General features: G+C 43.3%; 8 protein-coding genes across 22 annotated transcripts; 5 read left to right on the forward strand and 3 right to left on the reverse strand.

Annotated features, from left to right (window-relative positions):
- Positions 1 to 3,135: 3,135 nt before the first annotated feature.
- Positions 3,136 to 75,336, reverse strand: LOC118370148 (intersectin-1). Of its 5 annotated transcripts, XM_052499063.1 has the most exons (41): positions 75,168 to 75,336; positions 57,505 to 57,700; positions 53,772 to 53,839; positions 53,037 to 53,132; positions 52,277 to 52,340; positions 51,805 to 51,971; positions 49,882 to 50,043; positions 49,622 to 49,697; positions 48,074 to 48,186; positions 47,914 to 47,977; positions 47,427 to 47,564; positions 46,965 to 47,077; positions 46,264 to 46,526; positions 45,755 to 45,904; positions 45,512 to 45,652; positions 42,494 to 42,581; positions 33,991 to 34,130; positions 31,206 to 31,292; positions 28,250 to 28,371; positions 27,898 to 28,100; positions 27,358 to 27,479; positions 25,717 to 25,731; positions 24,364 to 24,692; positions 24,033 to 24,207; positions 23,416 to 23,621; positions 18,189 to 18,271; positions 17,540 to 17,706; positions 17,012 to 17,179; positions 16,488 to 16,686; positions 15,622 to 15,816; positions 11,741 to 11,862; positions 11,259 to 11,365; positions 10,809 to 10,992; positions 10,314 to 10,412; positions 9,592 to 9,759; positions 9,137 to 9,349; positions 8,566 to 8,687; positions 8,389 to 8,471; positions 7,747 to 7,830; positions 5,989 to 6,162; positions 3,136 to 5,843 (listed from the first exon to the last, which is right to left on the reverse strand). In XM_052499063.1, exons 3-41 carry the CDS (start codon positions 53,797 to 53,799, stop codon positions 5,695 to 5,697), a joined length of 5,379 nt encoding a protein of 1,792 aa, XP_052355023.1. In that variant the 5' UTR covers positions 53,800 to 53,839; positions 57,505 to 57,700; positions 75,168 to 75,336; the 3' UTR covers positions 3,136 to 5,694. The 5 variants fall into 5 exon arrangements, with proteins under 5 accessions (XP_052355023.1, XP_052355024.1, XP_052355026.1 ...); XM_052499064.1 differs by lacking the exon at positions 57,505 to 57,700; XM_052499066.1 differs by lacking the exon at positions 31,206 to 31,292.
- Positions 75,337 to 75,530: 194 nt separating this feature from the next.
- Positions 75,531 to 80,901, forward strand: LOC118370150 (quinone oxidoreductase-like protein 1). Its single transcript, XM_035754985.2, has 12 exons — positions 75,531 to 75,906; positions 76,033 to 76,110; positions 76,367 to 76,439; positions 76,555 to 76,599; positions 76,799 to 76,867; positions 77,053 to 77,186; positions 77,358 to 77,469; positions 77,957 to 78,055; positions 78,279 to 78,391; positions 79,652 to 79,757; positions 79,942 to 79,987; positions 80,577 to 80,901. The coding sequence occupies exons 1-12, from the start codon at positions 75,841 to 75,843 to the stop codon at positions 80,674 to 80,676; spliced, it is 1,041 nt and encodes a 346-aa protein (XP_035610878.1). The 5' UTR covers positions 75,531 to 75,840; the 3' UTR covers positions 80,677 to 80,901.
- A 602-nt stretch (positions 80,902 to 81,503) lies between these two features.
- setd4 (SET domain containing 4) lies at positions 81,504 to 89,953 on the reverse strand. Of its 2 annotated transcripts, XM_035754984.2 has the most exons (11): positions 89,455 to 89,953; positions 88,770 to 88,854; positions 88,586 to 88,681; positions 88,432 to 88,469; positions 88,260 to 88,348; positions 87,484 to 87,913; positions 85,574 to 85,748; positions 85,218 to 85,302; positions 85,051 to 85,131; positions 83,638 to 83,761; positions 81,504 to 82,943 (listed from the first exon to the last, which is right to left on the reverse strand). In XM_035754984.2, exons 2-11 carry the CDS (start codon positions 88,843 to 88,845, stop codon positions 82,764 to 82,766), a joined length of 1,374 nt encoding a protein of 457 aa, XP_035610877.1. In that variant the 5' UTR covers positions 88,846 to 88,854; positions 89,455 to 89,953; the 3' UTR covers positions 81,504 to 82,763. The 2 variants fall into 2 exon arrangements, with proteins under 2 accessions (XP_035610877.1, XP_035610876.1); XM_035754983.2 differs by having other exon boundaries at positions 88,770 to 89,953.
- Positions 87,765 to 91,601, forward strand: cbr1 (carbonyl reductase 1). 2 transcript variants are annotated; one of them, XM_035754988.2, is made up of 4 exons: positions 87,765 to 87,783; positions 89,977 to 90,258; positions 90,362 to 90,469; positions 90,782 to 91,601. In XM_035754988.2, exons 2-4 carry the CDS (start codon positions 89,979 to 89,981, stop codon positions 91,216 to 91,218), a joined length of 825 nt encoding a protein of 274 aa, XP_035610881.1. In that variant the 5' UTR covers positions 87,765 to 87,783; positions 89,977 to 89,978; the 3' UTR covers positions 91,219 to 91,601. The 2 variants fall into 2 exon arrangements, with proteins under 2 accessions (XP_035610881.1, XP_035610880.1); XM_035754987.2 differs by lacking the exon at positions 87,765 to 87,783 and adding an exon at positions 89,481 to 89,609.
- A 6,069-nt stretch (positions 91,602 to 97,670) lies between these two features.
- Positions 97,671 to 99,171, forward strand: LOC118370152 (uncharacterized). The gene is made up of 3 exons (XM_035754989.2): positions 97,671 to 97,923; positions 98,271 to 98,357; positions 98,830 to 99,171. Exons 1-3 carry the CDS (start codon positions 97,726 to 97,728, stop codon positions 98,914 to 98,916), a joined length of 372 nt encoding a protein of 123 aa, XP_035610882.1. The 5' UTR covers positions 97,671 to 97,725; the 3' UTR covers positions 98,917 to 99,171.
- A 16,057-nt stretch (positions 99,172 to 115,228) lies between these two features.
- On the forward strand, positions 115,229 to 225,081 carry LOC118370153 (B-cell CLL/lymphoma 9 protein-like). Of its 7 annotated transcripts, none has more exons than XM_052499068.1 (11): positions 115,229 to 115,480; positions 180,323 to 180,528; positions 195,043 to 195,121; positions 208,326 to 208,696; positions 210,537 to 210,850; positions 213,127 to 213,237; positions 213,904 to 214,066; positions 218,346 to 218,445; positions 218,765 to 221,045; positions 221,319 to 221,567; positions 222,631 to 225,081. In XM_052499068.1, exons 4-11 carry the CDS (start codon positions 208,398 to 208,400, stop codon positions 223,761 to 223,763), a joined length of 4,650 nt encoding a protein of 1,549 aa, XP_052355028.1. In that variant the 5' UTR covers positions 115,229 to 115,480; positions 180,323 to 180,528; positions 195,043 to 195,121; positions 208,326 to 208,397; the 3' UTR covers positions 223,764 to 225,081. The 7 variants fall into 7 exon arrangements, with proteins under 7 accessions (XP_052355028.1, XP_052355030.1, XP_035610884.1 ...); XM_052499070.1 differs by lacking the exon at positions 115,229 to 115,480 and adding an exon at positions 168,361 to 168,486; XM_035754991.2 differs by lacking the exon at positions 115,229 to 115,480 and adding an exon at positions 176,150 to 176,604.
- Positions 225,082 to 226,495: 1,414 nt separating this feature from the next.
- On the reverse strand, positions 226,496 to 237,053 carry gja5b (gap junction protein, alpha 5b). Of its 3 annotated transcripts, XM_052499072.1 has the most exons (4): positions 236,414 to 237,053; positions 236,233 to 236,269; positions 232,575 to 232,981; positions 226,496 to 230,324 (listed from the first exon to the last, which is right to left on the reverse strand). In XM_052499072.1, exon 4 carries the CDS (start codon positions 230,291 to 230,293, stop codon positions 229,079 to 229,081), a length of 1,215 nt encoding a protein of 404 aa, XP_052355032.1. In that variant the 5' UTR covers positions 230,294 to 230,324; positions 232,575 to 232,981; positions 236,233 to 236,269; positions 236,414 to 237,053; the 3' UTR covers positions 226,496 to 229,078. The 3 variants fall into 3 exon arrangements, with proteins under 3 accessions (XP_052355032.1, XP_052355031.1, XP_035610893.1); XM_052499071.1 differs by lacking the exon at positions 232,575 to 232,981 and having other exon boundaries at positions 236,414 to 237,052; XM_035755000.2 differs by lacking the exons at positions 232,575 to 232,981; positions 236,233 to 236,269; positions 236,414 to 237,053 and adding an exon at positions 231,852 to 232,121.
- Positions 237,054 to 260,776: 23,723 nt separating this feature from the next.
- On the forward strand, positions 260,777 to 264,887 carry LOC118370323 (gap junction alpha-8 protein-like). The gene has a single exon (XM_035755278.2). The coding sequence runs from the start codon at positions 260,781 to 260,783 to the stop codon at positions 261,918 to 261,920; it is 1,140 nt and encodes a 379-aa protein (XP_035611171.1). The 5' UTR covers positions 260,777 to 260,780; the 3' UTR covers positions 261,921 to 264,887.
- The last annotated feature ends 23,471 nt before the right edge of the window (positions 264,888 to 288,358 follow it).

The following is a 288,358-nucleotide window of genomic DNA, read 5'->3' on the forward strand; positions in this document are numbered from 1 at the left end:
TCAGTTTTAAGGGGATTTCTTTGTGTGTGGAAAAAATATATACAGTACTTGTCATAAGTTTGGACACACCTACTCATTCAAGTTTTTTAAATATATATTTTTAAACTATTTTCTACATTGCAGAATAATAGTGAAGACATCAAAACTATGAAATAACACATGGAATCATGTAGTAACCAAAATAGTGTTAAACAAATCAACATATATTTTATATTTGAGATTCTTCAAAGTAGCCACCCTTTGTCTTGATGACAGCTTTGCACACTCTTGGCATTCTCTCAACCAGCTTCATGAAGTAGTCACCTGGAATGCATTTCAATGAATAGGTGTGCCTTGTTAAAAGTTCATTTCTGTAAGTTCTTTCCTTCTTAATGCATTTGAGCCAATCGGTTATGTTATGACAAATAAATTTAGAGTAAATAATAAATAATTTGTCGATTAAAGTAAAAAAAAATCAAGATACATGTTGCTTTTATATATTTTGTTCAGTGTAGATAGCCATTATCAACAGCAGTTGCTGCTGCATGATTCTGCATGAAGTAATAATGCCCAAGAAGACAGTATTTGGAGGATATATTGGCATGGGCGTTTGAGACCAGAGACAAAGTTTCAATATTAAAACAATGTTGCAAATGTCAGAGACAGACAGTTCATAAAAGTATCCGTTATTGAAAACCCATTTGCTAGTCTAAAATAAATGGGAGATAATGTCTAGATGGTTTTCACAGTGGATATCAAAGTTCATAAATTGTCTGGCTGGGCTGATGAGACTGATTGGAGGTGAGATGGAACATAGTAAATAGGAATTTCAAAGTCATAGCTTCAGCCGGTGGTAACTTGTGGAACTTTAACCAATCAGCATCCAAAATTAGACCCACTCAACGAGACTACTAGGCTAACGACTGTAGCAAGTTAGACATCAAGCCAAACTGACTCGCGCTGAAATATGGTGATGTACTTGGTCATAAACGGAGAACATTTCAAACAATACCAAAACCTGCGGACTCTCCTTCACTGCAGCCGACGTGAGTAAAACATTTGAACGTGTTAACCCTCGCAAGGCTGCAGGCCCAGAAGGCATCCCCAGCCGCGTCCTCAGAGCAAGCGCAGACAAGCTGGCTGGTGTGTTTACGGACGTATTCAATCAATCCCTATCCCAGTCTGCTGTTCCCACATGCTTCAAGAGGGCCACCATTGTTCCTGTTCCCAAGAGAGCGAATGTAACTGAGCCCTGTAGCACTCACTTCCGTCATCATGAAGTGCTTTGAGAGACTAGTCAAGGACCATATCACCTCCACCCTACCTGACACACTAGACCCACTCCAATTTGCTTACCGCTCCAATTGGTCCACAGACGATGCAATCGCAACCACACTGCACACTGCCCTAACCCATCTGGACAAGAGGAATACCTATGTGAGAATGCTGTTCATCGACTACAGCTCAGCATTTAACACCACAGTACCCTCCAAACTCGTCATCAAGCTCGAGACCCTGGATCTCGACCCCGCCCTGTGCAACTGGGTACTGTACTTCCTGACGGGCCGCCCCCAGGTGGTGAGGGTAGGGAACAACATCTCCAACCCGCTGATCCTCAACACTGGGGCCTCACAAGGGTGCGTTCTGAGCCCTCTCCTTGTACTCCCCTGTTCACCCACAACTGCGTGGCCATGCAAGCCTCCAACTCAATCATCAAGTTTGCAGACGACACTACAGTGGTAGGCTTGATTACCAACAACGACGAGATGGCCTACAGGGAGGAGATGAGGGCCCTCGGAGTGTGGTGTCAGGAAAATAACCTCACACTCAACGTCAACAAAACAGGAGATGATCGTGGACTTCAGGAAACAGCAGAGGGAGCACCCTCCTATCCACATCGACTGGACAATAGTGGAGAGGGTAGTAAGTTTTAGGTTCCTTGGCGTACACATCGCAGACAAACTGAATTGGTCCACCCACACAGACAGCATTGTGAAAAAGGCGCAGCAGCGCCTCTTCAACCTCAGGAGGCTGAAGAAATTTGGCTTGTCACCAAAAGCACTCACAAACTTTTACAGATGCACAATCGAGAGCATCCTGTCGGGCTGTATCACCGCCTGGTACGGCAACTGCTCCGCCCACAACTGTAAGGCTCTCCAGAGGGTAGTGAGGTCTGCACAATGCTTCACCGGGGGCAAACTACCTGCCCTCCAGGACACCTACACCACCCGATATCACAGGAAGGCGATAAAGATCATCAAGGACAACAACCACCCAAGCCACTGCCTGTTCACCCCGCTATCATCCAGAAGGCGAGGTCAGTACAGGTGCATCAAAGCTGGGACCGAGAGACTGAAAAACAGCTTCGATCTCAAGGCCATCAGACTGTTAAACAACCACCACTAACATTGAGTGGCTGCTGCCAACATACTGACTTTAATAATGGACAAATTGATGTAAAAAAATGACTAGCCACTTTAAACAATGCCACTTAAATGTTTTCATACCCTACATTACTCATCTCATATGTATATACTGTACTCGATACCATCTACTGCATCTTGCCTATGCCGTTCTGTACCATCACTCTTTCATATATCTTTATGTACATATTCTTCATCTGCTAACCATGTGTAGGTGACAAATAAAATTGAATTTGATTTTAATTTGATATCTGTTTTCATTACTACCTTGCATGAGCAATCACAGAATGCCATCTAAACGGAAACAAATGTGAAAACAAATGTTCACCCTCTTACCTCAAAGAACGAAATGACCAAAATGTCACACATCAAGACATTCTCAGTTTCAATGTGACGCATATGCAAGTTCGACACAACAACAATACATATGGCTATTTCAACGTCTAACTCCGCCAAATCCAGCGAAGTTCTGTTGCCACAAACGTTCCTTGCATAACAAAATTGCGCCCATGCTGAAACACCAGCCCCTTCAAATCGTCAAGGTTACTGCTTTAACATGAATTATACGTTCAATGTACAAACCATTCAGGCACTGACCGAAGTGAACGGTATCCATGAGACCCATTTCATGGAAAAGTCATATACGGCGGTAAACTCCAAAACATTTAAGTATATTTTGTATGAAATAAGTACTTACAAGGTTTGTAAATTAAGGCTAACAACCAGACATACATCAAACTCATTGGTCCAATCTAATTTTATTTTCAACATTTAAAGACAATACACTTCTCATACCTTGATAACAATACATTGTCATCAACATTATTCTACGCTAGTTGTTGTAATATATTACTTATACTCCTTTCAAATATTTCAACATATTCACATACTGTACTTTTTATCAGTTAAGACTTTGCTCATTAAAAAGAAGAGAGACCATCACTGGTTTTAGAGTGAACGTTAAAAGGGCACTACTGTGGGGTAACCGGGAAGGAGTGGCGGTACAGGTCGCACGCTATAATCTAAGTCCTCCAACTTGAATAGAGACCCAGCACAAACCCAAAAGCACTCGAGAATAGTAAGTTAATGTTACTCACTCCCTCCTAGACATACACATAAGGAACACAGGCTCTGCAAACGCAGTTCTCCTTGACCACTCTCACTAACACGGCAGTGGAATTTCACTAGTATTTGTACATTATCTACACGGACACATAGCTGGTAACAACAACAACATACATTAAACTAACATTAGACAAACTATGCTAACATTGTCAGACTTAACAGACTGAAGTCAGTCGTCTCTGCTGCCTTCGGATATCCTTGTACATCTCCTTTCGAACGCGGAACCCAAGATAATGGGAGGGTCGCCATAAAGAACAAAAGAACAGATAAGACCCTATGAAAGATTCAAATGGTCTCATACCTCGGAGTAGATTGCATATTGCAGCAACCTGGAGGCTGATATTTCCCTTTTGTCCGAATGGTCTTAACGTCAATAAATATGTCATACAGTGTTGTTCAACTGAACACAGTGCCACACAAAACAAAAAAAATAATTCCTGTTCTCTTGCAAAGGAAATATATTCATTTGAGACCCACATTGAATTAACCTGAAATGCCTCCTCTTCACAAACAGTTACAGCATTGGCGGAATATGTCCATCATAACAAAGCCTGACCGCAGTCTCCAAAACACCTACAAAATGGCTTTCCAACACATAAATATAGCACTCTATATTAAATGGTGCTTTTTTGCCGTACGAAAAAATTTAATTAAAACAACTAAAATATACATACAAAACGTGAAGATATGAATGCGTTGAAAGTAACAGAATTTTTCGGAACAAGTACAAAAACATTCCTGACATCACCGTATGATTCTTCTAACCATCAAAAAACGAATAATTTTTAGTACATTGCTACTCCATCATCTTGGCCTACGCTGCAAATGTAACTAGAAATCGGCACTCATTTACACATCATTTAGAAAACAGGAAATCTGCTCTTCAATTTCCTTCAAACCGTACAACAATATATTTTGGGCTAAGCCAATTTGATAGCGTGTACTTTCGTACAGTACTTCTGTAATGTTTCAAATACACCCAAACATTTCGTCTGGCCTTTCATTTGAATTTCCAATCTAAAACACAATGCTCAATATGTGGACCATATAAAGATACAGTGTAAAGATTGCTAATAGCTTCATTTTCAGTCTCAGCATACTGTAGTATACTAACACAACAGCTCTTTAATTCCCTAACACATTTTTCCAAAGTGTCTCACCAAACCTTTGAAGGTATATCACAAAGTATAGCTCTCCTCCTCACATTCACTTATGTACTGTACCTGCTTTTGTACCCAGGTCTCAAACAGACGTACACAGAAACGAACAAATAACTCGAAACCTGGGTCACGTTTGAATGAAAGAAATACAAGGGAAGAGGTTCCAGCTAAAACAACCAGGGGAATTATTAGATGGGCTTCAGACAAGCTTTTGAAATTGTCTGACCTGCAATGACATAATAGCCGTATGTTTATAAACATGAACACAGTGTCAAAGGTTATATGGGAGGTTGCCGTATGTTGTCACAGGGATGGCACAACAAGTGTGGTCACCTGGGTGGTGTTCATTTGGCCACACAACGGAAGGCATTTTAAAACGTGTTGCAACGTGAAAAGAAAATTAACGTTTATTATTGGACAAGGGAGTCTCGCCCGGTTTGTCCGTTTTCTTCCGCTTGTTTACTAATGAACACGCCCCAGGTGTTAATGCCACAGGGTGGCTCTTTAAGACATACAATGCACAAGCAATGATCATATGTGTTGTTCAAACATTTCTCCACAGTATATCATGTCTCAAAGGTTCATTGCGTTATAAGACGGCCTTTGAGATTTTAGATTAGCTGTGGAATGCTTCATCATTTTGTTCAATCAAATAATAGTGGAATCATGATATCATATATACACCATAATGATACAAATCATAAAGAGGAGAAAAAAACCCACAACATAATTAAAACCCTTCTGCAGACATTCATTCACACACACACACACACACACACACACACACACACACACACACACACACACACACACACACACACACACACACACACACACACACACACACACGCGAGTGTGGGGCTGGGCCGTTGGGGATTGTCACTAGAGCTTGGTGAGTCTTCGGGCAGGGATAACGGGTTTTGGGGAGGGGGGGGGGTACAGTATATGGGTGTTAGGCTAGGCTGGGTTCGGCTGAGCTGAGCAGGGCTGGGATGAACTGGGATGGGCTAGGGCTCCTCGAAGAGCTGCAGGTCCAGTCGTACGACAATCTCTCCTGTGGGCACCTCGTGGAGCAGCAGCCTCTTGGTGATGGGCCCTTTGGAGCCCTGGTCCTTCTTAATGTCCGCCAGACGGATCTCTGTCCTGCCTAAGAAATCTACAGACAGACAAGTAATGAGGGTTCAATACAAGGTTGTCACACCAAATATTGTGATAGAATATATCGCATGACAGCACACTGAATCAAAAAGGCCGGGTCAATAAAAAGCTGTTTGTGTGTGTGTGTGTGCCCGCAGCCTCACCGTCAGGAGAGAATTGGTCTCTCTCAAACACGGTGACACACAGCACGTCCTGTTCCAGGTCCTTGATGAAGAACTGACAGTTGGAGTTCCACTTGGGGTTGAGCGTGTCCTGCAGGGTCTTGGTGATGTGGCATTGGGAACCCATCGTCACCTCGCAGTACGGGTTGCTCTTACCTGAGAAGAGATCACACCTTAGGGTTGGGAAATTCCACTCACTTTCCCCAGATCCACTGGTTTGAAAGAAATCCCCGTTGAAGAATTCCAAGTTGGAGGATTCCCTCCATGCTTACTCCCTCCTGATTCCTAAACCCTCAAACTGGGATTTCTGGAAAAAACTTTGTCAAGTTACCAGAATTTTACAACCCAATAACAGATTGGCACAGTTGTATAGATGTTTAGAATAGACCAATATGGGTATTCCTCCTCAAAATAGTATTTTAACTTCTCTCGGTAGAGGGCAGCATTCGGAATTTTGGATGAAAAGCATGCCCAAATTAAATGGCTTGCTACTCGGGCCCAGAAGATATGATATGCATATAACTGATAGATTTGGATAGAAAACACTCTAAAGTTTCCAAAAGTGTTAAAATAGTGTCTGTGAGTATAACAGAACTGATTTGGCAGGCGAATACCTGAGAAAAACCCATTCAGGAAGTAGTTTTCTTTTTTGTGTGTAGTTTTCTATTCAATGCCATTACAGTATCCATTGACTTAGGACTCAATTTGCCGTTCCTATGCCTTCCACTAGATGTCAACAGTCTTTAGAAATTGTTTCAGGCTTGTATTCTGAAAAATTATGGAGTAAGAGCAGTCTGAATTAAATAATTAGGGCGTAAGAGCAGTCTGAATGAGTTAGTTTTTTCATGTGCGCGACTGAGAGAGTGCCTTTCTTGTTTACCTTTTATATTGACAACGTTATTGTCCGGTTGAAATATTATCAATTATTTAGGCTAAACACAACCTGAGGATTGAATATAAACATCGTTTCACATGTTTCTATGAACTTTACGGATACAATTGTGATTTTTTTTTGTCAGTCTGTTTTGACTGCGTTTGAGCCTGTGGATTACTGAAGAAAATGCGAACAAAACGGAGGTTTTTGGATATAAAGAGACTTTATCGAACAAAAGGAACATTTATTGAGTAAATTAATGCCTTCTGAGTGCAACCATATGAAGATCATCAAAGGTAAGGGATTCATTTTATCTCTATTTCTGACTTGTGTAACTCTTCTGCTTGGCTGGTTACTGTTTGTAATGATTTGTCTGCTGGGCTATGTTCTCAAATAATCGAAAGGTATGCTTTCGCCGTAAAGCATTTTTAAAATCTGACACCGTGGTTGGATTCACAAGAAGTTAATCTTTAAACCTATGTAAAATATGTTTTGTTTTCAGAATTTTTATAATGAGTATTTCTGTATTTGAATTTGGCGCTCTGCAATCTCATTGGATGTTGGCCTAGAGAGATTAGATCTTCCACATACTTGTGCTCGATTAAGCTGGCTTGGTGAAATGGAACCAATGGAATAGTCCCGAAAGGGCAAACACCACCCATCTGGCACTGCAGGCAGGCTCAAAATACTATTTGAACCCCTACATGTACTGTTAACACTATCATTCTTCTCCCAGTGTATTGAACAGCAATCGACACATGTATTAAAAGGTGGTGTGTCACTCTCTCGTGTCAGAGACACACAGATCAAGTGTTGAGATCAACCTCCGGTCTGAGTGTGGCAGGGGGTCATCTCTAGGGACTTACCGTGGGAGCGGCAGGGCTTCAGCTCGATGCCCTCCACAATGTTTACCATCAGCCGGCCGATGCCCGTGGCCCTCTGTGAGCGAACTGCATTGAGACACACACAAACGTAATGGTCAGACCTAAACGTAATGGTCTGAGACAAACACGCAGCAAAGTCAGAGGAGACAAAGCCAGCATGAAAACACTCAGTGGTCATGAGAGATAGTTTGGTAACACTTTACCTGAAGTTGGTCTTATACCTGTGTACTAACACTGTACATACATTAAAAACCAAAATTGTTGTTAGCTCGTTCTTTGCTTCTTAGTGAAATTAAGCCGTTTTTGTTAAAAGTGGAATAAGTAGTCACTATTCCTCAAGTATAACACAGAAATCGCTCAACTCCACAATTCCCACACTACTATGTAGCAACATGTTCATAAAATGTTACTAGCATAAATACAAGGTTACAAAGTTATACGGGGGTAATAATACAAAGTACTTATATAGGGGTTTATGAAACCCAAAGATGCTTAAAAAAAAGACATTCATATAAAGTGTTACCAACAGTGCTTTTGAGACCATGGTCTGGAAGGGTAGGTGACAAAGCTGTCCCTCCCAAACACAGTGGGCCTACAGAGGAGCAGAGAGACAGACTGTTATACCCAGGTAAGCCTTCTCCCTCTTCTTCTTCTCTGTCTCGATGAAGAGCTCCGAAGCTGCCTTGATCTTCTGCACCCAAGCAGTCCTGCATGAGTCATCACAACAAGGTCAAAAGAAAGCCTTGGCAATGTGTGTGTGTGTGTGTGTCTGTGACTGCATGCATACGTCTGTGTGTGTACCTCTCGTTGATACTCTCGGCCCGGATGGTGTAGACCCTGTCGATGTGGGAGATGTGAAAGATGGGCTCATCTCCCGAGGGATCTGTAGGCAGCTTCACCAACACCTCGTTCAGGAAGATGGGCTGTGGCGGGGGTTAAAGGTCACAACAAGGTCAGAGGTCACAACAAGTTCAGAACTCCTGGGGTGCATCGCAATAATATCTCGTCTCGTTCCTGAAGTGCGCACTCGTTTACTACATCCCATAAATCTAAAAGCACAGGATTGGTGCAGGTTTGGGCTCGAGGGGATTTCCACAATATTTCTTATACAGGTAATTTCCTTTCGAATCAGTGAAGAGAAGTGAACAAATGTACAGGAAGGAGAGATAATTGGGATGTAGCCCTGGTCTTGAACATGCCACAAAAACAGCCATACTACTACTGTACTTGGGGATTTGTACGGCAAATCAGACACCCATATGACCCACTCAAAACCTCATACGATCCAAATTTGGGTCATGTCCCACAAGTTGAGAATTGCTGCCCTATAGGGTGCGGACAATGTGTAGGTTGGGGAGAGGAGAGTACTTACGGTCTTGTACATGCGGTACTGCAGGTGGGACTTGGCACTGAACACCTTGTCGCAGCCCGAGAAGCCCAGGGGCTTGATGATCTGAGTCAGCAGGAGGAAGTCGTTGAATAGAAAGCCATACAGCTCCTTGTTGCTCTTGGCCTTGTAGAGTTTGCCGCTGTGCAGGAACTTGCGCGGGCCCAGGCAGTTGGTCACCGAGTTGAACACGAGTTGCTAAAAAGAAAGTCGTTAAAATAAAAAAGGCCAGGTGATTGAGTTGGGAGTTGAGTCTGTGTTCACGGTGTGGAAATGCGTCAATTGTGTGTATTTTTGTGGAAACAAGTACATGTTCCTGTGTTTTTCATTGTGTTTTATTTGACCTTTATTTAACCAGCCGAGTCAATTAAGATTTTTTCCCTTATTTTATTAATAATGATTTGTGTGTGTGTTTGTGTGTCTGTCTCTGTGTGTATTACCTCAGACAGCCCCTCACACTGGACGTGGGCCTGGATCCACTCCAGCCGGTCAGAGTTCTCCTTCTCCCTGACACCCTCGTTGACCTGGGAGCACAGCTCCTCAGCCTTCTCCAGAGCCTGCTTCAGATGGCTATGGTCCGGGTGAGCCTCCGGAGTATTCTCTAGGATCTGAGCCGTATCACACATAGTTAGTCAATTCCAGTGTGTGTGTGTATCAGTTAAATGTTTTATTTATTTAACCCTTATTCTACCAGGTAGGTTTACTAAGAACACATTCTCATTTACAGCAACAACCCGGGGAATAGTTACATGGGAGAGGAGGGGGATGAATGAGCCAATTCTAAGTTGGGGATGATTAGGTGACCGTGATGGTATGAGGGACAGCATGGGAATTTAGGACACCGGGGTTTAACACCCCTACTCTTATGATAAGTGACATGGGATCTTTAGTGACCACAGAGAGTCAGGACACCTGTTTAATGTCCCATCTGAAAGACAGCACCCTACACAGGGCAGTGGGAATTTTTTTTTTTTAGACCAGAGGAAAGAGTGCCTCCTACTGGCCCTACAACATCACTTCCAGCAGCATCTGGTCTCCCATCTAGGGACCAACCAGGACCAACCCTGCTTAGCTTCAGAGGCTGTGGTCAGGCTTTTCAAATCACATACACTTTATTCAGATGGTGGGAAGAGTGGGTGTGAGAAAACATGTGTGCACATACATTTTTGATGATGAGGGGGTAGCGCGTCACCCTTTGCATGGGTTTGAGGAGGAAGCTGGAGAGGGGCATTCCCTTACAACCTGGGTCCATGGCCAGTCTCTGTAGGGGAGAGGAAATATTATCAGTATCAGATATCAGCGTAGAACCTAATAACACTCACATATGAATATATATACACAGGAATCACAGTCCCAACCTAGTGCTGTGGCTCAGCTACCCTCAAATAAGAAAGTACACTGACGCTAGTAAATCACAGTCTAGTCTTGCGGTGTCAGACATCAGGCGAAGAAACCAAGAACGGCTGGAGTCGAGGCTATTCACAGTCAACCAAACAAGAGGCATGAACAAACCGAATGTGCACGAGACACTAGGGGCCAATAAAATATAAATATCAAACATAGAGCTCTGGTCAAAAGTTGTGCACTATATAGGGAATATGGTGGCATTTCAGATGGTGACGCAGGCAACGCGTTCTTTACGACCTTTCTCCATTACCTTGACAAAGTCCTTGAACTCAGGCACCTCGTCGGTCTTCTGCTGGATGAGCGTGGCTCCGTTGAGCTGGCAGCTGCAGAAGCGGATGTAGGGCTGCATGTGGGGCAGCTGGGCCGTCAGGATGTCTCCAATCATCTTCACCGGCATCCGCTCGCCCGACATCTTCTTCCTAACCCTCAGAGCCCTAGTGATGGGTAACCGGAGGAAGGGGGCAGAAGAGAATGGGACGATTGGTGAGTCTGGCTATAGTTCTGAAGCTGTACAGTATTTGTTTACAAGAATCAATGGCAAAATATAATTACTTTGAAAGTGTACAAATGGATGTACCAATCCCAGATTGCCCCTTTAAGCCACGAGTCATAAGACCCACATGAAATCAGCTGCTATCCACCATATAGCTAGTTAAACTATAGTTATGATAACAGGACCAGAGGTGGCTAGGGAGCGTACTTGAGCAGCTTGATGTTACACATGATGAGCTCCTTCCAGTTGACGAAGATCATGGCCACCTCTTTCTCTGTCAGCAGCTCCGACTCCAGCAGAGGCTTCTGAAAGACCTGGCGAGGAAACGTTGACGCAATATTAACACAAACATTCCGGAAACGTTTGCATGTAATGCAGATAGGGCAGAGTGTGTATGCTTGGACTGCATGTGTGATCATGTTACCAATATATATACACACACACACATTTGAATATGGGGCGGCAGGAAGCCTAATGGTTAGAGTGTTGGGCCAGTAACCGTAAGGCTGCTAGATTGAGTCGCAGAGCTGACAAGGTACAAATCTGTCATTCTGCCCCTGAACAAGGCAGTTAACCCACTGTTCCCCGATAGGCCATCGTTGTAAATAAGAGGTTGTTCATAACTGACTTGCCTAGTTAAAGAAAGGTAAAAAAAAAAAAAAAATGTATATATATATAAATATGGCTACCTCGGTGACGAGCTGCAGGTCATTGACATAGTTCTCCTCGGTGACGATGAGCTCGTGCGTGTAGCCCTGTCTCTTCCTCTCAACGGGGGTCAGCATGTCCAGCAGGTGCAGGTCCGCGCACCCTGTGGAACAGGACAACAGCTTCGATCAGCTCCCCACCAACAGCTCAAATACCAACAGTCAATTAGAAACACAATCTCAATGACCCATCTTTCAAACAAACTTCCACAGAAAGCTAATTGCTGGCTCTTTGGACTTTCTGTCTTCAGAGTTCTAGGCATGTAGACTGACACCTGAACAAGTCATTGAAATAAACAATATACGCCACAAAATACTTCCCTGGAAAAGTATTTCAAAAATGTATTTACAAGGTGTCGGGTAGAAGGATCTTCCCCTCAAAAGCCAGCCAAACATCATACATAAAAATAAAAAGTTGAAAGTATAATTCTTTAGACCCTAGTAATTTACATTTTTCCAGTTATCTATAAAAGGAATTATAAAAGAAATGGTGGTAGGTCTCTTGCGCAAGTAAACAAACCTTTTGATTTTTAAAATCAGTAAATACATACAAAAATACAAGTCCACCGTTGCCATTGAGCTTTTTAATCATTATACACGTCATTTTCTATATTAAAGACGGCATGACACTTAAAAAAAAATGTTTGTATACATTTTTCAATTTGTACATTCATTTCTGATCAAATGCTTCAGGAACCAAGTGTAACGATTACATTTTGGATTTGGTTGTTGATTCCATAACATACCAGAAGCAATTCAGTTTATAGTCAGAGTATTGTATATACCGTAATAGTTAGGATTTTTGTTGTGCTTCTCAAACCCGAGTCAGCAACGGAGTACAAACCCCCTTGAAACTGATGAGTCTCAAAAAGACACATTGGGAAAGTCCAACAAACCAATCATAAAGCAGCAAACACCAATACTGTCACATAGTGGAACCAATAGGAACCAAACGGTTATATTCAAAATTAAAATTTAAAAAAGGCGGCATACAGGAATTCCATCTTTGTGTTTTAGAAGAACAATGAAATGACAATACTGTTGTGACAAAAGCAAACAAGATTGATATGGTACCAGTACAATACTACTGTATGTATATATTGCTTTGAATGGATGATGCCATGCCTTTTCCTTTTGTTTGAGGAGAATAATAATAATAACAATAATAATAATAATAATAGGTTAAGGACATAGCTATATAGCCGTAGAACTTGGCATTCCACTCTGTTACAAGGACTACAAATAAAAAATACCATAGTCTTAGTTTTATCTTAGTTTTCATATGTAAACATTGTTAAAAAGCTATTATCGGGAGGCTATTCATTTCATATTTAGTATGTTCATATTCAGCTGAATCACAGTTCTTTTCAATAGGATTTTCTTCACAAAATAACTGCGGAAAAGGTCAAACTAAATGGACATGTTGCTTCTGAGTTCTACGAATGGCAACTGCATAAAAATAACTTCAGGAGGGAAGGGGAAAAATACAATACAACATAACCATACATATTTAAAACACTATGCATTATAATTGCATTCATTTATAAAAAATAGACTGTCATGGTATAGTGACTGGGGATTTAGTTGTTCAACTTGTGTAGAAATTACACTTCAATAGACATAAATCTAGGAGAAATCACGTAAACCAACTCATGAATACAAAACACCCCATATACTCTGAATAATACATAGTTCTGAGGAGACAAGAATTAACTTACTGAGGATATAACATCCTTACTTACTTGGGGTGTGCCATTCAAATCACACAATTACAAGCCTGTGCATACTGTGTGTGTACCATCCCCACTCCACTTGTGGCGGCTGTGCATTATTTGGTTTGCGTCGATCATAACCCCGTTTCACAAAACGCCACAGCACAAAGTAAACACCCCAGCACCTCCAAACAACAAGACTCATCATAAGAACATTTAGTATGAACATAAAAAAAAACACAGCTAGATGCGAGGGGATAAATGGACAGGTTCAGCCCCGCCCATAGGTTTGACAGACAGCTTCTCTGTCCACTGTATGAGCTGGCTTTGGGGCAGGTGTGGTCTGGATGTAAGCTACAGTAAATGTAATAAGCTCTCCCTCCATCCTATAACGTGACCCATGTGTGTTTCGGTGACCTTTGAACCCCTAGACTAGCCCATTAGACAGGGTGCTCATGATGAACCAATCCCGGGCCCAGTCGGACAACCAACCCACCACCCATTCCCATATAACCCTTCGGTTTGTGCAGATCTGTAAGACGTAAGCAATGTGGTTACAACCGATCCCGTTTCCTTCAGATCTGCAAACTGAAGGGGGAAGGGGCTTGGGGTTGTCTTTCGGGCCAGGCCCCGGTTGTTTGGGGGGGCCCGTCTGATGCTGTGTGTCATGAATAGTGGGTCTTTCTGTGGAGCTGTGGGTCGGATGGGGGAGGGGTTAGTAAAGGAGGGGAGGGAGAAGTTTAACGTCAAAAGGAAGCCATTTGACTCATTAGTAATTTATTTTTTAAATAAATAGACCAAATCCGTGGTGCGCTGATAAAAAAAAGCAGAATGATAAAAGCAGAATGACTAAATCTACCAAAAGAATCAGAGTTCACAGAAAGCCACAAAAGGACCCACTATCCAGTCTCCCATTCATATGATCACTTCCAAGTAGTTATTTTTTTCAATTTCCTAAAAAAAACATTGAAATGTTTCGATTAATAATAAATGTTTAATTTGTTTAAGTAAATTGTTTAAAAGAATAAACGGTGTAGGATAAGGAAGCTGCTTGGCAATTTTGGCGAATGCGTCTAACAGTTCGAATATGCGGCCTGCTCTCTGCAGCTTGACTCTTCTAGCCCACAAGGCCAGGTGGTAATCATGTGGCAGTCACATGATCGGGGTGGCTGCATCTCCCATCATCCCGCGGGGGCAGTGTTTAGGGGATAGTGGGTCTCTTTGAGGACTTTCAAGGCTGAGTGGGAATGGGCAACATATGAGTCCTAGAAAGAGGAGGAGAACACAGCACATAAGCAAAAAACGCAAACCAAAAAACGGAAACAAACCAACAAGACAACAACAAAAGAAAGAAAAATATGCAAATACACGAGCGTGCAGAACTAAATGGACGTCGGTGGCGGACGAGTTTACGAGACGACACACAGCGTGCAGCATAACAGATGAGGTGGAGTCTAACCATGGTACAGTATATGCATGAGGGATGTGGGGGGGGGGCGTCTACAGGACATTGAGGGAGATGTTAGTGAGGAGGGACTGTACATACAGACACACACTTCTATTCAACTGAGGATGGTACATGATCTGAAAGGTCTTCAAAGAGGGGGCCCATAGGTATCAGTATGATCAGTTGACTACAGATTGTACCCTTGTCAAACACTGTCCCATTTGATTAGATTCCAGAGGTTTCCAGGGGTTTTAGTTGAAATGAATTAGGTTTCGAAGAGAGTGAGAGGATACAAGAAAGATCACGTCTATACAAAGCAGGAGTCCACATCAGTGTGTGTGTGTGTGTGTGTGTGTGTGTGTGTGTGTGTGTGTGTGTGTAAGAGAGAGGAAGGAATGTAATCACAGTACTCGTTATCACCCGTATTGGTGTGTGAGTGTGTGGAAGAGAGAGGAAGGAATGTAATCACAGTACTCGTTATGACCCGTGCTGGGTTGTGAGTGTGTGTGTGTGTATGTGACTGACTGACTGTGTGTGTGTGTGTGTGTGTGTGTGTGTGTGTGTGTGTGTGTGTGTGTGTGTGTGTGTGTGTGTGTGTGTGTGTGTGTGTGTGTGTGTGTGTGTGTGAGAGAAAGGGTTCAGTATGTACTCAAACTGCTGGGTGTGACAGAGAGGTGGACTTTAGTAGTAGTGTGTGCACTCACATTGTTGGCTGGGGTCTGTGTCGGTGGTCAGTTTGACGTAGTTGGAGGGGAAGAGGCCCACGGAACCGTTCAGCTCGCCTTTCCACCAATCAGGGTCTTCCCTGCTCAGCACATTGATGATCTGGCCCTTCCCAAAGGGCAGTTCGTCATCATTCTGCGCCATGTAGTCGTACATGCCAATCACCTGACACACTGCTGGAGACACACATACAGATACAAGTGAAGGGTTAGTCATACAACACAAGAGACTTGGGCCCCGTCCACGAGAAAAGGGACAAAAGGCGGTGTTCGATCAAATCTGTGATACTTTGTGGGTAAATTGTTACCGACTGATTGATCTAATAATTATTAGATATTAATGAAGCAAAAAAGGCGATTTGTAGATCAAATCAGTCGGCAATATCGACCAAACCCCCCAAAAACTTGTGTTTAGGATCTGAGAGGATTGGAATGGGTATTATATAGGCCACTATGGAGACAATTCTACGTATAGCTTATCAGAGGGCAAGGTAGAGCTGCTACCAAATTAATTATACCTATCCAATCCCCTCAGATCCACACAGGAGACTAGGGGTGTAGGGGGCTAGGGGTTTACTCCTGGACAGGACATTAAAACACTACTATTAGGCCCACTGCACAACACAGTCCTCTGTTACTAATAATATGACAGAATGTTCTTGTAAAGAATGTTATTATAACACAAAATAATGTAATTATCAAGACTGTTATTTTAACATGAAAGAATGTTCTTGTAAAGAACGTTACTATAACTAGATTTTTTAAAATTTTGACAGGAAAGTATGCTATTATCAAGGACGCTACTATAACATGAAAGTACACAGAGAATGTCTGCACCGTGTTAGTACCCGTCATATGTTGAGTCAAGGAGGGGCCCCAAGGCCCTGGCGGGCCCCCGTCAGATCCCTGCTCCTGGCCCCTACCTGCACTGGGCATTGGCAGCTTGGGGGGTGTGGGTTCTGTGGGCGTGGTCTTACTGGTGCTGGGGCTCAGGAGCTTCACGTAGTTGGCCGGGAACCAGCCAATCTGCCGCTTCTTTCCCCGAGCCTGGACCAATGAGAGGACTTGTGAGTATGAGAGAGGCCACAGGGGCAGAGCAAGAATTTTAACAGTTAGAAACAGTCCCTTTTACTTGTTTTTAAAGCAAATGTGTGGCTGACAATGAATCTACATTACTGTATTGTAATTTCTACATCACTGTCTACGTATAAATGACCGTATCACCTTGTATATTAGTACTATATATTAAGACAATTATTGGCACATCTAAAGCCCACGTATTAATACAACTTAGTACTTAAACATCTACTACGATATTTCAAGAATGTGTTGTTGGTTTGTGGTGAGTAGTGTTGAGAGATGGTCCTCAAACCTGCAGCTCCCCTTCCCACCAGCCCCCCGGGTTCTTCTTCCTGATGAGGATGAGCTGGCCGGGCGCCAGGGTGAGCTGCTCGGCCCCCGTGGCCGTGTACGGGGCGATGACCTGGGCTATCTCGGGCTTCTTCCCCAGGCTTCCAGTCTTCCCTGCGGGTCCCAGTCCCTAGAGGGAAGACCGAGAGCTCTGGTTTTACTGGGAGTTAAACAAGGCACAGAGTTGGTGAAACGTTAGCTAACGCTGGCCAACTGTTTTATGTTCACCGTGAACGTTCGCTAATGTTAGGAGAGCGCTGTGGAACGCGTATAAAGTATATTTTTCTATGTGCATGTATTAACACGGCAAAATCATTTTACTGTCCTACTGTTGTTTTAGCTGTCTGAAACCGAAAAAAGAAAACTAAAATATTTGTATTTATTTTTTAAAGAAGAGCACTTTGGTTTTACTGGGAGAGCTGATCAGACAAACAGGACTGCATCGCAGAGCTTAGGAATCGCCACACAAAGACTGTTTTCTAGAAGTTACCTCAGAGTCCTTGGGTTTGACGTAGTTGGAAGGGAATACCCCCGTCTTGCCTGAGACCACGCCCGTCCACCAGTCGCCCTCCTTCTTGGTGACCACGATGACGTCGCCCTGCTGGAAGGTCAGGTCGCCCTGCTCGTTGCTCTCGTAGGTGTACATGGCTATGTATTCTGGGAAAACACAACATCTGAGCAACAGGGTCTGTTTATAGACTTTTTTAGTTGTGTTTTACATAGGATTTCATCTAAATGGGTAGAGTAACAGAAACATACTGTGTTCCATGATAAACTCTGTTTTATATTGTATATATGGTGTGGAACATAGTCTGAGAGAAAGAGTCATTTAAAGAGATCCTAGATCCGATGATAGGTGAAACGGTTATTGTTTTGTTCAGCTTATCCAAAAGGACATGAGCGTCCAGCGTCACGGTAAAAAACTAACCGTAGTACATACTCTGCTGTTCTATCGCACATGCAATGAAATACAATGATGTCAGAGAAAAAAACAACAGCGTTCATTGTTTGAAGTCATTTCTTTGTATTTGTAATATTGCAAACGGACGTGGCAGTTTCACCTCAAGGGATTCCAAGCGTATGCTGAGCTGTGTGTGTGTGTGTGTGTGTGTGTGCGTGTGTCTAGGGCCATCACCCACCTTCTCCTGGGTCCATGGACTTGGTAGGGGACGGGGTGGGTCTCTTCATGATCGGGGGGCTGTCGGACGAGCCAGACTCAATGCTGCACCAGAGAGAGGGCAAACAATCACTCCGACAGCCAAGCCAGTGGATAATATAACAATACATTCTAAAAGGGGGAGGGACTAAAGCCATACACAGAGAACTTGGCCATTGAGGTTTCAATAAAAAAAACATAATGATGTCACATCATTCCATGGCAGCCATGTTGCTCCCTCCTAGACAATATCAAGCAATAGTAGTTGGGATTTACTCTAAAGTTGGCTGAAGTCTGTAGTCCAGGGCTGCCCAACCCTCTTCCTGGAGATCTACCGTCTTGTAGTCCAACCCGAATTGAACATACCCGATTCTACTTATTAGTTGCTCAACAAGACCTTAACTAGCGGAATCAGGTATGCTAGTTTAGGGTTGGACTGAAAACCTACAGGACGCTAGATGTCCAGGAAGATGGTTGAGCAGCCCTGCTGCAATCTATCCTGCTGACCAGGTCACCCACGCAAAATAGGTTCTTAACCTCAAGCGTCTTTCCTGGTTGAAAAGGCCGGACAAAGTTGAATGACTGTTTAACGGATGCTCCGCCTCAATTTTCTCCACACCACAAACAAATCTAAATCAGATGTGTTATATTTTGGCCAATATATGTTTATAATGAGCTGTCCGCTCTCCCTTGAGGCTTTCCCAAGTTGATGCCCAACAGACCAAACAGTTCTCAGATCACACGCTCAGATCATGTTTAAGACTCGGATTGGACAGTGAAACACACACGCTCGCACCTGCAGGCGACGTGCAGATGTTTCATTTCTCTCTCATACAGTCATGGCTGAAGCCAGCACAAATTCCTACTAATTTATGTGTCCAGGTTAAACGTGGGACGTCCCTCACTATAAACAAACAGTTGGTTAAATTCATGGTTATTGCATCATTTTCAGATCTATTACAAGCGAGTACTAGACGAAACAACAACGTACTTTTACCAATTGACTGGCCAGAAATCAGGGCATTCATCAGAAAATACGCAGCGCAAGCTGATAGTATTTTGGACAACCAAATTGAAGTCAAAATGATTGATGAAATCGAAGTGTGTCAGCTGTATGTATGGTGATTTGCGATTCATAACTTACATTTTACTGGTACTACCAGTAGTAGTAGGCTAATCGATAACACCACGACGGAATGTGGTTGAAGTGAGGATTTGCCGCCGAGAACAGCTAGCGTGTCCAGCAAAGTACATTGCCAGTGGCACGGACACACTTTGTGCAGATCCGCAGGTGTGGGCTTTTCGTGGCAGCCAGACGAGACAATAGAGGAGGATGTGGTGAACAAGGTTACTGGGCTTGTATTTAGTCACGCTTGATCTACAGTTGAAGTCAGAAATGTACATACGCTTAGGTGTAAGTCATTAAAACTTGTTTGTAAACCACTCCACAAATTTCTTGTCAACAAACTATAGTTTTGGCAAGTCGGTTAGTACATCTATTTTGTGCACGACACAAGTAGTTTTTCCAACAATTGTTTACAGACAGATTATTTCACTTATAATTCACTGTATCACAATTCCAGTGGGTCAGAAGTTTACATACACTAAGTTGACTGTGCCTTTAAACAGCTTGGAAAATTCCAGAAAATTCTGTCATGGCTTTAGAAGCTTCTGATAGGCTAATCAACATTATTTGAGTCAATTGGAGGTGTACCTGTGGATGTATTTCAAGGCATACCTTCAAATTCAGTGCCTCTTTGCTTGACATCATGGAGGAGAAAAAAAGAAGAAACCAGCCAAGACCTCCGAAAACAAAATTATAGACCTCCAGTCTGGTTCATCCTTATTATTACTAGAAGGTTTCTTGACTATAGCTCATCATTCAACACAATAGTACCCTCCAAGCTCATCATTAAGCTTGAGGCCCTGGGTCTGAACCCCGCCCTGTGCAACTGGGTCTGAACCCCACCCTGTGCAACTGGGTCCTGGACTGCCTGACGGGCCGCCCCCAGGTGGTGAAGGTAGGAAACATCACCTTCACTCCGCTGATCCTCAACACTGGGGCCCCACAAGGTTCCGTGCTCAGCCCCCTCCTGTACTCCCCGTTCACCCATGACTGCGTGGCCAAGCACTCCTCCAACTCAATCATCAAGTTTGCAGACAACACAATAGTAGTAGGCTCTGGGAGTGTGGTGCCTGGAAAACAACCGCTCACTCAACGTCAACAAAACAAAGGAGATAATCGTGGACTTCAGGAAACAGCAGAGGTGCACCCCCCTATCTACATCGACGGGAGGTGGAAAGCTTCAAGCTCCTTGGTGTACACATCACTGACAAAGTGAAATGGACCACCCATGCAAATAGTGGTGAAGGCAGCGCAACAACACCTCTTCAACCTCAGGAAGCTAAAGAAATTTGGCTTTTCACCTAAAACCCTCACAAATTTTTACAGATGCACAATTTAAAGCATCCTGTTGGGGCTGTATCACCGCCTGGTACGGCAACTGTGATAATGCATTAGGCAGACTGCACCACCCTCTTGAAAGCCTTGCGGTGGTGCAGTCTGCCCAATGCATTACCGGGGGCAAACTACCCGCACTCCAGGACACCTACAGCACCCGATGTCACAGAAAGGCCAAAAAGATCATCAAGGACATCAACCACTCGAGCCACTGTCTGTTCACCCCGCTACCATCCAGAAGGTGAGGTCAGTACAGGTGCATCAAAGCTGGGACCGAGAGACTGAAAAACAGCTTCTATCTCAAGGCCATCAGACTGTTAAACAGCCCTCGCTAGAGGCTGCTGCCTATTGGTATAGACTAGGAATCACTGGCCACTTTAAGGAATGGAACACTAGTCACTTTAATAATGTTTACATATCTGGTATGACTCATCTCATATGTATATACTGTTTTTCTATACTATTTGACTGAATCTCAGTCCATTCCGCTCTGACATCGCTCGTCCATATGTATATAGACTTAATTAATTCCTACTTAGATGTGTGTGTATTGGGTATATGTTGTGTAATTTGTTAGATATTACTTGTTAGATATTTCTGCACTGTCGGTGCTAGAAGCACAAGCATTTCACTACACCATAACATCTGCTAATCACGTATGTGACCAATAACATTTGATTTAAGTAGATTAATGAACTGATAATCCATTACTTTTTCTCTCAATATGATAGAATACTGCATTCTATTATACATCAAAATAATGTTCATTAATGTTAACTTGTGTATTAACAATAGTAATCTGAAAATCAGTCTGAAATTGAATATTTCTCCTATTGTTCATGTCCATATAATGTGGTACTGTTATTCCTTATACACTGAATGTTTCGGTTTTTTTGCTCGCTCGCCTCACTTTTCTGGGGGAAAATCCGTTAAACAGTGAATCAATTTTGTCTGTCCTAAGGGTTGAATAAAAAAATACATTACTATAATTATAACTATAAATATACATACAGTGGGGAGAACAAGTATTTGATAACCTGTAAAATCGGCAGTGTTTCCTACTTACAAAGCATGTAGAGGTCTGTCATTTTTATCATAGGTACACTTCAACTGTGAGAGACGGAATCAAAAACAAAAATCCAGAAAATCACATTGTATGATTTTTAAGTAATTAATTTGCATTTTATTGCATGACATAAGTATTTGATCAAATACCAACCAGTAAGAATTCCAGCTCTCACAGACCTGTGTAAGAAGCCCTCCTGTTCTCTACTCATTACCTGTATTAACTGCACCTGTTTGAACTCGTTACCTGTTTAAAAGACACCTGTCCACACACTCAATCAAACAGACTCCAACCTCTCCACAATGGCCAAGACCAGAGAGCTGTGTACATCAGGGATAAAATTGTAGACCTGCACAAGGCTGGGATGGGCTACAGGACAATAGGCAAGCAGCTTGGTGAGAAGGCAACAACTGTTGGCGCAATTATTAGAAAATGGAAGAAGTTCAAGATGACGGTCAATCACCCTCGGTCTGGGGCTCCATGCAAGATCTCACCTCGTGGGGCATCAATGATCATGAGGAAGGTGAAGGATCAGCCCAGAACTACACGGCAGGACCTGGTCAATGACCTGAAGAGAGCTGGGACCACAGTCTCAAAGAAAACCATTAGTAACACACTATGCCGTCATGGATTAAAATCCTGCAGCGCACGCAAGGTCCCCCTGCTCAAGCCAGCACATGTCCAGGCCCGTCTGAAGTTTGCCAATGACCATCTGGTTGATCCAGATGAGGAATGGGAGAAGGTAATGTGGTCTGATGAGACAAAAATAGAGCTTTTTGGTCTAAACTCCACTCGCCGTGTTTGGAGGAAGAAGAAGGATGAGTACAACCCCAAGAACACCATCCCAACTGTGAAGCACGGAGGTGGAAACATCATTCTTTGGGGAGTCTTTTCCGCAAAGCGGACAGGACGACTGCACCGTATTGAGGGGAGGATGGATGGGGCCATGTATCGCAAGATCTTGGCCAACAACCTCCTTCCCTCAGTAAGAGCATTGAAGATGGGTCGTGGCTTGGTCTTTCAGCATGACAACGACCCGAAACACACACCCAGGGCAACTTAGGAGTGGCTCCGTAAGAAGCATCTCAAGGTCCTGGAGTGGCCTAGCCAGTCTCCAGACCTGAACCCAATAGAAAATCTTTGGAGGGAGCTGAAAGTCTGTATTGCCCAGCGACAGCCCTGAAACCTGAAGGATCTGGAGAAGGTTTGTATGGAGGAGTGGGCCAAAATCCCTGCTGCAGTGTGTGCAAACCTAGTCAAGAACTACAGGAAACGTATGATCTCTGTAATTGCAAACAAAGGTTTCTGTACCAAATATTAAATTCTGCTTTTCTGATGTATCAAATACTTATGTCATGCAATAAAATGCAAATGAATTACTTAAAAATCATACAATGTGTTTCTCTGGATTTATGTTTTAGATTCCGTCTCTCACAGTTGAAGTGTACCTATGATAAAATTACAGACCTCTACATGCTTTGTAAGTAGGAAAACCTGCAAAATCGGCAGTGTATCAAATACTTGTTCTCCCCACTGTATATAAATAATCGTTTTGATTAATAATAATACTCCAATAATAGTTTAGATTATTACACACACATATATATACACACAAACATACATGCATACATTATTGATAAGTGTGACTATGGGGAGGGACAGTTTCATCCTCATTCTCCTCACCTCATGGACTTGCGTACGGGGCCAGAGATGAGCTTGACGTAGGACTTGGGGAACCAGCCCCGCTGGCCCTGCACCTCGCCGAACCACCACATGTCCTGCTGCTCCAGCACTGTGATCACGTGGCTCTTGTTGAAGTTGAGGTGGTTGTCCTTCTTGGCCCGCCATGGGTACAGTGCCTGGGCCTGCAAGCCCTCCACCTTCTCCCCCTGAGAGATGGAGGAAGAGAGAGGGGGGTGAAACAGAGAGCGAGAGAAAGGAATGGGGAGTGGGAGAGGAAGAGTGTGAGAGAAGGAAGGGAAGTACTACAGAACCTCTATGTGCTGTTTCTAAGTCCTGCTCTTCTTTCATCTGACAGTACAACCGCAATGCTTCAGGTAGAGTCAATATCATTCTCCTGCTAGGCCTAGGTGATATGTTCCTGTGCTCCTCAGAGTCATCTAAACTGAGTGTTACAATCAAATGTATTATTATTACTATTATTTGACTGATGTGTGTACTTTGTATTTAATTTAATTGTTGCAGGGCTCATTTGTAAAAGAGACCTCGGTCTCAATGTGACTCCCTCTTTTTAAATAAAAGGGTCCAAAAAAATATATAAAATTTAAAAACGACTGTACCTGTCCCAGGACGGGAGACGGAGAGGAGCCAGTGAGGGTGGCGGGTGTGAAGGCAGAGCGCTGGCGCAGCTGGCCCCCGGGCCCGGCACTGGGCACAGAGAGAGATGGCTGGGTGGGCCAAGCGTCCCAGCCCTCCCCAGTCTCAGTCTTCTCTACAGAGCTGGTGGACGGCCATCTGAGCGGAGAGAGGCACACTGAGTTTACCAACTCAAACTCTGATTTCTCTTCAATTAATAACCTGGTGTAGGTAAGACTATGACTGAAAAACACTTGTATTGCATTTTAATGTATTGAGTGCTGTGTGAGAGGAAGGGTTGGAGCGGTCACTCACGTGGTGCTGAAATCTGCCCAGTTACTAGATGCAGAGGAGGAGGAAGAGGCGGGACCAGGGCCAGGGCAGGGACCAGGGGCAGGGGGAGCTGTTGCCGGGGGAGGGGTTGCCATTGGCTGGCTGGGTGGCGTGGGTGTGGTGGAGACGGCGGTGGGTGTGAGCCGTGAGGCCAGTTTGGGCGCAGCGCCCGTGGTGGCAGCACTGGCCCGCAGGCTCATGGGAACCTCTGTTTCTGGGATCTTCTCTGCGTAGTTAGCAGGGAACCAGCCCGTCTTCCCCTTCAGCTCGCCGCCCAGCCAGCCTGGCTCACCTGTCTGGGACTCGTCCACCTGGGGGGCGAAGGTCAAAGGTCAGCTCACCATCATAGCACTACAGAGCCAAAGAAGACTATAGAAATGACTCAAATGAATAGAACGGATATTCTCATTTAAGTCATGCTGGGATGAGTGGACCGGGTGGGCCATATTGAGTGTACCTTCTAGTAATTATATTTCTATGCCAAGAACAACCCACAACCCCAGTTCTCAGGGATCACACTATCCATTGGACCTTTTCCTTTAACCAGCTACAGGCTCATAGCTGACAGCAGGGTTAGGATCCATTCTTTTTCAAATTAGGAACATGTACTGAAAAGCTTTGTTGAAAAGCAATGGGGAAATTCCTGAATTGACTGAGTTGAAATTGACTGAGTTGAAATTGAATGGACCCCAACTCTGACTGACAGAAAAGGCGAGTAGTCTGGACCAAGATACTGACGAGACAACACAGGATTAGATTGATAAATTGTGGGAAAACAAATTAAATTAAGAGCGGTTACAATAAATACTGTGGACTGGGGTTGCCCAGCCATGTGTGGTTATTCCTTATTTAAAACATACAACAGAGTGGTTGGACCACTTTTGGAATGGATGTTCGCGATTCACAAGACAAGTTGAATATCACCGCTTCCTTTCCAAGCATGCGGATGGTCATGAAGAGAAGCTGAGAGAATAAGAATGACAGTGGATGGCTTTGGGACTGCTTTGTTGAAGGAGTACTTGGTGAAATGGGATCAAATGTGTCTGTATGATCATCTCATTCTCTGCAGCTTACAAAATGCCTTTTCCAGTAACCAACGTAGAGGCACGCTTGTATAGATGTATAATCATATGCCCTTTGAGAACAAGTGTGTATCCTCCGAGTATACTGACCATATAACGGATATACAACCACAAACATGCAACCCAACGGTTAAATTCCTTAAGCGCTTATGAAGAGATGACAGCAGTTGAGATGGACACATGAGATGGACCAATGAAAGCAGGTGTTGGGATCACAAGTGAGCAGCTGATTAGACAGTGGACCTGCACTTACCCACTCCCCTTTCACCTTCAGGTAGAGTGAGCAAAGTCGGGAGAGAGTCAGGAGGCAAAAGTTAATACTCACATGCACGCATGCAGGCAGACACACACTCAACTAGGGGTCAGCATGGCCGATTAATTGGGGCCGATATCAAGTTCATGTAACAAATCGGTAATTTGCCGATTATCGCCTATTACATTGCAATCCACGAGGAAACTGCGCGGCAAGCTGACCACCTGTCACGCGAGTGCAGCATCAACAGGATCTTGTGGCTACAAGGAGCCAAGGTAAGTTGCTAGCTTGCATTAAACATATCTCATAAAAAACGAATCAATCTTCACATAATTACTAGTTAACTACACATGGTTGATGCATATAATCAATGCGGTGCCTGTTAATTTATCATCGAATCACAGCCTAATTCAACTTCGCCAAACGAGTGATGATTTTTAAAAAGCGCATTCGCGAAAAAGCACATTCTTTTGTACCTAACCATAAACATCAATGACTTTCTTAAAATCAATACACAGAAGTATATATTTTTTTCAAACCTACATATTTAGTTCAAATAAATGCATGTTAACTAGGGAAATTGTGTCAATTTTCTTCCGGTCAGTGCAAGCAGAGTCAGGGTATATGCAGCAGTTTGGGCCACCTGGCTCGTTGCGATCGATGTTTCTTTCTTCCTAACAAAGACCATTTACATAATTATGACATAACATTGAAGGTTGTACAATGTAACAGCAATATTTAGACTTCGGGTTACCACCTGTTCGACAAAATACGGAATGGTTCCGTATTTCACTGAAAGAATAAACGTTTTGTTTTCGAAAAGATCGTTTCCGGATTTGACCATATTAATGACCAATGGCTCGTATTTCTGCGTGTTTATTATAATTAAGTCGATGATTTGATATTCGATAGAGCAGTCCGACTGTGCGGTGGTAGGCAGCAGCAGACTCGTAAGCATTCATTCAAACAGCACTTTACTGTGTTTGCGAGCAGCTCTTAGCAGTGCTTGAGGCACAGCACTATTTATGACTTCAAGCCTAACAAGTCCTGAGCCTAGGCTGGCAATACTAAAGTGCCTATAAGAACATCCAATAGTCAAAGGTATATGAAATACAAATGGTAGAGAGAGAAATAGTCGATGCGTCATAATTCCTATAATAACTACAACCTAAAACCTGGGAATATTGAAGACTCATGTTAAAAGGAACCACCAGCTTTCATATGTTGTCATGTTCTGAGCAAGGAACTTAAACCTTAGCTTTTTTACATGGCACATATTGCACTTTTACTTTCTTCTCCAACACTTTGTTTTTGCATTATTTAAACCAAATTGAACATGTTTCATTATTTATTTGAGATTTTATTTATGTATTATATTTAGTTAAAATAAAAGGGTTCATTGTTCATTCAGTATTGTTGTAATTGTCATTATTACAAATATATTTAAAATTGGCCGATTAATCGGTATCTGCTTGTTTTGATCCTCCAATAATCGTTATCAGTGTTGAAAAATGATAATCGGTTGTCCTCTACACTCAACCACACACTTCCTGGTTCATATAGACTAATCACTTTACATTAACCTCCATAACATACACACAAATGGTGCTTGGCAGGAGTGATTGACAGCTTGCCTCTCACCATGACAATGTCTCCGGGGGTGATGGTGATCTCATCGTGACTGCGGGCATCAAAGGGGTACAGCGCCCGGTAGAAGACCACCTTGACCTTGTCCTGGTTGAACCCAGTCACCGGAATCTTGTCTGCAGGGAGGAGACGAGGAAGGGCGTTAGGAACACAGGACAGGGTCACATCTTTCTCTCTCACCCACAGAACCAGGCACATCCAAACCTTCTTAGAACGTCTACAGTAGGGCCTCTGAGATTTGAAAATGTTTGGAATGGATGTCATTCGGGAACACTGAAATACTCGAGACTACTTAAACACTGCATTAAACTTTTGAATTGTGTGAAATTTGAATTGTGTGAATTGAATCTACATGCATTTCCTAATAATTTATTCAGATACCTACAGCACACATTTTGGTTGTCTGATTTAATTGTCCCAGTTCAACAGTGCCCCTGGTCAGTCCAGAAATCGAAGGATTTGTAAATCTGAGGTTCTACTGTATGCACGCTCTTTCAAGGCTTCTCTGTTATACATTTGAATTTTGACACGTACCGCCCGTGGGCCACGGGCTCTGGTTCATGAGTTTCCCTGGTTCAGGCTGCTGCATGAAGAGCTGGTTGAGTTTGTCCTGCATGTCCTTCTTAGTGCGCCCCTCCTCCTCACTCACGCGCTTCATCCAGGGCTGGGGGGGTGGGGTGGGGGCCTCCACCGTGCCCTCATCTCGCCACGCCAGGCCCTCGTCAGTGGCAGACAACCTGGGGAGAGGAAAGGGGGTGTTAAGAGGTAACCTCTAAAATGACTGGATCACAGTGATGGGCTGCATCCGCGTAACCCATACAGAATGAGCGGACATAGGAGCAGCTCGCTCACACATATGGTGTCCTGTGCGCAAACACACACACACCTTCCGTCTGTGAGCTCGGCGGACTTGGCCCTCTCCTGGGCGATGGCTTGGATGTTGATTTCTCCCTCCAGGTGATCCTTCTGCTTTTGCCTCTGCTGCTTGCTGTGGATCTCTCGGAGCTCCTGCAAGGCAGCGTGGGATAGAGGAGGACCGGTGAGGGGGAAGTGTGGGCGGGGTCGCCGGGACTCAACACAACACTCACATCACAGTGAGGCGTCAGCCATTTTGTGCCCTGTAAGCGCCATTATGATCCCAGCCGGGCTCAGTTATCAGATGTAAAGTCTGTGTTTAGTCTACTGCTTCCTTCCATTTAATCTCATCTCGGTGTTTTCTCCAATTAATGCTGGGCTACTACTACTACTGAAATGTAGGTGTCAGTTGGATTTTTGGGGCGGACACACTTGCACAAAACATGGCCGCCACCACAGTGCGTTCATGGGAGTTGGACAGCTCTCGGAGTCTGGCGAGTGCTGCACATGAACCACTGAGGGAGGGTTAAACAAGCCCTGGGTTACTACGGCAACACTGACCCCACTGGAACTGGAAGATTGCAGTGTGTCAGCGCTCCGGGGTGAAGTTTCCCTTAGGTACAGATCTAGGATCAGCTTAATCTCCCCCAATCCTAACCTTAACCTAGTAGGGGAAAATGCTAAACTGACCTATGATCAGCATCTAGGGGCAAATTCTCTCTGCTCTGGTTTGAGCACCAAATGGAAACACTACTGGTTAAAGCCAAGTGGTACCAACCAATCACAGAGAACATTCATGGCTCTGGCAGAAATCTGAGCCAAACTATGATTCTCAAAAGCACACAGACTGATATGGAGATCAGTCAAAAGAGTTGAATGGGAAATTCTCAAGGATCATAGGTAGGTGTAATTCAAACCCATCGTCTCTAAAGGGTTAAGAAAGTCTTAATATACAGTCTGAGCAGGGAATTAAGTTCTGAGGACTTGATTTTCCTGAATGAATTACTATCAAGATCATTAATCAGTATTAGATGCAACACCATGCAACCAAAGGTTTCACCCCCATATGTTTAGTTGGCGTGTCATCAACACATGGGGCTGGAGAGAGTGAGGTACGTTCAGGAAAGCAATATTTGTTTAGTACTTGGTTAAAATGGTAAGAGATGCACGACTGACTGAGAAACTGTGAAGATTTATTTAAATAGTCTCACAATAACAAATTGAGGATCATTTTCATATCGCTTCAATCTACTGACAAATGACATTACCCTGTTCACTACCTTGTTCTATATTTCTTTACTGTACCAAGTCTTCAATAAGCCTATGTCTGAATGAATTTGGTCTCCCAAAATAGAAGGCCCTACACCACAGTTCACTATTAAATAAATACATCACTAACACTAGTGGTCACTCACCCAGTAGAAGGACTGTACAGCCGCAAAGCGTCGGTCGAGTGTGCTGTTTTTAATCTTGTCCTCCTGCCATGTAATTAAACAAAGGCATTTCATTTCTTTCCAATAAGACAAGAGTGCCTTACGAGTCTTTTGAGAAGTGTTTTTGTGCTTTCAACAGATGTTTACTAACGCAACAAGCGTATGTCTTAATGTTTTTTTGGGGATTCCAAATAGGTAAATGTTGTCGTCTCACCGTAACCAAAACTACAAAGCCTGACAACTTAAAGCTCAAGTGCTCAAGGAGCTCAAAAAATATAAAATTGTCATTGATTCAATTTAATAAAATGAAATAGACAAACAACCAGGTTCACGCACATGGTGGCTAACAACATCGACCGGAGCTGTGTCCCAGTATACACTTGCATACTACCTAGTGTGACCCAATTGACTCTGGTCTTGGCAACACATACAAAATAGTATGCTAGTGTTTTTATTGGGCCCTAGTCTAGAGGGTTGAGGAGGCAATGAGAGAGATATACTCCAGCACCACCCAGAGGACAGATAAAGGAGGGAAGCGGCGGCTGGCATTTATTAACTCGCTGCAGGGCTACCGAGGCTAAAGCTAAAGACGCTCAAGCGGAAGGACAGCATGGCTTGCTTTGACCAGCCCTTCAAAGGAAGCAGAGGAGTGGTAAGGGGGTTGGGGTGGGGGAGCGCGGGGGGGAGGGCGTGGAGGAAGAGGAGGAGGAAGGGGAGGCAGTAGGGACACCTGCAGGTAGACGTCTATACGCTGCAAACAGGCCAGGAGGGCCGAGAGACAGTCCAGCAGCATCTGGTCCACCGAGCCCCCCTCGGACTGAAAAGAGACACACAGGGACCCCAAGGTTAAGGGTCAGATAGAACAGCAGCAGTGCCACCGAGGTCAACAGCAAGGTCGTGTTCATTAGGCACCAAACAGAAAGAAACAGACTGAAAAAGGGAGGGACTACCTGCCCAATAAGGAAAGCACATTTTTGTTTTCCATTGCGTTGTCCTTAACGAACACGACCCAGGTAAACATCCAGATTAGACTCAACCCCTAGCCCTGACCTGGCGCCTTGAGTTAGGTGGCCCAACAGCCCCATGTGGCTGTGTCCGACGTCAAACCATAGCAACCCACATACAGCTTAACCATTTTTGATTCCCCAGGTTGAGCCCACAGGATGTTGTGGGGAAGAGGGCCACGCTGCTCGGAAACAGCACAGCCTACCACAGGGTGAGCCTAACATACCCATCACATTACTGAGCCCAGCTGAGCAGAACCGTACTGCACTAGGCCTGGTTACACATCCACCATAGTTGCTGGAACAGTGTTTTGAAAGGGCAATGTGAAATTGAGCCAGCCCAGTACAGTTCCGGTTGGCCATGTAGTGTGACATGGGTCTAACTTTCTTCATCAGTTAGTAAGGCAGCTTCCTTCTTTATCATTGGGTTTCAAATCTGCTTAGTAACAGCACACTGAGTTATTCTGATTGGTTAATATTCTCCAGAGGGGTGCACTATTCTAGAGTGTCCTGCGGTGGGCAGCAGTAGCAGTGCTGGTGAGTGGACTACCTGTCGCCCCCTCTGCTCCTCCAGCAGCAGCTCCAGACGGAGGCCCTCTATCCGGGCAGTGTGGCCCTGATAGAACACAGCCAGAGACTGGAAGGACAGGCGAGGGCAGAGGTCAGAGGGCACGGGGAAAAGGTCAGCCAAGCCACACAGACCAGACAGGGGTTTCAGGGTGGATGGCGGGCCGGGGCGACAGAGTGAGCAACAGTCAGATACAGTGAGAGAACAGTGTAAAACCCCACGTTTTCCCCTAGGTACAGACCTAGGATCAGCTCCTCTTCCCCAAATCCAAAACTGACCCAAGATCAGAGTCTACAGGCAATTTAACCCTACTCCACTACGCTGGGGCCCTGATGTGGAGCAATTAACAAAGTTTTGGTTGAAAAGAAAGGACTAAAGTACTGAGATCACATTGAAATTAAAAAAGGGGGATCATCAGACACACAAATCATCAAGCCCTCTGACAGTCTTGGCTCCCAACAACACACACACACACACACACACACACACACACACACACACACAAAGGTATCATTAGGCAGAAAGAAAGTTCTGGAAGTCAGTGTTTTAAAATGGTCCACTATCAACTGTTAAACTGAGCACATGGGGCAAATCCTAACTTCCATTTTACAAATCAGATTTTCATTTGGTCTCTTATTGAAATCAATGCATGGTGAAATTTCGACCTGTGGTAGTTAGGATTCGCCCCTATGAGAAGAACTGTAGCCAGTTGTTGGTCACTTCTTGTCTGTGCTCTGTGGGATAGGTCTATCCACTGGGAACAGGAGACAGGGCACTCTAACCCTGTTCCTGGAGAGCTACCATCCTGTAGGTTTTAACTCCAACCCTAATCTAGAGCACCAGATTCAAATAAGTAGCTAGTTGATAAGCTGAATCAGGCTAATCACAACTGGGGTTGGAGTGAAAACCTACAGGAGGATAGCTCTCCAGGAACCAGGTTAGAGTGAAAACCTACAGGAGGATAGCTCTCCAGGAACAGGGTTAGAGTGAAAACCTACAGGAGGATAGCTCTCCAGGAACAGGGTTGGAGAGACCAGGGCCGGGGTTCCCGATAGCGATGGAACTTAAAGCTTCCATAATGTTTTAACGAGGCATCGTTCCTATAAAACGGCTGAAAATTGTCACATGCTATTCCCAAAACACCACGTACAGAGAATGTCCATAAGAGCGTCGTTGGAGCATGTGTCGATACTGATCGAGACGAAAGAAAGTCAGCGCTGCTCTCGGATCAAGGTTTCTCCTTTCAAATCTTATTTTAGCATTAGAATTATTCCACAATACTGACAACAGATCTGCACCTAGAGAGATATCCTTTTGTGACTAGGGGGCAGTATTTTCATTTTTGGAAATATAATGTTCCCGTAGTAAACGGGATATTTTGTCAGGACAAGATGCTAGAATATGCATATAATTGGCAGCGTAGGATAGAAAACACCAACGTTTCCAAAACTGTAAAAATTGTCTGTGAGTATAACAGAACTGATATTGCAGGCGAAAGCCTGAGAAAAATCCAGTGACTCATCTTTTGAAAGCTCTGCGTTCCAATTGAGCAGTGAATGGGCTATCAACCAGATTACTTTTTCTCCGTATTCCCCAAGATGTCTACAGCATCGTGACATAGTTTTACGCATTTATGTTGAAGAATACCCGTAAGCAGCTACATTGCGCAACTGCTCACCTGATGGCTACCAGAGTGATTCTCGCGTAAAATACAGAGGTAGCCATTATTCCAATCGGTCCTACTGAAAAACCAATTGTCCCGGTGGATATATTATCAAATAGATATTTGAAAAACACCTTGAGGATTGATTATAAACAACGTTTTCCATGTTTCTGTCGATATTATGGAGCTAATTTGGAATATTTTTCGGCGTTTACGTGACTGCAATTTCCGGGCGATTTCTCAGCCAAACGTGAAGAACAAATGGAGCTATTTCGCCTACAAAAATAATATTTTGGGAAAAATGGAACATTGGCTATCTAACAGAGTCTCGTGAGTGAAAACATCCAAAGCTCATCAAAGGTAAACAATTTAATTTGATTGCTTTTCTGATTTCCGTGTTACAAACTGAGATGTGATCTGAGATGACAGGGTGATTAACAAAAAGCTAAGCTGTGTCTCAATATATTTCACTTGTGATTTTCATGAATAGGAATATTTTCTAGGAATATTTATGTCCGTTGCGTTATGTCAGTCGATGATTACGCTCCCGCACCCGGGATGGGGAGTCACTAGAGGATATCATCCCCTATGTGGCTGCAAATATTGAGGATGTTTATTCTAATGCCAATCCTATCATAATGCACTAAATCACAGATTTGGTACGTCATTGCGCACATGTCACACAGCATGAAATAAATTGCGACAAAAATGATAGACATTAGCATTGCAAAATAGAACTCCTTGATTAGACATGAAATTGATTTGAATAGCTTGAAATTGATTTGAATAGCTTATGATTGAAATATAGGCAATAGGCCTAAATAGCCTATACTTATCTTCTTTTAATGCAGTCGTCTCTGTGTTCATTCAATGCATTTTTATCCTTCGTTTGTTTGTAACGATTGACAAACCGTTGACAACTTTCTATTTTGTAGTCAACTTCCTTCTGAAGTTCGCTGCGGTCACGGAGTGACAAAGTGACGCTTGAATGCCAATGGTTTTGAGAAACAACCTCCTACGAAGGTTCTAACGATGAACTTAGCCTTGAAAACCGGGGCCCTGGTCTGTAACCTAGTAAGATGAGTGGTTAGTGAGTAGTACTACCTTGAGCTGGGTGTTGAAGGCATCTATCTCCAGCAGCTTGGAGCGGGTCTCTCTCTCCACGGTGTCAAGCTGTTCTCTCAGCTGCTGCCGACTAGACTCCTTGACCTCCAACGCCTTCTGCAGCGACGACAGGGAGTCTCCTGGACAAGGACGGGGTTGTATTTATTAGTGCCCAGTGTAGCAAAAAAAATTTGCAGCAGAAAACTAAAACAAGCATTTCTTATTGGACATGTTCGGCTAGCCCCTCCCCGTTTGGCCCGTTCATTTTGAGCCTAGTGAATATGACCCAGAGAGCAAGCGCCGTATCGGTTATTATAAACCGGGTGGTTCGAGCCCTAAATGCTGATTGGCTGAAAGCCGTGATATATCAGACTGTTCTAATTCCGTTGGTAACCAGTTTATAATAGCAATAAGGCACCTAGGGGGTTTGTGGTCGGTGGCCTATATACACACACACACCACGGCTAATGGCTGTATCCAGGCACTCCGCACTGCGTTGTGCATAAGGACTTAGCTGTGGTATACTGGCCACATACCACACCTCCTCTGGTCTTATTGCTTAAGTATAGTAGGGCAGTCAGTATTTCCCTTAGTTTTGTTTGCAGGTGGGTTACAAAGGCAACAGTTTGTCAATTAAAACGAATAGGCCAGATTATTTGATGCGCCGCAAGGTGGGGGGCACTTCCACACTTATACTATAAAGTGCACTACTTTATTTTATTTTTTAAAACTCTGTTTATTAAGTTTTACACACACACACACACACACACACACACAAAGCAATATAAATAATATACTCAACTAGAAAAAAAATACAAATAAAAATACAAATAAAAAAATAGCTTTAAAGATACCATACTTTAGACAAGTTAAACACACCAGGAAGGCTACAGAGCTTAAAGGGCAATCTATAGTACAGGGACAGAGCAAACACCTCACCATTGTTCCTGTAAACAGTCAAGGGATAAGGGTGGAGAAATGCAACCACTTACAGAGAGTCATGGTCACAGACCGACCATCCACTGGACAGAAAAAAAGTTTACAATGCTTTAAAATAAAAATGTTTAATGATTATTCATGTAGGCGTGAACAAAATGTAAAAATAACTGGGAAAAACAAGCTCACACTTCAGTCTCTGCCTGGGTAAGATGAACAAGGCATCTGCGGATCACAATCAATAAGCACATGGACCTTAATGCCCCCCCCCCAGCAAAAACACAGAGAGAAGCTCCTCCAACCCTTAAGTCACAGACTTATTTTAGTATTAATTGGAATGCCATCAGAGGATGGACTGTTTAAAGTAAGACCGGAATGGAGCCCAAGCCTCATAAAACAATTTGGGGTTCCCACGTGAATTGAATTGAATTTTTTCTAGTTTCAGAGAGCACAACACATCCCTCAACCAATATTTATAAGATGGGGGAGCTGCCATCTTCCGGTTCTGTAGTATTAGCCGTCTAGCTAAAAGAGTTGAACACTGTTGCTTATACAACTGGATTCTTGATAGGGGGGGTACCCATGGGCAGTACTCCAAAAAGGGCTGTAAGGGGAGACGGATCTATAACAGTGTCATATATATCAGAGAAACATTTAAATGTTAATTCCCAGAAACCTGACAGTTTATGACAGCCCCAAAACACATGCAACAGTGTGGCTGGTTCCACTTTACATCTGACACAGGTAGGATCAAAATCAGAAAATATTCTTCCAAGTTTGGCCCCCGACCAGTGGATATGGTGAACCACCTTGAATTGAATGAGGCTGTGTCTAGTGCTAAAAGAGGACGAGTGCACCCTGTGCAGCACAGATTCCCAGGCGTCTTCCCCAAGTTCCTCCCCCAAATCCTTTTCCCATCGAGTCTTTAAAGGCACCAAAGAAGGGTTCTGTAAGTCATGAATTATTGCATATACATCTGAAATTGCGCCCCTAGGAGGCTTGTTCAGCTCCAAGATGCTCTCTATAGCTGTATTTGCAGGCCTATTGGGAAATCCAGGTGTGTTAGCCCTGACAAAGTTTCTAGTCTGGAGATAGCGGAAAAAGTGGGATTGGGGGAGATTGAACTTTTCCTGCAGATGAGAAAAAGAGGCAAATGTACCATCAAAGAATAATTGGGCTAGCGAGGAGAGGCCTAGTGAGTGCCAAATGCCAAAAGCCCCATCATTCAAAGATGGAGGAAATAAAATGTTCTGATTGATTGGGCCTCATAGAGAAAAGCCTCGGAGGCTAAAGGCTAAAAGGAACTGATTCCAAATTTTAAGAGACTGCTTCACAATTGGGTTGACACACCTTTTGCCTAGGGATACTGGGAGAGACGAGCACAGCACAGAGGAAAGTGCTGCAGGTTTACACGATTCTGTTACATCTGGACCCAGAGTGGTCTAGGGCCAGTAGGATCAGTCTGCAGCCAGTACAGAACGGCTCTGAAATTTGCAGCCCAGTAGTATGTCTGAAAATTTGGTAGAGCTAAACCCCCCAATGACCTAGGCTTCTGTAAAATGTTTTCTACCAATCTGTGGTACCTTGCCATCCCAAATAAAATGCATGAATGTTTAATCCAGTGAAATAAAAAAAGATTTGAATATAAATGGGTAAACATTGAAATAAATATAAACATTTGGGCAACACATTCATTTTAATGACATTAATCCTTCCGATAAGAGAAAGGGGTAGCGAATTCCAAAAAGTAAAAGATTGAAACAATCTGTCTGCTCGAGCAAAAAAGTTTTCCTGAAACAAATTTGAATATTTCCTTGTCACTTTTACTCCCAAGTAAGTGAATTGATCCCGGACAATCCTAAACTGAGAACTTGTAAAAGAGCACTTTAAAGCAGCCTTGTTTACCGGAAAAAGCTCACTCTTGCCTAGATTCAGCTTGTGCCCTGAGATTGATCCAAACGTTTTAAGAACAGATAGGGCACGTGGCAATGAGGTATCGGGGTTGGCGAGACTTTCTGCTCCCAGCCCGCCCTGATTATGCCTTGAATAGCATCATTAGAGCATAGTGCAATGGCGAGAGGCTCGATTGCCAAAGTAAACAACAAGGGGGAGAGTGGACAACCCTGTCTGGATCCGCAGTGCAAGGGAAAATAGTCAGAGGACAAGTTATTAGTCCGTACCGAAGCCATGGGGGAAAAATAAAGAATCTTTATCCACGCAATGAATTTGGGGCCAAAGCCAAATCTATAAAGGGCAGCTGTTAGGTAATCCCACTCAACACGGTCAAATGCTTTTTCGGCATCAAGTGAGACCACCACCTCCAGGTCCTCCGACGCTGGGGAGTACAGTATATTCATAAGGCGCCTAATATTGAAAAATAAATGCCCATTTCTCACAAAGCCAGTCTGGTCAGAGTGTATTACTTGGTGCAGCAAGCCTTCCATACGGATGGCTAAAAGCTTAGCTAGGATTTTGTAATCACAGTTTAAAAGCGAGATTGGGCGATAGGATCCACATTCCAGGGGTCTTTGTTTTTCTTTAGTAGTAATGAAATTGAAGCCTGATTTTTTATTTATTTTTTAATTTTTTATTTATTTTTATTTCACCTTTATTTAACCAGGTAGGCTAGTTGAGAACAAGTTCTCATTTGCAACTGCGACCTGGCCAAGATAAAGCATAGCAGTGTGAACAGACAACAGAGTTACACATGGAGTAAACAATTAACAAGTCAATAACACAGTAGAAAAAATGGGCAGTCTATATACAATGTGTGCAAAAGGCATGAGGAGGTAGGCGAATAATACAATTTTGCAGATTAACACTGGAGTGATAAATGATCAGATGGTCATGTACAGGTAGATATATTGGTGTGCAAAAGAGCAGAAAAGTAAATGAATAAATAAAAAAAACAGTATAAAAACAGTATGGGAATGAGGTAGGTGAAAATGGGTGGGCTATTTACCTATAGACTATGTACAGCTGCAGCGATCGGTTAGCTGCTCGGATAGCTGATGTTTGAAGTTGGTGAGGGAGATAAAAGTCTCTCCAACTTCAGCGATTTTTGCAATTCGTTCCAGTCACAGGCAGCAGTACTGGAACGAAAGGCGGCCAAATGAGGTGTTGGCTTTAGGGATGATCAGTGAGATACACCTGCTGGAGCGCGTGCTACGGATGGGTGTTGCCATCGTGACCAGTGAACTGAGATAAGGCGGAGCTTTACCTAGCATGGACTTGTAGATGACCTGGAGCCAGTGGGTCTGGCGACGAATATGTAGTGAGGGCCAGCCGAATAGAGCATACAAGTCACAGTGGTGGGTGGTATAAGGTGCTTTAGTGACAAAACTGATGGCACTGTGATAGACTGCATCCAGTTTGCTGAGTAGAGTGTTGGAAGCCATTTTGTAGATGACATCGCCGAAGTCGAGGATCGGTAGGATAGTCAGTTTTACTAGGGTAAGCTTGGCAGCGTGAGTGAAGGAGGCTTTGTTGCGGAATAGAAAGCCGACTCTTGATTTGATTTTCGATTGGAGATGTTTGATGTGAGTCTGGAAGGAGAGTTTGCAGTCTAGCCAGACACCTAGGTACTTATAGATGTCCACATATTCAAGGTCGGAACCATCCAGGGTGGTGATACTAGTCGGGCATGCGGGTGCAGGCAGCGATCGGTTGAAAAGCATGCATTTGGTTTTACTCGCGTTTAAGAGCAGTTGGAGGCCACGGAAGGAGTGCTGTATGGCATTGACGCTCGTTTGGAGGTTAGATAGCACAGTGTCCAATGACGGGCCGAAAGTATATAGAATGGTGTCGTCTGCGTAGAGGTGGATCAGTGAATCGCCCGCAGCAAGAGCAACATCATTGATATATACAGAGAAAAGAGTCGGCCCGAGGATTGAACCCCGTGGCACCCCCATAGAGACTGCCAGAGGACCGGACAGCATGCCCTCCGATTTCACACACAGAACTCTGTCTGCAAAGTAGTTGGTGAACCAGGCAAGGCAGTCATCCGAAAAACCTGCCGATAAGAATATGGTGATTGACAGAGTCGAAAGCCTTGGCGAGGTCGATGAAGACGGCTGCACAGTACTGTCTTTTATCGATGGCGGTTATGATATCGTTTAGTACCTTGAGTGTGGCTGAGGTGCACCCGTGACCGGCTCGGAAACCAGATTGCACAGCGGAGAAGGTACGGTGGGATTCGAGATGGTCAGTGACCTGTTTGTTGACTTGGCTTTCAATTGATACAGACTCCCATGATAAAGACTAGGCGGTAGCTTTGAAGTAATGAGGCACTCTGCAAATAGTCGAGACAAGACTGGGCAAAGCTGACCAGAAAACGTCCTGTAAAATTCGGTTGGAAAACCGTCCGGACCTGGTAATTTACCACTTTTCGTTGCGGACACTGCTGTTGCAATCTCCTCAAGCGTAAATTCTTCTTCTAGACAGTCATGGGAGTCTGTATCAATTGAAGGCATATTCAAGCCATTAAAGAAGGAGTCAATCAGCAAGGGGTCTTGAGGGGATTCAGAGGTGTATAGCGCAGAGTAAAATTGTTTAAATTGATCATTGATCTCTTTATGTATAACTGTGGTGGCACCAGACGGGGTCCTTATTTGTGGGATTAAACGTGAGGCCTCAGATTTACGGATCTGATGCGCAAGGAGTTTACTGGCCTTGTCACCTTGTTCATAGACTTTGTATCGAGCTCGCAAGAGTAACCGTTCAGCTTGCCTGGAAGAAAGCTCATCAAATTCAGATTGGAGTAGTTGGCGCTCTTTATGCAGATCAGAGGAAGGATCCGTAGCATACTTCTCATCCAATGTGGCTATGGACTCGCTCAGGTCCCGAAGTCGCTGGGAGCGAACTCTGTTTTGGTTGGCTGTATAAGAAATAATTTGGCCACGTAGGTATGCTTTGAGAGACTCCCATATGGTAGAGCAGGACATACCTGGTGTTGAATTAGTTTCTAGGAATAAGGTGATTTCAGAAGAAATGAAATTGACAAACTCCTTATCTGAGAGTAAAATGGGGTTGAGACGCCATTGATAACACATAGGAGGTCGCTGGGGAAATTCTAGTTCAAGCACTAATGGTGAATGGTCAGAGATAACAATACTCTCGTAAGTACACTGCCGAAGGTGAGGCAGAAGTTTTTTGTCCAAAAAGAAGTAATCAATCCGGGAGTATGTTTGATGAACATGAGAATAAAAGGAATACTGTCTATCTGTAGGATGTAGGAAACGCCAGGCATCAAACATAGCATATTTCTGAATAAAGGATTGAATAAGTATGGCACATTTAGATGGGCCTGTATTTGTTTGTGAGGACTTGTCAAGAACTGGGGACATTTTATGGTTGAAAGCCCCCCCCTAAAATCAACAAATGAGACTCTAAATCGGGAATAGCAGACAGAAAGGAATAAATGAAACTCGTGTCATCCCAATTGGGAGCATAAACACTAGCCAAAACAAGAGGGGTAGAAAACAGTTCACCGGTTACTATGACGTATCGTCCCTTAGGATCAGCAATAACCTCAGAAGCTACAAAGGGAGTAGCTTTATCAACCAGAATAGCAGCACCTCTTGATTTACTATGAAAGTTTGAGTGGAACACTTGACCAACCCAGTCCTTACGCATCCTAAAATGCTCACCAGTCCTCAAGTGAGTCTCTTGTAGAAATGCAATATTTGCATTCAAACCCTTTAAGTGTGTCAACACCCTCTTACACTTCACCGGGTTGTTAACCCCTTTGGTATTCCAAGAAATGTACTTGATCATATTATTTCGGCCCCTCTGGGCATTCCCGTTATTCAACCCTGTCATTAGAGCATAGAATGGAAAAGCAATGAGCGCCCAAAACCCCCAGAATAACTTGTCTCAGAGTAATAATGTACGGTGGTAAATGTTTGGAAAAAGTACAGGAAAAAAAACTAAAAAGACAGAATGACAACATTAGAACTGAACAATTCAACCTGCCCCCCCTCCCCCTCCCCCCATCCCAGACAATACCTCCCCAAACGAGGTACAAGCCTAAATAGAACATGTTCTCTTCGCACAGTGCACAGTATGTCTGTGAGAGTGCGGTCTTAAACCTAAACCCACAGTCCCGCTCTTTAAAGTTGCGATTTGTTAGTGGATCAAGCAGGAAAAAGAAAGATTTGTATGTATTTTTTCCAAAAAAAAAAAAAAGGTGAATCCCTTGTGCAAACGGAATGACAAAAGCACCACTTGTAGATGTATATAATTGTATTCCCAGTCTTATAACAGGCATTGAGAGAGAAAATAAATAAAATGTATAAAGGCTCTCAGCCAAAAAACTAATTTGAAGTAAGGAAATCGTAGTAAGACAATTAAAAATAATAGTAATTATAATAGTAGTCTAGTTGAAGCTGAGACAGCTTACAACCAATACCAAAAAACTATGTGTGCGCAACGTTGAACGTTTGCTGGGCATAAATGACGCTCAAAACTTTTAAAATTAAAGTGAGGCCCCAAAAACCGTGTAGCCTCGGGAGACATTTACTATTTACTGGGTCAATGCAAATGGATGCAGTAAACAAATAACCAAAAATATTTTGAGTCACTGAGCCAATGTGTAAACAAACTAAATAGGTGAGCGAGATAAGGCACGCACACTAGATGATCAAAACATTAGATCACATCAAATAAGCCTGAATAGTTTCACCAACTATACAAGACTAGCCTGTTATATCGAAACTTAATTGTACCACAAGTGGGTTACTTACTATCCACAGTACGCAAGCAACAGTTGCTGAACTGTGAGCATGTTCAAGACTTCTTGATGTGACGTTGAATGTGAGCCATAGCCTCATCCGGAGATTCAAATGTGTAGTCTTTACCCTCATGAGATATCCATAAACGGGCCGGGTATCGCAGTCCATACTTCACACTTGGATGGTCCCGAAGTACTCGTTTGGCCTGTCCGAAAGCTGCGCGCTGCCTGGAAACAGTGGGGGAGTAGTCCTGGTCGTTGTAGTGTGTGACGCAGTTGTTGTTTTGAGTAATGTGATTGCTGGCACAGTCTCGTTCCGCAGGATGGTTAAATCTGCTTTTAAAGTATCAGAAACCTCCTGTATTCTGGCCTCAATCGTAGCAACCACCTGTGTTTTCATTTCAACTATCTCAGAGCGTAGTAGTTTGATGGCCTCGAGAATGTTCATTTCAGCGCCGCCAGGCCAAGCCGCGCCCCCGGGTAAAGTGTGCGTCCCCGGGCCTTCAGACTCGGGAGAGGGCGGTGATGAGAGCGGTTCTTGTAGGCCGGGTTTTCTCAAAGTCATGCTTTTGGCCTTATGCTTGATCGACATGCTGACATTCGGAAGCAAAGTAGTCTTGGTTTTTACAGAAAGGGATCACCAAATTAATATTTGAAAATAAATACGGTTCTGCTGCAGAATTCACATAAACTTTAAGAATACCACGGGAGCAAACGGAAAACACGTCAGTCGCACATGGCGTCCCCTACCATCCCCCTAAAGTGCACTACTTTTGACCAGGGATCTGGGAGACGGTCTCTGTAGAAAGATGTGCGGAGGTGAGGAACAGTACTTACTGTGCAGGCTGTTCTGCTGAACCTGTTTGAGTTGTTCGTTTAGACACTGTTTGTCAGGGATCAGCCTGCCGAGCCAATGCTGAGAGTCCTTGAGGAAACAAACAAAGCACTTAATTAAAACCTCAGTGCAGTCATCACAAAAAGTACTATTTTGTGGGTTATAGTCCATAGGCTATAAAGGCCTGGGAAAATTGTGTAATTCAAATAAAGGCAGAGAGGAAGAGGCAAATGTCAGGCTACTTTGGTGAATTTGCAAGGTAAGACATTGCGAGATGCAGATTACAAAAACATACGAGCACGTTTCTGCCTGCCCCACCTCTCCATCTCTCTCGCTCTCTCTCTCCCTCACGCTGGCCTGCCTGCTCTGTCTGTTTGCTAATGATCAGATCAAACTTTATTTGTCACATCCCTAATCTGTTGAGGGTTTGGGTGGAAGATATGCACCATAATGTCTCTCAAGAGATGCTCAATCGGGTTAAAGTCCAGGCTCTGGCTGGGCCACTCAAGGACATTCAGAGACTTGTCCCGAAGCCACTCCTTCATTGTCTTGGCTGTGTGCTTAGGGTTGTGCTGTTGGAAGGTGAACCTTCACCCCAGTCTGAGGTCCAGAGCGCTCTGGAGCAGGTATTCATCACAGATCTCTTTGTAGTTTGCTCCGTTCATCTTTGTCTCGATCCTGAATAGTCTCCCAGTCCCTGCTGCTGAAAAACATCTCCACAGCATGGTGCTGCCACCACCATGCTTCACCCTAGGGATGGTGCCAGGTTTCCTCCAGACATGACGCTTAGCATTCAGGCCAAAGAGTAATTTTGGTTTCATTAGGCCAGAGAATCTTGTTTCTCGTGGTCTGAGAGTCTTTAGGTGCCTTTCGGCAGACTCCATTTTAGAATACGGCTGAAACGTAACAAAATGTGGATAAAGTCAAGGCACCAGTCAAAAGTTAGGACACACCTACTCATTCAAGGGATTTTCTTCATTTTTACTATTTTCTACAGCATAGAATAATAGTGAAGACATCAACACTATGAAATAACATATATGGAATCATGTACTAACCAAAAAAAGTGTTAAAGAAATCAAAATATATTTTAGAATCTTCAAAGTAACCACCCTATACCGTTACAGCTTTGCACACTTACTGGGACAGTGAATCATTTCTTCTTCTTTTGGCTCTAGAATAATGTATAGCGTCATTTTGGAGTCCCTTTTATTGTAAATAAAAACATATGTTTCTAAACACTTCTACATGAATGTGGATGCTACCATACACTACGTATGTATAGTCCTGAATGAACCGTGAATAATGAAGAGTGAAAAAGTTAGACGCCTAAATACCATACCCTCCCCCCAAAATGCTAACCTCCCCTATTATTGTAATGGTGAGGGTTAGCATGTCTTGGGGGTATGATATAAAATGCTAACCTCCCCTGTTATTGTAATGGTGAGGGTTAGCATGTCTTGGGGGTATGATATAAAATACTAACCTCCCCTGTTATTGTAATGGTGAGGGTTAGCATGTCTTGGGGGTATGATATAAAATACTAACCTCCCCTGTTATTGTAATGGTGAGGGTTAGCATGTCTTGGGGTATGATATAAAATACTAATCTCCCCTGTTATTGTAATGGTGAGGGGTTAGCATGTCTTGGGGTATGATATAAAATCCTAACCTCCCTGTTATTGTAATGGTGAGGGTTAGCATGTCTTGGGGTATGATATAGCATGCTAACCTCCCTGTTATTGTAACGGTGAGGGTTAGCATGTCTTGGGGTTATGATATAAAATACTAACCTCCCCTATTATTGTAATGGTGAGGGTTAGCATGTCTTGGGGTTATGATATAAAATACTAACCTCCCCTGTTATTGTAATGGTGAGGGTTAGCATGTCTTGGGGTATGATATAAAATGCTAACCTCCCTGTTATTGTAATGGTGAGGGTTAGCATGTCTTGGGGGTATGAGCATGGTTATTGTAACGGTGAGGGTTAGCATGTCTTGGGGTTATGATATAAAATACTAACCTCCCTATTATTGTAATGGTGAGGGTTAGCATGTCTTGGGGGTATGATATAAAATACTAACCTCCCCTGTTATTGTAATGGTGAGGGTTAGCATGTCTTGGGGGTATGATATAAAATACTAACCTCCCCTGTTATTGTAATGGTGAGGGTTAGCATGTCTTGGGGGTATGATATAAAATACTAACCTCCCCTGTTATTGTAATGGTGAGGGGTTAGCATGTCTTGGGGGTATGATATAAAATACTAACCTCCCCTGTTATTGTAATGGTGAGGGTTAGCATGTCTTGGGGGTATGATATAAAATGCTAACCTCCCCTGTTATTGTAATGGTGAGGGTTAGCATGTCTTGGGGGTATGATATAAAATACTAACCTCCCCTGTTATTGTAATGGTGAGGGGTTAGCATGTCTTGGGGGTATGATATAAAATACTAACCTCCCCTGTTATTGTAATGGTGAGGGGTTAGCATGTCTTGGGGGTATGATATAAAATACTAACCTCCCCTGTTATTGTAATGGTGAGGGGTTAGCATGTCTTGGGGGTATGATATTAGTGCGTCTGTAACTTTCTCACTTATCATTATTCACGATTATCTGTAATCATGGTAGCATCCACATGAATGTATAAGTGTTTAGAAACATATTCTGTTCTTATTTACAATAAAAGTTACTAAATGTACACAACATTATTCACAATTCATTTCTATTGGGCACAAAATAATCTGAAACGCAACCAAAACAAACAGAAAATGCATGGAACAAATATGAAGTCACAAGCTCATTGCGTGCTATGAATATGGGACCAAGTACTTAACCTTTGACTACTTCAATTCAAATGTGTCCCCAAAATTAAAGCTGACAGTCTGCACTTTAACCTCATAGTCATTGTTTGATTTCAAATCCAAACCTTTGGAGTGTAGAGCCAAAAGAAGAAACAATGCTTCACTGTCCCAATAATTATGGAGGGGACTGTATGTGTTACACAAGGTGTGTACATACCTGCAGCTGCTGTTGGAGGTGGGTGATCTCAGCGATGCGGACCTCGCGGGTCTTGTTGGTGCTCTCGATCTCATGCCGCTGGGCAGACAGGCGGAAGCGGATGTCCTGCAGCTTGCCCTCCAGCTGGCTCTTCTTGTCGTTCTGGGGAGGGAGGGTGAAACTAATTATCATACCTTATTGTCTTTTCTTCCAAAGAACAAAGTAAAGACAGTTATGATGGTGTGTGTGTGTCTCTGTCTTTACCAGTGCCTCCAGCTCTAACTCCAGGGTCTTTTTGCGGGCTTTGAGCAGGACAATGTTCTCCTGCTCTCGGTTCCTCTGGGTCAGCAGCTCCTGCCGGCGGTTCCTCTCCCACTCCAACTGACGCTGACGCTCCATCTCCCGCTTTGCCGCCTAGCCCGAGGAAACACAGAGGGAATGTTATACTGTATACGCAGAAATAGTGCAGAGCCAGCCGTGGTCGAGTGGTAACACTTCCAGGTCTGCGCACATATTCAACTTCCTGCCGGAGACCTGGGTTCAACCCGCGTTTCCACCTTTTTCTCTACACCCGTCTCCCCCTGTCATTAAAGCAACACAATAAGGAGAATGAATTTACAAATCTTAAAAAGACAACGTAATAGAATTGTTAATACACACACTGCATTGGTTCCTGTGTTCTTCACTTTCCCCTTAAATCTCCCCCTCCACCTCTCCAGCCCCCTCTCTTGATCTATCCTCGCAGTCCTCCTTACTCCCCTTTTCCACCTCACCTCTCTCCTCTCAATCTCCTTGCGTCTTTCCTCCTCCCGCTGCCTCTCCATCTCCCTCTGCCTCTCCAGCTGCTTCTCCAGCTCCTGCTGCCGCCGCCTCTCCTGCTCGAGCCGCTCGCGCTCCTTCCTCTCCTGCTCCTCGCGCTCCAGCGCCGCCAGACGCTCCTGCTCCTTGCGCTGCAGCTCAAGCAGGGCCTGTCGACGCTTCTCCAGCTCCAGGTTGCCCCGCTCAAAGTTCTCCCGCTTCCTGTCCTCGAAAGTCACTTTGGGGAGAGAGAAAGAGAGAGATAGGAGGGGTCAGAGAGAGAGAGAGAGAAAGAGAGAGAAATGGAGAGAGAAATGGGGAACATATTTTGCCCTGTTGCCAAATTTTCAGGGGCATTTCTTGGAAAACTGGGGTCATTTTTATATACCTGTTTATATTTAAAAAGGAGCGTTTTGCTGTGTTTAAAGGGATTGGTACATACATTTTTGGACTTTAAAATTGATGATACATAGCCATAGATTCGAGAAGAACATAGCTCCCAAGCATTTTGGTTTAGTTCAACTGACGCACCGCACCCAAAACGTGAGCTCGTTTTGCTCCATTGTTCATTAACAACGTAATTGTAAACAAACACTGCATAGCTTCAGATCTATCACTTCGAGCCCATGGACAGTCAGTCACCCATAGCTCGGTCTATGAATTTAAGAGTGGTTACGTTTCTCCAGCTTCTGTTTCTCGCTCTCCTGCTCCTCTTCGGCCTCCTCTTGGACCCGCTGGTCAGTGGAGTGCAGGCTGGTGACAGACACCCCGCTACCACTACGTACCCTCCTGGAGACGGACATCAGACCACAGTCAGAGCAGCTCACTAACCTACAGCACCTCATATAGGGCATGGGTGAGCAGGACCAGGGGTTTTTCCTGACCGTGTGACTTGACCAGGAAAAACTCCTAATGGAAGCAATATAGACTGATTGATAGTTAAAACAATAGGAGCCAGTGTTTTTCCGGGTCAGGTCACGAGGTTAAGGAAAAATTCCCTGGCCGTGGTGAAGGGCAATAAGATCAATAAAGCATCTTTAGACAAGACTCTCTAAGGTAAGTGCCGGTATCAATGCTCTGCAGACAGAGGTAGAGTTAAGGGGCATTGCCAGACAGCAGAGGGGGCAGTGGATTGTACCTAAAGGTGGGGGGGATGAAGTCTGGGGGCAGGATAGGGGGCAGGGGCAGGCCGGACATGGCCATGTCAATCAGGTGCATGGCCAGGATGAACTCCTCGGCCGTCAGCTTGCCGTCCTGGTCGATGTCCGACAGGTTCCTATAGAGAAACAGGGAGAGGGGGAGAGAAAGACGTGTCGTGTTACCACCAGCCATGCACTTCCTGTCCTGTGACTAGCAGAGTGGACGAAGGTAAAAACAAGTGCCGTTTAGGGGCACCCTGACGGCACTGATCCGAGACTAGTTTTGCGTTTCACCCTCCTAAACAGCAACTGATATGATTCGTTTTGCCATCTGATGGTTAAGCTGATAGATCTGTGTCAAAAAGTAACTTCTACCCAGAGTCAGCAGAGAGAAGCAGTAGTCAGAGAACAAAGAGCAGCAATGTGTGAACATATAGGAATTAGTGGCCAAGTGTCTTAAGTATTGGCCCTGCTCGCATCTCTTACCATATGGATGCCAGCGAGGTCTGGGGCAAGCTGGACTGCATCAGGATGGTTCTTGCTTGGGGTCCTGAAAGACGAGGATAAAAACATTAGCTTTTTTGAGAAACCGCTGATGTGGACTGGACAAACCAGCAGTGTGTATTGTTGACAGACAAGGTCTTACCGGTGAGGTGGCCGCTCATCATCTTGTCGTGGCTGTTGAAGAGCTGCCGGTACTTTAGCCGGGACGAGCTGGGAACAGCCCAGTCAGTGGGAGGCTGGGGGGGCACAGGGGAGCTAAGATGGAGAGGGGGGGGGGACAATATCTTATTAAATGCGTATTTTTAAACAGACTTTTTGATGATGCCTCACATCTGCTTGTATCTATTCCTTTTTCTTTGTTATAGTACTGTTGTGTTAAGTTGTGTGTTTTTGCTTTGCTGTCTGTGTCGGAGCCAGTTGGAAATTGCCTTTAAGACGAAGACAAATTTCCATGATAAACCTTTACACTCGTACCGGTATACGGGTTTGGACACTGATAAGCACCTAAATTGGAACACAGTGGCTGTACAGTAACATGCTATACATGACGCTAGAGCTCAGGCTCTACGCTTCACAGCGCTGTATGGGTTTTGACTCACAGATGTTCTGAACTTACGCCGCACAAGATAAGAAATTGCCCCACATCCCTCCCGCAACTTTTGCAAATGTTTTGTTGTCCGAGTGAGGGAAATGCTGGAAATGAAGAAGACTTGATATATTTAGAAAGATGAGATGTTGAGGATAAGAAATACCGCTTTGACGTCATACAAGCAAGCCAAAACACCTGTGAGTACAAATGTGCACTTCGCATTTCCATAACATAAAACTCACGTCATACAGTGTCAACGTTTATGATCACAATGTTTAATGTACAGTTACAAGATGACATGGTTTTTATATCCGGGTTGTTCTGAACAGAATGTCTACTGTACATTATAGTTGAAGCACATTATAGTTGAAGACTCTTCTTTGAGTCACAAAAGTGCATTGAAACAACTTAGTGTGTGGCGCCACTTGGAGACACCAGTTAGTCTTCTCACTCAAACCCTTAAAAGTGTTGTCTTATGTTGCACCTAGCCCACATTTAACAAGAATATTCTCATCACGTTACTGAATGTATCCAGAGTATTTTCACATTTAGTTGTCAACAAATGCAGCGAAAAGTACAGTAGATGTAAAATGCACATAAAATCAACAGTGTAACGTTTGGACTGAGTCTCGTTTGTGTCCTCAACTTTGGTCGAATCATTTTCCAATAATCTCCAAACGGTTCCCTTTCAATTGCTACCATGCTTATGCATATGATTTTCATATTTCTTCTTTAAGAAACATTTCAATTTATCCATATAGACCAACTCCCACAAGTGTAAAGGGTTAACTTCTGAATTTTTTTTTACTTGAAACATTAAGTTATTTTTGTGTAACGTTAGAAAGCAAAGCGGTCTGGACAGAAGAATTGCTCTTCTCCAACTGACAACATGGGACGTCGGCTGTGCATCTCTTTTTAACAGAGGGATCTCATCTAAAAGTGATGTGACGGCATTTAGCTAGCCTGTTGTGTGTTCAAAAAAAAAAAAAGGCTCGGTGTCTAAGCACAAACACAGCTACATTTGTCCCTTTGAGATTGGGCTCAATGAGCAGGGGCCATTCTTCCAAGTGGGTGCTCTTCCAAGTGGGTGCCGTGACTCACCTAGAAGTCTCAAAAGACTGGCCCTGCATCTTGGCACCGGAGCGGTTGGAAGAAGAGCTTTTGTTGAGTGTGGTGGCTGAGAGACAGAGATGGAGAGAAAGAGACCGAGAGAGATGGGGTCACAAAAAGAGGTTGAGAAAGGATTAAATCAACAAAGTGAGATGCTCTGAAACATTGCCAGAGGGCTTCACTGTCATTCACTAGAACTCTGCTTTGAATAATCAGTGGTATGTCTTACGGCGATGCTGATTGGGCCATACCTGGGTGGGAGAAGCCCGTCATTGGCGCTCCGTTGGCCAAGGGGGGTACAGACGGGGGAACCGACGACACCAGAGGGGGGGACATACCCACCCCTGGCATAGGGGGCATGGGTAATGGAGGGACAGCTGGGAGGCCTGGCATTACCCCTAAACCATGCATTCCTGCAGGGTAGAATGAAGTAAGGTATGTCAGACAAACATAAGACAACAGACATCCATTCATTTTCTATTGACAAGCCTATTATTTCAACACTGTTTATTATTATTACTTTCCCCACTCACCCAAAGCCGATGAGTCTACAAGTGCTGAGTTCTGACTGATTCACTTGAACATTAACAACATTAGCCTGGTCATAAACAGGCAGTACACAGCAAAATGCCCTGGTTGTCAGGGGAAGCAACCAAATATCGACCCAGGGCGTTGCCTGTTCAAATACCAGAAACAACACGGTTGTGCTTTGAGATAATAGGAAGTTAAAGGTTTTAAATTGCCCCAGTGAAACATCTAGCTACAGTTAAAGTCGGAAGCTTACATACACTTAGGTTGGAGTCATTAAAAATAGTTTTTCAACCACTCTACAAATGTCTCGTTAACAAACTATAGTTTTGGCAAGTCGGTTAGGACATCTACTTTGCGCATGACGAAAAGTGCAAATCAATCCCAGAACAACAGCAAATGACCTTGTGAAGATGCTGGAGGAAACGGGTATAAAAGTATCTATATCCACAGTAAAACAAGTCCTGTATCGACATAACCTGAAAGGACGCTCAGCAAGGAAGAACCACTGCTCCAAAACTGCCATTAAAAAGCCAGACTACGATTTGCAACTGCACTGTTTGGCCATGATGACCATTGTTATGTTTGGAGGAAAAAGGGGGAGGCTTGCAAGCTGAAGACCACCATCCCAACCGTGAAGCATGGGGGTGGCAGCTTCATGTTGTGGGGGTTCTTTGCTGCAGGAGGGACTGGTGCACTTCACAAAATTGATGGCACCATGAGGGGGAAAGATTATGTGGATATATTGAAGCAACATCTCAAGACATCAGTCAGGAAGTTAAAGCTTGGTTGCAAATGGGTCTTCCAAATGGACAATGACCCCAATCATACTTCCAAAGTTGTGGCAGAATGGCTTAAGGACAACAAACTCAATGTATTGGAGTGGCCTTCACAAAGCCCTGACCTCAATCCTATAGAAAATTTGTGAGCAAAACTGAAAAAGTGTGTGCGAGCAAGGAGGCCTACAAACCTGACTCCGTTAAACAAGCTCTGTCAGGACGAATGGGCCAACATTCACTCTACTTCTTGTGGGAAGCTTGTGGAAGGCTACCCGAAACGTTTGACCCAAGTTAAACAATTTAAAGGCAATGCTACAAAATACGAATTGAGTGTATGTAAACTTCTGACCCACTGGGAATGTGATCAAAGAAATAAAAGCTGGAATAAATCATTCTCTCTACTATTATTCTGACATTTCACATTCTTAAAATAAAGTGGTGATGCTAACTAACCTAAAACGGGGGAATTTTTACTAGGATTAAATGTCAGGAATTGTGAAAAACTAAGTTTAAATGTATTTGGCTACGGTGTATGTAAACTTCCGACTTCAACTGTATGAACATAGATGGTGCAGATGATATGGCAGAGTTGGCTTTGAGCACTCTGAAGTCCATTTAGTTAATGTTGGCCATGGGGAGAGTAACATGGGTGTATCTCATAGCCTAGTGGCACACACTCCTAGTCTCTTGTACATCACCTGCATTGATCTGAAAGAACAAGTGGACAGGTCAAAGATGTACTTTTGTTGTTTTGTTGCATCCACCACACTGCTTTTACTTATACTGCTGTACAGATCAGTGCAGATGGAGAAAAAGGAAGCCCCTTAAGATTATTGAGATGCACCCTGCCCCTGTCTAATCCCTTACCAAAGGGTGCGGTGGGTGGCGGGGGCAGGGTGAGGGGCGGCTGCAACATGGAGGGGGGCAGAGAGGGGGGCAGGGGGTGACCCTGCAGCTTGAGCTTGATCAGCTTCATGGCGATGGAGAACTCGTGCATGTCCATCTTCCCATCATTGTTCATATCGGCCAGGGCCCTGAGAGAGGGAGAGAGAGCAAGAGAGGGAGAAAGTAAAGATTTAATTACATTATACTGATTATTATCATTGTTGTTCACAAGATGTCCGTGCGGATGTCATGTCAATAAAGCAATTGAAGAGCGAGGGAGGGGCGAGAGAAAGATTAAAGGAGAGAAAGAAGGAATGAGTGAAACCGGAGTGGAAGACAGAGGGAGGAGAACGACAAAAAACGGAGAAGGGCAAAGAGAGAGAGACAACAGTGGTTGACATTAGCAGCAGATTGAGTTAAGAATTGGAGAGATGGAGTGAGAGGAGACACTCACCATATCTGTGCCAGGATGGGAGGGGGCAGGCCTGACTGCAGGAAGAAATTCCTGGCCTGGTCACCTACGGACAATGAGAAGGGAAAATTACATTATAATACTGTCGAGTCTGTTGTACACCATTATGAATATATCTATTCAAACGCAGAGAGAAAAGGCCAGTTGGTTCCTCTTTCAAGGGGAATCATAGGGCAAATGATTTCAATTTGAACACAATCAGCAATTCTTGTTGCTGAAGTAGCAGAGTGAAACAAGCACTAACACTTCTCGAAATTGTGTGAGGAGGTTCTGCAATGTTATGTTGAACATCAAAACACCCAAGGCAATGGTATCAGATAATAATATGAGTGAGTGTGAGTGACTGAAATGTCCTTTCTGAAAGTGAGAAAAGTGGAGAATGACGTGGCTTGCTACGGTGTGGGCTGTAGGGAATGAAACACTTCAAAGCCTGCCCTAGACTCAGTCCACCAGGCTTCATTCAATCAGATTTATTTATAAAGTCCTTTTTTACATCAACCAATGCCAAAGTGCTGTACAGAAACCCATCCTAAAAACCCAAACAGCGAGCAATGCAGATAAAGAAGCACTAACCCTTCACCTTTGACCTGGTACTCTGTGTGTAATATAAGAGAAGGCCCTTATGAAGTGACCTTCTGCTATCTTCAAGCAACTTCTGCCTGACATGATGTACTGCAGACTGTCCTCCACCACTCTTTCCCTTCGTTTGTCCATCCCCTCCCCGGCTGTGAGTAAAGCTAACCTGTGATGTAGCCAGCTGGTGAGGGGGCCAGGCTGACAAACTGCTGGTCATGTTTGGCTCGCTCGTCCAAAGAGATCACCCAGGCGTCCAGACCTCCTGAGAGAGAGAAAGATCAGTTGAAGCTCTCGCCTGGCCTGTGTGTGTGTGTGTGTGTGTGTGTGTGTGTGTGTGTGTGTGTGTGTGTGTGTGTGTGTGTGTGTGTGTGTGTGTGTGTGTGTGTGTGTGTGTGTGTATGTGAGAGGGGGGTTAAGTCCACCATACACCATGGCTGTATCCTAAATGCTACCCCATTCCCTATATAGTGCGCTATGTAGGGCAGGGGTATACAACTCTTACTCTACGAGGTACGGCTCCTGCTGCTTTTCTGTTCTAACCTGATAACCAATTGCACCCACCTGGTGTCTGTCTAAATCAGTCCCTGATTAAAGGGGAACAGTGGAACTGGCTTTGAGGTTCAGAGTTGATGTTGAGGAATGTAGGGGAAAGGGTGGCATTAGGGATGCAGCCATTGCGGTCCAGCAGGCAGGCTTCCACCACCTGGGAGTTATAACTTGATAGTGGCCATTCCTTCGTTCTGAAGTTACAGTATAACTCTCAATAACCCATGTGTAGAGGGAGATCAGGACACACACACCTGCACGCAGGCACGCAGCTGCGCGCACAGACATTTCTCTGACACACATGCACGCTTGTGACTCACACAGACGGTTGTCAATCTGGTTGGGTGGCACTCACCTCCGAAGGGCGTGGGAAACTGAGCCATTGTTCAGTGGGTCAGTCAACTGCAGCCTCGCTGCAAACACCTGAAAGACAGGAAGGTCCGGAACAGTCAACAACTGTGTCTATATCCTCTCCTCTCCTCCATCTCCCAAAGCAGCTTCATGTTCTATGCCTTTTTTCTATTCCTTTCCTCAGAGGGAGGGCAGGCCAGGCAGCAAGTTGTTAACAGACAAGGTTAACATTTTGCAATAGAGACTTGTTTGGTAATAGGTTGATAGGCCTAAATGCATCACTTGTCTGTGAAGTACAGCGAGTCGGTCAATGGTGTTGCACTGACAGACAAATGGTTGTCGTGGCGTGCATCCCAAAAGGCACCCTATTCCCTTTATAGTGCATTGCTTACTGGTCAGGTGGTGCATTATAAATGGAATAAGGTGCCATTTGAGACAACCATTATGTATGGGTGGAATGTCATCTGGTTAACAACACTGAATTCGAGGTTAGCCAAACTAAACCCTGCATGAGCGTACCAGCTGTTCTGGATGAATATGTGATCACGCTCTCTGTAGCTGACGTGAGTAAGACTTTAAACAGGTAAACATTCACAAGGCCGCAGGGACAGACTGATTACCAGGATGCATACTCAGAGCATTTTCAACCTCTACCTGACCCAGTCTGTAATGTTTCAAGCAGACCCAAGAACGCAAAGGTAACCTGTCTAAATGACTAGCACCCCTTAGCAGTCACATCTGTAGCCAATAAATTTTTTGAAAGGCTGGTCATGGCCCACAACACCATCAACCCAGACACTGTGGACCAACTAATTCACATACCACCCAACAGCTCTACAGATGACGCAATTGCTATTGCATTCCACACTGCCATTTCCCATCTGGACAAAAGGAACACCTACATGAGAATGCTGTTCATTGTCTACAGCTCCGCGTTCAACAACAGAGCTCTCCAAGCTCATCACGAAGCTATGGACTCTGCGATTAAACACCTCCCTCTGAACTGGACACTGGTAGGCCAGATCACCGACGACGATGATCACCGACGACGATGGCAGCAGGTAGCCGAGCTGTTAAGAGCGAAAAGGTGAAAAATCTGTAGATGTGCCCTTTATTTTATTTTACCTTTATTTAACTGGGCAAGTCAGTTAAGAACAAATTCTTATTTTCAATGACGGCCTAGTGGGTTAACTGCCTGTTCAGGGACAGAACGACAGATCTGTACCTTGTCAGCTCGGAGATTTGAACTTGCAACCTTTCGGTTACTAGTCCAACACTCTAACCACTAGGCTACCCTACCACGCCTTGAGCAAGGCACTTAAACCTAATTGCTCCTGTAAGTCACTCTGGATAAGAGTGTCTGCTAAATAACTCAAATTAAGGTGTAGACCTTACCGTGAAATGCTTACTTACAGGCCTTTAACCCACAATACAGTTCAAAATATTTACAAAAACGAAAGTTTAAAATAAATAAATAAATAACAGTAACGAGGCTATACACAGGGGGTACCGGCACCGAGTCAATGTGCGGGGGTACAGGTTAGAGGTCATTTGTAAAGTGACTATGCATAGACAATAAACAGCAAGTAGCAGCAGTGTAAAAACAAAGGGGGGGCGGGTGTCAATGTAAATAGTCCGGGTGGTCATTTGATTAATTGTTCAGCAGTCTTATTGCTTGGGGGTAGAAGCTGTTAAGGGGCTTTTTGGTTCAAGTCTGGAACCAATAGGACCCTGAACAGCTTCTACCCCCGAGCCATAATACTGCTAAATAGTTAAAACAGTTAACCAATAGTTACCCTGAATATCTGCATTGACCCTTTTTGCAGTAACTCTTTTGACTGTTACTGTTAATTATCTATCCTGTTGCCTAGTCACTTTATCCCTACATCTACATATATACCTAATTTACCTTGTACCCATGCACATTGGCTCGGTACTGGTACCCCGTCAATATAGCAAAGTTATCATTACTTGTGTTATTATTTTTTCTATGTTTCTATTATAAAATTTTAAAAAGAGATTAAAAATCTCACTACTTGTTGGGAAGGGCCCGCATGGAAGCAATTCACTGTTAGTATACACCTGTTGTTAACGAAGCACGTGACAAATAACACTTTATTTGATTTTGATTAGGCAGAACTCTGGCCTTAAAATGGCCTAGCTACATCCTGGGGTGGCTGTCACAAGAGGGGAAGAAGGGGGACAGAAGGGCCCTCTTAATGTTTTTATAAAGTGGATGAATGAGATTTTATTTATTTAACTAGGCAAGTCAGTTAAGAACAAATTCTTCTTTACAATGATGGCCTAACGACGCTGGACCAATTGTGCGCCGCCCTCTGAGACTCCCAATAATGTCCGGTTGTGATACAGCCTGGAATCGAACCAGGGTATGTAGTGCCTTAGATACAAAGATGGGGGGGAAGATAGCGGGAGAGGGAACGGAAGAGAGGCAATGTTATCTCCCAGCTGTGTAAACGGCATGGTGAGAAAGGACAGCCATAGCCGGAGTATCAGTAAAACAAAGACATGGGGGAAGGGAGTAGCACACACAGACACAAACCCCCCCCCAAGTATTTTAATCAGAGCCAGACCACTCCTCCCGTACAGCCCTCACAGTGGGAGCCCCAAGCAGGCTGAAACATTTCAATGACAAGGAGACACAGGCACTGTATTGTTCTCTCTGTTCGTAAAAAAAATAAGTAATTTCCCATGACATGTACATACTAGGCAGTGTCTGTTTGGTAAAAAAAAAAAAGAAAAGAAGCTTGTTCGTGTGCGTTAATTATGGGAGTAGTGACTGTTTCCGGAGCTTTGAGAGGTTCTGTTTCGTAAGAGCAAAGCCAGGCCAGCAGTGCACTGACGCTGCTACCAGCTTCACTCTCTGTCCTCCGGGCAGAAAGAGCAGAGAAAAGGCAGAGCAGATTACCATGCTGTTCCACAGTGATTCATCATCCTACACTTCATTCACGTCGCCCTCGAGAGGCACACAAGAGCTTCGTCACACATTCTGAGCTAGCCTCACACTTACTGACTAACAGACACGCATGCCTCGCACATACCAAGCAAATGAGGGCGGTGCAAGGCTGTTTTGTCCCTCTGACCTAGTTCTCCCTCAAACTTTTCTTATTGTCTTTGGTGGTGATGAGTGTTTCCCTGTGACCCAGGGTCTTGAAAAGGACAGTTCAGAGAGAGAGAAACATAGGCTAGGCTGCAAGGTGGATTTATCTACATAATCTGGTCACTTGGCAAGCTCCTGTTGTGGTGGAACGCCCCTTATAAGACAGACAGGCTAGACGCCTAGGGCTGTGGCTAGTGCACCACCGCACATGATGTCATAGCAGAGGTATGCAGTCTGAGGGAGGGCATAGCCCAATGCAGGGTCAGAAGTGACAGAGAACAAACAGACTGACAGACACACCTGGCAGACAGGTGAAGGGGAGAATGTTTCTTAAATCAACCGGATTTGAAGCCTATTCCGCAGAAGAAAAGGCCAGGCCAAAATACTGTATTTTTGAAGGACATCAAATGGAGTTGGATTTGGTATTTTATTTAACAGATTAAATAAAATTACATAAAAAAGGAGGCTTACGATTTTGGAAGACCAATCACTACATACACTCATGTTACATACACCCCTGTTCCACCCTTCAAGGGCAGATATTAATGCAGTAACACTAACTAGTGTTAGCACATACAGCCGGGAAGAACTATTGGATATCAGTGTGACGTCAACTTACCAACACTACGACCAGGAATACAACTTTCCCGAAGCGGATCCTTTGTCCGAACCACCCAGGGCATCTGAACTGATTCCAGAGGATGACCCAAAACAAGGTCGCTGCAGAAGAGGTAGACGGAGCGGCCTTCAGGTCAGACTTCGGAGGTGCGCACACCACCCACCGCTTCAGAGTTTATTACTCGCTAACGTCCAGTCTAGACACCAAGGTAGACGAAATTAGGGCAAGGTTTGCTTTCCAGAGAGACTTTAGGGATTGTAACATACTCTGTTTCACGGAAACATAGAACTCCCGGGATATGTCGGTACAGCCACCGGGATCCTTTGTGCGTCGTGCCTACAGAAATAAACATCTCTCCAGGAAGAAGAAGGGCGGGAGTGTGTTTCATGATGAACGACTCATGGTGTAATTGTAACAACATACAGGAACTCAAGTCCTTTTGTTCACCTGACCTAGAATTCCTCACAATTAAATGCAGACCGTATTATCTCCCCAGAGAATTCTCGTCGGTTATTGTCACAGCCGTGTATATCCCCCTCCAAAAGAACTTCATTGGACTTTATGCAAACTGGAAACCATATATCCTGAGGCTGCATTTATTGTAGATGGGGATTTTAACCTCTTACTCCTACCCGACACGCAGGCGTCCCATCTAGACATCTGGAAATGCAAATGCGCTACGCTAAATGCTAATAGCACTCGTTAAAACTCAAACGTTCATTAAAATACACATGCAGGGTACTGAATTAAAGCTACACTCGTGAATCCAGCCAACAAGTCAGATTTCTAAAATGCTTTTCGGCGAAAGCATGAGAAGCTATTATCTGATAACATGTAACACCCCAAAAGACCCGCAGGGGACGTAAACAAAATAATTAGCATAGTCGGCGCTTCACAAAACGCACAAATAAAATATAAAACATTCATTACCTTTGACAATCTTCTTTGTTGGCACTCCTAGATGTCCCATAAACATCACTATTGGGTCTTTTTTTCGTTTAAATCGGTCCATATATAGCCTAGATATCGATCTATGAAGACTGTGTGATCAAGGAAAAAAACATTGTTTTTTAATGCAACGTCATTTTTTTAAATTAAAAAAGTCGACGATAAACTTTCACAAAACACTTCGAAATACTTTTGTAATGCAACTTTAGGTATTAGTAAATGTTAATAATCTACATCTGGAAATAATGTCCGGGTAAATCTCAACCAAAATATCCGGTCTGAGACCGGAAGAAATGCGCTGCCTTGTGTCCGTTTGACCAAGAAACAAATCGTAGGCAAATGACAAGACTGTTGACATCGTGTGGAAGCTGTAGGTATTGCAACCTCGGCCCCATTTAATGTGGTTCCCATTCAACAACACGGTCAAGTGGCGCATGGATATATTTTCCCATTTTCAGTGATCAGATTTTCCTGCGCTCTTCGATGAAACGCACGTTCTGTTATAGTCACAGCCGTGATTTAACCAGTTTTATAAACGTCTGAGTGTTTTCTATCCACACATACTAATCATATGCATATACTATATTCCTGGCATGAGTAGCAGGGCGCTGAAATGTTGCACGATTTTTAACAGAATGTTTGAAAAAGTAGGGGGTAGGAGTAACAGGTTAACAAAGTAAATTTGAGAACAAGGCTACCTAAATTGTATCAGCATATTTATTGTAGTACTTGCCCTGGCAGAACTCTGGATCACTGCAACTCTATCTTCCGTGATGCAAACATCACCCCTGCCCTCCCTTTGGCAAATCTGACCACAAATCCATTTTGCTCCTCCCTTCCTATAGGCAGAAACTAAAACAGGATGTACCCGTGACAAGGTCTATTTACCGCTGGTCTGACCAATCGGAATCCACACTTCAAGATTGTTTTGATCACCCGGACATGTTCCGGGTAGCCTCAGAATAATATTGATTTATGCACTGATTCGGTGAGTGAGTTTATAAGTAATAGGAGATGCATAGGAGATGTTGTACCTACTGTTGTACCTACTGTGACTATTAATTCCTACCCTAACCAGAAACTGTGGATAGATGGCGGCATTCGCGCAAAACTGAGAGCGAACCACCGCATTTAACCATGGAAAGTTGACTGGGAATATGGCCGTATACAACCAGTGTAGTTATTCCCGCAGCAAGGTAATAAAACAAGGGAAATGTAAGTATAGAGACAAAGTGAAGTTGCAATTCAAAGGCTCAGACACGAGATGTACGTGGCAGGGTCTACAGACAATTACAGACTACAAAAGAAAAACCAGCCACGTCACGGACACCTACATCGACCCCACCTGGACAAGAGGAATACCTATATGTTCATTGACTACAGGTCAGCATTCAACACCATAGTACCCTCCAAGCTCATCAATAAGCTTGAGGTCCTGGGTCTTAAACTCGCCCTGTGCAATTGGGTCCTGGACTTCCTGATGGGCCGCCCCAGGTGGTGAAGGTAGGAAACAACATTTCCACTTCACTGATCCTCAACACTGGGGCCCCACACGGGTGCATGCTCAGCCCCCTCCTGTACTTCCTGTTCACCCATGACTACATGATCATGCATGCCTCCAACTCAATCATCAAGTTTGCAGATGACACAACAGTAGTAGGCTTGATTACCAACAAAGACAAGACAGCCTATAGGGAGGAGGTGGGGGCCCTGGGAGTGTGGTGCCAGGAAACACCTCTCACTCAACATCAACAAAACAAAGGAGATGATTGTGGACTTCAGGAAACAGCAAATTACCTTCAGAAGTCACATAATTAGTTAAATAAAGTCCACCTGTGTGCAATCGAAGTGTCACATGATCTGTCATATGATCTCAGTAATATATATATATATCATATACACATACAGCTATAAAAAAATAAAGGGAACACTTAAACAACACAATGTAACTCCAAGTCAATCACACTTCTGTGAAATCAAACTGTCCACTTAGGAAGCAACACTGATTGACAGTAATTTTGTGCAAATGGAATAGACATCAGGTGGGAATTATAGGCAATTAGCAAGACACCCCCAATAAAGGAGTGGTTCTGCAGGTGGTGACCACAGACCACTTCTCAGTTCCTACGCTTCCTTGTTGATGTTTTGGTCACTTTCGAATGCTGTCGGTGCTTTCACTCTAGTGGTAGCATGAGACGGAGTCTACAACCCACACAAGTGGCTCAGGTAGTGCAGCTCATCCAGGATGGAACATCAATGCGAGCTGTGGCAAGAAGGTTTGCTGTGTCTGTCAGTGTAGTGTCCAGAGCATGGAGGCGCTATCAGGAGACGTGGAGGAGGCCGCAGGAGGGCAACAACCCAGCAGCAGGACCGCTACTTCCGCCTTTGTGCAAGGAGGAGCAGGAGGAGCACTGCCAGAGCCCTGCAAAATGACCTCCAGCAGGCCACAAATGTGCATGTGTCTGCTCAAACGGTCAGAAACAGACTCCATGAGGGTGGTATGAGAGCCCGACGTCCACAGGTGGGGGTTGAGCTTATACAGCCCAACACCGTGCAAGACGTTTGGCATTTGCCAGAGAACACCAAGATTGGAAAATTCACCACTGGCGCCCTGTGCTCTTCACAGATGAAAGCAGGTTCACACAGAGCATGTGACAGACGTGACAGAGTCTGGAGACGCTGTGGAAAACGTTCTGCTGCCTGCAACATCCTCCAGCATGACCGGTTTGGCGGTGGGTCAGTCATGGTGTGGGGTGGCATTTCTTTGGGGTGCCGCACAGCCCTCCATGTGCTCGCCAGAGGTATCCTGACTGCCGTTAGGTACCGAGATGAGATCCTCAGACCCCTTGTGAGACCATATGCTGGTGCGGTTGGCCCTGGGTTCCTCCTAATGCAAGACAATGCTAGACCTCATGTGGCTGGAGTGTGTCAGCAGTTCCTGCAAGAGGAAGGAATTAATGCTATGGACTGGACTGGCCCGCCCGTTCCCCAGACCTGAATCCAATTGAGCACATCTGGGACATCATGTCTCGCTCCATCCACCAACGCCACGTTGCACCAGACTGTCCAGGAGTTGGCGGATGCTTTAGTCCAGGTCAGGGAGGAGATCCCTCAGGAGACACAAGCGTTGTAGGGAGGTCATACAGGCACGTGGAGGCCACACACACTACTGAGTCTCATTTTGAATCATTTTAAGGATATTACATCAAAGTTGGATCAGCCTGTAGTGTGGTTTTCCACTTTAATTTTAAGGTGTGACTCTAAATCCAGACCTCCATGGGTTGATCAATTTGATTTCCATTGATAATTTTTGTGTGATTTTGTTGTCAGCACATTCAACTATGTAAAGAAAAAAAGTATTTAATGAGAATATTTCATTCATTCAGATCTAGGACGTGTTATTTTAGTGTCCCCTTTATTTTTTTGAGCAGTATATATATATATCCCACAGGGCACCATTAAATCCATTGTTAAATTTTTTTGTTTAAATATGGCACCACAACAAACCTGCCAAGAGAGGGCCACCCATCAAAACTCAGGGAACAGGCAAGGAGGGCATTAATCAGAGGCAAAAAAGAGACCAAAGATAACCCTGAAAGAGCTGCAAAGCTCCACAGCAGAGACTGCAATATCTGTCCATAGGACAACTTTAAGCCGTACACTCCACAGAGCTGGGATTTACAGAAGAGTGAGATGAGACTAAAATTGAGCTTTTCAGGCCACCAAGAAAAAATAACTATGTCTTGCGCAAACCCAAAACCTCTCATCACCCCGAGAACACCATCCACAGTGAAGCAGGGTGGGGAAAGCATCATACTGTGGGGATGTTTTTAAATCGGCATGGAATGTGAAACTGGTCAGAATTGAAGGAATGATGATGGGCGCTAAATACAGGGAAATTCTTGAGGAAAACTTGTTTCAGTCTTCCATAGATTTGAGACTGGGACGGAGGTTCACCTTCCAGCAGGACAATGACCCTAAGCATACTGCTAAAGCAAAACTCGAGTGGTTTAAGGGGAAACATTTAAATGTCTTGGAATGGCCTATTCAAAGCCCAGGACTCAATCCAATTGAGAATCTGATGTATGACATAAAGATTGCTGTACACCAGCGGAACCCATCCAACTTGAAGGAGCTGGAGCAGTTTTGCCTTGAAGGATGGGCAGTGGCTAGATGTGCCAAGCTTATAGAGACATACCCCAAGAGACCTGCAGCTGTAATTGCTGCAAAAGGTGGCTCTACAAAGTATTGACTTTGGGGGAGGGGAATAGTTATGCACACTGAAGTTCAGGTTTGTATTATTTCATGTTTGTTTCACAATAAAAAAAACATTTTGCATCCTCAAAGTGCTAGGCATGTTGTGTAAATCAAATGATACAACCCCCCTAAAAATATATATATTTTAATTCCAGGTTGTAAGCCACTGTACATACTGTATTTTATACCATCTATTGCATCTTGCCTATGCCGCTCCGTCATTGTTCATGAATATATTTATATGTATATATTATTCCTTGACTTAGATTTGTGTGTATTAGGTAGCTGTTGTCGAATTGTTAGATTACCTGTTAGACATTGCGGCACTGTCGGAATTAGAAGCACAAGCATTTCGCTACACTCACAATAACATCTGCTAACCATGTGTATGTGACCAATAAAATTTGATTTGATGGAAGAAGTGGTGAGTCATTATTTTGGTCATGACTGAGTCCTACTTCTCCTCAGAGTCTAAGGCTCAGACACCAACTTCCTCTCTCCTCTCCAGTGTTCTCCTCGCTCAGTAGTTTTATGGCCTGCAGTATAAAACTTCTCTCCCTCAGCCCCACTGTGGGACTCGAAGTGTCCCGCTATTTCATGCACCACTTCCCTCTTTTTAAGAGGCCCAACACAGGAAGTGGGCATTGTTTGGCCCTGTATACTGCAGTAGTGTTGTCACGATACCCACATTTTTACAAACGATACGATACCAGGCCTAGTATCGCGATTACCACGGTGGGGGAAATAATTCTGTCGCCAAGCATCCCGTTTGCCTTGTCCTGGACGCACACTTGTTCACGTTTTCTAACAGTTCTCCAAAAATCTGTCACTGAAATGTGAACACATTGAATTTCACTTGACTGTTCAGTGTCCAATGGAATTCTGCCTAGAATGGCTGATTTGCACATATTTGCAAAGGCCTACCTGTGATTTGGCTGGAGGAAAGGGAGGAAGGAATATACGTGCATAATGATCTGCATTATCATTGTGCCAATAAAGGGAAAAACACTGCATAAAACTCTCTTTAGTTAACACACAAACTCTCCCTCCCATCCTCACTCTGTCTCCCTTACACACACACACACCTCTCCCACAAACACCAAACTATTTATTAAGGAGCACCAGAAAGAAACAGGATTTTTATTTTAGGCCTATATGAATGCTACCATTGAAGCACATCTCATGAGTTGCAGACACTTTTCCTTTCTTGCTGTGCCAATCACATTTGCATAAACCTACTGTCAAGTTACCAGCTTGTTAGCGATCAAGGTAACATGACTGAACAACCAATAATTAGTGACTCGGGATTAGTTTAAAATGGCCCGCTTGTGAAATTATATAAAAAGTGTGTGAATCACAATACGGGAAGAAAAGGTATCGGTAATATGGGTCCATTTATTTTGGACCATTTAGGCTACAGATGCCGTTTTCTTTACTGTAAAGATTCAAGCTTGCCTGTCACGAAGCAGGTGCTCCATTTTCCATCTCTGCCACTCAGAGGCTACATGACAGAACTTGCAAAGTCTACTCAGACTGGTCTGTGCTCTTGGTTATATCAGATGAAATTATACAACGTATCAACATAGCTCGCTTTACGCACTGCTCCAATTTAACAAAATGTACAAATCTAATAACAGAAGACTCATCAGGATCTGCATCTCTGCTCGACATCAAGGCTAAATTCGATTTAAAAAAGAAAACTGACAGCGGGGCGGAGAAAAGCAGGTGATTGAGGGTTGCTAGGGGACACTGCTGGCTGATTACAGCTGTCACGTGATCATAGCAGGAAAGTGATGTGGATATTACTGGACCTGTGCACACAAAAGACTAGTGGCTTTAAACTTAGCTGAATTTATGAACTAAACTGACTTTATAAACATTTTAAAAAGACGCTTTAGATTCATAGAGCTGAAACAGTTGGTGGTGTATCAAACGGAACAGTGCCAAGGCATTCTAAAATGTTGGCATCATGTTTTGGTACTGTGATATTACCGTGCAACACCACGGCAGTGTCACTCACAGCTCAGGGGGCAGGACAGGACAACAGTGCAGAACAACATTCTGCCTGCTCATAGGACAACATGGATTGTCTCAGTTACACTGCCTCTGCACATTTCCACTGCTCAAACTAATATAGAGGCCAAAGGGAAAGAACAGTGAGTGTGAAAATAGTGTCCTCTACCCGTCTTGTTTGTAAATTGTCAATGCTCCCTGACTGTCTAGCTTTCATTTAGATTATTTTTTTGTGAGCTGGACCCAGTCAAGAAACTGTATGAATGTAGATCCACTATCATTTCAACAGTTTCTATTAGGTCGAGTCATTTTGTGTTGTTCTTGCTGCAGTTTGACGCGACTGTGTTAGCCGTAGTTGGCTAGCTAGCAAGCAAGGGATAAGAGTGTTGCCAGCCAGCATGGAAACGGAACATTTAGAACAAAACGACTGGGCTGTGTCCATAGATATAGAACAAAAATACTTCACGATTGTGTCTGGCAACATAACTGATGGCTTGGCTAGAAACAGATGTGTTGGGACTAGGCCTATATTTTCATTGATGGATGAAATAGTAGCATATGAACACATTTATCAAAAATAACGTTTTTATTTCATTTGTAACCCATTGTAGAAAAGCCATTGTACACTGAGGGTTGTGCAAAACTACCCTTTTAGCACGGCTGTGCTGCAGTCATAGGTACGAGGTGGAGCAGAGCACTGTAGATCAGCACATCCCTGCTAAAAAAGTAGTTTTGCACAACCTTGTGTGTACAATTGCTTTATTCAATGTATTTTTACCCATCTACCAATAGGTCCCCTTTGTGAGTTATTGGAAAACCTCCTTGGTCTTTGTGGAACTTACAGATAATTGTATGTGTAGGGTACAGAAATGAGGTAAACAGTATTATTGCAGAGTGAGTCCATGCAACTTATGAAACTTGTTGAGCGAAGTTTTACTCCTGAACTTATTTAGGATTGCCATGAATAAAAGGGGTTGAATACTTATTGACTTGAGACATTTCAGCTTTTCCTTTTTAATTCATTTGTAAAAATCTCAATAAACATCATTCCACTGACATTGTGTGTAGTAGGCCAGTGACCCAAAAATTTGGCAGCACAACAAAATGTGGAAAAAGTCAGGGGGTGTGAATACTTCCTGAAGGCACTGTATGTATGCATAAATGATTAGTAACTAATGCTTTAGGGTGACATGGGGCCAAGGCCCTCTCATTGAGCCCGCCATAGCAGATGTGTGTCCACTAAGCCCTGAGTACACTAAGTCAGGCTTATGGCTGTTTTCTCTGTGTCTGAGCTGACCATGTTAACTCCAGGGGAGGTTGAATATATCCCTGATACACAACAACCAACCAGACAAAGCAATAATAAATCCTGGGCATTACTCTTTGGGCTAATTCTTCCATCGTCATTAAGTGGATGAGGGAATTACGATGATGAACAAAATGTGTGTGGAACTGGAACTCGATGTGTTTTTGTTCTCTCTCCGTCTTAATTGGGGCATGGGGTGATGGGACAGTGTGAGGGGTAATAATAGCCCCCCACTTCATCCTCAATAGCAACGCCTAGACACCCACTCCGGTGTGGAAGTCCTGTGCCACTACCGTTATGATATTCCTGTATTGTTGACGTCCAAAGCAGTGACACACTGGAGGACAAAAGTGGCTATGACAAGTTGAGGGACTGTCATCCTAGTAGGGCTAGGGCCTAAAAATGGTCAAAGACTCCAGCCACCCAAAGCAGAGACTGTTCTATCTGCTACCGCACGGCAAGCGGTACCGGAGCGCCAAGCCTTGGAACAAAGCTTCTACCCCAAAAGACATAAGTTAATCAAATGGCTAACTGGACTATTTGCAGTGGCAACCTTATTTTATTCTCATCTATTATAGGTTTTTGCACTGACTCTCTTGCACAGGATCCATGTACACTCACTGGACTGACCACATTCCCACATATACTACACTGGACACAAACACGCATATTGACTCCACACACATACAGTGGCAAGAAAAAGTATGTGAACCCTTTAGAAAAATCTGTATTTCTGCATAAATTTGTTATAAAATTTGATCTGATCTTCATCTAGGTCGGAACAATAGACAAACACAGTCTGCTTAAACTAATAACGCACAAACAATTATACATTTTCATGTCTTCATTGAACATGCAGTGTAAACATATAGGGTGGGAAAAGTACGTGAACCCTTGGATTTAATAACTGGTTGACCCTCCTTTGGCAGCAATAACCTCAAACAAATGTTTTCTGTAATTGCGGATCAGACCTGCAAAATAGTCAGGAGGAATTTTGGACCATTCATCTTTACCAAACTGCTTCAGTTCAGCAACATTCTTGGGATGTCTGGTGTGAACTGCTCTCTTGAGGTCATGCCACAGCATCTCAAATGGGGTTGAGGTCAGGACTGACTGGGCCATTCCAGAAGGGGTATTTTCTTCTGTTGACTTCTGTGTTTTAGGTCGTTGTCCTATTTTATCACTCAACTTCTGTTGAGCTTCAATTGGCGGACAGATAGCCTTATATTCTCCTGCAAAATGTCTTCATAAACTTGGGAATTAATTTTGCCACCAATGATAAGCTGTCCAGGCCCTGAGGCAGCAAAGCAGCCTAAACCATGATGCTCCCTCGACCATACTTTACAGCTGGGATGGTTTTGATGTTGGGGTGCTGTCTTTTTTTCTCTCCACACATAGTATTGTGTGTTCCTTCCAAACAACTCAACTGTAGTTTCATCTGTCCATATAATATTTTGCCAGTAGGCTGTGGAACATCAATGTACACTTTTGCAAACTTCAGACGTGCAGAAATGTTTTTTTTTTGGACAGCAGTGGCTTCCCATGAACACCATTCTTGTTTTACCTATCGTAGATTCGTCATGTTAGCATGTTCCAGAGATTTCTGTAAGTCTTTAGCTGACACTCTAGGATTCTTCTTAACCTCACTGAGCATTCTGCACTGTGCTCTTGCAGTCATCTTTGCAGGACGGCCACTCCTAGGGAGAGTAGCAACAGTGCTGAACTTTCTCCATTTATAGACAATTTGTCTTACAAGGCTTTTAGAGATACTTTTGTAAACATTTCAAGCTTTATGCAAGTCAACAATTCTTAAACGTAGGTCTTCTGAGATCCCTTTAGTTCGAGGCATGATTCACATCAGGCAATGCTTCTTGTGAATAGCAAACTCAAATTTTGTGGGTGTTTTTTTTATCGGGCAAGGCAGCTCAAACCAACATCTCCAATCTTGTCTCATTGATTGGACTCCAGGTCAGCTGACTCCTGACACCAATTAGCTTTGGAGAAGTCATTAGCCTAGGGGTTCACATACTTTTTCCAACCTACACTATGCATTTTTAAATTATGTATTCAATATAGACAAGAAAAATACAATAATTTGTGCGTTATTAGATTAAGCACACTATGTCTATTGTTGTAACTTAGATGAAGATCAGATCAAATTTGATGACCATAGCACCAAGGTTCACATACTTTTTCTTGTCATTCGCTGCTGCTACTCACTGTTTATTTTCTATGCATGGTCACTTTACCTCTACCTACATGTACATTTTACGTCAATTACCCCGTACCCCTGCACATTGACTCGGTACCAGTACCCCTTTTATATAGCCTCGTGATTATTATTTGAACTGTTTTACCATTTTTCCTTCAGTTTATTTAGGACATGTTTCAAACTTTTTCTTTACTCTGCATTGTTGGTTAAGGGCTTGTAAGTAAGCATTTCACTCTAAGGTCTACACTTGTTGTATTCGGTGCATGTGACAAAATCTGATTTGATATGGCCTAAATGTTAGTGCCGAGACCCTACCAGTAACGTGATCCTCATTAGTATCATGGCAAGGAAACAAAACAAACTGGATTTACGTTATTTAGAAAAACAGCCCTAATGTTGGAAGGAAACCAACCGTATGTTGTCATTCAGAGCCACGTTTAGTTGTTTTCCAAGCTACAGCACACAATATTTTACATACAGCAGGTTTTTAAATGACCAAATAGGTGGCCTGCTTCGTGTTTTCAGTTTTGCCATGGAAAAAACATTGCGAGTCACAACCCTACTAGTTAAGGTGAACAGCATCAAGTGGGGCTGACTAATGGCACAGGAGTATTTTTTTCTGGATCAAAACGGGCCTTAGGTGGTGGGCGTGGCAGGGGACGTGGCAATGCCAAATCGTAGTGATGAAGAGAGTTTAAAACACCTTTTATTGAACTGCTACAGAACTTAAGAAATATGGTAAATGATGTATGCATAAATTGCAAGACAGTCTCACTGTGTTTTTGATACAAATTCACATGGATGACAATACTAAAGATACATGGTGGACAATATTATGCATTGGGAACAATAAGATTTGGAAGACAAAATGTATGACTTTTTGTCCACTTAAACATTTTTGTTTTAAATGAATCAAACGGGATATTTTTAATATATTTGAATGCTGGACTCCAAAAAACTAGTTGACCTACAAAAACTTCCATGGACACTATTAAATATATAAATCATGTAGCATAATAATGAACCCATTTATTTATGTGAAAACACATTTGTAATCACATCTATTATTTATAAAATAGGAAAAAAAATACTTTCATAAAGATTTTTTTACACGCAAAAAAAGTTATGAGCGCTGTCGGCACGGTTGAAATTGAGAAAACGATAGAGGCCCCCCATCTTTTCTTTAGCAATTTTAGCATTTAAGACAATTTCTTGCAGTTCAATCAATTTTTCCATGGAGCCAGGATACAATTTTGCAGTTTTAACATACATTTTCCTGCAATTATACACATTTAGCCATGCACCTGAGAGAAAATGTTGCAGTTTTTAAAGATAATCTCCTGCAATTGTATGCATTATGCCATGGCTAATGCTGCGTTCTTGTGCTCAAACTTAACCGGGACCTCCTACTCCTCTTTCTATTCTGGTTAGAACCAGTTTGCACTGTTCTGTGAAGGGAGTAGAACACAGCATTGTACGCAATATTCCGTTTTTTGGCAATTTCTCACATGGAATAGCCTTCATTTCTCAGAACAAGAATAGACTGACGAGTTTCAGAAGAAAGTTATTTGTTTCTGGCCATTTTGAGCCTGTAATCGAACCCACAAATGCTGATGCTCCAGACACTCAACTAGTGTCTGATTTTTCCTGCACTCAAACTTTTTTTTAACAGACTTAAACATCCAAGGGATACATCAGAAGAATCCCTGCACAGGTGGGGTGGTTATTTAAGTAATCAAGTGACTTATATAGGTGTCCTTGAGGTGCTCAGTAGAATACTAAGTGGCAAAAAAAGCATTGTGAGAAAAAGCAATAAAAACTAGAGCTCGACCGATTATGATTTTTCAACGCCGATACCGATTATTGGAGGACACAAAAAAATATAACCTATTTTAAATCGGACAATTTTTCTTTCTTTCTTTCTAATAATGCCAATTACAACAATTCTGAATGAACACTTATTTTAACTTAATATAATACATCAACAATATCAATTTAGCCTCAAATAAATAATGAAACATGTTCAAATTGGTTTAAATAATGCAAAAACAAAGTGTTGGAGAAGAAAGTAAAAGTGCAATGTGTGCCATGTAAACAAGCTAACGTTTAAGTTCCTTGCTCAGAACATGAGAACATATGAAAGCTGGTGGTTCCTTTTAACATGAGTCTTCAATATTCCCAGGTTTTAGGTTGTAGTTATTATAGGAATTATAGGAATTATATATTTCTCTGTACGATTTGTATTTCATATACTTTGACTATTGGATGTTTTTATAGGCACTTTAGTATTGCCAGTGTAACAGTATAGCTTCCGCCCCGGTAAACTAGTAGTATCATCAAACCATGTGTAGTTAACTAGTGATTATGTTAAGATTGATTGTAAGATAAGTTTACTGCTAGCTAGCAACTTACCTTGGCTTCTTGCTGCCCTTGCATAACAGGTAGTCTGCCTGCCATGCAGGCTCCTCGTGGAGTGCAATGTAAGGCTTGGAGTTTGCCAAAAGGCACCTAAAGGACTCTCAGACAATGAGAAACAAGATTCTCTGGTCTGATGAAAACAAGATGTGGTGCTTGGCATTCAGGCCAAAGCATTCAGTCTGGAGGAAACCTGGCACCATCCCTACGGTGAAGAATGGTGGTGGCAGCATCATGTTGTGGAGAGGGTTTTCAGTGGCAAGGACTGGGAGACAAGTCAGGCTCAAGGGAAAGATGAACGGAGCAAAGTACAGAGAGATCCTTGATGAAAACCTGCTCCAGTGTGTTCAGGACCACAGACTGGGGGCGAAGGTTCATCTTCCAACAGGACAATGACCCTAAGCACAAGGCCAAGACAATGAAGGAGTGGCTTTGGGACAAGTCTCTGAATGTCCTTGAGTGGCCCAGCCAGAGCCCAGACTTGAACCCCATCAAACATATCTGGAGAGAGCTGAAAATAGCTGTGCAGCAACACTCGCCATCCAACACTGACAGAGCTTGAAAGGATCTGCAGAAAAGAATGGGAAAAACTCCCAAAATACAAGTGTTCCAAGCTTGTAGCGACACACCCAAGGAGAGAGGCTGTAATTGCTGCTAAAGGTGCTTCAACAAAGTACTGAGTAAATGGTCTGAATACTTATGTAAATGTGATTTTTCAGTAAAAATAATATACATAAATTAGCAAACATTTCTAAAAAATGTTTTCTTGCTTCGTCAGTATGAGGTATTGTGTGTAGATTGATGGGGGGTGATTTAATACATTTTAGCATAAGGCTGTAATGTAACAAAGTGTGGAAAAAGTCAAGGGGCCTGAATACTTAATGCACTGTACAACCAAATTGAGAACTGTGCAGCACACACAGTTCTTTCCACCATCCCCAAGAGAGGTCCAAACTGCATGCAGAGTATTTGAGGGAATCCTACTCCAAAACTGCAGCACCAACATCAGAACTATCGCTCATCAAACTAACATGACCTTGGATATAAGGGAGTTGGTGTTTTAAAAAAACAGACGACTATATAACTTGTCAATCTCGGGCCCACAGATCCTGCAGTGAATGCTGTGCAACCGATTGGTAGTCTGGTGACCAAAGGGCAGCACTGGTCCACTGGTCAATAATCAAAAGGTTGAGGTGGGGAACGGGGCACTGGGGTAGCGACAGCGTCTATGGTGCACGCCAAGACAAGGGCATTGCCTGCATCTTTGAAACATATCTGGCTGTAACCTACATCATGTTGCATTGGCAGTATAATTGTGCTGAAAATGGACTGCAGTTGACTGTGTGGACTGCTGGTGGGTAGATTTAATGTGACACTTTTCTGTTGAGGACCTGAAATACCATGCTCCAGCCAATGTCAAGGCAAGGTTGCCCTGTAGCTGAGCAACCCAGGGGCAATAGGAGCGCTGCAGTATCAGCAACAGTGAAGCCAAAGCTCTTTCACATGCATGCATGCATGCATGTATGCATGCATGCATGCGCGCACACACACACACACGCCTGTTACCTATCAGTCAGCCCATAAGCCCCGATGCGGATCAACATCGTCAAAGGTCAATGTAAAATCGCAGAAAAGATTAGGAGGTTTGGTGGGCCGTTTCCCCTGCACTAGTTGGCATCGGAGGCAATTTAATTAACTTGATAAGTCTGGAATTCTCTCTGCAATAGGCACACCATGTTCAGCCCGTAGAGGAAAATTCCCAGATCCTCATCAGCACAGCCCCAGTTCAAAAGCCAAGTCAATACTATATGCATTGAAAATCTACCTACCATCAACAAGATTGCATTTCCTATCAGAAAGCGCAATTTTCTGTATTTTCTTGCCCTGACTATGGTAGGGCTGGGTGACACAGCCAAATGATCATATCAGGTTATTTTCTTTTGATATGACAGTATTTTGTGTTTTTGAAATTTGCTTTGAGTAGTATGTGAACCTAGGGTGGCAACACATACACTCGAAGTGATTTCAATGGGTTTCTCCATTCTGATTGTTTAATACTGTTCAATTAAACCAAACATAATTTCCTTCATTTTAATCAATTCCTGCACTCATTTGAGATAATTTCCACACTGCCACATAGGGCTGCACAATATGAAAAAATAAATAAATCTAGACCTTATTTTTAACCAAATGTTGCAATTGAAATTTGACTTGTGCTTTACATCAAAACACTAGGGTGAACATTTGGAATCATGGAAATAGAATGTTTATTGAAATTGTATATTTAGAATATAACAGTGGAGGCTGCTGAAGGGAGGATGACTCATAATAATGGCTGCAATGGAGTAAATGGAATGGTCATAAACGTGTTTGATATGACAACGAATGAAAATGTCAGGGAGGAGTTATTGTGACAGGGTAGGAACCAAAGTGTTGGTCAGTGTTTTATAGGAGACCATATAATCTTTGGCTACATTAAATGTTTCTTCATGTTGACAACATATTCATGCTTTGCCTATTCCTCTTTGATTTAAAAGATACAAACAACACACTGATTTAGGCCTACACCATCACTGGTATCAGGCTGTATAGCTAGCTATGTTTTCTTTGACTCAGTACATTTAATAGCTAGCTAGCGATTAGCATTAGAGGCTAACACCATTTAGCTAAAACATGCCAAGGAAAAACAAACTAGTTGTTTGCAGATGTAAGAAAGTAAAAACCCATAATGGTCCATGCATCAATACTGGTATATACCGCCCAGCCTTACTCTATGATATTGAATAAAGCTGATGAAGAAAAATACAAAGCCCCATTTGAGAGGGAGATGCAAGTCTAGCAAAGCAGAGTTCCAACCAGCCTTTGCTGTTAAGATGTGGTAAGACAAAGCAGAAAACCAAATAACTGAATTAGCACACTAACACGAATCATTGGCACCAGAGCAGTATAGTGGGTCTCCTACAAGTCAAACAAAACTCAGCAGGCTATAACACTGGAAAGCAAAACTACGGTGGCAAAAGGATTCTATGCTGTGACCAAAATCATATTACAAAATCAAAGCATGTCACTTCCTTCATGCCCCTCAAATAGAGATAATTTGGGGTAGGGTATCACTGCCAACAACAAAGTTCAATGCACATTGATCATTTATATGATCTTTCTTGACAGCTAAGCTGGCATGGCTTCTAGACAGCATCAGACAGTGGGGCTAGGTTTAGATTGGCCCACAGGGTGTGAGGCAATGCCAAACATTGCTGTTAAAAATCATGCCCTTTCTTTCTCTGCCGGTCTCTCTCTGATAAATACACACGCAAATGCACGTGTAGTGGCATGGCGAGATGTCAGACAGAAATATCCTAGAGTAGACATGTTTGTGAGGGATATTCATTTCATCAGCTAAACAAAATAAACAACATAATCCAACCTGTGCAAGACTAATGATCTCAGGGCAAGGGCACAGCACAGTTCTTGTTAGATATGGCCAGGTCTAGAGCCTTCTTTTCTATTGCAAATGCAAAGCTATGGCCATGTCATTCCAATTGAAGCTAAGCATAATATTTAAATTCTTAAGAGCCCACAGCACAAAATAAAGCATACCTAGCTAGCAAGCTAACTGTCAATGCAGCTTCGTTAGCTAGCTAGTCAGTCTGCTCGCCGGTTGGCTTATATGATTGATTGTTAGCTAGTCTGAGTAGTCAGGCTGTAATACATAATTAATTGGTATATGCAGCCGGACGTGTGAAAAATCTTGTAAAGTGTTCCTTACAAACCAGAATGTTGCAAAAAATGACATTGAAACTTATTCTACCGGTTGTCTGTGCAGTTGTGCAGTTTGTCCTTCAGCTGCTTAAAATTTTAGGGTAAATATCCACAGGAAAGAATATTTTATTATTTACCCAACTTTTTAGCAGTAGGTAGGTATGCTTGGGTCAATATATATTGACGAGAGAACCGAATATCAAATATATACCTTTCCCTCAGTGACGAACCCAACCATATAATAATATGTAGCTACCAACTTGCGCTCTAAACAGTCGGGTACACAATACTTTCCTGTGGATATTTTGTCTCATATTAAGAGCAGCTGAAGGGAAGGACAAACCACACAGGCAACCGGTAGAATACGTTCAAATATACAACATTCTGTTTTGTAAGGAACATTTACACGATTTTGCACACAACTGTTTCAGCCCGTATATAACTTAGCAATTAATTGTGCATTACAGTCTGATTAATCCGACTGGTTGCTAACTAACGTTAACATCACATTCAACACAAATTAACTTGGTTGGCTAACTAGATAGCAGGGTAAGGAACATTGGAAACATCATACACTAAAATTCATACAATGGCATCTGACTGGTTAGCTAGCTAATAACACTAAATGGGTTGATAATCGCTGCACTGCACTTTCCTACCGACCGTCTGGTCTGCCCCCTACCAGCTAACGTTACTGTTACCAGCCAGAAATTCTTCCAAATTTGTACTGATTGATTAACATATTTTTCTTACCTCGTCATTCGTTTTCCATTCTTAAATCATTTATAAGCTTAGGTACTGTGTGTACTTATAAGATAAAATCGAATGGTCGATTTAGCGATATATTTTCCCTTTAATTCCAAATTCCCTTCCACCATGGGCCCGCCGTGAGGCTAAGCAAATTGGAAAATGGGGTACTACCGCGAGATGTTCAGTTTTCTGACTATCGGCAGTATCGAGCCAATCAGCGAACGATATAATATGATCGACGTAAAATTGTACTAATCACAAATAGCAAAAATGTGATGGAAGTGCCCTATTGGACTATAATCGTTGATTGACAATGAATTTTGTGAACGCGATAAATCAAAAGACCAATGGGCAGCTTAAGCCAATCTCGCGGTATGAACATTTTTGGGCGTACAGAGGAACTAAAGGAAAACATACACATATTTGTTGATGCATGTAGTTAGCAAACTTTCTGCCCATTTTCTTTTAACCGAAGACGGTTAACTAATATAATATGTCCAGAATGACATGTATTTGTTTTGTAAGATATCTGCATACTCATTGACATGGTTTAACAATAATTTTGGCAGTACAAGTTTCTACTTTCAATGCACAGATAAACAAACAGCATTGCTAGCTAACGTTAGTTGCTCTTATTGCGCGTGAATTTCACCTGCATGCTGACCGTTTTTCTACCATGAAAGGGCTTTACTGTAAACTGGGTGAAACCGCTGCAGATGCGAAATTTGTCGTCCGGGAGACGGTGAGTGCCCAGCATAATAGTGTAGCTGTCACTTTAGTCTAGCATGCCAACAGTTTTCGCAGGAGGGCTCATAACGCTAGTTTGCTGTCTGACAAACTCACTGATTGTCTTTTCAACATGTCACAGAATGTACCCAGTGCCCTTGGTAGCAACCAGGTCAAAGTGCAAGTGAAGGCATGTGCCCTTAGTCCACTGGATATAAAAGTAAGTGTAAATGTGTGTTATACTCATTGTGTTATCAATGTTGACTATATAGACCTAGCAATAGCCCTACTGTCTCAGTCATAATGGACAAGACTTACTGTTGTCGCTCTCAATATGCTGCTGAAAATAAGTATCAGCCCCTGTATTTTTTTTTGACCAAAGTATGTGTGTTGCTATAGGATAGGCCTGCCTTATATGACCACACAGCATGTATGGGCTATTTGTCACATTTCCTTACCCTCTCTCCTCTGGTTAGCTCCACGAGGATCTAAAGTTCCAAAGGGACCTGGTGCCAGTAGGGAGGGAGATTGTTGGGATCGTCCTCCAAGGTAAACAGAATATCCACTAATTGACCTTGTTTATCACTTTGATGTTAATTACACAATGTGCTATATTTTTGGAGCAAACCTTTAATCTTTTGCAATTTTTTTGTCCTGTTTTCAGTTGGGCCTAAGGTGACCTTTTTCCAACCTGATGATGAAGTTGTAGGTAAATGTTACAGGTGGGATCTGAACCTGCTACATAAGGATAAATCATAGAGCTTCAAAACATCCCCTTAGTTTGATGATTTTTATATTGTCAACGGCCATGTTCCCGATAACCTATTGAAAGACCCTTTTTATATTTTTTGGGTTATGACCATTGTGTATTTATCTAGGCTTTGCTTTTCCCTTCTTCCACATGACAGGAATTCTGCCCTTGGATACAGCAATGTCTGGTTTGTGCGATGTCGTTGTCATCAACGAGCATCATCTTGGTATGTTGCACACAACCAAAAGTTACGCAAGAGTATATCTATAGCATCTATTAGTATTTGTTGGTACAAATTAGCAAAGTAATAAAGGGATTTGTTGGTACACATTAACAAAGTGATAAAGGGATTTGTTGGTACAAATTCATTGTTTCTTCTGCAATAATGAGTGACTTGTGTTCGCTCACCAGTGCAGAAGCCAGAGAAGTTGAGCTGGGTGGAGGCGGCAGGGGCCATTCGGGATGGACTGCGGGCCTATACAGCCCTCCATACCCTAGCCCGTATGGCATCCGGGCACACTCTGCTGGTGCTGGACGGAGCCAGTGTAGGTATTTCCCCATAGTGGCCCCTCATCTGAGCATTCAATAGCACGGTATAAATCCATAGTTGGACATCACAAGATGATGTCAGCAAAGAATCTTAATAGTAGCACACCATTTCTCTTTAAGAGAACAAGACTACTAACTGCTATTTTGGCTGTGTTTATACCTTTCAGCCCTTTGGAGTTCTGGCCATCCAGCTGGCCCACTACCATGGAGTCAAAGTACTGGCGTCTGCCCTGTCCTCCGAAGACCAGAAGTTCCTGGAGCAGCTTCGGCCCAGCGTTGGTGAGAACAGGGAGGGGGGCGTGTGTGTGTTTGTGTGAATAGAGTAGTGGTGTCACAGTAGAGAAGGTGTTGGAAGTTGAGGATTGTAAATTGATGCAGCCTGGTAATAACGAATGCGAAGAGACAGCGTCATTATCTGTTACCTAAACCACTCTCATCATGAAAAATACTGTAGTAAAGTTCTGACAGCAACACATAGGGCCCGGTTTCTCAGACACAGGTTAAGCATAGTCCCGGACTGAAAAGCGTGCTAGATGGAAATTCACTGGGAAACTGGCCCGTAGTATTTAATCCTAGTCTATGCTCTCTGTTTCCTCTGTCACTTTTCCACTCAAATCACGCATTCTAGGAGTGCGAGAGTCTCTTGTAGGTAGGTCTTGGGTGTGTGTCCTCTTGGATGGAAATGGAGTACCAAAAATGCTTATTTATTGTTGGTACACTGTTCGGCGTGTAGCCTTCAAAAGGGTTTCCCCTGTCCTGTGTCTAGCCAGGGTGATAGGTGTGTGGGATGCCAAGGTAGACCTGGTGGATTCTTGTTTGGAAGAGACGGGCGGTCTAGGGGTGGACATTGTCATGGACTCCGGAGGTAAGAAGCCAATGTAGGGCCGTAGGTTGTTGTTATCCATTATGCTCGCTAGCTTTATCTAATATGAATCATAGTGCTGTGAGTGTGTGCTTCTGTGATTTTGTATCTTAACACAAAACCGTAAAGATTTGTAACAGGAATAGAAGGAAAATGGATTTGTGTGTGTGTGTGTGTGTGTGTGTGTGTGTGTGTGTGTGTGTGTGTGTGTGTGTGGTCTCTCAAGTGAGATTGCATGAGGAGGAGCCAGAGACCAGGTGTCTTCTGCCCTACAAGCATGACATCATCACCCTGATTGGGGTCGGAGGTCACTGGGTTACAACTGAGCAAAACCTGCAGGTAGATGGCAGTATTTTTTTTCACCTTTATTTAACCAGGTAGGCTAGTTGAGAACAAGTTCTCATTTACAACTGCGACCTGGCCAAGATAAAGCATAGCAGTGTGAACAGACAACACAGAGTTACACATGGAGTAAACAATTAACAAGTCAATAACACAGTAGAGGAAAAAAAATAAAAAGTCTATACATTGTGTGCAAAAGGCATGAGGAGGTAGGTGAATAATTACAATTTTGCAGATTAACACTGGAGTGATAAATGATCAGATGGTCATGTACATGTAGAGATACTGGTGTGCAAAAGAGCAGAAAAGTAAATAAATATAAACAGTATGGGGATGTGGTAGGTAAAATTGGGTGGGCTATTTACCGATAGACTATGTACAGCTGCAGCGATCGGTTAGCTGCTCAGATAGCAGATTTTTGAAGTTGGTGAGGGAGATAAAAGTATCCAACTTCAGCGATTTTTGCAATTCGTTCCAGTCACAGGCAGCAGAGAACTGGAACGAAAGGCGGCCAAATGAGTTGCTGGCTTTAGGGATGATCAGTGAGATACACCTGCTTGAGCGCGTGCTACGGGTGGGTGTTGCCATCGTGACCAGTGAACTGAGATAAGGCGGAGCTTTACCTAGCATGGACTTGTAGATGACCTGGAGCCAGTGGATCTGGTGACGAATATGTAGCGAGGGCCAGCCGACTAGAGCATACAGTTCGCAGTGGTGGGTGGTATAAGGTGCTTTAGTAACAAAAAGGATGGCACTGTGATAAACTGCATCCAGTTTGCTGAGTAGAGTATTGGAAGCTATTTTGTAGATGACATCGCCGAAGGTTGGAGTAGCCAGGAGGAAGGCATGGCCAGCCGTTGAGAAATGCTTGTTGAAGTTTTCGATAAAGTCAAGTATTCTATCCATCCGTGTTGGATTAGAGTAGCCATTTGACAGTTCATTTCCACTAGTCATCATATAAGATTTATTCATCACTACTTGTCACACTCATACATACCATGGGTGATTGAAATATTGTTTGTTTGTTACAGCTTATTAATGTGTGCTTTCTGAGAAGTTAAACATACTGCAAAAAGACAGACCATGAACGCTGCCAATGTCATGTTGGGAGTAGTGAAGAGATCTGGGTTAGATGGTGTTTCCTGTATTAATGTGTATTTATGTCTTCCCATTGACCTTCAAGTGGATTTGCTCAAGTTTGTACACAGCGTCTTTGTTTGGGGTTTAATCTTAGCTCGTCTCGCTTCTCTTTCTCAGCTGGACCCTCCAGATAGCCGCAGCCTCTTCCTGAAGGCCGCCTCCCTGTCTTTCCTCAACGAGGAAGTGTGGGGGGCATCCAGTGCCCGCCAAGGGAGGTACCTCCGTATCCTTTAGCTTACCCCAGCCCCTCTGGGTCAGCCTCTGGAGGGGGCAGGAATTTTAAAATCTCCTAACTATAATTCATTGAGATGAAAGACATATTGAAATGAAAATCTGATATAAGGGGTTGAGCATGGATAATAGAATTGCTAATATGTTACATGTTAACCTTACATGCTCCTTTTCAGACATCATGAAGGATATAGTGGAGAAGCTTTCCACTGGAACCTTAAGGTACAGAACTGCAATAATGAGTGTGTATGTGCAGTGCAAGTGTGAATAAGCTAGGGCCTCCCGAGTGGCACAGTGGTCTTAAGGTACTGCATCGCAGAGCTAGAGGTGTCACTACAGACCTGTGTAGCAGCCGGCCGCGACTGGGAGACCCATGAGGCGGTGCACAATTGGCCCAGCGTCGTCCGGGTTGGGGGAGGGTTTGGCTGGCCGGGATGTCCTTGTCCCGTCGTGCTCTATCGACTCCTTGTGGCGGGCCGGGCACGCTGACTTCGGTCGCCAGCTGTACGGTGTTTCCTCCAACACGTTGATGCGACTGCGTTCCAGGTTAAACGAGCAGTGTGTCAAGAAGCAGTGCGGCTTGTCAGGGTCGTGTGTCGGAGGACACATGGCTCTTGACCTTCGTCCGTATGGGAGTTGCAGCAATGGGACAAGACTGTACCTACCATATGGATATCACGAGAGGGGTGAAAAGTAAAAAAATATATATGTTTGAATAAGCATGGTTATACTGCACATTTGTTCTTGGTATGTTGATGAGTTTGTGTTTATCCTGGTGGACAGTGCTCACTTTGCCCTCTGTCTTATGCAGGCCCCAGCTAGAGGACCCGGTGCCTTTGTATGATGCCACAGTTTCCATGGAGATGGTGCAAAAGAATCAAGTTCGGAAGAGGTTGGTTATTCAACTCTGAGGTGGACAGACACTCTGGTCGAGCAGTCCCCTTGTCAAAGACAGGCTCCCAAATTCTGCCTCTCATATTTCCTATGTATTTGTGGCCAGCAGTGGTGGAAAAAGTACCCAATTGTCATACTTGAGTAATAGTATAGATGCCTTTAATAGAAAGTGAAAGTCACCCAGTAAAAGTATTTGGTTTTAAATGTACTGAATTATCAAAAGTAAATGTAATTTCAAAATATACTTACGTATCAAAAGTAAATTCCTTATATTAAGCAAAGCAGACGGCTCCATTTTCTTGTTTTTAAAATGTAGATAGCCAGGGACACACTCCAGAACTCAAACATTATTTTCAAAAGATGCATGTGTTTAGTGAGTCCGCCAGACCATAGGGAGTAAAGATGACCACGTGTTCTCTTTAAGTGTGTGAATTTCACAATTGTCCTGCTAAGCGTTCAAAATGTAACAAGTACTTTTGGTTGACAGGGAAAATGTATGGCGTAAAAAGTACAATATTTTCTATAGGTATGTAGTGAAGTAAAAGTTACCCAAAAAACAACTTAAGTAGTACTTTATACCGCTGGTTGCCAGTCATTCCAGTACAATGTAAATATGTGCTAAGAGTCCGTTTCTGAGCTGATCAAAACCTATCAAATGAGATGGATATCTAATAATGTAATTACATTCAACACATTGAGGGTTGTCTTGTTATTAAAAACCTGTGGTTAACCCTCAAGCATGAAGCATTGTAATTCTTTACAGCCTCCAACAGAGCAATACATCAGTGGCGTTTAGTATGACACACCGTAGCGAATCATTTCGCAACAGAAAACAAAACATCTGTAGAACCTAGAAGTTTTATTCCGTTTGGTGCCTTACTGAACATGACCCAGCTTGAATTCTACATGAACTGCAACTGCTTTTCGTGTGTCATTTGTGACCAGAGAAATTCTTGCTAAATTATTTAATCTAAGGTGGGGAAACAACAATGTCCCGTTTCTGGAGGCTTTGTGGGATTGGAGATACCATTGTCCATCTGTACCGCTCTCTGAGGGCATATCAGAAGTGTTGAGAGACGGGTCACTTCCAAATAGTTTGTCCTTCCAGTCAACGCTCTGTTGTCAAGCGACCCTCACTGTGATTGGCCAGAGTTAACAGGGCTGCATTGAGTACATAACGTAATAGAAAGTTCAATTGAACAGAAATCGTGCTGTACTGAACGACCAATTGAAGAAAAAAAACATGGCAGGGTTTGGTTGTGGGTTCAAAATGCACAGCTGTCCTTTTAAATACGTCACTCATTGCTTTAACCCACACCCTGGCAAACCCACCGACTGGCGCAAATGTATTTCATAGTCTGTTCAAGACCAGACAATACATTTTGGGAAAATGTGTCATTCAATACAAAACGTTCTGCAATGTAGCAAAGCAGACTAGCCTAGGCAGCCGATATTGCCTGCCCAAGGGCGCTATATCCGAGGCTATACGTTGGCACATGAGAATTATTAGAATATGGCAAATATTAGTCAATTGTTGCCAGGGGCACAACTTTCACTGGGGACATCTCCTCCCCCATTCTGAAATCACATTTTTATCATTGGAATGTGATACAAAACGAGGCACCGGTGTGCTTTAAGACCATGCCGATGCCTCTGAGCGGTCAGGTAGGCTGTTTATCCAAACATTTAATGTCCCCAACACTTCTAAAACCAAAGTTGTGCCCCTGATTATTGCATTCTATCCATGCTGGCTTTTGCAGGCTACCTGGGACAAACAGATAGGTGGGAGGGCATACAGGCTGCTATTATTTTTGTTGTAAATTGTTTTTTAGGTGAGATGTCATTATGTCCAGCTGTTTTTAATCGACAAAATAGTTTAATGGAAATGCACCCTAGCAGGCAATTGTCGCATCTATTTTCTATGCAAACGTTAAATGTTGCCCCAAAAAATAAATCACTGGACAAGTTCATGGAAACATAACAAGTGACAGTGCCCTTTTGCTGGGACACTTCATTGCACTGATAATGAAACAGACATGGTTGTCTCCTCATAGAAGCATAGCCAGTGATAGATAAATAAAGTGACCGGTTCTGGAATGTCATACTAAGTTGTGCATGCTGTTCTAAGTTGTGCATGCTGTCTGCTTGGCAACAATTGTTTCTGAAGACCCTGCAGCATTTCCTGGTTAAGACTCAGAATTTCTTGCTCCTCTCGTCGTAGACATTCCACAACAGCAAGCTGCTCCTTGAGAGACGCGTCTGCCCTCTCTGTTAGTTGGGATATCTGGAAAAACAGAGGATAAAGCCTCAACACAATTTCAAAACAAACTCTGTCAGATCCTAGAATCAGCACCTCAGCAAAATCCTAAAGAAGTTTGCTCCACTCTGTCTGTAGGTGCAAGTATCTGTTAAAGTGGCCAATGGAGAATAACTGAAACCAATTAAACTTGAACGTTATGGATATAGCCATGGGTATCAAGTGCAACTCACAACTACGGTACCTTGTCTTCATGATTTTCTTCGCTATTCTGCTTCGCTCTTTGTGCTTTTCTGTATCTGTTCTCCGCATTTCTTTCCTGCTCTCGATTTGTCTGTATTCATTTTTGTCCTCTGCTCCTGAATTCTGTTTTTGTCTCCCGACTTTCCTATATCCCACCTCTGTCGGTCTTCTTCATGAGTTTTTGTCCTTCTCTAATCTTCATCCTACCTCAAGAGGCTTCAAGTGATCAGCACTATACATACTGCCTTTTTGTTAAGGGTGACAGAGTTTACAACTATTCTTTCTATTATATATGGACCTCCAAAGTTCTTGGTAATCCTGTCACCTGAGGACCATTTTTCCTGCCATTAGACCGACATCTCTTGGCTTAAGTCACACCCCCATACTTTTTTTCATGACACGTTTTGAGCGTCTATGGGTTTGCTTTTGGCTTTTTCTATTTTGGATTTAAATTTCAGGTCTCTATTTCCTACGGTACCTTGTTCAGAGCTCTAGTGTTGTCAACCATCAGGTAGTGACAAAGCCTAAGGGCTGCATCGACACTCCACTCCTCTCTGTCGTGGCTCACCCCCGCCCCCAAGAGGACACTCTTCCAGAAAGGGCTGAAAGACAAATTCACACACTTCAAAATCATTCCAAATTTAAGCAATCTTGACATGCGATTGGTACACACATTTTTGGACTTTTATAAATACACTACATGGCCAAATTTAGCGGATTCGACCATTTCAGCCACACCTGTTGGTGACAAGTGTATACAGTTCAGCACACAGCCATGCAATCACCATAGACAAACATTGGCAGTAGAATGGCCCATACTGAAGAGCTCAGTGACTTTCAACGTGGTACTGTCATAGGATGCCACCTTTCCAACAAGTCAGTTTGTCAAATTTCTGCCCTGTTAGAGCTGCCCCAGTAACTAAGTGCTGTTATTGTGACGTTCGCTGCCATTAGATTCTGGACAGTGGAAACAAGTTGTCTGAAGTGATGAATCACACTTCACCATCTGGCAGTTCCGTAGACGAATCTGGGTTTGGGAGATGCCAGGAGAATGCTACCTGCCTGAATGCATAGTGCCAACTGGGGCTGTTTTTCATGGTTCGGGCTAGGCCCAATAGTTACAGTAAAGGGAAAGCTTAAAATCTTAACAATGACCTTCTAGACTATTCTGTGCTTTCAACTTTGTGTCAACAGTTTTTGGAGAAGGCCCTTTACTGTTTCAGCATGACAAAGCGAGGTCCATACAGAAATGGTTTGTTGAGATCGTTGTGGAAGAACTTGACTGGCCTGCACAGAGCCCTGACCTCAACCCCATCGAACACCTTTGGGCTGATTAAGGACACTAACTGCGAGCCAGGCCTAATCAACCCAACATCAGTGCCCGACCTCACTAATGCGCGCAGCTGAATGGAAGCCAGTCCCCGCAGCAATGTTCCAACATCAAATGGAAAACCTTCCCAGAAGAGTAGAAGCTGTTTATAGCAGCAAAGGGGGACCAACTCCATATTAATGCCCATGATTTTGGAATGAGATGTTCGACAAGCATGTGTCCACATGCTGTGTATACCCATTGATTCTTTATAAATGCCTCATGAGCTTAATTCAACGGTTGTACCCCATCAGAACTAAATATAAGCTTGTTTTCTTACTCCACTGTTTGTAAACAATGTAATTGTAAAACACTATAGCCTCAACATGGTTTTAATATCATGGATGGTCAGTTCTTGGCTCCTATTTGTTAGATTTCTCCAGCCCCACCCCTCAGCTGTTTACCTAAGCAGTGGTGGGGGCGTGACCGCTTTGTTATTATTTGAACTGCAGATTGCTCCTTTAAGAATGTTTTGCAGCTGCTGTTGACTGTGTTATAAAACTGAAAGATTATATTTCTTACTATTGTTCTGTCTTAAGTGACAGCAGCCTGAGGGCGGTCATCAGTCTCCAGGAGGGCCCATCCAAACTAAGGGTCAAGTTTCTGTTTTAGAGAGAGAGAGCGCATGGTACTGTAAATACTGGTATCTGTACGAGACAGCAGTAAGTTGTAATGCTGATAACACTTACGCTAAAAAGTCATTTTTCTTCAGGAAGAGTAGCTTCTGTGCCAGCTGATTTATGTCTTTTATACAGACGTACTGTTGAAGGATAACTGGAAAACACACGAATAACCAACAAAAAAAACAAGTCAATTGGCTCTATTGCTTGGAAATTGGGATAGGGACAGTAATAAATGCATACTAAATATTACAGCAAACATAAGGCCAAACTAACTTGAGGTGCGAGCTCTGACTTTTGCATACATCATGCATTGATGTCAATGGAGTGCAGAACTCAAGTTAGGATTGAGACCATGAACATAACCGTTGCTGAAAAGAACAGGTCAGTGTACCGTTTTATCCCACTAAGCTAGCCTTCCTTACCTTGGTCCACATACACCACACTGTGAGGGTTTCCAGGAGCAACAAACCCATACTCTAACAGGAGACGTTGGTTGTCATGGGGACCGTAGCAGATAAAAGCCTGCTGGAATCTCTTGCAGCCTTGGATGCTACGGATCTCATAGCACCTGCTCACATGGCTGAAGCTCGCCTTGACCTGAGGACATAGTACATTTTGATACTTCACTCTGATACCTTCAATTTGAACTGTCAACAGACAGAGAAGTCATATACAGTGCCTTGCGAAAGTATTCGGCCCCCTTGAACTTTGCGACCTTTTGCCACATTTCAGGCTTTAAACAAAGATATAAAACTATTTTTTAGTGAAGAATCAACAACAAGTGGGACACAATCATGAAGTGGAACGACATTTATTGGATATTTCAAACTTTTTTAACAAAACAAAAACTGAAAAATTGGGCGTGCAAAATGATCAGTCTGATCAGTCTTCTCCTTGTATGAGCTGAAAGTTGAGGGACGGCCAGGTCTTGGTAGATTTGCAGTGGTCTGATACTCCTTCCATTTCAATATTATCGCTTGCACAGTGCTCCTTGGGATGTTTAAAGCTTGGGAAATATTTTTGTATCCAAATCCAGCTTTAAACTTCTTCACAACAGTATCTCGGACCTGCCTGGTGTGTTCCTTGTTCTTCATGATGCTCTCTGCGCTTTTAACGGACCTCTGAGACTATCACAGTGCAGGTGCATTTATACGGAGACTTGATTAGACACAGGTGGATTGTATTTATCATCATTAGTCATTTAGGTCAACATTTGATCATTCAGAGATCCTCACTGAACTTCTGGAGAGAGTTTGCTGCACTGAAAGTAAAGGGGCTGAATAATTTTGCACGCCCAATTTTTCAGTTTTTGATTTGTTAAAAAAGTTTGAAATATCCAATAAATGTCGTTCCACTTCATGATTGTGTCCCACTTGTTGATTATTCACAAAAAAATACTGTTTTATATCTTTATGTTTGAAGCCTGAAATGTGGCAAAAGGTCGCAAAGTTCAAGGGGTCCGAATACTTTCGCAAGGCACTATATATATATATGAATATGCAGGCCATGGAAGAACTGGGACATTTTCACCTTTCAGCAATTGTGTACATATCCTTGTGACGTCATAGGGTCGTGCATTATCATGCTGAAATATGAGGTGATGGCGGAGGATGAATGGCAAGACAATGGGCCTCAGGATCTCATCACGGTATCTCTGTGCATTGAAATTGCCATCAATAAAATGCAATTGTGTTTGTTGTCCCTAGCTTATGCTTGCCCATATCATAACCCCACCGCCACCGAGGGACATTCTGTTTACAACGTTGGCATCAGCAAACGGCTTGCCCACATGACGCCATACACATGGTTTGCGATTGTGAGGCCGGTTGGACGTACTACCAAATTCTCTAAAACGACGTTAGAGGCTGCTAAATGAACATTCAACTCTCTGACAACAGCTCTGGTGGACATTCCTGCAGTCAGCATGCCAATGACACACTCCCTCAAAACTTGAGACATATTTGGCATTGTGTTGTGTGACAAAACTGCACATTACACTCATTTTAGAGTGTAATGATCATGCTGTTCAATCAGCTTCTTGATATGCCACACCTGTCAGGTGGCTGGATTATCTTGGCAAAGGAGAAATGCTCACTAGCAGAGCATGTACACAAATTTGTGCACACAATTTGAGACCAATAAGCTTTGTGCATTTGGAAAGTTTTGGGGATCTTATTTCAGCTCATGAAACCACACTTTATATTTTTTGGAATCTAAACTGAATATTGTTCCATTTCACTGCTGTTTCACTGAGCAGAATTCAGTTTGGATTCCAGGTTAGTAATGACTAAGTTGTGTGTTCCTACATTGTAGGTGCACTCACTGCTCTCACCTGTATGGCTGGGCAGTGGTTGAGCAGGTCCAGGTAGGGGGCTAAGGCATACACATTTCTCTCCCTGGACATGTAGGGGGTGTGTTTGTGCTCCATGTATACAGTGCGCGTGTTCACACTGCACCATGCCCAGCGCAGTGCATCATATGTGAATAAACTTTCCACGGGCTGACTGAAGAGAGGCTGGAGGGAGCTGAAGAAGTCCAACGAAGAGGAGTGCAGCTCCTGAACCATGGCTCTCTGCTCCAGGGCCTTCCCACTCAGACTCCCCGGCAGCAGGTCGATGACCTCATCTGAGAAGTAAGCAGGGCACGTGTATTTTTGGGGCAGGACGTCGATGTAGGGCTTCCATTCTGCACGTTGGCCAAAATGTCTCTCAGAGATGAGGAAAGCACAGAGGGCTAAGAGAGGAGACACGGGCGGTTTCCATCTAGGAGAGGATTTAATTAAACATATCAACAAACTAGAAATATTTTTTTTTAAATTAAACCAGAGTTTTGTATTTGAACCGGACTTGAAGATCAAGTTCTCAGCAGAGAACATTTTAAATGGAACCCGTCTGCAGCGTGACGTAAAAGCTGTCGAGTTCCGATTCGTTCTGAAATGGAAGTTGGAGTTAATTATTTTGAAACAGGGTAGCAGAGAAATGCCTATTAACTACAACTTCCGTTTAAGAGCAGTTTTTACGTCAAGTTGCAGAGCATTGAGTAAATGGTTTCTGCTGTGTGTGACTAATGAATACACCCCTGGTGTGTGTGATGCTGTTTGTATGTTACCTTTCTATGTATTCACCAATGTAGCTCCTTAGAACAGTAGATGTAGTTAAAAGGCATTTTTCTGGTAAGGAGATCACCAAATCCTCAGCCTAAAGTCAATCAGAACAAGAGTTTGAAGGCGTACTGGAACCAAATTGGTATTTTAAGTAAAGAAGACAGGTATTCTCATAACCTTGATAGGCTGTAAGGTCATCAGTCCACGTCCCGTATCTGTAAAGAAAAATAAGACAAAGCTGCTGGTCAGAAATGTATGAAGAATAGAAGACAACCCTGGATCCAGAATGTATGGCGTTTTGGCATGCATCTTGGCTCTGAAGGATTTCTACCTGAGAAGTGTGCAGGTACTAGAAGCTTGGAGCTGAAGCCTCTCTGTTGCAGCCATCTTCTTAGAGCCACAAACTGTGGTTCATGAGATAGTGTCACTGGAGAGGTAACAAATAGCACAAGGTAAGGCTAAGAAACATGAACCCAATTTGAGAATTATGAGGTTGTGACAGTAATGATTTGCACCAGACTGAACAGTTGTTTCTCTGCACTCCCGTTGCCTCTTCTTTCTCGCCCTTCTCCCATGTTGCTTCCTTGTCATGTTGATGGACTTTGATGGGAAATCAGATCCATAGACATTCGTATTAACTGGCAAACTCCGTGTTCTAATGTTGATAATAATCTCATTCATGCCTCACTGTCATGGTTATGTTGTTTAACTGTAAAAATGTAGTTGATGTTCGTGGGTAGCTAATGCTGTTGTTAAACCCGTTTTGACATTAGTAATATGTAACGTTAGTATATCATATGTCCAAGAAATAAACGACCGGCTAGCTAACCTAACTACTTTTGCGTTTATCCAACTGTTTGACCAAGCAAGCTGCATGCGGTTGTGGTCATGGCTAGAGAAGATACAGTTTGTCAAACTTAGGTCTAAAGGTGATTTTTTTTTCTTCGTTTTTAGTACACTTTATCTAACCGTTTTCCTAACCTTAACCTAATTGTCCTAACCTGCAGCTTAAATTCGAACCTGCTTCGAGAAGTCAATTCTGATACAAACTGCATCCCATCTAGTCAAAACCAGTGGCGTCACAAGTATCTCTGTGGTCTCTCTCTATCCGTCTATTGAAGTATGTTAAAATACAATTATAATAGCATAGGCAGATTATAATTGTGTAAAATTTGATTTTGTAATTCAGCGCATGCTCACCCGGATCTACATTTTAGTTTGTTGTTCCGGTTCTGCGCAGTAGGTTGTTATTGTTACGGAAGCCAGGAAGTAGCCTGAAGCGTGTCAACCTCAGTGGTTTGAAGCCAGTTCTGTGACAGTACCTTACGACACGTCAAGAGTACCCCCACTCTAAAGTAAGTACATCAAAACTGCTGTACCATCGACTAACTTAACTGCTTCTGTTTTGGAGTCGTCACTTCAATTTAGCACACAACTAACAAACGTTAGCAAATTAGAACATATCGCTAGTTTGAGCAGCAAAGCGCTCTAGAGTTGTCAGTCAGAAAATGGTTCTCTGCCAGGAGTGTATTCATTAGTCGGATTCCGTTGCAAAAATGTTTTGCCATGGAAACCGTGTAGCTACGCCAACCGAAAAACGTTTTGCAACGCAAACGAGAGTTTCTATTGGACAAATCCAGGTCCTCATGACGTTTTTCAACGGAATCTGGCTAATGAATACACCTCTGGGATAATCTAATTCTCTCGAACTTTGCATTTCAGGTATGCCAAAAGTTGCACTGGTGACTGGTTCCAATAAGGGGATTGGATTTGCAATTGTGCGGTCGCTTTGCAAGCAATTCAATGGTGATGTTTTCCTCAGTGGCCGGGATGCTGGCCGTGGCACAGCGGCTGTGGAGAGCCTGAATTCTGAAGGGCTGAAACCCCTCTTCCAACAGCTTGACATCGACAATCCAGAAAGTGTGCGGGCGGCCCGAGATTTCTTCAATGAGAAATACGGTGGCCTTGATGTGCTCATTAACAATGCTGGGATTGCCTTTAAAAGTATGGAATTAAGTTGATCAAATGTAATAGCTACTATGATTGGCCATAATGATGCTATATGATGCCCCTTTGATCTGAGAGACGACTGATGTTTATTTTACAGATGCTGATACTACACCCTTTGGAACCCAAGCTGAGGTGACTCTCAAAACAAACTTCTTTGCCACAAGAGACATGTGCAATGAGTTTCTTCCCATCATCAAACCAGGAGGTAATACTGTTAGAACAAGCCAACTGACAGCTGGAACACTGATGCATAGCAATATATTTTAGAGCCTATTCCCTGGAACAGAGGGACCTTTTATGATCACACATCATTGTGTTTTATCACTTTCAGAACAATGATGTCCTATGACCATACACAATCTAGGACCCTGTGTTTTTCCTGTGCCACAGAACCTCACAACCACATTGCCCGCCCTCTCTCATAGTCGTATGGTTATTTTGCTGTGTCAATTGGCAGTAGATACCGTAACTGTTTATTTTACTAACAACACAGTTGTTTGTGTCTCTCTGTCCTCAGGGAGGGTGGTGAACGTGTCTAGTGTTATGAGCTCCATCGCCCTGAACCGCTGCAGCCCTGAACTCCAGGCCCGGTTCCGCAGCAATGACATCACAGAGGAGGAGCTGGTGGGGCTGATGGAGAGGTTTGTCCAGGAGGCCCAGGCAGGGGCGCACTCCCAGGGGGGCTGGCCCGACACAGCTTACGGGGTGTCCAAAACAGGCCTCACTGTGCTCTCCAGGATCCACGCCCGCAAGCTGAGGCATGAGAGACCAGCTGACCAGATCCTTCTGAATGCGTGCTGCCCGGGCTGGGTGAGGACCGATATGGCTGGGCCCACCGCCACCAAGTCACCTGACGAGGGCGCCATCACCCCCGTTTACCTGGCCCTGCTTCCTGCGGGGGCTGGGGAGCCGCAGGGACAGTTTGTGATGGACAAGAAGGTCCATCCGTGGTGAGGATTAGGTTATCGAGTAATGTGTGTATTCTGGAGGGGTTTAGAGTCTGGCTCTTATCTGTGGGAATGTGGGTTAAATGCACTGTATGCATTGGAAAGGACAACATCACAGGAAAATGCAGGAATGTTGATTTTTGGTAACACAAATGTGTAAACCCAGGTGTGTGTTTGTTGTTTATCCAATCTCACTCTAATAGTGTTTTTCAGGTCATTGGAATTAACCATGTTTTTAGCACCTACATATGATATTGTATTCAACATTTTACAAACAACTTTTCACACAATCAGGTGGGCTCTGTTTATCATGTTTTGGCATTAATGTGTCACATATCAGTTTGCAAACAATGTAATTTCATAATTTAGTTAATAAAGCTGCATACAAACTTGGCGTCTTTTTTTGCTTTCTTTAGTAAGGCAGCTCCAAGATGCAGGTGTTTCAGCCTAGCTCAGTGCTTTCTGTGGTGCTAGGGCAGGCAGCGGAAAATATGGAGCGTAGGGGGTTGGTAATGTTCTCTAGTTGCGCCGTGATTGGCTCAGTGTAATAAATGTTGAAACTGGTGTAAAACAACAAAGTAGAAAGACTCAAACAGAGGTAGGTCAGGACTTTACAACTCGATGTTAGATGGTTCTGCACCATTAAAGTAGTCTGGGCCAGGATAAACTGTATACCAAGGTTTGTTTTTCTTTAAAAATGGTCACATAATGGCTCGAAGCCCGTTATAAAAGGGACACAACATAAGGAATAACAAAAATATATTTAATAACTGAAGTAGCCTAAATACAATGGTGTATGTAGCCAGTAGTGTGAGTGTTTGCATGCATAGATGTGGTGTTGAAAGGTGCCCAAGCAACCAATCCAATCAACAATGTGTCTGCATGGAGAAAGCCTCCTCAATGAATGGGAAAGAGGTGTATTTATCCCAGAATTCACCTGGGCCCAGGTGTGTCCCATTTTGCTGACGACCCTCCCGGCTCCGCCCACCGACATCCTATTAAGGAAAACAAGAGCAAAGAGAATTTGACAGATGGTCGTCACAACCATTACAACTTCAGCTAACTTTAGCCACCACTAGCTAACAATCAATATACAGTGGGGCAAGAAAGTATTTAGTCAGCCACCAATTGTGCAAGTTCTCCCACTTAAAAAGATGAGGCCTGTAATTTTCATCATAGGTACACTTCAACTATGACAGACAAAATGAGGGGGGAAAAATCCAGAAAATCACATTGTAGGATTTTTAATGAATTTATTCGCAAATTATGTTGGAAAATAAGTATTTTGTCAATAACAAAAGTTTCTCTATACTTTGTTATATACCCTTTGGCAATGACAGAGGTCAAACGTTTTCTGTAAGTCTTCACAAGGTTTTTCACACTGTTGCTGGTATTTTGGCCCATTCCTCCATGCAGATCTCCTCTAGAGCAGTGACGTTTTGGGGCTGTTGCTGGGCAACATGGGACTTTCAACTCCCTTGATCTGGAGACTGGCTAGGCCACTCCAGGACCTTGAAATGCTTCTTATGAAGCCACTCCTTCATTGCCTGGGCGGTGTGTTTGGGATCATTGACATGCTGAAAGACCCAGCCATGTTTCATCTTCAATGCCCTTGCTGATGGAAGGAGGTTTTCACTCAAAATCTCACGATACATGGCCCCATTCATTCTTTCTTTTACACGGATCAGTCGTCCTGGTCCCTTTGCAGAAAAACAGCCCCAAAGCATGATGTTTCCACCCCCATGCTTCACAGTAGGTATGTTGTTCTTTTGATGCAACTCAGCATTCTTTGTCCTCCAAACACGACGAGTTGAGTTTTTACCAAAAAGTTATATTTTCGTTTCATCTGACCATATGACATTCTCCCAATCTTCTTCTGGATCATCCAAATGCTCTCTAGCAAACTTCAGACGGGCCTGGACATGTACTGGCTTATGCAGGGGGACACGTCTGGCACTGCAGGATTTGAGTCCCTGGCGGCGTAGTGTGTTACTGATGGTAGGCTTTGTTACTTTGGTCCCAGCTCTCTGCAGGTCATTCACTAGGTCCCCCTGTGTGGTTCTGGGATTTTTTCTCACCGTTCTTGTGATCATTTTGACCCCACGGGGTGAGATCTTGCGTGGAGCCCCAGATTGAGGGAGATTATCAGTGGTCTTGTATGTCTTCCATTTCCTAATAATTGCTCCCACAGTTGATTTCTTCAAACCAAGCTGCTTACCTATTGCAGATTCAGTCTTCCCAGCCTGGTGCAGGTCTACAATTTTGTTTCTGGTGCCCTTTGACAGCTCTTTGTTCTTGGCCATAGTGGAGTTTGGAGTGTGACTGTTTGAGGTTGTGGACAGGTGTCTTTTATACTGATAACAAGTTCAAACAGGTGCCATTAATACAGGTAACGAGTGGAGGACAGAGGAGCCTCTTAAAGAAGAAGTTACAGGTCTGTGAGAGCCAGAAATCTTCCTTGTTTGTAGGTGACCAAATACTTATTTTCCACCATAATTTGCAAATAAATTCATAAAAAATCCTACAATGTGATTTTCTGGATTTTTTTCTCTCATTTTGTCTGTCATAGTTGAAGTGTACCTATGATGAAATTTACAGGCCTCTCATCTTTTTAAGTGGGAGAACTTGCACACTTGGTGGCTGACTAAGTACTTTTTTGCCCCACTGTAAGTGAATGGGGCACGTACAGTGTCTTCAGGAAGTATTCATACCGCTTGACTTGTTCCACATTTTGTTGTGTTACAGCTTGAATTCTAAATATATTTAATCTTGTATTTTCTCACCCAGCTACACACAATACCCCATAATGAAAAACTTTCAGCAAATGTATTGAAAATGAAATACAGAAATGTCAAATTTGAGGTTTACATACACTTAGGTTGGAGTCATTAAAACTTGATTTTCAACCACTCCACAAATTTCTTGTTAACAAACTATAGTTTTGGCAAGTCGGTTAAGACATCTACTTTGTGCATGACACAAGTCATTTTTCCAACAATTGTTCAGACAGATTATTTCACTTATAATTCACTGTATCACAATTCCAGTGGGTCAGAAGTTTACATACACTAAGTTGACTGTGCCTTTAAACAGCTTGGAAAATTCAAGAAAATTATATCATGGCTTTAGAAGCTTCTAACAAGCTATCATTTGAGTCAATTGGAGGTGTACCTCTGGTTGTATTTCATGGCCTACCTTCAAACTCAGTGTCTCTTTGCTTGACATCATAGGAATATCAAAAGAAATCAGCCAAGACCTCAGAAAATAATTGTAGACCACAAGTCTGGTTCACCCTTGGGAGCAATTTCCAAGATAGACTGTATTCTGACCTTGATTTAACTCCCTAATCATTCTGTTAGAAATAAAACCATCCTCCATGCACTGTCATTGACAATTTGATCATCTCGATTGATAAGAGCTCGGTAAATTAGTAATCAGTTTGGAAAGGGATTGTAAATACACACAGCAATCGTTTTAGATGATCCCTGGAGACGAATCTGAAACCAGACATATTGAAGCAAACTGAAAATCGTATAAACATGACATGTATTGCGGCCCCTTGTCCACAGTGAATTTGCATATAAATAGCTAGCTGTGTCATTATTCCGAAATCGATTTGTGTGCCATCATAATTTGCTTGGATGAAATTTGTAGACCCAAGCTATAGGCTTCTGTAGGGCTGAACCTGTCACATTGACGTAAGCGCATTAAAATGTTTTAATTATATACCCGGGCTTTTCTCCGTATTATTTTAAAAGTCGTCGTGAACCGGCTCCACTATCGGGAGCCACCGTCAGTAATACCCAGATACATTTATTTTCGCATCATTCCATTCCGTATCATTCCATTCCATTTACCTTTCTTTCCTCTGTCACGTCCTTGTAAATTAATGAGTGGATTATAAAAGGCTAACGTTGTGCAATAATTTCGGGCATGTAGCCTAATTGAATCATCATGGAACTCACGTAGCAGGTTAAATCAGGAGCCTGAAGCACGGTTCACGACGATTTGACTATTGTCCATGATCAGTGAGAATTAGGGTAGATTTATAGGATTATTGTTCAACCCCCATTGTACACTTTTTTTCCACCTTCCAATATTTCATGTATTTAATTTTAATCTAACAATTTTCCGGATTAATCAAACCACTGTATTTTTGATTGGTGTAATATACAGTATTTCGTGCGTAAAGGATCTCCAAACGGTTCTATTAATGATTCATACATACTTTTCTAACCCTAAAATGTGCCTAAATAGTCTACAAAATCAGAGTATTTTTGACTACCAGTTGGTGCTGAAAATGCATAGATTGGTTTCTTTCATAGAGTACCACAGTATGAGTCATAACACCCATAAAATCTAGCAGTCAAACAGGGAAATGGTTCCATTCGTTTTTCCACCAATCATTTTTCCCATAGGGGATTTTAGAAACTTTTCAAATAAGGGCTGTGTTTTGTGCTTACCCTGGTGTGACCTTTTGATAACCATGTAAATCTCTATAGGACAAGGTGACTTTTATCAATATATTCACCTGTATTTACCCTCCTCCCTCCCCCAAAATGAAACGTTAATTAGCTGCTAATGTGGCTATCATAAAGAACTACAAATGCCATGATGATCTGTACGAGAAGGCCGAACCAAGGCTTAGTTAAGAATCTCTGGATTAACTATCTAATGTTAGCAAATATAGTAATGAATGAATTGGTTACATTTCTTTAAATGGACAATTCTGTGAACTGTCTTGCGCAAGTTTTAAATTGACACAATACCTGTTAGCAAAGGTATCAGCTAGAGATGATATGCAGGGATTTGTAGATTTGCATGATGTCTACTTTGATCCTAATTAGAATTTTTGAATCTGAAAGTAAATAGAGCCGAATATATTAATAAAGGCCACCTTGTCCGAGAGAGATTTGCATGGTTGTCAAAACGTCCCCTATGGGAAAAATTAATGGCGGAAAAATTATCGGAACCATTTCCCTGTTTGACCGCTAGGTTTTATGGGTATTATGACACCTCCTCTGTGGGGCTGTATTGGTTCCTATATTCTGAACCCGTTCTAAGAATGTATTCTATTGAGTCTGTCGACAAATTATAATTAAAAGTGCACCGTATTTAAGGGGTGGCTTCAGATAAATGTACTGAAAACCCTACTGAATGAAAACTCCACAGGAAAATCTGTTGGCCAGAAAGTGGGAGGGTTTTCAGTGGTTGAATGAAATGTATTCAGTGTGCAAAGGTAGAGCGCAATACATGACTGAACAAGGCAAGTCTGAACACCAAATACAGAGAAGTGAGTAGGAAAGGCATAAATTCCTAAGTCGGGATTGGCCCCTAAGAGCTTTGCACACTTGGATTGTGCAATATTTGCCCATTTATTCTTTTCAAAATTCTTCAAGCTCTGACAGTTTCATTGTTGATCATTGCGAGACTGCCATTTTCAAGTCTCGCCATAGATGTTCAAGCAGAGTTAAGTCAAAACTCTAAATAGGCCACTCAGGAGCATTCACTGTCTTCTTGGTAAGCAACAGCAGATTCTGTCTTGTGTTTAGGTCATTGTCTTGCTGAAAGGTGAATTAGTTTCCCAGTCTCTGGAGAAAAGCAGACGGAACCTGTTTTTTCCTCTTGGATTTTGCCTGTGCTTATCTCCATTCTGTTTCTTTTATCCTGAAAATCTCCCCAGTCCCTGTGGTATGGCCATTCCTCTAGACAATGCCATGAATTGTGATTGATCACAAGCTGTGCTCTGGCACCAGCAAGCCACTGACGTTGTCTTCATCACAGTCTTTATCACAGGTCATTCTCTCACCCTCTCTCCCCCTACAGTAACTAGTAGGCTGAACAGCGTTAGCTTGACTTTTACAAATGTGTCCATATATTGGTCTTTAGTGCCACCTATAGGTTAAAATTGTGGATGGCTACATCAAATCGTTTCTCAATTGCAGTTAATAGCGTATGCCCCCCACCCCCCCCCCACCTGGGTGCACATTTAGATTTTTGCCGTAGCACTACACAGCGGTTTCAAATAGCCAACTCATCATCAAGCTTTGACTATTTGAAATCAGCTGTGTAGTGCTCGGGCAAAAACCAAGACCAAAAACCAAAAACCCGGGACCAAGTTTCAGAAACCCTGGCCTATGTCACCCTGGTTGTTGAAGCTACAGTATCTGTGGTATGGTGAACTTGGCCTTCATCAAGGTTAATTTGTGCTTTGATAATTGCCAGTGCCTATCCAGCCACTGACCTCACCATGTGTTACTGCAGGCCATACCTAACATGAGATATTCAAACCTAACCCACTAAACTGATTACTGTCCGAGTCCTACACAAGACAGAAGTATCAAAGGCTCACACCAACACAGCTCAATAAACAGATTAAGCTACTGACAAACCAGCGTGGGCGTGCGTGTGAGTTTCTGTGTACATACAGTGTATAATCTGGTGCCGCCCTTCTTGGTGCCAGCCAGAGAGTCTCTCTAAGTCGTAGGAAAACCTGTTACTAACCAGACTGAATATGTCCTACTTCTGGCATTTCCTCTGCCCTTTCTTCCTCCTGTCAGCCATGGCCACTGCGGCACCTCTTGGGCAGGATGTGGACCCAGCTGACCCAGAGGTACAGGCCTGTGTTGCCTTCGGCATCAAGAGCTTCAACTTCCACAGCCAGACTCATCAGCTCCACAACATTACCAAGTTCCACTCTGTCCACAGAGAGGTGAGAGACCCCCTTGTTTGACTGCAGTCTCTCCAGCTCATAATTGATTTTAAGGGATCATACCTTATGGGCAATCTGTTTGTAAAGACAGCAACTCCTAATAAAGATTTAGGGAGTGCATTTTCTTCATTCTAGGTATGATGATTCAAGAGTTAGTATTTTTACATGTGTTTTTTTTCCCCTAATTCTGTACATTTTATTTTCACTTCCCAACTAGACAAACATAGCTTTGTTGCATTTGCATTGAAGTATGATTTTGCAATTGCTTGCGCTTGCTCTGCATTCGATTTCTTGTTGAAAGCCCTTTCACGCACAAGTGAAGCTGAACTAAGGTGTGGCTCTCTCAGGAGGTCGGTGCAGGTCAGTACGATATTGATGTGGAGGTGAGAGGTTGCCAGTCCTCCTTCTGTTCTCCAGACAATTCCAACACCCAGGTATGCCTCAACCACATCTTGAACCCGCTCAGTATCTGCAGCATGTATTTTATGGATTTAATTTAGGGGCATGAGAAAGAGGGGGGTGCATAGAAAGAGAGAGTGAGGGCAGACCTGAACGTCCATTACCAATAGGTATAAAATAAACTACATTTCCTTCTGATAGAGATGAAGGATGTAAATATTTTCCGAATTCATTTCAAGAATGGCTTTGAGAGAGCCTTGCATTCCAGACTGGGGTCGGCATGTTTTTTTGAGGCAGTGAAAGTCCTTCGAGAGCTATCAGTATTTAGTCTTTAATCTAATCTCTTGTTAAGGGGGTTGAGTTAGTGCTAATAGCACAGAGGCTGTGCATGTTTGCACTATTTGCCTTGGTAACAGTCCTTATCACAAAGAACTTGGATATGGAAGTTTCTCTGCTATGCTGACTCCCTAATGCCAAAACTCTTTTCCTCTCTCTCTCTCGTTCCAGATTTTCCGTTGTCATTTTGTCATTGTGACTGCTCCTTGGAAGAAGCAGCTGATTCTGATCAACAGCACCTGTACTCCAGTGTCTTAGGATGGACAGGAACTACTGTCTATGTGCAACTACACACATATGTGTAAAAACACACTTAGCATGTGTCAATTGAATCGTCAAACTATGTATGCATTGTGTGAGGTTGTTGCTTATATCAGACATGCACTATCTAACCGAGAAAGCTAACAGACACTAACAAACACCTTTTTAATCAGAATTGAACCTAACACTAATTATTTTCATGTTAGAAAGAATGGAGTTATTTGTAAGAATAAAATCAATGTGATTACTGGAGTACTGATTAGATTGTTGTGTGGTTTTCTTATAGATGGTCTAATCTACTGTTTAATATGTTGATCGACTCTGGTGCCAGTGAAATTGAATTAGGGGCTCAATTTGATGTGTATGTCTGTTCAATTGGAAATTACCTTTAAAAGGTGACTGCATGTCCTGATTTTGCCTCCTTTTAGATTTGTGTCATTAATTAAAGGATGCTAGCGGCCATGACTGAACTCAAACGTAAATTGGTTTTAGGGTGTGTGTGGGTTTGCAGGTGTTAAAGTTGGTTTGACTTTGGATAGCCTATCCCTGGGGCTAATTAAAGACCATCAATAAATTATACAATGTAAATGAGACACTATTTTCACGTTGCACACCTTTTAGTTCTCATTAAATGCTTTCACCTAATCATTCAAGGGGTTTTCGTGAATTCTACATTGTAGAATAATCGTGAAGATAAAACTATGAAATAACACATGGAATCATGTAGTAACCAAAAAAAGTGTTAAACAAATCAAAATATATTTTAGATTCTTCAAAGTAGCCACCCTTTGCCTTGATGACAGCTTTGCACAAGCTTTGCATTCTCTCAACCAATGCATTTCAATGAACAGGTATGCCTTGTTAAAAGTTAATTTGTGGAATTTCTTTCCTTCTTAATGTGTTTGAGCCAATCAGTTGTGTTGTGACAATGTAGGGTGGTATAGAGAATATAGCCCTATTTGGTAAAATACCAAGTACATATTATGGCAAGAACAGCTCAAATACAGAGTATTTCTTTCAACCAGCTTCAGGAGGAATACTTTTCCAACAGTCTTGAAGGAGTTCCCACATATGCTGGGCACTTGTTTTCCTTCACTCTGCGGTCAAACTCATTCCACACCATCTCAATTGGGTTGACGTCAGGTGATTGTGGAGGCTAGGTCATCTGATGTAAGCACTCCATCACTCTCCTTGGTCAAATAGACCTTACACAGCCTGGAGGTGTGTTTTGGGTCATTGTTCTGTTGAAAAAACAAATGATAGTCCCACTAAGTGCAAACCTGATGGGATATTATGGTGTATCACTGCAGAATGCTGTGGTAGCCATGCTGGTTAAGTGTGCCTTGAATTATAAATAAATCACTGACAGTGTCACCAGCAAAGAACACCCAAACCATCACACCCCCTACTCCACGGCTTCACGGTGGGAACCACACATGCAGAGATCATCCGTTCACCTACTCTGCGTCTCATAAAAACACGGCGGTTGGAACCAAAAATCTCAAATTTGGACTCATCAGACCAAAGGACAGATTTCCACCGGTTTAATGTCCATTGCTTGTGTTTCTTGGCCCAAACAAGTCTCTTCTTATTACTGGTGTCCTTTATCCTTTAGTAGTGGTTTCTTTGCAGCAATTTGACCATGAAGGCCTGATTCATGCAGTCTCCTCTGAACAGTTGATGTTGAGATGTGTCTGTTACTTGAACTCTGTGAAGAATTTATTTGGGCTGCAATCTGAGGTGCATTTAACTCTAGTGAATTTATCCTCTGCAGCAGAGGTAACTCTGGGTCTTCCTTTCCTGTAGCAGTCCTCATGAGAGCCAGTTTCATCAAAGCGCTTGATGGTTTTTGCGACTGCACTTGAAGACACTTTCAAAGTTCTTGAAATGTTCCAGATTGACTGACCTTCATGTCTTAAAGTAATGATGGACTGTCATTTCTCTTTGCGCATTTGAGCTGTTCTTGCCATAATATGGACTTGGTCTTTTACCAAATAGGTCTATCTTCTCTATACCACCCCTGCCTTGGCACAACACAACTGATTTGCTCAAACGCATAAAGGAAAGATATTCCACAAATAGACTTTTAACAAGGCACACCTATTAATTGAAATGCATTCCAGGTGACTACCTCATGAGGCTGGTTGAGAGAATACCAAGAGTGTGCAAAAGCTGTCATCAAGGCAACGGGTGGCTACTTTGAAGAATCTCAATTATAAAATATATTTTGATTTGTTTAACATGCTACTACATGATTCCATGTGTGTTATTTCATCGTTTTTATGTCTCCATTATTGTTCTACATTGTAGAAAATAGTAAAATAAAGAAAAACCCTTGAATGAGTAGGAGTGTCCAAACTTTTGACTGGTACTGCATATGTATATGCATTTATGTAATACAATTCCTAGTTGGTTTGAGTTGTTAAGTCATTGAAATTTGGAACTATTGCAATTTTAGCATATTGTCCCATGTACATTGTGTAATTTACCGATGGTCCCTAGCTCGCCTCATCAGGATATCCAAAGTCAACCCAAATTTACCACATGCATTTAGATCGGTCTGGTGCAGCTGCACTTCGAATTTATGACTACTTGTGTGTTGCCAGCTGTGGGCATGTGATTGAAACAAACCCAACCTTAATTTGCGTTGTGATGCAGTCCCGACGACGAGTCTTACAAAACTCTGTTTTGGACAAGACTGACTTCATGACCAAAATTATCATATATACACTTAGTAGTCAATTTTGAAATGAGAATAAATATTTCTGACTCATATTGATGCCACATACAGTGCTTTCGGAAAGCATTCAGACCCCTTGATTTTTCCCACATGTTTGTTACGTTACAGCCTTATTCTAAAATTGATTAAATAAATAAAAATTGTCATCTACACACAACACCCCATAATGACACAGCGAAAGCAGGTGTGTAGAAATGTTTGTAAATGTATTAAATATAAAAACAGATACCTTATTTACATAAATATTCAGACCCTTTGCTATGAGACTCCAAATTTAGCTCAGGTGCATCTGGTTTCCATTGATCATCCTTGAGATGTTTCTACAACTTGATTGGAGTCCACCTGTGGTAAATTCAATTGATTGGACATGATTTGGAAATGTACACGCTTGTCTATATAAGGTCCCACAGTTGATAGTGCAAGTCAGAGCCATGAGGTCGAAGGAATTGTTCGTAGAGCTCCGAGACAGGATTGTGTCAAGGCACAGATCTGGGGAAGGGTTCCAAAAAATGTCTGCAGCATTGAAGGTCCCCAAGAACACAGTGGCCTCCACCATTCTTAAATGGAAGACGCTTGGAATGACCAAGACTCTTCCTAGTGCTAGCCGCCCGGCCAAACTGAGCAATCAGGGGTGAAGGGCCTTGGTCAGGGAGGTGACCAAGAACCCGATGGTCACTCTGACAGAGCTCCAGAGTACCTCTGTGGAGATAGGAAAACCTTCCAGAAGGACAACCATCTATGCAGCACTCCAACAATCAGGCCTTTATGGTAGAGTGGCCAGAAGGTAGTCTCTCCTCAGTAAAAGGCACATGACAGCCCGCTTGGAATTTGCCAAAAGGCACCTAAAGGATAAGATTATATGCTCTGATGAAACCAAGATGAACTCCTTGGCCTGAAGGTCAAGCGTCACATCTTTAGGAAACCTGGCACCTTCCATTTTAGTGGAAGAAACTGGGAGACTAGTCAGGAATGAGGCAAAGATGAACTGCAAAGTACAGAGAGATCATTGATGAAAACCTTCTTCAGAGCGCTCAGGACCTCAGACTGGGGTGAAGGTTCACATTCCAACAGGACAATGACCCTAAGCACACAGCCAAGACAATGCAGAAGTGGCTTCGGGACAAGTCTCTGAATGTTGAGTGACCCAAGCCAGTGCCCGGACTTGAACCCGATCGAACATCCCTGGAGAGACCTGGAAATAGCTGTGCAGCGACGCTCCCCATCCAACCTGACAAAACTTGAGAGGATCTGCAGAGAATAATGGGAGAAACTCCCCAAATACTGGTGTGCCAAGCTTGTAGCGCCATACACAAGCAGTCTTGAGGCTGTAATCGCTGCCAAAGGTGCTTCAAAGTACTGAATAAAGGGTCTGAATACTTATGTAAATGTAATATTTTAAAAAAATATATACCAAAAATCTAAAAACCTGTTTTTACTTTGTCGTTATGGGGTATTGTGTGTAGATTAATGAGGAAAATAAACTATTTCATACATTTTAGAGTAAGGCTATAACACAACAAAATGTGCAAAAAGTCAAGGGGTTTGAATACTTTCCAAATGCACTGTAGGCTGCTTCCTAAATGAGTAGTTGTTTTTTAGTGGCAGTTGCTCTTTAAATTTAAATTGCGTTATTGCGGATTAAATTGGCCCGTAAATCTGTGTATTTAGGTGCTAAAGTGTAAATCTTCTGAGAAGAACAAACAATGTGCTGAGGAATGAAGACCCACACCATTCCAAAAGGCGTCAGTGTCTTCTTCTTCTTTATGGTTTTATGGCAGACTGTACCTATTGGTGTAATGGCGCCACCTACTGTACAGGTAGTGAAAAAAAATCCATTGGGAGGGTGGATACCAACATCATATACAACCCAATAAAAAAAAAGTACAAATGTATCCCCACCCTTTCAATGACAATCCAAAGCACATCCCTAGACAGGCTCGGGGGTGCCTGTGTGGACTGAACATTCATCGACAGGATTCCTTGCAATGCCTCTGCTGTAAACTCCCTGAATCCCCAAAAAAACATTTTAATATGCAACATCCCAGGTTTCTTTTAACATCACTCCCTTCTTCCACTCTTCACACTGCCTACGGAGAGGCGACGTGCCGAACGGCCCTTGCTCTTGCAACCTCGTGTTCTTCACCCTATCAGGGTACTTGATGAATTCAGGTGCATGGTCGCCACCACTATTGCAGAATTTTGCCTCAAATGGCATATGGATACTCCTCCCATCTACATACACTTGACACATGTCCAAATAGTTTACATTTATCACACTGCAAGGGTTTGTGCACGAAGGCTCCTTACCGGATATCTCCTCGAACCCAAATATAGGTACGAAGGGAGATACTCTTCTTCAAATAACAAAATAATGGATAGAGGGGGGCTTCCTCACTCCAACCACCAGTCGGCAATTTCTTGTTATTTTCACTGACGCCACCTCATCTATCGAGTCTATAATTTTATCAAATCAAATGTATTTATATAGCCCTTCGTACATCAGCTGATATCTCAAAGTGCTGTACAGAAACCCAGCCTAAAACCCCAAACAGCAAGCAATGGAGGTTTAGAAGCACGGTGGCTAGGAAAAACTCCCTAGAAAGGCCAAAACCTAGGAAGAAACCTAGAGAGGAACCAGGCTACGAGGGGTGGCCAGTCCTCTTCTGGCTGTGCCGGGTGGAGATTATAACAGAACATGGCCAAGATGTTCAAATGTTCATAAATGACCAGCATGTGTCAGGACCCGGTCCCGGAGTGAGAAACAGTCACTTAACCAACTGAGCCACGAATAGTCGGCAGAACCCAGAAGATGAGGCAGACACAGCAGTACTTGAGACAGTGTATTTAATGAAGTAAAAAGTGAAGTTCTTCAGGAAAAAACATGCAACTCCACAACCTCAAAAGGAATTCCACAAGAACAAAGGTAATCCTCCAAGACAAAAAGGTAAATCCACAAGGTGGAAGGTATAGCACAAAAAAGCCTCAAAAGATACTCAAGAACAAAAAACAGAATTCCACAAGAGAGTCCATCAGGATCAACAAGAGTTCACCGAGTACTAGGGCTGGGTGCTAACATACAAACACAGAGCAAAGAACTGAGGAAAACAAAGGGTTTAAATACAATCAGGGGATACGAGGCACAGGTGCAAATAATAATGGGGATCAAGGGAAAACAAAAGGTCAAAAGGCACAATGGGGGCATCTAGTGACCAAAAACCGGAACAACCCTGGCCAAATCCTGACAGCATGGTCCAATAATAATAATCACAGTAGTTGTTGAGGGTGCAGCAAGTCAGCACCTCAGGAGTAAATGTCGGTTGGCTTTTCATAGCCGATCATCAAGACTTCAAACGGATCTTCCAGGTATCTCGATCCATCCAAAACCCTCACTCCAACAAATAATGAGTCAGAACTAGACTTTTGGATTTACTAGACTCCACGACCACTTGACTTGTTTTGTTTCCTTTTCTTATTCACCACTGTAATCCATTCCTTCTCACTCCCTTCTCCACTCGACATCAGTTTCAAACAAAACATCCTCCATCTTCTCAAACCCCTACGGTACCTTCTTCTTCTGCTTCTTATTTAAAGTTTTATGGCAGACGACACGTATTGGTGTATTGCCGCCACCTACTGTACTGTACGGGGAATTGAAACAAAAACAAAATTATATATTCCATTGCGGGAAGAGGGGGGACCTGAGATAATACAAAATAAAAAAATAAAAACCATCCCACTCCTTCAGTCACATTCAAATCACATCCCTACACAGGCTCAGGTGACCGTGAGGATGGAGCGTTCTTCGACAGGATTCCTTGTAAATGCAGAAAAGTTCTTGAGTCCCAAAAAACGCTCACCCGCACTCACAATGATGCCTACTGTCTAAGATTTCCTCTCCGTTTGCGCTGTGCAGATGATAACCAAAGTAATAAACCCTACAAAGTCCACCTTCTTCACATGCAACATGTCAGGATCCCTCTGTTGACAAGGAACATCATCTGGTGTCTCATCTACTCCTACTACCATTACATCTTCAACTTCACTCCTTTCTTCCGCTCTTCTCAACCCCTCTGGATAAGGAAACATTCTGGACAGCCCTTTAGTCTTGGCACCTCCGTCTCCTTCAGAAATTCGGGTGCATGTTCACCACCACAATTGCAGCATTTAGGCTCAGCTGGCATATAATACCCCTTTTACGTACACTTGACACATGACCAAATCATTTACGTTTATCACACTGCATGGGTTTGGGCATGAAGGCTCTCACGGGTAATCTCATATAACCCAGATACATGTGAGGAGGGAGAGATGGGTTCATCAAAAAACAATAGAATGGATGGAGTGGGCTTCCTCACTCCATCTACCATGCGGGTCAGTCGTTGTGCACCAAGCACTTGATTCAATTCTTCACATATATCCTTTTCATTTACTTGTAGCGCCGCCCCAAAGATAACACCCTTGATAGGCGCCCTGCTTCAAAGATCCACACACGACACATTCCAACCCGACATCTTCTTGAGGCACAGAGTACGCTCTCTCTGTTCCATAGAAACACCAACCAACAAAACCCGAAATAAGTCCACTTCTCGTTATTTACTTCTTTACTTCTTTCATTTCCTTTCTGGATTCTCCACTGTAATCCAATTCTTCTCACTCTCATCTCCACTCGACACATCATCCGATTCAAACAGAACATCCGCTTCCGCCGGTTTCCCAAAACATCCCAGCGGCGTCAGGGTCCGACGGTCCTGTTCATGTAAATGTTTTAACGGAATGCCAAAGAAAGAAAGGGGGGAGAGAGAGAGAACAGCTAGGCCTTTAGCAGTAGTTGTCAACTTGGGGGATAATGTCATGCTGATGCTGAGGTGTTCGTTGATAAATCGTCAGTACATGAAATATCCACAAGATGGCTTCCTCACCTAAAGCAATTGATAAATCTGTACCTTGCTGTCAAAGGAATTGAACTACAGCGGCAGAATGACATCTCGTGCACTGTCGAGCACATGCAAACTGTAGATGTGTCCTGTCTATGGAGAAAGGTGAAGCAGAGGTTTTGTCAAATGAATGTAACAGGTCTTTATGATACAGCCTGTTGCAATTAAATGTCAGTGTGGCGAAACCGTCCGTCCCCTGTTCTTAGTTGACACTTTCCAACCCGATACTTTCTTTCTTCCTTTGCGAAGTGTAACTTCAACAAGGAGCAGAGGTTTGTCTTCTGACTGAGTATAAACATGAACATATTTTGTTAGAGGCAGAATGATGGTTTAATTTTAAAATGCTGACCTAACCCCAAAGCTGTTTCAGACAAGGAAATCTGTGATCATATTCTGTCTAGATTTGAAAATACTAGGCTGGGGTAATAAGGACAGTCTCTTGATCTTCTGCTTATGTTCTATGGTTTATGGCAGTACCTGCCCTGCCATTGTAAATGTATGTGAATAATAATACATATAAATGTGTGTATTTTGCCTTTTCTAACCATATCCCCTTTGTTTCTAACCATATCCCCTTTAATTCAAAATGCTGCCCATCCCCTTTAACTGTGCTCAATCAGTCCCGTGGTCTCTTGACAAATAAAATCGTTTTCCTTGGTTATTCCCATGTACTCAACAGCAATCAGACATCCGCTATCTGTCCATCTCAGCAATGTCGGGGGCCATGTCGGGGGCCATGTTGGGCAGAAGCCAGCAGGGTGTCTAATCAGCTAGCCAGTGGCTGGACAGTGGCTGTGCCTGCTCTTTTATGGGGAGACAACAGGCTCCTGCTCTGCCTCACTGCCAGTTTCTGCTCTATTCCTGTCTCTTCTGCTTACGTTACAGAGTCCCCGAGAGCAGGCGTTGCATAACATCCAGCGTCAGTTCCAAAACCTTGAAATGTTAGACCACTGCATAGCAAACAACTGCACTGACTGGGGAGAGGAACCGTAAAAATAGACTGAAATAGATTCTATTCTATGAGAGGACCTATACCTGCTGTTGGTGGAGATGGACTTTGTTCTTTAGGGCTGAGAGGGACTATTAGGTGCTAACTGGTCACATCAGAGGTGATGCTTTTCTGAAGTAGTATATGCAGGCATGTTCACAGCTCCAGTATATCCTAGATACCGTGTTATCAAGAAAATGTCACCTTCTGACATCCCTTTGCAGCGGGGGTACAGGTATCCAGGACAAAGGGGAAACTGAGGTGAGGGTAGAAAAATGTGTATCTATGCATCCACACCAGTCCAAAGAGAAAATAATAGATATACAATCATGGTGGATTGAGGCTCATTTACAAAAATGTCTTATGTACCCGGTTGAGTCTTGCAAGTACATCACTGACCTTGCCCGTGCACGCTCCATCCCCTGCCTCCAGACAGTATATTATCAAATCGCTCTGGAGACAGTCGAATGACATAACCAGCATTGGCTGCCAATCTGCCCTGATTTTTATTTACTCGGGGTCACCGCACCCGCCTCTGAACGTAGCACCAATGCGTGCGTAGGGTTTCAATTGAAGCCCCGGCTGTCTCTGCTGCAGACGGCTGACATGGAGATATGTAACATGGTCATTTAAAAAATATAAAAAACATGAATCTCTAATAAGGTCCTCAATCAGCCTTCTGAATTGTGCAAAAGGCACCAGAGCCTCTAGTTCAAGAACATTTTGAATTTTTTCTCCCACAAATAAGATGCAAGAAAACTAAAAGCTAATTTCCCTAACTCCGTTAGAGACCAAAGGAATTTCCAGAGTTAACCATCTCTTGAGACCGGGTGTGGTAACTCAAATGTCTAAAGTCTAGAAAAGATGTTAGGTACAGTGGGACTTTTTTGTAAAAGGGCTTTATAAATGAAAACATAGTAATGTATCAACCTGCATGACATCAAAGAGGGCCAACCAACTTTCTGGTAGAGAAAACAGTGATGAGTGTTAAAATTGGCACCTGTAACAAAACTCAGTGCGCTATGATAAACTTCATCTAACGGCTTTAATGAAGTGGCAGCAGCATTCCTATAGATGACGTCACCATAGTCTAGGACCAATGGGAATGTCGACTGAATAATCTGCTTTCTACTACTTAGCGAGAGGCGGGACCTATTTCTATAGAAGAAGCCCATTTTTATTCTCAGCTTCTTTACCTACTCATCAATATGCTTTATAAAAGACAGATTTTCATCTATCCCGATGTCCAGATATTTGTAAGCAGGGACACGATCAGTATGGACACCATTCAAGGTACATACAGTGCATTTGGAAAGTATTCAGACCCCTTGACTTTTTCCACATTTTGTTACCTTATTCTAAAAATTGATTTTAAAAGTGTTTTCCTTATCAACCTATTATACACAATACACCATAATGACAAAGCAAAAACAGGTTTTTAGATTAAATAAAAAAAAAACACAACTAAATAAATAACAGAAATATCACATTTACATACCTTTACTCAGTACTTTGGCAGCGATTACAGCCTCATGTCTTCTTGGGTATGATGCTACAAGCTTGGCACACCTGTATTTGGGGAGTTTCTCTCATTCCTCTCTGCAGATCCTCTCAAGCTCTGTCAGGTTGGATGGGTAGCGTTGCTGCACGGCTATTTTTAGGTCTCTCCAGAGATGTTAGATCGGTTTCAAGTCCGGGATCTGGCCGGAACACTCAAGGACATTTTGGCAAACTCCAAGAGGGCTGTCATGTGCCTTTCACTGAGGATTGGCTCTACCATAAAGGCCTGATTGGTGGAGTGCTGCAGAGATGGTTGTGCTCCAATTTCTACAGAGGAACTCTGAGCTCTGTTTGGTGAAAATTCTACCCTTAATCAATAATGAGACGAGGCTAAATTAATCAATCAATGTACCACTTTTATTAAAATACTTGTTATAACAAGGAGGCTTGTCCCCTTGTTGAAAATTTCCCTCACATCTGTCAGAGTGACCATCAGGTTCTTGGTCACCTCCCTGACCAAAGCCCTTCTCCCCCGATTGCTCAGTTTGGCCAGGCGGCCAGCTCTAGGAAGAGTCTTGGTGGTTCCAAACTTATTCCATTTAAGAATCATGGAGGCCACTGTGTTCTTGTGGGGGACTTCAATGCTGCAGAAATGTTTTTGTACCCTTCCTCAGGTCTGTGCCTCAACACAATCCTGTCTCGGAGCTCTATGGACAATTCCTTTGATCTCATGGCTTGGTTTTTGCACTAACATGTCAACTGTGGGACCTTATATAGACAGGTGTGTGCCTATCCAAATCATGTCCAATCAATTGAATTTACCACAGGTGAACTCCAATCAAGTTGTCGAAGCATCTCAATGATGACCAATGGAAACAGGATGCACTTGAGCTAAATTTTGAGGGTCTGAATACTTATGAATAAGGTATTTCTGTTTTTTATTTGTAATACATTTGCAAACATTCCTAAAAACATGTTTTCACTTTGTCATTATGGGGTATTGTGTGTCGATTGCTGAGGAAAATGTTTTATTTAATCCATTTTAGAATTAAGGCTACAACGTAACAAAATGTGGGTTAATAAAGTCAAAGGGTCTGAATACTTTCCGAAGGGCCTGTATGCTTAAATCATCATAATTAGTTGTATGCGAGCTAGAGAACAGCATAAACTTAGTTTTACCTATATTCAATACTAATTTCAGGTCAGTACATTTTTTTTTGTAATACATTGAATACAACCAGAGCCTGGTCAACCGTGGGGGAAATAACACATACAACAGTATCATCGGCATAGAAGTGCAGGTTACAGTTTTTTTTACAGACGATATTGGTAATGTAAATAGCAAAAAGTATAGGACCCAGAATCGACCCCTGCGGGACACCTTTCGTAATATCCAGGAAACCTAATTTAGCACCATCAGTAGATACACATTGAGTTATATCTGTCAAGGATGATATGACATGCAATGTTAATTATATGACATGTGAGTGTTTTGGTACCGGCAGGGCACCAAACGGGAAAAAACGTACCGATACAGCTAAGGACAAGCTGAACTTATCCAATAAGAAACGCTTTAGCAGGTTCCGATGCAAACCGTTTAAAAAAACGTTTAACATTTTGTGCCTAATGAATGTGACCCAGGTCAATAATAAAAGTGTGCCTTCGAGATACCTTGGATATAAAGGTAACGTGATAAATCATGAGAGGTATTCAAATCAAATCAAATGTTATTTGTCACATGCGTCGAATAGAGTGTAGACCTTACAGTGAAATGTTTACTTACAAGCCCTTAACCAACAATACAGTTTAAGAAAAACAAGTGTTAAAAAGTATTTACTAAAATAAACTGATGTAAAAAAATATATATATATAATAAATAATAATAAATAAAATGGAAAAATACCAAATAATTATAGAGCAACAATAAATTAACAGTAGCGAGGCTATATCCTGGGGATACCGGTACAGAGTCAATGTGTGGGGGCACAGGTTAGTTGAGGTAGTTGAGGTAATATGTACATGTAGGTAGAGTTAAAGTGACTATGCATGGATCGTAAACAGAGCGTAGCAGCACTGTAAAAATGGGGGGACAACGCAAATAGTCTGTGTAGCCATTTGATTAGCTGTTCAGGAGTCTTATGCCTTGGGGGTAGAAGCTGTTAAGAAGCCTTCGCAGAGAGAACAGTCTATGGCCTGCCACATTTACGCTTTGCCTGTTTGATGGTTCGTCGGAGGGCATAGCGGGATTTCTTATAATCGTTTGGGTTAGAGTCCTGCTCCTTGAAAGCGGCAGCTCTACCCTTTAGCTCAGTGCGATGTTGCCTGTAATCCATGGCTTCTGGTTGGGGTGTGTACGTGCGGTCACTGTGGGGACGACGTCATCGATGCACTTATTGATAAAGCCAGTGACTGATGTGGTTCACTCCTCAATGCCATCGGAAGAATCCTAGAACATATTTCAGTCTGTGCTAGCAAAGCAGTCCTGTAGCTTAGCATCTGCGTCATCTGACCACTTCCGTATTGAGTGAGTCAAGGGTGCTTCCTGCTTTAGTTTTTGCTTGTAAGCAGGAATTAGGAAGATAGAGTTATGGTCAGATATGCCAAATGGAGGGCGAGGGAGAGCTTTGTACACTTCTCTGTGTGTGGATTTAATGTGGTCTAGAGTTTTTTCCCCCTCTGGTTGCACATGTAACATGCTGGTAGAAATGAGGTAAAACGGATCTAAGTTTCCCGGCATTAAAGTCCCCGGCCACTAGGAGCGCCGCCTCTGGATGTGCATTTTTGTTTGTTTGCTTATGGCCTTACACAGCTCGTTGAGTGCGGTCTTAGTGCCAGAATCAGTTTGTGTTAGTAAATAGACAGCTACGAAAAATATAGATGAAAACTCTCTTGGTAAATAGTGCAGTCTGCAGCTTTTCACGAGATCCTCTACCTCAGGCGACCAAAACCTTGAGACTTCCTTCCTTAGTATTAGATTTCGTACACAAGCTGTTATTTACAAATAGTCTCAGGCTATATGGCGTATAATTTTGATCAATTGTAGGACAAAAATATAACAACAATTTGTTGTATTTTTTTATACACAATTAATTCAAATATATTGAATTTAGTCTCCATATGCTTGATGCCATTGACTGTGAGTACGGGATATGTTCGAGCTATCTCATGTAACATCAGTTTCCAGCCCTCACCAAAGGGTAAAAACATACATTGAGACAAATCCCAGTCCTACCAGTAGCAGGTATGATTAGCACAGGCGTAGTAATGAAACCAAAGGGTAGTCCTACTACTCTGTACAGACCATTAATGTGTCGTCTTTGGTGAAAAACTCCTCCAGCCTCAAACTAATGTGCATTGAATACACATGAGATTCTCTCACGCGCATACAATTACCGCAAGGTCACTGCGTAATGTTCTAGTTAACAGTAGCACAGCATTACATCTTTTTTATTCTACCCAAAACACTTGAGTCACATACAGTACATGTTTATTGAAACTAACAAACATTCAGTGTGACAGTGATCTTCTACCCTTTTCTTTATTGACCCTACCCCTCCCCCTCCCTCATAGAGGGGCACAATATTTCCCATTCATTCACACAGGTGTTATAAAACCAGAGTTGATGGTTCACAACATACACGTTACAATTGTAGGTTTTTGTGCAGTTCTCGTTACAGGGAATGAGGAGAGGAGGAAGCAGCTGAGAGGCTTGAGGGAGGAGCACCCCCGCCATACAGCTCACATTGGTTCAACCCAATCTCAGACATTGCAATACCACCAATTCTCAATGGGATCCTGTCCCTTTGCCCCGCCCCTCACCTCCCTCCCCATTTTGGGTCAGTTGCTGGTATATTTAACCCTTTGCTTACCCAGCTACTCATTCAGATTCTGTATTGGAGATGTCTAGCACCAAATACATCACACAGACATTGTCAAAACCATTTACTGTTATTTGTTCATAGATGTAGGCATGTTAGTGACAGCATACCGTTTCCCATTCCTCTTCTGGTGTTGAGGTTTTAGTCAAAACCCTCCTTCGCAAAGGAGTGATGAAACAGTGACATGAGAAATGAATACACAGTGAATAAAGAATAACTATAAAGAGTACCGATTCAGAGGTGCAGGGGTACGAGGTAATTGAGGTAGCTATGTACATACAGGTAGGGGTAAAGTGACTAGGCAAAAGAAAAAGGATAATAGACAGTAGCAGCAGCGTATTTGGTGAGTGGGAAAGTGTGTGAATGTGTATGTGTGGCGCCAGTATGCACGTGTGCACATGTTACTGTATGTAGCGTGTGTGTGTGTGTCTGTCTGTCTGTGTATGTGTGAGTGTGCGGGAAGAGTCCAGTGTGTGTGCATAGAGTGTTAGTGCAAAAAAAAGAATCCGTCCAGGTAACCATTTGATCAGCTATCTAACAGTCTTGTTTAGCTGTCATGGCTTGGGGGCAGAAGCTGTTCAGGGTCCTGCTGGTTCCAGACTTGGTGCACTGATACCATTGCTGTGCGGTGGCAGAGAGAACAGTCTATGATTTGGGTGGCTGGAGTCTTTGACAATTGTTCGAGCCTTCCTTTGACACTGCCTGGTGTAGAGATCCTGGATAGCAGGAAGCACGGCCCCAGTGGTGTACCGGGCCGTACTTACCACCCTCTGTAAGCGCTTGCGGTCGGGTGCCTTGCCCTTGCCGTACGAAGCGGTGATGCAGCCAGTCCTAACCCTGTGCGTCAGAGCAGTGAATTTGTTGTTGCCTACCCTCAACGCCTAGGGGTGGCCCGCCAGGAAGTCCAGGATCCAGGGTCCTGAGCTTGGTGATGAGCTTGGAGGGCACTATGGTGTTGAACGCTGAGGTGTAGTCAATGAACAGCATTCTCACTTAGGTATTCCTGTTGTCCATGTGGGTCAGTGCAGTGTGGAGTGCAACAGAGATTGCATCCTCTGTGGATCTGTTGGGGCGGTCCAGGGTGTCTGGGATGACGGTGTCGATGTGAGCCATGACCAGCCTTTCATGGCTATAGATGTGAGTGCTACGGGGCAATAGTCATTTAGACAGGTTACCTTGGCGTTCTTTGGCACAGAGACTTTGGTGGTCTGCTTGAAACAAGTTGGTAGCAGCATGAAGCTGCGTGTGACGCAACATGGTCGCGGCCAGTGAGGTGATTTGAAAGCTGAGGGTAAAACTGACCACGTACTTGTATGATAAAGATACCATTGTGCAGTTGTCACAATCATAAAACATATAACCACAAAACAATGGGGTTTTAGTGATAAACAGTACGTTTCTCAGGATTTATTTGTTAACCTGTCTGGCTGCCATCTGTGTCTGTCAATCATAAACACCAAAATCCCACAGACCCACACACTCACTTTGTGGGTCAGTTTCTTTGGGTTGAAGCTGACTTTTACTTTTACATGCTAAGTTTGTTGCTCATGGATCGTTGTTCCAAAATCAACACCTCCCCCCCGCTCCCCCCACACACACACACATACACCTCTGTTCTCAGGACAGGCATCCTACCCAACCCCCCACCTTTCTCTCTTTCCCTCACTCTCCCTTGCCCTCTTTCTATGTAGGTGCCTCTCCTACTCTCCCTCAGTCTGAATTGACAATGTTTTATCCTACCCTCCCCTCTCAATGTGATTTTTCACCTGTGAAAGCGGGATCAGTATGATGCCTGTGCAATCCTCTGTGTGTGTGTGTGTGTGTGTGTGTGTGTGTGTGTGTGTGTGTGTGTGTGTGTGTGTGTGTGTGTGTGTGTGTGTGTGTGTGTGTGTGTGTGTGTGTGTGTGTGTGTGTGTGTGTGTGTGTGAGCAGGTCAGAGACTGGGAGGCTTACTCGCCGAACGAGGGAGAGGAGGGGCGACCTGAATAGTGGGGGATAAAGAGCAAGTGGCAGAGAGAACAGAGACGGGGGGGGAAGGGGTGTTTGTAAGGGTAGATGTCTGAGAGTGTGTGTGTGTTTGTGTGGGGGCTGTCTTGTTTGCAGCTTGTCAGCAATTGCTAGAGACAAGCTTCCCCTCCACCATGTGTGAAAGCTACTTGGCGTGAATGCCCGGACTGTACCAAGTGGCGGCGAGTCACGAGGGGGGAGCTGCAAGAAAAACAGATCCATGCAGAGACAATAGGCCCCTGAAGTGTCCCCCCCCCCCCAAGTTGCTTTGATGTTGTCCTAGTGTCTAGATGCTAGAGGGGACCAGGGGTTGCGAGGAGGAAGAAGTCTTTGTGTGCACTTTTTCACCGTCCAGGACAAAAGAGTGGGGAGTAAGAAGCCCAAAGAGAAGAAAAACACCAAACAAATGAAACCAAAGCGCTCCTCTAGATGTTTTGTGTCCGCGCTAGTGGGGAAGCGAGGGAAGGAGAGAGCGAGTGAGGAGAAGAGAGCTGCAGCAGCACAGGCTGATTGGGTGAGTAGTCTCTGTGTGTGTTCCTTCAGCTATGGTTGTTTTTTATTTTTTTCCAGGGGTTAGTTGTATTTAGGGGTTTGTGGGGGTGGAGGCTGGAGTTGGGAAGCTACTGGGTGAATTGCATGGTGTTGTTGTACTAGCTGTGTGGTAAAGCGTGCTTAAACAGCAGTGTGTGTGTGTGTGTGAGATTGTCAGTGTGGTTTGGAATGTGGGATTGATTAGTCTGTAAATGGGATAACCCCCCCTATGATAGTCTGACCCTCTGTGTGTGAGACAGAGAGAGTAACGGCGGTGAGGGAGGGTGTTAGGTGGGGAGGGAGAACCGTCTGAGATCTCCCCATTTCCATGTGTGAGACAGAGGTGAGACAATGAGACCGCCCTCCCCGTGTCAGCTTTGTCACTTGTGGTTGTGGCTGAACACAATGTTGGGGGAGTGTGTGGGGGGTAGGGTGGACCTATCTGCCCCTGAGGGTTTTTGGGGGTGGGGGGGCTATGTCTGACGAACCAAGTGAGCATGTGGGTAGCGGGCAGATTTCACACAACCAGCGGTTAGATTAGGAAAAAAAAGTCTGCTGTGATTTTTGGTTCTCCATTCCTTCCTTTCTGTCTCTCTTCCCTTTCCATGTTATGATGCTTGTCCACAGCTGCATTGTATCTTGAGAATTAGAACTCTCCATCTTATATACGGAGTCTTTGTTAGGCACTGGCAGTGAATGGCAGTTTTGGGGGGGGGGGTTCATCTTTCTGAGATTGTCTGTCATATTCACTTGGTTAACATTCAACACACAATTCAATGAGTGAACTGTGTACCTTGCTTGGGATTCAGATGGAATTAAAACGCATACAAAAGAAAAGCATTAGAGTCTTATACACAATGTCTTTGTGGAGGAAATATATATATATTTTTTTGCTTGATTCCTTGACTTCAATTCCGATTCGTTTCAAAAAGAATGGTTCACCGTGACTTTAGTTCACCATAACATTAGTTCACCAATGTGATTGTATATTTGTTTTTGGAATTATTTGGCCATTTCCATTCTCTCCCAATTCAGCAGTATATATAATCTGAGAGGTGCTGCTGTCAGTCTTTAATATGATTGTTTTTCTTCACTCTGGTCCTGAGTCAAAGGAAGTCCTCTCTGTCAAGAGGACATGATAGAATGAAGTATGTTTATTTCTTTCATTGGGTCCCCATTTAGCTTTTGCAGAATCAGCATCTACTTTTCCTGTAGTCCACAAAAAAACACCAAACATTAGTTGTTTTTTCATCTGTTTTTTTCAAGGTAATTTTGCTGTTTGCGTGAGTAATAGGAGATGGAAGGGAGTTCCATGCGATCATGGCTCTGTATAAAACTATGCGTTATCGTTCATTTGTTTTGGAATTGGGGACTGTGAAGAGACCCCTGGGGATATGCATGGGTGTCTTAGCTGAATGGTATTTGATTATGCAGACAACATGTCATTTTCGTCACAGTATTATTTCTCCTAAACACTAGGAGAAGCAGTAAACCCTACCCATTGATGGGGCTGCAGTGGAGTGGGTAGAGATATTCAAGTTCCTCGGTGACTTAAAATGGTCCACACACATGCCCATAGTCATGAAGAAGGCGCACCAGCACCTCTTCCCCCTCAGGAGATTAAAACGGTTTGGCATGGGCCTTCATATCCTCAAAAAGCTGCACCATTGAGAGCATCTTGACTGTATAAATCACTGCTTGGTATGACAACAGCACCGCCCTCGATCTCATGCCACTACAGAGGATGGTGCGGAAAGTCAAGTAAATCACTGGGCCCGAGCTCCCTGCCATCCAGGACCTCTATATCAGGTGATGTGAAAAGTAGGCCTGGAAAATCGTTAAAGACTCCAGCCACCTAAGCCATAGACTGTTTTCTCTGTTTCCGCACGGCAAGCGCTACCGGTGCAACAGCGTTGACACCAACAGGCACCTGAACAACTTCTATCCCCAAACCATTAGACTGCAAAATAGCGAACAAAATGGCTCCACAGAGTATCTGAGTTGACTCCTTTATTTTATTTTTGTACTGTCTCTATGCACACTCACAGGATTCTACACACACACATTTGGGTTGCTCACAAGCACAACATGCACACACGTTTATACGTTTATACTGACTCTACACACACGCACATACAATCATATATATATTATTATTATTATTATTATTATATTATTATTATATTATATATTATATTATTATATTATTATATATTATTATTATTATTATTATTATTATTATATTATTATTATTATATATTATTATTATTATTATATTATTATTATTATATTATTATATATTATTATTATTATTATTATTATTATATTATCACGTACCCTGCTGCTACTCTGTTTATCATATATCCTGATGCCAAGTCACTTTATGCATATATCTACCTCTGTCACTCCAGTATCCCTGCACATTGGAAATATAGTATTGGAACTGACCCTGTATATAGCTTCCTCACTTCTCGTGTTCTTCTTATTTCGTATTTTTGATTTATTTCTCATGTGTTTTTGTTTATTATTATTTTTTATTGAATTGTATTGTGTTTTTGTTATTTTTAGTATATTGATTACTACATGAGTGGGTTTAGAGCTAGCAAGAAAGGCATTTCACTGTACTTGTGCACGTGACATTAAAAGTTCAAACTTGAGAGGGGAGGAAAGGAGAAATACACTCGATTCTACATCAGTCCTGTCTGGGTCCTCAGACATCGGCTTCAAAGGTGTATTCGTTTAAAGGGATTTAAATTCACACTGTGGAGTCAGTGCTACAGTATAAGAGGCAGAGTTCACTTCCAGTTGATTCAAGCAATGCATTAAAGGGATTTTAATGTGTCAAAAAACGGAGAATAAATCATCTACCTGCGTTAACTGCCGTTTATACTACATCTAACTCACCTAAATAGAAGTACATGAGCACTGAATGAATGAGCGTGGGCAATCATGAGTGTTTTATTTGTGTAAGCTTGACCTAATAATGCATCAAAGAGTACTTGGATTTGTTGATAGAGCAGATTTGTGCCGCTGTGACACAGACACATTTTGTGTGTTCAAGACAAAAACTTTTCTAAGCGTGTTTCTCTGGACATTTTTCAGAGTAGGAAAAGCGATTAGGTTGTGAGCATTTTTGTTAGGCAAAAAAAGGCAGACTTGGCAACTTATGAATTTGCATATGACCTCGAGAATGCAACTTTAGTCTGTTTCTCTATACAACAGGAAATGGCATGAAACAAAAATTACACTGCTGTAGAATCAGTAAAAAAAATCATACTGAGTAATTAGGTAAAAGAAAAAAAGGGTTCTAGGGTTTAAAACGAGGGAAATTCTATCATTGAAAGGGATAGTTCATGAGTTCTAGGGTTTAAAACGAGGGAAATTCTATCATTGAAAGGGATAGTTCATGAGTTCTAGGGTTTAAAACAAGGGAAATTCTATTATTGAAAGAGATAGTTAATGAGTTCTAGGGTTCAAAACGAGGGAAATTCTATTATTGAAAGGGATAGTTCATGAGTTCTAGGGTTTAAAACAAGGGATATTCTATCATTGAAAGGGATAGTTCATGAGTTCTAGGGTTTAAAACAAGGGAAATTCTATCATTGAAAGGGATAGTTCATGAGTTCTAGGGTTTAAAACAAGGGAAATTCTATCATTGAAAGGGATAGTTCATGAGTTCTAGGGTTTAAAACGAGGGAAATTCTATCATTGAAAGGGATAGTTCATGAGTTCTAGGGTTTAAAACAAGGGAAATTCTATTATTGAAAGGGATAGTTCATGAGTTCTAGGGTTTAAAACGAGGGAAATTCTATCATTGAAAGAGATAGTTCATGAGTTCTAGGGTTTAAAACGAGGGAAATTCTATCATTGAAAGGGATAGTTCATGAGTTCTAGGGTTTAAAACAAGGGAAATTCTATCATTGAAAGAGATAGTTCATGAGTTCTAGGGTTTAAAACAAGGGAAATTCCATCATTGAAAGAGAGTTCACTGGGGAGAGTGCAACAGAATAAATGGGTTTATTCTTCACAGTTGTCAAATATCTAATGCATAAATTATGCCTATATTACAGCAACAGTTAATATTCCACTGCAAACATAAAAAAGCATTTAGTTAGATGACAGTTTAGTTAATGCCAGGATGTGAGAATGAACGCTCGCAATAGTTTCATTATGTCCCGGGGTCCCATCCCGTAGCAAATTTTTGGTCAGCAGAAATAACTTTCGAATGAGAATGTAGACTGGGGACTTAACTTGAAGACATGGTGATTCTAGGAGGTTCTTTCGGAGGTGTGTGGGGGGACGCGACATTCCAAAGACAGTTGCATTTTTAGAGGGGTCTATGGCAGAGAGATGATTCTCATGAATCATGCAACTGCTGAGATTGTCGCTTCAATCTGGGAACCAGAGTGAATCACATCACAGTTATATTTGAGCATACTACACACCCTCTTTGGCATAATCACCGCACCTTTTTGTGCCCGGATTCGGGTTCATGTATTAAGCTAGTGCTGGCTATTGGAGAAGAGGGTAGTGAGAAAGAGTCTTTGTAAGCCCTGCAGCACAGCCTGGCCTCGGGGACCCATCCCCCATCAACAGGCCCGGTAATCAACATGGATTTCTGCCCAAAGTGGTGACAAATTTACCGGTGCTATAGCTAAGCAATTTCAAGGAAAAACGAGCAGAGGATCCAATAATTGATAGAAGGATCAATGGCCGTGGTTCAGGAGAGAAAGAGAGGAGCTCTGCTGGATGGGCAGACAGCAATCAGACATTTGGCCTCAGCTCCCTACTCTGTCAGGACCGGACTGAGGGGTAGGAGAGAGAGAGAGACAGGTTGATGAACGCAGGGTTAGAAGTATAGGTGGTAGATGAGTGTTTGGATCATTTGTCTTAGTTCACTCAGATGGTCAGATTATCTCCCAGTCTCTCTCTGCTTGATGACTTCCCCATGTGTTCCAGCCAGTCTGTCTGAGATGGCTGCTGAACTCATTCAGCTGCATGGCTTCACAGAGTACAGGGGCTGTCCAGACAGCCCAAGTTCTCTCTACAAAGACCAGAAGTCCCTGACATCTACCTAAGCCTCTGTCACTGGGGAAAAACTTCCCTCAAGTACTGCTACTGAGAAATGTCTAAGGAGGCTTGAGCCAGAATTCAACCAATTGTAAATGAAGGGAAAACCACACTGTGCATTGACTGAGAAAGTTTATGCTGTATTTTAAGGACAGGCGAGGTTTTGTGTCAATATCAAATGGCAATATCCACGAAAGAATCAGCTTGCATGGTGTGTCGTTTGAAAACACTTAGCACCTCCGATACAGTGTAAACAGAGTGAATCTCCAGTGTGTTTTTCTTCATAAGTTATCAAGGTGTGTGTTGAGGACTGTGTCTACTCTATAGAGTTGCTACCTTCCTCAAGTGTCAAACCGACATTAAGTTCAGCGTGATATCACCGATGCTAGCTAAATAATAGCACACAAGACTTGGTTGAACTCCCCAGCTTCACTTCATCTCTATCAGGCATGTTACAGCACACAAAGCATGTGCTTGTACAAGAGGCTCTTCACACCTGGGTGGGCTCTACAAAAGTACTCGGAGCAGGTGAGAGATAATGCAGGGGAACACACATTAGCGATAGCGATAGCATTAGCATTAGCGCATAACATTAGCAGTGCTGCTGTCTCAGCTAGGGCTGTGGCGGTCACGAAGTTTCGTCAGCCGTTGATTGTCAAGCAAATAACTGTCGGCCTCATGGTAATTGAGCGTTAATTAACACACACACATTCAACATCTCCTGGCTTCCACACACAGCCTACAAGCCACATCTACATTTTCAAAAGTCGGATAAATCCATGTAATATAGCCCACACCGTCACAATAAATCCATTATTTATTTTAGACAGGTCTAAAGAAGCATGATGTGAAAATGTAGACTATTTCAGAAGTACATAATAGCATACTCAGAGTTGTCCTTATGTTAGACCCTGATCTAGCTATGCCATATGGCTGTGGGCTGCGCTTGTTAATTTAGCAGACAAGATTTGCTTCGATTATTTTATAGGATGAAAAATACATCCGAACAAAGCTGAATAAAATATAAATAATATTTTCTCCAAACGATTTGAGGGAGTGTGCACGTGCGGCTATTCTGTGTTGAGCGGTTATTAACAAAACAAATAGGTATTCCTATATGCTTAATTTGGAGTTACTGCAGATTTTTACAATTGCTAACAAGCATTTACCTATACTTCAAGATACTTTTCTAAACTCTTAACACAGCAACACACCTAAACACACCTACATCACACAATTAGCCAAATAGTTAATTTTCTGCTCAAAACCACATTTTGTTCATTAAATACCAACTCTACATTTCAAAATGCTAAAAATGGGATGGGCTGCAAACCAGTTTGTGATTGCACGTGAATGGTGGAATGCTACATTGTCCCACCCAATCACACATGTCCTCATGTTTTCTCCCAGCTGTTCCCTTCCTGCTTCTGGCACCAGTTGTTGGTGGAGGTCATCTCAAAACAAAAGAAGGCGCTCAGTGTTGTCGGAACCAATCTGGCATTTCTGCAGGACCAAACCAGCACTCGGGGCTGCAGCACACATTGTGATATTAGCTCCTCTCTGACCCGGCACATCAACGGTGGCCCTTTTCCCCGATGATGTTTCTTCCCCGCCGATGTGTTTTTGCCAGGTTAAACCCTGCCTCGTCTCCATCAATGATTTCAAGTGGGGTCTGATTAGTCTCCAACTCCGTGACTCTCTGAAAGAAATCAAAACATAGTATGTGTAAATGCTTTTCAGTATGTCCTACTGTATGTACTGTAACTCATGTTTACATGTAGAGTAGCATAGTGTAAAACTCACTATAGAACAAGACATAATGGATGGACACCAATCCTGGACGTATTGGTGCCGGAGTTCTTTGACCCACTCACTGTTCCTTTCAAAAGGAACTGTGTAAAACTTTCATTCAAACTCTGTGTTTGGTCAGAGTCCGAACCAATGGTGGTCAGACTGATGCTTCTCCACACTGTGAAACACCAGGTTGTCCTCTACAATTCTGGTCTGAATATCTCTCAGTTTTATTGCATTGCCAGCAATGACCAATCCTACAATGGTCTTGGTTTTCACTGGGGAGCTTTCCTCTTCCCCCAGAAGGAGGAAGACATTAGCATCCTTTAGAGGAACAAAAATACAACAAATATATTTGCATTGGGGCTGGTGCCCTACAGTTCCTGTGAGACATAGCAACAGTAATGATAGAAGAAGCTCTTGTAAAATGCATTACTTACCTGTTGGTTCGTTGAAAACTCTGGATAATGGAAGCCACGGTTGACCGTCTGAGATTAGGCTGGACTGTTTCACCAGCCTCTCTCAGTGATAGACCATGGTACTAGGCTGGACTGTTTCACCAGCCTCTCTCAGTGATAGACCATGGTACTAGGCAGGACTGTTTCACCAGCCTCTCTCAGTGATAGACCATGGTATTAGGCAGGACTGTTTCACCAGCCTCTCTCAGTGATAGACCATGGTACTAGGCAGGACTGTTTCACCAGCCTCTCTCAGTGATAGACCATGGTACTAGGCAGGACTGTTTCACCAGCCTCTCTCAGTGATAGACCATGGTATTAGGCTGGACTGTTTCACCAGCCTCTCTCAGTGATAGACCATGGTACTAGGCAGGACTGTTTCACCAGCCTCTCTCAGTGATAGACCATGGTATTAGGCAGGACTGTTTCACCAGCCTCTCTCAGTGATGGACCATGGTATTAGGCAGGACTGTTTCACCAGCCTCTCTCAGTGATAGACCATGGTATTAGGCAGGACTGTTTCACCAGCCTCTCTCAGTGATAGACCATGGTATTAGGCTGGACTGTTTCACCAGCCTCTTTCAGTTCATCCTATCCTTCTCCCTTGTCCTGGTCCAACTACTCCTCTGCCTGGTCCAGCTACTCCTCTCCCTGGTCCAACTACTCCTCTCCCTGGTCCAACTACTCCTCTCCCTGGTCCAACTACTCCTCTGCCTGGTCCAACTACTCCTCTGCCTGGTCCAACTACTCCTCTGCCTGGTCCAACTACTCCTCTGCCCGGTCCAGCTAATCCTCTGCCTGGTCCAACTACTCCTATGCCTCCCCTGCCTGGTCCAACTACTCCTCTGCCTGGTCCAGCTACAGTCAATTATGAAAATAGAGCAGTAATGATCCCAAAGCAAAGAAGCAGGTATTATTTCCATGTGACTGTGACGAACCAGAGGGGTTCTAGGAAAGAAGTGGCACTGAAATGGAAGAGACATCATCACCTTTTACTGTAGAAGGCTTTGTATCAGCATCCTCTAGTTGTGTGTGTGTGAGTGCGTGCGTGCGTGCATGCGTCCAACTACTCCTCTGCTCGGTCCAGCTAATCCTCTGCCTGGTCCAACTAGTCCTCTGCCTCCTCTGCCTGGTCCAACTACTCCTCTGTCTGGTCCAGCTACTCCTCTGCCTGGTCCAGCTACTCCTCTGCCTGGTCCAGCTACTCCTCTCCCTGGTCCAACTACTCTGTCTGGTCCAGCTACTCCTCTGCCTGGTCCAGCTACTCCTCTGCCTGGTCCGGCTACTCCCCTCCCTGGTCCAACTACTCTGTCTGGTCCAGATACTCATCTGCCTGGTCCAGATACTCCTCTGCCTGGTCCAGATACTCCTCTGCCTGGTCCAGCTACTCCTCTGCCTGGTCCAACTACTCATCTGCCTGGTCCAGCTACTCCTCTGCCTGGTCCAGCTACTCATCTGCCTGGTCCAGATACTCCTCTGCCTGGTCCAGCTACTCCTCTGCCTGGTCCAACTACTCATCTGCCTGGTCCAGCTACTCCTCTGCCTGGTCCAGCTACTCCTCTGTCTGGTCCAGCTACTCCTCTGCCTGGTCCAGCTACTCCTCTGTCTGGTCCAGCTCCTCTGCCTGGTCCAGCTACTCCTCTGTCTGGTCCAGCTCCTCTGCCTGGTCCAGCTACTCCTCTGCCTGGTCCAGCTCCTCTGCCTGGTCCAGCTACTCCTCTGCCTGGTCCAGCTACTCCTCTGCCTGGTCCGGCTACTCCCCTCCCTGGTCCAACTACTCTGTCTGGTCCAGCTACTCCTCTGCCTGGTCCAGCTACTCCTCTGCCTGGTCCGGCTACTCCCCTCCCTGGTCCAACTACTCTGTCTGGTCCAGCTACTCATCTGCCTGGTCCAGATACTCCTCTGCCTGGTCCAGATACTCCTCTGCCTGGTCCAGCTACTCCTCTGCCTGGTCCAACTACTCATCTGCCTGGTCCAGCTACTCCTCTGCCTGGTCCAGCTACTCCTCTGTCTGGTCCAGCTCCTCTGCCTGGTCCAGCTACTCATCTGTCTGGTCCAGCTACTCCTCTGTCTGGTCTAGCTCCTCTGCCTGGTCCAGCTACTCTGTCTGGTCCAGCTCCTCTGCCTGGTCCAGCTCCTCTGTCTGGTCCAGCTCCTCTGCCTGGTCCAGCTCCTCTGTCTGGTCCAGCTCCTCTGCCTGGTCCAGCTCCTCTGTCTGGTCCAGCTCCTCTGCCTGGTCCAGCTCCTCTGCCTGGTCCAACTACTCATCTGCCTGGTCCAGCTACTCCTCTGCCTGGTCCAGCTTATCTGTCTGGTCCAGCTCCTCTGCCTGGTCCAGCTACTCCTCTGTCTGGTCCAGCTACTCCTCTGTCTGGTCCAGCTCCTCTGCCTGGTCCAGCTACTCCTCTGTCTGGTCCAGCTACTCCTCTGTCTGGTCCAGCTCCTCTGTCTGGTCCAGCTACTCCTCTGCCTGGTCCGGCTACTCCCCTCCCTGGTCCAACTACTCCTCTCCCTTGTCCAGACATTATTTGTCCTCTGTCTGCTTCTCTGTGTTGTTCTGTAACCACATTGACCAAAATCAATCCAAAGAGTCCCCTTTTCACCATGTACTGCTTTTATTATAAAGGTGCACTTTATTGGTGAAAATGATCTTCCCCAAACCTGAAACTCACGCGTTGCATATGTATGCCAGTCAGTGGTGGAAAAAGTACCCAATTGTCATACTTGAGTAAAAGTAAAGATACCTTAATAGAAAAGGACTCAAGTAAAAGTGAAAGTCACCCAGTAAAATACTACTTGAGTTAAAGTCTAAAAGTATTCGGTTTTAAATATACTTAAGTGTCAAACTTAAAAATGATAAAATATACTTTAGTATCAAAAGTAAAAGTACAAATTTAAATAATTTCAAAATCCTTACATTAAGCAAAGCAGACAGACACATTTTATAGTTTTTATTTTATTTACAGATAGCTAGGGGCACGATCCAACACTCAGACATAATTGACAAACGAACCATGTGTTTAGTGAGTCTGCCATATAAGAGGCAGTAGGGATGACCACTCACTCTTGATAAGTGAGTAAATAAGAACATTTTCCTGTTCTGCTAAGCATTCAAAATACAACGAATACCTTTGTGTGTCAGGGAAAATGTACGGAGTAAAAAGTACATACTTTTCTTTAGGAATGTAGTGAAGTAAAAGTAAAAGTTGTCAAAAATATAAATAGTAAAGTAGAGTACAGATACCCCAAAAAACTGCTTAAGTAGTACTTTAAAGTATTTTTACTTTAGTATAAGTATAAGTATAAGTACTTTACACCACTGATGCCAGTTAGGCTCTACACCTGCCATAAAGCGGATTAATGTGCTTAATTTTAAGAAGATCTTTGGCCACTTTAGCTGTGATACAAACCTTATTAAAACATGTAGGCCTATGGGCTGGCTACATGAGGTGTTTGACTATGATTAGAAAAACTTTAAAAAAGGCATTGTTTCTTATGCTGGGCATCATTCACAAGCTATAATATATACTTCACAAGTGATAGGCTAATATTCTTACCCATCAGACTATTTTTGATTTAATCTCGTCTTTACATATACTAAATAATATATGTGCGAAATTTGTTTTGATTTAGAATGGACCATTATCATGCACCTGTATAGAAACAGGGGCAGTGGGACAAAATGTAATCTTTGCACTTAAATAGTGAATGGAGGACACTTTTCCCTGTGGTTTATTTTCATGCCAGCCAGAAAGGCTATACTCCTGTTGTAAATATATTAAATGTGCTTAATATTAGGACAGTTGAGAAATAAATAGTAGGCCTAGCCTATAGAAAGCTGATGGGATCCTCCTCTATTTAGTAGAAGCCATCACTCTGTTTTCTCCCCCAACTGCATAGCCTATAGAAACTTTGCACAACATGAGCTCATGGGCTCTCATGAAGTGTTTGATTAGATTTTCGATACATTTCCATTGATGTCAGAGTGATTCGAGGGACAGTAGAGTGCGGAGTACGAGTCCGTTAGCAAGTTTGTAGGCTACTATTGACCATCAGAGCTTGGAGAAGCCTAATTACCTTCAACGGTCACATGGAATTTGACTGCCTTCATGACTCGTGACCGACGGTGTGGCGGTAATACGGTCACCGCAATAGCCCTAGTCTCAGTTCTTGTTAGAGATGCATTGATCTGGTGTTTGTTTGTTATCGTCAATGGTCTCTCGTGGCTCTGCTCAATGCCAAGATGAGGGAAATCTAATTTGGGAGAGAGTTCTCTCCACGATGGAACACAGCTGTAGGAAACCTTGCTATAGTCTCCTGCTTTGTACACATCAGGGACGTGTTCATTAGGCACCAAACAGAAGAAGCTAAAACAAAGAGGGACTACCTGGACTTGGTCCAATAAGAAACAGTTACTTGGGTTTCCTGTTACGTGCCCTAATGAACACAACCCAGATGGGTGATGATCAAGGAGAGAGACAATGACCACCTCTGTGAATGTGTACAGCACATTAGATCACAACTCTGGCTGTGGATTGCCCTTGGCTTTCCCATGTAGTACTATAATAGGATAGTATATTCTCTGCAGCTAACGACTAGAGCCGTAACAAGGCAGGACAGTAAAAGGGTTGTTTTCTCTTAGAAATAGTGCTGTTGTTCACTAGCTGGAATGTTTCGTGACTTTTCCATGGCTGCACTGATATAGCTGGCGCAAATGATGGTGCTACTCCGGCGGAAGGCCTGTAATGCTGCTCTATTTGCTGTTAGCGCTCCGTGATATCAGCACAGACCTGCACTTTAGTTCCAATTAATGGACTCAGCATGGGTGAGGAATCAGCTTCGCCAGCATATTAGACAAACGTACGTACATGCACACACACACACACACACACACACACACACACACACACACACACACACACACACACACACACACACACACACACACACACACACACACACACACACACACACACACACACACACACACACACACACACACACACACACACACACACACACACACACACACACACACAACTAGAGGATGCCGATACAAAGCCTTCTCCAGTAAAAGGTGGTGATGTCTCTTCCATTTCAGTGCCACTTCTTTCCTAGAACCCCTCTGGTTCGTCACAGTCACATGGAAATAATACCTGCCCCTTTGCTTTGGGATCATTACTGCTCTATTTTCATAATTGACTGTGTCTGCATGTTGGATCTGGTTCCCATTTCCCCAGGATTTATACTGCTCTATTACATTCCTCTCTCTTCAATTCACATGCACAGAGCCACAGGAGAATTCGATACGCTTCGCATTTTGGGAAATCTGAGACTGAGAGAAAGCGAGAGAGAGAGAGAGAGGAAAAAAGAGGGTCTGAAAAGAAAAATGTAAAAATAATGACACAGGATCAAAATCTAGAATTGCTGTGTGGAGGTCAGGTTCCTGGTTTAGTGCTTTGTGGTGCCTTAACCTCCTGGTTGGGCAGAGGTTAAAACAGATCATTGGCTGCTGGTCTCTGGTCCATGGTGGTGGCACTGGTGGCAGTGTGGGATAGCAGGCATCAGGGAGGAGGGTGAGTCATCAGGGAGGAGGGTGAGTCATCAGGGAGGAGGGCGAGTCATCAGGGAGGAGGGCGAGTCATCAGGGAGCCCAGCGCTCACAATATACAAGTAGCAAAAAGGACTGGAGAAAGGGAGGGAGGGAAGGAGGGGGAGAAGGGAGGGGGCTGTGATGAATTCAAAGCAGTCTTGCTTGACTGGTGATGTTTATTGGTCCATGGAAGCTTCTGGAAGTATGCTAATGACTCTTATCCTGTGTGTGTGTGTGTGTGTGTGTGTGTGTGTGTGTGTGTGTGTGTGTGTGTGTGTGTGTGTGTGTGTGTGTGTGTGTGTGTGTGTGTGTGTGTGTGTGTGTGTGTGTGTGTGTGTGTGTGTGTGTGTGTGAGAGAGGCGATGAGCGACTTTCCCCAACATCTCTCACTGTCTGTCACACATGTACACAAACACACACACCCCCAGGGAGACACACAGAGGCACATGTGGAAAAGGGTCAGGAAGGTACTCTGAATCTGGAAGAAAAAAAACATACTCACCGTGACATGTAGCGAGAGGGAGAGATACGAGGAGAGGGGGAGAGATACGAGGAGAGAGGGAGAGATACGAGGAGAGGGGGAGAGATACGAGGAGAGGGGGAGAGATACGAGGAGAGAGGGAGAGATACGAGGAGAGGGGGAGATTCCTGGACAGCATGTGCTGCTGTAGGTGCATAACCGTAAAAAGAGCATAGCGAGAGAGGATCGGGATAGTCAAAGTGCTGTGATCCTTTCCAATCTGATATGACAGATTGGAGCAGATTGGAACCGATTCAGATCGGTTCAGCTGATTAATGGTCCTGTTCATGTCCAGAGTCCACTTCGTTGATTATTTTGGCAAGTGTGAACGACTGGGTTCGAAACCCGGGTCTCCTATGTGCCTCAAAACTGTGAGCCTGCTGAGCTAAACGCTATCAGAACCCTGACAATTGTCCATCTTTTCTAACAGATCTGCTATGACACAGCTTCGTCACGGATAATAATGTAATTATCATTCGATTCACTGGAACCCCATGCCTTCCTCAAGGACAAGGGCTTTTCATTCAGACATAGAGCATGTTTTATACACTCCTAAACCACACATCGTCTCCCATGGCAACAGGTGCATTTCTCAGTGCCACAGGTAGTGTGTGTGTGTCAACATCACAGCACAGCAAAGGTCACCTCGTAGTCTTCGCGAGGAGCCACTGGAGCCACACGCTCTACCCGTTACTTTGTATTTGCAGGAACAACGGTTAGCATAATTTTTTAAACCTCTCTCACACATTGTAGCCCCTTCACCCTGCTCTCAGCACTTATCTCAACCTCAGCTACCAATACGATATCTCCTTATACTGTACAGAGTGTACTACTAGCAAGGCAAGGCAATCAAAATCATACCGACCTTGCCCTGCCCCCCCCTCATGCTGTGAATGATAAGCACTGTGGTATGTTCCATCCTACTCCTATCTCAAGGCTCCTATACGCTCATGCACCCCATACAGGCATAGACAGCTCTCCCACATGGATTTACTGTGTGAGGGGGTGTATTGTGTGTCGTGACTTTGGCTGCGGGGTCGCGTGGAGCAGGTTGGTATTTATTGTTGTGAATCTTGACCTGGAGGCAGTTCTGGTGACTAGCTGGTACAGCCACAATTACATTTACATTTAAGTCATTTAGCAGACGCTCTTATCCAGAGCGACTTACTGGTGCATTCACCTTATGACATCCAGTGGAACAGCCACTTTACAATAGTGCATCTAAATCTTTGTGTCAATCAAAAGGTTTTTAAAAAATCTGATTTTGAACCTTAACCCTAACCTTAAATTAAGACCAAAAAGCACATTTTTGTTTTCATGAATCTTTACGATATAGCCAAGTTTGACTCTGCAGCCGGCCTATCTCGTGGAAATCGCTCAGTTTTGCCTCCAGGGCAAGGTTCATGACAATCAATATCAACCTGCTTGGGTGGATGACGAGCTGATCTTGTGTCAGCGAGTGTCCCCGTTTGCATGATCATCTCTTGTATTTGCAGTGGGAATGTCGTGTGGAAATGTGGTGTTTGTGTGTGTATATTGTATGCATGTGCTGGGTGTCTGTCTGTTTGTGTATGCGTGCTGTGGTGCAGAGCAGTAATGCTTCTGCTCAGCGTAGCAGATCACACTAGCATCTGCGCAGCTGTGCCGGCTCCTCCGAGAGCACGGGGAACGGGCGCAGCTGTGCATCTCTTTCTCTCCTCCTGCTGTCTTTTCTCTTTCTTACTCGCTCTTTCTCTTCCCATCTCTCTTTCTTTTTTTCTTCATCTCTCTCTCTATCCCTCTATCTCTCTGCTATCATCCTCCCTCCCTTTTTCTCTCCTGTCTTTACTTTGCGTCTCTATCTTTCTCCCTCCCCTCTCTCACTCTCTATCTTTCTCCCTCCCCTCTCTCTCTCACTCTCTATCTTTCTCTCTCACTCTCTATCTTTCTCCCTCCCCTCCCCTCTCTCACTCTCTATCTTTCTCCCTCCCCTCTCTATCTTTCTCCCTCCCCTCCCCTCTCTCACTCTCTATCTTTCTCCCTCCCCTCTCTATCTTTCTCCCTCCCCTCTCTATCTTTCTCCCTCCCCTCCCTTCTCTCACTCTCTATCTTTCTCCCTCCCCTCTCTATCTTTCTCCCTCCCCTCTCTCTCACTCTCGATCTTTCTCCCTCCCCTCTCTCTCTCTCACTCTCTATCTTTCTCCCTCCCCTCCCCTCTCTCTCTCACTCTCTATCTTTCTCCCTCCCCCTCTATCTTTCTCCCTCCCCTCTCTCTCACTCTCCTCTTTCTCCTCCCCTCTTTCTCTCTCCTTTCTATCTTTCTCCCTCCCCCCTCTCCTCACTCTCTATCTTTCCCTCCCTCTCTATCTTTCTCCCTCCCTTTTCTCCTCTCTATCTTTTTCCCTCCCCTCCCTCTCTCTCACTCTCTATCTTTCCCTCCCCTCTCTATCTTTTCCCTCCCTCTCCTATCTTTCTCCCTCCCTCTCTATCTTTCTCCCTCCCCCTCCTCCTCTCTATCTTTCTCCCTCCCCTCTCTCTATCTTTCTCCCTCCCCTCTCTCACTCTCTATCTTTCTCCCTCCCTCCCCTCTCTATCTTTCTCCCTCCCCTCTCTCTATCTTTCTCCCTCCCCTCTCTCAATCTTTCTCCCTCCCCTCTCTCAATCTTTCTCCTTCCCCTCGCTCACGCTCTCTCACTGTCTGCTATCTTTCTTCTGTGTGTCTCTCTCTCTCTCCCTGCCTCTGACCCTCCTCCCTTCCTTCACCTCCTCTTCTTCTTTCTGGTGAATTCAGACGCCGGCCTGTCTTTCTGTCACTCAATCGTGGTTCCACCAAGGACTTGTTGGGCTGTACCCCATGGTAGCCCTCATCAAAAAGCAGAGACCGGTACGTTCGATGTTGATCCATCAAACCCACATACTACTGGTCCCATAGATCAGCACAGGCCAGCTCTCACCACACCTCCGTGCAGTGCATTGTGGGTGTGACTCCAAAGCCCAAGGGATTTTGGCTCTCGACTCAACGTCCTGTGCTTTACTTGGCCCACGGCTTCGTGGAACCCTGGCCTTTGGAGCTGCTCCTTAGTTAGTATGTGAAAATAAACTTGAACTATTCACTGTTTGGATAAGCCCCGTGTTCCAGCACTTTGTTGTACTTTGAGGAGGAAATGGACTATGAAATGAGAAAGTTCAGATTCAGAACATCCAAAGCACATGGAGAATAGCTATACTGATAATTCAATCTCGCCTAAAGAACAGGGCCAGTTTCCCGTACACAGATGATGTAAATCTAGTTCTCAACTAAAAAGCTATTTCAATGGGGATTCTCCATGGAACATCATTTTTAACCCAGGACTAGTCTTAATCTAGGTCCAGAGTTAGGAGGCCATTTTACCAGATTTTTTTGCTCTATAAGAAGGTGATTGGGCCAAAGAGAAGATTGTGTTAGTTGTTCAGATCCAGACTCTGGGTGGCCTGCTTTTGTTTTCAGAGCCAGTAACATAACAGTGTATCACTAAGAGGGTTTTTCAAAGGAAGGAGCTATTCTATTTTCGAAAGACAGGGGCAGTTATGCAGTGTTTATCAAGCTTTTAAGAGGTATTTAGGGCATATAGCCTAGTAGCTGGGGTAAAACTTCTGTCTTTACAGTGAAACAGAATGCGGGCCAAGGTGTGTTGAGAGTATTAGTAGTTCTGAGGATCAGTAATTTAGAGTTGTGTTTATGCTAAATAAGCTAAACCAAATCTATAAGTGGTTTCAATTCTGCCGAAACCTAACGCTGAAAATTCGAGATGATGTGACACACAACTGAAATCCCATTGAAAACCCAGAGAGCCCATTTCGCCAGAAGCCAATATTGTGTTCAACCTGGTGTGATTATCCTTCCCAAAACCCTCCCTGTAGCCCTTGCCAGTAATATTTTCATAATTTCTATCAAGGTTTCATTCCTCTCCCAGCAGGACACATACACACAAACACACAGACACTCCACAAGCTAGCTAGCTAAATAAAGTAAGACAAAACGTTTTTTGAAACCTTTTCAGCACAGGTTGGCTGTACGATCAATAGTGTTTCCACTGTAGGTAAACGACGCTCAGAGCTGCAGCAGTATTGGACTGTCAAAACAGGGCGTCACAGAGGGCTGCTGGGTATGTGCCTCTCCTGCCCTCTCCCCCTCTGTCTTCCCCTCTGCTTCTCTCTCTCTCCTTCTGTCTCCTTCTGCCCCCCTCTCCTTCTCTCCCTCTGCCTCCCTCCCCCAGCTCGGGTGGGTTTTTTTTCTAGCTCAAACAATAAGCAGCCACACCAGCCAGGGTAAATTATTTCTGTATGTTAAAGACAACCTTGACATTTTCAACACCAACAAAAAAGGTTCCTTGCACTGTAAAGTGTGGTTGCACGCAAATGTATGTGCTCTTGATTATATGTATTGATGGTTATGACAAAACAAAATCTGTTGTGTGCCCTAATGAACACAACCCTGGGGTGAATGGACACTAGCTCCCCTCAACATTGTTCTCTTTGTGCCCCAATAAGTCGATGACGTTAGTGGAGGCAGTACTTGTTTAGCATTGATCTGTACGCTCTGACTGACACAGGAGTGCATGCATGAGCTAATCATGCTAACCGCGCTGTGTTCCCTACAAGCCAAAGCGCCAATGTTGTTTTTCAAACGCAGTCCCAGTCTGGCCTGAGGCTTTCCATGGGCTAAAACCTTGTTGGTTTACTGGAACATTGAGTAAAGAGGACCCATGGCCCCTTTGTAAACAGGTTAGCTGTTAGCTACGTTAGCTTTGTTGTTTTTTCCACGCCTAATTCATATCCATATCTCTGTGTCCTTTCTTTACAGCTCTATAAAATGTGTCACAACTTGCATCCAAACACACAGGAAATAACACTTGCACAGTCACAGATCTACTGCTCGCGTGTTAGCTGTATGATGATGAGGCACTTGCAATGCGTCATGCCTCAATCAATGCTTTCATCGTCATAGAGATAAATGGCTGTGTGGACACGGACGGGGACAGAGACAGGGTCTGCTGTCTATCGCCCAGACGGAGACCCTCTGTGTCGGAGGGTCGCCATGGTGACGGCCAGGGCCCATCCCAGACGGGGTCCATGTTACAGACACAAAAAAACACCCTTCTCCTCGTCCCCCTACTCGTCCCCATGCAGCGAGCAGACGTGCCCCTGCTCCACGGCTCTGGGCCCGTTTGTGTGGCCGCTGTGTGGTGGCAGCAGGCAGGCTGAGGGGACTCAACCCAGGACCTGAGTCAGCCTGCCACCCCCTCGGGATATAGGTCAGCTCTGGTGAACTGGCCCACGGGGAGGGGAGGAGAGGTGAGAGAGCGTGACGTGTCTGGCTGAGAGACTGCATGGGACTTTCTCCCTCTCTCAATTTAATTTAAGGGGCTTTATTGGCATGGAAAACGTATGTTTACATTGCCAAAGCAAGTGAAATAAACTATAAAAAATTAACAGTAAACATTACACTTCCAAAAGAATAAGAACATTTCAAATGTCATATTATGTCTATATACTGTACAGTGTTGTAAGGATGTGCAAATAATTAAAGTACAAAAGGGAAAATAAATCACCATAAATATAGGTTGCCTTTACAATGGTATTTGTTCTTCACTGGTTGCCCTCTTCTTGTATCAACAGGTCACAAATCTTGCTGCTGTGATGGCACACTGTGGTATTTCACCCAATAGACATGGGAGTTTATCAAAATTGGACTTGTTTTTGAATTATTTGTGGGTCTGTGTAATCTGAGGGAAATATATGTCTCTAATATGGTCATACATTTGGCAGGAGGTTAGGAAGTGCAGCTCAGTTTCCACCTCATTTTGTGGGCAGTGTGCACATAGCCTGTCTTCTCTTGAGAGCCAGGTCTGCCTACGGCGGCCTTTCTCAATAGCAAGGCTATTCTCACTGAGTCTGTACATAGTCAAAGATTTCCTTAAATTTGGGTCAGTCACAGTGGTCAGGTATTCTGCTACTGTGTACTCTCTGTTTAGGGCCAAATAGCATTCTAGTTTGCTCTGTTTTTTTGTTCATTCTTTCCAATGTGTCAAGTAATTATCTATTTGTTTTCTCATGATTTGGTTGGGTCTAATTGCGTTGCTGTCCTGGGGCTTTGTGGGGTTTGTTTGTGTTTGTGTACAGAGCCCCAGGACCAGCTTGCTTAGGGGACTCTTCTCCAGGTTAATTTCTCTGTAGGTGATGGCTTTGTTATGGAAGGTTTGGGAATCTCTTCCTTTTAGGTGGTTGTAGAATTTCATGGCTCTTTTCTGGATATTAATAATTAGTGGGTATCGGCCTAATGCTGCTCTGCATGCATTACTTGGTGTTTTATGTTATAAGGATATTTTTGCAGAATTCTGCATGCAGTCCAGACCTCACAACCATAAAGGGCAATGGGTTCTATAACTGATTCATTTTTAGCCAGATCCTAATTCGTATGTTGAATTTTATGTCCCCTTTGATGGCATAGAAGGCCCTTCTTGCATTGTCCCTCAGATTGATCGTTCACAGCTTTGTGGAAGTTACCTGTGGCGCTGATGTTTAAGCCGAGGTATGTATAGTTTTTTGTGTGCTCTAGGGCAACGGTGTCTAGATGGAATTTGTATTCGTGGTCCTGGTGACTGGACCTTTTTTGGAACATCATTATTTTGGTCTTACTGAGATTTACTGTCAGGGCCCAGGTCTGTCAGGGCCCAGGTCTGTCAGGGCCCAGGTCTGTCAGGGCCCAGGTCTGTCAGGGCCCAGGTCTGTCAGGGCCCAGGTCTGTCAGGGCCCAGGTCTGTCAGGGACCAGGTCTGTCAGGGACCAGGTCTGTCAGGGCCCAGGTCTGTCAGGGCCCAGGTCTGTCAGGGCCCAGGTCTGTCAGGGCCCAGGTCTGTCAGGGCCCAGGTCTGACAGAATCTGTGCAGAAGATCTAGGTGCTGCTGTAGGCCCTTCTTGGTTAGGGACAGAAGCACCAGATCATCATCCAACAGTAGACATTTAACTTCAGACTTGTGTGAGGCCGGGTGCTCTCTCCCTCTCTCACTCTCACCCTCACCCTCACTCACTCTCTTTCTGTCTGTCTCTCAGGCCAAAAGGCTCAGTGTGATGATTCTGGGGGGTGGTGTGCGTGTTTCTTTCTGAGTGTGTCTTTTTTGTGTGTGTGAGTGTGTGCATGTGCGAGAGAGAATCTAAAGAAAGCAAGTGTGTGTGCATGTTAAATGTTATGTAAAGGTATGTCATGAAAAATATCTGCCTGTCAATGCCTGGGTTTAGCTTATGATAGCAAACCTGGTGGTATGGATGACTGGAATATGCTTCAGCTTCCTCTCCATTCTCACCCCCACCCATTTCTCTCACCCCCACCCATCCCCCTCTCTCTCTCTCCCTCTCTCTCTCTCTCTCTCTCTCTCGCTCTCTCTCTCTCTCTCTCTACATCTTAATTCCTATCGCTGTGATGTACTTCTTATAAGCCCCGACAGCCTAGTTAGTATTCTAGGAGAGCCATCAACAGCGAGAGAGCAATGTCACTGTCTCCATAGTCACTCTCCTCTTTACCTATTGAAAATGAGCACACAAAATAAAACCTCTGTCTGTCTCCAGATGCTTATCCCTGCAAATGGGTCTGAAATAGCAGGAGAAACAATAGGAGACCGAGAGATAAAGAGAGGGAGCGAGTGCCCTCGACACTGTGTGGACGGCGGGGTGTCATCAAAGAAATGCACAGAGAGACGGAGGGAGATCATCACATCAAATTAGTGGCGAGGGTAATTAAACATAATTATCTGCAGGCGAGAGCAATATGAACCCAGGAAGTAGTGTTCCCGCCTGCCTATATTTAGAGTTGGCAACAGAGAAAGAGAGGGAGGGGGAGACAGTCATTACTTAATCATATAGCTGTGATTAGTTCGGGGTTGATTAAGTCTCTCCCTCTAGTTGTGTCTGTGCACCAGGACTACAATAGTAAGTCTAGGAAGAGCCCATGGCTATTCCTGACAACAAACAATGTGTGTGTGCATGTGTGTGTGTGTATTAGATGTGTGTATATCTGTGAAGATAATTGTATTTTGCTTTGTAAGAACGCCTGTGCGTGAGAGTGTGTCTTGTGTGTGTCTCTGTGTTGTATACAGGGCTGATGCTGTGCATGAATATAAATTCACACCAGAGCCAGGAGGAATCTGAAGGAAGATGACACGTGAACCTGTCTCTTGCCGTTCCTATGGCAACGCAGGGAGCGGAGAGGGGTGGGGGTTTACTCAAAGGCTCTGGAATACGGGTGACTCCGGAGAGAGAGAGAGAGTTAGAGAGAGAGCGAGGAGATAGAAAGATGGGGGAGAGAGAGAGAGGATTTGATTGACCAGAGCTTTCTTTAATCCGACCCATACGCTATCCTAGTCATGGTATGTAGGCATATTATTATACAAAAGTACCTTATGTGCATGACATTATTTGTAGCTCATTTGTCATTTAAAAACAGTATCTTGGGTTTGGACAACAGTGTGTGGCTTTACCTACTACTCATTAGTAGGTGACATGATGTGTGTGATTCGAACAAGAACCTGGTGACTGGATGATTGTCAACAGAAAACTTTTCTTTTTGATGAGAGCCATAACAAAAGTGGTAAGGACCACTCACAGAGAAAGGGAGAGAGAGAGAGCTTCGATGCTTCCAGGGACATGATATAATCAAATTTGCTGAAAAACGGGAAGGGGTTTCTCAGGGGCAGGGGTGGGGGTGGGGTCCGGTCTCACACTGTCCGTGTGAGGAGGGAGGGACGGAGACACATGATTGGTGGTCTGGGGGTGGTGGGTCCTCAAAGGGTGATGGTAGATTAATCACTCGACACTCGACGGGCTCCGCTGTCTCTCTCCCCAGCTGTGGAAGATTGGGATGTGTTCACTAGGCATCAAACGGGGGAAAAAAACGACTGAAACAGGGTGGGACTTCTGTTCACCATTACAAAATGTTTGAAACACTTTTAGTTGCATGCCCTTATGAATACAGCCCTGCTGTGCAGAATATGCCTCAGTCGTTCCAAGAAACAGACAGGAAAATATATCTATTTAGTTATGTCTGTCTGTCTGTCTGTCTGTCTGTCTGTCTGTCTGTCAGTTGACAGCGATCTCACACCTAGAATCACAAGGGTACACCCTGCGGGAGGACTGTGTGTGACAGAGATGTTCACAGCTACTGAACACAGAGGGGGATGCCATGTCAGTCAGGGGGGCACAGAGGTGGAACATGTTACGATTCACATGTTAAAGCACACAACTGGACACTTTATACTGTCGGCCTGCACTGTACGTGAACTATGTCTGATGGATTGGTGTTCAGTTTGTGTAGTAACAGTTGCAGACACGTTTGTGATCTAACAAATCAAATTGTATTTGTCACATGTGTCGAATACAACCTTACCGTGAAATGCTTATTTTACTCCAACAATGGAGTTTGTATAGTTTTACCCATTTTTCTCCCCAATTTCGTGATATCCAATTGGTAGTTACAGTCTTGTCCCATCGCTGCAACTCCCGTACGGACTCGGGAGAGGCGAAGGTCCAGAGCCGCGCGTCCTCTGAAACACGACCCTGCCAAGCCGCACTGCCTCTTGACACACTGCACACTTAACCCGGAAGAGGAAACACCGTGCACCTGGCGACCGAAGTCAGCGTGCAGGTGCCCGGCCCACCACAGGAGTCGCTGGAGCGCGATGAGACAAGGAAATCCCGGCCGGCTAAACCCTCCCCTAACCCGGACGACGCCGGGCCAATCGTTCGCTGCCTTATGGGTCTCCTGGACACGGGATCGAACCCGGATCTATAGTGACGCCTCAAGCACTGTGATGCAGTACCTTAGTATGATTCATTCTTTGTCCTAATCCATGGCTTCTGGTTGGCGTATGTACGTACGGGGACGACGTCGTCGATGCACTTATTGATGAAGCCGGTGACTGATGTGGCATACTCCTCATCCAAAACTGGTCATCTCTGTATCTCCATCGCAAGACACACTGGTTGATGCTTATTTATAAAGCCCTCTTAGGCCTCAGTTCCACCCTATCTGAGATTCTGAGATGTCTACTGCAGCCCTCGTCCTCCACATACAACACCCGTTCTGCCAGTTACATTTTGTTAAATGTCCTCAAAGCACACACATTCATGGGTCGCTCGTCTTTTCAGTTCGCTGCAGCTAGCGACTGGAACGAGCTGCAACAAACACTCTAATTGGACAGTTTTATCTCAATCTCTTCATTCAAAGACTCAATCATGGACACTGTTACTGACAGTTGTGGCTGCTTGCGTGATGTATTGTTGTCTCTACCTTCTCGCCCGATAATGTTTGTACCATTTTTTTGTGCTGCTACCATGTTGTGTTGTCATGTGTTGCTGCCTTGCTATATTGTTGTCTTAGGTCTCTCTTTATGTAGTGTTGTGTTGTCTCTCTTGTCGTGATGCATGTTTTGTCCTATATTTATATTTAATTTATTGAATTTTTAAAAATCCAAATCAAATCAAATTTTATTTGTCACATACACATGGTTAGCAGATGTTAATGCGAGTGTAGCGAAATGCTTGTGCTTCTAGTTCCGACAGTGCAGTAATAACCAACGAGTAGTCTAACCTAACAATTCCACAACAACTACCTTATACACACAAGTGTAAAGGGATGAAGAATATGTACATAAAAATATATGAATGAGTGATGGTACAGAACGGCATAGGGAAGATGCAGTAGATGGTATAGAGTACAGTATATACATATGAGATGAGTAATATAGGGTATGTAAACATAAAAGTGGCATTGTTTAAAGTGGCTAGTGATACATGTATTACATAAAGATGGCAAGATGCAGTAGATGGTATAGGGTACAGTATATACATATGAGATGAGCAATGTAGGGTATGTAAAAATATTAAGTGCCATTATTTAAAGTGGCTAGTGATACATTTTAACATACATTTTTCCATTATTAAAGTGGCTGGAGTTGAGTCAGTGTGTTGGCAGCAGCCACTCAATGTTTGTGGTGGTTGTTTAAGTCTGATGGCCTTGAGATAGAAGCTGTTATTCCGTCTCTTGGTCCCTGCTTTGGTGCACCTGTACTGACCTCGCCTTCTGGATGATAGCGAGGTGAACAGGCAGTGGCTCGGGTGGTTGTTGTCCTTGATGATCTTTATGGCCTTCCTGTGACATGGGGTGGTGTAGGTGTCCTGAAGGGCAGGTAGTTTGCCCCCTGTCCCCGTAGGGGGCCTTTTGGTAGGCCGTTATTGTAAATATGAATTTGTTCTTTACTAACTTGCATAGTTAAATAAAGGAAAAAAAGATATATCATAAATAAACAATGCCATCGGATGAATCCCGGAACACATTCATGTCTGTGGTAACGAAACAGTTCTGTAGTTTAGTATCTGCGTCATCTGACCACTTCCATATTGAACAAGTCACTGGTATTTCCTGCTTTAGTTTTTGATAAAGAAACAAGTTGTGGTTGTGGGTATGCATGTGTGTGTGGGAGGAGGGGACAGGCCATATATTTAGTTCCAGGATACACCTCTTGCTCTCTTGCCCTCACTTATGTCACACACACGCTCTCGCTAATGCAGTAACATACATCTAAAACACACACACACACACACACACACACACACACACACACACACACACACACACACACACACACACACACACACACACACACACACACACACACACACACACACACACACACACACACACACACACACCACATAAACACACAGGGACAAATAATTTAGACACAGTCCACACACACACACACACACACACACACACACACACACACACACACACACACACACACACACACACACACACACACACACACACACACACACACACACACACACACACACACACACACACACACACCAAACATGCAGCATTGAATATTGCCTCATTTAAAAAAAAAGGTTTAACACATTTTGATTGGTTTTCTGAGCTTCACTAGGTGTGCAGTGCACCAACATGACAACATGCCTATCTCTATGTCTGAGAGACTCTTTTTGTCTGTTGCTGCATTGAGATCGTTACAGTTGAAGTCGGTAGTTTACATACACCTTAGCCAAATACATTTAAACTCAGTTTTTCACAATTCCTGACATTTAATCTTAGTAAAAATGCCCTGTCTTAGGTCAGTTAGGATCACCACTTTATTTTAAGAATGTGAAATGTCAGAATAATAGAAGAGAGTTTACATACACTCAATTCATATTTGGTAGCATTACCTTTAAATTGTTGAACTTGGGCCAAACGTTTTGGGTAGCCTTCCACAAGCTTCACACAATAAATTGGGTGAATTTTGGCCAATTCCTCCTGACAGAGCTGGTGTAACTGAGTCAGGTTTGTAGTCCTCCTTGCTCGCACACACTTTTTCAGTTCTGCCCACAAATGTTCTATAGGATTGAGTTCAGGGCTTTGTGATGGCCACTCCAATACCTTTGTTGTCCTTAAGCCATTTTGCCACAACTTTGGAAGTATGCTTGGGGTCATTGTCAATTTTCCTGACTGATGTCTTGAGATGTTGCTTCAATATATCCACATAATTTTCTATTTTCATGATGCCATCTATTTCATGAAGTGCACCAGTCCCTCCTGCAGCAAAGCAGCCCCACAACATGATGCTGCCACCCCCATGCTTCACGGTTGGGATGGTGTTCTTTGGATCCAAACAGAACGATGGTCATTATGGCCAAACAGTTCTATTTTTACTTCATCAGACCAGATGACATTTTTCCAAACAAGTGTCATCTTTGTCCCCATGTGCAGTTGCAAACCGTAGTCTGTCTTTTTTATGGCAGTTTTGGAGCAGTGGCTTCTTCCTTGCTGAGCGGCCTTTCAGGTTATGTCGATATAGGACTCGATTTACTGTGGATATAGATACTTTTGTACCTGTTTCCTCCAGCATCTTCACAAGGTCCTTTGCTGTTGTTCTGAGATTGATTTGCACTTTTTGCACCAAAATACGTTAATCTCTAGGAGACAGAACACGTCTCCTTCCTGAGAGGTATGATGGCTGCGTGGTCCCATGGTGTTTATACTTGCGTACTGTTGTTTGTACAGATGAACGTGGTACCTTCAGACATTTGGAAATTGCTCCCAAGGATGAACCAGACTTTTGGAGGTCTACCATTGTTTTTCTGAGGTCGTGATTGATTGATTTAGATTTTTCAAGATAGGCCTTGAAATATATCCACAGGTACACCTCCAATTGACTCAGATGATGTAATTTCGCCTCTCAGAAGCTTCTAAAGCCATGAAATCATTTTCTGGAATTTTCAAAGCTGTTTAAAGGCACAGTCAACTTAGTGTATGTTAACCTCTGACCCACTGGAATTGTGATACAGTGAACTTTTAAGTGAAATAATCTGTCTGTAAACAACTGTTGGAAAAATGACTTGTGTCATGCACAAAGTAGATGTCCTAACCTACTTGCCAAAACTATAGTTTGTTAAGAAGAAATTTGTGGAGTGGTTGCAAAATGAGTTTTAATGACTCCAACCTAAGTGTATGTAAACTTCCGACTTCAACTGTATGTGGCTGGTGGTGGCATTGTTCACACTCCTTCCTGCATGCCTCCTAGTGTCTGACTCAGTAAATCTTATAGTGCATATCCACTGGCCCTCTGTGTAGTCCCAGCAACACGAGGGGCCACTGGTTACTTGATCCCATGTGGCAGTAGTGTCCCCAGATCCTCCACAGAGTCGGAGCTCTGCCTGTCTGGGAGGCAGGTGGAGGGGGGCGAGAGAGGGGGAGAGAGAGGCACCAGGGCCAGGAGCTGAGGGATGCAGTCTGGGGAAAGAGGCCCCCGGGCAGCAGCTGCAAAGAGAGGCCCAGGGTCATTGGTAGGTTGGCGGGCTACCTTTCTTGGCCCAGCATTGGTGGAGAAATGTGGGATGTGCATATCACCTACACACTCCCTCCAACAGAGGCCAGAGTGAAGCCCTAATTGAAGACTATAAACAAGCAGGAAAACATAAATCTGGAGACTGCGGATGAATATTTTCCTGCTCAGAGCATGCGCAGATCAGCTGGCAGACTGGGACAACCTCTCGTTGTCCCAGTCTGTATTCCCCACATCTTAAGATGACCACCATCATTCCCGTCCCCAAGAAGGCTTCATGCCACAATTACTGTAGCACCCACATCTGTAATCATGAAGCGCTTTGAAAGGCTGATCATGATACACATCACCGCCATCATCCCAGACATCCTAGACCAACTCCAGTTTGCATACCGACCCAACACTTCCCCCTGCAACTGGATTCTGGACTTCCTGACAGGCCGACCCCAGGTAGTGAGGATAGGCAACATCACCTCCGCCACACTGACCCTCAACACGGTAGCCCCACAGGGGTGTGTGCTTAGTCCCTTCCTGTACTCCCTGTTCACCTATGACTGCCTTCCATGCACAACTACAACACCACCATTGAATTTGCTGACGACATGACGGTAGTAGGCCTGATCACTGACGATGATGAGACAGCCTATAGGAATGAGGTCAGTGACCTGACAACAACCTCTCCCCAACGTCAGTAGACCAAGGAGCTGATCGTAGACTACAGGAAACGGATGGGCAAGCATTGTAGCAAATACCTGCCGGTCTCACGGTAATTCACTGTTAATGAACATGAACACATGTAACCCTTTCACCACAGGCTCAGATAAATGAATACAGTAAGTATGGTGAAAAGTACACTCTCGGTACATATTAAACCTGGCATGACTTCACTCGCTAGGGAAAAACCAGAGACCAGGGTTCTTACGGACAGAATGTTTATATAGAAAAATCATGAATAATGAATGATACACTTGCATCCAATCTGCAATACACATGACACAATACCATTTTAAGACAGTTTAATCTAAAACCGGGTGCTAAACTGAAAATGTTTGTTGGCTCCTTCGGAGCTTAAAAACACATTAGACTAACCCCACAGTTATTCACGGTTTCGTAGGAAAAAAACCATGAAACTAACAGTTCCAAGGCCGTTGCCCATTCATAATCCAATTGTCAGAAAGTGCCCTGCATGCATCCGAAAAACAATGTCCAGCGTCAACGAAGACATCAAATTCCCTCAGACCAAGCCGTCCTCTTCAGCTCCCGATCCGACAAACCCAAGATAGCTCCCGAAGCGTCCGAAACCCTCGTCGATCCAGCCAAACAGCAAGCGAATAGAGACGACTCTCTAAAGTATTAAACTATAAATCTTATTTTGTTAAGGTGAGTAGAGTGCAGTTAAACCCAATTCGGGGGGGGGGAAAACTATTTTTAGCCCACAAACTGTTTTCCCGTTTCACAAGAGCATCTCTCCTATATATTTTCTCTTACTCTCCACAGCAACAACGGAAAAACCCACAAAGCCTTTTTTCTCTCGCTCTTCCCAGTAATAACAGAAAAAACCTGTGAAGCCCTCTGCACACAAATCAAATCAAATCAAATGTATTTATATAGCCCTTCGTACATCAGCTGATATCTCAAAGTGCTGTACAGAAACCCAGCCTAAAACCCCAAACAGCAAACAATGCAGGTGTAAAAGCACGGGTCATTGGTACCCACACCACCCATAATCCATCTTGATTTTCACCTCAACAGAAACTCTAACATAGGACCAGCAGCGAAGGCTGTAGTAATACAGAGCTTGTGTAAATAAAGCAAATCGGATTAAATGTATACATGGTATACAAAATATACATCCACATATTATTATCACTATTAAACCATAGTTCTAAATGTATGTTTTAACAGGGTATTACACACATTCAGCATCTCCTGGCTTCCATGCATAACCTACAAGCCCCTGATGCACACCTTTTGGAACTTCTACATTTTGACCAAGTCTAATAAATCCATGTAATATAGCCTACATCATCACAGTAAATCCATAACTTATTTTCGACGGCTCTAAAATAACACGATAGGAAGGAAATTGAGTCTATTTCAGAAGAACCGAATAGCATACTCAGAGTTGTCCTTATGTTAGGCCCTGATCTGGCTACGTCATATGGCTGTGGACTACACTAGTTAATCTAGCAGACAATATTTGATTAGACTTCTGTGACATTATTTTGATTATAGTATGAAGAATACAATTGAACATAGCTGAATAAAATAGAAAGGATATTTTCTCCTAACGATTTGAGGGAGTGCGCACGTGGCTATTCTGTGTTGAGCAGTTAACAAAGAAACAGGTGCTCCTGTGTGCTTAATTTAGAGCTATTTAGGTAACTTTAGTTGTGATACAAACTTTGGGCTATATGTTTTGATTTTTAATACATTCTAATTCTGCATGCATGTGACTTAGAATGTTGCATGAAAGGCATGAGCTATGCTTTGTTTGTTTTTTGCGCTGGCTGTATACACTTGATCAGGCTCTTATTCACAATTTGACAAGCACTTGATAAAGCCTTGAATTTCCTGGCAGTATGCCCTTTGTGTGGCTGTAATGTCCCCTAAAAAAAATCCATGCCTTTTGTGGCCAGTGGCGGTTGTGCCCTTGGGGCTGAATATAATTAGAATTCCCTTCTCCCAGCTGCGTGTGCCGAAGCACCTCTCACTTGCATGGCTCTCTGTCAGGTGATCGGGTCTTTCTGATAGGCCTCAAGTGAAGACAGACACATCGGGGACGCAACCGCGCGTGGCCTTATCTAATTCCGAGGTGCATATTGAAGATATTGGAAGAACTCTCCATATTTACTTTTTGTCAGCCAACAAGGTGAGTAGGCCGAATGAGCAACAAAAGCACTAGCCTACATCAATCTGCGATCCCCCGTAGTACAAAAGTTGACCTATTCTGTGCGAGATTCTGTAGATCCCAAATTAATTCAACCACTAGCATAAAAATATATATTTAAGCAATGAGGCTGATGTAACTGATCAGAACGTTTAGCTTAAAATGTTGATAAACTATTAGGCTATTTCTTCACATTATATGCGCAGCAATGCACACATGGTAGTAGGCTATAAGTTTGAATGTTCCACTAGCAGGAAAGCACCATTCTCAAAAGTGACCGCAAAAGCGATTATGCATGTAATGCTTTTATTATAAAGGTGCATTTCTATGGTGAAAATGATCTTCCCCAAACTTGAAACTCACGCGCTGCATATGTATGCCACTTAGGCCCTACGCCCCTTGTAAATCGCAGTAATGCGCTTAATTTTAAGAAGATATTTGGCCACTTTAGTTGTGATACAAACCTTATTAAAACATATTATGCATATGGGCTAGGCTACATGAGGTGTGCGAGTAATTAATAAGTAATAAAATATCATTCACAAGGGACAGGCTAATATTGACACCATCAGACAATTCTTGATTTAATCTTGTCTTTACATATACTAAATAATATATAAGTGAAATTTGTTGTGATTTCAAATGGACCATTATCATGCACCTGTCTCGAAATTGCGAATGGAAGACGCTTTTCCTGTGGTTAATTTTAATGCCAGCCAGGTAGGATATACATACTCCTGTTGTAAAGAGAAGCAATGTGATTAATATTAGGAAAGTTGTGAAATAAATATAGTAGGCCTAGCCTATAGAAAGCTGATGGGATCCTCCTCTATTTAGTAGAGGACATCACTCTGTTTTCTCCCGCAATTGCATAGCCTATAGAAATGTTGCGCAACATGAGCCCAAGGACTCTCATGAAGTGTTTGATTAGATTTTCGAATACATTTGCATTGACGTCAGAGGGATTATAGGGACAAAAGAGTGCTGTGTACAAGGCAGTTAACAAGTTTGGTAGGCTATTTTTATTTATATTGGCCTACCCCAGCCAAACCCGGACGACGCTGGGCCAATTGTGCACCACCCTATGGGACTCCCAACCACGGCCGGTTGTGATGCATCCGCTACTAACGAACATCCGCAGCATCAGAGCTTACTCTTGACCGCCAGTGTGGCTTTAATACAGTCACCATAACAGCCCACGTGGAGAGCTTCACGTTCCTCTGTGTCGAAATCCCTAAGGACAGCGCCTCTTCCTCCTCAGGAAGTTAAAAAAGGTTTGTCATGGGTCCTTAAATCCACAAAAAGTTATACATCTACACCATTGAGAGAATCTTGACTGCTTCACTGCTTGGCAACAGCACCGCCCTCGATCGTATGGCTCTACAGAGGGTGGTGTGGACAGCCCGGTACATCACTGGGACCAACCTCACTGCCACCCAGGACCTCTATAAAGTAAATCACAGAAAATCGTTAAGGACTTCAGCCACCCAAGTCATAGACTTTTCTCTCTGCTTTAGCAGAGCAAGCGGTACTGGTGCATCAACTCTGACACCGACAGGCTCCTGAACAGCTTCGATCCCGAAAGCCAGAATGGGTACACAGACTATCTGAGTTGACCCTTGTATTTTATTTGTATTTTTGCACACTCACATGACTCTACATACTCACACACACTGAAACTCCAAAACACACATAACATACAGACACATTTATACTGACTCCACACACACTCAAATACAATCATCAGTTACACTGTTGCTACTATCATACACTCCATGGCAAAGGTACAGTGCCTTGCGAAAGTATTCGGCCCCCTTGAACTTTGCGACCTTTTGCCACATTTCAGGCTTCAAACATAAAGATATAAAACTGTATTTTTTGTGTGAAGAATCAACAACAAGTGGGACACAATCATGAAGTGGAACGACATTTATTGGATATTTCAAACTTTTTTAACAAATCAAAAACTGAAGAATTGGGCGTGCAAAATTATTCAGCCCCTTTACTTTCAGTGCAGCAAACACTCTCCAGAAGTTCAGTGAGGATCTCTGAATGATCCAATGTTGACCTAAATGACTAATGATGATAAATACAATCCACCTGTGTGTAATCAAGTCTCCGTATAAATGCACCTGCACTGTGATAGTCTCAGAGGTCCGTTAAAAGCGCAGAGAGCATCATGAAGAATAAGGAACACACCAGGCAGGTCCGAGATACTGTTGTGAAGAAGTTTAAAGCCGGATTTGGATACAAAAAGATTTCCCAAGCTTTAAACATCCCAAGGAGCACTGTGCAAGCGATAATATTGAAATGGATGGAGTATCAGACCACTGCAAATCTACCAAGACCTGGCCGTCCCTCTAAACTTTCAGCTCATACAAGGAGAAGACTGATCAGAGATGCAGCCAAGAGGCCCATGATCACTCTGGATGAACTGCAGAGATCTACAGCTGAGGTGGGAGACTCTGTCCATAGGACAACAATCAGTCGTATATTGCACAAATCTGGCCTTTATGGAAGAGTGGCAAGAAGAAAGCCATTTCTTAAAGATATCCATAAAAAGTGTTGTTTAAAGTTTGCCACAAGCCACCTGGGAGACACACCAAACATGTGGAAGAAGGTGCTCTGGTCAGATGAAACCAAAATTGAACTTTTTGGCAACAATGCAAAACGTTATGTTTGGCGTAAAAGCAACACAGTTCATCACCCTGAACACACCATCCCCACTGTCAAACATGGTAATGGCAGCATCATGGTTTCGGCCTGCTTTTCCTTCAGCAGGAACAGGGAAGATGGTTAAAATTGATGGGAAGATGGATGGAGCCAAATACAGGACCATTCTGGAAGAACCTGATGGAGTCTGCAAAAGACCTGAGACTGGGACTGAGATTTGTCTTCCAACAAGACAATGATCCAAAACATAAAGCAAAATCTACAATGGAATGGTTCAAAAATAAACATATCCAGGTGTTAGAATAGCCAAGTCAAAGTCCAGACCTGAATCCAATCGAGAATCTGTGGAAAGAACTGAAAACTGCTGTTCACAAATGCTCTCCATCCAACCTCACTGAGCTCGAGCTGTTTTGCAAGGAGGAATGGGAAAAAATTTCAGTCTCTCGATGTGCAAAACTGATAGAGACATACCCCAAGCGACTTACAGCTGTAATCGCAGCAAAAGGTGGCGCTACAAAGTATTAACTTAAGGGGGCCGAATAATTTTGCACGCCCAATTTTTCAGTTTTTGCTTTGTTAAAAAAGTTTGAAATATCCAATAAATGTCGTTCCACTTCATGATTGTGTCCCACTTGTTGTTGATTCTTCACAAAAAAATACAGTTTTATATCTTTATGTTTGAAGCCTGAAATGTGGCAAAAGGTCGCAAAGTTCAAGGGGGCCGAATACTTTCGCAAGGCACTGTATATACAAAGGTATGTGGACAACCCTTCAAATTAGTTGATTCAGATATTTCAGCCACAACCGTTGTGGATAGGTGTATGAAATCGAGCACAAAGCCATGCAATCTCCAAAGACAAAGACTGGCAGCGGAATGGCCTGTACTGGAGAGCTCAGTGACTTTCAACGTGGCACCGTCATATGATGCCACCTTTCCAACAAATCAGTTTGTCAAATTTATTCCCTGCTAGAGCTGCCCCGGTCAACTGTAAGTGTTGTTATTGTGAATTTGAAACATCTAGGAGCAACAACGGCTAAATGGCGAAGTGGTACGTTGTACAAGCTCAAAGAACGGGACCGGCAAGTGCTGTAGCGCGAAGCGCGTAAAAATGGTCTACTCTCAGTTGCAACACTCACTACCAGTTCCAAATTGCCCCTGGAAGCAACGTCAGCACAATAACTATTCGTCGGTAGCATCATGAAATGGTTTCCATGGCCGAGCAGCCGCATACAAGCCTAAGATCACCATGCGCAATGCCAAGTTTTGGCTGGAGTGGTGCTAAGCTCGCCGCCATTGGACTCTCTGGCCGTGGAAACGCGTTCTCTGGAGTAATGAATCACGCTTCGCCATCTGCCAGTCTGACGGACAAATCTGGGTATGGAAGATGCCAGGAGAACGCTACCAGCCCCAATGCATAGTGCCAACTGTAAGGTTTGGTGGAGGAGAAAAATGGTCTGGGGCTGTTTTTACTGGTTCGGGCTAGACCCCTTCGTTCCAGTAAAGGAATATCCTAAAGCTACAGCATACATTCTAGACAATTTTGTGCTTCCGTCTTTAGGGCAACAGTTTGGGGAAGGCCCTTTCCTGTTTCAGCATGACAACACCCCAGTGCACAAAGCGAGGTCCATACAGAAATGGTTTGTCGAGATCGGTGTGGAAGAACTTTACTGGACTGCACAGAGCCCTGATCTCAACCCCATCGAACATCTTTGGGATGAATTGGAACGCCAACTGCGAGCCAGGCCTAATCGCCCAAAATCAGTGCCTGACCTGACTAATGCTCTTGTGGCTGAATGGATGCAAGTCCCCTCAGCAATGTTCCGACATCGAGTGGAAAGCCTTCCAAGAAAAGTGCAGGCTGTTATAGCAGCAAGGGGGAACCAACTCCATATTTGTTTGACGAGCAGGTGTCCTAATACATTATCTGTGTATATCCTGATGCCTAGGTGCCTAGTCACATTATCCCTAAATATTTATATACCTACCTCTATCACTCCAGTATCTTTGCACATTGTAAATATAGTATTGGAACTGACCCTGTATATAGCTTCTTACTTTCTTGTGTTTTTCTTATTTTTATTTGTTCTGTGTTTTTGTTCTACCTCATGCTATTTTTAGTGCTACATCGATGTTGATCACTGCATTGTTGGGTTTAGAGTTTGCAAGAAAGGCATTTCACTGTACCTGTGCACGTGACATTAAAAACTTGAAACCACGCCAAGCATTAATGGCTGTGTATACTGTAAACCATATTGATCCTCTGTGTGATATAGATAAACCTACTCACCCCATGTCTTGGAGCTCATAACATAATGTCCATTGTGGCCAGATGTGGTCATTCTCTAAAAGGACAATCTAGGATTTAAACAACCCCCACCACTTTTTTTGGCAAACAGCTGAGGGATGGGGTTGGCGAAATGCAACCATTCTTAAATTCATAGACGGTGATATGGATGCAAGGACTGACCATCCAGCCCCGTCCCTCAGCTGTTTACCAAAAAAGGTGGTCGGCGCTTTGTTGTTACTTGAATCCCAGATGGAGGGCAGATCTTTTTGTGTCCTCCTGCCTCATCGTTGGTTTTTTCCCAGTGTTCACAGTCCCACAAACGGGATACATCCAGGCCAGACAGAGAGGAATCCCAGGAATTTTATCTGGAGCCGAAAGCATTTTAAAGGAACACTCCAATAGATTTTGTTTTATGTACACAAAATGTACTTTCAATTGAGGTGCATGACTGCAGTTTCTTTACTTACTGTCCCAAATGACAGCTTTTTTGAGATTTGTTGTTTGCTGGTAGCTCACCATTGACGTATTGTTGACAGTAGGTATCCTAGTAGTTATGGATGACATCCTCATGTCATTGCCAATGTATTGACTGTTGTATAACGATTTGATTGACTGTGAATTCATATTTTGGAATGGATCCCAATTCTATTTCAGAAGTTGCTTTGCTGCTTCGATGAACAGGGTCATTTGCTGCTTTGATAAAGTGGTGTTCATTTGGTTGCTTTTCAGTATCGTACTGAGTAATGAATGAAGAGCTCTGTGTGTGTGTGTGTGTGTGTGTGTGTGTGTGTGTGTGTGTGTGTGTGTGTGTGTGTGTGTGTGTGTGTGTGTGTGTGTGTGTGTGTGTGTGTGTTTATGCGTGAGGTTCTACCTCAGATGGCTGTAAAGGGCAGACATTCTTGGTAGAAAATAAATAGTCCACTGTATGTCTGTTCCAGGAAGAGCTTCATTTGTTTTCCACCGATGACTGTTTTTGAACCACTTGGGCTGAAATTCAACGCAAGGCGTTACAGCGCAGCACACTATACAACTTACAACGCACCTTTTTAAAGGCATTTTCCCTAATGTTCGGGGATACCACATTTATGGTAAACGCTGCGCAGGTCGGCTCAAGTGTAAATGATGCTCTAATGCTCCTTGAATTAAATCCTGGCTTTAGTTTGTCCGAAGGCAGTACAGGTGGAATCAGTTGTTATATGGATGAAATACCCACAGTCTCAAAAACATAAAGATTTGATTATTAATGCTCTTTCTAAAGATGCTTGATTTATAAAAACGGGAACAACTCAACGAGGCATATCTTTGTGTTACTGTGGGAGTGTGTCGAGCTCTTATTGGTGTAAAGTAAGGGTCTGGGAGCAGCTTGCCTGGAGCATAAAGTCACAGAAGGCTGCTTGGCTTCCGATTACACCTGGGAAACTGAGTAGGATGACAGAAATAGTGCACTGTCTGGAGAGACATCTCAGCCAGAGTACAGAATCAGAACACACACCCACAGCTATCTCTCCCGTCTCTCTCTGTATTCTTATATATACACACACATTTTATGTAGGGGGTATATCAGCTTTAATATTGCAGATAGATTGTGGCTTCCATCAATGTAATTGTCTGTATCATTTCCAATCCCACATTTTTTGGGTATATATATAAATTAAAGAATATATCATTTTAAAATATATATTTTCCTTTATTATGTTCCCCTAACCCTACCACCCCTCCCCTAATTAGGGTAAACTAATGGACAACAACACTTAAGCTTCTACTTCCAGCGTATACATACTATATACATTTTAAAGTCACAGTGTGTTTACAAAGGTTCTCTGTTGTTTGTTTTCAGTCCCATGCTTCAGCTCCACTGTGTCTCTGTACTTCTGACGTGGTTGGACCCAGGTGCAGAGAATGGACCAGACGAGGAATCAATGATTCAGGATAAACGTAAATACTTTACTCGAAAAATGAGAACATAACGATAATGGAAAAGCAACAAACATTAGGGCGAGACCACTCACCCTGGGGATGAACACACAGGGAACCGAAATCCAGCTGCTGCAAAGGGAAACCGAAAACACACCTCTCTTAAAGGGAAATCATAATTAGTACTAAGACACACATGAGTGTCATTAACGTCTCCAGGACGGTCTCTGCCACCCTCTGGTGGCAGGTGGAACCATGACAGTATTAACTGCATAGAAATGGTGGGAGAGAAGGAGGGAACGTGACGAGGACAGAAAAATAGGCAAAGAAGAGAAAGATACTGTACACGTAGAGGGAAAGAGATGGAGGGAGAGACAGAGTGACACGTGATAGAAGAGTCAGAAAGAGAGAGGGAGAGTGTGTGTGTGGGGGGGAGGGGGGCACTGATAGCTGAATACCCGAGACCCGAGGTGGTTGGAGTTGCCAACAAAGCAGCGTGGCAGAATTATGATGCCAAGTTTTCGAGCTACCGGTTTCTTTGTGACGATATATAATGCGATCTGTGCATTTGAACAACACCACAAATACACCTATTTCCCTTTTGCTTGTCAGAAACCGAATGGCCACTGCTGCACATGCTGCCACTATTTCGAACAGATTCGACTATTTAGAACTGGCAGCCAGCTCAGGAACGAACGAGTGCACCCGGGAGAACGCACCAAGCATGCAGATGCAATAAGTGAAAACACATTATCTAACTGAGGAAAGCTAGCTAACATAATGTCACAAAGCATGATGCGCTAGCCAGATAATCTTTATTTTGAAATAACTTCATATTTCAGAGTTAGTCAGATATTAGTTTTGAAAGATTTGAATTCGGCATGGGAGATAACTATCGTGCAAGCCTCCAGCTAGCTATAGCTAGTTAGCTGCTTATCAAAGGTACAGTTGAAGTCGGAAGTTTACATACACCTTAGCCAAATACATTTAAACTCAGTTTTTCATAATTCCTGACATTTAATCCTAGTAAAAATGCCCTGTTTTAGGTCAGTTAGGATCACCACTTAATTTTAAGAATGCGAAATGTCAGAATAATGGAAGAGAGCATGATTTATTTCAGCTGTTATTTCTTCATCACATCCTCAGTGGGTCAGAAGTTTACATACACTCAATTAGTATTTGGTAGCATTGCATTTAAATGGCTTCCCACAATAAGTTGGGTGAATTTTGGCCCATTCGTCCTGACAGAGCTGGTGTAACTGAGTCAGGTTTGTAGGCCTCCTTGCTCGCACATGCTTTTCCAGTTCTGCCCACAAATGTTCTATGGGATTGAGGTCAGGGCCTTATGATGGCCACTCCAATAGCTTGACTTTGTTGTCCTTAAGCCATTTTGCCACAACTTTAGAAGTATGCTTGGAGTCATTGTCCATTTGGAAGACCCATTTGCAGCCAAGCTTTAACTTCTTGACTGATTTCTTGAGATGCTGCTTCAATATATCCACATAATTTTCTATCTTCATGATGCCATTTATTTTGTGAAGTGCACCAGTTCCTACTGCAGCAAATTACTGCCATAACATGATGCTGCCACCCCCGTGCTTCACAGTTGGGATGGTGTTCTTCGGCATGCAAGCCTCCCCCTTTTCCTCCAAACATAACGATGGTCATTATGGCCAAACAGTTCTATTTTTGTTTCATCAGACCAGAGGACATTTCTCCAAAAAGTACGATCTTTGTCCAAATGTGCAGTTGCAAACCATAGTCCGGCTTTTGTATGGCAGTTTTGGAGCAGTGGCTTCTTCCTTGCTGAGCGGCCTTTCAGGTTATGTCGATACAAGACTCGTTTTACTGTGGATATAGATACTTTTGTACCTGTTTCCTCCAGCATCTTCACAAGGTAATTTGCTGTTGTTCTGGGATTGATTTGCACTTTTCACCAAAGTACGTTCATCTCTAGGAGACAGAACGGGTCTCCTTCCCAAGCGGTATGACGGCTGTGTGGTCCCATGGTGTTTATGTTTGTACCTTCAGGCGTTTGGAAATTGCTCCCAAGGATGAACCAGACTTGTGGAGGTCTACCATTGTTTTTCTGAGGTCTTGGCTGATTTATTTTGATTTTCCCATAATGTCAAGCGAAGAGGCACTGAGTTTCAAGGTAGGCCTTGAAATACATCCACAGGTACACCACCAATTGATTCAACTGATCAGAAGCCTATCAGAAGCTTCTAAAGCCATGACATAATTTTATAGAATTTTCCAAGCTGTTTAAAGGCACAGTCAACTTAGTGTATGTAAACTTCTGACCCACTGGAATTGTGATACAGTGAATGATAAGTGAAATAATCTGTCTGTAAACAATTGTTGGAAAAATAACTTGTGTCATGCACAAAGTAGATGTCCCAAACCGACTTGCCAAAACTATAGTTTGTTGACAAGAAATTGTGGAGTGGTTGAAAAACGAGTGTTAATGACTCCAACCTGACACGGAATGTGCACCATCGTGCATAAATGTGTTTTGTCCCCCCACACCAAACGCAATCACAAAACGCAGGTTAAAATATCAAAACAAACTCTGAATCAATTACATTAATTTGGGGACAGTTCGAAAAGCATTAAACATTTATAGCAATTTAGCTGGCTAGCTTGCACATGCTAGCTAATTTGTCCTATTTAGCTAGCTTGCTGTTGCTAGCTAATTTTTCCTGGGATATAAACATTCAGTTGTTATTTTACCTGAAACGATCAACCGAATCGTTTCTATTCATCTCTCCTCCTTCCAGGCTTTTTCATCTTTGAAGTTATATGGTGATTGGCATCTAAACTTTCATAGTATTACCATGACGACCGGCAAAACAGTTTGTCTTTCAATCACCCACGTGGGTATAACCAATGAGGAGATGGCACGTGGGTACCTCCTTCTGTAAACCATTGAGGAGATGGGAGAGGCAGGACTTGCAGCGAGATCTGCGTCAGAAATAGGAATGACTTCTATTTTAGCCCTTGGCAACGCAGACGCTCATTCGCGTGCGCGAGCATTGTGGGTGCAATAATTGAATAACGTGGATTTAAAAAATATATTTTGAAATGCTCACGCACGCGACGTGTCCATTCTGGACAGCATGTTAGTGTATGTAAACTTCCGACTTCAACTGTATATAACTGGTTAATTTGACCCCAAAAATGTACCAAACTATTTCACAACGTTTCTCATAATTACTGTAGCTGGTTAATTAATTTGATAATGCTTTGTGATACACCTGGAATTATGCTGTTTTTGTCCACAAAACGTACATATTTAAAAAAAATGTAACCTTTATGTCACGTTGGTATGAAGGATTGGGAGACAGACGCTGGAATGCGTAAAACTTTTTTTTATTAAACCCAAATTATGGCGTGCCGTCTAAGGGCGGTTCCCCCTCATAGCAAATACCTGTCAAAAGGGATGTGAAGCTGCTGCTACTGCTGGCAGTCACTGAGGGGCAGAGTAGTAACTACCTGAACAGCTTGTATTGAACTATTTCTGTTTGAAACAGAAAAATGTACACATTTACTACACTTTTAAGAGCATGTAAAATATAACCCAAACAATATATATTATTGTTTTAATACAAATGGGCGGGCCGTGTGTGTGTGTGTGTGTGTGTGTGTGTGTGTGTGTGTGTGTGTGTGTGTGTGTGTGTGTGTGTGTGTGTGTGTGTGTGTGTGTGTGCACGTGTGTGCGCGTGCGAGCAAGCATGTGTGCAAAAACTGGTGTCATTTCATTTCAACTGAAAAATGTAATGTGAATGTAATGTTGAATCAATGTGGAAAACTGATTGGATTTGCAAAAAGTAATCAACCGTAACAGAATTTAGCATTTTTCTTCACCCTTTTTGGTTGAATTCACGTTGAATTCATGTTAATTGACAACTCAACCAAATGTAAACCAAAACTAGACCTTGTACTGACGTCTGTGCCCAGTGGGATGTGTGTGTTTTTGCATGTGTGTATGTGTTTGTGCATACTTGCGTGTCCGTGTGTGTGCGAGAGAGAAAGAAAGAGAGAGAGAGTGAGATGTCACCTTGCTCCAGCAGTCTGAGTCTTCAGAGGAAGTGAGGTGGAAGCAGGTAATTAAGGGTAAGACCAGGAACAGCGATGCACAGGGACCTTCGGTCACTGCCATTTATTCATCTGATTACCACCTCTTCCTCTCCTCCTCATGTTCTCCACCCACACAATTACACTCCTGTCTGTCCAACTGCCATTTCCAACCCAACATTGTTTTAACTGAACTGGATATTGGTACCGACATAGTCGTTAGATGCAGAGAGACGATAGCTAGCTAACATACATATGACCATGTGGTCTATCAGCCTTGTTATTTTGTCATCATGCTGAATTATGTATCAATCTCAATGATTAGACAGGTGATCGTGCTGCTGGGAGTGTACATGCATGCATCATATGGTGATGTTTTTGTGTTGGGAGAAAATGGGGTACAATACATGGTGTAGTGATGATGTAAAGAAAAGGCAGATTTGAAGTGTAGTGTTTAGGTGGCCTGTCTCTTGTTGTGGATGAGCTGACTGAATAGATGCACACACATGAATGGGGTGACTGATGAGATGTGGCCACTCTATCAAGCAAGTGTCAATCTGAGGAACAGAATCACAACACAGCATGACACAACACAGCAAAACACAGCACAACACAGCACTGCACAGCACAGCACAGAACAGAACAGCACAACACAACACAACACAGGGTACAGCAGTGCAATGTATAAGTACATTTAGAAGGAAAGGCACTATTTACAGTTCTCTTGAAGGCATTTCACTTCAATTAGACGACGTTGGAATTTATAGCCGAGGCTGATGGTATGTAAGAGAAGAGGCTGTCGGCAAGGCAGATGTATTTGGTGTGCTTCTTCTTGCCTGTTTACCATTTCACTCGGCCGGTAATTTCCAGAGGACTGTCTGGCTCAGTGTTCTCTCTCGGTATGGAGGGGAAAATCACATTTAGACTCAAAATCGGAGGGCCACAGATGCTACTACGCCATATAATAGCTTCCCACCAGTTGGTTTCTTCTCTGTTTTCTCTCTTTTACTTTCTTTATCTCTCTCTCTCTACCTCTACCTCTCCTCTGTATATATTTCTCTGTTTCTCTTTCTTTCTGTCTCTCTCGCTACCTCTCTCTCTCTCTCTCTACCTCTACCTCTCTTCTGTATATATTTCTCTGTTTCTCTTTCTTTCTGTCTCTCTCTCTCCTCTGTGTATCTGTGTTCCTCTCTTTCTCTCTCTCTCTCTTTCTCTGTGTCACTGTCTCTCTCTCTCTCTCTCTCTGTCTGTCATTCTCTCGGTCTCGGTCTCTGTCTCTCTCTGTCTCTCTATCTCCCTTTCTCTGACTCAATTCAAAGGGCTATATTGTCTCGCTTTATTGGCATGGGAAACATGTTTACATTGCCAATGCAAGTGAAATAGAATATAAACACGAAATTAAATAAACCATAAAAAATAAACAGTAAACATTACACTCACAAAAGCTCCAAAAGAATAAAGACATTTCAAATGTCATGTTATGTCTATATACTGTACAGTGTTGTAACGATGTGCAAATAGTTCAAGTACAAAAGGGAAAATAAATCACCATAAAATATGGTTTATATTTACATTGGTGTTTGTTCTTCACTGGTTGCCCTTTTCTTGTGGCAACAGGTCACAAATCTTGCTGCTGTGATGGCACACTGTGGTATTTCACCCAATAGACATGGGAGTTTATCAAAATTAGATGTGTTTTTGAATTCTTTGTAGGTCTGTGTAATCTGAGGGAAACATATGTCTCTAATATGGTCATTTGTTCATTATTTCCAATGTGTCAGGTAATTATCTATTTGTTTTCTCATGATTTGGTTGGGTATAATTGCGTTGCTGTCCGGGGCTCTGTGGGGTCTGTTTGTGTTTGTGAACAGAGCCCCAGGACCAGCTTGCTTAGGGGACTCTTCTCTAGGTTTATCTCTCTGTAGGTGATGGCTTTGTTATGGAAGGTTTGGGAATCTCTTCCTTTTAGGTGGTTGTAGAATTTAATGGCTCTTTTCTGGATATTGATAATTAGTGGGTATCGGCCTAATGCTGCTCTGCATGCATTATTTGGTGTTTTATGTTATAAGGATATTTTTGCAGAATTCTGCATGCAGAGTCTCAATTTGGTGTTTTTCTCATTTTGTGAATTCTTGGTTGGTGAGCGGACCCCACACCTCACAACCTTAAAGGGCAATGGGTTCTATGACTGATTCAAGTATTTTTAGCCAGAACCTAATTTGTGTGTCAAATTTTATGATGCTTTGGATTGCAGAGAATGCCCTTCTTTCACAGCTTTGTTACCTGTGGCGCTGATGTTTAGGCTGAGGTATGTATATATTTTTTTGTGTGCTCTAGAACAACGGTGTATGATTTGTATTTGTGGTCCTGGCAACTGGAAGACCATTATTTTTCTCTTACTGAGATTTACTGTCAGGGCCCAGGTCTGGACATAATCTAGGCCGAAGACCAAGGTGCTGCTGTAGGCCCTCCTTGGTTTGGGACAGAAGCACCAGATCATCAGCAAACAGCAGACATTTAACTTCAGACTTTTTTATTTATTTATTTATTTTATTTATTTCACCTTTATTTAACCAGGTAAGCTAGTTGAGAACAATTTCTCATTTACAACTGCAACCTGGCCAAGATAAAGCAAAGCAGTGTGACAAAAACAACAACACAGGGTTACACATAAACAAACTTACAGTCAAAAACACAATAGAAAAATCTATGTACAGTGTGTGCAGATGTAGAAGATTAGGGAGGTAAAGACAATAAATAGGCCATCGAGGCAAAAATAATTACAATTTAGCATTAACACTGGAGTGATAGTTGTGCAGATGATGATTTAAGTAGAGATCCTGGGGTGCAAAGAGAAAAAATATAAATAACAATATGGGGATGAGGTAGTTGGGTGTGTTATTTACAGATGGGCTGTGTATAGGTGCAATGATCTGTAAGCTGCTCTGACAGCTAATGCTTAAAGTTAGAGAGGGAGATATAAATCTCTGGCTTCATTGATTTTTGCATTTAGTTCCAGTCATGGGCAGCAGAGAACTGGATGTAAAGGCGGCCAAATAGGTGTTGGCTTTGGGGATGACCAGTGAAATATACCTGCTGAAGCGCATGCTACGGGTGGGTGTTGCTATGATGACCCGTGAGCTGAGATAAGGCGGGGCTTTGCCTAGCAAAGACTTATAGATGACCTGGATCCAGTGAGTTTGGAGACGAATATGTAGCGAGGGCCAGCCAACGAGAGCATACAGGTCGCAGTGGTGGGTAGTATATGGGGCTTTGGTGACAAAACGGATGGCACTGTGATAGACAACATCCAGTTTGCTGAGTAGAGTGTTGGAGGCTATTTTGTAAATGACATCGCCGAAGTCAAGGATCGGTAGGATAGTCAGTTCTACGAGGGTATATTTGGCAGCATGAGTGAAGGAGGCGTCGTTGCGCAATAGGAAGCCGATTCTAGATTTAATTTTGGATTGGAGATGTTTAATATGAGTCTGGAAGGAGAGTTTACAGTCTAACCAGACACTTAGGTATTTGTAGTGTCCACATATTCTAAGTCAGAACCGTCCAGAGTAGTGATGCAGGTCGGGCGGGTGGGTGCGGGCAGCAATCGGTTGAAGAGCATTTCAAAGATTTTAGAAAGGCAGGGAAGGATGGATATAGGTCTATAGCAGTTTGGGTCTAGAGTGTCTCCCCTTTTTGAAGAGGGGGATGACCGCGGCAGCTTTCCAATCTTTGGGGATCTCAGACGATACGAAAGAGAGGTTGAACAGGCTAGTAATAGGGGTTGCAACAATTTCAGCTGATAATTTTAGAAAGAGAGGGTCCAGATTGTCTAGCCCAGTTGATTTGCGGGGATCCAGATTTTGCAGCTCTTTCAGAACATCAGCAGTCTGGATTTGGGTGAAGGAGAAGAAGGGGGGCTTGGGCAATTTGCTGCAGGGGGTGCCGAGCTGTTGGCCGGGGTAGGGGTAGCCAGGTTGAAAGCAATGCCAGCCGTAGAAAAATGCTTATGAAATTATCGATTATCGTAGATTTATCAGTGGTGACAGTGTTTCCTAGCCTCGGTGCAGTGGGCAGCTGGGAGGAGGTGCTCTTATTCTCCATGGACTTGACAGTGTCCCAAAACTTTTTGGAATTAGTGCTACGCTACAGGATGCAAATTTGAAAAAGCTAGCCTTGGCTTTCCGAACTGCCTGTTTATATTGGTTCCTGACTTCCCTGAAAAGTTACATATCGCGGGGGCTATTCAATGCTAATGCAAAACGCCACATGATGTTTTTGTGTTGGTCAAGGGCAGTCAAGTCTGGGGTGAACCAAGGGCTAGATCTGTTCTTAGTCCAACATTTCTTGAATGGGGCATGCTTATTTAAGATGGTGAGCAAAGCACTTTTAAAGGGCAACCAAGCATCCTCTACTGATGGGATGAGGTCAATATCCCTCCAGGATACCCAGGCCAGGTCGATTAAAAAGACCTGCTCGCTGAAGTGTTTTTGGGAGCGTTTGACAGTGATGAGGGTTGGTCGTTTGACTGCAGACCAATTACGGACGCAGGCAATGAGGCAGTGATCTCTGAGATCCTGGTTGAAGACAGCAGAGGTGTAGTTAGAGGGCAAGTTGGTGGGGATGATATCTAAGAGGGTGCTCATGGTTACGGATTTAGGGTTGTACCTGGTAGGTTCCTTGATTGCAGTAGGGTGAGGCCGGGTGCTGCAGACTGTCGGGGTGCCTTCGCCAATTCGTCTTTCTCCCTCTATCTCTCTCTCTTATTCCCACCACTGGGTTTGTAATAAATTGGGGCTCCTGTATTTAGATAGAGGAGACGCTGCCTGCAGACTGCCTCTAGCTCCCATGCGGTCTGGCTCCCCCTTCTTTTCTCTGGTGGGAGGGACAAAGATGAGGGAGGAGTGGGGTTAGGTATAAAGCCCTGTGGCAGGACAAAGACCTGGTGTGAGACTCCATTAAACTGGACTAAAGGGAACCGTTGAAAGAGGGGCGCCGACCGACGACTGATGCAAATATATGCTCCTCTCTCGCTCCTCTCGTCCACCCTGGCTACTCAGCTTAGCTCTCCTCAGCTCTCATTACTCCCAAATTACCTTCACTGAGAGAGATGGAGAGTGGGAGGGAGGGAGATGGGAAGGGGACTAGGAGAAAAAGAGAAATAGATGAGGGGTGTGTATGTGAGAGAGACTTGGTGAGTGAGAGAGAAATGTTTTTAAAAAGTCAGGAGAAAGAGAGAGAAAGAGGTTACCAAGAAAGGACTGCAATAAACAGTGAAAGAGAATGGGAGGGAAAAGGAGTGTTGAATGAGAGATAGAGAGTGAAAAAAGACAAAGGGAGTGCAGGAAACAGAGAGAAAGAGAGAGATGTAGGAAAGAGAGACCGGTTAGGCCCCCTCCTCACCACGCAAAGAATGCAGGGAGGCTGGTGGAGGAATGTGAAATGGGTCTCATGGGGGGGTCTGGATGTAAACAGTGCCGCACCCTGTATGTGTGTGTTTTCCCTCTGTGTGTGTGTGTGTGTGTGTGTGTGTGTGTGTGTGTGTGTGTGTGTGTGTGTGTGTGTGTGTGTGTGTGTGTGTGTGTGTGTGTGTGTGTGTGTGTGTGTGTGTCTCTGAATTCATGCATGCATGCATGTGTGTGTATGCTAGAGCGTGCGAGTGGGTGTGTGTGCATTTGTGTGTGTAGGTGGGGCGTTGTCAGCCACAGTGATCCCTCTCTAATGACAGCTTTAACGAGGTAACTGTCTAAGCTCTCTCCTACAGCTCTCTCCTGCATGCTTAGATTCAGATAGGTGTTTCAGTACACGTAATGTCGGTACTGTAAGGATGCTTCATGAAATTCAAGCCCCTCCCCAAGTTGACTCTTGTGTGTCATCCACACCATCGCATACATTCATTATAAAGAAAGCATTTTGATTGAGGATTTGCCTCAGGATTAGATGTGAATGAAAGCATTTGGTGGGAATAATGAATTTAGTAGTATTTTTAAAAGGATAATATATTTTGGGGCAAAATGGGAATACTTGTCCAAGTTTGTACTTAAACAATCTTAAGAAATAAAGCAGACCTCGTATAATCATTTCAGCTCAGAGAGTGCCAAACCAGAATCAGTGTGAACAGGTAAAGATACTAATGCTGCCTTTCTGAAACAGCTCTCTCTTGAAAAATACATTGTACATCTCAATGAATACATGCACCCACACACAAACAACCTAGATAACCAAATAGCCTTGACAGTGAGCATTGGGTCAATGTTAATGTGTGTACTTGAGGCGAGGGAGAGAGAGCAGCCATACCTTTGGTTTCTCTCTCTGCCTCCTTGGCCTTCCTACCGTGTCAGTGGTTTATTTTTAGCCTGCTCTCGCAGGGCTGCCATGTTATTTTGGGGGGAAAAGAGCAAAACAGTTATTGCAACAGTGTTGGCTCTCCTCCACATGGACAAGTACTGCTTTCCTAAAAAGATCTGGAATCAGTTTGAGGGAAGGCTGTGGCTGTAGAACCAGAGGTGGCAATTGCCCAACACCAAGATAGAGGCTGACCTGGAAACAGTCAATCAGTTTTGGGTCAATGAGGTTGGCTGGATTGGCTGACTTCCCTTTTAGCACACAGACACGCACGTGCATGCAATTGGCTGCTCTTGAAAGGGGAGAATGGGCCTATACCATTCCTAGTAGCTATTTGGTTCAGTGAGGACCTGGAGTCATATTAAGGTATCTAGAGACTTGAGGTCTGTGTGTGTCCGACGGGGTGTGATGGAAGCCTGTGCTTCGTCAATTTTTGGCCACAGGAAGCTTGCAAGACTTGACCTCTGACGCCATCACCACACACACACACACACAAATGCACTCACATATGCATACACGCCTATGTTAGCCAGCTACACTGCACTGATAAAGCTCTCCCCGCAAAGGAAGGCCAAATGAAATCACTGCGCCTGCTCACACCACCCTGCCAGCTGGCTGGCCAGCCCCATAAACAGGGTCAACACAGGACACTCTCACACCAATATACATTTACAAAGGTCAAATGACCTTTGTCCTGCAGGAGCTTGGGTCCGTTTCCTGTCTCCCCCCCGCCTTGACTCTGTTTATAGGACATTCACAGAGAAAAGAGAGATCCCACCGGCACAAGATATGGTGCCACCCTACCAGCATGGCTGTAGATGACAACGGTGCTGTGTTTGTTGTTGACATAACTGGGATGTTATAGGAGGACTCAGCTATTGGTGCCAGGGTTGATCAATACAATTCAGGAAGTAAATAGAAATTTAAGCAATTACATTTTTTTTGTTAAATTTCTCTTGCTGCATTTCTTCTATTAAAACATGGAATTGTTGCTTCCCCCCCGGATTACAGTGTCTTCTATCCTTGCCTGACTCTGTCGTTGTAACGTCTTTCTTCTGTGGACGAAGGATCGGACCAAAGCACAGCGTGGTTAGAGTTCAACATGTTTAATAAAGACCATAAAAAGTGAACGCTACAAAATACCAAAACAACAAATGTGCAAAACCAAAACAGTCCTAGCTGGTGCATAGACACAAAGACAGAAAACAACCACCCACAAAGTACCCACAGAATATGGCTGCCTAAATATGGTTCCCAATCAGAGACAACGATAGACAGCTGCCTCTAATTGAGAACCAATCTAGGCAACCATAGACATACAAACTACCTAGAAAGGAAACAGCCCTATAAACATACAAGTCAAAACACATACATCACCCATGTCACACCCTGACCTAACCAAAATAAAAAGTAAAACAAAGAACACTAAGGTCAGGGTGTGACAGTCGTCAAGTGTGTGGTTGCCGCTGTTTGTTTTCGGTGTTTGAATGAGGAAGATGAGAGGATAAAATCCTCCCAAGTCAATAGCTTGCCACATTGCCAAGGTTTAGGAGAAAGATATTGATTTTTCAATGATGCCTCAAGACAACAAAGGGGTCCGCCAAGTGAAATCTCATTGATATTCACAGCCTCCTCATGGGAGGAGTTCTGAGCTGGATGGGGTTCCGAAAAATGGTGTGAGTGATTCTCTGAGCCACTGGTTCTCCGTTATAGGATACCCTTTTCATACTATTGAGCTGAGCTTAGCTTTAAGGTATATTTACATTGGAGGGACGCAGAATGACTTATGGAGCAGTCTGACCACGCATCATACGCCTTTCATTTCCAATTCCCCAGGAGAATCTTGTAGCCCTACCTGCCATCACCTCACCTGTGTGTGTGCCACAAATGTAATGCCATTAATTACACCGTTATAGATTGATTGATTTCATTGAATGGATAAGTAGTGGTCCTCCAGCCAGAGACAATAATATATACATGAAAAATGATAAAGGATTAAACACAGTAATGCCTTTTTCCATTGTGGTCCTCTCAGAGAGATGACAGGTGGGAAAGACTGACAGTTTACACTCGATGCAATTAAAAACAACAGAATCACCAGTTAGAAATCACGTGTATAAACATTTACATTTACATTTAAGTCACCACTTGTTGGTCGTGTTACGCTTCCTGCATAGTTTCCTGTTGACAAAAGAGTATCTCAGAGCCAGCACTGTACGGTTCAGGTCGGCTTCCACCCAAATCGCAGCAGGTGGATCTATACTGAGCCATACTTACTGCATAGCCATACCTCTGGCTATAGAACCGGGCTACAAACTAACACAGAAGATCATTATTTGTTTTGTAGTCTTGAAAATAACAGAATGCTGTTGAAAAACCTAACATTCAGTCTAACCTCATTCCTTAACGTAACATGGCAAACGCTCACCCATCATGTTGATGTATTATATAAAATGGGTTACTGATCCTTGGAGCAGAGCAGTTGGTCTGCTGGGCAGTTGGTCTGCTGGGCAGTTGGTCTGCTGGGCAGTTGGTCTGCTGGGCAGTTGGTCTGCTGGGCAGTTGGTCTGCTGGGCAGTTGATGGCACCAGTCACTTTGATTTCCACACAGCTGTGGATGTAAAATACTAGTCAGACCCTAAGCTCTGGGCAGGGTTGGCTCAACTCAGTATGCATGCAGTTAAATAAGAAAAGGATCCTATAGAATACAATAGTATTACATACAGTACGGAATAGTATATAGTATTGTATAGTATATTACGGCATAGCATAGATATCGATTGCAGGTCACAGACGGGCTTGTCTGTGACCTTTTAATGCTTGTGTCTCTGATTGAGACCTGTGAATTATGCTTAGAGAGACTAAGAATAAACCTGGACATCTTTTGAACCTTTTATTACAGTACAAGACAGCTAAATTGAATTTTGACAAAGTTCTATATCTGCCAGGTCGTTCAGTCTTGTGATAATGAAGAGTAATTCACTCACAATGCTTGCTAGCCAACTGATTTATTTCATTTCCACTCAAACGAGTCTTAACCTTGCACATGACTTCCAGTATTCATAGAGAAGCTTGCTCAATGTCCACGATGTAAGTCATGAAAAAGTGGTCTACATGGGCATCCAGTTTATAAAGGAATTGATAAGGAATTTACAGTTGAAACCTTTGGTTCAAAATGATACCTACGTTCACTGATATAGGTGCAGGCAAAGAGACAGACAGACACACACACACACACACATGGGGACCTAAAATTAATTTCCATTCAAAATCCTTTTTTCCCTAACCCCTAACCCTTACCCAAACCCTAAACAAATCCCTGAACCTAACTCCTAACCCTATACCTAACCACTAAACCCTTACCGTAATTCTAACCCTAAACCTAATTGTAAGCCCAACCCTAAACGTAACCTCTAAGCTTAAATAACCTTTGTCCCCATGAGGATTTGGGAAATTATCCCACGAGGGAAAATCTTCCTTGTTTTACTGTAGTTGTGGGGACTTAGGGGGATTTTAGGATAGATGAACCCCCCCCCACAAAGAGGAGCTACTTGTCTGAATTTATGACACCCTCATGCCCTCTATCTGTGTTCATAGAGGTAGTCCTCTCACAGCCATACAGCAACCCTCAGTGCCTAGAAGCTGCATGGAACTGCAATGATAGCTCTGTTGCATATTTAAGTGATAATGCCAGAGAAGCCGGTGTTTGGAGGATATATTGGCACGGGTGTTGTCAACTGTGTCAATATATACTCCAAAATCCGGCTTCAAGGACATTATCACTTTTAAACAAATATTCAAATATTGATTTACATATTTTCATATTTTTTTAAACATTTTGATTCATTTATTCATGATATTTCATCCTTCCACAAGATATAGTCCCGACACAAATCTAGTGTTGCTACCCAAGCGGGCTGGTCGTTTAACAGTGTAGCCATAATAATAGCAAAGTAGTTGCATTTGCGTTTATTTAAGCTGTTTTCTAGCGAGACTTAGTTGGATACATCCATAATAATGAGCTAATGAGGCTTGATCTTGCTTGGCATGGAAAACTTGCTCTCTCATCAGGACACTTGTTCAGAGGAGATAGTCAACAACACAGCTAACACAATCACCTCCAACTGAAGCTGGAAAGACTGCAAACTAGCTGCACTTTGTTTCGTTTTTACCTGATTTTTATTGACATTTCTTTGTATATATCCATAAAAATGATGCTAGCTGATTCATGATTTCGACTGGCTGAGAAACGCTGCATGCCTGTCTGTCTCATCCCGACTCCCGTTCATTACTATGGGACAGCTGGATATCGAATTTGAATATTGAAACAATGTTGCAAATGTAATAGAGACAGACAGCAAGGTTTATACAAAATCTCTGATGTTGAAAAATAAATGTTAGTCTAAAATAAATGTGAGATAATATCTAGATGCTTTTAATAGTGGAAATCAAGTATATAAATTACCTGGCTGAGCTGATGAGACAGTGGATTGCGCAGTCAGATGGAACAGAGTAAATAGGCATTTTTACGTCATAGATTTAGCCGTTGGTAACTTGTGGAATAGACATTGGCTGGAATGTGGTTTTAACCAATCAGCATGAAGGATTTAGACCCACCCGTTGTACAACTGACCAGAGGACATTTCTCCAAAAAGTAGTCCCAATGTGCAGTTGCAAACCGTAGTCTGTCTTTTTATGGAGGTTTTGGAGCAGTGGCTTCTTCCTTGCTGAGCGGCCTTTCAGGTTATGTTGATATAGGACTCGTTTTACTGTGGATATAGATACTTTTGTACCTGTTTCCTCCAGCATCTTCACAAGGTCATTTGCTGTTGTTCTGGGATTGATTTGCACTTTTCGCACCAAAGTACGTTCATCTCTAGGAAACAGAACACGTCTCCTTCCTGAGCGGTATGATGGCTGCGTTGTTCCATGGTGTTTATACTTGGGTACTATTGTTTGTACAGATTAACTTGGTACCTTCAGGCGTTTGGAAATTGCTCCCAAGGATGAACCAGACTTGTGGAGGTCTACAATTGTTTTTCTGAGGTCTTGGCTGATTTCTTTAGATTTTCCCATGATGTCAAGCAAAGAGGCACTGAGTTTGAAGGTAGACCTTGAAATACATCTACAGGTACACCTCCAATTGATTCAAATGATGTCAATTAGCCTATCAGAAACTTCTAAAGACATTACATAATGTTCTGGAATTTTCCAAGCTGTTTAAAGGCACAGTCAACTTAGTGTATGTGAACTTCTGACCCACTGGAATTGTGATACAATTAATTATAAGTGAAATAATCTGTCTGTAAACAATTGTTGGAAAAATGACTTGTGTCATGCACAACGTAGATGTCCTAACCGACTTGCCAAAACCATAGTTTCTTAACAAGAAATTTGTGGAGTGGTTGAAAAATGAGTTTTGATGACTTCAACCTAAGTGTATGTAAACTTCCGATTCCAACTGTATGTTTGCACATGGACACACACAACACACACAAGGACCAGAGGTACACAAAGGTGAGTCACAGCATTTCATTGCTTACATTACTTGTTTCCTTGGCCAGTATTTAGCAAGGACATCTATAGAAGGGGGCGGCAGGTAGCCTAACAGTTGAGAGTGTTGGGCCAGTAACCAAATCCCTGAGCCGACTATGTGAAAAATCAGTCAATGTGCCTTTGAGCAAGGCACTTAACCCTAATTGCTCCTGTAAGTCTCTCTGGATAAGATCGTCTGCTAAATGACTCAAATGTAAATGTAATAGAATATCCTGAAGCTGTTGGTTTCACAAATGGTCTACAGCAGTAAAGACTATTAAAAGCCTTGGATGTTTCCCAAATGGCACCCTAATCCTTATGTCGTGCACTACTTTTGACCACAGCCCTATGGGTCCTGGTCAAAAGTACTGCACTACATAGGGAATAGAGTGTCATCTGGGAGGCACACCTTGACTCACCAGTGTTCCTGCAGGAGGAGTGAAGAAAGTGCTTTGTGGTGACAGCAAAGCACCCAGAGCTAGGGACATTGTAAAACAAGTCCACTGGGGAAAAAAGTGGTGAAAATTAATTAAGGCAAGAGTGCTGGCTCAGCAGAAGTACTTTTCTTTGTTATGAGGTTTGTTCAGAGTCAAATGATCATATTTCTTCGCAGGGCAAAAATATATTCACGGACAAAAAACCTCACAGACTAACAAGCTGAGAGATAAAAATCGTCTTCAAAGGTTCCTTATTGGGTCGGGAAAAAACTGTGCGTTACTCACAAATGAACAGGATTCACTTCAATATGATATCAATATTTAATTAGTTAATTTGCCAGGTTGTTGTTCAACGTATCCACTCTAAACTGAATGATTTAATTTCTGTATGACAACAATTACATCCAATTTTTATTGCTGTTTTCAGCTCCCTGATTAGCGGTTATTGAATAAATTATAGGGCACTCAATAGAATGGTTTGCTATCAAATTCCTTGTTGATGACTAGCTCATTGGTGTAATTTCACTAGAGAGGTGCATTCATTTAATTGGAGCTTGTTTAGATATCTACCTCCATTGTAGAGGAGGGGAATGAAGAGGAGATGAGAGGGAAGGAGAGAGGAGAGGATGGGAATGAAGAGGAGATGAGAGGGAAGGGGAGCGGAGAGGAGAGGAGGGGAATGAAGAGGAGATGAGAGGGAAGGGGAGCGGAGAGGAGAGGAGGGGAGGGGAGAGGAGAGGAGAGGAGAGGAGGGGAATGAAGAGGAGATGAGAGGGAAGGGGAGCGGAGAGGAGAGGAGAGGAGAGGAGAGGAATGAAGAGGAGATGAGAGGGAAGGGGAGCGGAGAGGAGAGGAGAGGAAAGTGGTGATTAATTGCAAAAGCAATGAAATCTGTATCTGGAAGACTGCTGTTAGATAAGCCTGAATGAATTTGAAATACCTTTTTTTTTTTTTCAAGAAATACAAATTATTATCCACTCTCAAAATGTCGTGAACGGTTGTTTGTGTCTCACTCAGTGACCACTCACTGCCTTTAAACATCTACAGTTGTGCACCGCAAGGTCATCTACTTGACGTATAGTAGAACAATAAGTTAACAGTGTCGGCCATAGGGTCACAAATAAATGTGAAAGAAGAAAAAATATATATAAAAAAAAAAAATGAAACTGGTCAGCAAATGCAACCATAATATTGGCGCCCTGGTGATGTTCTAGTTCATCCCTCACCACTGTTGTTTTCTGGTAGGGCTACTATAAGAAATACACCACTTGTATCTTCCTGGATACACAAGTGGGAGAGCTGACATACTAGTGTAACCGATGTGAAATGGCTAGCTAGTTAGCAGTGGTGTGCGCTAATAGCGTTTCAATCGTTGACTTCACTCGCTCTCAGAACTTGAAGTAGTTGCTTCCCGTGGCTTTTGTGGAGCGATGGGTAACGATGCTTTGAGGGTGGCTGTTGTCGATGTGTGCAGGGGTTCCCTGGTTCGAGCCCAGGTAGGGGCGAGGAGAGGGACGGAAGCTATACTGTTACACTAGCACACCAACAAAGGGCGTGACTGGGACATGATCCCTCCTACGGTAACAGTCGTTTGGACACACCTACTCATTCCAAGTTTTTATTTAGACTATTTTGTACATTGTAGAATAATACGAAATACATCAAAACTATGAAATAACACATATGGAATCATGTAGTTACCAAAAAAGTGTTCAACAAATCAAATCCAAATATATTTTAGATTCTTCAAAGTAGCCACCCTTTGCCTTGATGACAGCTTTGCACACTCCTGGCATTCTGTCAACCAGCTTCATGAGGTAGTGACCTGGAATGCATTTCAATTAACAGGCATGCCTTGTTAAAAGTTAATGTGTGGAATTTATTTCCTTCTTAATACGTTTAAGCCAATCAGTTGTGTTGTGACAAGGTAGGGGTGGTATACAGAAGATAGCCCTATTTGGTAAAAGACTAAGTCCATATTATGGCAAGAACAGCTCAAATGAGCAAAGAGAAACGACAGTCCATCATTACTTTAAGACATGAAGGTCAGTCAATAAGGAAAATTTCAAGAACTTTGAACGTTTCTTCAAGTGCAGTCGCAAAAACCATCAAGCGATATGATTAAACTGGCTCTCATGAGGACCACCACAGGAAAGAATGACCCAGAGTTACCTCTGCTGCAGAGGGTAAGTTCATTAGAGTTACCAGCCTCAGAAATTGCAGCCCAAATAAATGCTTCACAGAGTTCACAACTGTTCAGAGGAGACTGCGTGAATCAGGCCTTAATGGTCGAATTGCTGCAAAAAAACACTACTAAAGGACACCAATAATAATAAGAGACTTGCTTGGGCCAAGAAACACAAGTAATGGACATTAGACAAGTGGAAATCTGTCCTTTGGTCTGATCAGTCCAAATTTGAGATTTTTGGTTCCAACCGCCGTGTCTTTGTGAGATGCAGAGTAGGTGAACGGATAATCTTCGCATGTGTGGATCCCACAGTGAAGCATGGAGGAGCTGTGATGGCGTGGGGGTACTTTTCTGGTGACACTGTCAGTGATTTATTTAGAATTCAAGGCAGACTTAACCAGCATGGCTACCACAGCATTCTGCAGTGATACCCCATCCCGTCTGGTTTGCACTTAGTGAGACTATCATTTGATTTTCCAACAGGACAATGACCCAAAGCACACCTCCAGGCTGTGTAAGGGCTATTTGACCAAGGAGTGTGATGAGTGCTGCATCAGATGACCTGGCCTCCACAATAACCCGACCTCAACCCAATTGAGATAGTTTGAGATGAGTTGGATTGCAGAGAGAAGGAAAAGCAGCCAATAAGTATTCAGCATATGTGGGAACTCCTTTAAAACGGTTGGAAAAGCATTCCAGGTCAAGCTGGTTGAGAGAATACCAAGACTGTGCAAAGCTATCATTAAGGCAAAGGGTGGCTACTTTGAACAATCAAAATTATAGATCACTACATGATTTCATATGTGTTATTTAATAGTTTTGATGTCTTCACTATCATTATACAATGTAGAAAATAGTACAAATAAAGAAAAACCCTTGAATGAGTAGGTGTGTCCAAACTTTTGACTGGTACTGTATATAGATCACAAACACATACCTCTTTATGGATGAGCGGCACCACTAAATCCCTCTGTTTGACTATATTGCACTGTTCTAAGCAGCCACATATGTTGGTCTCTTTATTAACTGGCAATGACATACATTCACTTAGTGTCAGCTTAGACCTGGAACACAAGATAGCAGGATAGAAATAAAGCCCATGCCTCATTGTGATCAGGATTTGTTTTTTGCTTTCCGTGCTACCAGATGTCACCTCTTGCTGGGGTGTTAAACATGAAAAACGTGTGTAACTGATGTTTTTACTCACTGTGTTGCGCAAACCTTTAACTCTGTGGAGACACAACAGGGCCGTGTTCGTTAGGCATTAATTGGAAGATAACAGACTGAAACAGGGAGGGATTACCTAGACTTCTTCTAATAAGAAAAATGTTTTTTTTCCTTTGCAAAACATTTGCCACGGTGTATCCTGCTGAACACAACCCTGTAACACTGGGGATGTCAGGCACCATATTATATATAAAAGTATGCAAACATTGACAACTGTCTCTGTTTTCGCCCATATAGTAAATGGTATATGTCTGAAACATGTCTGTCATGTACTCTCTGGGGGTATAGAGGAACAGACATTTTATCAGCAGGGGACGATCTTTCATATCACTCCCAAAGGGGAAAAAGGATTGCCTTCTTTTTCTCCCCCTTGTTATCTAAGAGGCACACGAATCGACAGAGTAAAACGGTAAAAGCAATTGCCATGGAACTTCTAAGGGAATTGTTTTCCCCCAGAATGGAGTACTCACTTAGAATGTTGTTGTTTTCTCTCTCTCTCTCTCTCTCTCTCTCTCTCTCTCTCTCTCTGTCTCTCTGTCTCTCTGTCTCTCTGTCTCTCTGTCTCTGTCTCTGTCTCACTCTCTGTCTCACCCTATTTCTCTCTCTCTTTCTGTCTCTCCCCCTGTCTCTCTCTCTTTTGTTTCACTCTCTGTCTCTCTCTCTCTGCTCTCTCTGTCTCTCCCCCTGTCTCTCTCTCTTTCTGTCTCTCTTTCTGTCTCTCTCTCTCTGCTCTTTCTGGGATCCCGGGAGTCTGTAGGGTGCGTAGTGGTGGTGCTGTGGGTTCAAGCAGAGGATTAGATGGCAGACAAATGCTTTTAATCCCTTGAGTCTGCGCCCCCCGTTGCACGCTTAGTATGCATCAGAACGAACAACAGACAAAAATCTAGTGCTTCCTCTCCTCCTTCTAACATTCCCTGTCTTTTGTCTCCATATCGAATCAAGAAACAGCTATGTGCCGATAGGTCTCTCTGATCATTCGCTGCTATTTCTAACCAATATAAAGAACTATATCTTCTTGTGTAAATAGAATAGATAAACATGTGCCTAGTGTCTGTTCTATTGTGTTGACACAAAGAATCCCTATTGCATGTTCATCACTCTTGCTCAGCTATTTGAAGGAGAGGTTTAAGAGAGAGTTTTAAGAGAGGCAAGTGACTGTGAAAAATTGCAATTGGTATCTCTGACATTTGTGAGTGTGTTGTACCCCACATCTGAGGGGATCCGACTAGTACGGTCAGAGGATACTATAGAGTTCAGCCCATAGCATGTCCTCAGTAAGGGACACAGGGAAACCCAAATGTGACAAAAGACGAAAACTGCTATCTGTACTGGCTGCTAGTACAGCCTGGTCTCATAGACTAGACGTAACATAGTAAATGAAAAGCCGGGATAATCAAATTGGTATGGCTACATAGGACAGAATGTTACTAAAGGCAAAATCAAAAGTATGAGGGTTGGTCAGGGTAGATGGGTGGGCGTATAACGTGAATGTCTAGCAACCCAAAGGTTGCACGTTTGAATCTCATCATGGATAACTTAAGCATTTTGCAACTACTTAACATGCTAGCTAACCCTTCCCCTAACCCTTTAACCTAAGTCCTTATCTTAACACTTAACCCCTAGCCTAGCTAACATTAACCACCTAGCTAACGTTAGCTACTTCAAATTGGAATTCGTAACATATCATACATTTTCGCAAATTCATAACATAGTAAGAATTGCAATTCCTAAAATATTGTACGAATTGAAATTCGTAACATATAATACAAATCGTAATTTGTAAGATAAGACACGAAATGGAAGATGGACATCCACCAATTAATACATACCATACGAAACTTAACATATTATACTAATTGGAGTGCCCAAGATTTCCATTTACTTTGTTATATCTAGGTTGGCTATTACTGGCATCTTGAGATGCCAGGGGTTTAAGTGATCCATCATATGAATCTGTCCAGGTTGACTGTTCATGTCTCCAGTCTACTACATTTGATAAAGACAGACACAGACAGTTAGATAGACAGATGACTGACATACTTTCACATTCACTTCTTGTCATTTAACAGACTCTTACCTAAACCAATATATAACCTATGGGGAGGGGCAAAGTAGGTGCCAGGTAGACCCACATAAAACTAAACCTGCTCAAAGAAGAACAAGTGGATAAGTGTAAGGGTGGAGGGAATCAAGGGTCGAGGTGGTGGACTAGCCAGGTGCAGTTTGAAGAGAACACACCGACACCTTTGATGTTCAAACCGTTGAGGACATCTAAAAAGATGTCAGGCTATAGGAAAGTGTCTGCTTTTTCATTTACTACCGTCTCCTGTGCAGGCATGCGCGGGGGGGGCAGCTCTTTCAACTACAATTGATCTAACAGCTCACATACAGTATGGCACATCGACTTGACCTAGAATCTGATTAAGAATGTAGGTTAAGCTATTCTTTCAAAGTGGGGGTAGCAGAGGAAACAAGACAAGAAGTATACTTCATTAGTCCACACGAGGTGGAAATGTGTCTTCTGCTTTCATCCAACCCCCTGATATACACACACACACACACACACACACACACACACACACACACACACACACACACACACATTAGATTGGAGAGGCTGGAGCAGACATCATTTACAAATTAAGCATGTGTGTTTAGTGAGTCCACCAGATCAGAGGCAGACCAGAGATATGCGCATGTATAGAGTATCACAGTATGAGTCATAACACCTATTAAACCTAGCGGTCAAACAAGGAAAGGGTTCTAGTAGTTTTTCCACCATTCATTTTTCCCATGGGGGATTTTAGAAACTTAAAATAAGGGCTGTACTTCGCATAGGCTTACCATTGTGTGATGTTTTGATAACCGTGTAAATCTCTCTAGGACAAGGTGACTATTCACCTGTATTTACCCACAAAATGTAAAATGCTAATTAGCTGCAAATGTGGCTATCATAAAGAACTACAAATGCCATGATGATCTAAATGAGACTGCCGAATCGAGGCAAAGGTAAACATCTCTGGGTTAACTATCTAATGTTAACTAACTCTAGTAATTAATACATTTCTTTAAATGGACAATTCTGTGAACTGTCTTGTGCAAGTTTCACATCGATACAATACCTGTTTGCAAAGGTGTCAGCGAGATGTGACGTGCAGGAGCTTGCAGGGATTTGTAGTTTTGCACGATGTCTACTTTGATCATAATTAGCATTTTTTAATCTAAGAGTAAATAGAGCCGAGCATATTGATAAAAGTCACCTTGTCCGAGAGAGATTTACATGGTTGTTGAAACATCCTTCCTGGGTAAGCCTACACAAACAGACCCTTTTTTCCTCTAAAATCCCCTATGGGAAAAAATGAATGGTGGACAAATTATTGGAACCATTTCCCTGTTTGACAGCTAGGTTTTATGGGTATTATGACACCTCCACTGTGGGGCTCTATTGGACCATTTTCCTGTCCTTGCTAAGCATTCAACATGTAAGGAGTACTTTTGGTGTCAGGAAAAATGTATTGAGTAAAATATACATATTTAGGAATGACGTGAAGTAAAAGTTGTAAGAAATAGTTGTAAGTACAGATACACCAAAAACAACTTAAGTGGTGTAAAAATACTTCAAAGTATTATTATTTTTTACACTACTGCTATTTACTGTCAGGCCTAATAGGCAAACATTTTAATTTCCCAAAATGCATAGGATATTGTATGGTTATCCAAGTCTTGCAATCGGTTAGTCCATTATCACCTTTACCCTGTCGTTCCTAGTAGGCTATAACGGATTGACTTCGCTCTCACTTCTCTGTGAGTTTGGTCTGTGTTCTAAACTGGCTGGGGTTTTCAGCTTGCTTTGACAAACACCCCTCCCCCAAGCTTTGGCGAAACAGGAACAACTCCTTTGAGAGAGGGAGAGAGAAAAAAAGCTGCACAAGTTTGGAACGTCTTGGAGAAGCCCTTGTTATCGCTTGGAGTATACTAGTCAGGAGCGGAGATTTATTCATGCAAAATCTGGAACTATTCTACTGCTCTGGTTTAATCGTTGGAAAATAACAGTTTAACCTCGTCTTTCGCGTAGGCCTAACCTCTTTTTATGAAAATGGTTTACTTTACACGAGGATAATTATTGGTGCAAGTCTATTTGTGTATGGAATCATTTGTCCTCAACGAAGAAAGATGGGACTCGTGGAGCTCTGTATACATATGTGATATCGTGTTCAACAATGAAGGATATTGTGTCAGACACAATGGGTAAGGGAGGGTTTCCCTTTGCATCTAACGTTACTCTACCTAACCAAGCTATATATCTTTAAAAAAAATAAGTTTTATCCCATGCCCTTTCAGCTGTAAACATACTTGGCCTTGCTCCGTTGGGAAGTCAGACCCGTATTCTCTGAAGTTAACGTTACACCTTTAAACATTCTTCAATTTGCTATTTCAATATATCGCTTCAAAGTTGTCCCTGGTGCTAGTTTTGTCCTATTAATTTGTGTAGATGGGTATTTGTCCATTGCAGCACACATGCTGCTACTTTCTATTTTCGCAATGAATCGATTTGTGGGGGGGTTACTTACTTTCCCCACTAATACTAATCAATTCTGACTTTCGGTTTCACATAGAAAACTTAAATTACTGCACTTATCCAGGTCTATGCGTGGTGAAACCATTGCAAGGCAGTAAGCAACACATCCTGCAAATGTGATCGTGATTCGCCGACTTGGCCTGAAGCTTTTTGTCCAATTCTGTGACCAACCCGACGGTTTCCAGTGGAAGGTTTGAACAGCCGTGGTCGAATACGCTAAATCTATCGTTACCTTTCGTGTTGCAGTGGCTCATGGTTTTTATCCGCTTGTTATTAAAGGCGAGCGTGAAAGGAGATGGTTTGTAACTGTCTGGCCAACAAAAAAAACAAAGCTACGAGAGGGTACAGTAATTTTCCCATTCATGGTATCCGACTCAATATGGAATGGGACGTCTGCAACATATTCTGAAATGAATGTAGCCCACACTCTTTTGCATATGTCAACACTGGATTGGAGGTACTGGAAAATGTTGAATCATACGTTTTATATTATTCATAATAGGTGTTGTGTCAGTTAGTTGGAAACTTGCATCACCACCCCTTTGTAGTTATATAGATGGTATTTATGCTGTGTAACTAGCCCGTTTTGTTTCTTGAGCAAAGACTGTCTGTTTACTTGTTCTACCCATAGAGAATACTGCGTCATGTCCTGTGTCCACCTGGTTGTGGTTCCTGCTTGAATGGTAGGTTAGTTAGATAACCAAAACCTTGGCCTATTCACTCTGCTCACGACTGTTTGGGCAGAATCAATATTTGCCAAAAGGTTATTTTGGTGGTGTAGACTATTCATATAGTAGATGTGAATGATGCCATGGTCAGAAGAGCTGATGAAGCCGTATAACATTTATTTTTGTCAGCATGGAAAATACTTTGGCTGCAGTACAGCTAGAATCCTTAGTTGTTCCATCCATTTTTGGACTTATAAATTAATTCTATATACCAATTGATTCTTGAAGAATATAACTTAGAAATGCCTCATGAGCTTAGTTCAAGTGTTTTACCCCATCAGAACCCAAACAATTTTTTTTATGCCAATGTTCGTGACAATGACCTAAATGTAAACAAACACTGTATAGCCTCAACATGGTTAAAACTGTCATTTTGATATCATGGTCAGGGGTTCATTCATATCTCTGTCTGAATTTGATAGTGGTTACATTTCTCCAGGCCAATCTCAGCGTTTTGCCAAAACAGGTGGGGTGGCTGCGTTGCCATTGTTTCAACTATGCATCCAAGGTTTAAGATGATAATTACGTCCTTAAAGTTTATGCATACCAGGCTAGGGTAACGCTATTTCCAAGTTGTCCTTTTGGATCAATTGTTATTTCATCCTAGCTGTCCCATAGTTTTACTGCTGTGCAGTGACTTAAACCTGGGCATCTAACCTAATGTCAAAGCTGACGTGCTTCACAAATGCTGTGGATATGCACTTAACATGTAGGTTGTCTGCTATCTTCCTTTTGCACTGTGGGTAGAATCTGCCACGTGGTTCCATTGCCTTTGTACATGTGATGGTTTTATGTATTGGCTTGGTATATGTGGGATGTATCATGTACACATCATACAAGTTTTGTATATATCTTTCCCTTATGCATCTTAATGTTAAATGTGTAATTGCTAAATTGCATGGCCTCTGTTGCAGCCAGAGAAAGAAGAAACACAATCTAAAATAAAAATCGAACAAACATGTTTGATTTGGGACCGACTGTGTCTGCCTCTTCCTATTGTATTCCTATTTGAATTATTCCTCTTGAAGACATTGCCAAGAAACCTCTAAAAAGTCACACTGCTTTTCAACCACACATTGAATGTATCGATTGTGCCTTTTTTTAAAAGTGGCTTGATAAACTCATCAAAAAAGAAACGTCCTCTCACTGTCAACTGAGTTTATTTTCAGCAAACTTAACATGTGTAAATATTTGTATGAACATAAGATTGAACAACTGAGACAAACTGAACAAGTTCCACAGACATGTGACTAACAGAAATGGAATAATGTGTCCCTGAACAAAGGGGGGGAGGGGGGGGTCAAAATCAAAAGTAACACTCAGTATCTAGTGTGGTCACAAGCTGCAATAAGTACTGCAGTGCATCTCCTCCTCATGGACTGCACCAGATTTGCCATTTCTTGCTGTGAGATGTTACCCCACTCTTCTACCAAGGCACCTGCAAGTTCCTGGACATTTCTGGGGGGGAATGGCCCTATCCCTCACCCTCTGATCCAACAGGTCCCAGACGTGCTTAATGGGATCCGGGCTCTTCACTGGCCATGGCAGAACACTGACATTCATGTCTTGCAGGAAATCACACACAGAATGATCAGTATGGCTGGTGGCATTGTCATGCTGGAGGGTCATGTCGGGATGAGCCTGCAGGAAGGGTACCACATGAGGGAGGAGGATGTCTTCCCTGTACCGCACAGCGTTGATTGCCTGCAATGACAACAGGCTCAGTCCGATGATGCTGTGACACACCGCCCCAGACCATAAAGGACCCTCCACCTCCAAATCGAACCCGCTCCAGAGTACAGGGCTCGGTGTCACGCTCATTCCATCGACGATAAATGCGAATCCGACCATCACCCCTGGTGAGACAAAACCGCAACTCGTCAGTGAAGAGCACTTTTTGCCAGTCCTGTCTGGTCCAGCGACGGTGGGTTTGTGCCCATAGGTGACATTGTTGCCCGTGTTGTTTGGTGAGGACCTGCCTTATAACAGGCCTACAAGCCCTCAGTCCAGCCTTTCTCTCTCCACTGTCCGTCCTGTCTCCCTGTAGCGCTGTCTTAGGCATCTCACAGTACGGAGAGTTATTGCCCTGGCCACATCGTTCATGCAGATGAGCAAGGACCCTGGGCATCTTTCTTTTGGTGGTTTTAGTAGAAAGGCCTATTTAGTGTTCTAAATTCTCATAACTGTGACCTTAATTGCCTACCGTCTGTAAGCTGTTAGTGTCTTAACGACCGTTCCACGAGTACATGTTCATTAATTGTTCATTGAACAAGCATGGGAGACAGTGTTTAAACCCTTTACAATGAAGATCTGTGAAGCTATTTGGATTTTTACGAATTATCTTTGAAGAACAGGGTCCTGAAAAAGGGACGTTTCTGTTTTTGCTCAGTTTATGAATGATATGTAAACGTGTGTGGTCCGTTGATAATCGTGTTCCTCAACCAAAATTGTATTTAGGTCTTTGGAGATCTGAGGTCTGTTGAGGAGGATGTAATGTCACGGAATGTTCGGAGAGAGAATGTATTGCGTAGAACAGAAATGATTGTCACTCAGATGGAATAGGGGATTGTGTCAACTGGATTTGTTCTATTTCAATCTGATATTCTGGGTGTTTTAAAGACCCTGAATACTGATGGTTGTCTTTTTTTCCACTCTCCAGGTTTGTGAATGGGTACTGTGATCTTCTGCTGAGAGGGAGTGCCGGGATTTGAGGCTCTGTGACAGTTGTGACTCCGGGCCGACGCTAAGCCGGTCAGCTTGCTTTATCTGCCAGACCAAGGTCAAAGGGCACGACAAAGGGAACCCAGGGATAGGCTCTCCTCATGAGGAGTAGCCGGGGTCTCTGAGACCTGGGGTCATTTTAAGGTAAGAACATCAAACTCACACACGTGTGTAGCCGCCATGTTACTTTGTCACTGTTGTGGTTTGGGTATTACAGGCATGTGATATGTGTAAATGTTTTTGTGCTTGTTGGCGAATGTGTCAATTATATTCAAGCATTAGGAATGTTAGGGACAACACGTTTTACGGACTACAATATGGTTAAGCAAACGTTTTATTATTTTTGTATGACAACGTATTCACAGATATCGACTCTTCCCATGACATCTGACTGCTTAAGATGTGTTTTTCTTATTGTGCATGGGATCTAAGAGTCTAAACTTAAATAACTCAAAGAGCAGTAACAGGGACATCTTGACGTGATCGTTGACTCCACAAATCTCAGATGTGGGGGCGCATGGGTTCAGGCCCTGGGGCGCATGGGTTCAGGCCCTGGGCAGAGGACAGGGCACCCTGTTTATGGAACGGTATGCTGTGTTGCAGGGCTTATCTCAGGCCCTGCCTACACACACACACACACACACACACACACACACACACACACACACACACACACACACACACACACACACACACCATGTGTGACGCCAGGCTGGGCAGAGCTGAGGGCGGGCACATGCAAATGGCATGAAACAGCCCAGCATACCATCCTGTAATCACATTCCGTGACCTACACACCCACTAAAGGCCTCAGATGTAGGAGCACAGAGGCTGACAGACAGGAAATGGTGTGTGTGTGTGCGCGCATATGTATTGGAGACTGTGAAGCGTGCGCTGTCTCCATGGCTGGGCGGTACACCATATTTTATGATATACCGGTATTGAAGCAGGGACCGGTTTGGGTTTTTACTTTACCTTCTATACCAGTATTTGAATGTTTTGGTTTGTTAAATGTGAAACGCCATGTGTAATGTCAATTTTTATAGTTTACTTTGCTACTTGAGTCATTTCTCTCCGCAACACATACCTAGCCATGCCCCCCGTCACTCAAGGAGCGCATTTGATGTTCCTCAACCACGAGACACTTGCGTTCAGTCTGCATGGTCAATGCAGCACATGCAACAATGTTGATGATGACAATGCTGTTTTCACTTTGCTTCTTAATATAAATCCACTAGCGTTCTATAATGACACTAAAGGTTTGTGTTTCTTACATCAGCAAACAGCTAGTTTGTCTTTTCTTAGCAGGTTGCCCTAAATCTTGTTAGCCGTAAATGCTAATAGCTAGCTAATAAATGTACTGAGTAAGAGCATACGTAGCTAGCTAATACCAGTGATGGTGTAGACCTAAATCAGCATGTTTGTGCAACAGTATCTTCTAAATCAAAGAGGAATATGCAAAGCAGGAATATGTTGGCTACATGATGTAGGTAAGAGAGAACATGCAATGTAGCCAAAGCTTATAAGGTCCCCTAGGAAACGTTTATCGACACTTTAGTTCCTACTGTCACAATAACCCCTCCCTGGCATTTTAATTTGTTGTCATCTCAAACAACACTGGATTCAAAGTTCCCACTATTATATTCTAACTATAGAATTAAAATAGTCATTCTGTTTCCATGATTCCAACAAGTTTTTTCTCTTATTGGAAAGTCAAATTGCAATTGCAACATTTGGTTAAAAATAAGTCCTAGATGATTTGTCCATATCGTGCAACCCTACGTGGCAGTGTGGACATTTTCTCAATTGAGGAGTGGTGTAAAAATACTTTAAAGTACTATGTATGTTGTTGTTTTTTGTATCTGTACTTAACTATTTTTATTTTTGACTACTTTTACTTCACTACATTCCTAAAGAAAATACTGTACTTTTTACTCCGTGCATTTTCCCTGACACCTAAAAGTACTCGTTACATTTTTAATGCTTAGCAGGACAGGAAAATGGTCCAATTCACACACTTGTCAAGAGAACATCCCTGGTCATCTACTGCCTCTGATCTGGAGGACTCACTAAACACAAATGTTTTGTTTGTAAATTATGTCGGAGTGTGCCCCTGGCTATCTGTAAATACAAACAAAAAAAAGACCTGGCCGGGGGGTGCCAGAATAAGAACCTATCCCTCAACGTAACCAAGACTAAGGAGATGATTGTGGACTACAGGAAAAGGAGCACCGAGCACGTCCCCATTCTCATCGATGGGGCTGTATTGGAGCAGGTTGAGAGCTTCAAATTCCTTGGTGTCCACATCAACAACAAACCAGAATGATCGAAATACACCAAGACAGTCATGAAGAGGGCACGACAAAGCCTATTTCCCCTCACGAAACTAAAAAGATTTGGCATGGGTTCTGAGATCGTCAAAAGGTTCTACAGCTGCAACATCGAGAGCATGGTTGCATCACTGCCTGGTAAGGCAATTACTCGCCCTCTGACCGCAAGGCACTACAGAGGGTAGTGCATACGGCCCAGTACATCATTGGTGCTAAGCTGCCTGCCATCCAGGACCTCCTATACTAGTCGATATCAGAGGAAGGCCCTAAAAATTGTCAAAGACCCCAGCCACCCCAGTCATAGACTGTTCGCTCTACTACCGCATGGCAAGCGGTACCGGAGTGCCAAGTCTAGGACAAAAAGGCTTCTCAACAGTTTTTACCCCCAGGCCATAAGACTCCTGAACAGGTAATCAAATGTCTACCCAGACTATTTGCATTATGTGCCCCCCCCAACCCCTCATTTTACGCTGCTGCTACTCTCAGTTTATCATAATGCCTAGTCACTTTAATAACCGTATCTACATGTACATACTACCTCAATCAGCCTGACTAGCCGGTGTCTGTATGTAGCCTCGCTACTTTTATAGCCTCGCTACTGTATATAGCCTGTCATTTTACTGTTTTATTTCTTTACTTACCTATTGTTCACCGAACACCTTTTTTGCACTATTGGTTAGAGCCTGTAAGTAAGAATTTCACTGTAAGGTCTACTACACCTGTTGTATTCTGTGCACGTGACAAATAAACTTTGATTTGATTTCTTATATTGCAATTGGCAACTTTCATAAATTAGGTGCATTACCGCCACTGACCTCGTTCGTCTTTCAGTCACCCACGTGGGTATAACCAATGAGGAGATGGCACGTGGGTACCTGCTTCTATAAACCAATGAGATGGGAGAGGCAGGACTTGCAGCACGATCTGCATCATGAATAGAACTGACCTCGAGCGGTGTTGTCAGACTGTAAGTGATTTCACCGAGTCTGTGTTACCACCCTAGGATCACTCACTACTCATAAAGCAAATGTAGAACTTGTATTACTGAAAAACTAAAAATACCATCAAATACTGTCCATAAAAAAAAAATATATATATATATATATATATATATATATATATATGTATATGTATATGTATATGTATATATATATATGTATATGTTTTTTAAATACGGTGATATAATATTTTGGCCATATCGCCCGGCCCTAGTCTAGTTATGTCCTTTAATTCGGACCAGTTATGTCCAGTTCGTCCAGTTACGTGGGCATGACATACTCCTGGCTCTACATATAGGCTAATGCTTAATTTTGGATTTCACTATTGTTGGTGATGTAAATTAGTGACACTAAAATGCTCACCAAATCCGTACTGGCTAAAATGTTTCTGTTAACATTGTTCTTCCGAGCACAGTTCTAGCAACTTTGGCTTGACTCAGGTGTGTGGATTAGGTATTGGAGGGTGTTCTGTTCTGGTTGATTGTGATTGGTGACATTCTGCACATACTGTTGATGGTGTTAGACTTTTGGGAGAGTCTGATGTGAGCGGTCCCTATGTTTTCATAAGAGTAGGCCATGTTGGGTCATGTTCATAGGGCACTTGAACGGGAAATGTTTTCAAACATTTATCAATTGGATAAACCCAGATAGTACAACCCAGTATCAGTCGGTTTTCTACTATTTAAAGCCTAATAAACATGACCATGGTGAAGTGCTGTCTCTCCCCCCCACTCATGTGCAGTGTGTGGGTGTTGCTGCCCTTTCCACCATTGCCCAACTGACCTGGCTGTGACCCAGCTACTCTCCCATAGTGCACAGGGCCATCTGTCACTGCCACAGCTGCCACATACTATGGCTCTAATAAATGGGCCTTAATCTGGCATGGTTGGTTACTATTCCTCAAAACCCCATTGGAGAAATGGAACGTTCTCTTTTTACTTCTCCCTCCTGCATAATGAGAATTCTTATCGCCTATCTCTCTCTGTCATATGGTCTCTCTCGCTCTCTCTCCTCTCCCTGTGTAATCTGAAATTGTAGGGTTTTGCAGTGGTTCAGAGTTTGCCGGTACTGTCACATACCTCTAAATGAACTATCACAACCAGGAGGATCCTCCATCCTCGTTTAAATCTCTAGTTTGGGAACATTTTGGCTTCCCGTTAGATTATAACGGAGATAGACAGAGAGTTGTGGATAAAACTTCAACATTATGTCGCCACTGCTCAACGAGAGTGGCTTATGTTGCTGCCAACACCTCAAACATGTTGACACTTAACATTTATGCCGAAATCACCCCAGTATTCCTACCACCGGAGCAAGATGGAAACAACGCAACTTTGTCTCCCGTCTGTATTCGCGCTGCCCTTTGCAGCAGATTCGGACCTGGCCAAAGAAATTACAAGAGCGATAGGTGTTTTTTAGCTGTGCCCGTTCTCGGTGGTTGAGAATAGGGGGGTTTCAGTACCTCGTGAAAGTGCTCAAGCCACGTTACAAACTTCCCTCTCGCACTCATTTCAGCAACTGGGTAGTACCTGCTCTAGATAAGCAAGCCAAAGTTGTGTTGGGCATGTCGCGCTTACTACAGATGGATGGACCTCCAGGGCTACAGAGAGCTACTTAACAGTGACAGCCCATCACATTAACCACAGAGTGGGAGATGAGAAGTACTGCGCTACAGACACGACCCCGTTATGAGAGTCACAAAATTGCGCAACTTTTTCTCTCTGTAAGAGAAATGTTATAGCATAGGCCTATACAATGCCCGAGCCAAGTTTTTACATATTGACTTCACATGCATATTGCACTTTATTTTAGCGTTGTTTTTGATGAGTCTTTTCGGTGTTAACACTTAAGTAAATAAAAATGGACTGTAGTAACTGCAATATGTAGCGAACCGTTGGTTTGGTGAATTGTTGCACCCCTACTTTCTGTGATTGGCTAGTGGTACCCCCAGTGAGGGAATGGCTTTCTGTGATTGGCTAGTGACACCCCCTGAAAATGGAAACACTCTCTCTGATTGGCTGGTGGCCACTGAGTTTAGCTCAGTTCCTTGTAGTGGAATCTTTTCATTTCAGCTCATGATGCGAGTATGAAGGTTGCCAGGTCTCCTGATACCTTATCCCTCCCTGAGTTGAAAAATGTAGGGTGCGCTGATTTGGAACGCTTTACTGGTGTGTGGGGGAGGGGTGCGTTTTGGCATCCTCCACTGAAAGAGGAGAACTCTAGGATTTCTCTCCTCCATTCCCCCCTTTCTATCCCAAATAATCCCTTCTGCTAACAAGGCACATTTTCCTTTTTCTTTTCACTCTGTAACCATAATATGGCTGGTTAAGCATTGGCAAGACATTGTAACCTTATGCTATATGAATGCACTGGCGAGGCTTTGCCAAGCGCAATGAGTTCTGGAGTGGCACTATATTGCCAATGGCTTCTCCCGATGCCAAGGCCATGTTGTGTCACGGTGCCAGCGTGCCAAGAAGAGCTGAGGCCTGCCAGGACATTAAATGGGCTGCTTTTTGAACTCTCTCTCTCACTGGCAAAGGATTCTGCTCCAGTTCCTGCAGCGTGCTTGTTCTAGCTAAACACAGTTTGAGTTTGATATGGGGGGGGGGCACAGGCTTTCATCACCCATAGATGAAATGCTCCTGGTGCTAGGATGTTATGATAGGAACACGAGCGTTGTTCAGCGGTATTGTAAACACAACCTCTCGTCACCACTGTGACTGTGAGTTGTCCGGCTCTGTGTGTCTGTCGCGTCACTCGCGTCACCGGCTGATGGTCTGACACTGTGTCCGCCCATGCGCTAACCATTTGGCTGCGTGTGCCTGTGCCCACAAACCCATTCCAAAAGGGGTGGCAGGGGGACACAGACTGGCAGAGGAGAATGCCAGGGGCCGTAGATCAGCCTTGTGATAAATGAACAGGGCTTTTTAGACGAAGCTTGGCTTCTCTATGCGGTCCAGAGATTCTCTTTGACCTGTTTTAAAAAATATATATATTTCCTGCTCTGAAATTACAGAGCTGAACTTCCTGCACTACGAATACTGTAATGACATAACTGAAATTTCCACAACGACAACTGAAATTCCTGTTCGACGAGCTTATATTTGACCTTGTCACGGTTTATCATTGCAGTTGAAGGGAAGGATACAATGATTTCGTTAAATCATTGTTAGACCATGGACAAAGAGCCCGGGTTGTGTAGATTGGTGAGTCACAAACTCTGTTCCACTGCTCCAAGTGGTAAATGCCGTACGTACTTTTAACCGCTTAGCCGAGAACTTACCTGTTCAAGTAGTTCATGGCTTCATAGGCCTATTGAGTGAACAGTGTTATATGAGAACATGTACATGAGATTCATGCAGAACCACTGACCAGTTTCATGAATTACCAATCAGGTGTTATTTGCTATTGACTGGTTGGTTGTTTAGCAACAGAACCGACGTGTGCGCAACTCTGGTGGAAAACAGACGGGGTTGGCAGAGCTTGTTGAAAACATGTAAATTATATTAAGTCTCCAATGTTTATTGAAAACGAACACATTTACACAATGAGCACTTGTCTCTCAAATATGTCGTTACAGTTGTTGGTTAGCTAGCTAGTGAATTAGAGCCATATTGGCATTGACATGAAATCAGTCAACACCTCCGAACAAGACACGTGACCCACATACAGTTGAAGTCGGAAGTTTACACTTAAGTTGGAGTCATTAACTCGTTTTTCAACCACTCCACACATTTCTTGTTAACAAACTATGGTTTTGGCAAGTCGGTTATGACATCTACTTTGTGCATCACACAAGTAATTTTTCCAACAATTGTTTACAGACAGATTATTTCACATATAATTCACTGTATCACAATTCCAGTGGGTCAGAAGTTTACAAACACTAAGTTGACTGTGCCTTTTAAACAGCTTGGAAAATTCCAGAAAATTATATCATACCTTTTTAGAAGCTTCTGATTGGCTAATTGACATAATTTGAGTCAATTGGAGGTGTACCTGTGGATGTATTTCAAGGCCTACATTCAAACTCGGTGTCTCTTTGCTTGACATCATGGGAAATTCAAAAGAAAAAGATTGTAGACCTCCAAGTCTGGTTCATCCTTGGGAGCAATTTCCAAACGCCTGAAGATACCACATTCATCTGTACAAACAATAGTACGCAAGTATAAACACTATGGGACCACTCTGCCATCGTACCGCACAGGAAGGAGACACGCTCTGTCTCCTAGTAATGAACGTACTTTGGTGCAAAAAGTGCAAATGAATCCCAGAACAACAGCAAAGGACCATGTGAAGATACTGGAGGAGTCAGGTACAAAAGTATCTATATCCACAGTAAAACGAGTCCTATATCGACATACCCTGAAAGGCCGCTCAGCAAGGAAGAAGCCACTGCTCCAAAGCTGCCATAAAAAAGCAAGACTACGGTTTGCAACTGCACATGGGGACAAAGATCGTACTTTTTGGAGAAATGTCCTCTGGTCTGATGAAACAAAAATAGAACTGTTTGGCCGTAATGACCATCGTTATGTTTGGAGGAAAAAGGGGGATGCTTGCAAGCCGAAGTACACAATCCCAACTGTGAAGCACGGGGGTGGCAGCTACATGTTGTGGGAGTGCTTTGCTGCAGGAGGGACTGGTGCACTTCACAAAATAGATGGCTTCATGAGAAGGAAAATTATGTGGATATATTGAAGCAACATCTCAAGACATCAGTCAGGAAGTTGAAGCTTGGTCGCAAATGGGTCTTCCAAATGGACAATGACCCCAAGCATACAGTACTTCCAAAGTTGTGGCAAAATGGCTTAAGGACAACAAAGTCAAGGTATTGGAGTGGCCATCACAAAGCCTTGACCTCCAACCTATAGAACATTTGTGGGCAGAACTGAAAAAGTATGAGCAAGGTGGCCTACAAACCTGACTCTGTTACACCAGCTCTGTCAGGAGGAATGTGGCAGATTTCACTCAACTTCTTGTGGGAAGGTTGTGGAAGCTGCCAGAAACGTTTGACCCAAGTGAAACAATTTTAAGCAATGCTACCAAATACTAATTGATTATGTTAACTTCTGACCCACTGGGAATGTGATGAAAGAAATAAAAGCTGAAATTAATAATTCTCTGTACTATTTTCTGACATTTCACATTCTTAAAATAAAGTGGTTTTACTTGGATTAAATGTCAGGAATTGTGAAACACTTAAACTCAAGTTATTTGGTTTAGGTGTATGTAAACTTCTGACTTCAACTGTATAATGCCTCTATCACACAGTGTTTTTGCGCAAAACGGTACAAGGTATCATCATCTGGTTATGTGTGCAACAAAAGTTCAACATTCAGCTTCTACTACCATTTCTGTCAAGCCGTCTACGGGTACAGTTTGATGCATATGTTCAATAAATCCAATGTATGCGCCACACAGAACGTACTACAACTGCCTCTGCAACGCAAACATAATGTCTCATTGGAAATTAATGTACTGCAGGGAAATGTAGTCATGTAACATAAGAAAAGAAGGGAGCTCACATTGCATATAATTTGTATACAGACCCATTGAGTGTGTTGAATTTTTCCAACTTTATGCAATTCAAAATGGATTTAATCCAAAGAGCATGAGAAGGGGGTGCAGAGGATTTCTATTTATCAAAATATATATTTTTCTCATTTTTGTTGTTTATTTGTTTGTCTCACTCTGTTTTGCTCTATTGTTGACTTTAATGTATTTGTTTTTTATTACTACCAAATAACTTACAAGTGCAATTATTTTGTAAATGCTGGTGTTAAATTCAATAAACAAAGTTGAAAAAAAATATTGTTTTAAAGAAATGAATGTACTTCTGGTGTACCAAAAGCACTGTTGGTGTGATCGAGGCGTCAGTCTGACGAAAAGTGCGCAAGTTATAAAAGAGGGGCGCAAACTGATCTTCTCCCCGTGTGATCACTAAATAATGGTGTATGTTCTCATATCGAAATGACGACTGGGCACAGATGGCGTCCTACAAATAGAATATCAGAGTTGAGAGCGTGATAGCAGACGCTTCGTCCAATATCAGGTGTGACAGCTTTGAGCAGCCAGCCACATCCCCCAAACCAGCCATTAGCCAATTTAGCCGCTTCTCTCCGTCCATTCCTTCTGCGCGTGATAGCAAGCTTTTGTGTGCAGACCGTGATGGGTTTTCTGTTACCGTTGTTTAATTTATTTATTGGAGTGGCTCAGAGCGCGAGCGAAGTGGGTACGTTTTATTTTCGACTGTAAGAACAAACAGACCAGTCTGACTAAACTTCACTGTCACACCGCCTCTGAAAGCCACTGCCATAGACAGGGACGAAAACTTGTCAATTTTTAAAGGCGATTTATTTGCCCGTTTTGATCTCAAAGTAGGTCATCCACGCTAATCGTGAAGAACGGAAAAAGAATTGTGGCAAAGGGCTCAGACGCGGAGTTTTAACACCCATAGAGCTAAAAAAGAGGCAAACAAATCTCCCTGTGTGGTCACTGCCTTCTCTCTCTAAGTTAATGACAGCACAGAATTCATCCCTAAGTATTATATTTGTAAGGACAGAGTTCAGAGTCTGATGTCAGAAATGTCATATCAGAATTAGCACTTCATCCGAAATCAGCTGTGACAGCTGTGAGCAGCCAGCTGCATCTCCTAACCAGCCATTAGCCTACTCAGCCACTTTTCTCCGTCCATTCTTTCTGCGTATCAGTTTAAAATGTTTATTTAGCTGTGATGGCGAGCTGGGGTGTGCAGACAGTGGTGGGGCGTCTGTTACAATTGTTTAAATATTGGAACAGCTCACAGCGCGAGCGTTTCTTTTCATTTCGCCTGTAAGGACAAGCAGGCCGTTTTTATATAATTCAATTAACCATGTTGCGGACCGCTTTGATCTACTCACGGGCTGCAAGTGTTTAATTTGAGTACAAACAACCTTGTTTAGTCATGTTACCTGGATAGCTAGCTAACAACATGGTACCTTGGCTATGCACAAATTTGGATGGCACAGGAAAAACCGAGATGGCCTACCGAAAGAAATGATCCATATGTCTAATCAATGTGGTTCTAAGATAAATCTTAACAAAATTCCTACAATTCTTGCCAAACTTTTGGGAGCTCTGTGTGTGTGTGTGTGTGTGTGGTGGTGGTGGGGGGGGGGGTAGAGTGTGTGGGAGAAGGGAGGGAGTAAGTGAGGTGTGTGTGGTGGTGGGGGGGGGTAGAGTGTGTGGGAGAAGGGAGGGAGTAAGTGAGGTGTGTGTGTGTGTGTGTAGACTGTGTAAAGTTGTCTGAAGAGTAGGCTAAAAATGGTTTCATATAGGCCAATATGAAAATGCAGATCATTATGCTTTTATATCCCGTACTACATTCCTCCTGCCCAATCACAGGTAGGCCTTTGGATATGAGCAAATCAGCAATTTTCAGCAGTAGCCTTTCCTATTATAATGTAAAAAGTGTGACGTTAAATTAAATGTGTTGTATTGAGTAGAGGTGTGACTATCAAGGAAAGGTTTTTGTGCAACGCATAGAGAAAGGGAACATGCGTCCTGGGGGGGGCTTGGTATAGTGAATCCCTGGGGGGGCCTGGTAGTATGAAGAAGAAGAAGAAAAAAGTATAAACAGTGTATGCACTCACAACTATAAGTTGCTCTGGATAAGAGTGTCTGCTAAATTAAAATGTCAAATGTATCGTTGGTATTGTAACAACCCCACTCTAAAAAATAGACACATTTTGTTGCTGTTTACACAGATTTTCTGCGCACATTTTTAGTCTCCTTTTTTGGCCCTCACCAGTTTGCGTCAACGGCACAAACCGATCTGGGACCAGCCAAGTTCAGGCCTAAGTTCAGGTCAACTATTTGGCCCATAATACAGAGTAGAGCTGGGACTACTCGTTAGTATCGTGGCAAGGAAACAAAACACATGGTTTTAACTTATTTCGGAAAACAGCCCTAATGTTGAAAACAAACATGTTGTCAACCAGAGTCACATTTGATTTATTTCCCAAGCTATAGCACGCTATTTGACATTCTGCGGGTTTTTAAAGGACCAAAGAGTTTGGATCTGCGTCGTGTTTATGTTTTTGCCATGGACAAAATACAGTGATACTGGTATCGTCACAGCCCCATGTCAGAGGGTGTTGCACAGGGTTAGGTCTACCACTGGATATGTTGGTAAAATGTTTGTGGGTCTGCTTGTCTGTTGAGTGGTATTTGTAGGGTTTTTGTTGGTAATAGGTTTAGTGGGGATGTAGGCTTTGGTTTGTCAGCAGCTTAATCTGTTTAGTGAGCTGTGTGTTTGTGTCTTTTGAGACTTCTGTAGGGCTCGGACAGCAATCGGTTTACTGGTTTCGGCTTGAGTATCTCAGTAATGATATGTGTTTGTGTGTGTTGAGTCTGAGAGGGAGGCACATCTGCTGATCATGCTCCTCTCATTATGTATGAGCGATGCAGTGACACCCCTCCTCTCTGCCCCTCCGCTCTGCCGCAGTCAAGCCGTAATGCAACCCCTGTGACTGGGATGCCTGATAGCCCTCTGCATTAATCTTTTCTATTTCCCCATCTGCTCATCAATATTACTATTCTACCGATACGCTCTCGCTCCTGAGATCAAATCCCAATGCCCAATTCACTCTTCATATACACAGTCATTCAGTTTCTCTGGCTCGGTTTGAATACTGTTAGAGTGAATACAGACGAACAGGAACGTCGGGCGCACGCAGTAGATCACCCGCCTGGTGTCGGCGGCCAGTGCTGACTCAACATGCCGGACCGTCAAGTGATGAATAGATAATAACGTCCGATGTTCTGTGGTTGGAGGCGACGGGACGGCCACCTGTTGCCCACTGCCGACATTCGTGTTGATCCGGCTTCCCTCTTCGGATGCTGCCTTTCTTCCTCCGTTCCTCCCCGTAGGTTTCATAGCTTACACCAATCCACTCGTGTCAGATCAGCCATGACTTCAAGGAAGGATGTATTTACACACAGCCTTCTTCTTTACGTCAAATGATATTTCTTACCTGCACGCTAGGAAACGTTTGGCTATGGCTTTGGTATAGATTTCTGTGATCGTCTTGCTGGTTTGTGGGCCTTTTGTTCAGTCGGCGCTGTTGGTAGATCATCTTAGAACCATGATTGGCTGTAGATATTGTGACCTATTAACTGTGTGATGAGCTGACCCCGGCAGTGTTGGGGCCAATCAGGATGTCTTAACCCAGAAGCAGGGATAGCAGATAGTGATAGTCAAATACTTTCATACTTGAGCTGTGCTTAATGAAGTGTGCCTGCCTGGGTGCACTGTTGTTTTCATGTTGGTTTCAAGTTAGTGTCGGCTGCTACTCCTTGGCATCATACTGAACTTCCTGGTGGTGAAGGATTGCTTGTTTGGACACAGATGCACCGCAAGCAAACGCAAGCACGCAGATGAGGCTTACACACACACACACACACACACACACACACACACACACACACACCCCGTGTGCAGATTAGAGGAATTAAGTGAGTGTGCTGGCGCTAGGGCTGACCTGCTCCGGATGATCGTCTTGGGCTGTGCTGATGAGATTTTGGCCCTGGCCCCACAGCCACTGTAAGCAGATTAGCTCACCCGCTGAAAGGTGAACGCTGAACTGCCACGCTACTTTTGTCCACACCAGTGTGTGTGTGGGAGAGAGTGGGGATTACATCATCTGACACTGGCATCGTTCCATCGTGATGGAACAGCATCATGACTGAACAGGGCATGTTTTACATCTGACATGGGCGTCGCTCCATCATGACTGAACAGCATCATGACTGAACAAGGCATGTTTTACATCTGACATGGGCGTCGCTCCATCATGGCTGAACAGCATCATGACTGAACAGCATCATGACTAAACAGGGCATGTTTTACATCTGACATGGGCGTCGCTCCATCATGACCGAACAGCATCATGACTGAACAGCATCATGACTGAACAGGGCATGTTTTACATCTGACATGGGCGTCGCTCCATCATGACTGAACAGCATCATGACTGAACAGGGCATGTTTTACATCTGACATGGGTGTCGCTCCATCATGACTGAACAGCATCATGACTGAACATGGCATATTTTACATCTGACATGGGCGTCGCTCCATCATGGCTGAACAGCATCATGACTGAACAGCATCATGACTGAACATGGAATATTTTACATCTGACATGGGCGTTGCTCCATCATGGCTGAACAGCATCATGACTGAACAGCATCATGACTGAACAGGGCATGTTTTACATCTGATATGGGCTTCGCTCCATCATTACTGAACAGGGCATGTTTTACATCTGACATGGGCGTCGCTCCATCATGGCTGAACAGCATCATGACTGAACAGGGCATGTTACATCTGACATGGGCGTCGCTCCATCATGGCTGAACAGCATCATGACTGAACAGCATCATGACTGAACAGGGCATGTTTTACATCTGACATGGGCGTTGCTCCATCATGACTGAACAGCATCATGACTGAACCGGGCATGTTTTACATCTGACATGGGCGTCGCTCCATCATGACTGAACAGCATCATGACTGAACAGGGCATGTTTTACATCTGACATGGGCGTCGCTCCATCATGACTGAACAGCATCATGACTGAACCGGGCATGTTTTACATCTGACATTGGTGTCGCTCCTTCATGACCCAACAGAATCATGACTGAACAGCATCATGACTGAACAGCATCATGTTCTGAACAGCATCATGTGTTCATTTCAATATGATGTGCATCTAGTGTTCATTTCAATATGATATGCGTTAAGTGTTCATTGCAATATGATGTGCATCTAGTGTTCATTTCAATATGATATGCGTTCAGTGTTCATTGCAATATGATGTGCATCTAGTGTTCATTTCAATATGATGTGCATCTAGTGTTCATTTCAATATGATATGCGTTCAGTGTTAATTTCAATAGATCTCTTTTTAAATTGCTGCAATGAGCAGGTAGACTAATAGGAAATGTAATTAACAAACCAATTAGAACGTCCGGTGGAGGTGTTCTGAAATTAGGACGAAATGTAATGGTTTAAATGACATTTAATGGTCTTCCCTTTTGATTTTCCTTCATGCTATTCCTAATCATGTATATTTGTACATGTAAATAGTCCTCATTCCTGCTATACTGAACCACTAGCTGTCTACGTGCTGTTATAGACTGCTAAATCGAGATGCGTTATATCGTGAAAAGGGGAGCTGCTCAAGTGCTTGCCCGTAGCTCTGTCTGCTAAGCCTGTGTGTGTGTGCCAGCCATGTTGGACAGTGTGTTGTTGTGATTTGAGAGATGTCCCTCTCTTTGTCTCCAGCAGCGTTGGGGATTTGACGAGCGCCGGCCCATTGCAATGCAGACATGGCCACGGCTATATCGTGACACAGAGGGACATGGTGAGTGCTACACACGCACAGACAAGCCGCTTGACTGCAGGGGGGGTGGGGGGGGGCTGGGCATTAGCCTGGTGAAGCAAGAGCAGAAGGGTGGAGGGGAATGGAGAGGAGGGCGAGCAGTACAGGTTGGATGAGAGGTAGAGAGTAAGTGGTTGGTAGGGAGGGTACATTCAGTTCTCCTTCGCCTTTGTCCCTGAGGCACAGACACACTAGAGGCAGCACAGTGTACCGCACTCCATGTAGTTAGCTCCGTGGCTCAGGTGAACATTTTGCTTCGGGCCTCTTTCTGTGACATTTGCTCAAAGGCGCCTGCAGATTACTGGGTATCTAGATTAGAAAGCAAAATAGAGATCACACGATCTCAGAGTTAAGCGCTTTGACTTGGGCATCCTCTATGAAAGCTATACAAGGAGTTAGTTTGAGGACGGTGATTTCTAAACGAGCTCGTTGCCTTTCCACAGAACAGCAGTTCCCTGGAATGAGCCACTGACGTCAACCATAATCAATTTCCTAGAAGAAAACTGGCAACAAAGAACTGTATGTTCAGAAGTTAAGCCTTCCTATTCTCCTCCTTCCTTGAACCAATCTGAGCATTCCACCCCCCCCACCAGAGTATGTAATACTCACCTGAAGTTAAAAAGGATAGTTGGCTTTAAAATACATTTTAGCTTATTTTCGTCTTACATAGGCTGTCATTTCATCCAAGTCATTGGTTATTTAGCAATGGCCAGAATCCCCTGGCTAACATTTTTGGAGCATGCTAGCAATGCTAGTGGAAACAGACTGTATTAGTTAGCGGAGAATTATAGCATTAGCTGCTCTTAAAGTCCCAAATCACCATTTTATTATAATTTTTTTGGCTTTGTGAAACATTTTTTAAATATGCTAATTTCGATCTAAAATGATGTTTTAATATATATAATAATAATATATATAATATATATGCCATTTTTTTAGACTCATGAGTAGCCATAGCCTTCTCTAGCTTTCATGTCTGGCTCATTCTGAATGAAGTGTTTTCAGTCTCATCTTACTCATCTTACCCACCGGTTAATGGCTGCGAGCAACCTTTTACATGCACACACTGAGCCGAGCCAGAGTCCCATAGGAGTGTGTCGTCCTCCCGAGAGTGTGTCACGCTCCTTGAGCGCAAACTGTGGTTTTTAAAGTTCACAGGGAGTGGAGGTGACACCGATGACATTTGTCAAGACTGACGGCCACCGTTAGCCAGTGAAACGGTTTGGTGTGATGCTAGTTTTGTCTTTGGAAGAGGATCACAATGTATGCTACCCTACTTCTGCAAGCAGCCAACCAGTTAATGTCCCTGACCTCTATTGAAATGTGAGCGTGTTTGGAAAGCGATACAGATGTAAATATCAAGGACCAAGGTTTACGCCTAGTGTAGACAGACGGAACGGGAAGGAGGTTGGATGGACCGGCAGGCAGGCAGAAAACAGACTGACCGATGCTTTGCAGAATACTTTGCCTCGTCTGTGTTAAGAAGAACCCACCCAGGATTGTCTTGAATCTGATGAAATGCTTAGAAACCCCTTTTTTGTCTCAGTGAAGCACTCTTCTACACTTTGATCATACATTATTGTTGTGCGTGTACATTGGTACACGTTTGTGTATAGGTGTGTGTGTGTTTATTCACACGCATGTGAAAAATGCACACATGTTTTTGCCAGTTTTGAATCTGGAGATTTTGGCCAGGCTTCGTTTTCATGTGTGTGTGCCTGTTGGCAGCCAAGCACATAACCAACAGAGGGAGAGTATAGGCTATGTCCTTACTACAGGAGGCCTGGAGGGAGGGGGAGAAAGTAGCAACTGATCAGTAGTGGCTTTGCTTCAAAATGGAATTGACATAATATGGCTGGTAGATAGATGCTGGTGGGCACAGCCAGGGTGTATGTGGCCTGTGTGTGTGTACCCTTTGTGCCTGTGTGGGCCAGAAAAATGGGTCCTTCCTTGAGATCTGTATTTATGAAACATCGGAGTGTAATTTGGGATCCATACTTTCCATTTTCCATTCATGCATGCATATTGCATAACCACCACCAGGTTACATGCACTCTATGAGATTTGTTGGTTGGACTAATTCTATCCAAGCACCCCCCTGTTTCAGGATATTTCTGGAGTGCGCAGCACGTCTGGGGGGAGACTTCACACAGTTGCGTGATGTTTATCTGGTGCTCGGTAGGATAAAAAGACATGCTTTGGTATCTTCGCGGCGGGTTTGTTCGGAGCCCTCTTCAAGGTCAATTTGAGAGCGCTCATCTCTTCGCTGGGAGTATGGAAATTAGTGCTCTTTGAGAGAGGGCATGTTGCAACGCTTTGCACATCCCTCCAGCAATGCAAAAATAAATGTGAGTCTCTCTTGTTGACTCTCTCTCTTTCTTTTTCAATGACTGTCTCTCCCCCTCTCTCGCTAACACAAACAGTTACACAGAGAAGGCTGTAAGAGTAAACCGCAAGCAGTTGCGGTTCATACAGGCATTTAAGGAGATGCGTTAGCTATTAGCATGGAGCCCCTGTGGCACCACAGCAAAGCAGACTGCCGTAGAGGGTCTGTTCTGTCTTGTCTGTGTGAATGGCTCTCTGTTGTTGCGCAGAGCTGGGCTAATAGTTTGTTTAAATTCTTCCAGTTAGTTGCTATGATCGCTAGACTGAGACGAACCTGGCTAGTTATCGGTGGGAGAGGATGCCGGTTGGGTGAGCGCCTGTCCCTTTCTCCTCGTCTCCCTCTCTCGCTTGCTCCTCCTCCTCTCTCTCCTCATTCTCCCGCTTTTCCTTTTTCTCTCTTTCCAATCTTCTTTCTCTTCCACTCCTTTTTCTCCCCTGTGTGCCCCTCTCCCTATCCTTTTCATTCTCTCTCTCTCTATCTCGACATCACACAAAGTGTCAGCGATTTTGGCTTGTTTTCTGGTCCATTGCAGAGAGGGGCATTAGCCAAGGCACTGTGACCTGACCTGACCCGGCCTATTGAAGGCTGCTGCTGCACCACTCTGTAGTCCGGTTGTTATGTCCTCCTGTCCCGGCGCTGGACCAGCGGGCCTGCTACACTGTGTCATCATCCCCGTTATTTAGTCCACCCAGGATCTCACAGTACAGGCCAAGGGAGGGAGCAGGAAACGCTGGTGCATTCTGGAATTTTAGGTTGTGTGTGTGTGTGTGTGTGTGTGTGTGTGTGTGTGTGTGTGTGTGTGTGTGTGTGTGTGTGTGTGTGTGTGTGTGTGTGTGTGTGTGTGTGTGTGTGTGTGTGTGTGTGTGTGTGTGTGTGTGTGTGTGTGGAGGTCGGTCAATGTTTGAATGAGGCTGGTTGGGGAGGTTGTGGTCCCCCTGCCTCTTTCCCCTGCAGTGCTGGAGGCTGCCTAGTTTCCCTCTGCCCCTGGGGTAAACACGCAGCATGCATGCCTGCATTCACACATCATATTCAGTCAGACAGCTTTGATTCACAGCATGCTACGGTGTAGGTTTACTTCTAGATGATTTCTGGATGTTGAGGTGCCCAAATTGGGCTATTCAGTGTTTAAGGAGTCTTCTACTTTCTGAAGGAAATTCAATTTTGTCTGAAATGAAGGTGTAAGGTCCAGATCATTTGAAAACCCACTGTGTCTGTATCTTTCCCAGTGTTTCTCCCAGTGTGTGGGGGTGGGTGCTTGTCTGTTGAGCGGCACAGCGCACTCAAACACTCCCGAGTTGTTGTGCTGGGAGTTGTTCAGATTCAGATACCAGTGGCGTTGCCACGGCGACCGTGTGGGTGCACGCTCGTTAGTGAAGTGTAATGTCTCGGTCTTTTTCTCCCCGGCGCAGAAGCTCGACTGACTCTATGCCTCTGCCTGTGCTTACCACACTCGAGTGGTGGAATGGAAACAGTGGCCTTATACAGACACGTGTCTCTGTGTCATTTTTGAATATCATGAACATACTGTGTTTGGTAGGAGAGGGCAGGAGCCTTGCCTAGGGAAACTGGCCTGGGTTGTGTTCATTAGGCACGAAATGGACAAACGCTCCAGTGAAACGGAGAGGTACGATCTGAACTTATCCAATAATATATGCTATGTTTTCAGTTGCATTAAAAAAAAAAACCTGTGTGCCCTAATGAACACAACTCTGTTGTATAGCTCTTGTCATTCATAATTGATGGACACACCAAGCCCACGTGTCTGCCTGTTAGAAATGTTTTGCAATGATGTGCTCTAATGAACAGAACCCTGTCATTGATGGGAGAGGTAGAGCTGTTCAAGGCTTGATACTGGTGAGCTCACCCCTCTCTTTCACATCCTCCCAACTGACTCCTCTTCCTCTCTTTCTGGGTTTTGATGACCTAATTTTTTCCCCACTGCATACCCCGGAGGGCACGGAGGTGTTAGATATAGCAGGACCTCTACAAAACCTGACTCACGCACTCTGATACCGAGCCTGTTACGTCTGCTGAGACGTGCTCCCATTGCTGGGCCTTATTCATTAGTGCACACCATAGCTAAACGTAGCAAGGTATGTCTTGCAACGAAAATTAGTTTCTTATTGGTTATCTTTTAAGTCCAGGTAGTATACCTATATAATGTAGGTACATGACTAGAGGTCGACCGATTATGATTTTTCAACGCCGATAACGATTATTAGAGGACCAAAGAAATCCGATACCGATTAATCGGACAATTTTTTTAAACAAATATATATATATTTGTAATACTGAATGAACACTTATTTTAATTTAATACATCAAAAAAATCCATTTAGCCTCAAATAAATAATGAAACATGTTCAATTTGGTTTAAATAATGCAAAAACAAAGTGTTGGAGAAGAAAGTAAAAGTGCAATATGTGCCATGTATGAAAGCTAACGTTTCAGTTCCTTGCTCAGAACATGAGAACATATGAAAGCTGGTGGTTCCTTTTAACATGAGTCTTCAATATTCCCAGGTTTTAGGTTGTAGTTATTATAGGAATTAAAGGACTATTTCTCTCTATACCATTTGTATTTCATATACCTTTGACTATTGGATGTTCTTATAGGCACTTTAGTATTGCCAGTGTAACATTATAGCTTCCATCCCTCTCCTCACCACTACCTGGGCTCGAACCAGGAACACATCGACAACAGCTACCCTCGAAGCAGCGTTGCTCATGCAGAGCGGAACAACCACTCCAAGTCTCAGAGCAAGTGACGTTTGAAACGCTATTAGCACGCACCCCGCTAACTAGCTAGCCATTTCGCATGGCTTACACCAACCTAATCTCAGGAGTTGATAGGCTTGAAGTCATAAACAGCGCAATGCTTGAAGCATTGCGAAGAGCTGCTGGCAAAACGCACAAAAGTGCTGTTTGAATGAATGTTTACGAGCCTGCTGGTGCCTACCATCACTCAGTCAGACTGGTCTATCAAACCATAGACTTAATTATAACATAATAACACACAACATGAGCCGTAGGTCATTAATATGGTTGAATCCGGAAACTAAGACGTTTATTCTTTCAGTGAAATATGGAACTGTTCTGTATTGTATCTAATGGATGGTGTCCCTAAGTCTAAATATTGCTGTTAGATTGCACAACCTTCAATGTTATGTCATAATTGTGTAAAATTCTGGCAAATTAGTTTGCAATGAGCCAGGCGGCCCAAACTGTTACATATACCCTGACTCTGCGTGCAATAAACACAAGAGAAGTGACACAATTTTACCTTGTTAATATTGCCTGCTAACCTGGATTTCTTTTAACTAAATATGCAGGTTTAAAAATATATACATGGGGGCAAAAAAGTATTTAATCAGCCACCAATTGTGCAAGTTCTCCCACTTAAAAAGATGAGAGGCCTGTAATTGATCATTTTCATCAACTATGACAGACAACATGAGAAAAGAAATCCTGAAAATCACATTGTAGGGTTTTTTATTAATTTATTTGCAAATTATGGTGGAAAATAAGTATTTGGTCACCTGTCCACAACCTCAAACAGTCACACTCCAAACTCCACTATGGCGAAGACCAAAGAGCTGTCAAAGGACACCAGAAACAAAATTGTATACCTGCACCAGGCTGGGAAGACTGAATCTGCAATAGGTAAGCAGCTTGGTTTGAAGAAATCAAATGTGGGAGCAATTATTAGGAAATTGAAGACATACAAGACCACTGATAATCTCCCTCGATCTGGGGCTCCACGCAAGATCTCACCCTGTGGGGTCAAAATGATCACAAGAACGGTGAGCAAAAATCCCAGAACCACACGGGGGGACCTAGTGAATGACCTGCAGAGAGCTTTGACCAAAGTAACAAAGCCTACCATCAGTAACACACTATGCCGGCAGGGACTCAAATCCTGCAGTGCCAGACGTGTCCCCCTGCTTAAGCCAGTACATGTCCAGGCCCGTCTGAAGTTTGCTAGAGAGCATTTGGATGATCCAGAAGAAGATTGTAAGAATGTTATATGGTCAGATGAAACCAAAATATAACTTCTTGGTTTAAAAAACTCATCTCGTCGTGTTTGGAGGACAAAGAATGCTGAGTTGCATCCAAAGAACACCATACCTACTGTGAAGCATGGGGGTGGAAACATCATGATTTGGGGCTGTTTTTCTGCAAAGGGACCAGGACGACTGATCCGTGTAAAGGAAAGAATGAATGGGGCCATGTATCGTGAGATTTTGAGTGAAAACCTCCTTCCATCAGCAAGGGCATTGAAGATGAAACATGGCTGGGGCTTTCAGCATGACAATGATCCCAAACACACCGCCCGGGCAACGAAGGAGTGGGTTCGTAAGTATTTCAAGGTCCTGGAGTGGCCTAGCCAGTCTCCAGATCTCAACCCCATAGAAAATCTTTGGAGGGAGTTTAAAGTCTGTGTTGCCCAGCAACAGCCCCAAAACATCACTGCTCTAGAGGAGATCTGCATGGAGGAATGGGCCAAAATACCAGCAACAGTGTGTGAAAACCTTGTGAAGACATACAGAAAACGTTTGACCTCTGTCATTGCCAACAAAGGGTATATAACAAAGTATTGAGAAACTTTTGTAGGTGACCAAATACTTGTTTTCCACCATAATTTGCTAATAAATTCATTAAAAATCCTACAATGTGATTATCTGGATTTTGTTTTCTCATTTTTTCTGTTATAGTTAAAGTGTACCTATGATGAAAATTACAGACCTCTCATCTTTTTAAGTGGGAGAACTTGCACAATTGGTGGCTGACTAAATACTTTTTTGCCCCACTGTACTTTCGTGTATTGATTTTAAGAAAGGCATTGATATTCATGGTTAGGTACACGTTGGAGCAACGACAGTCCTTTTTCGCGAATGCGCACCACATTGATTATATGCAACGCAGGACACGCTAGATAAACTAGTAATATCATCAACCATGTGTAGTTATAACTAGTGATTATGATTGAATGATTATTTTTTGTAAGATAAGTTTAATGCTAGCTAGCAACTTACCTTGGCTTCTTACTGCATTTGCGTAACAGGCAGGCTCCTCGTGAGGCAGGTGGTTAGAGCGTTGGACTAGTTAACCGTAAAGTAAGGTTGCAAGATTGAATCCCTGAGCTGACAAGGTAAAAATCTGTTGTTCTGCCCCTGAACAAGGCAGTTAACCCACCGTTCCTAGGCCGTCATTGAAAATAAGAATGTGTTCTTAACTGACTTGCCTAGTTAAATAAGGTGTAAAAATCAGCAAAATCGGCGTCCAAAAATACAGATTTCCAATTGTTATGAAAACTTGATATCGGCCCTAATTAATCGGCCATTCCGATTAATCGGTCGACCTCTATACATGACATAATGACGACACGTAACATTTTGCGCTGCACTTGCAACACAGCATTCCTAACCTAGCCCACAATGTCTGCTGTGTGGATCTAGCAGTCAACAAGTCTATCAGTCATTTGAAAGAGTAAGAGCATTTCAGCGAGACAACTCAAAGGTGAAATCCATGAACGCCAAGATAATGGAATTCTCATTGCCCTTGACAATCAACCGTTCTCTGTCGTGGGTGATGTTGGCTTTCGCGACTGGTCGAGCAATGGTACACACTACCAAGTGCGCTATTTTTCAGATGTGGCCCTACCGGAGTTACACCGTAATAGCGTCACTGCCACGGTTGAAGTCGGAAGTTTTCATACACCTTAGCCAAATACATTTAAACTCAGTTTTCTTCAATTCCTGACATTTTAATCCTAGTAAAAATTCCTGTCTTAGGTCATTTAGGATCACCACTTTATTTTAAGAATGTGAAATGTCATTTATTTCAGCTTTTCTTTCACATTCCCAGTGGGTCAGAAGTTTATATACACTCAATTAGTATTTGGTAGCATTGCCTTTAAATTGTTTACTTGGGTCAAACGTTTCGGGTAGCCTTCCACAAGCTTCCCACAATAAGTTAGGTGAATTTTGGCCCATTCCTCCTGACAGAGCTGGTGTAACTGAGTCCGGTTTGTAGGCCTCCTTGCTCGTTTTTTCAGTTCTGCCCACAAATGTTCTATAGGATGTGGTCAGGGCTTTGTGATGGCCACTCCAATACCTTGACTTTGTTGTCCTTAAGCCAATTTGCCACAACTTTGGAAGTATGCTTGGGGTCATTCTCCATTTGGAAGACCCATTTGCGACCAAGCTTTAACTTCCTGACTGATGTCTTGAGATGTTGCTTCAATATATCCACATCATTTTCCTTTCTCATGGTGCCATCTATTTTGTGAAGTGCACCAGTCCCTCCTGCAGCAAAGCACCCCCACAACATGATGCTGCCACCCCTTTGCCACCCTTTGGGATGGTTTTCTTTGGCTTACAAGCATCCCCCGTTTCCTCCAAACCATAACGATTGTCATTACGGCAGTCATTTTCATTACTCTTAGCAATGATTTAGGAATCCTTGTGAGTAAGTATTAGCTATGTAGCCACTTGTTGTTCGCCTATTGAAGTTGAACTTCAGTTCATGAAATTAAATAGCTAGCCAGCTACTTGACCCTGTTGCCCAAAGCTAACTTTAAGCAGCCAGGTAGCTTCATCTGGCTAGTGGGGCTCAACTGGAACATGTTATGTGTTGTGAAGCTAGCCACAATAAGGATTAGGCACAATAATGGAATTTGCGGTTTGCGTTCAAAATAAAAGTACCTATTTGAAAGTGACGCAGAAGGTCACAATTGGTTGAATCATGCCTTATTTAGACTAGATAATGTTAAACAAGGTTGGAATGTGAAGCAATCAAATGGGGTATCAGTCTACTCGGTGACACCCACAGAACACAACTTTGAAGAGTTTTTAGTAAAGGACCCTGGGACTAAACACCTCCCTCTGCAACTGGGTCCTTGACTTCCTGACATGCCACCAGGTGGTAAGGGTAGGCAACATGTCTGCCATGCTGATCCTCAACACTGGGGCCCTTCAGGGGTGTGTATTTAATCCCCTCCTGTACTCCCTGTTCACCCATGACTACGTGGCCAAACACAACTCCATTAACATTAACCCCATTAACATCGACGGGGCTGTAGTGGAGCGGGTTGAGCGTTTCAAGTTCCTTGGTGTCCACATCACCAATGATCTATCATGGTCCAAATGCATCAAGACAGTCGTGAAGAGGGCACAACAAAACCTTTCACCCTCAGGAGACTGAAAAGATTTGGCATGGGTCCTCAGATCCTCAAAGTTCTACAGCTGCACCATGGAGAGCATCCTGACTGGCTGCATCACCGCCTGGTATATGGCAACTGCTCGGCAACTGACCGTAAGGCGCTACAGAGGGTAGCATGTACGGCCCAGTACATCACTGGGGCCAAGCTTCCTGCCATCCAGGACCTATTTAATAGGCGGTGTCAGAGGAAAGCCCAAACAATTGTCAGTCACCCAAGTCAGAGACTGTTTTCTCTTTCACTGCACGACAAGCGGTACTGGAGCGCCAAGTCTAGGACCAAAAGGCTCCTCAACAGCTTCTATCCCCAAGCCATAAGACTGCTGAACAATTAATCAAATGGCCATTGGACTATTACATACACCCCCCTCCATTTGCTTTGTACACTGCTGCTACTCGCTGTTTATTATCAATGCATAGTCACTTTACCCCTACCTACATGTACAAATGACCTCTAACCTGTACACTGACTCGGTACCGGTACACCCTGTATCTACCTCGTATACCTCGTTATTGTTACTTTTTATAATTTTTTACTTTAGATTATATGGTCAATATTTTCTTAACTCTTCTTGAACTGCACTGTTGGTTAAGGGCTTGTAAGTAAGCATTTCATGTTAAGGTCTACATTTGTAGTACTCGGCGCATGTGATAAGTTTGATTGTATTTTACGCAAATAATAGCGTTGTAGCTCTTATCGCATGACTGTGACTGTTAAAATCACCTCCCCAGTCATCCTGTTGTGTGTATTGACATTCACATTGCACTGTACAGCTTTACCGAAAGATTGGGGATCAATGAAATGGGCTATCAGTCTACTCAATACCCAAGATATTTTTTCCCAATGTCCTCAGACTCTAAAACATCTACGCGGTATTGTTTTCCTCGTGAATGGTGTTCAATACACATAAGTTGACAAAAAATGTGGCTCATATCAGTTGTTTCAGAGTTCCTCAATAAGAGTTACGACGCTAATGTTCTCTGGGTGTCACTGAGTAGACTGATGCCCCATGTCATTGATCCACAATCCACAGGTAAGGCTGTACAGTGAAATAAGCCCCGAATGCAATTCTAAAGTGTAATCCATTCAGTGTGATTCCAACAGATTTTGGTCAAATTAACAAATTATTGTCTTTTGTTGATTTTATATAATATTCCAACCTCGTTTAGCATGATCTATTAAATGATGGCATAATTCTACTATTTGTATTAATTTGCATCACTGTCAATGACACAATCTTATTTTGAAGGCTAACTGCAAAGTCTACTGTTGTGGCTAATTCTTATTGTGGCTAACTTCACATAGATGGATCCAACCACCATTATTCAAATAAGAACGGTCTTATAAATTAGGGTTATTTTAGACGATGACACCTAGCTATATAGTTAGCCAGCTATAGCTACTGAAACAGATGACGTTTTGCTATGTTTTTGGGGAAGAACATTGTCGGCATCCATGAGCTAGCTAGCTTTATTTTTATGACCAGCACAGTAGGTGGGCGAGACAAGTTTACCCGCATCATCGCATAAGTATCGATGAATCGGTGTGACACATGAAATACGAGTGAATGGTGTAATAATTACGTAAAAATATATGAACGCCTTTTAATTATTATGTGATGTGCAGTCATATTCAGGTCCTGATTGTTCAACAAGCTTATTTGACACGTCAAAGCCTCAAACGGCGTATCTCCATAGAAATCCTGTTTGAGAATGAAAAGACTGAACAAATGAACAAGGAAAAAGCTCGGCAAGTAAGTGAAAAATAGGTTTTGACTGCGTTTTACTGGTAGTGGGGACATACGTAAATGGCAACAAAATACCTTCTGATCAGTGTGTGTGTGTGTGTGTAGCCTTTATTTAACTAGGCAAGTCAGTTAAGAGAAATTCTTATTTACAATGGCAGCCAAACCCGGACGATGCTGGGCCAATTGTGCGCCGCCCTATGGGACTCCCAATCACGGCCGGATGTGATACAGCCTGGATTTGAACCAGAGAGTGTAGTGACGCCTCTTTCACTGAGATGCAGTGCCTTAGACCGCTGCATCAATGTGTGTGTGTGTGTGTTAACTGTACTAGAATGGTTAAAAGGCTGCTAAAATGTTAAATATCGGTTATCTGTAGTGATTTCTTTGGGGGGGGGGGGCAAGGAAACTATCTGGTATCAGGCAACAATGTCATATCAGTGCATCACTAGTTGAGAGTTAAGAAACTCTTGGTGATCGTTGAACTCATTTTGTGTTTTGATTGTGAGTCTAGTATCTGTCCAGCACTTTGAGATATCAGCTGATGTACGAAGGGCTATATAAAAAATACATTTGATTTGAAATTTGATTGATTTGAATTGTGTTTTGGTGGTTGTGGCCAAGCTGAAGTTACAGCCTTATTTTCATTTGGATGATTCTCTCACTGGTTTCAGGCTCCCACCCTTTAGCCAGAGGTGGCTTATGGAACCACTTGCATCATCAGAGTATCTTGGAAGCTTTCCTGAATATTTTATGCTATCTTAACAGTGCAGCTTTATGGAGGAGTTTCTCACATCCCTACCTGAGGGTAGTGAGCAATACTTAAAAAAAATTTAAAAAAGTTTTATTCACATTGAGAATACACATTGACACCCACGTGCATAAACACCCACGTGCATAAACACCCACGTGCATAAACACCCACGTGCATAAACACACACACACACACACACACACACACACACACACACACACACACACACACACACACACACACACACACACACACACACACACACACACACACACACACACACACACACACACACACACACACACACACCCCTATGCCTTCATTCACGAACCAGAACTAGCATGCTTACCAGTGCACATGGGAGACTAGCTCCTTCTCACATACACAGGCAGTGTCTGTTGTATCCCAAATGGCACCCTATTCCCTACACGGTGCACTACTTTTGACCAGAACTCTATGGGCCCTAGTCAAAAGTAGTGCACTATTTGGGGAATAGGTTTCCAGTTGGAATGTAGACCGTAACAAAAGCTGGGATTCTTCATTTCCACGTGCAGGGTTGTGGTTGTTGTTGGGGGTAGGGTGTCTGGGTGTGCATGTTCTCAGAGCACAGGGAACTGTCTCATGATAGTGATTCGGAGAAAAAGGGCCCTCCGGGAGAGGAGGATGACATGCCAAACAAGGTTACACGCATACCACTTAGAATAACGCCATGCATTAGGATTGAATACTTAGTAGCATGTTAGTGTGGCTGTTCAAACAGAGCCTCTGTCTGTTTTCTCAACCCCTGGTCTAAGATACTGTTGTCCTGTCAGTTGGTATGGAGCTGTGCAATGTTAAACCAAGTAAGCGGTCATGATTTGGTTAGTTGTCTATGTCACCGGCTCGTTTTGAGAACCATCTGAGGAGATTTTATAATGCCAGGGGTGCCTGATACAACAGTGGCGTTCCAAAACTGTTCACCAACATGCACACATTGTCACCAACATGCACACATTGTCACCAACATGCACACATTGTGAAGTACCTTAACATTTTCTCCTGTTTTTCTTTTTTCCCTTCCCTCCACCCCTGTCTTTACCAGTGTGCCCAAGGACTGTGAGAGCTCCTTGAGGAGACTCCAGGCACACAACACCTCACACGTACTGACATCCAGATGATGCTGGAGGTGCAAGAGGAAAGAGCAGCAGGAAACTTCAGCCGGAAAGAGCGCGTCAAGAAGGAGCGGGACGAGGCAGGCCCGGACAGTGGCCGAGCCAATAGCAACACTAACCCCTCCTCTAATAACCACAACGCCGCCCTCGCCGGCACAGGCCACAGGAACCCCCGGGCCAAGGCCACACCCTCGGCCAGCCCGCACCAGCACTTGACTCCGCCCTCTGTCTCCCTGGGATCGCCGTCAATGCATTCCAGCAATCCCAAAGTGAGGAACTCCCCATTGGCTAACACGCAGAGGTGAGCTGGGTCCTTGTCTGCTACTATGTCTCTCTCTTGGCTCTTTTAAAACAGGGGTACAAATCAACTTTTAAGGACAAATTATCCTCCGCTCCTGGGGCGCTCCTCGGGCCACAGGTTGTACATCCGTGCTTGATAACCTGTCAATCCCGCTGCGCAATGAAAGAGTTTGAATGCCTCCCACGTTGCCTCAAAAGCAAACGGGCGGCGTATCTCAGAAGATTGCTGTATCATCTCAGCGTGGTTCTTGAGATGTTTAGCAGTTCTCCGGGACAGTCACTGCAATAAAGACGACCTAGAATGAACCTTTTGTCCTTCTCTGATTTAAGACCACCGTGTTAACTGCCGTGCCATCTGACTCTCTGTTCTGTGTTGTAGTTATAGCGTGGTATTTATTGAATCCTGCCGAGCAGTTGGATCGGCGTCCTCCGCTCCTAAACCTGCTAAGAGGCCAGGCGAGCTCAGATCTATCAGATCTGGCATCCTGTATGAGGTTACACGACGACCAGACTTGATGAACTACTCTGGCCTGTTAAAGCTTAATCTAGTGCAGCAGGTCCTGGCGTGAGGGCGTGAGCCCTGGAACAGTGACCTGAGTGTCTCCACCCTGCAGCTGCCTCTCTGCCAGCCCATCCCGGCCTGGCCCGTGCTGACTCAGGCCCTCTGGGACTAGTATAAAGGCTGCAGCTGCACTGCCAAAGCCCTGCTGGGGCCCGTCTCACAGTAGGCACGCCGGCCATATTGGCTCAATGTTTGGCTTCGGATCCATATTGGCTCCGGTTTTGGCCGCAAGGCCATTTTGGCTAAGTTTTTAGGAGAGTGCTAGGGCTTATGTTTCACTGCTTTTCTGGAAAGGGAGGCCTGGTAGGGTCCTGTTTGTAGATTGTTGTGACTCCCATTGAGTGCAGTCAACTATTTTCGATCTGTCCCTGGAATTTTAGCCCAATGCAGTGGTCATGCTGAACCTCGTACCACCAGCAAAGGATTCCGGCAGTTCTCGAGCTACATTAGTGTGTCGTCAGACCAGAGACGTAAGAGGAAGGCTGCAAATTCCATGAACTAAGTAGACCAGACCCAGGTGCTATTGCATTGGTGTCTATAGAAGACACATCCAGTTAAGTAGACTGGAACTGACAATTCTTTTTCAATGCCCGAGTGAACCATCTTCATTTATCCACCATCTTTGGTCAGACTACCTGTTCCGTATCTGTTGTGCTTCCCTGTGTTCTACTTCCCGTTTCTCCTCCAACTTCATCGAGCAGCCCCCTTTTTCCCCCTGTTTTGTCCATGTGTAACTGGTCTCCATGGCAATGGGGCGAGTTGTGTTCCTGTCTCGAGGTTTCAGCCCAGCACAGGGAGAAATAAGGCTGTGTACTAGTGCCTATTTTTAACAAGGCACCGATTTATATATTAACACCCCCCCTCCACCTCCCCTGCTGTTCCCAACTCTGTCAACAAAGAATGGGTGAGGACTGGAGGTGGCCCTGTTTTTAATCACTCACCTGCGTGCGTCATGCCTTCCCAACCAGGATCTGGGCTGTGTTCATGAGGGCACGCAACAAAATGTTTCAGTCCATTTTCTAACGCATTGGTGCCTAATGAACATGACCCAGCTGCTGGTTTAAGACTGATGCTCTCTCAGGGCGGGGAGCTGCCTTGAGCCTCCCTCAGCCTGATAACGACGGTGGTTCGATGTAAATAATGGGTGTATTAGTTTCTACTATTAAGCGCATGTGATTAGACTTGCTTGTATTTTTTCCTTTTTTTGTTTGTTGAGATCAGCAATTGCATATGGTTTGATTTTCACCGACTAACTCTGGTTGTCTTTCCTCTCCATCAGCAGTCCCAAACAGAAGCAGGAGGCCATGGTGCGCTCCCCACCCGTCATGTCTCCCTCCAGCGCCGCCCAGATGGACTCAAAACTGCCCAATCAGGGAAAGCCGGGGGGCGCGGGCAGCCAATCGCAGCCCTCGCCCTGTGACCCCAAAGTTCTAGGCCCTAAGGGGCCCGTAGGGAGCCTGGGACTAAAAAACGGACAAGGCCTGAATGCAGGCAACGGGGCCAAGGGCAAAATGAAGAGGGAAAGAAGCACTTCGTTGGAGTCGTTTGAGCATCGTGACACTGGGACGAACAACAACGAGGGGGACCAGAAAGGTAAGGCCGAGCCCCTCCCCTACAACTAGTGATGGAGCCATCGACAGGTTTAAGTCTGTCAACCTAAAAGAATGCTTTTGATATGGAAGACGGGGTAATGATCAACATCCCATGGCACCTACAGTATCACTACTATCATAATAGTCTCATGGGGTCCGATTCAGAGTTCAGATAAGCACATGCTACTCTTACTGTCATTTTCTCCAGAATCTCAAGGCAGATTATTGTCCCCGAGTGAAAATGACTGTTCATACGAAATAGTAAGAAAGTCCCGTTGAAAACCAGCATTTTCTTTTCACGTTCAACATCACCTTGTTCTCAACGGTACGCCGGGACTTCAACTAGTCAGAGGGGTGAACTCAAAGCGTCAAAATACAAGGACTGGGTCTAGGATGTTGAGGTGTGAATTATTAACTCATGATATGGAGTTGTCTGAGTGGGCTTTGTGACAGATATAGAGTTGTGTCCTTATAAAATGGCTCCCAGGCTTATCTGGCATGTCACGATGGCCCCCAGGACCCCACAGGGAATGTCATTAGTCACACTATTCTTGGTAGCTTTCGCCCTAGTAAGAGGAGGAACACACACACACATATACACACACACACACGCTCCGTGTGTGTGTGTATATATGTGTGTGTGTGTGTGTGTGTTCCTCCTCGGGGCTGGCTATAGTGCTGCATTAAGACATCCACAACCCCGTTTATCTCCTGGTGGAAGAAACTCTGTGAAGGCTGGAGCCTTGGAAGAAACCATCTCACTGTGTTCAAGGGGGTGTCCAGTCATTTTTCCCTTTAGTATTTCTATTTCACTGAGACATCTGGTGGTTACTACTGAGATTGCTGTTACTGAGCGGGATCTGGTTCTACGTCTTTCATGATATGAAATCATATAAATGTGAACAGAATTTTTCTTTTGGTATTGAGTCTACCACAACTAGATATTTTAGAGATGAATGAAAATGACAGTGGGGTAAATTGTAAAAGCATGTGAAAAGAAATGGGAATGGGTGTAGTGTATATGAATAAAACACACGCTCCCAGAATACCTCTCCGGACACGTCAGTATGATTGCTTAGTGTTAATGTAGGTAATTGTTGATTTAATTGACATGCTTTAGGTGTGTGCCAGTGGCCATTTGTTTGTGGCATGCGCGTCTATTGATGTAGCATGTGGATCATTCTGCACAGGGAGCTTCCACTGTAACGTGCGCACACACACACACACACACACACACCGCCTCATAAAGCTTTCAGGCTCTTGGCCTCGAGGCCTGCAGTGCACTGCTCACAGCTGCTTGCCTGGAGGTGCCCACGGGTTTGGGTCTGGCGATAGGGACAGAAGGTTCTGTAGTTCTGAAAGTGAGTGGTTTGGTGTGTCGACAGTGCACACTCCTAGTGATGTGAGACTGACTTCATTTTAAAAGTATACGTACAATGTCAGACCGGGAGCTGTTGTAGGGACGCAGATTAAACCTCGTCCTGGACTAAAAGTACTTAGACTTATTGGAGAGCCTCCATTAAGCACGCTGCTTAATCTGGGTCAGGGAAACCGGCCTTTAAAGTTCCAAATGCTATCCTAAATTAGTGACTGTTTGTGCACGTTTGGTTGTCGACATGTAAGACTTTGGGGTAAGAGGTAAGGGTCATATTCGGTTGGCACCGAAAACACTCAAAAATGGAGTGAAATGGGGCTGTACGATCTGAACACTTGTTTTTGTTTTCCGTTGCACAACGTTTTGCCTCATGAACACAACCCAGGCCTCCCCCAGTGTCCCGCTGGGCTCCCTGTGATTGTTGTCTGTTTTAAAAGACACCGGGCTAAATAATTTACACCCAGTCTCTCTCTCTCTCTTAGAGATCAATCAGGCGCGCCCACTTTACCCTAACATGCCTCACAGGCAGCTCGTCTCCCTCCACCCATTGGCCCGCTGAGAGCATTGATCTGAACTAGTGAATAGTCAACACGTTATTTGGTCGTAATGTGCTTAATGCTGTCGCCTAGCCTGGCCCCAGGTCTGTTTGTGCTGTTACAGCCAACTCATATCGTCATTGTCCATAGGATTTAGCAAGGCAGCACAAACGGATCTGGAACCAAGCAATGAATGCTGCATCACATTATTGTAAACCCATCAAACACCAGCTAGGCCCAAATGTGTTGTTCAATTACCTTCACATGTCCATGACAATCAGTAAGTTGTAATGAGTACAGCTTTATAGGTGTGCTTGATTGACACTAGCCAGACTTAGCTCCTTCATCTCTCTCTCTCTGGTGTAGAGCTGGGCAGCCGAGCCAAGAGGCTGTGTGTAGCTGAGCGGCGGCAGCCCTACAGTGGAGCGGACTGGTGCTCTGGGGGCGAGAGTGACGAGGAAGACCCAGGGTTCTTTAGTAAGTACTGTAGCTACCTGGTCAACTGGTACCAGATCTGTTTGTACAGTCTTACCAACTCCTATGGCCACTGCCACAAACAGTCCTCTGGCAGCGTTTACACAGGCAGCCCAATTCAGACCTCTTTTTCACGAATTGATCATCTGACCAATCATCTGACCAAAACATATGATGTGAGGAGATCTGATGTGACTGGTCAAAAGACCTGTGTAAACGCAGCCAAACAGATCTGGGACCAGACCAGTGAACTGGGGTTGGGAAGGAACAGAAGCGTGATTTGCTCTGCGTGCTCCCCATGGCCCTGCTACATCAGATTACACAGGCCTAATGATCTGGTGTCAAGCGTCTCCGTGTAGGAGTGCTGATCTAGGAGCAGTGTAGCTTTTTAGATCACAGTGAATAAGACTACATGGACAGCGAGGAACTGATTCTACTCGGAGACGCTTCATACTGTATATCTCATCTGAATAGTTTGTATTTATTGCAGGTTGTATTTATTGCAGTGAACACATATCTGTTCTCACAGCGCTCCCGGAGAAATGTTTTAACGTCTAAGGAACCACATACAGCGATATTTTGAGATGCACAATGGAGACAACCAGACCATCATGGTCTGGTCCATAGTGTTCTCTCATTCTCACCTCTACTTCCTGTTTCTCTCCCCAGACTGCAATTTGATAGAGATGAAGCCTTTGGACTCCAACAACGCGCTCAGCTCGGCCACGTCGACACACAATACCGTTGGAGGGCAGAGCATGGAGCTGGGCGGCAGCGGTCCCAAGCCCGGGTCAAAGGTTGTGTACGTCTTCACCACAGAGATGGCCAACAAGTAAGCTAGCTCTGGCTGTGTGTTTGTATGGTTGATTGGTCATTGTTCATGATCTGTACTTTTAAAGTATACCACACACTGAACTCTCTCTCCGGATTTAACAATGGTGGAAACTCCCTCAGGCCAATGCTTCTTTGACCAATCCGATGCTTTTAAATCTGACAAGGAGGGTGCTAGTTCACACTTCTGGAGAAAGGTGGAGACTAGTGAATGCATTCAAAATGAAGTGAAGTCACCTGATGGAAACCTTAGTGTTGGGTGTTGTCCCCTTCCATCCTGACTCTTCCGGGAGATCTAGCCAGTTCCCTGTCTCTGACCCGTGCACTACCATCTCCTCCTCACACACCCTTTACCCCGCACACACCCTGGTGTGCCCTGAGGAGTCTAGCCAGCCATCTGGTCATTGTGTTCTGCCGGTCACTGACAGACTGGCTGTGAATAATGACAGAGGGTCACCCAAACTCCGGGCTGTCCCCTAGTGGGGTGGTCCCATTTGATTGACAAGTGAAGATGACAAGCTCCCCCCCCGCCACTTATCTGCCCTGAGTAGCCCAGCCAACCCCCGGGTCAGTGTGTTCTGCCTGTCTCAACCTCTGTATGCTCGGCTATGAAAAGCCCACTGACATTTACTCCTGAGGTGCTGACCTGTTGCACCCTCTATAGCCACTATTTTTTTGACCCTGCTGGTCATCTAAGAACGTTTGAACATCTCGAAGAACAATCTAGCCTTAATTGCTATGTATTATTTTATTCTCCACCTGGCACAGCCAGAAGAGGACTGGCCACCCCTCAGAGCCTGGTTCCTCTCTTGGTTTCTCGAGAGTTCCCTGCCTTTCTAGGGAGTTTTTCATAGTCACTGTGCTTCTACATCTGCGTCGCTTGCTCTTTGGGGCTTTAGGCTGGGTTTCTGTATAAGCACTTTGTGACATCTGCTGATGTAAAAATGACTTTATAAATGCATTTGATAGATTGATGAGGAGAGATGGACAACAGGAGGCCCTGCCACTCGCCCCTAACCATGGAACGCTCAACTGTTTAGTTCACCTGTGTAGTTCAACTGGCTATTACTGATTTATAGTTGCTTGAACTCCCGCCCACAGGCATTCCAATTCAGATGTTTTGCCCAATCATTGGCAAAAGAGCTGATATGACTCGTCAGAAGACTGATTAGTAGGATTGAATCCTTGAGCTGCAGTGAACGGAGGACTCCTTCCTCGTTGGGGTTTTACGGTGGTGTGCATACCAGTATTGGGTGCATTGCCACCACCTTCCGGGCTGGAATGTTATGAGATGGATGGAGGTGTTCTAGATTCTGCACTCCAGTCTACATGAATGGAAGAAGTAGTTGGAGAGAGTAATTGAGGCCGCTGTGGCTTTTTCGCAGACTGGTGATTATGGTTTCTGATCGTCTTGAGGGTTCTTCGTGGTGATTGCTGATTGAAACCAAGTATAGATGCCTTCCCTTTTCATCTTCTGTCCATTACTTTTGCCATTTGTCTGGGATTCTGAGGAGTGAACCAAGGCCCAAGGACTATGCTAAGCAGATGTATTTAAAGGCCCATGATTTCACCATGCAGTAACTTAGTTAACAGAACAATAAGAGCTTTTTCCCTCCCCACTCAGACCACTCCCAGACAGTCCTGGCTAAATCCTTGCTTGAGAAATTGCCCTTTGCTAAGAAGGAGTTTTTTTTGTTTCTTTTTGATCGTTTTCTTTTTATTTTATTTTATTTATTTTTTATTTTATTTCACCTTTATTTAACCAGGTAGGCTAGTTGAGAACAAGTTCTCATTTGCAACTGCGACCTGGCCAAGTTAAAGCATAGCAGTGTGAACAGACAACACAGAGTTACACATGGAATAAACAATTAACAAGTCAATAACACAGTAGAAAAAAAGAGTCTATATACAGTGCCTTGCGAAAGTATTCGGCCCCCTTGAACTTTGCGACCTTTTGCCACATTTCAGGCTTCAAACATAAAGATAAAACTGTATTTCTTTTGAAGAATCAACAACAAGTGGGACACAATCATGAAGTGGAACGACATTTATTGGATATTTCAAACTTTTTTAACAAATCAAAAACTGAAAAATTGGGCGTGCAAAATTATTCAGCCCCTTTACTTTCAGTGCAGCAAACTCTCTCCAGAAGTTCAGTGAGGATCTCTGAATGTTCCAATGTTGACCTAAATGACTAATGATGATAAATACAATCCACCTGTGTGTAATCAAGTCTCCGTATAAATGCACCTGCACTGTGATAGTCTCAGAGGTCCGATAAAAGCGCAGAGAGCATCATGAAGAACAAGGAACACACCAGGCAGGTCCGAGATACTGTTGTGAAGAAGTTTAAAGCCGGATTTGGATACAAAAAGATTTCCCAAGCTTTAAACATCCCAAGGAGCACTGTGCAAGCGATAATATTGAAATGGAAGGAGTATCAGACCACTGCAAATCTACCAAGACCTGGCCGTCCCTCTAAACTTTCAGCTCATACAAGGAGAAGACTGATCAGAGATGCAGGCAAGAGGCCCATGATCACTCTGGATGAACTGCAGAGATCTACAGCTGAGGTGGGAGACTCTGTCCATAGGACAACAATCAGTCGTATATTGCACAAATCTGGCCTTTATGGAAGAGTGGCAAGAAGAAAGCCATTTCTTAAAGATATCCATAAAAAGTGTTGTTTAAAGTTTGCCACAAGCCACCTGGGAGACACACCAAACATGTGGAAGAAGGTGCTCTGGTCAGATGAAACCAAAATTGAACTTTTTGGCAACAATGCAAAATGTTATGTTTGGCATAAAAGCAACACCCTGAACACACCATCCCCACTGTCAAACATGGTGGTGGCAGCATCATGGTTTCGGCCTGCTTTTCCTTCAGCAGGGACAGGGAAGATGGTTAAAATTGATGGGAAGATGGATGGAGCCAAATACAGGACCATTCTGGAAGAACCTGATGGAGTCTGCAAAAGACCTGAGACTGGGACGGAGATTTGTCTTCCAACAAGACAATGATCCAAAACATAAAGCAAAATCTACAATGGAATGGTTCAAAAATAAACATATCCAGGTGTTAGAATGGCCATGTCAAAGTCCATACCTGAATCCAATCGAGAATCTGTGGAATGAACTGAAAACTGCTGTTCACAAATGCTCTCCATCCAACCTCACTGAGCTCGAGCTGTTTTGCAAGGAGGAATGGGAAAACATTTCAGTCTCTCGATGTGCAAAACTGATAGAGACAGACCCCAAGCGACTTACAGCTGTAATCGCAGCAAAAGGTGGCGCTACAAAGTATTAACTTAAGGGGGCTGAATAATTTTGCACGCCCAATTTTTCAGTTTTTGATTTGTTAAAAAAGTTTGAAATATCGTTCCACTTCATGATTGTGTCCCACTTGTTGTTGATTCTTCACCAAAAATACAGTTTTATATCTTTATGTTTGAAGCCTGAAATGTGGCAAAAGGTCGCAAAGTTCAAGGGGGGCGAATACTTTCGCAAGGCACTGTACATTGTGTGCAAAAGGCATGAGGAGGTAGGCGAATAATTACAATTTTGCAGATTAACACTGGAGTGATAAATGATCAGATGGTCATGTACAGGTAGAGATATTGGTGTGCAAAAGAGCAGAAAAGTAAATAAATATAAACAGTATGGGGATGAGGTAGGTAAAATTGGCAGCGGCAGTGATCGGTTAGCTGCTCAGATGTTTGAAGTTGGTGAGGGAGATAAGTCTCCAACTTCAGCGATTTTTGCAATTCGTTCCAGTCACAGGCAGCAGAGAACTGGAACGAAAGGCGGCCAAATGAGGTGTTGGCTTTAGGGATGATCAGTGAGATACACCTGCTTGAGCGCGTGCTACGGGTGGGTGTTGCCATCGTGACCAGTGAACTGAGATAAGGCAGAGCTTTACCTAGCATGGACTTGTAGATGACCTGGAGCCAGTGGGTCTGGCGACGAATATGTAGCGAGGGCCAGCCGACTAGAGCGTACAGGTCGCAGTGGTGGGTGGTATAAGGTGCTTTAGTAACAAATTGAGAACATTCACATTAAGGTACCTAATTGTTACCCCGAAAAAAAAAATACCTGTTCGCATTGGAACTTGTTTAATGTCTTCAGTGGGTATTGTTCACAATTGTGCTCAATATATGACTTTGATGATCGGCTTCAATTATTCATTTATTAACCTGATTTTGAAATGGGCCTCTTCCACCTGTTGCCTGTTTGAAACGCATGCGCACACACCTACTCATGAGTGTGCTCCGCTATCTGCAGGGCGGCTGATGCGGTCTTCACAGGCCACTCGGACAACATCATTGCCTTCCACATGAACAACAACTCCAACGGCAAGGGCAACAAGCCCCATCTACCTGTGGTAAGTCTAACCCACTTCAGTACAAAAACCACGTTTAACGAGCCTATTATTTATCATACCATTTGGGGAATCATCGAAATCGGCCATTTTGCCGTTATCAGACCATTTGCATTGTGCCCCTTGTTGGTCTGGTAATATAATGTTATATAACAATGTTAAAACTTTAAGCATGTTTCGGACAATGTTATGATATTTGTCCAACTCAAAATAATTATGCACCCTGGCATGCTTTGATAAGCCTCTCGATGTGTACGTGTCAGTGAGCAGGGACTTTTGGTAACCCCACCAACCCCTCTCTTGCCCTCACCCTGTGTTGTAGAATAATCAGATGGGACCCCCGCGGGGTGACTCCAAGCAGCTGAGTGGAGCCCCCCAGCAGCAGTCATCTCACCCTTCTGACCAGAACCACCAGCAAGCCTCCAAAGCACCTCCACCAGGCCAACAGCAGCCAGCAGAGGCCCAGCCTCAGGGGGCCAAGCCTGGGAGCTTCCTCCAGGACGTGGCCGCCTCTGGAGGCATGGACTCTAAGAGTGGAAGCCCCCAGAACGGCACGCCCCACGACGCTAACAGCAACCCTGGAGGGACACCCGGCCACCAGACCCCTTCTGGGGCATCCCAACAGGGCTTCCCCTCTCTGGACCTTCCCAATGGCGCTGACGCAAAACTTACGGCCCAGCAGCAGCAGCTGGCACACGAGCTGATGTCCAGCATGGGGGACAACTCTGAGGGCCTGTCCCAGGAGCAGCTGGAGCACCGCGAACGCTCCCTGCAGACGCTACGGGACATCCAGCGCATGCTCTTCCCCGATGACAAGGAGTTATCCCTCAAAGACATGGTAGCCATGGGGCAGGGCAACCCAGGCGGGCCTCCTGGGCCCAACTCCGGCATGATGGAGGGGGGGCCCAAGAAACCTGGGGAACAGGGCCCCCTCCAGGCCATGATGGCCCAGTCCCAGAGCCTGGGGAAGCCTGGAGGCCCTGTTGGGCCCCGGCCCGATGGCACTCCATTTGGGCCCGGAGGCCTCAGAGACATGTCATTCTCCCCGGACGAGCTGGGGCCTCCGCCTCCTGGACCGCCTATGAATTCTCACGGAGGGCCTGGCGGTGAGCACGGGGATCACACAGGGATGAACCCGGAGCAGATGGCATGGCTGAAACTGCAGCAGGAGTTCTACGAGGAGAAGAAAAGGAAGCAGGAGCAGATGCAGCACCGGGGACCCATGGGCGACATTATGATGCACCAACAAGGCCCCCGGGGCCCCATGATGCGCGGGCCCCCGCCTCCCTACCAGATCAATTCAGCTGGGGAGATGTGGGGCCCCGAGCACTTCCCAGAGCAGATGAGCATGGGACCCCGGGGCCCCATGCATCCCCACATGCAGAGGATGCCCGGCAGCTTCCCTCCTGGCATGATGAACCCGGGTATGGAGGGCGGCCCCAACCCCAGGGGGCCCCGGCCTGGAATGAATTGGCCCGACGACATGGGACCCAACATGGGCGACGGCAGGGGCTTCCTGCCCGGACAGGGGCCGTTTGTAGGGCCGGGGGGTCGGGTGGAGAGGTTCCCCAACCCACAGGCAGTGCAGGAGGCCATGTTCCAGCAGGGCATGGGGGGTGACAAGCAGGGCATGGGGCTGCCACCGGGCATGATCATGGAGATGAACAGGATGATGGGGGGAAACGGCCCCCGGGGGCCAATGGACGGCAACGGCCCTAACGGAGCAGGCATGATGTTTCCCAGAATGCCTGGCGATGTTGGCCCTATGAGCCCATCCTCCAGGATGGAGTTTGTCAAGGGCCTGGGCCGGGACATGGGCCCCGAGTTCAGCATTGGCCCTGGGAACATGAACATGGGGCCCAACCCCCAGATGATGCAGGCTAAGATGAGGGGGGAGCCTCCCATGATTATGAGCCCCGAGGAGATGATGAAGATGAGAGGAGGCTCCATGCCAGAGAACATGGGCCCTCAGAAGATGATGCAGGGGCCTCCCTTCCCTGACCAGGGGCACCACCCAGGGGACTTCAACATGGGCCCCAACCGCCACTTCCCGGGTATGGGGCCTCACGGGCCAGGGAACCCTAGGTGCCCCAGAGTCGAACCCCCCTTCGGCCCTGACCAGCGAGGACCCAACCACGGCGGCAACGGTCGCCTCAGTCACATGCCCCCCAACTCGGGCCCGCCTCCCAACCAGAGGAACATGGGGGGCCGCAAGGGTCCTCAGGACATCCAGGGCGGCCAGGCTAACTCACCCAACATCAACCCCCTCAAGTCCCCTACGCTGAGGCAGGTCCAGTCCCCCATGCTGGGCTCGCCCTCTGGGAACCTGAAGTCCCCCCAGACACCCTCCCAGTTGGCCGGCATGCTCCAGGGGACCTCGGCGGCGGCAGTGGCCGCGGCCGCTGCCTCCATCAAGTCTCCCCCCATGATGGGTTCGGCCGGAGCCTCTCCCGTCCACATGAAGTCACCCTCGCTCCCGGCACCCTCCCCAGGGTGGACATCGTCTCCCAAGCCCCCCATGCAGAGCCCAGGCATCCCCCAGAACAACAAGCAGCCCCCGCTCAGCATGGCCTCACCCAACATGATGGGCAACGTGGAGCAAGGTGAGTCCCAGTAGTTTCTCCTCTGTTAGCTTTCCATCAATTCAGTTCAGTAGATTGTGCTTTATCGACTGAATCTTGACTTGAGATCTGTGCTTTTAACTCGGACTCAGGCAATGGGAGATTTGTGTGAAAGCTTGAGTGTAATTAGGATTCAGCCCTACGTGTGCTCTGCATAAGACGATACAGTGGATATTTATGTTTCTGATCTCTCCCTCTTCTCTCACTCCCCTTCTCTTCCCTCCCCCTTTTCGTCATCCTCTCCCTCCCCTTCAGGAGGGAATGGTCCCACCACAGCACCCCCTTCCAGTAGTGCTTCCAGTCTTCCGTCTGGCAGCCCCTACGCCCTGCCCCCTGAGCCCACGATATCTCAGAACCCGCTGTCCATCATGATGTCACGCATGTCCAAGTTCGCCATGCCCACTTCCACGCCCCTCTACCACGACGCCATCAAAACGGTGGCGAGCTCGGACGACGACTCGCCACCGGCCCGCTCGCCGAACCTGCCACCCATGAACATGCCTGGTAAGAGCTCCAACATGCGGTTATATTTAGCATACAAACACACACAGCTGCACCAGAGAGGCAGCTGTTTAGACCAGGCCATTTTCCTATAACGCATCACAAATCATAAATACCTATACATATCTGTATCCAAATTTGCACCTTTCCAATTTTCTTCTACACATACCCCTGGAGCCTAGAACATTCACTATACTGAGGCGTAAGTGTATGCTTATAACTTCTCATGGGCAGGTGGGACGGTAGCTTCCCACCTGGCCCACATCCGGTGAAATTGCAGGGCAAGAGATTCAAACTACAGTATTATAAATATTTAACTTTCATAGACTCACAAGTGTAATACATCAAAATAAAGCTTCACTTCTTGTTAATCCAGCCGCTGTGTCAGATTTAAAAAAGGCAAACCATGCGATTATCTGTGGACAGCGCCCCACATACAAACAAACACATGAAAACATATTTCAACCAGGCATGGGCGACACGAAAGTCAAAAATAGCGATATAAAAAATGCCTTGCCTTTGATGATCTTCTTCTGTTGGCACTCCAAAAGGTCCCAGGTACATCACAAAAGGTCCATAAAAACTCAGTCATCAGTCAATAATCCACCAAGTTTCCCTCCATCAAAATGCACACAAAATAATTCCCAAACATTACTAAGAAACTTTTCCAAACAAGTCAAACAACGTTTATAATCAAACCTTAGGTACCCTAATACGTAAATAAACAATCAAATTTAAGACGGAGAATTCTTAGTCTTTACCGGAAGAAAAAAAACACAGAATGCGCTCTCGTCCTTGGTGTTTCGCCTGCCATATCAGTTCTGTTATACTTACAGATATAATTTTAACAGTTTTAAAAACTTTTGTGTTTTCTATCCAAATCTACCAATTATCCTAACTTCTGGGCCTGAGTAACAGGCAGTTTACTTTGGGCACGCTTTTCATCCGGACGTCAAAATACTGCCCCCTACCCAAGAGAGGTTAAGCATTTAATGTTTTTGTTCTTTGTTTTATGGTTTGAATGTAGTGATCTCACCCTGCCTTGTCTCTCTGCTGCCTCCTATAGGTATGGGAATGAACCACCACCCGGGCCACAACCGCATGATGGCTCCCACGTCACAAGGCCCCATGCCCGCTCTCAGCCCCATGGGCATGAACACCATGGGCTCCCAGCCCCTCTCCCACGGCATGCCTAACCAGATGCCCTCGCCCAACCCGATGGGGGGACCACACCAGGGGCCCATGGGGCCGGGCATGATGGGGCCTCACGGCATGATGATGCCTGGCGGGCAGGACCCAGGGATGGGCAACCCTCAGATGATACCTCAGGGCCGTATGGGCTTCTCCCACCGAGGCCAGGGATTCCCCCCTGGCCACTCTCCTCCTCAGCAGGTCCCCTTCCCCCACAACGGCCCCGGTCCCCAGGGTGGTTTCCCTCACGGCATGGGCTTCCAGGTGGAGGGGGGCCCCATGGGCCGAATGGGCAACATGGGCCCCGGTGGGGATCCGGGCGGCATGTGTAAACCCAACACCCCTGGAGGAGGCCAGGACTTCAACATGTTCAACAATGATAACGACCTCCACGAGGTCATGCGAACAGGAGCCACCGGAATGCCAGAGTTTGATCTCTCCCGGATTATCCCATCGGAAAAGCCCAGCCAGACTCTATCCTACTTCCCCCGCGGAGGCGATGGCCCGGGGGTGAAACCTCCTCACCCCTCCGGCCCCCAGGGCTTCCCTCCCCAGATGCAGGGAATGATGGTGGAGGGGAACCCCAGGATGGGGATACCCATGCAGGGGATGGGGGGTCCGTCGGGCCCTGGCCACATGGGGGGGCCCCAAGACATGCCAATGGGGAACCCTGGCCACAATCCCATGCGGCAGCCACACCCGGGACACCCCGGCTTCATGCCCCAGGGCATGATGGGACCCCAGCACCGGATGCTGTCGTCGGGGCAGCAGCCGGGCATGATGGGAGGACCTGGGCAGGGGATGATGCAGGTTAAAGAGAGGGGGGGGCCCATGTACAATCACCCGGGCCCCGTGGGCTCGCCCAACATGATGATGTCACTTCACGGCATGGGTGGCCCCCAGCAGACTATGATGATGCCGCCTCAGATGAGGCCTCGCGGCATGACAGGGGACATGGGCATGGGCTTCAACCCTGGTCCCGGAAACCCCGGGAACCTCATGTTCTGAGCTGCTACAGCAAAGTAGAAACTAAAGACCTAAACAAAGGAATACAAATGAGACTTGTGCTCTCTTAGGCGGTTGTTGTGTGGACTGGGGACACATACATTCACTCTGGCACATACTCACACATCCCGAGACACTTTTGGGCTGTTTTAGCAGTCTGTCGGGTGTGGTGGTGCAACTGCAGCGTGTTCCACTGAGGGGAAGGCGGATGTACACCATTTCAGAGGGGACTGATCTTTCTCTGTTTGGGGAAACGTAGAATGTACGGCACGAGTCTAAGCTCCGGTGTTCAACGGGCGGATAGGAAATGGGCCTCTTCATTAAAAACTCGAGGGATGACCCGGGACCAGAGGTCCGTAGTTGTACTGTTGTTATAAGAACAGCTAAACTACGAAATGTAAAGAACAATGAAGCAGTAAAAACACAATGAACTGAATGAACAGACAAAAAGGTCAGCGTTTTTTTTTTGTCTTTTGTTTTTTTTTCTCCATTTTTTGTCTGTATGTTTACATCTCATCTCATCACTACCCTCCACAGATTCAATGCTCTTTGTATTTGCGTACTGTAATTGTGTTGTTAAAGGGATTTTACTAGTGACTTCTAGTTTGTTTTCCCATCTTCTTTTGTAAAGGAGGGTGGGGGTGTGGAGAGGGGGGTGGGGGTAGGGTAGCCAAATGCCGCTGCAACTCCCACTCTGAAATGCTGTTTACCATGTAGGGGGGAGGGGGGGGGGGTCAAAGTATTTTAAAAACTGCATTTTCCTTTGTTACTCTACATGATATGCCAAACGATGACCTCATACAGATAATAGTATTATTAAAAGAAAGCACAAACACGATTTAACTGTAAAGAAAGCGTTTTCTTTTCTCCTGTTTTTGTAAAAAAAAAACACTTGGTAGGAGGGGTGATTCTCTGGCATACGCAGTGAGGTGCTGATGAGGCCTGGTTTAGAATTGGATATGGGTTTGGGGGGGGGAGATGATGTCTGTCACACCTCAAACCCCTCTCAGCCCTAACGGACAAACAGACGGCAGTAAGCAAAGCCTCTGCTCTCACCCTTCTAGGCTAGGAGTACAGAGAGGAGAAAGAAGAAGCAGCAGCCTTAACCATGTCTGGATTACTTGGAGGGGTGACCATGACATTTTGCAGATTTTTTTTAAAACAAAAATGTCACACAAAAAAACCCAACAGAAAATGAGGCCATGGGTTGTATCTGTGTCCCTGCCTCTCCTGTGTTAACACATTTGTCATGCGACTCCATTGAATTTGGTACAGGGCTGTGGTGTTGGAAGACAAATAAAATCTATTGTTTGGTATACAAGTGGCCTGTGTTGTGTCGTATACTGTTTTCCCCATGGCACACCAGTCAATCACACCTTTTGGAGTCGTAATCGATGCATGATTAATGTCATTTTCCATCAACTATACTGAAAAATCCTTTGTGTCGATTGCAATGGACCTCACACTGTATGGAGCAATGTGGCCACCTAGTGGAGAAACCCTGGTCAGTGGTGCTTACATCCCGTTCTTAGAGTTGCAGGGCCCAATGCCAACAACTCTCCTATTGTGGTACTCCACTCCAGTGGTTCTCGCTAACTTTTTGGGTTACTGTACCCCCAAGCACATTTTGTTCCCTGAAGTACCCCCCCGGGGCGGCAGCGTAGCCTAGTGCTTAGAGCGTTGGACTAGTAACCGGAAGGTTGCGAGTTCAAACCCCCGAGCTGACAAGGTACAAATCTGTCGTTCTGCCCCTGAACAGGCAGTTAACCCACTGTTCCCAGGCCGTCATTGAAAATAAGAATATGTTCTTAACTGACTTGCCTGGTTAAATAAAGGTAAAATAAAAATAAAAAAATTACATTTCACCAGTAAGCCTATGGTCTTTTGAGTCTCTTCGAGTATTCTCTGTGGATAGGCGAAGCACCCCCAGGGTTACCTGGTTGAACTACTGCTCAGTAGAGCCTAGTGCATTTTTAAACCCTTTTTGTTTTTGAAGATTGGAACTTTCAGCAATATCCGACAGACTGGTGTTGGCAAGTGATTTTACTCCCGTGTTGAAATAATGCTTCAAGTGTATCATGCCAAAGTGATAACTACAATCGGGGCCCGTATTCCTCAGTGTCTCAGAGTAGGAGTACTGAGCTAGGATCAGGTCCCCCCCTCTTATAACTTAAAAAGGTTAAACTGATCCTAGATCGGCACTGCTACTCTGAGATGCGTTGTGAATTCAAGCACAGGTATTGAGACTATTTCCATTGAATGTCCATACATGCACATTGTATGTAAGTTAACCAACCCCCAGGGAATTCTCTTTGGCTCCCATCCAGACCATGCCCTGGGAAACGTTGGGACTAGTTCCCTAGCCTATTATCAAAACTTATAAAGGCTGGGAATCAGTTCTCAAGGTTTCCTCTGGCTCCGAATGTCCACCAAGGCACTATAATTACCCAGCATTCCAGAGAACAGCCTGGTCCGTCAGCCTGGCCAAGGGGGCTTTGCCCTCGACTAATTTTAGAGCGGGTGAGTGTGTCCTGCAGCTGTGAAGCCCGGCATTCATGTCTCTGGTTTATACACACAGATTAAATATGGCTATAACGAAGGGTTATAAAAGAATGGAAACTGATACTGAAACTCAACAAATGATTGACCCTGTTGCTCGATAAGAGGCCAGTTAAAAAATCTATCTCAGATGAGGTGTGTTCATAGGTTAGAAAACATCAGTCAAATACATTGCATGGTACATATGGGATGTATATATTGAGTTTGTGCTCGTTTGACATTTTGTCTTAATGCGAAGGGAATCAGTGGTCTTTACCATACACAGTCAATATACAATATAGTGCAGACAGTACAGTGAACGTTGTCCTCAGTGTGCAAAATAGAATCGCTCTACTTGAAAAATGAGTGGATAAGACAGCTTGCAAATTCCTATCATGTGTCACGGGTAAATGTGTTTTTAACGGCAGACAATATATACTTTTATACACAAAATTAACATGAAAACATTTGTAACACTAAAGATACAGATTTTCACATTGCCTTTTGCTAAAGTGCAAAGTTGACAAAAATGTGATCGCAATGACACCACCCCAATACAATATAATTCACATTAAACAAAGATGTGTTGAAAATTAGCTAGACAACATTTTTTTGTTAATTAGTTTTTAGATTTAGTTAAACATTTCAAAACGCAAATCTGAGATTTTTTAAAAAGACTATACACACAGATTCTGTAAACCAGTGCAAAACTATTTCAGTTTCTGATCACATACTTTGCCAGATAAAAAAGCTAGATCCTATTTATATTATATATATATATATATATATATATAATCAGCCCTTCTGTTTGCTAATTCTGAAAGGGAATGCCTTTCCAAAAATGAAGAGAATTCCTTGACAATAGACGAGCACTCGTTTGGCAAAATTCGCGGTCAAAGTCTCTGCCCGGTTTTCTGATAGCGATGGAATTTAGGCTTATGAGTGTTTTAATGATGCATCTTTCCGACAACGACCGAAGGAAGATGCGTCTGCCAAATCACCACGCAGAGAGAACGGTCGCAAAGTGCGTCGTTGGAGCATTGATACTGATAGGCTCTAAAGAAAAAGAGCGCTGGTCTCGGATCAGCTTTCTCCATTCAAATATTTCCTTAACATTATAATTATTTCACAATACTGACAGCTCCCATTGAGGCTGTTTTTATGAATAATGCCAACCCAATGAAAATTCACCAAATCACCGATTTGGCACATCATTGCGCACACATCAGGGAATATGTTGAGACAAATACTGACAGTAGCAAAAGCAGGGGTGCAACTTTCACTGTGGACGGGGGACATGTCCCCCCCACATTCTGAAGTTGCATTTTTGGAGTGTTTATCTGACTGGATAAACATACATATATATATATATTTATGTCCCCCCCACTTCTAAAACCAAAGTTGTGCCCCTGAACAAAATAGAACTCAATTGATTGAATGTGAAATGTATTTCAATATTATTGAAATAGGCCTACTGTTTATATTTTAATGCAGTCATCTCCGGTTTTCATTTGAAGCATATTTGCATTTGTCGCTTGTTTGTATCAATTGCAAACACATTGGCACCTTTGTATTTCGAGTCGACTTTGTTCTGAAGTGATCGGCGTCACAGAGACACCATGTGACACAATGTTTAGCAGATATTCTAGGAGTTGTCCGAGGCCGTCGTTAGGTTACGAGCGTTTCTCAATTGCAAAGTTGTTAACGATGGTTTTGGGAAACAGCTCTGAGATATAATGATGCTCCAACGAAGGTTCTAACAATAAATTTAGCCTTTCAGATGGTTTTAGGTAACGGGGAACCAGGTCAGTCAGGGTATCTGAACTATGCACTATGAACTATGTCCTCCCCACACCCTGGGAAGTTTGGGATGTCTGCTTTAACCGATGATGGCTCCACATAAATAAAGCCCATATCAGAATAGGTTGTAGTTTTGTCTGTCTCTCTTTAACCATACAAAGTACACAAGAAAATATATTTTAATCCCATGGGTCATCCCTGTAGGTCCTACTGGATCTCTGGTGGGAAGTGATGACAACATCAGGATTAGCATGGTGTGTCTGCGTGTTTGTGTTGTATGCCAACGAAAGTGTCTGCGTGCCTCTGTAAATGTAAAGTGTGTGTGTGTATGCGTTCGTGTGCATGCATGAGAGAGAGCAAGCTTGCACACGCAGAGCGTTCATCTAAGCGTACGTTTGTGGGTCATTGACAGGCAGCCGTCCTTCACATATCTCTCTCTCTCTCTGAGTGACAGACTGGCTCTCATCTGTCCCACTTAGCTGTCCCCAGCAGCCAGTCAGTGTCACAAAGTTGATAGTGTGGCAGTGACCCACTCATTCTCAGGTCTGGCACAAGGCCCCCCTGTCTCTCAGGGAGAGACTCCGCGACAGCAGTCAGAGTCAATGTCTCTGTCTCAAATGGCATCTTATTCCCCTATATAGTGCACTACTTTTGACCAAAGCTATATGTGCCCTGGTTTAAAGTAGTGCGCTAGACAGGCAATAGGGAGCCATTTAGGACGCAGTCAGACCGAGGTCTCAGACAGTCACATTAGTGGATTAGTCCTGAGGGCTAAATATGAAGGCACTAACCCCTCTACAGCTGTTTGATTAGTTTGAGTATTCCGTTTCAAGACTTGTGATACTTTGTGACTTCGTTAACTTGTGCCATGCAGTGTTCAAATTAGTCCCCGACAACAGATGAGTAACAGTCATCCCAGTCTTGGGTGTGTGTGTTTGAAACGATCCAGGGACAGTGTGTGTGTGTGTTGGGAATTGGAGCTATACAGCTAAGTCATCGGGTCGCACACGGCTACTGGAGCCGCTGGTCTTGCTCAGACGCCTCTTGTCCTTCAGGAAACCATTTTGGAAGCCGTTTTGGAGCAGCGAAGGGGGCGGGGTGCAGGCGTTGGGCGTGTTGGCGTGCCCCTCATAGGTCACGTGCAGGAAGTCTTCCGTTTCAAGGTCATTGTGGACAACACGGTGGCGCTCAGTGGCCATGTTGACCGAGTTCTGCTGGTGGGCCAGCCGGTTGTTGAAAGGGGGGCAGCTAGGATGGGGGTGGGATTGGGTGTGCATGGGGTGTGTGTGAGGGGAAGAGCTAACACACTGGCTGAAGTCTGGGGGTGGGGTGCAGGGCATGGATGGACGGGGTGGGCTGTCAGGTTCAGCGGTGATGACCGTAGCACTTGAAGGCGTGCGTCCTTGTAGCAGCTGTTGCTGCTGCTGTTGCTGCTGTTGTCGTTTCCTCCTCAGAAACCTCTGACACTGCTTAAAGGCCAGGTGGTAGAGCTCCACGGCGCTGAGAAACAGCGACACGCCCGACACGGCCAGCATGAACACGATGAACACATTCTTCTCCGTGGGCCGCGAGACGTAACAGTTAACCGGGTGGGGACAGGGCCGGCTGTGGCACACGTACAGGGCATTGAGGAAGACCCCGTAGAGGATGTACTGCACCACGATGAAGACCACCTCCATTAGCGTCCGGATCAGGATGCTCAACACGTAAGTCTGCAGCAGCGCCCCGCGCAGACGCACCCTCCCTATGCCGCTGCCCTCCTTCCCGCACTCTCCCCCCTTCTCTTCCCCGTGCTCCAGATAATGCTTCTCCTCTCCGCCTTCCCCTCCTCCTTCCTCCCCGTCACCTCCCCCCTGGTCCTCCTGCTCCTTGCGCCGGCGTTTCTCCTCCATGCGCACCGTGTGCATGGCGTGGCCCATGTAGATGAGCGACGGCGTGGACACGAAGACAATCTGCAGCACCCAGTAGCGGATGTGGGCGATGGGGAAGGCCGTGTCGTAACAAACGTTCTCGCAACCGGGCTGCTCCGTGTCGCAGGTGAAGTCCTCCTGCTCGTCGCCCCACGACGACTCGGCGGCCGTGCCCAAGACCAGAATACGGAAGATGAAGAGGATGGTGAGCCACACCTTGCCCACAGACGTCGAGTGCTCCTGCACCTCTTCCAAGAAGTTGCCCAGGAGACTCCAGTCGGCCATCACCCGTCACACACCACACCTCTGGAACGGCCTGGGAGAGAGTAGAGCAGTCAGGGAACAGTCAGTCACCATCTATAACTACCATTTAGCCTGGTCCCAGATCTGTTTTCGTTGTCATTCCAACGCCGATGGTCCCTGGGATGCCATTGAGGGTAGGAGTTGGCAAGACATTACAAACAGATCTGGGACCGCGTAAACTACGATCTACTGCGCTTAATGACATTTCTGCATTGAATGAAAGTGCTGTTGTTGTTCTGTGGGATATTTGATTTGTGTTTCTTTTTTCAAGACGTTTGATTATTCTGTTTCATGGCTTGTCACACTTTGTGACTTAATTCACTTGTGTCATGCAGTGTTGGCTTGTGTTATTATTTGACTGGTTTCCAAGTTTCTCTTCATTACACCAAAGTATTCTGTGCCTTGCTGAGCTGCTCTGCTCTGTACAGTACCTTACTGTACTGTGCCGAGTAATGCTGTACTGTACCGTACTGAGCTGTGCTGTATTGTACCAGGCGATGTGTTTGGGGATGTGGAGTGGGTATATTAATAGACTTTGCTCCCTGCGTGGCCACAGTGGGCTCAGTAGACTGACCTAGTTTGAGCCAAGTATGTTCCCACAACCCTGCCTGCCTGGCCCAGCAATCTGGGAAATCGGATGTCAGTTTTAAGGAAGTCTAAAGTCAACAGAAACACAGAAATAAACATGTCACAGGGCTTATCTTTGCATTACTGAGCCTGGGAAAGAGTGAGACATACTGATTTACATTTCCTTTGGCCAGAGATTGCTGGTGCATGTTTCTTGACACATTACAAACAAACAAGGTATAATAAGGAAGTGGTGACTGGTAAGATGTAAAACATGTATAAAGAGCTAAGAGCGAATAAATCAATGCACTTTGTTTCTGTTGATAGAAATGAATCAGTCTCAGAACTGAGTCAAGACATTTCCAACGGACCCGTTCCCTCAAAAGCAGTTTCCAATAACAGACGTCATATGGTCATATGACAATATACAGTAAAGAACTATATCATTTCTAGTCTAGGAAAGTCTTGTTCTTCTTGGTGGTTGTTTAGGTCTAACTTATGAACACCGGAGCTTTACCATTTCACCACCCCATGAACTCTACTCTCAGCTCTTCTTTCTGCGCATATACATCTGCACTCGAACTAGCAGCGTTACCTGCCCCGGTACCAAAGCCTTGGCCCTTGCAGAGCAAAGGAAACAGTTGAACACTACTAGCACACACAGCTCACTAACTAGATTCCACATCGCCTCCATGAGCACAGACAGTACAGTAGTGTGTACTCCAGACTCCCCCCACTCACACTCAAACAAAGGATAAACTAAGTAGTGTCTATTGAAGAACGTTTCATAGTACATTGTTTCATACAGTAGGCACACAGTGAAAACCTTTATTCAACTAAATAGCATATGTAAAAAGACAGCTATGCAAACTTGATGTTTGACAAACTATGCAGTATGATAATTACCGTTGTACAGACTAAGTGGTTCAAGTTAAGGTTGTGTTCACTCCTAAGAAGTTGTGTTCAGTCTTACCAGCAGAGACATTGAACCTTCCTTCGACTAAAATCCATCTGGCACTGAAGGTTGTATTTACTCCAGACTGTGTAGATCCTCAGTCTTTCTCTCTAGACGACACGGTGTGTTACTGTAACGTTGAAGCATTTCCCCCCTCTTTCTCCCTCACTTCTCCTGAAGGGCAGGACCAATGGAAAGTATGGAGGTGCAGCATCAGTGCTCTTTAAGCTCAAGTGAGGGTGTTGATTAGACAGTGTGTGTGTGTGTGTGTGTGTGTGTGTGTGTGTGTGTGTGTGTGTGTGTGTGTGTGTGTGTGTGTGTGTGTGTGTGTGTGTGTGTGTGTGTGTGTGTGTGTGTGTGTGTGTGTGAGTGTGTGAGTGAGTGAGTGTGTGTGTGTGTGTGTGTGCGTGTGCGTGCGTGCATATGTATGTGTGTGTCTGAGGAAGAGGGGAAGTGGGGCAATAGGGCTTCCCTTCTTCATCTACAGCGGACCAGTAGCTTGTGTGTGAGGACGATTTAAGCTCTAGTGGCCACTTGACAGTGACCTCAGACACGTTATGGGAACTATGGCTGAGTGGAAAGTCGTTTTTTTTTGTAAGACATAATAGAAATAATACTGGCCCATATTGGTGTATAACAACGGTTATTCAAACATGGCAAAATAACCTGGAATGTTTTTTACTGCTGGTGCACATTTTGACAACAGTCATTGAGACCGACTCACTTCCCATAGAAACTCACCTCCCTTTGCATTTCTGTCTGAGGGGTCTTGGTCGCCATCCTGTCTCCCCCCTAGGCAGTCGAGGAAGCAATGTCAAACAATATGATTTCCTACTGCCACGAAACTTAAAAGGAAATCGCCCGTTCTCAAGAAAACCAGTCTCTCTGCGCTTTGAGAAAAAAACTCTTCCATCGTTTTTTCTCACACCCAGCAGGCCAAGCAGTCCTTCTGTCAGTGTTAAAAATAAATACCCCAGACCAGCTCATTATGGTTTTCCTCAGTGCTTGTTGGCACTTTGCAGGCCCCGTCTTACTTAGATCAGCACCAGGACAATGTACCTGACTGGGGTCTTGGCAGCTGGGGGTACTTTAGGGAGGAAGAAGGTGCTCCCTCTGCCCTTCCGTCCTGCTCCTGCTGTTGTTAACCTCTGAAAGGAGAACAATGATGCTCGCTTTACGGTGCTTGGTGCTTGTCTGAAGTCCATATAAATAAGGAAAACTAGAATGGACAAAGCCCGTCAGTCCACGGCAATTTCACACTCATGGCTACACAGAACATTGACTTAAATGGGAATGTCCCTTGTGGTAATTAATTTCTGTGCTGGTGACACTGAGGGCAGCTGTTGAACGGAGAGAGAAGGGGGTAAATACCGGGGTAAATACCTTGAAAACACTCTGGGACACCAGATAGGAGAGGACAGTGTGGTTCTTTCTGTTCTGTGATATAAGGAAATCCTTTATTCTACGTTTTGTCTCGTGTCTGTGTTAACCAAATAATGATAGTCCCAAAGCTCCTTGACTCCCTTATCATTCTTGTTCTCGCTCTTATGCTCCTTTCTGTTCCTAGGCAGTCATTGTAAATAAGAATGTGTTCTTAACTTGCCTAGTTAAATAAAGGTTAAATATATATATTTTTAATGAAATCATTCACACACCCATGTCATCTAGATCTACACAATGTGGCTTGATTGCTGTACACTCCACACCAAACACTATTTCCACATTCCTGGAGGTCATGTTATACATTCAGTCTGGTCCCTCTCGGTCAGTCACAGCAAGATAGATGATTTGGACTCACGTTTTCCTAGCAGACTTGACTCTTAGCTCCCTGACTCATTTGAAATAGGGGAGACAGTCCACTGGGGCCTCTGCCTTCCCACACTGCTCATAAAAAAAGGTATTATTAACATAATCTTTCTTCATACAGACCAGTTAGTCACAAATGAAAAATATTCCCATCAGGGATAGTTCACATTTGAAAGTAGAAAATAAGATGAAACGTCAAAAAGGTGAACTCTTTCTCCAGCAGGGTTTACTAAAGTTTGGTACCTGAATGATAGCCTTCCGTAGAGGTGCTGTAATTGCAGAGTAAAGCAGCCATGACTTTGTTATGTTATGTTGTGGTACACACACACACACCATTTACTCCCAGTTATTGCCACCTGGGAGCTACAGACTAAAGGGTTTGGACGTTTGGATCGTCTTTAGCCTATCCTTATAGTCTATACGCAATTCCACACTTTACTTTACTTTTAGAAGTCTGGCCAATGAGGGTAATGGACTCCCCCTGAATCGTTCAGTCCCTTTTACTTATTTACTTTTAAGAGACTACTTGAGACCATTTGTCACTTTCTGACCTTTATTTCCTTTGTTTTGTCGTTATTTAGTATGGTCAGGGCGTGAGTTGGGGTGGGCAGTCTATGTTTGTTTTTCTATGATTTTGGGATTTCTATGTTTCGGCCTAGTATGGTTCTCAATCAGAGGCAGGTGTCATTAGTTGTCTCTGATTGAGAATCATACTCAGGCAGCCTGGGTTTCACTGTTTGTTTGTGGGTGTTTGTTTCCATGTCTGTGTTTTTCACCACACGGTACTGTTTCCGTGTCTGTGTTTTTCACCACACGGTACTGTTTTGGTTTTGTCATTTCACGTATTCGTTTATTGTTTTTGCATTTCATAGTGTTCAGGGTTTTTGTTATTAAAAACGATATGGCCACTTACCACGCCACATATTGGTCCTCTCGATCCTTCTCGCCGCTCCTCTTCAGACGAAGAGGAGGAAAACCATTATACCATTTTTCAATTTCACAGAGCATAGCCCTATATCTTTAAAAGATTTGGAGAATTAGCTTTGACTGAATAATTGCCACTAGTCATCCGAAGCTTAATTATTTATCAAGCGACTTCTTTAAGTGCCTAAAGTCAACTGCTCCTAGGAAAGGTTTATGAGAAAGGTATATGTCGTGTGTGTGTGTAAAGGCGTCAGCACCATCTAACTGTGGATGTCTCAGAGTTGACATCATGTCCTTCCCCTTCAGCTCCAACACCATCCTTTCATGTCACTCGAAGCCCATTGAATACGGTCGGCCACATTTCGCCTCAAGGTCACAGGACAATGTAATATTAAGATATTACATCAGGATAAGCCTCCACCCATTATTAATAACAATAGTCCAAGCTCTGAGAAAGTATGACTTCCCTATTTTGACTTTCTCCTGCTCTCTATATTGTTTGGCTTGCCGCTCTTTTCCTTCCTTTATGTCATGTTTGTTTTATTTTCGGCCTCGATTTCACGTCACTTATCTTGCATGTGCTCTCTGGTTTATCATCCGAATCTGCTCGGTGCTGCTAGCATGATCACCAGCAGCACAAACGAGAAGTCTAAAAGACAAGGAGGTTTTTTGTCTTTGGAGGCAACGCCAGAGCAGTTGACCATAAACTGCATTTATATGTTTAGGCTGCAATCCCTTGGTCTGAAAGAGTCAACTTTAGATCTCAAATTCATCTGGCAGGTCGGATAATATTTCAGTAGTAACAAAACGAGGCTTAATCGTTCAACGTCACAGCAGATGCTGCAGATCTATGCTGGCTTAGAAACTGCTAATGTAAAGTTGTATGCATTGTCCATGGCATGCACAGACACATGCATCCACACATACAGTACATGCACGAACCAGTGGTGTAAAGTACTTAAGTAAAAATACTTTAAAGTACTAATTAAGTACATTTTTTGGGGTTATCTGTACTTTACTATTTATATTTTTTGACAACTTTTACTTTTACTTCACTACATTCCTAAAGAAAATCATGTATTTTGTGTACTTCACACTCAAAAGCACTTGTTACATTTTGAATGCTTAACAGGACAGGACACGGGTCCAATTCACACACGTATCAAGAGAACATCCCCGGTCATCCCTTTTTCCTCTGATCTAGCGGACTCACTAAACACAAATACTTCATTTGTAAATGATGTATAAGTGTTTGAGTGTGCCCCTGGCTATATTTATATTTAAAAAACAAGAAAATGGTGCTGTCTGGTTTGCTTAATATAAGGAATAAAAATATGTTGTACTTTTACTTTTGATAATTAAGTATATTTTAGCAATTACATTTACTTTTGATACTTAAGTATATTTAAACCCCATACTTTTAGACTTTTACTCAAGTAATATTTTACTGAGTGAATTTCACTTTTACTTTAGGTATCTTTACTTTTACTCAAGTAATGACAATTGGGTACTTTTTCCTGACTGACTGACTGACACACACACACACACACACACACACACACACACACACACACACACACACACACACACACACACACACACACACACACACACACACACACACACACACACACACACACACACACACACACACACAGAGTTACTCTACCTGAGATGCAGCTGCTTAGACCAGGCTGGTTCCTTTTCTGTTAAAAATGAAAATACAGAAAGGTTTTCTCAGTGCTCAGGTGACAGGGAAGAAAAGTGAAGGACTCTCAATATTAGGGCTAAGGAATATTGTAATAGAGCAGTCGTAGTCTCCGTTTCAGTATTAAGGCAAAAAGCTGTACCTGAGAGGGTGAAATCCAAGTCCTGGTCTCTCTTTCTAGGCTGTGTGTCTCTGTTCAGACAGAAGACTTCTCGTCATGTCTTGTCTTGACACAGAAAGTTGTGTCTGTCAGGGTAAAGCAGAAAACTTAGTCTCTTTCAGTGTTCTGGCTAAAGATGACTGGGTTTGTCCCCCAATGTCGAGTCTCTCTTCTAGAGTCCAAACAGAAAGCTGTTTATCTCTCTCCCCTGAGGCAGAAAATTGAGTCTATCACCAGTTGGCTTGATGTGTTGAGGGATCAAATCCACTATCTGTCAATGATCAGCGGAAGAAAACAGAATCTTTCAACTTTAAGAAAACTGAAATGTTTTCGTCAACTATAATGACTATTTTCCTCTCTTTCCCTGTTTTCATTCCTTGGCAGAGATCAGGGTAGAGGGACTGGTGATGCAGACTTCGAGGACGGACGGAGTAGATGAGGGCACAGACCTCAGGCTGATGAGCTAGAGCAGCTGTCTGTAATGTAGGAGACTACCAGACAGACCACAGGCAGAAATGCAGCCTTAAGCATGGTGGCAGTGGAAGAAATACCAGACATCACTTGTGGCCTGTCCTTCCTACCATACCCAGCACCCGGCAGCCCTCCAATAGCCTCCTCCCTTCCTCCTCCTCCTCTCCTCCTTTGGCTTCCTCTCTCTCTCAGCCCACAATGCCCTCGGTTTGCCTGCCTGGTAATCTATTCTAGAGAGAGGAATATCTCAGGTCAGGAGGGGAAGTCAGATTGTATTAGAACACAATGGCAATTCTACATTGGCCACTAACTCCCATTTTGTCTCTGCTCCTAAACCATACATAGACCCACAGGAGTACACACACACACACACACACACACACACACACACACACACACACACACACACACACACACACACACACACACACACACACACACACACACACACACACACACACACACACACACACACACACACACACACACACACACACACACACACACACACACACACACACACACAGAGACTGAGAGAAAGAGAGGGGCACATGCAATCTATTTTCAAGTAACCAAATTACAACTTGATTTTCCATGACTTCCTGGGTTTTACTGATTGCTTTTCAAGGCATGTTTGGAATACCATTACAGCCTTATGGCTATAAGCAAGTACACACTTAGAAAGAAGGTTTCCAAAAGGGTTCTTCAGCTGTCCCCATAAGAGAACCATTTTTGGTTCCAGGTGGAAGCCTTTTTGGTTCCATGTAGAACTCTCTGTGGAAAGGCTTTTTACATGGAACCCAAAAGGGTTCTACCTGGAATCAAAAAGGGTTCTTCAAAGGGTTCTCCTAAGGGGACAGCTGAGTGTACAGTGGTAACTGTAGAAACGGCCTGTAAGCTGTTGAATGTTAACATCAAGACAACATTGAAAACATTATCTTATCAGCCTTGTAATATTGTACTTACACCAGTGAAACCATTGACGCCCGTGGTCTCCTCTACACTCCTAGAAAAATAGGCTTTATCTAGAACCTAAAAAGGTTATTTGGCTGTCCCATAGGATAACCCTTTGGAGAACTCTTTTTGGTTCTATGTAGAACCCTTTTGGGTTCCAGGTAGAACCCTTTTCACTTTTACCTGGAACCAAAAAGGGTTCTCCTATAGGGACAGCCAAAGAAACCTTTTGGAACACATTTTTAAATAATCAGAATAATCAGAATATAAGCTGCATTGATATGGACAGCTGCAGTATTCCAACCGTTCAAATTCGACTGATCGCCTACAGCGCTGGCATGATTCAACGACAATTATTCCTTCTACAAAAACAAATGTGCCTTTCACAAAGGACCATGGAGAATTTTCAGGCAAGCACATGGTTGGTCTGAAAATTTCAGGTTCATGGCATCAACTGTCATGTCAGTCATTGTAGACCAATCAGCATGGCCAGAGGAGCTCAATCGTAACCACACAGAGAGCGTGTTTGTCTCCTGTGGGTGCTAGGCCTTTATTTACCCCTTCTTCTCCAACCTCAAATCAGAAAGAACAGCTTTGTGATGTTCAGACTTGTGACAAAACATCTGTCCGAGAGGGTACACATTTAGCCGGTTGTCTTGGTATCATGAGTTTTCCTGCTAGGTTATTGTCTCGTCTGGAGTTAGGTCCTGGCACCAGTGTCCACACAAATCTGGGGGAAGTTACACTACTTTAGACATTCAATAAGGTGTTGTTTTCCTGCTTAAATGTTGACCATTATGTTAAAGGGAACGTACATTCCAAAATCAAAGTTGGTCCGATGTTTTCAGACATTTCAAAAGTGGTCTTATCTTGAGATAAATATCTGTCCCAGGCCATCTGTGGAATGGAAAAGATAATCGCCACATAACTTCCAGATTTTAGTATGCGCTTGAGGTGTATACATGCAGCTGTACCTACACATTCAATGGCATAGGACATAGACTCATCTCTACACTAGACCACATTTAACGTCTGAAAACATCCACGTTAGATATTTGGAGTGAACTGCCCCTTTAATTTGAATGAATAGGCCTGTATCAGGAAGCTGTTCACAGCTTATCAATCTTTACTCTTTACAGATTTCTAAATCTTTTCATGTCCTAGTTCGGTTGGCCACTCAACACGCTTTGGGTTGGACCAATCGCAGCTCTGTCAAGGAGCAGTAGATAATGCAGTGACCTGTGCCAGCAATAGGGGGCTTTTGACCTTTTGGCCCCCGTTGAAGCAAATGGGAAACATCGAGGTTCCTCTTTCTGATGAGATCGGTTGGCGGCCAAAATGTTATGTGATCCACATTAGGTGATAATCATTCGGCTACGGTGATAATCCTTTCACTCTCTGTCTCTTCCGGTGTTCTCGGTAATTCCCTCCCTCCCTCTACGGGGATGGGGTTTGTAACTTTAAGTGGAACGTGTGAGCAGGCCTCTAGCACTTGTCATCAGCACCTCTCTGAATCCCGACACCTCTCATATCGCCTCTCTATATTGCTGGTCATGAGAACGAAGATAAAATGCCTTCCCTTTATTTAGCCCTCTCTCACTTCACCCAGCTTAGGTGAGAGCAATGCCAGGGCAACCGCCTGCCTGTGAGCCTGTCAAGGAGAGCCTTGCTTATGTCCCGATAAAAGGGGAAAGGGGAGAGAGAGGACATACTAATGTGGTGAGGATGGGTACACTGACTAGATTCAGCAACCTAATGTAACCATTCAGAATACTTATGTACATATTTCATCGAGGGGTGGGTCCAGACCTGGGTTCAAATAGTATTTGTTTTCCGCCCCAATACATTCGCTGCACTTGACTGAGCTTGCCTAGTGGAATGAAACCAAGGTGTGCCAAAAGTGCAAACCCCGCCCACCTGGCACCTCCAAGCTTAATTAAACAATCAAAGTACCTGAAATGGGACAAGTCTGGATGGGATGTGATGATTTATATAATGAAAACGGGTTAATATGCAGGTTTACACAATAGATTAAGCCAAAAGACTGAATGTATAGAAAATGAGAGGAGTTGTCCAACTGTCGCTAATCTTTGTCATTGTCAAATTCCAACTCAATCTCTTAAAGGGATAGTTCAACCAAATTCCAACCCAGTCTCTTAAAGGGATAGTTCAACCAAATTCCAAAATGACATTGGTTTACTGTGGCATGAATCCAATGCCAGTCTCTATCCTGATATAACATGTTTCATGTCCAAATCATACCAAAAGGACAATTGATTCCGTAGCTCAATTAAGGGCTGGATTCAATCCGTATCGCGGAAGACCTGTATTAACATTTTAAGGTCATCTTCCGAATGAGACGACATATGCAGCGTTTCCTGTGAAGGCAGTCTCAGCGAACGAGGGAACATTGCCCTAAAATTTCAATCGAGCGATAACGCGGATCTTCTGCTCTACGTCTGCGGTACTGTTTGAATCTAGCCTTAAGTTTATGATTTGGACAATGTGAAAAAAAATGTCCTAGTCCAATAGCATGTGTACCATTATGTGTTGCCATTAAAGCATATGCTAAGTGGATTATATTATTATTATTATATGTAACGTTTTCACATTATGTCCATATTATATGTGACATGCATATTAGATGTCTCATTCATAAGTGACATATTTGTTGGAAATTGGGTGCATTGTTCGTTTTGGCATATTTTTTGGGATTTAGTCTAGTCTTAGTCATTTTGTCATTTGAATAATGATTTAGTCTAGTTATTGTCAAAATGACGAAAAACAAAGGGCCGTTTTTTTCAACTAGATGCCCTTTCTTTTTAGTCACATCACATTTCTATTGCCTCATTAACCTATAGGGAACATACATCACTGACTTCCATGTGCACAAACATACATAGCCTTGTCCTACCAACATATATTTCTGCATAAAATACTATTCTCTTCCCAGCAGCAGAAATATGACAAACATATAGGAGAGAGAGAGAGAGAGAGAGAGAGAGAGAGAGAGAGAGAGAGAGAGAGAGAGAGAGAGAGAGAGAGAGAGAGAGAGAGAGAGAGAGAGAGAGAGAGAGAGAGAGAGAGAGAGAGAGAGAGAGAGAGAGAGAGAGAGAGAGAGAGAGAGAGAGAGAGAGAGAGTCAACTGAAATGTAGTTATAGTTTGTTCTGGGCCTATTTAGTCAATTATAGTGTCGTCAAATGCCACTGAAATATAGGTGTTTGACTAATATTTTAGTCATTATTTTTTATTGGCGAAATGAACACTGTTGTGCAATGCCAGCAGAATCATGTCGTTTGGCTTCACAATGGTAAAAAAAAAGACATATGTCTCTTTAGGAGGTTAATACTTTGACCATTAAAATCTCTGTTTCGAGCACAAAAAGAGACAAAAACAAAAAACAAGGTAGACCCCTTGGTGTTCGCCTCCGTTTCCCCTGGTGGACCCGTGTCACCTCTCATTCTTTTCTTTAACCTCCCTGAACAATAGGGAGAAAGACAGCAGCTTTCCCTACTCAGCAAAAGGGTTCACTCTTATCGACTCCGCCCAACAAATGTTCTGCTGATATTTCTTTCCCCGAACTGACATCTGAACCTGGTATTAAGAATAGAAAGAACAGAGAGTGAGCGAGAGACAGAGAGGGGAAAGCACTTTCTGCGATGGCGACCCGGCCCGGGAACATTCTCACTGCAAGGAAAAGTCAATACCAGACACATTTTCAACTCAATTTTCAATTTCACGGTACTCTGTCAAATCCTTGCTCATCTCTGAATTACCTCATGCAAGATTTAAGTATGTGAAGTTGGAATGATTAGGAATTCTTCGAGTTTAAAATAAGAGTTTGACATTGAAATGAACATGAATTCAGATAGCATTCATTCTTCATTGCATTTTTGGAAGATTCTGAATTAGCAGTCTATCCAACCAACAAGACAGAATTGCTCATTGCAGTCCAAGCCTTTGAAGTTTTCCTGAAAAGTGCATACAAGATGTCCTACGGTCACACACAATATCCACTATAGTGCCTTTTGAAGAGTCATGAAGCTATAGAAAAAAAGAGATTAGAAAACCATAGGCCGACAATGACTTTGTGACAACAATTTTACGTGTTGATATTCAGTGCCATTTCTCAGAAGCCCTTTAGCCGACCCAACTTTGATAGTTGTGGGAGGTTTTGAATGGATTGCAGGTGTCTGAGTAAAAAAATAAAAAACGATAGATTTTTGGTTTTGATGGAAAAATACTCTAGTCTGAACTGAAACAAATAAAACTAGGTAGAAAGTGGCTAAACGATTTAAAGAGATTGAACGGGATCTTAAGTACTTACAAATTTGTAACACGTTGTACGAATCGGAATTCCTAACATATCATATGAATTGCAGGAAACAAATTGTTAGTCATATAGAGTTGCTCTTTACGTGGTCCTTCACATGTGAGATATGTCAGAAAAAATATATACAAAAAAATAACAATTAGAAAGTTCTATGTGCACAAACACCTTTAAACTTGGTGCTACAAGGTACTATCTGCAATCCAATCACACATAGCTGGGTTATCAATAAAAAATTATGATATGCAAGGTGAGGTCATGAAAGAGGGAGACATCACAAAACAGTTCTGAGATCTGGGACTTGTTTACTCATCCAGAGCTAAGCTTTAGCAATGTTGCTAAAGCTAAGCTATAGCAATGTTCTCCATAGGATATGGTGTATTTGTCATTTTTAAACTATCCTTTTTATGTGTGAACATGTATTAATATATTTGATGATGCGATTAGAAAGAAGGGAAGGTGTTCTTTTATCTAATCATTAAATGTCTGTACTTTTCTATTGAAATTGAAATTATTTTAAAGAACCCTCCCAGAAAATTGCCGCCACTATTTCAATGTCCTAGAAAGAAAACGCACGTTTAGGTTCCACCTCCGAAGAATGACGAAGGCTACTTATACTTATTTATGAATTGGGTGTGGGAATTTCAATGTGGAGTAAACATCAACAAATAGGGCACTGACAGCTGTCAATGTAGCTAGCTAGCATGCTAACCTTATCTAGCTAGCTAATGTTATCTGTTGTTGCTGGTATTTTTTTACTACACTGTATTCAATAGATTCGCCAGCTGGCTCTATGGCTGTTTCTGGAGCAGGATTTGTCATAAGCATTGATTTAGGGAAACCACTGGCCTAACTTTGACTTTGTCATCTATTGTTATCTCCAAAGTTTTGTCAGCTTCCATAAATTGCGGCCGCAAATTCGTCATAGAAATAGTTACAATAAGATGAAGTGCCTGTAATATGGATAACTATTGAAAGATAGCTGATATGTGTTTTTCTACATTGTAATGGACATGGTGCAACCTTTGGTAGGCAGGCTGCTGGCAGGCTTCTACTGGGGTACAACAAAGCCTGTGCTCATGATTCTCACATGGGAAGTGAAATGATAGGCTACAATGACTTCCCACGGGGCACAGACGTCAGTTCAATGTCTAGTTTTCATTTATATTTGGTTGAGTTGTCAACTATTCTGAATTCAACAAAAATGGTTTAGTCATTGGATTTAGGTCAAAGTTGACATTTAAAAAATGCCCTTACATTGATGACTTTTTGTAAATCCAATGAGTTTTCCACGTTGATTCAACGTCATCATATTTTTTTGGTGTTAGTTGAAATGACATGGAAACAAATTTTGCCCAGTGGGTTTGCTCATGATCATGCTCGCCACGAACGACATGAAACTGTAAGTCCCTTGAACTTTCGAGGGTACCTTTTCATTATCTGAATAAACACTTGTGGTTTCTAACGCTACACCAATCAAAGCAGGGGAACGTGTAGTGAAGCAAAAGTACTACTACTGCTACTACCTACATTTTACTGACTTTATTGTCCCCATGGGGAAATTTTGTTGCAGTGTCATGTACACGTTTAAAGGCTACTTGCTACCACTAGGCTACTTGCCACCCAAATTGACAACACAACTTTCATAACAGTTACATACTACATGCTGGCCTTACTGGGTTGATAGGAACATTAGCCTGAGCTATTTAGAAGGGCTATCACACCTGGCACAAATCATTGTCTAGTTCTGTTTTCCCTGCAGAGAGGGGCCCTATACCTGCGCCCAGCAGGGAGTAGTTCAAAGTCCGGGTACAGGGGGTGGCTAAAATGATTTAGTGAGCCTTGCAGAGGGCCCTGACCTTAAAGATCTCATCCAGGCCTGTCTGTTTGACTCCAAGTATCTTGCATGCTGTGGTGATAATCCTTCTCAGCATATTTCTCTGGCTGACAGTGGCATTGCCAAATCAACAAACAATCCAAAGAAGTTTAAATACTCTCAATGAAAGATTTGTAAAAACAGAGTCAGTATAGTACAGTCAACATTAAAAGTACAGTCTGTGTTGACTCTTTTTGTAGATCAGGTCTGTACATTTACTCCACTGAAGTGTATTGTCCAAGAGAACACCCAGATATTTGTATTCCTCTACAATCTCTATGTTCTGACCCCTGATAGATGTTGCAGAGGTAGGTGTCTATGAAGTCTATGCACATCTCTTTGGTCTTGTTGGTATTGAGGACCAAGTGTGATTCCTCACACCACTCTACCAAGTCATTTAGGACTGGGCCATGGTGTTCCTCATCATCATGCAACAGGCTGATCAAGGCAATGTCATCAGCGAACTTAACGAGGTGTCTGTCAGCATGGAAACTATTACAACTATTAGTGTACAAGTTGCACAGGAGTGGGGACATAACACATCCCTGAGAGCCTGTGTTGGTGGTGCGTATGTCTGACACGTGGGGACCTATGTTGACCCTCTGTGACCGCTGGCTCAGGATGTCCAACAGTCACAAAACCAGCCCCTCATCTAAGGAGAAGTCCCGAATGAGTCTCTGGCTGGTGTTTTTACAGACATTTTCTACTACTACTACTACTACAACATTCTGTAGGGTTGGGTCTCCTGGTCTAGATACCTGACTCTCAGTCATCCCTCTGCCTTGGCCTAATTTCACACTGCTTGGTGGGGCACCTCACCGTCTGACTGCACATAACATACATGCTAGACTCATAGAGTCATTCAGTTTCTACCGATTTACCCTGTTCAGTTTATTTGTCCACAAATAGGATTTATGAAATGGCAAAAGAACAAAACCTTGGTATAGATTACAGATCTAGTTATAGATTTTTGAGTTTGAGGGAAATAAATGTACTAAATTCCATTGTGATGTCTCTCAGGAAGCTAAATGTGAGTGCTAATGAGTATCATAACACAATCTTTTGTCTTTTGAACTGTGGCCTTTTAACCTTTTAACAAGAAGTACTCAAGTTTTAGACAAAATTACAATTTCCAGGTACTTCCCTCTATCACGTTTCAAGGTAAGACCCAGATGCAGACAACGTCGAATTAACAACAGTTTATTAATCCAACAGGGGCAGGCAAAAGACAGGTCATGAACAGGCAGAGGTCAGTAATCCAGATAGGTGGGGCAACGGTACGGGACGGCAGGCAGGCTCAGGGCAGGCAGAAAAGGTCAAAACCAGGAAAACTAGAAAAACGGTACAATCAAGAGACAGGAACAGAGGGGAAAAACGCTGGTAGGCTTGGGAAAAAAAAACTGGCAACAGACAAATAGAGAACACAGGTATAAATACACAGGGGATAATGGGGAAGATGGGCGACACCTGGAGGGTGGTGGAGACAATCACAAAGACAGATGAAACAGATCAGGGTGTGACACCTTCACATCCATTGACATCTTCAACTGTTACTTTTAGCCCAGATTTATTTTCTGTGTATTTTCTGTTAAATAAATCTAGAGTGTAGTGGGACATAAACCCTAATCTCTTGATACCCTATTTTTATAAAGAGCCCCCAGCACTGTTAAACCCTGGCGTGTGATAGCCACACCATGCAGGGCAGGGTTATCGTCTGACAAAGTGTGTCCCATCCACATGGGTGGTGCTGAGGGAAGCCTGTATCTGAAACCTGATAGAATCCTGGCCCTGAGAGATGGTGTGTTTGTGTGTGTACGCCTGAGAGAACGATTAAGCGTGTGCATGCGTGTCCAAACAGAACGGAATGGCCATTGCGTGTGCACAGACTGATAACATTGTGTTGCAGCAGCTGGCAACAGGAACTTGGGGGTGAACTCATATCTGACTGGATGCTTTGGGTGGAACAAAAGCACTGAGTTCTGATACTCCTTTAACTTGCTCTCTTTCTTCATCTCTACTTCCTTCTTACATGTATTTATGTATCTTTTCTTGTCTTGCTCATTGCTAAACACACAATTTCTTACTCTCCACCGCTCTCTCTTTCTCTCCACTATGACTGCAGCACCAATTCCACTCTTTCTCTTTCCTCCATTGTATGAGCCATGAGCCTATCTTTCCTCCCACGGTCCCTTCAGCCCCACACAGAGGAAGCTTTGGATTCACTTCTGCTCAAAATGGAGGGAACAATCAATCACCCCTTTCCCCTCTCTTCTATGGCCTTGCCCCTTGTACATTAAGTAAGTGTGTGTGTGTGTGTGTGTGTGTGTGTGTGTGTGTGTGTGTGTGTGTGGTTATGGCTGTGTCCAACAGTGTGTGATCTATAGCCAACACTGGTTGTTAGGAAGCATGATAAGGTGTGAGACCATTGGTGACTATAGAACAGGGATAAGGTGTTGCCGTGCAGGCCTATTGTGATGTACAGGGATGCAGGCACTTGTGACATCTGTGATTTTAAGAGTGGTCATATTTCTCCAGGGCCATTCCTGTGTGGGGTGTTTCCGTTTTGTTGTTTTTTAATTAAGGAATGTGCCTTTAACTAGTGTCAAATGCTGTGATACCACAATTATTATTATTATTATATTATTATTAGACACATTAATACTATTTTGAAGTACACAGTACAATGAATCTCAATTTCATTCAAATCAAGCAAGATAACTTCACTTTGCTTAAAAAGAAAAACGACAGTATACACAGTACCGGTCAAAAGTTTGGACACACCTACTCGAGGCCCTGGGTCTGAACCCCGCCCTGAGCAACTGGGTCCTGGACTTCCTTGCGGGCCGCCCCCAGGTGGTGAAGATAGGAAACATCACCTCGTCTTCGTTGATCCTCAACACTGGGGCTCCACAAGGGTGCGTGCTCAGCCTCCTCCTGTACTCCCTGTTCACCCATGACTTCGTGGCCAAGCACGCCTCCAACTCAATCATCAATTTTGCAGACAACACTACAGTAGTAGGCTTGATTACCAATGATGATGAGACAGCCTACAGGGAGGAGGTGAGGGCTCTGGGAGTGTGGTGCCTGGAAAACAACCTCTCACTCAATGCCAACAAAACAAAGGAGATGATTGTGGACTTCAGGAAACACCCCCCTATCTGCATCGACGGAACCGCAGTGGAGAAGGTGGAAAGCTTCAAGTTCCTCGGCATACACATCACTGACAAACTGAAATGCACCACCCACACAGATAATTTGGTTTGTCACCTAACACCCTCCCAATTTTTTACAGATTCACAATTGAAAGCATCATGTCAGGCTGTATCACTGCCTGGTACGGCAACTGCAAAGCTCACGAAGGGGGTGGTGTGTTCTGCCCAACGCATTACCAGGGGCAAACTACCCACGATCCAGGACACCTACAGCACCCGATGTCACAGGAAGGCCAAAAAGATTATCAAGGACTTCAACCACCCCAGCCACTGCCTGTTCACCCCGTTATCATCCAGAAGGCTGCCTATACTTTTAGCCGTACCCTTATCCTACTCCTCCTCTTTTCCTCTGGTGATGTAGAGGTGAATCCAGGCCCTGTGGTGCCTAGCCCCACTCCTATTCCCCAGGCGCTCTCTTTTGATGACTTCTGTAACCGTAATAGCCTTGGTTTCATGCATGTTAACATTAGAAGCCTCCTCCCTAAGTTTGTTTTATTCACTGCTTTTGCACACTCTGCCAACCCGGATGTTCTAGCTGTGTCTGAACCCTGGCTTAGGAAGACCACCAAACTCCAACATTTTCAGACAAGATAGAACTGCCAAAGGGGGCGGTGTTGCAATCTACTGCAAAGATAGCCTGCAGAGTTCTGTTCTACTATCCAGGTCGGTACCCAAACAATTTGAACTTCTACTTTTAAAAATCCACCTCCCTAAAAACAAGTCTTGCACCGTTGCCGCCTGCTATAGACCACCCTCTGCCCCCAGCTGTGCTCTGGACACCATATGTGAACTGATTGCCCCCCATTTATCTTCAGAGCTCGTGCTGCTAGACGACCTAAACTGGAACATGCTTAACAGCCATCCTACAATCTAAGCTTGATGTCCTCAATCTCACACAAATAATCAATGAACCTACCAGGTAGAACCCCAAAGCCGTAAACACGGGCACCCTCATAGATATCATCCTAACCAACTTGCCCTCTAAATACACCTCTGCTGTCTTCAACCAAGATCTCAGCGATCACTGCCTCATTGCCTGCATCCGTAATGGGTCAGCGGTCAAACGACCACCCCTCATCACTGTCAAACGCTCCCTGAAACACTTCAGCGAGCAGGCCTTTCTAATTGACCTGGCCCGGGGTATCCTGGAAGGAAATTGATCTCATCCCGTCAGTAGAGGATGCCTGTTTTTTTTTTTTTATGTCTTCCTAACCATCTTAAATAAGCATGCCCCATTCAAGAAATATACAACCAGGAACAGATATAGCCCTTGGTTCACCCCAGACCTGACTGCCCTTAACCAACACAAAAACATCCTATGGTGTTCTGCTTTAGCATCGAACAGCCCCCGTGAAATGCAGCTTTTCAGGGAAGTTAGAAACCATTATACACAGGCAGTTAGAAAAGCCAAGGCTAGCTTTTTCAAGCAGAAATTTGCTTCCTGCAACACTAACTCAAAAAAGTTCTGGGACACTGTAAAGACCATGGAGAATAAGAACACCTCCTCCCAGCTGCCCATTGCACTGAAGATAGGAAACACTGTCACCACTGATAAATCCACTATAATTGAGAATTTCAATAAGCATTTTTCTACGACTGGCCATGCTTTCCACCTGGCTACCCCTACCCCGGTCAACTGCACTGCACCCCCCACAGCAACTCGCCCAAGCCTTCCCCATTTCTCCTTCTCCTAAATCCAGTCAGCTGATGTTCTGAAAGAGCTGAAAAATCTGGACCCCTACAAATCAGCCGGGCTAGACAATCTGGACCCTTTCTTTCTAAAGTTATCTGCCGAAATTGTTTGTATTACTAGCCTGTTCAACCTCTCATGTCATCTGAGATTCCCAAAGTTTGGAAAGCAGCTGCGGTCATCCCCCTCTTCAAAGGGGGGGCACTCTTGACCGAAACTGCTACAGACCTATATCTATCCTACCCTGCCTTTCTAAGGTCTTCGAAAGCCAAGTCAACAAACAGATTACCGACCATTTTGAATGCAGCCGTATTCATTGATCTGGCCAAGGCTTTCGACTCTGTCAATCAACACATCCTCATCGGCAGACTCGACAGCCTTGGTTTCTCAAATTATTGCCTCGCCTGGTTCACCACCTTCTCTGATAGAGTTCAGTGTCTCAAATCGGAGGGTCTGCTGTCCGGACCTCTGGCAGTCTCTATGGGGGTGCCACAGGGTTCAATTCTTGACCGACTCTCTTCTCTGTATACATCAATGATGTCGCTCTTGCTGCTGGTGAGTCTCTGATCCACCTCTACGCAGACGACACCATTCTGTATACTTCTGGCCCTTCTTTGGACACTGTGTTAACAACCCTCCAGGAAAGCTTCAATGCCATACAACTCTCCTTCCGTGGCCTCCAACTGCTCTTTAATACAAGTAAAACTAAATGCATGCTCTTCAACCGATCGCTTCCTTGTACCTGCCCGCCTGTCCAACATCACTACTCTGGACGGCTCTGACTTAGAATACGTGGACAACTACAAATACCTAGGTGTCTGGTCAGACTGTAAACTCTCCTTCCAGACCCACATCAAACATCTCCAATCCAAAGTTAAATCTAGAATTGGCTTCCTATTTCGCAAAAAAAGCATCCTTCACTCATGCTGCCAAACTTACCCGTGTAAAACTGACCATCCTACCAATCCTCGACTTCGGCGATGTCATTTACAAAATAGCCTCCAATACCCTACTCAACAAATTGGATGCAATCTATCACAGGGCCATCCGTTTTGTCACCAAAGTCCCATATACTACCCACCATTGCGACCTGTACGCTCTCGTTGGCTGGCCCTCGCTTCATCCTCGTCGCCAAACCCACTGGCTCCATGTCATCTACAAGACCCTGCTAGGTAAAGTCCCCCCTTATCTCAGCTTGCTGGTCACCATAGCATCTCCCACCTGTAGCACGCGCTCCAGCAGGTATATCTCTCTGGTCACCCCCAAAACCAATTATTTCTTTGGCCGCCTCTCCTTCCAGGTCTCTGCTGCCAATGACTGGAACGAACTACAAAAATCTCTGAAACTGGAAACACTTATCACCCTCACTAGCTTTAAGCACCAGCTGTCAGAGCAGCTCACAGATTACTGTGCCTGTACATAGCCCACCTATAATTTAGCCCAAACAACTACCTCTTTCCCTACTGTATTTATTTTATTTATTTATTTTGCTCCTTTGCACCCCATTATTTTTTATTTCTACTTTGCACATTATTCCACTGCAAATCTACCATTCCAGTGTTTTACTTGCTATATTGTATTTACTTTGCCACCATGGCCTTTTTTTGCCTTTACCTCCCTTATCTCACCTCATTTGCTCACATCGGATATAGCCTTGTTTCTACTGTATTATTGACTGTATGTTTGTTTTACTCCATGTGTAACTCTGTGTCATTTTATGTGTCGAACTGCTTTGCTTTATCTTGGCCAGGTCGCAATTGTAAATGAGAACTTGTTCTCAACTTGCCTACCTGGTTAAATAAAGGTTAAATAAAAAATTAAAATACGCATAGACAAGGAATCACTGGCCACTTCTTCAGGATCGTTGTCCCTTCCATGGGAGGGTTGAGCTAACGTAGGCTAATGCGATTAGCATGAGGTTGTAAGTAACAAGAACATTTCCCAGGACATAGACATATCTGATATTGGCAGAAAGCTTAAATTCTTGTTAATCTAACCGCACTGTTCAATTTATAGTAGCTATTGCAGTGAAAAAAATACCATGCTATTGTTTGAGGCTAAAGTGGCCAAAATCTAAATTGCACCTGGGCTGGAATAATACATTATGGCCTTTCTCTTGCATTTGAACGGAGATCATCCGTTCACCTACTCTGCGTCTCACAAAGACACAGTGGTTGGAACAATACATCTCAAATTCATCAGACCTAAGGACAGATTCCCACTTGTCTAATTGCTCGTGTTTCTTGGCCCAAGCAAGTCTCTTCTTATTATTGATGTCTTTTAGTAGTGGTTTCTTTGCAGCAATTTGACCATTAAGGCCTGATTCTCAAAGTCTCCTCTGAACAGTTGATGGTGAAATGTGTCTGTTACTTGAACTCTGTGAAGCATTTATTTGGGCTGCAATTTCTGAGGCTGGTAACTCTAATTAACTTATCCTCTGCAGCAGAGGTAACTCTGGGTCATCCTTTCCTGTGGCAGTCCTCATGAGAGCCAGTTTCATCATAGCACTTAATGGTTTTTGCGACTGCACTTGAAGAAATGTTCAAAGTTCTTGAAATTTCCAGAATGACTGACCTTCATGTCTTAAAGTATTGATGGACTGCCGTTTCTCTTTGCTTATTTGAGCTGTTCTTGATATAATATGGACTTGGTCGTTACCAAATAGGGCTATCTTCTGTATACCACCCCTACCTTGTCACAACACAACTGATTGGCTCAAAAGCATTAAGAAGAAAATTATTTCCAAGGCACACCTGTTAAGAGAACCAGCCTCAGAACATTAAACATGAAATAAAGGGACTTTGGAACAATGGTTTCTGTCAGCTACAATGGAGGTCATGACGATAGATGGAATATGAACATGAATGTAATTTTAGTTTCGTTATTAAAGGTTAATAGATTACGTTATTACGAAAACATTGTTTTCCTAGTATATGTTTGATGTTTATACAGTGTACGTTGTATGGAAAATATCCAAATCAAAGAGAATGTTTTGGGGAAGATGAAATGTTAAGTTAGTTGTCTAAAATTTGATTTGAATAAAATCTAGACCGTGCCTCATTAACTTGGTACGCCCAGAGAATTGCCCTAAAGGCGGTTACGCCCACTTCTGACCCAAGGATATTGTGGTGTTATTTTGGTTAGGCCAGGGTGGGGATTTATGTGGTTTGTTTTGTCTGGGGTTGTTTGTAGTTATGGGATTGTGGTTAGAGTAGTACTCTAGGTAAGTCCATGGTTGCCTAGAGTGGTTCTCCATCAGAGGCAGGTGTTTATCGTTGTCTCTGATTGGGAACCATATTTAGGCAGCCATATTCTTTAGGTCTTTTGTGGGTGATTGTTCCTGTCTTTGTGTTTGTTGCACCAGAGAGGACTGTTTTGGTTTTTCACGGTTATTGTTTTGTATTATGTTCATGTTTGAGTTTTTCTTTATTAAAGAACATGAACACCAACTGTGCCGCATTTTGGTCCAATCCTTGCTACACCTCCTCTTCAGACAAATTCACCCAAATGTATATTTCTCTTGTGTACTTTCTTTTTCACTCTCTTTTGAAATCCTCATTGTGGGTAACACGCGCCATTGCGTGTTGGCCCGTTGTACTAAGTTCTAATCAATAGCCTATAATGTGTTTGGTCTATGTGTGTCTTTTATCATCATTTTAGCTTTTGAGTTTAGATATTCAACTAAGATTGGTGTGGTACGAATTCATTGGTGAGACCCGGGTCCGTGCAGATCCATGGGCTATACGACGTTCAGAACGAGATTGGTAGAGGCAACTGGTTCATTAGCGGCTGTTGTAAAATCGATTTTCTGATATTCTTTGAGTTAATTTGGGGAATAGAAACTCAATAAAAACTAGTTTTCCCATGGTGCCCCAGGTTAATGAGTTAATAATCACTTGATTCAGTTAATCACGCAATTAGAAACTTTAATCATTCGATGAACAACAGTCGTCACATTAACTAATACAACGTCACGACAACTGTCTATGTGCACATTTAGTTTGACTGCATTCCATGACATCAAATAACATCAACAACAACAAACAAATCACACATTCAAGTTTGGTTGAGAGGGTGAGACCACAGTTTATTACACATACAAAGCATCATTGCTGCGCTGGCTTAGTCCCACTCCAACTCTAACATTGCTTTTCCACTGTAAGGCAGCAAAGAGGGACCATCCCTCTATCCCCCAGTGTAAGTGAGCTGAATCAGATAAATCCTTCTTATTGTGGCTGGTATCTCTGGTATGCACAAAGAACATAGAAGAGAGCGTCCCGCCTGGGTATCATCAAAAGACTGATCCTGGAATAGAGATTAATGGGATTATGACAGGGAAACGAGATGAGGGGATTCTATGTGGGACTGGGACGTTCACTAACTGACAGACAGAGAGACCCACTGTGCAGCACCCAAAGATCAAGGAGAATACTTATAGCCATATTATTACAGTGCAAGAAATAGCTAAGAAATAACCTCAGTGCTTTGGGTATTGGGTACTGCTAAGTAAATTCATGCAGGTGGGATATCCTAAGAGAGAGACACTAGTCTGATGTTATGCCTGTTTAAAATGGCTGCACAGTCCTATTTCCATATAGACTGCAATGGAAGCCAGATCCACTCGCACGCTTCCCCTCCAAATAACTACTACATACTAGCGTGAGAGTCGCCTCTGGCCTTCATTTCCCCTAATGCCTTGCATCCTCTCTATCCCAAATCATCGCATCGTTCTGGGATCGTCAGCTAAATCGCAACCCCCAAGAGCAGGAAACGTTTGGCGCGACGGCGTGTAGGCAGATAAGCGTAAGATAACTTTGTTGGCGGGATAGTCCTCCGCTTTGCGACGAGTAGGTGCTTCATTGGCACAATCTGGGCTCACGCCTCAGCGCCCTTGCTCAATAGAGCCCGCATGCCCCATCATGACATCATGCTTTTGTGCAAAATCCCTGCGCCATTCACAGCTCTGCTTTCGGCTTAGGTCGTTAGCACTGGCAATATCAACAAGTAGTGCCATTAACAGACAAGTACAGCGCGGAGAACTAGCCCCGTTAGGCTACATGTGTCTCTGTACCTGGATATCCTTTCAAATTCACTTTAGGGAAATTAAGGGGAAAACTGGTTAATGATGCACAAGATGTAGGGACAACAATGTAAAAGCTGTATAAAAAAAATGGCAGCTTAATTTTGTTCCTGATTAACCAAACCACATGGTCAGAACTAGCAGGCATCCTTGACCCACTATTGTCTGGTCTGACTCTTCCCTCTAGTGCTATGACCTCCATGACCTCAGCCTCAATGTGCTGAAGGGCATCGCTACTGCTGGCTGTCCTGTGTTCTCACACAACCTATTTTTTTTTAGACTTGATATGTTTTGAAATACAGCATTATACATTTTCTTCTGTAATATCTTATAGTTGGACCAGTTATATAGTCACTCAAAGACTCTAATCCATGCTTTCCACCTCCGGTCAGCCATCAAACACTTCAGATAAAATGGGATATAATGAAGAGCTTATTTCCGAAACGCACCAATTATTTACATTTGTGGGTTTAAAAAAAAAGAGAAATGATTGCTTATGGGTACCTTCATGTGGATGTAAAATATAACTAATTCTTAGATTTAAAAAAATATATATATTTTAGATGTGCATGAAAATATGTTTTTTTTGCAAAACGCTATACAGTATATAAATAGTTTAGCTGGAATGGAACATTCATATCCTGTATATTTGTCTGTGATATGTGGTTGTCTCACTCAGCTTTTTTAAGATGAATGCACTTACTGTAAGTCACTCTGGATAAGAGCATCTGCTAAATTACAAAAATGTCAAATGTAAATGTTTTAAATACAGATCTCATATTACTGTATTGAATAATATGATTAATATATTCATGTTTTATATTGATGTCATGTACCATTTGTGCAGTTCTTTATAAAATAGTTTTGTTTTGTTACATTTGACTGTGTAAAACCTAGCAGTACTACTTATTTCTCTGAGTGGTGGATATATAGCATTTTGCAAAAAAACATGATTATTTGTCAATCTGAAATGAAACCATCATGTGACATATTGTAAACCTATACATGTTTATCATTGAACAACCCCATGCCATGATTATATAGTGAAAAAACACATCTCTTTCCTAATTTCTTTAAACAATTAAAGCTTATTTACCAACATTTCTGATATATAGCGTTTTGGAATGAAACTTCCTGTCTAGAGGGATGATGGAACTTTTTTGGGGCATATTGCAATCCATGGAACTGATACTTACAGCTATGGCAAAGAAAATATGCAGTATTCTACTTAAAAACAAGTGGGTCATCAGCAAGCCCCCTCATACGCGAGGGCCCACTGTCGCACTTCAGCCAATGAGAGACAGAAGGTATCATCTGCAGATTGCTTTCTCATTGGATGAAAGGTACGTCCTGTTGTGGATCCAATAGAATCAGCAGAGAGGATGTGGTTTGTGAATTATGACCCTGAGGACACGCCCTGTTGAAACCGGTTTTAGTAACACCCTTTTTTCAATTTTTGCCTAAATATAACTGCCTGTAGCTCAGGCCCTGAAGCAAGGATATGCATATTCTTTATAGCATTTGAAGGGAAACACTTTGAAGTTTGTTTAAGTGCAAAATTAATGAATGAGAATTTAACATTAGATCTGGTAAACGATAATACAAATTATTTTCTCATCTTTGAAATACAGGAGAAAGGCCATAATATAATATTGCAGTTTAGGCGGCATTTAGATTTTGGCCACTCGATGGCAGCAGTGTGTGCGCAAAGTTTCAGATTGGTCAATTGATATATTTTCAAGTACATAACTATAGAGAACATACAAAAATAATATGGTAATACAAAATGTAATTTAACACACTGTCACGTTCTGACCTTTATTTCCTTTGTTTTGTATTTATTTAGTATGGTCAGGGCGTGAGTTGGGTGGGCAGTCTGTTTGTTTTTCTAGGTTTTGGGTATTTCTATGTTTCGGCCTAGTATGGTTCTCAATCAGAGGCAGGTGTCATTAGTTGTCTCTGATTGAGAATCATACTTAGGTAGCCTGGGTTTCACTGTGTGTTTGTGGGTGATTGTTTCTGTCTCTGTGTTTGCACCAGATAGGACTGTTTAGGTTTTCGCACATTTATTGTTTCGTTAGTTATTTCATGTCTAGTTCCTTTATTAAAGAACATGAATAACCACCACGCTGCATTTTGGTCCGCTTCTCCTTCACCACAGGAAAACCCTTACACACACTCCCAGGAATGTCATACATGATGGATCATTAGCTTATACACTAACTTTCACACATCTAGATGGCCGGGCGGGGTGGGTGTGGAGCCAGAGACAGAAGGGTTTTCAAACTGTAGAACCCAGTTCCTTACATTAGAATATAACAATGGATTTTATCAAATAAAACTATGCTACATTTTATCTCTGGGACCCTCAGGATGACAAATCAGAGCAAGATTTCTGCATGCAAGTACATTGACCTTCAGAGGTCAATGTATCAAACCAGTAAACAGTTTTTGTTGTTGTGCACTCTCCTCTAACTGCACTCTCCGCATGGTCTTTTTTCACTGTAATAGCTACTGTAAATTGGACAGTGCAGTTAGATTAACAATAATTTAAGCTTTCTGCACATATAAGACTATGTCCAGGAAAGTTTGCTGTTACTTACAACTGTCATGCTAATCACATTAGCGCACGTTAGCTCAACCGTCCCGTAAAAAGGTTAAGGCAGGGAGTTACAGTGGGGCAAAAAAGTATTTAGTTAGCCACCAATTGTGCAAGTTCTCCCACTTAAAAAGAGGAGAGAGGCCTGTAATTTTCATCATAGGTACACTTCAACTATGACAGACAAAATGAGAAAAAAATCCAGAAAATCACATTGTAGGATTTTTTATGAATTTATTTGCAAATTATGGTGGAAAATAAGTATTTGGTCAATAACAAAAGTTTATCTCAATACTTTGTTATATACCCTTTGTTGGCAATGACAGAGGTCAAACATTTTCTGTAAGTCTTCACAAGGTTTTCTTTCACACACTGTTGCTGGTATTTTGGCCCATTCCTCCATGCAGATCTCCTCTAGAGCAGTGATGTTTTGGGGCTGTTGCTGGGCAACACTGACTTTCAATTACCTCCAAAGATTTCTATGGGGTTGAGATCTGGAGACCTTGAAATGCTTCTTACGAAGCCACTCCTTCGTTACCCAGGCGGTGTGTTTTGGATCATTGTCATACTGAAAGACCCAGCCATGTTTCATCTTCATCTTTCAGCTTGCTGATGGAAGGAGGTTTTCCCTCAAAATCTCACGATACATGGCCCCATTCCTTCTTTCCTTTACACGGATCAGTCTTCCTGGTCCCTTTGCAGAAAAACAGCCCCAAAGCATGATGTTTCCACCCCCATGCTTCACAGTAGGTATGGTGTTCTTCGGATGTAACCTCCCAAACACGACGAGTTGAGTTTTTACCAAAAAGTTCTATTTTGGTTTCTTCTGACCATATGACATTCTCCCAATCTTCTTCTGGATCATCCAAATGCTCTCTAGCAAACTTCAGACGGGTCTGGACATGTACTGGCTTAAGCAGGGGGACACGTCAGGCACTGCAGGATTTGAGTCCCTGGCGGTGTAGTGTGTTACTGATGGTAGGCTTTGTTACTTTGGTCCCAGCTCTCTGCAGGTCATTCACTAGGTCCTCCTGTGTGGTTCTGGGATTTTTGCTCACCGTTCTTGTGATCATTTTGACTCCACAGGGTGAGATCTTGCGTGGAGCCCCAGATCGAGGGAGATTATCAGTGGTCTTGTATGTCTTCCATTTCCTAATAATTGCTCCCACAGTTGATTTCTTCAAACCAAGCTGCTTACCTATTGCAGATTCAGTCTTCCCAGCCTGGTGCAGGTCTACAATTTTGTTTCTGGTGTCCTTTGACAGCTCTTTGGTCTTGGCCATAGTGGAGTTTGGAGTGTGACTGTTTGAGGTTGTGGACAGGTGTCTTTTATACTGATAACACGTTTCAAACAGATGCCATTAATACAGGTAACGAAAAAGAAGCTACAGGTTTGTGAGAGCCAGACATCTTGCTTGTTTGTAGGTGACCAAATAGTTATTTTCCACCATAATTTGCAAATAAATTCATTAAAAATCCTACAATGTGATTTTCTGGAAAATAAATTCTCATTTTTTCTGTCATAGTTGTAGTGTACCTATGATGAAAATTACAGGCCTCTCTCATCTTTTTAAGTGGGAGAACTTGCACAATTGGTGGCTGACTAAATACTTTTTTGCCCCACTGTATGTGTTATTACTTCTTTCTATGTGTCAATTTTTCAACTGTTTCAAAATTACTGATATTAGCATCCTGTTCATTATAAGACGATTCTAACACATTATAAATAGTTCAAAGGTACTTATTACAAGGCTCATGCATTATGATGCACTCATATGCATTATACCCCTGCACACCAAAGTGTTAACCCCATATCTAACACATTAGGTAGGCCACACGTACAATCTTATTACTTATTTTTTGTTTGAGTACGACTAAACACGGCAGACAATAACATCAGATAATGTGGTAGTTTGTGTACATTTAAACACTGGGGCCATGCTAAATATACAACTGAAATAAAGATGCAATACAAATAATTCAGACAAATACAATAATAGCAATACAGAAGTGTTGGTTGCATTCTATGGCGCAGAATACATTTGCAATAACATGGTAATAACGGAAATAGGTAATTTCGCGCTTTCCAGCTCTGATACCATTTTACTACATTACATAGTAACTGTATTTGGGTAATAAACCATGGTCGTGTGAGGTTAACACCTCTACAGGATCTGTGGGTCCCCGCGGGACGGTTGAGCTAACGTAGGCTAATACGATTATCATGAGGTTGTAAGTAACAAGAACATTTCCCAGGACATAGACATATCGGATATTGGCAGAAAGCTTACATTCTTGTTAATCTAACTGCGCTGTCCAATTTACAGTAGTTATTACAGCTAAATAATTCCATGCTATTGCTTGAGGAGAGGGCACAGTTAGGAACTTGAAATTTAAACTTGCATTTAAAAATTGATGGTACCAAAAAAAAGTAGAAAAAAGGTTTGGTTTTTTTCTTTGTATTATCTTTTACCAGATCTAATGTGTTATATTCTCCTACATTCATTTCACATTTCCAAAAACTTCAAAGTGTTTCCTTTCAAATGGTATCAAGAATATTAATATCCTTGCTTCAGGTCCTGAGCTACATGCAGTTAGATTTGGGTATGTCATTTTAGGCAAATTTGTGCAAATTTCTACCGAGATACCTGTACATCTGAAATAGCTGCTGTAAAGTTCCTGGTTGTCTCTGAGGGACACTTTTAGCCATTGAGTGTACGATATCTTGATGAACATCCATATACACAGATGTAGTGGAAGTGGTAGATAGACAAATTGCAAATAAATTAACATTAGCAAATAATTGTTAAGTCTTTTGTCTCTTTATAACATTTGGTCTGCTTACAGTTTCCTGGGAACATCATAAGATAAACTGTTTAGACGGTAGAACAATAGCGTTGTCATAGTATATGTTTCCCCACATCTCAGTTTGCATTTTTTGTGGGTCAACACCTTACCTTTTTGACATAGTAAAATCCAAGAACAAAATTGGAAAAGCTTCATACCTGGATGCTAAAGTGTTACCAATATTTATTTTGATTATGAGCAAACCAAAGTCCTGTTTTTTTTTGCTAAAATGTTAGATCATACATTCCTAGGCATGTATAAAAGCCCACAGAAACAAGGATGACCTGACCTTACAATCAACATTGTTGATCAATACCAACAAAATGTCAACCCCCCCACCCCCCCCAAAATCACACACATTTCAGAACAGTGTACAGTATATTATTTGTTGCTGATCACAGTACACTCCACATGAAATGTCTAATTCATCCAATAAACAATCTACATCAGTTGATATATCTCTCTGTCTAACCAAGTCAGTAAACAGCTTTATTGTCGGCAGCAACATCATTAGGATGTGCCTTGCCTGTCCTCCTTCCCCTCCCTAATATAAAACCATTCAATAGGACACACCATGTATATTGTACACTACATGAGTTGGTATCATTCCCAACTGCGGTGTCCCATACGTTCCCGTTTGTGTTGGGTGATCCCATTGTTTTCTGCGTCACCACACATCGCCCGGCGAATAAAGGCTGTCTGGCTCCCAGCTTAAATATTGCAGCAAACTAAAAACCAACCATCAGACTCAATTCATTCACTTCTGCTCAGTGGTGCGACAAGGACTAGGGGCCTTAGGTGGGAAAGAGAGAGGAAAAAAGTTCACTTCACACCATTGGGTGCCAAGAGAAGGGGAACACAACTACACTGGAGCTCTCACTGTGGCAAGTTGCCCATTTGTTAACTTTCACCAATATTATATTCGTGTTTCTGGAATAATCTATCCTGGGATTGATTATTTATATAGAGTTTATTAGAGTTAAGGTGTTTATTGCTATGGTGTTTGTAGCTAAAATGTGCTTTTGGACTGTTGGTTTTAGTCATTTGGGGTGAGGCAAAGAGGCATGCAGAGATTTTGTGTTTGCGCTCTCTGGATTTGACAAAGAGTGAGTGAGTGGCTCATCATTGCTGTAGCTAGCTATAAAGAACATTTTTGGTTGTTATATGGGGGTCGACAAAGGAGAGTTGTGGATGCAACACAAGGATTCTCTGCATTCTTTGTCGTCAGATTGATTTATAACTTGCTTTTCTCTTCTCCAAACCTCAATATGTAGCGCTGATTGTTGATCATGGGTGACTGGAGCTTCTTGGGAAACATATTAGAGGAAGTAAATGAACACTCAACGGTGATTGGGAGGGTGTGGCTCACAGTGCTCTTCATCTTCCGGATCCTCATCCTGGGCACAGCCGCTGAGTTTGTGTGGGGCGACGAGCAGTCGGATTACGTGTGCAACACCCAGCAGCCTGGTTGCGAGAACGTGTGCTACGACGAGGCTTTCCCCATCTCGCACATCCGTCTGTGGGTTCTTCAGATCATCTTTGTGTCTACACCCTCGCTGGTGTACGTGGGCCACGCTGTGCACTATGTCCACATGGAGGAGAAGCGCAAGGAGCGCGAGGAGGCTGAGTTGAACCGCCAGCAGGAGCTGAGTGAGGAGAGGTTGCCGCTAGCGCCTGACCAGGGCAGTGTGCGCACCACCAAGGAGACCAGCACCAAGGGCAGCAAGAAGTTCAGGCTAGAGGGCACCCTGCTAAGGACCTACATCTGCCACATCATCTTCAAGACGCTATTCGAGGTGGGATTCGTGGTGGGCCAGTACTTCCTGTACGGCTTCCGCATCCTCCCGCTGTACCAGTGTAGCCGCTGGCCCTGCCCCAACACCGTGGACTGCTTCGTGTCGCGCCCCACCGAGAAGACTGTCTTCATCATCTTCATGTTGGCCGTGGCATGCGTCTCGCTCTTCCTCAACTTTGTGGAGATCAGCCACCTGGGCCTGAAGAAGATCCGCTTCGTGTTCCGCAAGCCGCCGCCCCAGACCCAGGGCGGCGAAGACCAGAGCCCCCCTGAGGAAAAGAGCCTGCACTCCATGGCCGTGTCGTCCATCCAGAAGGCCAAGGGCTACCGGCAGCTGGAGGAGGACAAGCCCGCATCGCACTTCTTCCCCTTAACAGAGGTGGGCATGGAGGCAGGCAGGCTGCCCGTACCTTACCAGGTGGAAAGTGTGAACGTCTCTAAAGTGTACGACGAGTCTTTGCCTTCCTACATCCAGACCACTGGGGCGGAGGTGAGGGTCCTACCGGAAAGCGGCGAGGACGAGGGCCCCGCGGACCCCGACATTGAGGCTACCGACACGATAGCAGACACCAGACCACTCAGCAGTTTAAGCAAAGCCAGCAGCAGGGCAAGGTCAGATGATTTGACAGTATGAAAGTGAAATCAATGTGAAAAAGCATGGGAGCAAAGCCTCACAGAGCCTTAACTCTCGCTGTGAGGGAAGTTAACATCAGCTTGTTATTCGGTAAAAAGAGTTTTAAATGCTGTGCTATGTGCAAGGAGCCTTTAGTTTTAAAAGAAAGATATAAACCTGTATTTTATAAGACAGCATTTTTTGTACTGTTTTTATCAATCTATTTAAAAAGGTAACAGAAAGAAAAAAGTTCATTTTCAGCATGATTTGTATCGTACAAGAGGAGGTTATTATTTAATACAAATGTGCTGTTTTTGAATTCACATATTTTCTATCAAGAGTTTTAACCAAAAATGATCAAACACTTCCGATGTTTACATTTTTTGACTAGCCATTTAGCTTGATGTTAAATGTTATATTTCTATTGAACAAGTTATTTTTGCAGTACTGTCAGGGTTACACTTGAGCGTGTGTGTATGTATTACAATCATTTCGCCTCATCTACTCAAACATATACAACTAATTTATTTCACCTAATAGACCTACAGTATGTGTGCAAGCTGTATAATGTCCATTAGATTTATTTATTTTTTAATCTGTGAGGTGAAACATCACATTCTCGTAGAATTTCCAACAACATAAAAAAAATATTTAAAAAATAAAGGATCACTGGTTAAATGCAAATTGACATCAATCTTGGCATTTACGTTTTTAATCCACAACATGTATCGAAAAACCTTGATAAACGTATTTCATTGATAACTATGGGAACCATGGAAGCTACCGAGGGCCAAATACTTTCTTCCGCCATGATGGTAAAGATCTTGCCCTATCAGCACAAAGTATTGTTGAACAAGAGAGAAACAAATAAATAACTCATATTCACAAAACAGTCCTTCCTTGACACAGTTTGAAAGAAAACAACTTTTTGATTCCATCTCATGAAATGTAACAACCATAAGCAGTGTAGCCAAAGTGCTCAGTTCACAATGTATATTTCAAAACTAGAATGAGGACCTCGCAATGAATTCATTTACACAGTGGTCAACACACTAACGTCTATCATGTCGGTCAGGTGTCGACACAGATCAACCGAGAGTCATATTGTCTGGCAATATGCCATCTTGCTTTACCGAAGTTCATATGTACAAATATATGATGAAGAGGTATTCTTTTAAATTGTATTGGTTATCCAGTTGATTGATTTGCGCCACAAATGAAAACTATACATATCAGAAACCCATTGACACTAATTTTGCTCACTGGACAGTGGCAGAACCTAAATGCTGAAGTGAAACAACTCACGGGCCTTAAAAAAATCAACCTTGCTTTTGAACTATGGGAACATTTATTACTGTAAGTGCCTTAAAGATATACTTTCTGATACTTGTCTTCAGTCTGTCTGAGCCCTTCTATATTGTGACGTTGAAACATCATATTGTGAAATTGAAGGTGGAATTGTGTGTCTAAATGGAATGTCTGTAATGTTTTTATGAGCGTGTTAGTGTTGTCGCTTTATTTTCTATTTTCATTATTTTACAAAAAATGCTATTTAAAACGGTGTAGTGGTTAAGGCATTGTTGCACTGGGAACTGCTCTACTGTCGTTAATTTGAATTAAATCACAATTCTATTTTAGGTTATTCAAACATACAGTTTAGAGAAATATAATCCCCCTCCCATCTTCCTTCCTCAAAGTTTGGCATATATGTTACCCATCACCCTACTTTAGAAAAACACCAGGGTTGTGTTGATTAGGCACCAAACGGACAAAAACAGACAAACAGAAAGGAAGTAATGTAACTGGTTTGTTTTCATTTTCTTCGGCAAAAACATTTTAAAACGTGTTCCGTTGTGTGCCCAAATGAACAGGACCCAGACCAGAGATCACCACGCTCCAGACAATGTGCCTTTTAAGACTGATTCGAAACATTGATTTTTCTCTGATAAACATTTCAATGGTGCTTTCATTCCGACTAAGTCCTACCATTTCGCCAGAGGCCGAATGATTCAGCAATCAGTATCGCCATGAACACATTGCAACAAATAATGAGAGGCGTTTAGCACAATCACCAGCCAGAGGTAAAGCAAACATTTCTGAGTACTGATATATTTGGGAAAGTAATGCTTCCATGGAGGGGGGAGTATTGAGCCTTGTTCAACCAACAAACGCAAACCATTTCAGTATAGTGCAGAGGCCCCTCAACCCCCTGTCCTAGACAAGACGCTACAAGCTGCACGGTTATCAACTTAGCCCAAAGCCCAGATATGTGTGTAATGTGAACAGGGCAGACATTCCCTTCTGAGGGCTGCTCCAGATGGGGTACTGTTCATTTTGATTAAATCTCATTTAAAAATGAAATCCAAAACGAATTCATGACGTTGGCAAGGTATCCAGTTAAACATTGAGCCATGCTGAAAGTCATCGGTCTTGCTGCCCTGCTCATCTAAATGTCAGTAGGTGTAATGAGATTTTTTTATCCCAATGTTCTAACTGAACTATTTTATAGCTTTGACCAATTCCCCAGAGGTTGTAAGGCCCTACCAGCTCATATTGCGAAATAGTAACACAATGGTCTAGTCACAAATTATGACTAACAAATTTCATACAATTATATGATTACAGGGTGGAATACTTTAATCATTACTTTAAACATATAAATTCCTTTATCAGTAGGGAATATCTGAGATATTAGGGAATATCGGTAATATCAGTAGGAAATATTAGTTTATTATCAAGCTGTGTTCATTTCCAATAATCAAGAGACAGACGAGGGCCGTGTGACTTCAAACCTCAACATAGGGTTCAGTGTCCTAGCGGTATCAAAGTCATTCTTTTATTCCGTTTTTACAATGAAAATAAGTATTCTTAGTCTTAGAAAAAAATAAACGTTTTACTAACTTGTAGTCCTATTTGCTCATAGTTGTGTGCAAGTATCATCTTTTGAAACTGTGAACAAGGCCAATTAAAGGTCAGGTGTGGTCAAGAGGTGCCGCCTCCTTGTCTTTTCTGCATCACACATACAGACTTGGGTTGCACACACACACACACACACACACACACACACACACACACACACACACACACACACACACACACACACACACACACACACACACACACACACACTATGTATTGTAATTTGCAAGTTCAAAAGGCCATGACTTACATCAATTGTATCGGTGTGTAATACATTTCACCTGACCTAAACACTTACATTTCACAGATTCGATGGTACTCCGAGTGTCTGCTTGTCAAATACTGTGATAATGCAACACATATTTGGTTATTACTGTCGGCCAAATATACTCCACAAAAAGCTTGTATTGAGAAGCATGTTACTATACATGTGAAAAGACAATATGTCTCATCACAGCAGCACAAAACAAAACTTTTGACAAGCTTAGATTGTTGTAGTCGTGTAGTCATAGCAAGCAACATGATGGCTGGGCATAGAGCATAGTATGCTTTCAAACTCTAATGTAGCGCAATAGCATGTGTTTTATTGGAATTCCTACCATTTACTACCAGTGTGTGTGTGCGTGTGTGTGTGTGTGGCTGCATTTACACAAGCAGCTCAATTCAGTTTTTTCCCCTCACTAATTGGTCTTTTGACCAATCGAGAACAGCTCTGAAAAAGATCTGATGTGAAAAGGTCTAATGGGATTGGTCAAAATACCAATTAGTGGTAAAAAATATGTGAATTCGGCTACCTTCGTAAATGCAGCCTCAGTGTCTCTGTGTGTCTCCGACATTTGGAAAGTTTACTGACAAATCTTCTGTTTCCATCAGGACTGTTATGACTATATGACATTTCTTATCTGACATGTACTTTACTGGCATAAAAAGGTTGGGTGGAAACCTGGTTACTGGCTGCCAGCTCCGTGGGCGAAAAGGTCATGCGAACGTTGCTTCCATTGTTTTGCCAGCTATTTGCTATGAGGGGGAACTGCCCCAATGAAATCGTAGGATTTCATAGCATAAATTATAATAGCGCAAAGTAAATGCACCGTCCTGGGGGGCTCAAATGTGTATCCGTTCAGACAGAACTTCTGTCTCTGCTCTAGTTCTCCCTCCCTCAACGAGTTGCTCGCGCCAGATGGTTTACTTCCACCACAGTAAAAAAATGTTTACTTTAGATTTTCTGAATTCGCTCCTCAAGGTCCAAGGATGATGAGAGAGATGTTTCGTTTTTTTGCGTCTTTTACTTTCGGTTTTTGTACACCAGCTTCAAACAACTGGAAATACAATATTTTTGGTTGTGGAAAATATATTTCACAGCGGTTTAGATGGTACAACGATTCTCTACACTATAGTTCCTTGTTATGTCCTTTAACCTGAAATTAGGCTAACTATGTCAATTTTATTAACCATGAAATGGCGGAGGAATTTCTGAAAAGTGACTCTTTAAAAGAGCCGAAAAGGAGGCATTGTGCTGTTTTCAGGTGGTTTAGGGACCATCGTTAAAGTGCAATACATGTGATTGCATGTACACAAAAATGTTTATGTTTTGCATTCCCATGAAGATTACACACACTGCATAGGGCCTCCAGCCGCTGACGGGCCCAACATTTTTATTAGTTACTTCTAACTACTAAGGGTACTATATTTGACCCATTCACAAGGATACTTTTCAAAAGCCTCCTATCCAGGTGAAATGGAAATGTACAACCACATACTGTGAAGTCACTGACCCCCCTCATCCATGCTACATTCATCAAAATTCCAGTTTACCACTTCCCTGATTGTATAGGCATTTTTCTTCTGATAGGCCTAATTTTGAATACCTTTCAATCCAGATGAGATACAGATAAGGGCTGTGGATTCCTTCAACTCTCTTATCAAAGGTGCACTTTTTTTTATTCCTCCCCTTTGATTCTCTACAAATATTTTTCCTATTACAGATTTAGATATTAATTCACATACATATCTGATGTTCAATAGCTTCCTATCCACATGACATATACATCTAAAACCACTTGAGTTTAGGTCTCTGACTTCCCCCGTCCATAATAGGCTACACCCATTAGAATTGCCAATTTTCATTTCACTAATTTGACACATATATTTCCTGTGAATGGGTCAAATAGCTCTCTGTGCATATGAGCTACAGATCTACAGACAAGTGTGGTGGGTTCCTTGACCTCTCTTGTCAAAGGTACACCTTTCATTTGATTTTCTACAAATATTTATCCTATACAGCTGCGATTATTAATTCACTTACACATCACATTTTCAATAACTTCCAGTCCAAATGACATACACATCTAAAACCAATTGAGTTCAGGTCTTTGTTGTCCCTTGTCACGCCCACTCCCGCTCCCTCTCTCCAGTGCTCGACGTCGCCGGTCTACTAACTACCGGTCCTGGCAACACATCCTTACTCACACCTAAGCCTCATTAGGTACTCCTGGAATTCATCACCCCCCTGATAACTTCCTCTTTATATTGCACTCCGTCGTTATCACATACCAGGCAATATTGTTTACATTTCCATGTTTAGACGCTTTGCTTCTTTCTTATTGGTCTATGTTCTTTGTCATTAAGGGTGTTTTCACACTTGTTTCCCTTCAGGCAATTTTTGTGAACTCAGCGTGGTGCACAGAAATTCAAAAATATATTTTTTTATAATAGTATTTATTTCAGATGATTTGTTTGCAATTATATGATCTATAGGTTAAGAGAGCTTCACAAGCTTTTTATTCAATTGTGGGGTTTGAACAGTGTGAGAATCACAACACAGGCTCACGAAACATGGGACCAACACTTTACATGTTGTGTTTCTCTTTTTGTTTGGTATATTATGGTTGGACAAATATTGTGGGTGTAGACTGTTTTGTGGAAAGAATTTGTAGTTTTTTTACTTTTACGCCATGAAATTCAAATCTCATTTTATTGGTCACATACACATATATAGCAGATGTTACTGCGGGTGTAGCGAAATGCTTGTGTTCCTAGCTCCAACAGTGCAATAGTATCTAACTATTCACAACAATACACACAAATCTAAAAGTAAAAGAATTTGTGCCACAAACGGTTCAGAAAGAAAATGCCATGGTCCTGAACAAAAATATAAACGCAACATGTAAAGTGTTGGTCCAATGTTTCATGAGCTGAAATAAAATATCCCTGAAATTTACCATATGCTTTTTTCTCTCAAATGTTGTGCACAAATTTGCTTACATCCCTGTTAGTGAGCATTTCTCCTTTGCCAAGATAATCCATCCACTTGACAGTTATAGCATATCAAGAAGCTGATTAAACAGTATGATCATTACAAAGGTGCACCTTGTGCTGGGGACAATAAATCGTCACTCTAAAATATGCAGTTATCACACAACACAATGCCACAGATGTATCATTTTTTGGGAATGCCCACCAGAGCTGTTGGCAGAGAATTGAATGTTACTTTCTCTATCATAAGCTGCCTCCAACGTCGTTTTAGAGAATAGGCAGTACGTCCAACCAGCCTCACGACCGCAGACCACATGTAACCATGCCAGCCCAGGCCCTTGACATCTGACATTGTCACCTGTGGGATCGTCTGAGACCAGCCAACTGAACAGCTGATGAGACTGGGACAACCAAAGAATTTCTGCACAAAACCGTCTCAGGGAAGCTCAACTGCGTGGTTGTCGTCCTCACCAGGATCTTGACCTGACTGCAGGTGACCTGACTCATCTTCGACGAGCACCGGGCAGATGGTGTCATGTGGGCGAGCAGTTTGCTGATGTCAACATTGGTTACATTTTTAGGTAGTGCTAATCAAGTCTGCCATTTTAAAGTAGAAATACACTTTAGAGGCCTTTTTCAACCTCATAAACTATATGTTTACATTTCCTGATGTATAGGACATTTCTGTGATTTTTTAAGAAACCAAATCAGATTTGTTTTGCCCTAAACCAATCACATAATTGTTGCCCTTAGAGTTAAGTTGACTGCACTTTATGTCAACCTGCGGACATTTCCTGCAACAACGGGATTATCAAAATATGATCCTATCTGTATACATGTGCTATATCCCCTGTTAGATGATGACGCGAAAAAACATGTCTGTTTAACAAAGTGTGTGATGATATGTAGACTCTGTTGTTGTATGTTCTCAGGTCTCTGGTGTGCAGAGAGGAGAGGAGAGGAGAAAGAGGACACCGAAGCTGCAAAGAGAAGATCAACTCCATCTACTTGTGCATGCCTGACCATTACCAGCACAGGGAGCAAGGAATGACCTCTAACCTGGAAACACTGTAGTCTGACTCTAGATTTGAGCAAGTAATTCACAACAATTACTGATTAATCATTCTCTTTAAACCTATTTAAGTGAATGATACATGTGTAATACATGAATAAAGAGCAAATAGATATTTAGTCTCAATCTTTAAAGACAGAGGAATGAGTAAAATACTAATTAGTCAAATATATTTGCTCTGATTTGAGAATACATTTAAAAAAAATGCAAATTTAAGTATTAATCCGTAAATGTGCATGGTAAAATTCACATGTACTTTCCTGATCACTTTATATACAGTCATTTCTAAATTGGTTCGCTATAAGCATGTTATTGGAATGTTGTCTAAGGTCCACCTTATGGCAACATCTAAATCACTCACAGACTGTGCCATAAACAACATTATTACAACGGCAAAATATTCCATAATCTTCAGACGGCACCACACTCCATAATCAAAAGGGCAAGAGATTCCAAAACCCTGTGGCCTGCAGTTATGGCAAGGTGACTCTCACGAACACGTACATGTTTGTTGTTCACACACTTATTAAGAACGTCTCTGGTCATCTCTATTGCCTCTGTTCTGGCGGGTAAACAAATGCTTTGTTTCTGAATGATGTCTGAGTGTTGGAGTATGACCCTGGCTATCCGGTAATCAGTGCCGATTTTAGCATCGAAATCTTGGTGGGGTAAATTCTATTACATTTTTTATGCATGGCAGCAAAAACACTCCACAACAATAAACAATACATTCATTGCACTGTAACAGTGACAAAAAGTATCCACACACTGTTAGGGCCTACATAAAGCTGTCCCAACAGCAGAATCCCAACACCTTACCACTGCTACACTTGGCTATCAGCGGAGCTTTGTCTGGCACCGAAACAGTTAATTCAGCCTCATTTACTGCCTTTAATTTCGATTACGACATTAATGACCGAGCTAGGACGTATTCAATATAACTATTTGTTCAGCACTTTTGAAATGTACAGCTACAGAATTCAGAACATGGGCCGTTACAGTATTCTCCCTGTACACCAAGTCAGAACCGGAGTATAAATAAAAGGGGCATATAAGCAGACAATGAAAGCTCTTACAATATTCAATGATTACATTTGTCTAAAACAGGCTATAGGCTACATGTGCACAGTGGTGTAAAGTACTTAAGTATAAATACTTTAAAGTACTACTTAAGTATTTTTTGGGGTATCTGTACTTTACTATTTATATTTTTGCCTACTTTTACTTCACTACATTCCTAAAAAAATGGTGTTCTTTTTTCGCAATACATTTTCCCTGACACACAAAAGTACCTGTTACATATTGACAGGATAATTGTCCAATTCAAACACTTATCAAGAGAACATCCCGGTGATCCCTACTGCCTCTGATCTGCCCACTCACAAAACACAAATGTTTTGTTTATAAATGATGTCTGAGTGTTGGAGTGTGCCCCTGGCTAACCATCAATAAAAAATAATACAATTGTGCTGTCTGGTTTGCTTACTATAAGGAATTTGAAATGGTTTATACTTTTACTTTTAATTTTGATACGTAAGTACATTTTAGCAATTCCATTTACTTATAGAATATTTTTAAAACCAAATACTTTTAGACTTTTACTCAAGTAGTATTTTACTGGGTGACTTTCACTTTAGTCATTTTCTATTAAGGTTTCTTTACTTTTACTCAAGTATGACAATTGAGTACGTTTTCCACCACTGCATGTGCACCACCAAGTCAGAACAGTAGGCTAAATTATGAGGGGAAAATTGAACTAATTATTATGGCGATGCACATGGGCTACTAACAGCTTACTACACAACATACACTTCGTATTACTTTCTTAGCTACAGTATACATATCTCCTTGGCATTTTACATAATTTATGCAGCAGCATACAATACATTCTTGGACTCACCTTGTTGTGCTGTGCTCACTTGAACAGGAAGGTGGCGCAACGGTCCTTCTTGGGCAAATTTTGTCATCAAACTTTGTCATCAAAGTCTGCCATTCTCTGGATTTATGGTGCTTTCAAGACAACCGGGAACTCTAAAAAAAACTATGTTGAATCATGATGACGTCAGTGATCTTCGGGTCGGAGCTCTAGAAAGAGGCCCGAGTTCTCGATTTGCAATTCTGAGTTGGATGACCGTTCAAAACATATTTTCCCAGTCGGACCTCGTTTTTTTTCCTGAGTTCCCAGTTGTCTTGAACTCACTGAAGTCTGAGATTTCCCAGTTCTGAGTTTCCAGTTGTTTTGAGCAGAAGTCATGCTGGATTGACAGCATGGCCAATGTTGAATGTTTTTCCTTTTAAGCTTGGAAAAGAGACCACACACCAACTCCACTGAATAGCAGGCTAGTGATTGATTTGCAATGCTTGCACTTCGCCACTGATTCCTTCCAAACCACCTATTGTTGAATTTGCGATTTCCAACTTTTTGTCCAATGGCCAATGAGCACCGATAAGTTTTATCTATAATTTCTCTTCATATGACAAGGTTTGAAAAGGATTTGCCAGTAGATTGTCGACTTGATTCATGATGATGTCTGCTCGCTTGCTAGCTAGGATTTTGAAAGTATGATCAGTTCTATCAAAGCTATGGTAGATATAATGTGATTTGACGTCATTTTATCAGTGGCCAATGAACCTGAGCCTTCTTGGATGGCCACTTCTAATGTAACTCTATGGCAGCGCCCAAGGGGCTTGAATTTTCAAGCTCTACTCATAGATTTTGCAATTGCGTAGTGTCTCCATGAGTGACAGAACACTGAAACAATCCCTACACTACGTATTTTTTGCTGGATGTCCCACCACCACAGAAAGCACTGAGCTAGGCACCTGTGAGTTTGTAAGCGGCATTATTAACTAAATTAATATTAGTATTATTTTTTACATTGTTTGCAAACTGATATGTGACACGTATTAAAAAGGCAACAAAAAAAACAAAGAAAAATATTTCCTTTTCAATTAAAAAAAATTCCGGGGGGAGTTCAAAACAGATGGCGCTCTGCCCCACCTGCCCTGAACGATGGGTCGCCAGTGCCGGTAATTAGAAATATATTTTATTTGTACCGTCTGGATTGCTTAGTATAAGGAATTTGAAATGACGTATACATTTACTTTTGATACTTAAATATATTTAAAACCATTTTTTAAAAGACTTTTACTTAAGAAGCATTTTACTGCGTAACTTCCACTTTCACTTGTGTCATTTTCTATGAAGGCAATTGGGTACTTTTACCACCACTGACACATTGCAACAAATAATGAGAAGTGTTAGAACAATTACCAGTCAGAGGAGGTAAAGCTAACGTTTCTGAGTGGTGATATGGTTGGGGAAATTATATGAACGTGGCAGACATTCACTTCTGAGGGCTGCTACAGATGGAGTGCTGTTCATTTGGATTTTAAAATGAAATCCAAAACGATTTCATGAAATTGGTAATGTATCCAGTTAACTATTTAGCCATGCTGAAAGTAGTCTGCCTTGCTGCCCTGCTCATCTGAATGTCAGTAGGTAATATCTGAGATCTTAGGTAATATTGGGAATATCGTTAGGAAATATTAGAGGAATATTAGTTTCGTATTAAGCTGTGCACATTTCCAATAATCAAGAGACCGACGAGGGCCGTGTGACTTCAAACCTCAACATAGGGTTCAATGTCCAAGCGGTATCAAAGTAATTATTTTACTCTGTTTTTACGATAAAAATAAGTATACTTCGTCTAAGAAAAATAAATAAACCTTTTACTAAGTTTTACCCTTTGCACATAAAATGTCATTTGTGGTCAAGAGGTGCTGTGTCCTTTTCTTTTCATATACAAACATGTCTCTCACTCTCTCACACACACACACAATCCTCCAGCACTCACGGACACACACACACACACAATCCTCCAGCACTCACGGACACACACACACACACACACACACACACACACACACACACACACACACACACACACACACACACACACACACACACACACACACACACACACACACACACACACACACACACACACACACACACACACACACACACACACACACACACACACACGGCAAGGTGACTGGGAATATGGCAGAATACAAACAGTGTAGTTATTCCCTCTGTAAGGCAATCAGACAGGCAAAACGTCAGTACAGAGACCAAGTGGAGTCACAATTCAACGGCTCAGACACGAGACAGATGAGAATCAGGGACTACAAAGGGAAAGGGAAAACCAGCCACGTTGCGGACACTGACGTCTTGCTTCCGGACAAGCTAAACACCTTCACTGCCCGCTTTGAGGATAACACAGTGCCACCGAAGCGGCCCGCTACCAAGGACTGTGGGCTCTCCTTCTGCGTGGCCGACATGAGTAAGACATTTAGATAGATCCGCAGACAACGCAATCGCCATCGCACTGCACGCTGCCCTATCTCATTTGGACAAGAGTAATACCTATGTGAGAATGCTGTTCATTGACTATAGCTCAGCATTCAACACCATAGTACCCTCCAATCTCATCATAAAGCTCGGGGCCCTGGGTCTGAACCCCACCCTGTGCAACTGGGTCCTGGACTTCCTGACGGGCCTCCCCTAGGTGTTGAAGGTAGGAAACAACAACTCCTCTTCGCTGATCCTCAACACAGGGGCCCCACAAGGGTGCGTGCTCAGCCCCTTCTTGTACTCCCTGTTCACCCATGACTGTGTGGCCACGCACGCCTCCAACTCAATCATTAAGTTTCCAGATGACACAACCGTAGTAGGCCTGATTTCCAACAATGACGTGACAGCCTATAGGGAGGAGGTGAGGTTCCTGGCAGAGTGGTGCCAGGAAAATAAGCACTCACTCAACGTCAACAAAACAAAAGAGCTGATCGTGGACTTCACAAAATAACAGAGGGAGCACGTCCCTATCCACATCGACGGGACCACAGTGAAGAAGGTGGAAAGCTTCAAGGTCCTCGGTGAACACATCACTTATGATCTGAAATGGTCCACCTATCAGAACTCAGGATAACACCCAGATGCAAACAGATAGAAACACAGATGTTTATTGACCCAAACAGGGGACAGGCAAAAGACAGGTCAAAGGCAGGCAGAGGTCCGCAATCGAGGGCAGAGTCCATAAGGTACAGAACAGCAGTCAGGCTCAGGGCCAGGACCGGCAGAGGTTCGTAAACGGGTCTGCCTAAGACAGCACTACAGGGAGACAGGATGGACAGCTGATCGTCCTATCAGTGGCACACAACGTGTAACAACACCTGCACAAGATCGGTCCATCGAACATCCCACCTGCGGGAGAGGTACAGGATGGCAACAACAACTGCCCGAGTTACACCAGGAACGCACAATCCCTCCTTCAGTGCTCAGACTGTTCGCATTAGGCTGAGAGAGGCTGGACTGAGGGCTTGTAGGCCTGTTGTAATGTCACCAGACATCACCGGCAACAACGTCGCCTATGGGCACAAACCCACCATCGCTGAACCAGACAGGACTGGAAAAAAGTACTCTTCCCTGACGAGTCACGGTTTTGTATCACCAGGGGTGATGGTCGAATCCACGTTTATCGTCGAAGGAATGAGTGTTACACCAAGGCCTGTACTCTGGAGTGGACTGAGATTGTTGTCATTGCAGGCAATCTCAACGCTGTGCGTTACAGGGAAGACATCCTCCTCCCATGTGGTACCCTTCCTGCAGGCTCACCCTGACATGACCCTCCAGCATGACAATGCCACCAGCCATACTGCTCGTTCTGTGCGTGATTTCCTGCAAGACAGGAATGTCAGTGTTCTGCCATGGCCAGCGAAGAGCCCGGATCTCAATCCCATTGAGCACGTCTGGGACCTGTTGGACCGGAGGGTGAGGTCTAGGGCCATTCCCCCCAAGAAATGTCTGGGAACTTTCAGGTGCCTTGGTGGAAGAGTGGTGTAACATCTCACAGCAAGAACTGGCAAATCTGGTGCAGTCCATGCGGAGGAGATGCACTACAGTGCTTAATGCAGCTGGTGGCCACACCAGATACTGATGACCCCCCTTGTTCAGGGACACATTATTCTGTTAGTCACATGTCTGTGGAACTTGTTCAGTTTATGTCTCAATTGTTGAATATTTTTATGTCCACACAAATATTTACACATGTTGCTGAAAATAAACGCAGTTGACAAGTGAGAGGCCGTTTATTTTTTTGCTGAGTTTATATCACCTCCTCTGTCTGATATCTTAAAATGTACTGCGACAGTATAATATTCACACTTCATCAGATTGTTGCACTGTGCGCAACCTCTGCATTTATAGCTACCATTCAGGAGAGGGCGTAAAAGAGCCTGGCTGATTTTCTTTTGTGGCTGGCAGTTGGCCTAGACCAATTGATCGTGTAAATTGCAACCTCTCCTATATACAACAAGTGGTGGATTTTTATAGTCACCTGGCAAAGCTGGGTCCGATGAAGTTGAAGTCAGAAGTTTACATACACCTTAGCCGAATACATTTAAACTCAGTTTTTCACTATTCCTGACATTTAATCGTAGTAAAAAAGAATCCCTGTTTTAGGTCAGTTAGGATCACCACTTTATTTTAAGAATGTGAAACGTCAGAATAATATTAGAGAAAATGATTAATTTCAGCATTTATTTCTTTCATCACATTCCCAGTGGGTCAGAAGTTTACATACACTCAATTAGTTTTTGGTAGCATTGCCTTTAAATTGTTTAATTGGGTCAAACATTTCTGGAAGCCTTCCACAAGCTTCCCACAATAAGTTTGTTGAATTTTGGCCCATTCCTCCTGACAGAGCTGATGTAACTGAGTCAGGTTTGTAGGCCTCCTTGCTCGCACATGCTTTTTCTGCCCACAAATGTTCTATAAGATTGAGGTCAGGGCTTTGTGATGGCCACTCCAATACCTTGACTTTGTTGCTCTTAAGCCATTTTGCCATAACTTTGGAAGTATGCTTGGGCACATTGTCCATTTGGAAGACCCATTTGCGACCAAGCTTTAACTTCCTGACTGATGTCTTGAGATGTTGCTTCAATATATCCACATAATGTCCCATCCTCATGATGCCATCTATTTTGTGAGGTGCACCAGTCCCTCCTGCAGCAAAGTACCCCCACAACATGATGCTGCCATCCCCGTGCTTCATGGTTGGGATGGTGTTTTTTGGCTTGCAAGCCTCCCCCTTTTCCCTCCAAGCATAATGAAGGTCATTATGGCCAAACAGTCCTATTTTTGTTTCATCAGACCAGAGGACATTTCTCCAAAAAGTATGATCTTTGTCCCCATGTGCAGTTGCAAACCGTAGTCTGGCTTTTTATGGCGGTTTTGGAGCAGTGGCTTCTTTCTTGCTGAGCGGCCATTCAGATTATGTTAATATAGAACTTGTTTCAAATCATAAATCAAATGTTATTTGTCACATACACATGGTTAGCATATGTTAATGAGAGTGTAGCGAAATGCTTGTGCTTCTAGTTCCGACAATGCAGTAATAACCAACGAGTAATCTAGCTAAGAATTCCAAAACTACTACCGTATACACGCAAGTGAGAGCATGCTGGCGGGCTGTATCACCGCCTGGTACGGCAACTGCTCCGCCCTCAACCGTAAGGCTCTCCAGAGGGTAGTGAGGTCTGCACAACGCATCACCGGGGGCAAACTACCTGCCCTCCAGGACACCTACACCACCCGATGTCACAGGAAGGCCATAAAGATCATCAAGGACATCAACCACCCGAGCCACTGCCTGTTCACCCCGCTATCATCCAGAAGGCGAGGTCAGTACAGGTGCATCAAAGCTGGGACCGAGAGACTGAAAAACAGCTTCTATCTCAAGGCCATCAGACTGTTAAACAGCCACCACTAACATTGAGTGGCTGCTGCCAACACACTGACTCAACTCCAGCCACTTTAATAATGGGAATTGATGGGAATTGATGTAAAATATATCACTAGCCACTTTAAACAATGCTACTTAATATAATGTTCACATACCCTACGTTATTTCTCATATGTATACGTATATACTGTACTCTATATCATCTACTGCATCTTTATGTAATACATGTATCACTAGCCACTTTAAACTATGCCACTTGGTTTACATACTCATTACATACTCATTTCATATGTACAGTGAAAGTATTCGGCCCCCTTGAACTTTGCGACCTTTTGCCACATTTCAGGCTTCAAACATAAAGATATACAACTGTATGTTTTTGTATGTAATGTATCACTTAATGTATCAAGACTGTAAAGATAGCACTAGCCAAGAAACAATAAGGTGCTGCTTGCATATTGTTTTGTACTATTTATGTATTAAGGAAGTAAGAGAGACGTTTTGAAAGGATGGCCAATGTTTTTTTCACGGTTCTGTTTGTCCTTTCAACGTGCTGGGGTAAGAAGTTGAACAAGCTAAGAAAAGTCTATATTTTAGTTATGAATTTTTGTATATAAAAAAGACAATTCAATCCATTTTATTTCCACTTTGTAACACAATAACATTTTAATAAATCCAAGGCGTCTGAATACTTTTGCAAGGCACTTTATATTGTTTTATGTCCTGCGGATTCGAGAAGAAAGATGTCAAGTTCAACAGGAAAGTGAGCCTGTCAGGTAGCCAGTAGCCTTCATTCCTTCACAGAATCTAACTGTGTTTTTTTGCAGAGATGTGTGCTCTTTTGTGTGATGAAAATGTCACACATTTTATTCCACTGATTTCTACAGTCTGTCGATATTGTTGTTACATATGATTGTGTACAAAACATCTTTATGTATGGTTAGGATTACGTTTTATCAACCTATTGGACACACAGGTTCACATTCTCACAACCAAAACGAACATGGTGATAATGGAACCACTGGAACTGATGGGAAAACAGATGAAAAAAAACATGGTGAGTTACAGAATGGCATGAAAATGTACTACACATCTGTAGTTATTAAATAATATATATGCACATCTTATTCAAAACATAAAGGCTCTGTACACACAACTGATGTTCAATACATTTGACACAGTTGTTGTGATATACACTCAGGAAAAAAAAGGGTTCCAAAATGGATCTTCGGTTGTCCCCATAGGAGAACCCTAATTGGTTCCAGGTAGAACCCTTTTTGGTTCCAGGTATAACCCTTTTGGGTTCCATGAATAATACTCTCTGTTGTATCAATCGATCTGCCAAATGTGTTGTATATCAGTTGTAAGACCTGACTGTGTACAAGGCCAGTAACATTCATGCTATGCAGTAGAATTTCCACTAAGCAACAAGTAAAGCAAAAAAAACGATTTTTTGTTTATTTCCTTCCTGTTCTTCAGAAGTGAGCCGACTTCCTGATTTTACTCGACTGTTGATCACGTGTCTGGGTTTGTCGATCATGCTCATTCTCCCATATGCTGTCATCACCCTCCTTCACAAACTGAAGATAAACATGTGGGTGATAGTGGTCCTGTTTGGATTTTAGCAGTACATGATCATATATGACAATTAACAAAAACAATCAAACTGGATTTTAAGAATGAATAACTGGATTTTTTTCAATTTCGATGAGTCTCTTATTCAATGGGTAAAAGTAATGTATAAGCAACCCAGTGTTGTGTTCGAGACCACTTAAAGCAAGACTGATTCAAGACGAAGACCGGAGCTAAACAAGTCTGAGTCAAGATCAAGCCCTGGGGGGGTCGAGTCAAGACCCAAGATCAGAAAAATGTGAGTCCAATTCAAGTCCATGATTGCAATTTTGTCAAATCACATCCATAATAAGAGAATGTCCAGTATTTCTGTATTCAACAACATTATTGCTAAGCCAAACACGGTGGTGAACAATGGGCTTTCTACACAGGGCTAAGGATGATGATTATAAAAATATAATGAAAATTATACTATTATTTTCAGTGATGTTCTAATTTAATCTCTTCCGTTTTTGTTGGAAAGGAAAAAGGTTAACACTTAATAGAAAAAAATATCCAATCAGGATTTTTCCATTTCTGGTCTCTGGGGAGATAAATATATCTAGCTAATTCTGCCATATCCTAAGCCATCAGAAGCTAGAGAAGGGTATCTGCCAGCAGATATTTCTCACTGGTCACCCCCAAAGCCAATTCTTCCTTTGGCCACCTCTCCTTCCAGTTCTCTGCTGCCAATGACTGGAACGATCTGCAAAAATCATAGAAGCTGGAGATTTATATCTCCCTCACTAGCTTTAAGAACCAGCTGTCAGAGCAGCTCACAGATCACTGCACCTGTACATAGCCTATCTGTAAATAGCCCATCCAATCTACCTCATATAGTATTTATTTATGTATTTATTTATCTTGCTCCTTTGCACCCCAGTATCTCTTCTTGCACATTCATCAACTGCACATTCTACAATTCCAGTGTTTAACCTCTCTGGTACCAGTGGGACGGTAGTGTCCCACCTTGACAACAGCTAGTGAAATTGCAGGACGCCAAATTCAAAACAACAGAAATCCCATAATTAAAATTCCTCAAACATACAAGTATTACACCATTTAAAGATCGACTTCTTGTAAATCCAACCACAGTGTCCAATTTCAAAAAGGCTTTACTGCGAAAGCACACCATGCGATTATTTAGGTCAGCGCCTAGTCACAGAAAACCATACAGCAATTTTCCAGCTAAGGAGAGGGCTCACAAAAGTCAGAAATAGCGATTAAATTAATCACTAACCTATGACGATCTTCATCAGATGGCACTCCCAGGACTCCATGTCAGACAATAAATGTGTGTTTTGTTCGATAAAGTTAATCTTTATGTCCAAATACCTCATTTTTCTTTGTGCGTTTAGTCCAGTAATCCAAATGCACAAGGCACGGGCACTAAGTCCAGACGAAAAGTCAAAAAAGTTCCATTACAGTTTGTAGAAATATGTCAAACGATGTATAGAATCAATCTTTAGGATGTTTTTATCATAAATCTTCGATACTATTCCAACTGGACTATTCCTTTGTCATTAGAAATGAAAGGGAACGGAGCTCGTGCTCACGGCCGCGCGAATGACTAACTCAAGGCTTTCAGCCAGACCACTAGTTCAAACAGCTCTTATTCGCTCCTCTTTCACAATAGAAGCCTGAAACAACGTTCTAAAGACTGTTGACATGTAGTGGAAGCCGTAGGAAGTGCAACCTGACCCCATTTACACTGTATATTGGATAGGCAATCACTTGAAAAACTACAAACCTCAGATTTCCCACTTCCTGGTTGGATTTTTCTCAGGTTTTCGCCTGCATATGAGCTCTGTTATACTCACAGACATCATTCAAACAGTTTTAGAAACTTCTGAGTGTTTTCTATCCATATCTACTAATAATATGCATATCCTAGAATCTGGGCCTGAGTAGTAGGCAGTTTACTCTGGGCACGATTTTCATCCGGATGTGAGAATTCTGCCCCCCTACCCCAAAGAAGTTAATTGCTATATTGTAATTACTTCGCCACCATGTCCTATTTATTGCCTTTCCTCTCTTATCCTACCTAATTTGCACATGCTGTATATAGACTTTTCTACTGTATTATTGATTGTATGTTTGATTTTTCCATGTGTAACTGTGTTGTTATATGTGTCGAACTGCTTTGCTTTATGTTGGCCAGGTCGCAGTTGCAAATGTATTAGGGCCTAATTTTGGAGGGACAGTGGAATCATCCAATCATATTTTGACTTAATGGAACAAAAACCTACGTAAACTTCTGCCTTCTTGAACCAGTGTTGCCAACTTAGCAAATTTGTCGCTTTATTTAGCGAGTATTCAAAACCCTCTAGCGACACATTTTTTAAAAATCGACTAGCAACAAATATAGCAACTTATTCTGGTGTTATTGGAGACTTTATGTGAAAGCACATATCATTCTTATTCTTCTCAACGAGCAGCGGGTGCTGCAGTGGGCCCCACCCCAGTCCGGAAGCACTCACAGGTGGCCCAGTTCTCACGCAGCAGTCCCTCCCAGCTGCAGTTAGAGCAGGAGATGTTCACCCCTCCACTTCCAGACTACAAATGAATCGCCCATGCGGGAAGCCGCCGCTGGCTGATCCCGCCCTGAATGTAAGCCATGTAGATGTAAAATGTTATTTGTCTAAAATAAATCACTGCACAAAAATAAATCACTGCATTTTACTCACACAGCCTTAGTCACTTACTCACCTTGTCCACTGTGTCTGTGCCTCTCTGTGACATAAGCTAAACATCTTGCTGGCTAGCTCATCATGTCTCAGTCTAAACTGTACACTCAAAAATACAGAGAGTGGGAATCAAACCCTGAATTCAAAGGCTGGTTGAAGCCGTTTATTGGAGATGATACACAGGCATACTGCCTGTAAGGCTGATTTCTATGCCAAACTTAGCGATTTCATAATTACAAACCTGCCACACACTGAAAGCCTATAGGTTTGCCACTTCGCCATCATGTCTATAATACATATAAAGGCTGTCAAGATAATGTATTCATGTTTCAAGAAAGGAGTGTATATCTTTGGCCTGGCGAAGCGCTTCTATGCGCTGACTGAATGGAAGCTGATAATTATTAGTTTTTTTTACTCTGCTGGTCTTGGCTGGTCTCACTGTTCGAGACCGAGTGAAGACCGAGTCCAAATGTATCTAACACCAAGACAAGACAGAGACACTCAGTATGTGGTCTTGAGTACTACAACACTATACCAGCCCCAGGTGTAAAGTAGTAAAAAGTGGCTACTTCTCAGAGAGTTTTTGAACTGTCAAGAGGAGTTAAAGAAGGGTGTCTTGCTGTCACCATATCTATTCATGATGGCCATTGAAATGCTAGCTTTTAAAATCAGATCAAATAATAACATTGGAGGATTCGAAATCCAAGGCTTAAAAACAAAGGTGTCCATGTATGCCGATGACTCAAGTTTTATATTAAGTCCGCAAGCTAGATCCCTGCAACGTCTTATTGAAGCTCTAGATAACTTTTCTGGCATCTCAGGACAAACAACGATGATAAGTGTACAATATTAAGAATTGGATCATTAAACAACACAGCTTTTACATTATCCTGCAGTTTACCTATAAAATGGGCTGACGGTGAAGTAGACATACTATTCATATCACAAAATATATAAATTAGCTCTCCACAGTGAATTTCAATAGAAAATTCATAAAATTAGACAAGACCCTGCAACCATGGAGAGGTAAATACCTGTCTATTTATAGAAAAAATTACACTGATTAACTCCATAGTCACTTATGGCACACTGCCTACTCCTGATGATTCAGTTTTTTTTTTCAAATCACACGAACAAAAAATATTTCGCTTTATCTGGGATGCTAAACCAGAGAAGATAACGCGTGCCTATATAATGAATATGACCTGGGTTGGTTGAGATGATTAAATATTAAAGCACTAAACCTCTCTAAAAGCTTCACTTGAACCCAAAATGGTTCTCAAGTAGATTACAGATAGAAAACCTCATCCACTGTTAAAAATTGCCTTTGTGCAGATTTGCCATGTCTCATATTTGATTAATTGAAAATGAAACCTTCTTCAAAGTATCTCTCATTTTCAACCAAGCATTGTAGATCTGGTTACAATTTCATCCCCCAGAAAAGAAAGAACAAATATTACAACAAATATTATGGTTGAACTCAAATGTGCTGGTTGATAAAAGACTGTTATTTATGGAAAAGATGTTTGAAAAGGGTATTTTCTTTCCTAAATTATATTGTAAATTGGATTGGTAGTTATGTCTTTCATGGAGTTATGGGAAGGTCTGCTCATTTCAAGATTACAACTAATTGATTACAGCACTACACCAAAAATGGAGGAGGCAAGTGGCAGCGGTAGGAAGTAGGGAACTCGCCTGTCTGTCCAATATAAAGGATCAAAACTGTCGGGGGAACAAAAATAGAAAAAATAGGAAAGTATACCAGTTTCATTTGAGGACCAGGATGTTGACAGCTGTGCCATACAGATTGTAAAAAATAACTGTGAATAGATTTTTTTATGTACGGATTTCATGGCACAGGGTGTAGGACTTGATATATAAAAAGACGCAAGATTCAAGACATCGTGCTTTTCAGCTAAAATGCTTGTACAGAATTCTTGCCACCAACAAAATGTTGAATACTTGGGGCATACAATCATCGCAGCTCTACACATTTTGTTGTGAGGATACAGAATCAATTGACCTTTTGTTCTTGCCTTGCTCTCAGGTAGCCTGTTTCTGGTCTCCAGTTCAGGAATGGCTGAAAAAGCATAACATTAATCTAAAATTGACCATAGAAATAGCATTGTTGGGAAATCTGAAGAAACCTGGTTGGTCAATTACTAATATACTACTGCTATTATATTCTATTAGATAGATTCAAATTGTATGTTAAACATCACAGCATAGTTGAAAGATATATGGCGCATAGAAATTCGGAGAGGGTGGCCAGCAGAGATAGGTGGGATGGGCTGAGGGAAGCTGAGGACTTGGGATTTAGAACTGGAGACAAGTGGGAATGGAGTTGCTGGGCGAGGGATAGAATGACGGTCAAAGATAAAAGTAAAAAATAATGTCAAAATAAACAACAAAAAGCTGAGAGTGGAGGGAGAGGGTTTTTCTTCAGGGCGAGGGACTTTGGGTGGGGGTTTCGGATGGTTGAGGGGCAGCTCTTGGGGAACAGTCGGGGGATCTTGGATGGTTGGTAACCTGGCAGTTGGGAGCTTGGGCCAGTGGCCGAAAAGTATTTTGTTTGGGTCCTAGATTTGACTTGGTGGGAGATCTGTTGATGTGCCCTTGGGCGGGCGCTTGACCCTAGATTCTCCTGTGGGCCGCTCTGCATGGGAGTCTGCTAGATGACTGAATGTAATGTAAATGTTGAACGGCTTCACTGCAGGTAGGTTTTATGTTTTAATATTCAATAAATACCCCAAAAATGAAATTACTTTTTTTTAAACAATCCAGTTTCTGCTAGAATTACTTCATTCTCCAAAAATTCTAGCCAGGTTATTCTGGATGTTGATAGTTTAATCCAGCTAATGGATGAAAAGTGATTTGGAGGACACTAGATTAAGATTAAGATCAGGACTAAGACCTTAAACACAATGTAGTCCTGTGTGGCTCAAAAAATGTATGCACTCACTACTGAAAATTGTGCTTTATAGGAGTGTCTGCCAAATGACTTAAATGTAAAAAGTTCTCTCCCTTTCTGACAGCATATCAATCTGAAACTATTTACCTGCAAGTGTTACTGAATATTGTGACAATAACACGCCAGTTATTTTACAAGGCCATTAGGCTCTTTGACTTAAAGGGTTAATTGTGTGTCTATGTGACAGTGCTGATCCTCTTTGCTTGTGCTGTAGGACTTTGTCTCAACAGGATGTGGTAGAACACCAGCCCAAGGTAGCTAACTGATCTATATACTTAGAAGTGATTAAAAGCCTGCTATGCATGTGCTATATCCCCTGTTTGATGATGACGCAAACATTTTTTGTTTAACATATAGCATATGTAGTCTCTGTTGTTCTCAGGTCTCTGATATGCGGGAGAAGAGTAGGCAGAAGGCACAGAAGCTACAAAGAGAAAGTAAACTCTTATCTACATGTGCATGCATGCCTGACAAATTACCAGCACAGGGAGCAGGACATGACCTTTGACCTAGAAGCTCTCTATCTGTGTGAGTCTCAAAAGCGTCCACACTTGTACTTTACCAACACTATAGTGTCTAAATTTGTTTGCTATAGCCTGTTCATGGAATCCTGTATAAGGTCCATCTTATGGCAACACCTATGTTCACCACCCACAGACTGTGCCATGTAAAAACACCCTTTGGATAATTGTAGAGGAAGAATGCACGCCTGACTGTAAGTCACAGGATAAAAGCTGTAGATAAAAGCGTCTGCTAAATAGCATATATTATTATTAATATATTACATGGTCATATAAAGATACAGGGCTCATCATGTAATCATATAAACATACACACCTCACACACACACACCTCACCTCACACACACCTCACACACCAAATGGATATGTGCACTCTATGTTATAGACTGCTTGGTCACATGGAGTCAAATCTTCAGTTTTAATCTGCTATTAGACACAGTATGCAGATGTGTACACTTAAATGTACAACCTTTTATATGCCTTATTATAATAATCATCCACTTCGTCACATATGCGACCAGAAGTGAATCGTTTTTTCCTCGAACGCACAGTTACTGCAACCCGAAGATTCAGAGTTTACCGCCTTAGTGGTGTACGCCACCTGGCACCAATGGTAACGGGGGTGCATGCCAGTTATTTGACAAGGTCATTAGGCTGTTTGACTTTTTTTTTTTACAATGTGCAAATATAAATTGACATGTTGTATAGACTATGGGTTTTTCTTTAAAAAAAAATGTGTGTGAAACAGACACGCAAACAGGTAGAATTTTATCATGCAGATGTCGGATCTTAATTTGGCCTGGAAAATAATCCTGCAGCAGAAGGGTTGGAATAGCTGAAGAAATATTTAGAATGACTGCCAGAGGGCAGCTAGAAGCAGCATTTATACAATGCAGTACCGTACCTACATTGTGCCTTAGACCGCAGGTTCACTGGGTGCCAGTTCAAGTAGTCTATGTAGGCTACATGCAGTCTACAGCGCATCTCGCATGTGGATTATAATACCTGGACACATGTGTGGGGGTACATGTATTTTCATGTTAGATTAATTGTTTTAGATCAATTATTTTACATGTTCAAAGCAATCAATATGCAGAATCAATGGCAAGTGGCCTCAGTGCATGTGTGGTCCAGCGGTTACAGCTGCTGATTCCAATACACATATGTCGGAGTCTGCATGGGTGTATACACACACACACACACACACACAAACACACACACACACACACACACACACAGGAATTCCAATAAAACATCAGCTACTATACTACCTCAGAGTTTGAAGCACTCTATGCCCAGCCATCGTGTTGCTTGCTATGACTACACACTACTACAACAATCTGAGTTTAGTTTTCTTCTGCTCCCGATTGGTCACAGTGTGATGAAACATGTCTTTTCAAATGGTTTATCTTTTCACATTTACAGAATCATCTCAATATGAGCTCTTTGTGGAGTGTATTTGGCCTACAGTAATAATCAAATATTTATTACATTATCACAGTATTTGACACTAGCAGACACTCAAATAAAGTGCAAGTGGTGAAAGTCATGGCCATTTATAATGTGTGTGTGTTCATTTTTTATTGTGCCTTTTATTTAACCAGATAATTCATTGAGAACACATTTTCTGCTAAAATAAAGACAAAGATGAAAGCGATGAGATTGTTTGTGTGTGTGTGGGGGGGGCAGGATATCCTAATACAATCATTAGCATTTATGGCGTGTTGGTAGAGAAGTGAGAAATACATTTTTGCTACTTCTTTGAACTTAATGTATCAAGACAGTAAAGATAGCACTAGCCAAGAGACAATAAGGTGCTGCTTGCATGTTGTTTTGTACTACTGTATTTAAGTATCAAGTAAGAGAGAAGTTTTGAGAGGATGGCCAATGGTTTTTTCATGGTTCTGTTTGTCCTTTCAACGTGCTGGGGTAAGAAGTCAAAGGTTTTACATTCATATTATGCAAAGTCTTTATTTTTGTTTTGTATTTTTATTTATCTTTACAAACAAATTATGATTCAATCCATTTTATTTCCACTTTATTTCCACGATGTTTTGTAACACAATAAAATGTAAAGAAATCCAAGGGGTCTGAATACTTTTGCAAGGCACCTTATATTGTTTTATGTCCTGCGGATTCGAGAAGAAAGATGACAAGTTCAACAGGAAAGTGAGCCTGTCAGGTAGCCAGTAGCCTTCATTCTTTCTAACTGTGAAACTAACTGTTTTTTTGCAGAGATGTGTGCTCTTTTGTGTGATGTATTCCGCTGATTTCTACAGTCTGTCGATATTGTTGTTACATATGATTGTGTACAAAACATCTTTATGTATGGTTAGGATTACGTTTTATCAACCTATTGGACACACAGGTTCACATTCTCACAACCAAAACGAACATGGTGATAATGGAACCACTGGAACTGATGGGAAAACAGATGAAAAAAACCATGGTGAGTTACAGGATGGCATGAAAATGTACTACACATCTGTAGTTATTAAATAATATATATGCACATCTTATTCAAAACATAAAGGCTCTGTACACACAACTGATGTTCAATACATTTTACACAGTTGTTGTGATATACACTCAGGAAAAAAAAGGGTTCCAAAATGGATCTTCGGTTGTCCCCATAGGAGAACCCTAATTGGTTCCAGGTAGAACCCTTTTTGGTTCCAGGTATAACCCTTTTGGGTTCCATGAATAATATTCTCTGTTGTATCAATCGATCTGCCAAATGTGTTGTATATCAGTTGTAAGACCTGACTGTGTACAAGGCCAGTAACATTCATGCTATGCAGTAGAATTACCATTAAGCAACAAGTAAAAAGCATATTTTTATTTCCTTCTTGTCCTTCAGAAAGGAGCCGACTTCCTGATTTTACTCGACTGTCAATCACGTGTCTGGGTTTGTCGTTCATGCTCATTCTCTCATATGCTGTCCTCACCCTCCTTCACAAACTGATACACAGGTAGGTGATTGTGGCCCTGTTCTGATTTTAGCAGTACAATATCATATATGACCGTTAACAAAAACAATCCAACTGGATTTGATAAATGAATGCCTGGATTTTTTCAATTTCAGTGAGTCTCTTATTCAACGGGTAAAAGTATTGTATAGCAACCCAGTGTTGTGGTCGAGACCACCCAAAGAGAGACTGATTCAAAAACTAAGACCAGAGCAAATCGAGTCTGGCTCAAGACAGAGACCGGGACTTCAAAAGAAGCGACCGCTTAGATATGGTCATTTTCACATTTTCATAAATTCTTAGATTGTTTGGAAATTATGTATACTAAGGCATTTGTAAAAATGCTATAGCAATATGAAGTGGGAAAGTGGCTGTGCTGTTTGGCCTATTAATAGACACTGCAGTAAATGTAACCGAATAAAAACACAGACCTTCACAGACCGGTGCGCTATTAGCCCATCAGAGCTACAGTAGGCCTTTATATGAACAAGACATTTGCCACCTATACCTGCACTCGTTCACTTTGAACTGGACTGTGTGTAATCAGGCAGTTGCAACAGCGTGACTTTTAGATCATTTGAGCACATTTGCCAAAAGCCACAAAATAAACCTGAATGGATTTCTGCAAATATGTAAACACCACGGG

The sequence above is a fragment of the Oncorhynchus keta genome, chromosome 37 (genome assembly GCF_023373465.1).
Source record: "Oncorhynchus keta strain PuntledgeMale-10-30-2019 chromosome 37, Oket_V2, whole genome shotgun sequence".
NCBI classification, from domain to species: domain Eukaryota; kingdom Metazoa; phylum Chordata; class Actinopteri; order Salmoniformes; family Salmonidae; genus Oncorhynchus; species Oncorhynchus keta.

Bases quoted from the DNA above. Each gene is read 5' to 3' on its own strand.
- LOC118370152 (XM_035754989.2), top strand. From the start codon at position 97,726: ATGTCCTACTTCTGGCATTTCCTCTGCCCTTTCTTCCTCCTGTCAGCC. The intron at 97,924-98,270 runs GTGAGAGACCCC...TGGCTCTCTCAG, and splicing joins TCCACTCTGTCCACAGAGAG to GAGGTCGGTGCAGGTCAGTA. The intron at 98,358-98,829 runs GTATGCCTCAAC...CTCTCGTTCCAG, and splicing joins CAGACAATTCCAACACCCAG to ATTTTCCGTTGTCATTTTGT.
- LOC118370150 (XM_035754985.2), top strand. From the start codon at position 75,841: ATGAAAGGGCTTTACTGTAAACTGGGTGAAACCGCTGCAGATGCGAAA. The intron at 76,111-76,366 runs GTAAGTGTAAAT...TCCTCTGGTTAG, and splicing joins TTAGTCCACTGGATATAAAA to CTCCACGAGGATCTAAAGTT. The intron at 76,600-76,798 runs GTAAATGTTACA...TCCACATGACAG, and splicing joins ACCTGATGATGAAGTTGTAG to GAATTCTGCCCTTGGATACA.
- gja5b (XM_052499072.1), bottom strand. From the start codon at position 230,293: ATGGCCGACTGGAGTCTCCTGGGCAACTTCTTGGAAGAGGTGCAGGAG.
- cbr1 (XM_035754988.2), top strand. From the start codon at position 89,979: ATGCCAAAAGTTGCACTGGTGACTGGTTCCAATAAGGGGATTGGATTT. The intron at 90,259-90,361 runs GTATGGAATTAA...TTTATTTTACAG, and splicing joins TGCTGGGATTGCCTTTAAAA to ATGCTGATACTACACCCTTT. The intron at 90,470-90,781 runs GTAATACTGTTA...CTCTGTCCTCAG, and splicing joins TCCCATCATCAAACCAGGAG to GGAGGGTGGTGAACGTGTCT.
- LOC118370148 (XM_052499064.1), bottom strand. From the start codon at position 53,799: ATGGCTCAGTTTCCCACGCCCTTCGGAG. The intron at 45,653-45,754 runs GTAAAGACAGAG...CTCCCTCCCCAG, and splicing joins AGTTAGAGCTGGAGGCACTG to AACGACAAGAAGAGCCAGCT. The intron at 28,372-31,205 runs GTAGTCCACTCA...GCTGCCTTGCAG, and splicing joins AGGAGCAGAGGGGGCGACAG to GAGCTCCGAGAGATCCACAG.
- setd4 (XM_035754983.2), bottom strand. From the start codon at position 88,935: ATGAATGAGATTATTATCAACATTAGAACACGGAGTTTGCCAGTTAAT. The intron at 87,914-88,259 runs GTAACATACAAA...ATCCTCTCCTAG, and splicing joins ATTGGTGAATACATAGAAAG to ATGGAAACCGCCCGTGTCTC. The intron at 85,303-85,573 runs GTAAGGAAGGCT...TGTGTTTTCCAG, and splicing joins TGTGGTGTATGTGGACCAAG to TTATCCTTCAACAGTACGTC.
- LOC118370323 (XM_035755278.2), top strand. From the start codon at position 260,781: ATGGGTGACTGGAGCTTCTTGGGAAACATATTAGAGGAAGTAAATGAA.
- LOC118370153 (XM_052499068.1), top strand. From the start codon at position 208,398: ATGATGCTGGAGGTGCAAGAGGAAAGAGCAGCAGGAAACTTCAGCCGG. The intron at 208,697-210,536 runs GTGAGCTGGGTC...CCTCTCCATCAG, and splicing joins CCATTGGCTAACACGCAGAG to CAGTCCCAAACAGAAGCAGG. The intron at 210,851-213,126 runs GTAAGGCCGAGC...TCTCTGGTGTAG, and splicing joins CAACGAGGGGGACCAGAAAG to AGCTGGGCAGCCGAGCCAAG.